Raw genomic sequence first — 288358 nt, 5'->3', positions numbered from 1 at the left:
TCAACCTTCACCACAAGCACAGTCAAGGGCAGGTTCTTTCATCACCTGTTTTACAGCTGCCCACAGTTCAAGCAACTTGCCTAAGAGCTGAGGTCACATGGCCACGTCCCATCTGCCCAAGCGCGGGGAGAGGGGCGATCTGCCCCTTCTATTTCCACAGCGCTGAAAGGGACCAGCCCCCGATTGGAAGGGTTTGGGATACTGGTGGCCAAAAGTGACCAATATTTGCATGGCTCTTCCAAGACCTTTCTGACTATGTCCCCATCGTCTTGGCCACTGCACGTACAAACGGGGATGTGGACACTTTCCCTGGCTGGTTCCTTCTTTCGCTCCTCCAAGAGTGGGAAGGGGTCTCCTTGGCAGAGGATGCCCCCTGCTCCTCCGGAAGCTGACCCTCTGGCCGAACCCTCTCGACTTCAGCTGACTCCTTTTCCTTCGCGGTGGCCTTTTCCCATTGAAGACATGCACGGTCCGGCCTCTCTCCTCTAATAAGAAATCCTTCCTTGGCCTGGGTCCCCCTCATCATGCCCCTCTCTGCCTCTTCTTCCCTCAGCTCCAGACGGGTCCATCTGCCTCCCCCCAGCTTGTCCACGGGCATCTCAATTTCACGTCCAAACAGGTTTACCTTTTCCGGTTTCCCCTAAGACCCCTGAAATCGGGCTCCCCTTCCTGCGTTGCCTTAGATGCCACCTTCAGCTACCAAGTCACCCGATTCAGAAACCTGAGTTGGCCTTGAACCCTCCTTCTTCTAAGCCCTCCCCCAAGCCTCCCCCAGTCCTACCAGCTCCATGCCCACGTGGCTTTCAGCTCATCCCTGCGTTCCCCTCCCCACGGCTGCCCCTGGTCAGAGCCACCGTCACTTCCCAGCGTCCTTGTCAATGACAGCACTACCTTCCTGATCCTCCAGCCTCACCTTGGCCACCCCGTCCTCCTTGACCTTCATCCTCCAACGAGCTCACACTTCCCAAAGTTTCCCAGACACTCTGCTGTCTTTAGTCCTCTCTGGGTCTCTCGACCTGGAGTGTCCAGCCCCTTGGTACCCACCCCCCTCGCCCAATGCACACACACACTATATACAGATCTCTCTGTTTCTGTCTGTCTGTCTCTCACTCATCTTCGCTCTTAGGCTTACTTTTCTTTTACGCTCTCATCCCACCCCGGCTTAGGGTCTCCTTCCTCTCTGTCCCCTTGACCTTCTCCTTCTCCTGTCAGGACACATACTGACCCGTAATCGTCTGCGGATCTGTCTTTCGTGCAGAACTGTAAGCACCTTGGGATGGAGGCCGGTGTCTTACTCATCGTGGTGCGCTCAGGACCCGGCTCCTCGCGAGCGCCGAGGCGTGTGCAGGTTTGCAGAGTTACAAGTGGGTCTGTGCTCCCCAACCTGGTCCCTCAGCCCCTGGTCCCCACCTCCGTCTCACCTCAGGGGACAGAATGGCCCGCCAGCTGCCATCGTCCTCTGCGCCAGGCATTCAGCACAGCTCCCTGATGGTGGAGGCCGAGGGGAAAACTGAGGCTCGGGGGCCTTAAACGAATTGTGTTTTCTATTCTGCTCTCTCCCGCAGCAGAAAGAAGTAAAAAAAAAAAAATCGTGAGCCCCCTCAGTTAATGATCTGTATTGACAAAACTATTTGCTGTTGGAGTGGGTGTGTGCATGTGTGCGTGTGTGGGACCATGTGAGTGTGAGCACGTGCGTGTGCTCATGCGTGGACACACCCACATCTTGGTGCACACGTGTCTTACTTTTCAGCAGACTCTGGACAACCTTTGGAGCCTGTAACGTGGAGATGAGCCTCGCCTGTCACCGCACTCAGAACGTGGGGCCCTCTGGGATCCATAGAGTAACAGGCACGGCCATGCAGCTGGGGCCTGGGGACAGAACCCTCCAGGGGGCGTCCCAGGAAGGATGCTGTCCCGGAAACGTTCACTGTCGGACCCGATTGTGTTGTGTCTGGGCCCGGCCTCCTCTGCCCCAGGGCTCCCGCCTTACCTGTCGCTGCAGGGGAGTCAGAGGTCAAGGTATAGTCACACCCCTTATTAGGGCCCCTGCCTCAGTTCCGGAAGTCAGCGGTCAAAGCCCCCAGGGCCCTGCTGCCAGCAAGACAGCCACTGGGAGGAGCCCTTGAGCCTTAAATCGCTGATACTGTGATGTTGGCTGAAGGGATTTGTAGCTGAGGGCGAGTTTGTAGCCGCTGAAGAAACTTGGTGCCTTAAATGTATCGGTTTGTGGTTTTCTTGTGTCCCACGGAAGTTGAGAATTTGTTGCTACTCCTTCAAACATGCTGTGGCTCTGTGCCCTTGGCCTTGGGTGTGGCAGAGCTGGGAAGGACACACCAGCTCACCTTCCCCCCGGGTGGAGGACCAGGGCCAGCAACCTAAGCAGGTGGACCTGGCGCTGTGTGACTTTGAGTAAGTCCCTTGCCCTCTCTGGGCTCCAGTGTCCTTATACCAGTCAGGATTCTTAGGTAGAAGCGACAGAACAGACTCTCAGTGGAGCTGCTGAGCGGCCCACAGAATTCAGAGGAAGGCAGAGAGCTGGATGAAACAAAAAACAGGGGGCCAGGCAACCCAGGACCAAGCAGAGTCAGCCCCAGCACTGCTTGGCTTGAGGTGCCACATTGGTCCCCTTCCCCCGTGACTACCTGCCCACCTGGTTGAAGGACTCTGGTTCTGCCACTGCTGCTGAGCGTCCTTGCATCTGTGTGTCCCATCCCCACTTGTTCCTGTCTTGGATGGGGTCACATGGCCATGGCCCATCTGTGCAAGGCTAGTGAGAGAGGCTATCTTCCCCCTCCTATTTCCACAGTGCAGAAAGGACTAATCCCCGATAGGAAGGGTTTCAGATGCTGGTGGCTAAAAGGGACCAATATTTGCCACATTCCTTCTCTAAATTGCAAGTGGTTGGATCAGCCTGAACTCTTACACCCTAAAGTAATAATAACAATCTCAAGCACTTATGTAGCATGTGTCAGACATTATTCAAAAATATATATATATATAGAGAGAGAGAGAGAGACTCATTTAATCCTCAGAACAATTCTACATGATAAATTCTATTATCATTCTCATTTCACAGATGAGGAAACTGGAGAGTTTAAATAATTTGCCTACAGTCACACAGCTAGTAAGAGGGGGAGCAGGGATCTGAACCCAGGCAGTCTGGTTCTCTCAACCCTATGTTAGGCTGCCATCATGGGCATTTCCTTTAGACACCTCTTGCTACCCAAGAAATGGACCACACGGCAGCCGTGCACATCGGCTTGAAGTTTCTCTGTTCTTTTAAGGCCTTCCTTGTCTCTATGCTTTAATGACAAAACCACTTTTCTGTCTGTAGAGTTCATTTTTATGAGAAAATTTTCTTATTTTTCTGAATACAAGTCAGTATAAGGAGTGGGAATGACATATATTTCTTTGTTAGACGTTAAGTTAAGAAGCCCAGAAGGTGAAAAAGAACACGTGTTTATTTTTCAAATGCTCCTTAGGAGTTTTCTGCCAAACTGCGTAGTGCCCAAGCGGTGGGAAGTTGGCGTCTTTGCATGAACTGACCACCAGAGGGCGGTCGGTGCCGCCAGGCAACGCTGCCAGGTTTTGACTTGAGAGATGCATCTCCAAGCCTGGTTGCTCCAGCCAGGAGGTGCGGCTCAGGGACTGGAATTCTACTCTGATCTGCCGCTTATTTTCAGCAATCTGGCAGAAGTCTGTCTTTGGCACACAAAGGAAGCACCTGCCTTCTGCAAAGCACGATGACATTGTTAGGGAAAGGTGGTCCTAGCATGGAGGACCCAAGCCCCAAAGTATTATTGCCAACCTTACCCCTCACAGAGAAATTAACCTCTGGAAAACATAGGCAGAACACTCTATGACATAAATCACAGCAAGACCCTTTTTGACCCACCTCCCAGCAAAATGGAAATAAAAACAAAAATAAACAAATGGGACCTAATGAAACTTAAAAGCTTTTGCACAGCAAAGGAAACCATAAACAAGACCAAAAGTCAACCCTCAGAATGGGGAAAATATTTGCAAACGAAGCAACTGACAAAGGATTAATCTCCAAAATATACAAGCAGCTAATGCAGCTCAATACCAAAAAAACAAACAACCCAATCCAGAAATGGGTGGAAGACCCAAATAGACATTTCTCCAAAGAAGACATACAGATGGCCAAGAAGCACATGAAAGGATGTTCAACATCACTAATCATTAGAGAATGCAAATCAGAACTGCAATGAGGTATCACCTCACACTGGTCAGAATGGCCATCATCAAAAAATCTACAAACAGTAAATGCTGGAGAGGGTGTAGAGAAAAGGGGACCCTCTTGCACTGTTGGTGGGAATGTAAATTGATACAGCCACTATGGAGAACAGTATGGAGGTTCCTTAAAACACTAAAAATAGAACTACCATATGACCCAGCAATCCCACTACTGGGCATATACCCTGAGAAAACCATAATTCAAAAAGAGACATGTACTACAATGTTCACTGCAGCTCTATTTACAATAGCCAGGACATGGAAGCAACCTAAGTGTCCATCGACAGATGAATGGATAAAGAAGATGTGGTACCTATATACAATGGAATATTACTCAGCCATAAAAAGAAATGAAATTGAGTTATTTGTAGTGAGGTGGATGGACCTAGAGTCTGCCATACAGAGTGAAGTAAGTCAGAAAGAGAAAAACAAATACCATATGCTAACACATATATATGGAATCTAGAAAAAAATCGTTCTGATAAACTTAGGGGCAGGACAGGAATAAAGACGCAGACATAGAGAATGGACTTGAGGACATGAGGAGGGGGATGGGTAAGCTGGGACAAAGTGAGAGAGTGGCATGGACATATATACACTACCAAATATAAGACTGATAGCTAGTGGGAAGCAGCTGCATAGCACAGGGAGATCAGCTCGGTGCTTTGTTACCACCTAGAGTGGTGGGCTAGGGAGGGTGGAGGGAGACGCAGAGGGAGGAGATATGGGGATATATGTATATGTATAACTGATTCACTTTGTTATAAAGCAGAAACTAACACACCATTGTAAAGCAATTATACTCCAATGAAGATATTAAAAAAAGAAAAAGACAAAACAGAAACAAAACAAAACAAAAAAGGAAATTCACCTCTGCCCTGCTCCCCCGTCTGAGAGACGTGACTCTGGCTTTGCCTCTGGTCAGAGTCTGATGCCTCGTGCCTGCTCTTCAACAAGGCTGGAGGAGCCCACTGCGCAGATGGCCACCTCGCCACTGCAGCCAATCCAGCCCTTCAGCAGGGCTCTGGCTCAGCAGGACACCTAAACACGTTTGCTGGGGCCAGAGCCCTCCGTCCCTCCCATTTGGGGAAGAAGGAAGGGATCCCCACCCCGCAGGTGAAGCAGGCATGGTTCCAGGTAGGAGGCTCCAGGCGCCTGCAGGGGGCGCTCCAGGCAGCGCTGTGCCGTCTCCTTGGGATCTCAGTCAGAGGCAGCAGCTAATCTCCCTCAAAGCCTCTCTCCTGAGGACCAGGGAGCAGCAGGGCGGAGGGTGCCCTGATGCACGTGATTCCCGTGGAGCCCGCTTTCGTCTTACTCTACCCTGGGCTTCCTGCCCTCTGCTGGAAGAGTCACCTCCTCCAAGAAGCCCACTGACTCCCTTGTTCCTTTGAGGTAAGAAAACACCTTTGAGTCCCCCTGGATCCCCTATGCCTGGCTCAAGGCTGGAATGGACACCCACCAGGGACAAGAGATGAACGAGTGAATTACTGCTGCGTTTGCTCCTGTGCACAGCCCCCAGCTCACCACTACTGTCCCGCACCTACCCACGTGTACTTGTGTCTCTACATGAATCCTTTTCCTATAGAAAAAGGGTTATATCCTGTTTTGTTTCGCCGTTTGCTTTCTGCTTTAAACCTCTTGATCCATCCCCTGCCTTGAGGCCCAGCCCAGTGAACCAGTCTCCACGGTCGGATGCCTTTGATGGCTCCTGCCCAGCCCTTGTTTGCTTGCAACTTGACCTCCACGCCAGCCCCACAGCCCTAGCCCAAGGGGCTCCGCCCTGATCTCTCCACACCATGCCCTTTAGCACCTGCTGACTCGTCCCTTCAACTCGTCCCTTCAAGCTGCAGTGTCACCCCCTCTATGAAGCCTCTGGGGTTCCTCCAGGACCAAATGCGGGCAGGAGTGCCAGGGCTGTGCCTATGCGGGAAGCAGATGAGGTCTCGTAGGAGCCTCCTGGCCCAGATGAAGAGACTACCTTCATTCTGTACAAGGCTCAGAAAGAAATACTAAGATTCCAGGCATCCTCTAACCCTCTGAGGAGAGAGCTCAGTGCCTGGTATGTTATTTAATCAGAAAAGAAAAGGGAGACCCTGATTCATAGGCCCAAACACCTGCAGGACATTGAGCATCTCACACGAGCAGACATTTATGCATTTATGTCATTATGCAGTGACATAGTAACCACTGCAGGCTACTATGTGGTCCCAGGCCCTCAGGGAACAGAACTTGACTTTGCCTCCATAGATGTATTAACTCTTCAGATCATCTGACGGGGCAGGACAGAGATGACGAGGAAAGGGAAGCCCAGAGAAGCTTTCGCTGCACTCCAGAGCCACCGTGCTGTGGGCACGGATGGGACACTCTGAGCAGTGCCCTGTGCCATAGTCCTAGAAACTTATCCTGCCCACAGCAGCATTTAACACCTGCCACGTGTGGACCAGACCATTGCATCCTTTGAGGTAGGAGCAAAGACAGCCAGGGGAGCCGGAGATGGCTTTTTAATTTATGCCATGGTTTGGACTGGAACGTCTAGGGTAGAGGAATTTGGGGGGAAAATGAGTTATATTTCAGATGCTCCAGCAGATCTTCCCATTTGAAAGGATGAATTTTTTCTAACGCAAATATGTCCTAATTTATATGTCATATGGCTTTTTTTGTGCCTTGATTTGAGTAATTACTTATTGCACAATTCACATAGCAACAGTCCCTTTTGTCCAGCCTGTTTGTTTCTCTTGAATTGTAGAGGGAATTTCGCACAGAAGTTTCCAACTGTTCTGCAGTGGAATTTTTCAACCTTCCCTTTGTGATTTCTTCCAGAGCCGCAAAGTTTAGAGAAAACTCACTCCTCTACAAAAGTCATAAATACTTAAGTTTGTCTACTTTTTCTATGATTCAAATTTTATATTTAACTCTTCAATTTTTGAAAATTGTGTCTTAGATGTGAATCTAGAAATTTCTTCATTTCTATCAGACTGCAAATCAATTATCTCAATTGTTTAGTGCACCTGTTTCACCATCAACTATTTAACCCTGTTTTTCTTTTTCATCCCCTCCTTCATTCCCACTCCTCTCCCAGAGCCTACGTGATCCTTCTGGTGCATTGTCCATGCATTTACACACACGTATGTGCTTACACACTCTACCTTTTTCTTGTATGAATAGGACTATGTTATCTGCCTCATTTCAGGTTTGCTTTCTTTACTTAACACTGTGTCTTGGAGACCCTTCCATGCTGTGCACGGAGGCCCACTCCACTTACTAATGACCACACAATATTCCATAGGATAAGTGTAACTTATGTTATTGAACCAGCCCCCTGTTCATGAACATTTAGGTTGTTTCCAGTTTCTCACTATTGTAAACAATGAAGCAATGAACATCTTTGGTACGTAAATCTCTGAAGACAAGTAGATCATCTCTTTGGGATAGATTCCTAGAAGTGGAATTGTTAGATCTGGAGTTTTGATATATATACTATCAAGTTAGCTTCAAAAACCCCTCATTGATTTGCACTCCCATGACAATAAACAAGCATGCTTATTTCCCTGTGTACATGCTAGCACTTGATATTATCTTTCTTTTAAATTCTGGATTACATGATAGGTGAAAATAACCTCTCATTGTTGTTTTACTATGCATTTCTTTTATTACCATGGGCCATGTGCATTTTCTCCTATGGAAAATGCCTCTGGTGAATGAACAGACAGAAACAAATGGAATGTCCACCAGGTTCTCAGCAGATGTGGGCCATGGTGAGGGTGAGAAGGAGAGGGTCGACTGGTCTCCGTGGGGGAGGAGCTGATGAGGCAACAAGGGCCCTTCCCAGCGCCCGGTGAGGGCTCCTTCTCAGAGGTGGGCAGAGCTCACAGGCTGTGGGTGACGGAACAGGTGGAACCGGCCAAGAAGCTCTTCTCAGCACTGCCGTTTAAGACAGTACAAGTTGTACCCGGACCACAGGTACCTTGCCACAGGGTGTAGGTGGGGCTAGATACGAGCCAGAAATCTGCTTGCGCAACCTTCCCCAGGGGCTCTCAGTTCAGAGGAAGCTGAGACTTCTGCAATTCATCCGCCTGCAGGGAGCGCCTGTATCTAATTCACACAAAGGCTCCTGAGGAGGCACAGTGTTAATCTGGCTACGTTGGCCTTTGGAGGCCCACGTTGTCAGGGACAGGGCAGAGGGGACCTTTGAGACTGCCTCTTACCTCTGTCACACCAGCCACACCTTCAGAGGCTACTGAGGCACCTGCGTTCCAGCACGCAGATTCCCCATCCAGACCTAAGTCTCATCCTGTCCACGCCGGGACCATGGCTCAAAGTATGGAGAAATATGGAAGCTGGGCCCGTCTTGAACAATGGGGTGGAGGAATTACTAGAACCACCCAGCACCCGGACACTCTAAGACTGGGTTCTCACCTGGCCTTGAACTTCAACAGCCCCTTTGTGTCCTGCAGCCATTTGTAGCTACATAGATTTCCTGGCTCGAGACTCCAGCATTTCTCAAGGGCAAGAACCCTGGAAAGAAATTCCTTCCTTTTGCAGGCTTCAGAGAGGTACCAAGTATTTTATCCCACTAGCCTTTATTTTCTGGAATACAAGGAGTTAAAATCAGAGCAAATCAAGTTGCTATGAGTATAAGCAAGAGATCCATGAAGATGATTGTTTGGGACACTCAGATTATTGGTGGTTTGGGGCCACGTGGAAGCATGCCATGAGAGAGATAATACTTTTGTTACGACATTTCATCAACTCCACTGTTTCATAGTGGAAAAGGGTAAATAACTTGGCTCTCTTAAAAACGTAGGAACAGGACGTTAAGGGCTTGTGGTTTCCCAGAATTTACAACGTTATTTTGTCCAGATATTCAAGGGAAGAACTGAGAGTATTCTAGGGAAGTATTCAGCTGGCGGGAGAGTTACATGAGTCAGGACTTGGGGCCGAGAGGTGTAGACTTCAGACATATATCCATCACTGACTTGCCGGTGAATTCGCATAAGACTCTTCCACACGCTGGATTTCAGTTATCCTCTTCTTAAGGTGACAGAGACATGACTTCCAGTCATGATGGAGCGAGAGTACCAGATTCTCCCTCCCAACTTAGACAAACAGAAAACTGAATAACATCTATGAAACAGCAGGCAACACAAAACACTGATCCCCCCAAAGGAAAGAAACAAAGAGGTCAACCCAATGGCTGCTCTAGATTACTACCTGAGGAAGTTTCCAGCTGACAGTGCAGGAAGGGGGAATGCAAACAGAGCTTAGTCGTCTCACAAGGCTTAGGAAACAGAGTTCATGAAAGCCAAAAGGGCTATAATTTGTGAGATAAAATAATAATTTGTGAGAAGAGGGAGCTGCTCAGAAAGAAAGAACTGCAGGAGGTGAAAAGGAATCCCCTGGATTCTGACTACATGCTGACATGTGTGCATGTGAAAGGAGGCCACTGAAAGCACATCTAGAAGGAGTAGACAGACAGCTCCAGCACTCCCCAGGCCCAGGAAGACTTCCTAAGGCTTGGACGTCAGATAGACTACTCAAAATATGGGCTTCAGTCGCGGGCAAAAGTTGCCCTAGACTGAAGGCTAGTCTGCTTCCATTTTCGTCAAGTTTGAAATAAGTGCCGAAAAGGATCAAATGCGTTCCAGGTAGCTTACCTGCGTTCCAGAACAAAGCCCAACACAACTTAAAGGAATACAATAAAATCCGCGGCCAAAAACAGTAAAACAGAATCAGGAAAATATAATCAGGGGAAAAAAATAGAAATTGAAAAAAATGCAGAAATGATAGACTCCGCCGACAGGAATGTTAAAGCAGCTTGATGAATGTATTCCATTTGTTCAGGGAAGTAGAGGAAGGCATGAACGTGGTAAGGAGAGAAAAGGAAGCTAAAAAAATGAGATGCCAGGGCTCTGCTGACCAACCACCTGCTGCCGACCTTCGGGCTCACCCCCTCCGCCAGCACCAGCTCGTGGAGGTTTGATTTTAACAGGAAGCCCCCCACGCTGGAGCTGAGGTGACCGTGCAGCTCAGGCTCCAGGTGGAAAACAGGAGCAGGGTCTCCTGAACGCTTTCCCATCCTCCCCAGAGCACAGTGCGCCCTGTGCTGGGAGATTTGGGCCACAAATGTTCGAAAAACTGCCCTTTATCATCCAAAAATGTCTGATCATTATTTCCGTTCTTTGTAAAGAGTGGATCTGTGGGTTTCTTTCAGGGAGAGGTTTTTTTTTGTTTGTTTGTTTTTTGTGGTACGCGGGCCTCTCACTGCCGTGGCCTCTCCCGTTGCGGAGCACAGGCTCCGGACACGCAGGTCCAGCGGCCATGGCTCACGGGCCCAGCCGCTCCGCGGCATGTGGGATCTTCCTGGACCGGGGCACAAACCCGCGTCCCCTGCATCGGCAGGCGGACTCTCAACCACTGCGCCAACAGGGAAGCCCCTCTCTCCTGATTTTTTAAATCTTTTTTTTTTTACAGATGGGGAAACTCAAGCCCAGAGAGAAGAGGTAAATTTCTCAGAAACCTTTAGCCTCGTGAGGTCAGAACCCCCACCAGAGCCATGCCTTTCTGACTTTTCATTCAGAGCTGGGCTATCACACGCCACTTCCACCCTCAGCTGTGGCCTCCACCCCGGCGCTCCTGGCGACAGCCTCTGCACCAGCCCTTCTGCCTGGAGCGGCACCCCCGACCTGCAGGAGGAGGAGGCTGCTGTGTCCTTTGTCAGAGGGCAGAGCCAGTCACCCCTCACCTGCTGGCATTGCTTGACATCCACATATACTTCCTTTGCTCTAGCAGAGGTGGCCAGACGCAGCCCCATCCATGGGAAGTAATAGGATCCGGCCAGGGCTTTGATGGCGGGAATGGGAGTGTAGACCCAGGTTCCCAGCTCCTCCGGAAAGACCCTCCGCTGGGGATCCAGAGGCCCATTTTCCAAGTGTCTCCCTACCAGTGCTTCCAGGAACAGCCTGTCAAAATAAATTGTATATTATGGATTCTGGGGGGCTGGGGGGACCAGCTGTTACCAAAATGCCTGGACTAATTTTAAATCTATTCATTATGCATGATTAATTACCAAAGCCCTGACAGAAATAAGTGCACATAGCTCCTAGAGCACGTGTCAAAGTCCCGCCGAGGATGTATTATTGGACTACCCCTCTCCTTTCATGGTACAGCGTTTATACACACCCTAAACCCTGCCTCCCCTGTTATTAACATCTTACCTTATTGTGGTACATTTGTCACATGTAATGAACCAGCATTTTTAACTAAAGTGCATATTTTAAATGCACTTTAGTTAGGTTTCCTTAGTTTTTACATAATGTCCTATTTTTTTTGGTTCCAGGATCCTATCCGGGATACCACATTACCTTGTTGTCACGTCTCCTTGGGCTTCTCTTGGTTCTGACAATTTCTTAGACTCTCCTTGCTCTTAATGACCTTGCAAGTTTTGAGTCAGGTGTTCTGTAGAATGTCCTCTATTGGAATTTGTCTGATGTTTTTCTCGTTACTAGACTGGTACTGTGGGTTTGGGGGAGGAAAACCACAGAGGTAAAGTGTTATCTTCATCACATTATATCAAAGGTACATACTATCACTGGGACTTACCACAACTGATGTTAATCTTAATCATCTGCCTGTTGTAGTGTCCGTAAGATTTCTCCACTGTAACGTTACTCTTTTTTGTTTGTTTTGTTTTACTCCCTTTTCATACTCTACTCTTTGAAAGGAAGTCACTGCCTGAAGCCCACATCAATTCTTTGGAATTCTTCTGCCCAGGATATTTGTCTCTTCCCTCATATTTATTTGTTTGTTCATTCATTTAGTTATCAGTATGGACTCATAGATATTTATTTTATATTTTATATTTTGGGCTATAATCCGACACTACCATATTTAATTTGTTGGCTCCTGTGTCTCTTTGACATACCCCCGTCTTTGCATGTGTGTGTGTGTGTGTGTGTGTGTGTGTGTGTGTGTGTGTGTGTCCTTACTTTCTGGTACAAGATGCTGTAAGCTTATCTTGCATATTTCCTTCCCTAGTCCTAGAATCAGTCAGTTCTTCAAGGAGCCCTGGTTCATTTCACTGGAGAAGGGTATTAGAAACCAAGATCTGGGTGCTAGGTGTGCACATTGCTACTGGAGTGACACACTAAATTAGGAGAGTGCCATCATTTGTAAAATGGAGGTACTCAGTGTTTCCCTGGTCTCCCAGTTACATCACTCATACGATGGCATAACCGTTACAAATTAGAGACTCAGTTTCCCATGACAGAGGTGAAACACAGTGCTAATTCAGTTTCCTGGTATTAGGGGATTTCCCTGATCCCTAGATTTGGATGATCTGAAAGAGAAGCCCCCTAGGAGATCTCCATCACCCCTTTTTTCCAGATAGGAAAACAGTCTACAGAGGGGCAGTGTCTTGCTAAGATCCTAGAGTGAGCTTGCAAAGCTGGACCTGTGGGAAGATGGTCTCCAGATTCCTACACAGGGCCATCCTCCAAGCCTCGTATTTATCCATCACCCCCACATCCCTACCTGGCTCTGTCACTGCTGGATGCTGGAGGATGCCATTTCCCTAGGAAAAGAAGCGCCTGGAAGCCATGGAGCTCTTCCGGCCCCATGTTCAGACCTGGGAACTCCCTGTGGGGTGAGTCTTCTCCAGCTGCAGTCTTTCTGTCCAGCACTCATTCGGAAAAGGTTGCTCTCAAAGAAGCTAGAAATCAGTGCAAGCATATTGGAAGGTCTAGGCTTCCTGATAGAGAAAATGCTACTCGGAGAATTTCTCCTCTCTCAGCATCCATCTATCCTTCCCCCAAGGGACAGAGCCCCTCCCCTCAAATAACCTGTTTGTCACATTTGTCCCAAGAGCAGAGCTCCAAAGTGATGGGAAAAGGGTTCAGGGAAATCTGAGTTACCCACCTTCTCCCCACCTCACCCCCAGGGTTGTCTTTCTCAGGAAGTGGTGACCTCAATCAGAAGCCACCTGCTGCACCCACTTCACTTAAAACCACCTCTAACCTCCAGGCTTGACATGTCTCCCTTAAGGAGCAGCCAGCTCTATTCTACCTACTTTCTTTAAAGGAAATTCTTTCCTCCTCACATTCCATTCTTATTCCATCCTCCACTGCACGTGGAATTTATTCCTGCATCGCCTCTTTTTATCTGCACCAGCTCCACAATGAGGACGGGATGTGGGCCGCTCAGAGTGATGTCCCTCCCATCCGACTGTCCAGAACACTTTCAGGCAGAGGGGCACAGGATGCCAGCATTAACTCCACTCGTTCACAGATAACCAATGTGAGGCTTGGAGAGGCAAAGAGATTGCTCAAGAAAGACCCACAGCTCTTTGGAGATGACCCAGAATTGTCTAGACCAGATGTTCTATCATGAAATGATCTATCTATCTATCTATCCAGTCTATCTATTGGTTGATCCAATCATCTACCTATTAAAATCCCTCACAGCAGACTTGGTATCTCCTAGCATGGAAGGTTCAGTTGTGATCAGGCAGGCATGTTTCATTAGCCCTTGAGGGATTAAAAGAGTTCCTGTGCCCATGGAGAGAGGGTTCCCGAGGAAGGAAAGCTTCCCTTACATGCCATCTGCCCTGAGCAGCCCTCAGCACCGTCGCTGGGCTCAGGGGCAGATGTCAGAATGACCCTTTTCCAGAAGCCACTGGAAGCTGCGGGGAGCTTGCCAGAAGAAAGAATATCCTGTCTCTCAGTCTGAGCAACGAGGAGCTGGCACACATGAGTCTGAGGAAGGCCTTCGAAAGCCACTGCATCCAACCTGTTAAGAACACAAACCCCTTTCTCTCCTCAGTTCTGGTTTAGTAGGTTTGGGATGGGATCTAACCCAGGGGGTTCTAAGACCCAGTACATTTGTAAACTACGGTGATAGGCTGCTTTGAGCTCAGGAGAATCCGCAAGGGACAACCAGCCATGGTGAAGATCAAAGCTGATAAAACCACTTCTTCCTTCCCCGCTGCCCTGTGAGCTAGGACTGCAGGGAGGTTTCAGGCCCTGGGCACCTGGGCAGCCCTCGATTCTGCCATTTGTGCCCCTCACTCACCAGAAGCCAGGGAGCCAGTTTCTCTGCTTCTAAGCAACTCCAGCTTCTGAGCCTTTGAAGCTAATATGTGCAAATTGCTTCAGGAAATGTCCATTGCCCAAATCCAATTCTAATACTACTATGTTGCTAGAGCACTTGCTTCTGAGAATGAGCTAATGCGAGACTGATGTTTAGAAAAATCTTTACAGAAAAGCAAAATGGGCTGGGCTTGGGGGACGCTACACAGTTTGCAAATTTCCTCCCTGCTTTCCTTCCACTCTTGTTTATTCTTCCTTTCCCCCTCCCACCTCCCCTGCCCTCCCATTTTTTCTCTTTTACTTCCACATCCTGAGAACATTTTAATTTAGGAAAGAAATGCTATATAAGCCAAAGTTATGTGATATGTTGAAAGTATGGGGTGTGGGAGGGGAGGATAAGAGGGAGGCATCTCAACAACTACCGAGGCAAGGAATTAGCTTTGAAGAGGATTCTAGAAAAACAACAAGCTAAGCAGCGTCTTCCAGTCTTCACCATCATCCTAGAAGCCGCCTCTGAAGTGTCAGAACACCTAAAGGTGCAACGACTTGCTTAGATCCTAGGGGTCAAACAGCCCTTATCCCAAGAAAGGCCAGGGCAAGCATGAGAATAAAGTGCATTCTTTTCAGCTGATGTATAGTTGATTTACAACATTGTGTTAGTTTCAGGTGTACAGCATAGTGATGCCGTATTTTTGCAGATTATATTCCTTTATAGGTTATTACAAGATAATGGGTATAATTCCCTGTGCTATACAGTGTATCCTTGTTGCTTATCTATTTTATATATAGTAGATGATATCTGTTAACCCCATACCCCTAATTTGTCCCGCCTGCCTCCTCTCTTGCCTTTGGTAATCCCAAGTTTGTTTTCTGTGTCTGTGAGTCTGTTTCTGTTTTGTATATGCATTCATCTGGCTCCCCATACACAGCAATTCAATCGAGTGTTGCTGCACCGCCCAGTCCCTCTTCTCTCGGCTGAGATCTTTACAATGTGTGACTGGTAAATCGTAATCTGAACATTTGGATTGCATGAGAAGAGACAGAAATCTAGAAGTGAACATGGAGAGCAATTTCTCAAATAAGCAGAAGCTTAGTTCTTGGGTCTGGAAAGACAGTTGATGGGTTCATCCAAAGGCTGCCCTGGAGAGGAGCATTGGCTTGGGGTGATATCAGGTGGAATGTTTCATAGAAAGAAAGGGGAGTGTTCGTTGGTCAAGCAGAAGCCAGTTAAAAGAACACCTATTGCATCTGAGAATTCCCAAGGAACAGCTCTCCTCCTCGGTGTGCTGTCTTCTTGAGCTGTGCTCCCCGCCTCCCACAGCCCACCATGCTGGGGCTGTGGTTCACTATCTCATAGACCAGCCTCTCTTCTCCCTGGTTCAGTGGAATGCCTCCCTGTGTCAACTGTGCTTGTCAGTGTAATGAAACGGTTTACCAAAACCAATGAAATAAGAGTGCTGAAAGAGAGTGGTTTCCACAAAAACTAAGTTTAATTCTTTGGAAAGGCTCTTCCTGTAAAGAGCCTAAAAATAACTGCAATTGAATTAGGCACGGGCGAGATGACTTTAAAATATTGAGGAAAATTGTATAAATCTAAAAATACCTGCACTTACAAGACTTTAAGTTCTCACTTATTTTAACGGAATCAAAATTGGAAATTATAGGCGATGTGTTTGAGGTGGGGTTTACATAAGAAAGAGGACTGGAAACTCCAGACAAAGGACTTGGTCTCAAAGAAAAGCTCTTGGCATGCCGTGAAATTCTCGCCTAATGAATGATGTAAATTTTAAGTTAGAGTAAAATGTTTAATGTGTTATTGTTTCATGATTAATGGGAATCGTAAAACTCATGATGGGTCATATATGGCTCATAAAGGAGGTTAGATTTTTCCCTGCAGTAGTGGAAAACCCCTGAAGAATTCTAAGTAGGCAGTGATGTGATTGGTTCGGCCTCTCAGGTAAGATCACTGACTGTGTATTGGAGATGGATTGAAGGGGGTGGGGGCCGGCATCAGAAGAAAGAGATCAGCAAAAAAGTTAGAATATGGGATGAGTGGTAAGAGTCTTGAATCAAGAAAAGGGAGATGGAAAGAAGGGGACAGAACAGAGGAAATATTCGGGAGGTAGAACAGACAGGATGAGGTGATCCGACCCAGGGGTTTGTAGTCTGGGTGACTGGGTGGGTGGTTGGAGGTGCCTCTAACTAGTTCATGGGAGATTCAGGTGCACTAACAGGGATCGGGCAAAAATTTGATTGAATCAAGACAGGAGTTGGTGACCTCTGTATGAGGTCTCAAATGGACTTCCCCTTCCTGTCTGTCTTCCCAGGAGCAACATGTCTTTTCAGAGCCACATGGAAGTGTTCAGTTCTTGAAGCCCCACCCCACATGGAGCTGATCCCCCAGATGGATGTGCACCCCTGCTCTATCTCAGGCTCTTACACTGTAGCACTGAGCTTACTACCTTGAATCCTAGAGTTATTTGTTTGCTCATCTCTCTTTCCTACTAAATTGCGAATCTGATACCAGAGGCAACATCTTCTTCAACTTCATGCCATTAATTCATAACCCAGTGTCAAGCACATACTGACACCTCAAGCAATTATGATTAGTCATAAACTAATCAACAGTGTCATCTTCCAAATGATTATTTGAATTATATTGGTTTCTCCATCTGCTCTGCACATTGCCGTAGCTGTCTCTGCTGATCGTAATTTTTATCAAAAATTTATTAGGTCTACCCTACCTCCTACATCCAAAAAGAATCTGATACAATGACATCAGTGGCATGTAAAACAGAGGTGATAGTAAGAGCATTAAATCTGTGGGAACAACTTATAGAGATTAAAAGAAAAAAGCAAATTTATCACAACTTAAGATTATTGTAATTTAGAATTGAATTTGTTCCTGAGATTCCTGACTACCCAACGTTAAAGAGGAAATTATTGAAGCGACATATGGAATTGTTCCAAATCGTGTTTTACCAAACAGTTCCATAGGACACCAACAGGCCATATCATTGGGGGAGGGGAAGACCAGAGCATGCCCTGGGGGTCCTGTTCCCAAATTAGTATAAAAAGTTAAAGATGTTCTCTTTACTAGAAAACTTCTTGAGCTTGAATATGGCCAGGTGATGTCCTGAATCTCTCAGGGGGGATATTGAAACCGGTTGTCTTAGCACTTTATTAAATCTCCCTGAATGGTGCTCTATGGAACCCCAGTCTGGGGAATATTGGTTTAATGCAGGCCGGAACGCTGCAGTTTCAGGAGAGGTGGCTAGAGTCTAATCGTTAAGAGCCCTCAGGCGGATGAGCTGGTGCTCTATGTGTACAGACCGGTGAAAAAATTCCCCCTGCTGTCTGTGCATTCTTTTTTCTTTTCCATTTTATTTAAGGTATAATTTGAATACAGTACGATTCCCCCTCCTACCCCCGCTTTCACGTTCATTTCTGCCAATTTTGACAAATGCATGCAGTTGGGTAACCACCATCACAACCAGGATACAGAACAGTTTCGTCAGACCAGCGCCCCCTCGCCGCAATTTCCTTGTAGCCCTTTATAGCCAACACTCTCCCCCATCCCTTGTCCCTGGCAACCACTGATCTGTCTTCTGTCTCTACAGTTTTGCCTTTCTAGAATATCATGGAAAAGGAATCAGGCAGTCTGTAGCCTTTTGAGTCAGTGTAATGCTTATGAGTTCACATCAGTTTCACTTCTCGGTGGCACGTTGTTTTTACTGCAAGTAGGGAGGGACCATATCCACTGACTATCCAACGCCAGGTGAGGGACATGGGGATTGTTTTCAGTTTTTTGACAATTACTAAGAAAATTCCTCTAAGCGTCAGGATATAGGTTTTTTGTAAACCTGAGTTTCAAATCATTAGGTAAATAGCTAGGAGTGGGAATGCTGAGTCATAGGGTGAGTGTATGGTTTTGTTTTGTTTTTTTACATCTTTATTGGAGTATAATTGCTTTACAATGGTGTGTTAGTTTCTGCTTTATAACAAAATGAATCAGTTATACTTATACATATATCCCCATATCACTTCCCTCTTGTGTCTCCCTCCCTCCCACCCTCCCTATCCCACCCCTCTAGGTGGTCACAAAGCACCGAGCTGATCTCCCTGTGCTATGCAGCTGCTTCCCACTAGCTATCTATTTTACATTTGGTAGTGTATATATGTCCATGCCACTCTCTCGCCCTGTCACAGCTTACCCTTCCCCCTCCCCATATCCTCAAGTCCATTCTCTAGTAGGTCTGTGTCTTTATTCCTGTCTTACCCCTAGGTTCTTCATGACATTTTTTTCCTTCTTAAATTCCATATATATGTGTTAGCATACGGTATTTGTCTTTCTCTTTCTGACTTACTTCACTCTGTATGACAGACTCTAGGTCTATCCACCTCATTACAAATAGCTCAATTTCGTTTCCTTTTATGGCTGAGTAATATTCCATTGTATACATGTGCCACATCTTCTTTATCCATTCAGCCGATGATGGGCACTTAGGTTGTTTCCATCTCCTGGCTGTTGTAAATAGAGCTGCAGTGAGTGTATGTTTAAATCTGGAAGAAACTACCACCTATTTTTTCCAGGGTTTTAGGCTTTTGTTCCGTAGGAGAGCCTAGGAGCAGGATGGTACTTCTGCCCCCTCCTCCTGCTGTTCCTTTCCTGAGGGGGCCCCACCAGGGAGACTTTTGAAGGTCTCTGGGCCCTAGTCTTTTGTGTGAGAAGCCGAGGAGGTCCGTGGAGAGCACCTGACATGGGTACAAATCCCCCTTGTATCTGTGCTCCCCCCCCCGCCCCACCCTGGGCATCTATAATCTCTTATTTGCCTACCTAGCCTTTAGCAACTTATTAACATTTTAGCTGAATTCTCCTCAATGGTGTTCAGTTACACAAGCTCTTAGAGAGCTGTCTGTAGGTGGAGGTACCAGTCTTTCCTCAGATGTCTGGTTAGTTGGTTGCCCCGTGACCTGGGCTCTCTGATGGGTTCAGGAAAATGTGTGACCCTGCAGACCTCCAAACTCCTAAGGGTGGGAGCGATGCTTTTTCCAGCTCTTTTCATCCTGTACAGAAGCTGGAAGTCCTGCAGGTGAAAATTTAAGCATGTAAACTTGAACCCTGGTGTATCATTCTCCTCTACCTCAGGGTATTCAGAGAAAGACCAGGTGAGGTCTGCTAGAAGATGACATTGTCATTCAGTCGTTCATTTGGTCCTTTTTATTGAACCCTACTTTGAGCCAGGTGCTGCGCTGGGACTGGAGATTGAATAGTGAGTTAAGAGGGGTTGCTTGCTCCCAAGGAACTTAGTCTAATAGAGAGACAGCTCCATAGGCATCTGTCAGTCAGTGAGCACAGGGTGCTGCAGGGAATGTTATCCAGCGGGGGTAGGAATTGGGAGCTGTCCAGGAAAGCTGCCCAGAAAGAGTGATGTCTGAGACCGAGGTGAATCTGGCCAGGGGGCAGGGGATGGGCTGTATCAGTGGGGAGTGCAGTTCATGTGGCTGGAACATGGACACAGGGTACAAGGAGGCTGGAGAGAGTTGAGTCCAGTGTGCCAAGGAGGCGAATTCATGGAGTGGTCAAGAGCCGGCTGGGCTGTCGGGTCTGAGTCCTGGCCCTGCCACTTAGCATCTGGGTGGCCTCAGATAACTATTTACTTTCTTCCTCAATTTCCTCCTCTTGGAAGTGACGATATGGCAGCACATACCTCATGCACTTGTGAGATGTGAGACGTGTGGTGACATGGAAGGCACTTAGCACAGGGCCTGTCGTTGTGAGGGCTTCAGGATTAGCTGTAGTTAAGCAGGAACCAGACTGTGAGGGGTCCTGAGAGACACAAGAACGGGTCTGGATAAGGTCTTGAAGGAGTTGCGAACATCGGAAGGTGATATGATTAGCTTCGCTTCAAAAGATAAACTTGACTGCAGCACAGGTGGGGGACTGAGAAGGAAAGAAACTGGAGTTGAGGAGGGCATTGGGAGGCAGAGGTGACCAGGACCTGAAGCAAGGTGGAGGCAGGGGCTGGAGAGGGGAGTGGATGAACTGAAGGTAGAACGGACACATCTGGTGCTTGGCTTAAAGAGAACAGGAAGGCAAGAGTGATGCAGCCCAACTTTCTGTGGAGGATGCTCACATACAGGAAGGTGTAGAAACGCTCTTAATTCTCATCAGCGGGCATCATGTCTTCTGAAGTTTTACATTCTCCAAACCTGTGTCGTCCCTGGCATAGAGAATGTGCTCAAAAAATACCTGTCAGCAGGATTGGCTTCCCCACTTGGTAAGCCACCAAGGTAGATCTAAGTGGAGACCTTTAAACATCTAACTGGGACCTTGCTGAACATTTTTTGACTCTTAAATCCAAAAGAGAAAGGTACATGGAATGAAGGGAATTCAAGAAAGTACAAAGTAGCAGTAAACTTAACTTCTCTGAAAAAAAATCCAGCACCTTGTAACAAAAATGCGGCAACCTTCTGCAGCTTGCCTCTCAGCCACGACTTCAAGGCAACCTCCAGTTTCATGCTGTGAAACTGGGGAAACTGATAAGAAAATCGTATCTTTGGAAGTTTGATAAAGAGGATATCGTCTTTCACTTTTCCCTTGAACTTAGTCAAAAACATTCCCCAAGACACAAAAGTCATCTTTTCTTTCCCTCTCTCCATCTCCAGCACCCATTGTTCCCTCAGCCATCCACTCCAGTCAAATATTTCAGCTGTAAAATTGGCATGATTTCAAGGTAAAAAATGGGTTCATTTTCCCTCCCGTGAAAAGTCACACACACTCATTCAGTTTATAAGAGGTGATTACGATACTTTGTCCTTCAAAAAGCCTTTCTGGCTTATCGCAGCACCAGAAGAAAATTCCTAAAAAAAATTTTTGAAATTCATTGTGTCTGAAGAAGGATCAGGTGCAGTCTTTTCCAATACAACATTTACTCTGTATGTCTCTTGTGTTCAACAAGGAACAGTCATGGGTAAATCGAAAGAGAGACAGAGATACAGAGAGACAGGGATGGTGACAGACAAAGAGAGAGCTCATTTGAATTTAAAAGATGAGTATGTTCTGCCCAGGTTTCTCACTCCAGGTTCCAGGGCTCCTGACAGCTTGTTCTGAGGACTTTGTGTCAGGCACCAGCCAGGTGCCAGAGGGACACGGGCGTGATGGGATGCAGGATCCTTCAAGAAATCCCTAGCATGTTGGCAGGATAATCAGACATGGTTGAATGCCAAAGGTGAAAGGAATAGATGCGATCTGCAAGGAGGAGACGGGCGGAGGAGGAGATATGGGGTCAACTGGGAACGCAGGGAGGAGCAAAGGCAACTCACATCTGGGGAACCCGTGATGCCCCCAGAGACTGGTGGAAGGACTTCTCATACAGGACTCCATTCAATTCTCATAACACCTCTACAAAACAGACGTCACCATCCAGCTTGCAGATGAAGAAAAGGAGGTTCCAAGAGGTTAAGCAAAGTACCCAAGTCAACAGTCAAACTGAAGTTTGTCTTTTCTAAAGCTATTACATGTGGTAGGCAGAATAATGGCCTCCCAAAGATGTCCACACATTACTCTCTGGAACCTGTGAATATGTTATGTTGCATGGCAAAGGGGAATGAAGGTTGCAGATGGAATTAAGGTTGGTAATCAGCTGACTCTAAGATGACAAGATTCTCCTTGCCAGGCAGACCCAATGTAATCACAAGGGTCCTTATAAATGGAAGAGGGAGGCAGAAGAGAGAGCACTAAAAGGTGGCAGCTGGGGAAGGACGCCACCTGCCGTTGCTGGCCTTGAAGATGGAGGAAGAGGGTCATGAATAGGGAGGGCAGGTGGCCTCTGGAAGCTAGAAAAGGTGAGGAAACAGAAGGACCCAGGGACCCCAGGGACCCAGGCCTTCATTGGCAGCAGCCCAAGAGTGGGTAGGGGAGAGATGCCTCTTCCAATGAAAGGGAGCTGAGGTCCAAATTCTCGGAGAGACCATCTTGGGGTTTTGCCAGCTTTTCCAGAGATCACACAATTGGACTCCAAGGCCTTGAGCTCAGCCTGCAGCATCTGTTCTGCCACTCCCCCATCCCTGCTCCCATCCCTCACGTCTTTGACTCATGGCTTCCATCCAGCAGGACTTCTGGTGCTGTTCTGGGGTAGAAAGTGTGTCTGATTCAGCAAAGTGAGATTTGCAGAGAATTCCAGGAGAGGCAGATAGGTCGCGAGGGATGGGAACCACAAGTTCAAGTAAAAAGAGGTAAAGGAGGCCAGGGGCAGTCCTGTTAAGGTACCACAACTCCAAGGACAGAAAACCAAGTGCAGCCAGCTCTCTCACATGCTGGAACCAGCAGAAAGCTTCAGGGAGGCCAGTCTTCTCCATCATCTCAGACACAGTGTGTCTTGCCCACCCTGCTCCTCACTGGGCATCTGCTAGAGATCTCATCACTGCTATGATATCATTGCCGCTAGGACATGGATGGGACTGGATATACTAAATCACGCATTCATCCTGACACCTCCAATGCAAAGTCAATGCCACAGGCTCTTCCTCACCTCCTGCCAACCCAAATTTGATCCTCCCTTTCTTCCACAGCGAGAACCCTGGTTTTAAATTGTCACTATGTTTGTTCATTTGCTCCATCCCATAATGTACATCCAATGGTCTCAGACTTACTACATTATTACCAGTACCAACCACAAACCTGTGATATCTGCTTGCTGTTCTTTCTGTCCTTGGAATATATTGCAGTGAGGGCGTGCCTTCTGGGGGCTCTAGTCAAAGGCGAGTGCAGCTTTACTGCTATAACCCACGAGGCACCAAGAGATTCAGAAAACGAGGCACTTCCCAGTCTACCTATGCCATGGGTGTCTGTCCACCCTCTGAAGCTCAAACACAGCCCTGGAATGCGTGTCCACAGTACTGGGTGAAAAAAACACAGGGCCATCCCCTCAGCAAGCTAGGTTGGTCAATGACACTATTTTAGCGGGTGTCTGAAGCCAAATAGAGCTTCAAGGGCATAAGGCGTTCCCTCCAGTCCAGACGCAGGTCAGGCAGCTCTGGAGACACAATAAACATGCCTGCAGCAGTCAGGACGTAGCATCTCCTGGGGGCATCAGAGACTACTAAGCAAGCTTCTGTACATTCAGTGTCATCCTCCTGCATTCACTGGGCAGCATTGTGTAGTCAGCACAGGGCACATGGCCAAGCTTGGCCAGCAGTTACTGAGAGCTGATTACGTCCCTGGCATGCTCTCTAGTGATCTACAAGCATCGTGTCGCGTGATCCTCGCCTTATGACAACACAGGGGGCAGCACTATTATTAACTCCACTTTACAGATGAGGAAAGAACAGGCTTGGGGGCCAGGTTTAAATTCAGGCCACCTGACCCTGGTCTCTATCTTAGTTAGTGTAGGCAGCCTTCCATGTGGTGGAAGGAAATCACATCTACACCAGAGAGACTTACGACACGACTACCTGAGCAGATCATCCTGGTTTGCCCAGGACTTCCCAGGTGTTAGTGCTGAAAGTCCCGCATCCCAGGAGACCTCTCAGCCCTGGGCAAACCTGGGTGGTAGTTCACTCTCAATGCCTCTTGGCTCCATCTTTTTTCAGCTCTCATTGAGAGCCTCAAGGACTTTACGGGTCATCTTGTCTGGGTCTCATGCTACGCTTGACCCTCTCCCGCTCTGTCCCTGTGATGTGGTTTACTCACATCTGCTTCTACTTCTCCAGAGGTCAGAAACTCACACCTGTCCCAGTCAGCCCTTGCTGTTTGACCGTGCTGACTCTGAGTGCTGACTCATCAGTTGGAGACTGACATCACGTAGCCACCTTGCCAGAAGAGATTCTTCTCAACACTGTCACCTCAGGAAGGAAGCTTTGGGGTTGTCCCCCAAGGTCCCAAGGACATGCCTGTGGAACAGTAAAGACAGCGAGCTGGCAACATCCCAATTTTCTTCCCCGAATTTGGGCAAGAATGATCCCCAGAGATGCTCACAGGTCACTGCTTGTGTTTCCTCCCACGCATCCCCCGCCTGGTGCCCAACGTCAGAAGGATGACTCAGCTGCAAGAGGCTGCGGCCTGCGGGACACAGGTCTCAGGAGGGGCCCTGAGTAAGCACGCCCGCAAGGGACCCGCTTCCTTAACATCCTGCTGCTTGACGGAGATCAGCCCTATTTTTCTCATCTTCTTTGTCAAGATACTGCCCTTTCATACCTACTTCCAACTGAGAGTTTTATTAGTAACCCAAATATTATCTGTGATTATCTGTAGGCTTTTGACACGAGTGGGAAAAAATAACCTCATTAAGTCCCCTTTTTATGAAATGTTTAAATGGGACCCACTCAGAAGGATTTCAAGTTACGCACTGTTGAATCAGAAGATGAATCTGGACAGGCAAGAGGCACTTAAGTCCATTTACGCAGTTTTGTTTACTTGCTGTTGAGTTGTGTACATTTCTAAACAGCCAAGTAAAACCCAAGCCAGTCATTGCCTGAACTCATGTTTGTGAAAATGGGGAAAGAATCTTCCCCATCAGAATGAGGTCATGCTCCTGAGGTTGAGGAGGGTCAGGAGTTTTGCCTGAATAATTTTATAAAGTTTATTTGAGATGGAAGACCTAACAGTGTAAGCAGATGCTAGTTTAGTGATATCATTAGATGGACCAATTAAGATGTTTGCCTGATGTCAGCTGACTTAGGCGGTCAGGGGACATTCTCCACCTGATGCCTCACCTGGGCAGAGACAGAGGTTGATTGCCCCCAGCAGGGTGGTTGTCCTGGAGGACAGACCTCCAGAAGAGAGGCAGATCTGGGGCATAGTTCAGGGCCCTGCCCCGGCTGGGAAGTGGCCAGGCCAGTGGTGGCTTGAGATAGTTCCCTGAGCCCAGGTTACATCAGTTGGAGACAGGAGTCAGGCGAAGAAAGAAGGCTTTCTCTCTTCCCCAGCTGGCTCCTATGGGATGGTCAGCAGCTTGAAGAGTTGGAAAGGGGCAGTTGGGATATTAAATAAAGTGAAATTTGGGGACAATTTGATCTAGTCACCTATGATCTTAGTGAAACAATGAGAGAAATTCCTCAAACCAAATATTTGGGGAATGTGTATAGAATCAACCTCACTAGCTCCCTAGCACCTACCTTTCTTTCTTTCTTTCTTTCTCTTTCTTTCTTTTTCTTTCTTTCTTTCCTTCCTCTTCCTTCCTTCCTTCCTTTCTTTCCTTCTTTCTTTCCTCTTCCTTCCTTCCTTCCTTTCTTTCTTTCTTTCTTTCTTTATTTCTTTTTTCTTTCCTTCTTTCTTCCTCCCTTCTTTCCTTCCTTTCCCCCTCTTCCTTCCTTTCCCCCTCTTCCTTCCTTCCTTCCTTCTTTTCTTTCTTTCTTTCTTCCTTTCTTCCTTCCTTCCTTCCTTCCTTCCTTCCTTCCTTCCTTTCTTCCTTTCTTCCTTTTTTTCTTTCTTTCTTTCTTTCTTTCTTTCTTTCTTTCTTTCTTTCTTTCTTTCTTTCTTTCTTTCTTTCTTTCTTTCTTTCTTCCTTCCTTCCTTCCTTCCTTCCTTCCTTCCTTCCTTCCTTCCTTCCTTCCTTCCTTCCTTCCTTCCTTCCTTTCACCAAAACTTGAGGCTTGCAGAATCTTAGTTCCCCGACAAGGGATTGAACCCAGTCGCCTGCAGTGAAAGCACCGAGTCCTAACCACTGGACCGCCAGGGAATTCCCTCTGTAGCACCTTCTTAGCAGAGCCAACCTCACCATCAAAGTCTTCAAGGCTCCCATGTGCCATTTTGAGCTTTGCTCCTGCTTCCTACACCATCCTCAGGTCCTGTCCTTGGCTTAGCGGGCCTCCTTTGCCTGGAATATTCCGGAAGTGTTATCTCCCAAACTACATAAGTTGCCAGGCCAGATTAGATGTGACTTCTTCCAGGAAACCTACTATGATTGCTCTATGGAGAGATTTTACCTTTCTCTTTTGAACTCCCATGATCAATCATTGCTCACTCGCTTTTTCTCTTTCTCTTTCTCTGAAAGTCAGATTTAAGTGGGTTCTTGCTATTTTTATTTTTAGATCACTCCATCACAGTTTATTTCTATATAGGTTATAGGTTTATTTCTATATAGGTTATATGTTCTCTACTATAATTATAGATTAACATACTATTTAAATCATTTCAGTAGCTTTGTAGTTAGACCTGGGTTGAAATCCTGGCTTCACCAGTTAGTGGCTGGACTTTGGGTCTACTTTTACTTTATGTCTCAGTTTCTTTTTCTGTGAAATGGCGTGTTATGGACTGAATGTTTGAATATCCCCTCCAACTCATATGTTGAAGCCTCTACCACTAATGTGATGCTATTAGGAAGTGGGACCTTTAGGAAGTAATTAGATTTAGATGAGGTTGTCAGTATGGGGGCTCCTATGATAGGATTAGTGCCCTTATAAGAAGAGACAGGAGAGCTAGCTAGCTCACTCTCTCTCCCCCATGTGAAAACACAGTGAGAAGACAACCGTCCGCAAGCCAGGCAGCAGGCCCTCACCAGGAACCAAATCAGCTGGTACCTTTATCTTGGACTCTCCAGCCTCCAGGACTGTGAGAACAAGTTTCTATTGTTTAAGCCATGAAGTCTGTGGTATTTTGTTATAGTAGCCAGAGCTGACTAATACAGGGGGATAAGAAGAGTACTGACTTCCTAGGGATTCTATGAGGTCAAATGATATAGTATGCTTGTGAAGACTTAGAAGTCAGAAGGGCATATAGTAGATGCCCAATGCATTCTGGTAATCACTGTCAGGTTGTGATCTCCTTAAAGCACAGACCACAGCTTATTAACTTGGCTTCTACACCATAATGCAATGCCTATCAGTGTGCCTTGCTCTTAGCAGACACTCAGTGACAGTTTGCTACATCAAAGAGTGAGTTATCAATTAATAATGAAACAATGCCCTTACCTGCTCTTCAACACAGCAAGTATGTCTTCTCCCCAGAAATTCCATGGCTGATCCTGAACTCTGTACTCTAGCTGCAAGCGCATCTGGTTCCTGATACTCAAAAAGAAAAGCTCTCAGTGGGGCTTCTCCTCCACCTTTTCCCTGGGAAGTACTTGGACATTGGCCCAAGGTCACGCTAAGAATTTGGAAAAGATCAGGAAAGAGGAAGGAAATGGATATTGAATGATTTTCTACTCTGTTCTGAGCACTGTATATCCCCGTTTCTTTCACATTTCTTATTCATTTCAATCTTTAAAACAGTGTTATTATTCCCATTTTTCAGATAAAGAAACTAGAGTGCCATAAAGCTAAGCAACTTATTTAAGATCACACAGATAGGAAGTGGCAGAGTAGCATTTGATAACCATCGAGGTGACTCTCAAAACCTAACTCTACCTTCAGTGTGGGGTTCCGTGTCAGTGATAGGGTCAACATTGGCCGCCTGATTAGCTAACCCACAGTTCAGAGCAGAGGTGGTCCAGGCAGAGGTTGAAAGAGGACAAAGCTTGTACCAGAAATGAGGGCCAAGAGTTGTTTAAACCAGCAGGCAGCAAGCTTGGTGAGTGGTGGGGATCCAGCAGAAACAGGGAAACAGTAATGGGAGGAGGTGGGGTCAGTACCGCGGACAGCTCCCCAGTGCTTCCTACAGTGATACTGTGGGGAGATCCTGGCTAGCTCCATCCCCTCCAAATAAATGTCCTGAGTGGGCTCCTATTAAAGAGACTAGTGGAAACCCAGCTCCAGGCTTCCTGGTGGAGTGAATCAATCAAGTATCACTGAAGACTGGTGATGTCTGTACTTCAGAGCTGATGGTGGGTGAAGGGCTTGGCTGGGCTACTTGGAAGCCGGCAGGCTGGTGGATATTTTCACACACAGACCCCTGGACTCTCCTGCACTGGCATCTACTTCCTCCAGGGCCCAGACCACTCTTGGTCCAGGCAGGGGTCCCAACCAAAAGCCGCTTAGCCAAGATCTTGTCACATAGAGTGTCAGGAGCTCCTGGGAAGTGTCAAACTTTGATTGAAAAGGTGGGATGAATAACAAAAGAAACTAAATTCCGAGACTGAAAAGTGGCATCTGGCTACAGCTCCTTAAACAGCATTCCCAAAGCTCTCTCTTAAAAAACCCACGAAATTTAGACAAAGACAACCAGTCACAATAGCATTGAAAACTCAGATGGATGATATGTGAGCTGAGGCTAAAATCTAAGGCAGATGGAGCTCAGATAGCGAAGCCCAGCCAGGCTTTGCCTAATGGAAAAGCAAACTGCTGACAGTTGCCACACCTCACACCCCCCACCATACACAAACCACACATACACACACACCCCTACCTCAGACACACCCCTACACTCTACACAAAAACCATACACACACATTATACATACACCTCCCATACACACTCCACACATCACACGCATCACACATACCACAAAGCGAGGAGGGGTCTTTAGAGCCTACATTTGGGTTATGGCCTCACTTACGATTATTACAGAGCCAGTTAGCTCAAGTTAAACTCTTTAGGTAGCAAGCTAATTTACTACTCAGTGTTTAGCCAGAGCTCCAGCTGGAAGCGAGGTCATCTGCCCCATAATTTCTCTTGTTGTCTGAGTTGTCCATTGATGGGTGCTTGGAGTGTGCATATTAAAGTTGGCTGGAATTAATTCCTGAGGCCAAGCATTTCCAGACAGACCTAAATAACCACAACTACTGGATGTGGGGATTTTTTCACTGCATCAACCAGCTCTTTGAGCTCCCTGAAGGAAGAGATTGGGGAAGACATTCCTTGCAGATATTTACATAGAAAAAAAATCAAGGTGCACGATGTGCCCCCGACAGGGTCCCCTTGGAAAGGCCAGGACACCCTGGAGCTGCCCTTCCCTGGACCCAGATGTGATGCCGTGAGAGTGGTCATTTGCAACAGAGGTCAGCCTTGCCGCCTTCTCAGGTAGCACATCAGAAACTGTAATAACCTAACACGGCATTGTTAACCAACTCTACTCCCGTAAAAAATTAAAACATTTTTAAAGAAATTGTCATGCAAATTCTAGTGTTTTCAAATGGCTTCAGAGATGACTCCTAGGCTGCCGATGTGGGAGGGCTACCCTTAAGAGAGAAGGAGAGAGAATGGAGGAGGGTAGCAGGAGGCTGGGGGCCTGGGAGTATGTTAAAGCTGCCTTCCCTGTTCCTCACCTGTCTGCGGATCCATGGGAGTTGTGGCCTCCAATGACCTCTCGTAACAGCAGAAGCAGCATGTGGTGTTTGGGTGTTTGGGTGGCAGCCAGGCTTTTTGCATCGTGGCACATCCATCATGTCAGGAAATAGTACTTACTGGGAAGTAATTAGTAAACTGGGTTCTGAACAAATGAAGGGTGCAGAGAGGTGTGGGAGCTCTCAAATAGTTGGCAGTCTGGATAAATTTATTTTAAATGGCTTATCCCACTAGGAAAAAATGGACAAATGCATTCTGCCCATCCTTGGTGGTAGTAGACCTCAGAGAAAGCCTGCTAAAGTTAGGAAAGGAGAGATCTTTCCCCACCTCTCTTGGAACTCTCCTTCCTCTCCCTGGCCTCCACCCCCATCCTCCATTGAGGAAAGTCAGAGTCATTTGGTCTAGGGCAAGAGGCCTGTTGCGCATGGTCCTGTCCAACAGAATCAAGATGAAGGCATTTGAACCTCTCTTATTGTACCCTTTCCTGGTACCCTCACCTGGTACTCACTCCTGGAAGCACTTTCTCTCTTAGAATCGTCTGCTTCTGGATTGCTCCTTTGCTTCCAATGCTTCCTTTGGTTTGGGAGCAGATGCTCAGCTCTTCCTTAGAAAGACAGGAAGGGACTGGCTGGTCACGTGGAGGAAAAGAGATGCTGTTCAAGCTGCTTAGGACCAGCAGAGGGGGTCCTTGCAGCTCTGGCGACCCAGCCGGGGTCACTAGAGTTGGGAACCAGAGAGGGACCTCACGTGCAGTCAGGGTTTCCTCTGCACTTTAACAATAGCAGAGGGGCTTCTTACATTTTTTTTTTAATTTTTAAATTTATTTATTTTTGGCTGCATTGGGTCCTCGTTGCTACGCGCGGGCTTGTTCTAGTTGCATTGAGCGGGGGCTACTCTTCCTTGCAGTGCATGAGCTTCTCATTGTGGTGGCTTCTCTTTTGCAGAGCACGGGCTCTAGGAGCGTGGACTCAGTAGTTGTGGCGCGCGGGGTCTAGAGTGCAGGCTCAGTAGTTGTGGCGCACGGGCTTAGTTGCTCTGCGGCATGTGGGATCTTCCCAGACCAGGGCTCAAACCTGTGTCCCCTGTACTGGCAGGCAGAATCTTAACCACTGTGCCACCAGGGAAGTCCCTTACATTTCTTACAAGGGGTTATTTCTCAGACTTGGTGCTAAGCCCTTTCCTGGATTTATCGTATGAATCCTCAGGGCGATCCTCTGGGGTGGGGATGCCTGTAGCTGTGGAAGAGTCGGGACACTGGCTCTCCCAGCCCTACCACCTGCTCATTCTCAGGCCAGGCATTTTAAGCTTATCGGATCACCTAAGCCTCAGGACCACCTGTGGGTCAGGTATTTTAAAGGTCAAGAAACTGATAGCCACAAGAGGCACAGGACACGCCAGGAGCCACGTGGACAGTAAGTGGCTGAGCAAAAATTTGATCGGGGTGTGGCTGCCTCCAAAGCTCACGCTCTTTCTCCCTAATCCGCTTCCCTACCCCCTGCTCAGTGCCCAGCTTGTCCCTACCACCCGCAACCTCAACTCCTCCCTGACCCCACTGCTGTCTCTCAGATGCAGCCGGGAACTCACTGGCTCACGCACTCCTGCTCAAGCTGCCCGTGGGCTTCTTCCACCCTACACCGTGCTGACTCTGGCACATAAACTGACAGTCTCCTTATCAATAAATACTCAATACACATGAGAAAAGGTGACGTGTGTATAGCACTTATTCCAGCATCTGACACAAAGTTAATACTCAATACATTCTGCTGCTGGTGGAGTGGTTATTTTTATTGTTGCAGCTGTAGTTGGCAGTTCTATGTATCTGGCCTGTCCCAGCCTCACCAGCTGGATGCAGACATCAGTAAGCCCATGCCTACATCTCGGAGACATTTTTACTGAACTGGACAGCTCAGTGATGTGAGGAAATCACATCCCAGAAATCACAGCTTCTAGCTAACCTGTAAGCTATAAAGGTTAAGAACAGTTAAAAAAAGAGAGAGAGAGAGGGCGGGGGAGGTGTGAAATGTCTATTTTTATGCCTCAAGACAGACAGCCTTAGCAAAGTAACAGGTCCTCTGCAAAGTGCTCTTTGAAAACAAGTTTCTTATTTTAGCTTAATGACATTCCAGACTGAGCCAATGATTAAATATTGAAACAGGACTGGCGATCTTGGTTTCATCCGGCTCATCAATTTAAGATGAAGCAGCAAAAGAAAATGCAAATGTCAAATTACCAAATCCAAGTGAAGGCTGAGCCTCTGTAAAATGTCACAGAAGTTCCCTGGGGCATTTGTCTATTATTTTTAACCAAAAGGTAAAATACAGAAGGAAGCGATCAGGATTTCCTCCCGCCGAGTTCTGCCTGGGAAGCCAGTGCTGCTGAGAAATGTCATCCATGTTGACTAACAAATGTACACGGTAGAGGATCAGAACAGCAATGAGTAAAGTGAGAGGAACAGACAAAACTTCTGCCTGAGTTTCTTCCTGCGCACCTGGAGCCAATGCCTGGCAGATATCAGAAAACTCAGGGCAGACAGGAGAGGAACCCACCCACTGGGATTCACAGCTGGCCCCTGTGGCTTGAACCTTAAACCCAAATGCTTCAGTACCTGGGATTGACAAACAAGGAAAGCTAGGATAGCATCACCACCATACCCCACAACTCGGCAGCAATGTTCAATGTGCCGAGAACACAAAGAACGCTTTCTGTGTTCTTCCACCAGAAAGCACATAATGTTGGTTCTCTCCCATGTTGTGATGTTAGCCATCACTGAGAATAATTTGTTCTGGTTTCAAAGGACCAGGGTAAGTTCGTGGAGGACATGAGGAGGAGAAGGAAGGGAATTCCAGGCACAGGTCAGAAGGAAAAGTCCATGACCTGCCTGGGAGGGCAGGGAGCTCAGCATGGTTGGATAAGAGAATACAGGGCAAGTGGGGTAGCTCAGCAGGTCTGGAGGAAGATGCTCCAGAACCTGGACCATATCTTGACAGGATGATGGAGGAGATGAGGGGCCATGGATGTTCTTCCACCCCAGAAAGAGTGGAGATGGCTCCTAGTTCAATCAGCTCTGGGGTCGTAAGAAGCAGGGGTCACACCTAGCCCAGCTCCACTCACGTAGACCAACTTCTGGACGGCACTAGACAGGACCACCTTCTTGCTAGGCTAGGCTTGTTCCTTGTCTAAAACTACTTTGATAGAATTCGATTCTCTCTCAAAAGCATCTTGCATCGTTGAGTCTGTCTTAGTCTGCTCATGGTCCCATACCAAAATACCATAGACTAGATGGCTTAAACAGCAGAAATGTATTGTCTCACAGATGTCACTTTCAGTCCCAGCTTCACCATTTATTAGTTCTGTGACCTTGTGCATTTAAGCAACCTCTCTGTACATCAGTTTCTCATTGGTAAAATTGAGCAAGTTTATTTTAATAGCATAGAATTCACATTGCCTATTTTAAAATCAATTTTCCTGAGGTAAAGATTACGTACAACAAATGCATCCATCTTAGCGTCAAGTTCGATGATTTTTGACAAATGTTTATATGCAGGTAACCACCACCACAATCAATATAAAGAACATTTCCATCCTCAAAAATGTTCCTTGTGACCCTCCTCAATCAATTTTATTCCAAACCCTAGGCATAGCCAACCATTGAGGTGCTTCCTGTCACTACATTTTTTATGTTTTTCCTAGAGTTTTATATAAAAAGAATTATATAGTTGGGCTCTTTGGCTTCTTTTATTTGGCATAATGTATCTGAGATTCATCCATGCTGTTGTATATCACTAATAAATTCCTTTTAATTTCTTTGTCATATTCCATTGAATGAATATATCACAATTTACTTATACATCTACTTGTTGATGAACATTTGCAATGTTTCTGGTTTGGGGCTATTATGAATAAAGCTGCCAAGAATACTGTATAAAAATCCATGTGGACTTAGGCTTTCATTTCTTTTGGGTGAATACTTAGGAGTGGAATGGCTGGGGTCATATATTTTTTAACTTTTTAAGGAAACCGCTAAATTGTGTCCCAAAGTGGGTGTATCATTTTACATTCCCACCAGCAATATGTGAGAGTTCTAGTTGCTCCCCATCCTTGTCAACACTTGATATTGGCAGTCTTTTAAATTTTTTCTATTCTAGTAAGTGTAAAGTGGTATTTCAGTGTGGTTTAATTTCTATTTCTCTGATAATCAATTGACCATCCTTTTATCATTTATTAGCCATATATATTTTCTTGTGAAATGTCTTTTTAAATCTTATGCCCATTTAAAAAATGTGGGGTTGTGTTATTATTAAGTTAAAAGTGTTCTGGACACAAAAATTTTGTCAGAAATATAATTTTATAAATTTTCTCTCAGTATGTGGCTTGCTTTTTTAAATTTTTCTTAAAGATGTCTTTAGAAAAAGAGTTTTAAATTTTGATGAATTTCACCTCAACTATTTTTAAAAATAGTCTGCGCTTCTGTGTTCTGTTTAAGAAACTTCTGCCTACTCCAAAGTGGTGAATATTTTATCTTATGGGTTTTTTTGTGAAAGGTGTATAGTGTTTGCTTTTAAATCTAGGTCAATGATCTACTTCAAGTTTAATCTTTGTGCTTGGCATGAGGTAAAGTCAAAATTCACTTTTCTCCATATGTACATCTAGTTTTTTTCTACACAATATATTGAAAAGACCATCCTTTCCCCATTGAACAACCTTGGAAGTTTTGCCAAACTTTAATTGATCACATATATGTAGATATATTTCTGGAATCTCTATTCTATTTATCTATGTATCTATGTTTATGTCAATATCACAGTATCTTAATTATTTTATTACTGTAGCTTTATAGTGAGCCTTGAATTCAGGTAGTGCAAATTCTCTAACTTTTCCAAAATTGTTTTGGCTATTCTAGGTCCTTTACCAGATAAATTGGAATTCCTTAAATGTTTAAGCACATCATCAGTAAAGACATCTGGAAATGGAATTCCCTTTGTGAAGATATTTTAAACTATTAATTCAATTTCTTTAATAGAAACTGATCTATACTGCAGATTTCTACGAAAATGATGTTCGGATTGTGTTGCATCTAAAGATTAACTTTTGGAGAATTGACACAGTAACAATTTTGAGTCATCTGATCCATAACCATAGTATATTTCTTCATTTATTTAGCTTATTTATTTTGCCTCAGTAATGTTTTATAGTTTTCAGTGTACAGGTCATACACATATTTTCATAAATTTATCACAAAGTATTTTATATCTTTTGAGATTAATACCATGTAAATGGTATTTCCAAATGTTTGTTTCTCATACTTAGAAATAGAATGGATTTTTAAAATATTGGCCTTCTATTTTGTGACTATTCTAAACTCAATTATGGATTATAGTAACTTTCTCTATAGCTATGATATACAGAACTCTTTATAAACACAACTGTATTATTGACAAAGAAAGATAATTTTACTTCTTACTTTCAATCTTTAGGACTTTTTTCCCTTGCCTTATTGCATTAGGGCCACTAAGACAATGTTGAATAAAAGATAGGAGAACAGACATTCTTGCCTTGTTCCCAATCTTAGAGGGAAAGCATTCAGTACTTCACCATTAGATGTGATGTTTATAGGATTTTTTAAAAGAATTTATCAAATTAAGGAACTTTCCTTCTTTCCCTAGTTTGCTGAGAGCTTTTTTTTTTTTTTTTTTTTTTTTTGCGGTACACGGGCCTCTCACTGTTGTGGCCTCTCCCGTTGTGGAGCACAGGCTCCGGATGCACAGGCTCAGCGGCCATGGCTCACGGGCCTAGCCGCTCTGCGGCATGTGGGATCTTCCCGGACCGGGGCACGAACCCGTGTCCCCTGCATCGGCAGGCGGACTCTCAATCACTGCGCCACCAGGGAAGCCCCCGGTTTGTTTGTTTTTTCTTTTGTTTACAAACAGATGTTAGATTCTCACAAATTATTTTTGAGCACCTATTGAGATAATCATATTGTTTTCCTTTTTTAGTTTGTTAATATGATAAATTACATTGCTTTCTAAATGTTAAACTAACTTGCTTCCTTGAATAAACTCCACTTAGTCATCATGTACTATCTTTTTCAATATATTGCTGGATTTGATTTGCTAATATTTGTCAAAGATTTTTGTATCTGAGAGATGCATGAGAGATGTTGATCTGTAGTATCCTTGTAATATCTTTGTCTCTGCTTTGGCATCAGGGTAATGCTCGTCTTTATCAATTGAGCTAGGAAGTGTCCCCTCCACTCTATTTTCTGAAAAGTTTGTGTAGTGATGGCATTGTTTCTTCCTGAACTGTTTAAAAAAATGCATATGTGATAGAAATTTCCTTTGTGGAAAATATTAGATTATGAATTTAATTTCTTGAAAGATATTGACTCACCCAGATTTTTTATTTCTTCTTGAATCTATTTTAGTAATTTTTGTCTTTCAAGGAATGTATCTGTTTCATCTACATTGTCAATATATTGCCATTAGGTTATTTAAAAATTCCTTTAGTAGCTGATAATGTCTGCAACATCTTGGTGATGTCCAATGTTTACTTTCTGGCATTGGAAATTTGGCCTTCTCTCTTTTCTTTCTGATGAGTCTAACTAGAGGTTATCAATCTTTAAATTTTTTTAAAAAGACTATCTTGAGTTTTGTTCATTTTTGCTATTGTTAGATTTTTAAGTTGATTTATATTCTTAACTTTATTGTTTCCTTCCTCTGACTTACCTTGGGTTTACTTTGTGGTGTTTTTTCCCCCTAGATTCTTAAGGTAGAACCTCAGATTACATATTGAGATATTTCTTCTTTTCTGTTACTATATAATTTAATGTTATAAGTTTCCTGATAAACACTGCTTTAGTTAAATCCCACAATTTTGATATTTTTAATCTTCATCATGTTCAAAATATTTATGAATTTCCCTTTTTATTTATTCTTCAACTCATAGCTTGTTTAGAAATGTGTTGTTTAATTTACAAATATTTGGCATATTTGCAATAGGAAATATAATAAAATAATATTAAATGTAATAGTAAAGAAAATAATGATAAAAAACAGAGCATGAGAGACATGAGCTAACATACATCTAAGAATCCAACAAGATTCTTACAACATAGAATAACACAACATACAACATAGAATTCAAGAAGATGAAGAGGAAAGGAGGGAAGAGTAATATCTAAAAAGGTGATGTCTAAGACCAGTCCAAAATTGATGGAAGACATTAGCCTACAGGTCCAAGAAGCTTGACACTTCTGTTGGGGATGCCCAAAGTAGGTCCCTTGAGGATCCCCCCTTGAAGATTCACAGCATCTGGAAGAGACTTTTTAAATCATCCAGTGATCCCACCCTCATTCTGCAAGTAGGGAAAGAAGGCTTGGAGAGGATCCCCCCTAGGCTAACAAATGACGCAGAGTTTGTGTCATCAGGTCTGTGAGCAGCATGTGTGGATTCTCATGGTTAGGCCAAGTGGATTCTCATAGATGGCCAAGTTCTGGGACATATTCTGTATCTTGTAAAGCAGAGAAGCTCACTTTGTCCCTTCCTCCAATAGAAGAGCTGTACTGTCAAAAAGTCAGAACAAGCAATGTGACAGATGTCTCTCTGGGATGAGGAGAGAAGGGTGAGTTCTCCCCTTACCTCAGGGCTAGGATGTTCAGCAAAGAATTCAGAAGATAGGTCACCCTGAAGCTGAGGGTTTAACCAGTGAGGAAGGTGGGGGAGGGAGAAGTGGGAGCAGTAGTCCAGGTAGAGAGAATATTATATGAACATGAAACTCTTTCCATGTTGATCTGGGCAATGAGTAGGGTAGAAGGAGCTTAATAAGGAAGTCAGCAGAATCAGGACCTCAGTGGCTCCTCTCCGTCCCCTCACCCTCATCACATTTGGTAAAGAGGTTCTCGGGAGAGTCTTTTTTTCCCTCAGAGATGGGGAGGGGCAAGGAGTCTGATCCATGATGGTACTAGGACAGGGACATCTGTGATCCAACAGGCCCCTCATGGCCCATTCTTTCTGATCCCACCTCTGGGTACTACAGCCACAGAACCCTGCATTTGACTGGGGTGATACTGGGGGTCAGGAAAACCAGCTGAAAACAAAGCCCAGGGCAGAGAGTCTGTGCCACAACCTCCCACTCAAGGAAGAGATTTCAGACAGTAAGCCACATGCCAGCAGGAACGGCACCATCTCCTCCAGGGATCTTAGGAATATGCAGGTTTGGCAGGGGACTCCTGAAGATATGTTATTTTCACCCTGGATGGTAGCATCTGGAAAAATATGACTGAGGAAAATCTAAGAGTGAACTGACTGCCCTTTCACCAAGAAGCCTTCCTGGTTGGTTTCCCCGCTCTGCTGACATTTAACTGGGCTTCAGTGAATTGATGGCTCTGATGTTACAAACTGACCAGAGTTTCTGAGCATAGATGTATAAATAACGTGGGCTTGTCTTTAGATTGCTCAGGGCCTGGAGCAAGGTTGGATATGTCAGATGAATCCTAGTATTTCCCAAACACAAGGGTATTCAATCATTTCTTCCTCGATCTGTGGGTCTCAAGCTTGCAGCCCACAACTGGCCCACCAATACTCCCAGCAGCTAGGACATCGGTGCCAGTGACCCCCAGCAACAGTCCTTTCCAACAAGGAGGAGATGAGGGCTGCAGATTGGAGAGGAGAGTAGGATGAGGAGACGTGCACCCTGGGGGGTAATCACTGCCTCAGAGCCTCCTTCCTGGAACCCTACTTTTGAAAGTGAAGACGCTACAGGATGGAAACCCATTGCTCTTGAACCTTGGTTTTTTCTCTGTTTTGAGAAAAACAGAAATCTCCTCCTTGAGATGAGACAGTTATCTCCATTTGACAGATGAATACAATGAAATCCAGAGAACTGGCATGACTCGCCCAGAGTCATGCAGTAAGTGACTAGTGGAGCTGCTTTCACACTATTGTGGGTTGGAAGCTAAAGCCATTTCCACCACACAGGCAGAGCCTACATCATGTACCGAATGGCTGTTGCATAAACCCACTGGTAAGTGCAAAGTCTTGCAAGATCCAGTCTATCCTTAAGGAGCTTTCAGCACAGCTGAAAAGAGAGGAGAGGTCAGAGTAATTGCATGTTACTCTCCAACCATGAATCCCCACCTAAGGTTGCATGAAAGAATGAATGGGTGATGGACATGCTGCCTGCTCCAATACTTAGGGAGGGACAGATGGCATTAGGTAAGGCATGTGCTGCTTGTACACGTGTCACACTTAGCTGCGGCTCCCTCCAGGATAGCGGCCACATCATCTCTGTGTCTGTACTCCTGGCACCTGTCACAGTGCACCAGACAGGTGTTCAGTGCATATCAGATGAAATAAGGAACATACAAATGATTTGGGGGAAGGTGAGCTCTCTCACCATACTCACTTTGAAGGCTTTTGCTGTAGTTATTCATGGCTTCTTTGCAAGGTTGAAATCATAATACTTCCACCTCCCTGATCTTTGTGAGGCTCAAATGAGACCAAAAAGGAGGAAAAGTGCTTGACCATTACAAAGGTTCTCCAAGGTAAAGACTCAGCCAGGAGACCAACTAGCCCCAGGTGGCCTTCACAGCCCCCATAGAGGGATCAGACTTGGCATCAACACTCACCAGGTGCATGGCCTTGGCTGAGTGCTGCATGTTTGCAGTTCTTCTAGACTGGTTCAACTTCCAAAGGTATGCAAAGATGGTCTTGACTGACCTTGTTCAAGACCATCACTCTTTAAATGTTTATGTCTTGTTTTCCCAACTAGACTCCTTGAGAGAAGAGGCTCTGTCTTATTCCTTGTACCATCTATTGGGGGAACTAAGCTGTACCTGCCATGGTGGTAATGAGGGGCACTCACCCATCTCTGCCTGGTGGTTTTGTGTAGGCACACACATATCTTCATGCATTTATTTATTTATTCATGGATTCAATTAATGCGTACTGATCACCTGCTCTGTGCCTGGCCCCAAGGACAATGAATAAGACATGACTTAATCTTCCAGGAGCACAGTTTAGCAGAAGATGCAGATGCACACAGACTTCTGTGGTGCCAGGATGGATGCTTCCAGAGTGTGAAGCTCAGTGCAGTGCAGCCCAGAGAAGGGGCCTGAGGAAGGAGGTCCAGGGCTGAGGGGCTGAGCAGGTGAGGAAGGCTTGACGATGAAAGTACGTTTGAGTTGGGTCTTGACAGCGGGCCAACGGAGGGAAGGATAAGACTTTGGAATTACAGAGAAGTACATGAGATCTTTAGCTAGTGAACAAGTGCTTTTATGTGCAAGGAACACAGGATGGGTGACTGCGTTGGAGGGAGGGGGCGCTGGATGGGGAGACGAGGCTGGGCCTTTGGGTTCTCGGGTTGGAGCCACAGACAACCTGCTGAGGAGGTTGGACTCTATCACATTGACAATGGGGGCCGTAAAGATTTATGGTTATAGAGGAGGAGGGACACAATGCAGTGATGACGTGGGCAGTGGGCAGGAATAGGGGGACAAGGTTAGAGGAGGGAAATCAGGAGACCACTGCACACATCCAGGCTTGAGACGATGAAGTTCAGAGCAGTGACGCTTGGCCAGAAAAGGAAAAGGTGATCTGGTAGACTGTGGCCAACAAGAGACCACACTGAAGGATGACTCATCTCTTTAACTCCCTTGGCCTCTTCAACTACAAACTTAGGCTGGGTCAGCTTGACCCCAGGATGTATTAACTTAAAATTGCAGTCATTTACTTAGATGAGATAGCTTTGGAAACACATACTCTAGAATTATGGGTTGACTTTGCATCAGGTTGACCCCATGATGGGTGATTAATTAAGTTACTCTTTGCTGGAAGTTTTTGAGCAAAAATGATAACCAGAAATTTGAGGAACACTTGAGAGCTTTTTCCACTGGGTAATGCTAAATTGGATCGACTTTAAAGCTCTGAAGCCGAAAATTCTGATTCTATTGTCCAGATGGATGGTAGAAAAACCCTGCCCCTGATGGGCTCATGTCCTAAAGGCTTTAACTTGTGGCTACAGTGCAAAGTTGAGTTTCCAATAAAATTTTATCTGTGTGATATGACTGTTCATGAAAAGCTTCCAAATGGAAACCAGCGTTGCTGGTGACTCATGTTATTGAAATATCTTTCTAAGCCACAGCAACTCAAGGATGAGACATACAGTTCACTGCCCAGAAGGAGAAACTAGGCAGGGGAGAGTCTGTTGAGAACAGCTTCAGTTCTCTCTGTGTCACTTTTGACATATCCTTGCCTTGGTCAGCATCCCCTAAGTGTCGTTCTTTTCTAAAATGAGGAAGAAACTCCCGGTGGGGCTTGAGGAGTCTGGAAGCATCACCAGCTTGATGTGGGGCAGGACTGTTCCCCTGGATACCTTGGATGATACTTCTACACATAGGAAAGAGGCCTTGTGTCATTTGAGTAGAAATTACTTGGAAGCCAAATGGGGAAGAATCAAGATTCCCTCCCCACTGGAGGCAAGGTTGGCTTGTCTGGCGTTCCACGTTTTCTGGCCTCAAGAGTGTGACCCAGGATAGAGCAGAATGGTCATAATTTTCTCAGATGATTCTCAAAACTCTCACCCTGGCTTTTGGATTCACCTCTGGGCGTGGGGTCAATGCAAGGACAACTATCCCCCAACTCCCAAGGGCACTGAGGGAGCTTGACGTTTGCCCCCATCCTCAGATGATCTGACAGGCCAGCGATTGTCATGCTCCAAGTAGAGTGGGCAGGGCTGTCTCAGCATCTCAGGGCATCTGCCGTGCTTGACACACTCTACAGCTTGCCGGGTCTCCTTTCTGTTATTCCTTTCATAGGACTGCTGCTCCCATCCAATGGGGCCGTTGCTGTTGCACTCACACCCCCAGCACTTCCTAGCCTCTGTGACTCGGCTTCCTTGACTGTCAATTTCGCAAACATTTGGTTACTTGGAGCTTGTCTCTATTTACCTAAGACACCCAGACCTTCATGCTTTTGTCTTTCTTTACACTGAGCCATCAGTCCCATCCAATTTCATACTGTTGAACTCTGCCCCTCCTTCGAAGTGCAGGTGGAATGCTACCTCTTCCAAGAAGCCTCTTCCTAATCCTCAGTTGAAATGACACTTTCTTTGAGGCTCTTATAACATGTTCTACCTATAATGATGCAATGAAGCTGCTCTGCCTGTATTACAGTGATCCCAGTACATGTCCCACATCTAAATCACAAGTTCCTTGGGATAATAAACAGAATCTTATCCAAACTCATATCTCTAGCTCCAAGCATGATGCTGAGTATATGGTAGATATTTCATGAAGGATTGTGGCACGCCTCTGACCCCTCTGGAGACCAGAGCATTCTATTAAGGACGTACTTTACGTGTGGACAGCTCCCTCCAAAGCTGCAGTGGGTTTACCAATATGGTCATGAACAGACTGCATTCTTTATATAAAGGCTTTAAAATTCCTTCAAAAATACTAGCAAAATGAGTGTCCTTTCAAATTTATGAAAAATTCATTTTTCCTTTCATGTTATGAAAAATCTATTTAAAGATGATATGCACTCAAGGGAAATAAATATGGCAGAAATGTCTTTGCAAACACCTCTGGGCTGGCGCTAGCTCTGCATAAACTTCAGCCCACGTGCTCCAGGCCTTTTGCCTCTAATGACAAAAACAAACAGCCTAATGAAAATGGAAACAGTCTGTCAATTGTCTGCACTTTGAGAACTTGCCTAAGTATTTGAAAATATAATTGGCTAAATTTTTACAGGTCTAGCCAAATGTTCCCTGTCCCAAGAGCCATGGCAATACTGGGCACACACACACACAAAAACATAGAATATTTGAGGATGCCAAACGGTGCACAAAGTTGGTACTTTTTCCCGGCATTAAAAATGGAAAATGATTGAAAACCAGAAAGCAAAAAGAAGCATTTGCCTGCACTGGGCAAAGAATAGAATCAAGTCGTTCAACTGGCCGCAGAAAAATGGAACAGGAAGGATGTTTGCAACAGCTTCTCATCATCTTTGCCTACAAATCCAAAGTCTTCTCTCCAGGTTTACTTGCTTCTTCTCAGACTGGAAGCTCGGGTGCCTCCGCAGGAGGTGTGAGAAGCAGCCACATCCGCACATTCTCTGGGGCTGCAGGTCTGGTGCTCTGAGGTGGGGCTGGAACTGACACGTGTAATCAGCTCCCCAGCTGTTGTTGTTCTTGGTGAAGTTTGAGAACCTCCGCCCTGAGCTCTCTTCTTGCTGTCCAAGCAGGCCCGAGGGAGGATACTGTTACCAGCCAGGGAAGAGGCCGGTGTCCTTGCACCGGGCTTTGGCACTGTGGTTTGAGCTTCTGTCCCTTTGCCTGCCAGGAGAGAGAGAGACTGACATTTACAGAATCTAAGACGACTCCTCCCTCATTGCCCCTGACAAGCTCCTCTCAGAAATGAATGCCGAGTTCCCGTCCTTTTAAAAGAGATTTGCCCCACACAAACCTCAGGGATCAAGTTTTTGGATTTTTTTTACCCCTAATGAGGGAAGTTTCAGCTGCTTTAACAGCCAATCTCGGAAAATTTCATTGGGTTGGCCAAGCTGTCCATCTAATTTATGCCCTCAGATTGCTGGGCACAGCTGGCATTAAACATTAGGAGGTTTTCTCTGGATTCCTCTCATCTCTAGTCTGACATGAGGCTCTGCTACCAACCCTTCCTTAAGTGGAACTGCTGGATCAGATGACTTCCAACCCTGGGGAAAGCTCTCTTGGGGAACATAGAAGGGCCTTTTAGGTGGCTCCACGTGGCATCCAAAGCTTTCAGAAGCAAAGGAAGAAATGGGTCATTGCGATTCACCAGCAAGCCTTCACTATAAAGAAGGAAACGAGAGCCACACGAAGACAGCTCTCAGTGTGTGTATGTGCTGTGCTCAAGCAACTGGACACATGGTAGACCCAAGCCATGGAATTGGTGACATCGTAAAGGCCCCATGCCCCTCAGATCTTAATGGAAAGTCAGTTCTTCTCTAAAAAGAGCAGGAAACAGACTGTGGGCTACAGACTCTCTGCTGGGGTCAAGGCTGACGGGCTTTTGTGATCAATACCAGTCTCACTCACTCAGAGTAAACTTACAAATAGCTCAAATGAATGGACAGACCTCATCGCTGTCTGGGGGCAGCAGGACAAAGAGGCAAGAGTGGGGTTTTGAGTCATTTTGCCCGAGATGAAATCCCAGCTCCATCCCTCACTAGTGGAAGTGACCTTGGGCAAGAGACCACCTCTCCCAACCATACTTTCCTCATCAGTAAAATGAGATGCTAATGCCTCTCTTGCAGTGGTGTAGAGAGGATGATGTGGAAGCCATGGAATCTAGGAAGAGCTCAAGTAAGGCTAGTTTCTGCTCCTCCCTGGCAAAGCCTGGGTCAGAACTGGGGGCCAGCTCCATGGGGTTGGAGCATGGTGTCCCAAATGCTGGGGATAGAGGTTGCAGGTCAAACCAAGATCCTCCAAGACTGGTGACAACCACCCAACGGAGGAGAGCTGCTCCAGAGGTCTTGGGTCCTGCCCTGAAATTAGGGGCGCTCATCTAGTCACTCAACTGTTACTTAATGAGCACGTTTATGTGCCAACTACAATGGTAGCTCAGGGAATGCACTGGTGAGTAAGACAGGTGATGACCAGCCTCATGGGATTTACAGGCTAAGGCATATTTGAAAAAATAAAGTGTTACGTCTAAAAGGAAAGCATTGATTTAAGTTATTCTTATTATAATGTTATTTAAATGTATTCAAATATAAAACTACATATCAATTCCTTAATTTTGTAGGTAACTTTTAAACAACTAGGGAAATAAAACAAATTTATGAATAAAATATAGGCAAGATAATAAAATGAATAACATTTAAATTATCACCATTTGATGGGACAGATGATGCTGTTTTGCTGAAACTGAATCTTCCCTCACAGGGAGGGAAGTGTGGTCACACGATGAGAACCTCCCTGAAGCCTAGATACGGAGACAACCAGCACACTGGAGCATCTCCACCTGCAAAGACCCGGGAGATCCGACCTTCTGATGTCAGTGGCCCATCTACCTGATGCTGGTGGTTCTATAAACGTCAGCACCAACAGGACCGTTGGAGGGCTTGCTATCCACACACGTGTTGTCCCAGCATCCTCTGTACGTGTGTTTAACATTATTTCTGCAGTAATGTATTCCTGAGAGGTGGTTATCATTACCCATTGTACAACTAAACAATGGAGGTTGCAACTTGGAGAGATGAGCCACACGCCCACAGGCTCAGGAGGTCTCTGTCTCCTGGCATTGCTGTTGGGTCCTCAGAGCCCACAGAGAGTGCAGAAAGAGCCGGAGATGCCATCTCTACTTCCCTTCCCCTCTCCTCTCGTCCAGCCTCCTCTTTCCTCTGTCACGTTCTATGCCAAGCTCCTTCTTCGGAACAGACTCCATGAGTAATTGTTCCTAGGAACAGAGTCCCCGGGAAAAGACCTGCTGCCCTTGTGGAAGGGTCCGTGCAGCCAAAGCAGAACAAAAGCTTGGGGACTGGGACATTTTTGATTTTGAGGCAGGTGGCTGAGGCAGGGTAATCCCTAAATTTAAAGAAACGTGTAAAATGTATGCGTTAGATTCTTCTTGGAGGAAGACTCCCTGCCCAGAGAACAGTGCATCTCTGAGTCCCTCAGCTGGCAGCCCAGCTCAGCATCTCACCAGGCAATTTGCAGTGAGTTTCAGGTCAGTGAATGCCCGTCCTTCATAAGTGGTTCAAATGTTAGGGTCATGCAAAGATCCCTCCATATTGCGGAAGGGGCTGGACGGCAGTGTCCAACCGATATAGGAAGAAAGAAGAAGCCAGAGAAAGACCATCACATCTCAGAGGGGAGAGGGAGAAAAACAGAGAAGAAAATGACTGTATTTGTCAAGAAACAATAGCCAATATTAAAGAGAGAAAATATAGTTATAAGAAAGCCAGGAGAGAGGAGCATAAGTTGATGACATCATGCGGAGGCAGCTGGAATCCAGATGGTGGGTTTGTCTGCAGGGAGCCTGGCCTGGTTTCCTCAACATCTGCGTCACTTAATTGGGACTTTGCTGAGTTAACAGAGACCTAGGGACCTAGTAAGATGCCCTGAGTGGTCCTGCATCAAAGGCTGCTTTGGACAAGTCAGCTCTAGAGAACATTGTTGGGTCAGTCAGGGAAATTAGAAAATGGTCTGGGTATTAGATGGCATAAAAATGTTCCAAAACCAGCAGCAAAGTGGAGATTGTTTGCTGGAAAAAAAATCAGATTATGAAACATTTTGTGCAGAATGATCTCATTTGAGTGAAGTAAAAAAGGAAGAATATGTACTGAGGTGTTAATGGTGGAAAGCTCTGGGTGGTAGGAATGTAATACCTTTCATTTTTACTTTTGCTTAACCATATTTTCCATTTTCTGCAACACACATACAGGGAGACGGGTCTGGCCTCTTCAACAAGTCTGTGTCGCTCTGCTGAGCTACCGGGGACCTAGGAACATAACAATATGCTCTGAGTGGTCTGCAGAGCCTCTGAAGCAATGAAAGATGAATTTAAAAATGAAACAATCTGGGCGACATTGCTAAGTTAGCATGGCAGACGAAGGGTTAATAACCGCAAGGAAAGCATTCTTATAGTCATAAGAAAACATCAAGGAAAGAATGGAGAAATGGGCCCAGGATGCAAATAGAAAATTCACAAAGAAGGAAATGTAAGTGACTAGGACATTTGAAAAGGTTCAGCCTCATTAGTAACCAAGGAAAAATGCAAATTAGAACAAGGAAATAGATTTCTCCCCATCTAATTAATAAGCACTGGAAAGGAAGAGACTACCCTGTGCATCCTCCTGGCTTCCGGAAGTGGCAGGCCATCCCTGGTGTTCTTTAGCCTGTGGCAGCATCACTCCAGTCTCTGCTTCGTCTCCACATCCGTCTTTCCTGTGTCTGTGTCTGTGTCCAAATCTCCTTCTACTTACGAGGACACCAGACGTTGGATTAGGGCCCACCCTAATGCAGTATGACCTCAGCTTAACTGATTACATCTGCTAAGAACCTATTTCCAAATAAGGTCACATTCTGAGGTTCAGTGTGGACACGAATTTGGGGGGGACATCATTCAACCCCATACAGGTGGTGAAACTGATCACCTACCTGACGCAGGTGTTTGAGCTTTAATGGAGTTATTGTATATAAAGCCCGTAGAACCATGCCTGACATATGGAAACCAGCATCTAAGTGATGATGGTGATGTTCCTTCAGCTGGAATCTGAAGCTGCCTTCTGGAACTTTCCCCACACATAAGCAGATATTCAAAGCTGCAGAACAGAGTCCAGTCATAAACGTTCCCCCAGTTCTACTGCTATTGATGCTTTCCCTCCGTTTTGGATTGTGTCCCGTGCTCCACGACAGCCTGAGCCCCTACAGGCGGGAAGTGGGGAAATGGGAGGTGGGGGGCAGGGTGGGGCGATGATGGCCACCAGGGAGCATCTTTGGCCCCTGGGCCTGTATTTGGCCACCCTCACCCCTATGGGTGATGCTGCCCAGCAACTCGGGCCATCCTGTTCACCTCTTACAAAGCTGTCACTTCCTATTGGCATCCACCCTTCGCCAGTGCAGCTGACTCAAGTCCCAAGGAGCTCAGCTACACCGGGTCTTCACAAAAAATCAGGGCCTTGAAAGGAAATTATAGCTGTCCTCTTCATCCCGGCCATTGCCACACCCTGTGGACTGTAGGTGATCCGGTTAGAAAAATCACCTCTGACTTTTAGCTAAATTGGGGACACATATACTTTACACTCTGGAATCTCCTCTCAGCCCTTAAGAGCTCCCACTTGTTGTTTTGTCCACCAAATATGCACGAAGCTGAGGTGGAGAAAGCAGCAGGGCGAGAGGCGGGCAGAGAAGGTGTAAGCAGAGGGCAGCGCTCCGTGTCCGTCTCTAGGAATCTGCGAGGCTCAGCTGCTCCCTGACTCAAGGTGACGTGGCACCCAGGTTCCTGCCAATAAGTCTCCGCTTTTGCCAGACTAGTTCAGACTGGGATGCTGCCCATTACAAACGTGATGCCCGTCCTAGAATACCTGGCTATATGCTTGGGAGTTGAGGGTACTCCCTATCCGCTTGGGACAGATTTGGGGTGGGGGGGAAGGAGAAAACTGAACAAATATTCTGTGACCAGAGTTATGAAAAAGAGAAACATTAGGGACAGTGAGGTCTGATGCTTGGGTTTTAATATACTCTTTTTTTTTTAATACAGCAGCTTCTTATTAGTCATCCATTTTATACACATCAGTGCATACATGTCAATTCCAGTCTCCCAATTCATCACAGCACCACCTCCACCCCCCGTTGCTTTCCCCCCTTGGTGTCCACACTTTTTTTCTCTACATCTGTGTCTCAATTTCTGCCCTGCAAACCGGTTCATCATATATGCATTAATATAAGATATTTGTTTTTCTCTTTCTGACTTACTTCACTCTGCATGACAGTCTCTAGATGCATCCACGTCTCTACAAATGACCCAATTTCGTTCCTTTTTATGGCTGAGTAATATTCCATTGTATATATGTGCCACATCTTCTTTATCCATTCGTCTGTCAATGGACATTTAGGTTGCTTCCATGACCTGGCTGTTGTAAATAGTGCTGCAATGAACATTGGGTCCATGTGTCTTTTTGAATTATGGTTTTCTCTGGGTATATGCTCAGTAGTGGGATTGCTGGGTCGTATGGTAATTCTATTTTTAGTTTTTTAAGGAACCTCCATACTGTTCTCCATAGTGGCTGTATCAATTTACATTCCCACCAACAGTGCAAGAGTGTTCCCTTTTCTCCACACCCTCTCCAGCATTTGTTGTTCATAGATTTTTCTGATGATGCCCATTCTAACTGGTGTGAGGTGATACCTCATTGTAGTTTTGATCTGCATTAGTGATGTTGAGCAGCTTTTCATGTGCTTCTTGGCCATCTGTATGTCTTCTTTGGAGAAATGTCTATTTAGGTCTTCTGCCCATTTTTGGATTGGGTTGTTTGTTTTTCTGATATGGAGCTACACGAGCTGTTTATATATTTTGGAGATTAATCCTTTGTCCGATGATTCGTTTGCAAATATTTTCGCCCATTCTGACGGTTGTCTTTTCGTCTTGTTTATGGTTTCCTGTGCTGTGCAAAAGCTTTGAAGTTTCATTAGGTCCCATTTGTTTAATTTTGTTAATATTTCCATAACTCTAGGAGGTGAATCAAAAAAGATCTTGCTGTGATTTATGTCAAAGAGTGTTCTCCTATGTTTTCCTCTAAGAGTTTTATAGTATCCGGTCTTACATTTAGGTCTCTAATCCGTTTTGAGTTTATTTTTGTTTATGGTGTTAGGGAGTGTTCTAATTTCATTCTTTTACATGTAGCTGTCCAGTTTTCCCAGCACCACTTATTGAAGAGATTGTCTTTTCTCCATTGTATATCCTTGCCTCCTTTGTCATAGATTAGTTGACCACAGGTGCACGGGTTTATCTCTGGGCTTTTTTCTTGTTCCATTGATCTATGTTTCTGTTTTTGTGCCAGTACCATATTGTCTTGATTACTGTAGTTTTGTAGTATAGTCTGAAGTCAAGGAGTCTGATTCCTCCAGCTCCATTTTTTTCCCTCAAGACTGCTTTGGCTATTCAGGGTCTTTTGTTTCTCCATGCAAATTTTAAGATTTTTTGTTCTAGTTCTGTAAAAAATGCCATTGGTAATTTGATAGGGATTGCACTGGATCTGTAGATTGCTTTGGGTAGTATAGTCATTTTCACAGTATTGATTCTTCCAATCCAAGAACATTGTATATCTCTCCATCTGTTGGTATCATGTTTGATTTCTTTCATCAGTGTCTTATAGTTTTCTGCATACGGGTCTTTTGTCTCCCTAGGTAGGTTTATTCCTAGGTATTTTATTCTTTTTGTTGCAATGGTAAATGAGTGTGTTTCCTTAATTTCTCTTTCAGATTTTTTATCATTAATGTATAGGAATGCAAGAGATTTCTGTGCATTAATTTTGTATCCTGCAAGTTTACCAAATTCATTGATTAGCTCTGTAGTTTTCTGGTGACATCTTTAGGATTCTCCATGCATAGTATCATGTCATCTGCAAACAGTGACAATCTTACTTCTTCTTTTCCAATTTGTATTTTATTTTATTTCTTTTTCTTCTCTGATTGCCATGTCTAGGACTTCCAAAACTATGTTGAGTAATAGTGGTGAGAGTGGACATCCTTGTCTTGTTCCTGATCTTAGAGGAAATGCTCTCAGTTTTTCACCATTAGAGAATGATGTTTGCTGTGGGTTTGTCGTATATGGCCTTTATTATGTTGAAGTAGGTTCCCTCTATGCCCACTTTCGGGAGAGCTTTCATCATAAATTGGTGTTGAATTTTGTCAAAAGCTTTTTCTGCATCTATTGAGATGGTCATATGGTTTTTATTCTTCAATTTGTTGATATGGTATATCACATTGATTGATTTGTGTATATTGAAGAATCCTTGCATCTCTTGGATAAATCCTGCTTGATCATGGTGTATGATCCTTTTAAGGTGTTGTTGGATTTTGTTTGCTAGTATTTTGTTGAGAATTTTTGCATCTATATTCATCAGTGATATTCGTCTGTAATTTTCTTTTTTTGTAGTATCTTTGTCTGGTTTTGGTATCAGGGTGATGGTGGCCTCATAGAATGAGTTTGGGAATTTTCCTTCCTCTGCTATTTTCTGGAAGAGTTTGAGAAGGATCGGTGTTAGCTCTTCTCTAAATGTTTGATAGAATTCACCTGTGAAGCCATCTGGTCCTGGACTTTTGTTTGTTGGAAGATTTTTCATCACAGTTTCAATTTCATGACTTGTGATTGGTCTGTTCATATTTTCTATTTCTTCCTGGTTCAGTCTTGGAAGGTTATACCTTTCTAAGAATTTATCCATTTCTTCCAGGTTGTCCATTTTATTGGCATAGAGTTGCTTGTAGTAGTCTCTTAGGATGCTTTGTATTTCTGTGGCATCCGTTGTAACTTCTCCTTTTTCATTTCTAATTTTATTGATTTGAGTCCTCTCCCTCTTTTTCTTGATGAGTCTGGCTAATGGTTTATCAATTTTGTTTATCTTCTCAAAGAACCAGCTTTTAGTTTTATTGATCTTTGCTATTGTTTTCTTTGTTTCTATTTCATTTATTTCTGCTCTGACTTTTATGATTTCTTTCCTTCTGCTAACTTCGGGTTTTGTTTGTTCTTCTTTCTCTAGTTCCTTTAGGTGTAACGTTAGATTGTTTATTTCAGATTTTTCTTGTTTCTTGAGGTAGGCTTGTATAGCTATAAACTTCCCTCTTAGAACTGCTTTTGCTGCATCCCATAGGTTTTGGATCATCGTGTTTTCATTGTCATTTGTCTCTAGCTATTTTTTGATTTCCTCTTTGATTTCTTCAGCGATCTCTTGGTTATGTAGTAACGTATTTTTTAGCCTCCATGTGTTTGTGGTTTTTTACTTTTTTTTACCCTGTAATTGATTTCTAATCTCATAGCATTGTGGTCAGAAAAGATGCTTGATATGATTTCAATTTTCTTAAATTAACTGAGGCTTGATTTGTGACCCAAGATGTGATCTATCCTGGAGAATGTTCCATGTGCACTTGAGAAGAAAGTATAATCTGCTATTTTCGGATGGAATGTCCTATAAATATCAATTAAATCTATCTGGTCTATTATGTCATTGAAAGCTTCTGTTTCCTTATTAATTTTCTGCTTGGATGATCTGTCCATTGGTGTAAGTGAGATGTTAAATTCTCCCACTATTATTGTGTTACTGTCAATTTCCTCTTTTAGAGCTGTGAGCAGTTTTCTTATGTATCGAGGTGCTTCTATGTTGGGTGCATATATATTTATATTTGTCATATCTTCTTCTTGGTTTGATCCCTTGATCATTATGTAGTGTCCTTCCTTGTCTCTTGTAACATTCTTTATTTTAAAGTCTATTTTATCTGATATGAGTATTGCTACTCAAGCTTTCTTTTGATGTCCATTTGCATGGAATATATTTTTCCATCCCCTTGCTTTCAGTCTGTATGTGTCCCTAGGTCTGAAGTGAGTCTCTTGTAGACAGCATATATATGGGTCTTGTTTTTGTATCCATTCAGCAAGCCTGTGTCTTTTGGTTGCAGCATTTAATCCATTCCCGTTTAAGGTAATTATCGATATGTAGGTCCCTATTACCATTTTCTTAATTGTTTGGGGTTTGTTTTTTGGTTTATTTTTTTTGCGGTACGCGGGTCTCTCACTGTTGTGGCCTTCCTCTGCTACGGAGCACAAGCTCTGGACGCGCAGGCTCAGCGGCCATGACTCACGGGCCTAGCCACTCCAAGGCATGTGGGATCTTCCCGGACCGGGGCACGAACCCATGTCCCCTGCATCGGCAGGCAGACTCTCAACCACTGCGCCATCAGGGAAGCCCTGGGGTTTGTTTTTGTAAGTCCTTTTCTTCTCTTGTATTTCCCACTTAGAGAAGTTCCTTTAGCATTTGTTGTAGAGCTGGTTTGGTGGTGCTGAATTCTCTTAGTTTTTGCTTGTCTGTAAAGCTTTTGATTTCTCTGTCGAATCTGAATGCGATCCTTGCTGGGTAGAGTAATCTTGGTTGTAGGTTTTTCCCTTTCATCACTTTAAGTATATCATGCCACTCCCTTCTGGCTTGTAGAGTTTCTGCTGAGAAATCAGCTGTTAACCTTATGGGGTTCCATTGTATGTTGTCATTTTTCCCTTGCTGCTTTCAATAATTTTTCTTTGTCTTTAAGTTTTGCCAATTTGATTACTGTGTGTCTCAGCATGTTTCTCCTTGGGTTTATCCTGTATGGGACTCTTTGCGCTTCCTGGACTTGGGTGGCTATTTACTTTCCATGTTAGGGATGTTTTCGACTATAATCTCTTCAAATATTTTCTTGGGTCCTTTCTCTCTCTCTTCTCCTTCTGGGACCCCTATAATGAGAATGTTGTTGTGTTTAATGTTTTCCCAGAGGTCTCTTAGGCTGTCTTCATTTCTTTTCATTCTTTTTTCTTTATTCTTTTCTGTAACAGTGAATTCCATCATTCTGTCTTCCAGGTCACTTAACCGTTCTTCTGCCTCAGTTATTCTGCTATTGATTCCTTCTAGTGTATTTTTCATTTCAGTTATTGTATTGTTCATCTCTGTTTGTTTGTTCTTTAACTCTTCTAGATCTTTGTTAAACATTTCTTGCATCTCCTCAATCTTTACCTCCATTCTTTTTTTTTTTTTTTTTTTTTTATGGTACGCGGGCCTCTCACTGTGTGGCCTCTCCCCTTGCGGAGCACAGACTCCAGATGCGCAGGCTCAGTGGCCATGGCTCATGGGCCCAGCCACAACATGGCATGTGGGATCCTCCTGGACCGGGGCACGAACCCGTGTCCCCTGCATCGGCAGGCGGACTCTCAACCACCATGCCACCAGGGAAGCCCTTTGCCTCCATTCTTTTTCCAAGGTCCAGGATCACCTTCACTATCATTATTCTGAATTCTTTTTCTGGAAGATTGCCTATCTCCACTTCATTTAGTTGTTTTTCTGGGGTTTTATCTCATCCCATCATCTGGTACATAGCCCTCTGCCTTTTCATCTTGTTTATCTTTCTGTGAATGTGTTTTTTGTTCCAAAGGCTGCAGGATTGTAGTTCTTGCTTCTGCTGTCTGCCCTCTGGTGGGTGAGGCTATCTAAGAGGCTTGTGGACGTTTCCTGATGGGAGGAACTTGTCTTAATATACTCTTTTGTTTCTAGAGGAAAGAAAACAAAGAAGGAAGTGTGTGTGTGTGTGTGTGTGTGTGAAAGAGAGAGAGAGAGAGAGAGATTAAACACAAAGACAGCATCCTGTCTGCCCCAGTTGAATATTCAGAAATAGACGAAAAATCTTCAAAAACAACAATATGCTAAGTCGCCCAGGGTTTTCTTTCTCAGGTGTTCGTGGGTGACAGGTGTTCTCTAAATCCAGCTCTCTTGTCAACTCTTCAAGGTGTTTCTGACCATATTTCACAGGGAAAAGACTGGTGATGGAGTGGAACCTCTCCTGGGCCAGCCGGGTGAGGGGGGTGTCACCTGCTGACTGGAGCGGCTCATGCCTGGGGGCACTGCCACCTGTCACGATGCCCAGGCAGCTGAACCATGTCCCGGCAGACTGTCTGCAGTCCAACAGGAATAGAAAGCATCTGTTTTTGCCATTTGTGTGTGGTTAGTGGCAGCTCTCAGCACAAATCTGAAGCAAGGCTAAAGAGAAACGAATGTGGCTCCGTCCACCTGGAGTGCCGGTGGTTCCTCAAAGCCTTCAGGTGTTCTATGTCTGTGCATTTGCATAAAACATTCCTTCTGCAGGAGATGCCTTTCCTTGTAGGAAAGGTTCAGGACTCAGCCCAGACATTACCTGTTTCTTGGACAGCTGACACAACCTTAGCAAGCGCCTTGAAGGGCAGGCCTGTAGCATCTTTGTCTCTGTGCTTTCAGTGAGGTCCAGAGACCCTCTGTACTTTATTGAATGAAAGGATGGATGGATGGATGGATGGATGGATGCCATGTGGAAAAGTGAATGTGATTGCTTTAAGACGGCTTCTTAGAATTAGCTTATGGACACAGAACTGATGTCCTAAAGAATTAGTGAAAACTAACTGTGAACTTCTCAAGTGACAAACACAGACTCTTACGAGCAAGCCTTTCACAGATTCTCCAGGGTCGATACCAAAGCCCCACGCCCTGAGGAACCCACCCCAGCCCAAATGGGCCTTTCCGTAGGAGCTCAGATCTTTCCACAAGAAAAAATCCTCTTGATTCCCCTTTGGATTTGTACAGCGAGTCTCACCAAAAAACAGCACAGCCCAAGGGAACCAAGAGCCTGGGTCTTGTCTCATCATGTGACTCAATGCGAGGGCTTTGGGTTCCAATAGTTGGAAGCTGCAGTGATGGGGTGGGGCCAGTCCAGGATTTCAGGACCATGGGGTTGAAGTTCATTGGCCCTTTGCTTGTCTTTCTATTGTGGGCACCGTGCCCACTGACGGAGAGGATATAATGTCTGAAACTGCCTTCAAGTCCACGTGGATGCAACTCACCGGAACCTGGACAGAGTGAGTGAAAACTCCTGGAAGCAGCCAGCAGCAGTCAACCTGCTCTCCCCAATTCACATGCTGACCCTTCTGTTCCCTCTCTTAATTGACCAGAGAGATGGCCTGGGGACCACTTGGGTGGCAAAGAATGTGGGCTTTAGAACTAAACAGACTCTGGTCCTAACGCTAGACCTGCCACTTCTTATTGTAGAACCTGGGCCAGTTGCTTGACTTCTAAAATCCCTCTGTAAAATGGGGATAATAATGTGCTGTGAAGTGGAAGGATGAACCAGCATGAAGACACCCAGCGTGCTGCCGTCACCTAGGAGGTGTTCCCCCAGCCCTTTCCTCTGTTATGACTTTATACTGATGAGAAGAAGGAGGAGCTGAGTGTGCTCTCCCGAGAGGACCTCAGCTTCCTGAACAAAGCAGGGGAGGAGTCTGAGGGCTGGGCGTGTAGGAGGTAGGAAGGGGGGGTGTCTTCAGGAACAGAAGGCGCGGGGGGCATCCACAAGAAGCCAGGAACTCGTCTCCAGGCTTATCTGCCTGGGCTGCGGCGAGGGGAGTCGGGACTATCTCAGCCAGGACAGCATTACATCCAAAGTGGGTATATTTAGTAGATAAATAAGGAGTAAAAAGATAGTCAATATAATGATTCGATATGAAAATGCAAATTAAAACTGCACTGAGATACCTCTATCCACTATTACAATGGATATTTTTACATCACTGACAATACCAAGTGGCAGTGAGCACGCAGAGAAACTTGAACTCTTGTACATTTCTGAGAGTAATGTGAAAATGTCACAACCATTTTGAGAAACAGTGTGCAGTGTTTTATAAAGCGAACATTTCACAAGTCTATGAGTCAGCATAACCCTAATATTAGAACCAGATGAAGCCAGTAGATGAAAAAAAAAAAAAACTCGGGCTGGTATTTCTCAAAAACACAGATGCAGAAAAACCTTAAAATCTTAGTGAAAAAGAATGGCTAACTAGGAATGCAGAGTTGGTGTAGCATTAGAAAGTTTAATTATTGTATTTCCCTAGGCTAACATTATAAAGGAGAAAATACAAAGAATGACACTTTCCCCAGGTTAATCTATGGATTTAATGTCACCCTAGTCAAAAGTCCAGCATGTGTTTTGTTTGTTTTTGTTTTTTGAAGATGGTAAGTTTAATATAAAGAATTATTAACTACAGTTAGGCTACTGGGAGCTCTAAAGAATAGAGGAATAGCAGATGTTTTTTGAAACACAGTAAGCAATTTAATTTCTTATTCACTTGTGAAGATACAGTTCCCATTAAATAACAAGAAAACAAATTGGCCAAATTGTATGAGCTTATATAGGCATTTCTAATGCAAACAAAAAATTATAATGTATGCAAATATCAATTGTCCCCTCATCTCCCTCCATAAGCCATCCCACTAAAATACCCGCTTTCCAGCATGTTTTTTAAAAAACTAAATTGTCAAGCCAATTCTAAAGTTTATATGCCGTCAAAGGACACTGTTAAGAAAAGGAATAGATAAGCCATGGATTAGGAGCATAGCTGCACATATAAATATAAGAAATGTCTTATATCCAAAATATATGTTAAAACTCCTACATTCAATAAGAAAAAGACAACAGCCTACTTCAATGTTAGTTGCATTGTCACATTGTACAGATACTTTGGAAACCTGTTTGACAGTTTCTTATAAAGTCAAATATAAATGTAGGTATTTGGGGCTTCCCTGGTGGCGCAGTGCTTAGGAATCCGCCTGCCAATGCAGGGGACATGGGTTCGAGCCGTGGTCTGGGAAGATCCCACATGCCGCGGAGCAACTAAGCCCATGTGCCACAACTACTGAGCCCATGTGCCTAGAGCCCGTGGTCCACAACAAGAGAAGCCACCGCAATGAGAAGCCTGCACACCGCAACGAAGAGTAGCCCCCACTCGCCGCAACTAGAGAAAGCCGGTGCACAGCAACGAAGACCCAACGCAACGAAAAATAAAAAAAATAAAAAAATAAAATAAATTAAATGTAGGTATTTACCGAAAAGAACTAAAACATATGTATACTTAAAAAAAATAGTACAAAAATGTCCGCAGCAGTTTTATTCAGAATATCCCCAAATTGTATAGAAAACAGTTGTTCATTGATAGGAAAATGGCTAAACGAAATGTGACAGATTCATGCAATAGATTTCCACTCAACAACAGAAAGGAATGAACTAGCAAAACACAGAACATGTTTAGCATGGCTAAACCTTAAAAATATTATGCCGAGTGAAAGAAGCTTGATATAAAAGAGCACACACCATATGGTTCCATTCATATGAGGTTCTAGAACTTGCAAAAATAATCTATGATGATAGAAAGCAGAACAGTAGTTAGCTAGGAGGTGGATTGACTGGAAAGGGGCCTGAAGAAACTTTCTTGGATGATAGAAACATTAGGGGGTCTTACTAAGTGTGTGGATTACAGACGATGCGTTAATCAAAACGCATCGGGGGCACCGTTCGGATTTGTACTTCTCACTATGTAAAGCAAACCTCAGTAAGAAAAGGAATTCTTATAATAAAAAATTTTAAAAGTGGATCTGCACAGGAGAAAGAGCTGCTGCTGGTACCGGAGCCACAGCGTACGGGACAGAATGACTCAGGTGACCTGATTGGCTGCTGGACCGCCTCACGGGCGGAGGGGTGGGGTAGAGGGAGGGCCCAGTCATCCACTCCCATCTGCCTGGGTCAGGCTAGTGTGACACCCTTGGCAGGATCCTCAGGAGCTAAAGCTACAATATCTGGTGGAGAGAATAACTTCTGATGCTGACAAGTGGTGTTTGAGAACATGTGGTCAGCCTTGGGTCTGAGAGAGGCAATTCCTTTCCTGTAACAGCCCCGCACTTACCTCTCTGCCATGAGCCAATAGATTGGTTTTCCATAAAGTGCCCCTTTGTATTCAATCAAAGTAAAGAATTGATTTTTCATGCTTTTTAAATCTTGCTAAGCCTCAAAAAGAGTTGTCATTTATAAAAGAGATTTATGTCTGCCTCAGTTTCCCTATGTTCCCAAACCAATTTCCATAAGAAAATATCACCTTGATGTCTCTAGCAAATCTTTTTCTCTCTTTCTCTCTCTTTCTCTCTCACACACACACACACGCACATGCAAACACACACACACATGCGCGCACACACACACACACACGCACACACACTGCCTCTGTCCCTGAATACATATACAGAGCAGGACCTGATAACCACACACAGACCCCTTAGGTGTGGCAAGCTGAGCCCCGTGATCGTTCTGACCAGGGCACAGTCAGGAGGAGTGAATCCTGCCCCCTCCCCCGCCGTATCCTCACAGACCTCCGAAGCTGAAGTGGTGCATGGGCTTCAGCTACCACCGCAGCAGAAGGGATTGAATTCCAGCCAGATGGGGAGGGAAGGCCCCACGATACTTGTCTCTGCCCTCCTTTTCCTTCTTTCTCTCCCCTTATCAAGTCCCTGGTGACATCCATCCTCAAGCAGCCTAGATTCACATGTGAGATTGCCTCATCTACCCAGTTCATTCCACAGATGGGGAAGTCTGAGTCACGAGAGAGGAAAGAACTGCCCATGTGCATACAGTTAGTGAGGGGCAGTGCCTAGACCAGAATCCTGAGCTCCTGCCTTCCAATCCAGGGTGCTGTCTGCTGCATGATGCTGCCGGCCCAAGGTCTCTTTCCCATCAGAGAAGTGGGCTCATTCCTATTAGACGGTAATGGAAAGCAGTACTCAGGTCAGGGGCTCCTCCCATGCTGAGGGTATCGTGGGACTGCTGCACCAGTCCCGGGGGTGGGGACACGATTAGGGTGACTTCAGAATCACCAGTAAAGGGTGTCTCCCTTCCAGACCCCTGGGAACATACACACCAAGGTAAAGACCCTGGAAACAGCCTCCAGGAAGCCCAGTGGAAGCCGAGTCAGGCCACACATAGGATAGCGAGCTGCCTGGCCTGTGCTCCGTTGTATGTGACCTGTGACCTATATACTCTATGTTACAGGAGCTGTGAGACGGACAGAGGAAGCAAAGTGGTTTCAAAACATCCCACATCCCCAAATGACTGGGCAATATAATTCACTGAATACGAGCATGCGTGCTGGAGTCCGACAGACCTGGATGTTGCCCCTCACTAGAACTGAGCCTCAGTTTCTGAGAGCGCTAAATGGGAGGAAATGGCCCAGAATCTGCTCAATAAATGGTAGCTGGAGCTGGCTCAGTTTTGAAGACCTGGTTTCAGAACTCAGTAGACACTTGGAGGCCAGCTCTGGGCCTCCACAGCCAGTGTTTCTTAAAAGTGACCAGAGGACAGTAGAGAGATTGGGGAGAGAGGAGCTGTCCACTGTCTCAGTGCTGATATTCCTGGAACTCAATCCCAGGCAGGAGCCTCGCGGCTTCCAACTGCTCAGGATCCCTGGTTCCAGGCAGCAGTGTGGGAGGGTAGGGACGGGAGTGGGACAAGGAACTGAGAGAAACAGCTCTTCCTGAAGGTTCTATTCCTGGGGATACACGCCAAGCTCCTGTGCTCCACTGCAGCTCAGAGACGGGAAATGAACAGAGGCTAGTCGTCCTCAGAAGTCAGTCCAGACTCCGAGAAGCCATTGCTCATGGACGGCTTCAATGCCTCACAGTCTGACACTCGGGAAGATCAATCGCACACTTTTGTCTTTTTGGAGCCGGTACAGGTTGCAAATAAAAAAGTTTCTGCTCCACGGGCAGGCTTAGTGGATTTTCAAGGCAGAGTGCAAACATCACTGGCTGGCTGTGTGGATGTGGTAAGCCCAGTGGAAAAGCTCCATATCTGGGCCAGGCAGACTCTAGCCGGACTGCAAGTCCTTCTGTTTTCCCAGCTGGTGGGGGCGATTGTGGTGTAGGTTGTAGAGCCCTGGTCTGGGGACGTCGGTATTCCAATCCCAGCTCTGCCACAGGCGATGAGATCTTGGGCAAACAAGCAGCTTAGCTGCAAGCCTCTGGCACCCCATCCGTCAGTGGGATGGCAGTCCCTCTCCTATGAACCGTAAGGCCTGGCTCTCAGGGAGCTCTCAGACAAGGTTACACATATCACACACCGACTTCCTACACCACCCAGGTGGCATGCAGCCCAAGGATCCAGTTCAGAAAGGGAGGTAGAGGAAGGAAGGGTGGGAGTGACGGTTGATTGGGCATCACCGGGAGAGAAGGAAACGGGGGGGAGGGGCGCCCAATCTGGGAACCGGAACAGAGTCATGGTGATTCCACACATAGGCGCTGAGTCAGACGGGAACCCCCCAGCAGTTCTGACACCCTGGGCAGCTGCTTGACCTTTTCAACCTCAATTTCCTTATCTGTATGATGGGGGGTAACTACAGTCTCTCTCGAATAGGGCTGCTGTGAAAATTAAATGAGATTAGGTAAGGAGAGTGTCTGGGTCACACCCAGCCTTCCACAAGGGACATCCTGAGTCTCCTCAGACAGAGGTGGCTTAGCTCCTCCCAGGAGATCACCAGCAGAGGCTGCCGGGTAGTAGGCTTCTTCTTCCCTTCCCTTGGCCCACTTCCTGCTACACCTGGCCTATGGGGCCTGGGACAGCCATGGAGACTCAGGAGTGACAAAGGCCCTGTTCAGAGATCCAATTCCTCTCCTCACTGATAGCAAGCAAGTGAGCCAGAGGCCCGATCCTGTTGGAAAGATTCTGTTCAGTTGATTCTGCTTGCCCAGCTTGAGGGCTGGACCAGGAGGTATGCACAAACAGCCCGCCTGGAAAGGAATCACCAGCCCGGGAGTGGGCAGCAGCTGGCAGCAGAGAGAGCACTGGACAGTGAGTCAGGGCCCTGTGCAATGAGAGCATCTCTGCGTCACTCCTAGACCTCCCAGTGTTCCATAGGGTCACGTGAGACAGCAGGTGTGCAAGCGCTTTGAAAATAGAGACCTGCTGGCAGGCTCAGGTGGAGAGGCTGGCAGGGATGTATCCCTGAAACAGATAGAGGTTCCAGGTTCTGGAAGTCATCATCTGAAAGGGACTGACCTTTCTGTCCTTCAGTCTGGCATTGGGGTGGCATCCAGGATTTGCCAGCACCTTTCTTTCCAGCCTTTCTGCAGGCCCCCCTTTGCTCCAGAGACACAAATAGACACTAGGATCCGGCCTCTGGGTGTTTGCTCAGGCACCTCCCTCCCCTGGAACACCGGTTCCCAGGCTCCCCCTCCACTTGCGGAAATCCTGAATCCTCCATTCTCCAAAGGGATGTGTCCTCTGTGTTTACTTCAGTTGGGCCTCTCTTGGGGCATTGGTGACATTTTGGTTTCTGTTCAGTTTATATAAATCTTTCATCCCTTTCTAAAGATAGCTGTGGAAAGGACCACTTCTGTCTCCAACATCTCATTGGTAGGTTATGAATCATGTGTGTGTGTGTGTGTTCAAGCACATGTGTGTAATAAATACAGTGGAAAGAACATGAGTTTTCATGTCCAATAGATGTGGATTCCAATTCACATGAGGACTCTACCTTCTTAATCAGCTCATGCTACCCTATTTATTGATGCCAACTTGGAGGGACCTGGAGCAAATTAAGGAACTTGCTGGGTCTCAGCTCCTTCACTCATCAAGATGGAACCATGATGTCTACGTTGAAGGGTTGAGGCAAGAACTCCCAGTGACGTGTGTATGTGCCTGCCTCTATGTGGAACTATATTAAACCATCTGAAGGGATGAGACTCAGTCCCGTTTTTGAGCCCTCCCTCAGGGCTCAGTTACAGCACTTCATGACTCATGTTAACACAGTCGTGAATATCCCATCACTTCTCTCCAGCTCCGATCAGCATGACATGCAGGTCCCGCCGCAGTGTGGCCCCCTGCTGGGCGCACTCCAGGCCCTGGGTACTCAGCTGCCCCATCTTGCGGGCCTCAGTTTACAAGGAGCAATGGGAACCCTGTGTCAAGGCCTGGACAGGGACAGGCGTCTTGCTTCTTTGGTGAGTGCGACCTCATTGCTTGTCTGGAGATCTGTCAGAACCTGTGCTCAGTGAGGCCCAGCCTGGGTGCTGAGGACCTGGTCCTAAGGAGGTCAGCCCTCCCAGACCCCCACTGGGAGCAGGAAATATTGCTCACAACCAGAGGAAAGTAAGTTTCTGTTCTTTAGGAAACTGAGTTAAAATATTCTGACTGTCTTTCTGCCATGTTAACCTTTCAGTGCTGCCTTTAAGGAATCAGAAAGCAAATGATCTTCAAAATGATGTGAGTGTGTGTGTGTATGCATGTGTGTGTGTGTGTGTTCACTGATTTATTACTGTTAAACCCGGTTACCTGGTCACCAACATCATTCTGATGTTGCAAAGTTGAGTTACCTTCAAGTTCCAGACCAAAGATACCTGCTTGAGAAAGTGACTGAGGACCTCTGGCGTACGCAGAAGGGGCCAGTCGATGGTGCTAGAGGTGCTGGCTTCATCCCTGACCAATTCTGTCACTTAACCTCTTTGGACCTCAGTAGCCTCATATCGAAAACGTAGATGAGAAGCTTTTTTTCTTGTCATTGTGACAGGGATGAAATGAAGTGCCATAATGTTTGGACGTGTTTTATAAACTCTTATGTGCTGTAAGAGATTAGTTAACACTTCACACTGTACTTCCTACACACACTGATGACCCTCCAGCAAGAGTCTCCAGGCCGGGGCAGCAGGCCACGGTGGGAGGATATACCCACGTGACGAGTTGGCCTCCAGCCGCTCCACCCGACCGCTTCTCATAGAGTTGGCTCTTCAGGGCCTATGGTCATGGACCACTCTCATCAGAATTACCTAAAGAACTCACTAAGAATGCAGAGCCCCAGACCCCGGAAGTATGGCCCACGAATCTAACTCTTTAGCCAGGACCCCAATTTATCAGGTGATCCTGATAAATACTGAAGTATGAGAATCGTGGATCCAGTGATGCTCATAGAAACGTGTTAACTCAGTCATTTATTCCACAAAGTTACCTGGTCACCAGTCTCTCGCCAGGGGCTATTTGTGGGGACAAAGTCTTTGGGAGCAGGGGAGATGTGCAGGTGAACAGCTCACTCTGATGCCAAGTATCTAATGAAGATATATCCAACCCTGAAGTCTGTAGGCCACACGACAGGCCAAGAGATGAGGAGATTGCTGGCTTTCTGTTCCGTTTCCTCCTCTGCCGGGCAACACTCCACACACGGTATCTTAGCTATTTCTCCCCAGAACTCTGAAAGGTACAGAAGGACAATGAGACTCCTCGAGGTTCAGTAACTTGTGGGATGCTGTGAAGCCAGTGGTGTGTCAGTAAGTGTTCAGTCTCAGGGTGGGCAGGGGAGCCCTGATCCACACACCTTCCCCGGGGGATTCTGAAAGAAGGACAGAAGGGCCACAGTCCCTGCTCCATCTCCTGAGGGGGAGCTGGGACCCTGCCTGCCCAGGGTTCCTGGGGTCTTCACCAAGCCACCGTCCTCCCCTTTTTCCAAAGAGTTCCCGCATGGTGTATCATTTAGGTCTCACGGACTGGGACTTGCTGCCTCACCAGACCCGGAGCAGGTGGTGTGTGGGCTGACAGACGGCCACAGTGGAACGCAGGCCGGGAGCGCTGCGTATCAGCCACACCAGGGCTCTGCTGAGACTGGCCGTGCACGAGCAGGCCTGTCCACCTGTGAGCGCTCAGGGTCAGATACAGGCCTCTCCTGGCCGAGGGAACACCTAGGGGGGGTCACGGTGTGTCTCAGCGTCTCCCCCCCGCCACGCCGCCGCTGGCTTGAGGATGCTGCTGCGGCCCCAGCTGAAGGGTGATGGGAAGAGGGCACCGTAAACCAAGCGCCCCCAGGAGTGTAGCAGCTGCCCTGGGGACAGGCGGGGGAGGCCTTGGAGATAGCTGGGGCCAGGGCCTTGATCATGGAGGTTGGAGAGATGTGCGTTCCTTCCCCTCCCAGCAAATGCAGCTTACCTGAGCGCCCCCAGCTCAGCCCACAGAGGGAGAAGCATCAGCCCCGGGAGGCTCAGCGAGGACAGGTCGGGTAGGACCTCCACGGTCTGGCCAGGCTGGCGCTCGGGCTGGGACGGGTGGCCCTGAGGCATGAAGGTGCCCAGACATCCCTCCCTTTTCTCAGGCAGACTTTCTTGACTCAGCCCGTCTTTGACACACGTAAGGAAGGATTCAGGGGTGGGGGTGGGGGACAGGAAGCTACAAAGAGCCAATCACCCTGCACCGGAGGCTTCAGGGCTGGTTCTTTCCGAGTGTGTGTGCGCGCACCCGCGCGCATCAGCGGGAATTCTGTGATAGAAGCAGCCAGATTCTGGAGGGAGAGAGAGAAGAGGAGAAGATTGAGAGTGGGAGAGACAGACGGATAGAACAGCAGTGGGAGAGAGAGAAGCGCCGCAGAGGGGAGACAGAGGGAGGGAGGGAGAGGGGGAGAGGGAAAGTGTAGGGGAGAGCAGAAAGGGAGAGCGAGCAGAGAGAGGGGAGGAGGAGAAAGCAAGGCTGTCGGAGAGGGCGCGGAGCGGAGCCGGAGCGCGGAGGGAAGGGGCGAGGGCAGGGGGAGCAGAGGCGGAGCCGGGCAGCAGGCGCCCGCCCGCAATCCGGGATCCCAGGGCGCTCTAAGCTCTCGGTTCGGCGACGCACCGGCGCTTGCACGGGAGGTGGCGCGGGCGCCAGGGCTCAGCCGAGCGCGCAGGTGCCGGCCCGGGAGGTGGCGCGGGGCTCCGGGGTGGCCGCGCGCCCCCCGGGGGGCCATGGCGGCGGGGACTGGGGGGCGCGGGGCGGCGGCGGCGCCGAGGGGCTGAGCGGGCGGCGCCATGGCGGCGCCGGGGTGCGGGCCCTGAGGGCCGGCGGCGGGCGCGCACCATGAACTCGTGGGACGCGGGCCTGGCGGGTCTGCTGGTGGGTACGATGGGCGTCTCGCTGCTGTCCAACGCGCTGGTACTGCTCTGCCTCCTGCACAGCGCCGACATCCGCCGCCAGGCGCCGGCGCTCTTCACCCTGAACCTCACGTGCGGCAACCTGCTGTGCACCGTGGTCAACATGCCGCTCACGCTGGCCGGCGTCGTGGCGCAGCGGCAGCCGGCCGGTGACCGCCTGTGCCGCCTGGCCGCCTTCCTCGACACCTTCCTGGCTGCCAACTCTATGCTCAGCATGGCCGCGCTCAGCATCGACCGCTGGGTGGCCGTGGTCTTCCCGCTGAGCTACCGCGCCAAGATGCGCCTCCGCGACGCCGCGCTCATGGTGGCCTACACGTGGCTGCACGCGCTCGCCTTCCCCGCCGCCGCGGTCGTCCTGTCCTGGCTGGGCTTCCACCAGCTGTACGCGTCCTGCACGCTGTGCAGCCGGAGGCCAGACGAGCGGTTGCGCTTCGCCGTCTTCACGGGTGCCTTCCATGCGCTCAGCTTCCTGCTCTCCTTCGTTGTGCTCTGCTGCACATACTTCAAGGTGCTCAAGGTGGCCCGCTTCCACTGCAGACGCATCGACGTGATTACCATGCAGACGCTCGTGCTGCTCGTGGACATCCACCCCAGGTGAGGGCTCTGGGAAGGGCTGCGCGGACTCGGTGGGGGAGGCGTGTCTTTGTGGGAGGAAGGGGATCCTCGTCTCCCCCAGGCTCTACTGTGTGGCTTTGGGCAAGCCCCTTTAACACCGAGCCTCCATTTCCTTTTTGGAGAACTGAGGTCGGGGGGAAGGGCCACCGTTGCCTGTCTCAAGGCAGGTGCTTAGAGCATCAGCAAAGCAGGACCACCAAAAATCGTGGGTGAAACAAATAGGTACATTTTTGAAGCATTAGGGTAGAGACCACAGAGGAGCCGAACTTTGCTGGACTTTATACTTATTTTATGCTTGTAGTTTTCACTGTAAGTAGCATAGAAAAGGCAGCAATCTCTGCTCACTGCTCTAAATGGTTCTAGTCAGGCCCTGAGAGCGTGGCCCGGATGCTTAGGGCGCTCCTGAAGAGCTCTTCACACGGGAACGTGCTGCTCTGCGGCTCTTTCCTTTCTCTGGCGTCTGGCGCTGCCTCTGTCTCGTCCTGTGTGTGTGAGTCCTCGGGCTGCATCTTCCTCTGTGGGTCCTTAAAGGAGCATCTGAAGGGCTTTGAGGGGACGGGGGTGCTCTTCCTACCTTCCCAGACAGCACTGTCCCGTGTCTCCTGGACTTGAAGCCTGGAAACCCCTGCAGAGGGAGACCGTCATCCTGAGGCTCCGGTGACAAAACCTGCCCACCTTCCACGTTCACCTGGCCTCTGTTTCTCAGGAGGGCAGCTCGGGGCGGGCAGTTCAGGTTCACGTACCCCCCTGCCCCTGCCCCTGCCCCTGCCCCTGGGAAGTCCTGCCATCCTTCGGAGCCTCTGGGGAGAGAAGGGGGACACTCTTAGCTGAGGTGTCCTGAGCTCACCTTGGCTTTCCCCCAGAGAAGAGGGGAATGGCCGCTGGTGCCCCTGCAGTAGACTCTGCTGTTTTATATCCTGGTGCCCCAGACGCTAGAAGGGGGGTTTTGGTGTCAAGATGGCGTGAAAAGTGAGGCAGGCAGAATGTATCAGTGTGGAGGAGGCCAGCGGCAGGGAGGGAGCTCGGCTCCTGTCGTGCGGATGCCTCCCCGGCCAGGGAGAAGCTTGTGGCTGAGGGGGACAGACCAGAGGGTCAGTGTGACCAAGAGCTCCTTCAGTTCTGGGGTTTTTCTGCCCACGAGCAATACAAAGAGAAGACCTTGGACGTCACTGCGTCTGAACACAGGACATGTTCCCATGTGTTCCCATGTGTGTGTTCCCGTGTGTTCCCGTGTGTCCATTGTTCCCCTCGGGATGGCCCTTCCAGATTACATGCTGGACCAAAGCTTCTAGTCACAGAACCTTCCTCCCAGAACCATGTACAATATGTACATGTAAATGACACCAGGGCATATGAACCATGTGTGAAATTGTGTGAGCCTCACACACACAGTCCTATGTGTTCATGTATCAACTGCATGGGTAACACATCATTCCATGTCACAGGTGTGGCCCTCCTGCACACTGCCACAAAGGCATGCACGGACTCACTGCATGTGGCCATGCATGGTTCAATGTCATTTAAGGATCACAGAGCTATTCCCCTTCCTAGCACCTTGGGGTGGGAGGACCTGACTTTAGAAGGTGCGTCATCCCTAGGACGTGCACGGGGACTGCTCTAGAAGCTGTAGGCAATGTTGTTGAACTCTCGGAACTTGGACAATTTCTGCAGTAAGCCCACTTTCCATGAGTCTAACAGCGGAGGAGGGAATGAGATGGGAAAGGAATCAGTTCTTATCTAGACCAGTATAAACCCCGTCCCCGCTCTCCCTCCAACTTCCAGAACAGGAGGGCGGTGGCTCCTTTTCAGCCCATTTAGGATGTAGGGTCGGCTCCAATCCTGCCGGTCTCTCACGGACTCCAGGCCAGACACTGCAGAGAGAGCTCCCGGGGGTGTCAGGAAAAGAGGCGGTTGCTCGGCTGCCCTCCGGTCCTCTCTTCTCTCCTCCACTTCCCTCCGGGGAAATTTGACTGCTTCTGAGCCCAGGAGGCTCTGAGGAGACCCTCTTCCCAGAGCCACAGACAGGGCCCTGCAGGGCCAAGGAGCAATGCCGGCCTACGCTGGGGAAAGGAAGGGCTTCCGGTGGGAGGATTGCCCTCGGCCAGTTCAGGCAGGCCCCGCTGGCTGAGGGCTGGCCTGAGGTTATGCAATAGTGGGCAGGTGGGACAGCACTGCCCCATCAGTGACCACAGCCTGCCTTTCTCTGTGGGGTCGGTTCCCAGAGTGAGAGCCTGGGTGGTGGGCCACACGGGAGGGCACCAGCTCCCTGACAGTGGATTCACAGACTTCTTTCTTGGCGTCTCCAAACTCTTCCTTCCCACAAATGAGAAACTGCAGAGCTAACTCGGGGGGGCTGCCCCTAGGTCCCACGAGCCTTAGTCACTAAGGCTTCAGGAAATTTCCTGGCCAGTTGGTGCTGGGAGCTGGGGGGCGGGGGGGTGGGGGTCCAGTCCCAGATCAGCAGAAGCCAGGCTTCCTTATCCGGGCAGCCAGGGTGGCAGGTGGAGGTGACTTTGCTCACTGGGAGACTCACTTAACAGCCACCACACTGATGGCCTCCTGGGACTTAATTTTGAGTTCCCTGAAGCCCAGGCTGGCATTTGTCAAGAAGCTCCCTAGTGATGCCAGCTTCCTCCTGCAGAGGGTTAAATGCAGTGAGCGACAGGCTGGACTCCTCTGCTTTACACACACACACCCCCCACACACAAAAGGTCAGGGACCCTCTGCTCTAAATTAAATCAGGGACCCTGAGAGACGTCGCCCACCCCTGCCTTTCTGGGGTGGTTTCTCGAGTTACTACAATCATAAAGGAACTGGGAACCCACCTGGTCTCCAACCGCTCAGTGTGCTTGGTTCAGTTCTCCCAAACCACAACTCCAGACCAATTATAACCAGATCCTCTCCCTGGTGCCACCAGAGACATAGAAGGGGAGCCCGGACATTGGTGCTGCAGCCCTTCTCTCCCCGTCCAGCTGAGGGCTCCACTTACCAGCACAGGTTAATGGCTTCAGACTAGACTGTTGGTGAAGCATTCTTGTGATCAAGGGCTACGGGGGGCTGGCTGAGTGCCGAGCCGGAGGGGGTCAGAATTGTGCCACAGTAGATGGAGGGGTTCTCACTGCGCCCTTGACTTTGCAGATGAGGAAGTTGGGAGCCCCAAGGAAGGGGGACACTTGCCGTATTTGATAGATCTGGACTGTGGCTTCACCCAAGGCTCACACCTAGGTCTGCTCCTAAGGCTTACGGAGGGGGCGATAGTGCCAACGGAGTTTCACAAACCATCCACAGGAATAGTTAGGATTTCCAAATTCAGCTTACAAACTGTTAAAGGAAATATGTTCTATCCTCCTACTTTGAGAATATACATTTATAACACTTGGCACGGCTGGGTTCAAATTTAGAGTTCTCGGGTTCCTTGGAGTGCAGCCTTGTACATGGCAGGGGAGCTGAGCTGGCCCCACGCCACAGCCCACCTCACCCCCCGCCCCGACACCCCAGCGTGGAAAGGGGCCTCCTCACACAAAGCGGACACTGCAGGCTATGCCTCCACACGTCACTCACAGATGTCTCCCCTCCGGCCTCAAGCCAAGCACGCGGGTGGCGCAGCCCTCCCTCAGGAGGACGGGCCCAGGGAAGATGCCTGTGCACTTTCTGGAAGCAGGATCAGGGCATTTGGGCAAAGAATTCCGTGTCCCACGTACCTAGAGCTTGGTCTAGAATGGAGGATGTGGGTTCTGGGTGGCACATCCCCTTGGCCCTGTGAAGTCTTCGTTTCGTGGGAAGGTGTGGGTCCCTCAGTAACCAGGGCCCAGGACAGGGCCCCTCTGGCCAGGTCGAGGGCAAGGCTGCTCACATCAGTCCTAACCCCAAACTCAAGGCTCTTTGCCACCAATCGGTCAGCTCGTTCCTTTGTCTTTTGTTTCATTCTCCAAAACGCCAGAAAGCAAATCTGGATGTCTCCCTGCGAACTCGAGAGCGTGGCTCTCGACTGGCTACCGTCCTCTGGAGATCAGTCTTGTAGCCACAATCGCCTCATTTACTGACTTTTCAGATATTCCCAGTATCATCCGTCCCTCTGCTCTATTACGGAAGCCTCCTGGGGAACATGTCTTTGACCCTACATGCCACAGTGCTGGAGGGCTCATCTCCTTTTGGCTCAAGGAAACTCTGTGTCTCGTCTCGGCCCTGGGGTCGCCCCACACTGGTACAGTGCTTGCACTCTGAGCAAACGAACCCAGGCAGGAGAGTTTTGGGCCTCTCACCCTCTGCACTGCAGATTCTGCTGGGGAGTCCAAGGACTCCAGCTGCCACCATCAGGCCCGGGAATATCTGGGCGTTAGCGTAGCTAGACACAGCGTGCCCATGGCTCAGTGACCCAATGGGGGGACACCCCAGATTTTGGTGTCAGGAGACCTGGAAGGAGTCCTGGTCTGTCTTGAACTTACTTTGCAACCCTGGGCGTGGCATAAACCTTTCTGGCTCTCCGTGTCCTCTTCTGCAAGTACGTACAATGACTGCTTACAGGGCTGCGAGAGTTCAAGGCGCTCAGTTTTGCAAAACTACGGCGGGAAATAAATGTCAGCAAGTGCAAAGTGATTTTATTATGTTGTTGTTTTCGGAGCTGGTGAGCTGCTCTCATACTGGGCTTAAACAATACTAACGATAAGCCAGAGAGCTGCGCTGCTCCCCTCGGAGCCTGGGGGGCTGCCCTGCTGTCCTCTTGCTGCCGCCTCCCTGGTCTCACCTGGACACGGGGGTGGGGGGCACTGGGCACAGAAGTCGGGTCCATTCTCTTCCTTTGCAGGAGTTCAGGGATGCAGCCACGTGGTTCCAGACTGGGTGTCAGGAACTGGTGCTGGCCCTGCCTGCAGCCCACTCTCCAGGTGGGCAAGTCCCTGTCTTCTTTGAGCCTCAGTTTCCCCATCTGTGAGCTGGGTTGGGTGGGTGAGAGTATCTTTCATACTACACAGGACTGTAGAACCTAGCCAGCCCGCCCCAGAGCAGACACATGACCAGGCCCGCGTGGATGTTAGCCGGGCGCAGCACCCATCCCACACACCCGCTGTGCTCCCACAGCACGCCAGGTGCCACTGAAATTACGGAATAGCATCCGTCACGCCCTGGAGACCCAGAGAGGGTCGCAGAACCAGCACGAGAGCCCAGACGCAAGCTCAGACCTGTCTGGCAGAGTTCCTGGTCGCAGCGCTCTCTCTCTCTCTCCCTCCCTCTCTCTCCCTCTCTCTCTCCCTCCCTCTCTCTCCCTCCCTCCCTCCCTCCCTCTCTCCCTCCCTCTCTCTCCCTCTCCCTCCCTCTTTCTCTCTCTCCTTCCCTCTCTCTTCCTCCCTCTCTCTCTCTCTCCCTCCCTCTCTCTCCCTCTCTCTCTCTCTCTCTCTCTCTCTCTCTCTCTCCCTCCCAGCTACCCTTGTAAATGCAGCAAGAGAATTTTTGCCGTGGGAGGGATCCCAGTGGTTTGGGGGTTCAGGGTAGTGCTGGCACATAGTCGTTGTTTTATAAATATATGCTGAATGAATAATAATTAGCATCTGCACTTAAGTGCTTACTCTGAGTCAGCACTGTCCTAGGTACTTTCTGGGTGTTGACTCAGTTAATCTCAACAGAACCCTACCAGATAGGTACCCGTATGATCCTCATTTTAGAGGTGGGGAAGCTGACGCACGGAGAGGCTGGGTAACTTGCCTAAGGCCACACGACAAGTAAGTGGGGAGGCCTGGATTTGAACCCAGAGGTCTGGCTCTGGCACTGCTCACATGCTTACCGCTTCCCTGTCAAGCAGACAGGGTTCATGGAAGTGTGCATGGCCTGACAGCCACTGACGAGTCTTGCTTTGTCTGAAAAGCTCAAGATTTTTAAAGTCTCACTTTAAAAAATCTATTCTAGAGCAGATTTCTACTATCATCTCTTTTGAGAAGGTCACTTAAAAATGATTGAGTCTTAATTTTCCTAAGATGCTTTTAAGGGTTGTTCAGTAATTCAAAGACATACACTCATTAGGTGTTTTCTGCGTGTAAGGTGTTGAGCTTTGTACTGTGGGGACCCAAGGAAGGAATGTGTGTGCAGAGTGCTTGCTATTTTATCCTTCTCTCCTGTACAAAGCTTTGCAGGAACAGATAAAATTAATTTCCTATAGGATTTTACAGCGTAGAAGAGTGACATTGGTTATTCTAGCCTCTAAAGTGGCCGTTTTATTCCTGTAGAGTCACTGAAATGTTTCTGTGTATCCTTCTGAAGACCTTCAAAGCTTTAACCAACATCTGTCTTTAAATATTCCTCAGGGCTTTGGGGCAGGATTGTCTGGTGTGGCAGGTGGAGGGCTGCTTCTCCTGGGGAGACGGCTGAGTCCTCAGACCCTCAGCAGGAACCCAAGTCCCTCCTTAAGGGCAGGGGCCGGGGAGGGCAGAGGAAGCTCCTCACTCCTTAAGAGCTTGGTAGCTGGTGAGTCACTTCAGTCCCTGCTAAATGGTAGCTCTAGTTATAAGTCATCACTATGAAATCTTCCACAGATAAGTGAGGAACCAAATTCAGAGAGGTTGAGTGACTTTCTTGAGGCCACATAGCTATGAGGGCACAGCTGGGACTAGGACACATAGCCAGCACTTGTTCAGTCCTCAGGGTTATTCTAAATGTCTGGGAAATGGATAACATGGTCAGGGCCACAGACTGGAGGAGGGCCCGGCCCCAGAGCACCACCGGTTTCTCTCGTGTCCCCTTGATTCATTTATGATGACTTTGGTGCTCATTTTCGAGGAGATGCCCAGAATGCTGTACTCCTCTCGTGGGGTGAGTGTACTGTGATGCCCCAGGACACCCAGCTCACGCCCCAAATCTCCAGCAACTCCTACATCGATTACTGAGAGTTTGGGGGGAAGTATTTTCATATTAAACAAGCAGTCCTGTGTCATGGAGAATGTGCCAGACACACTGCTAGGTTGACCAGTGTCCCGATTTGCCTGGGACTGCAAGGGCTCCCAGGATGTGGGACTTTGAGTTTGAAAACCAAAACCGTCTCAGGCAAACCAAGATGAGTTGGGCACCTCCCTGAACACAGACCTCCAGGGTGGGGACCTAAGCCTTCTCTCCACGCCACCTGTATTGTGCGTATGTCACGAGAGCCACAGGACTTTGGGAGAGGACACTGCAGACACCCGATGCAAATGGAAAGGGAGGAGACTTCAGACTGAGTCTCGCTGTGTGGCTTCAGGCAAAGTCGCCCCTCTGTCCCCGCCCCTCGACTTGTATTTTTCAGATTTTCTGAATGAGGTGATGCCCCAGGGCCTCCCCAGGGATGTGTGATGACCCCAGTGAATTGACAGATGACACTCAAGGCTCCAGAGTCAGATGGCCTGGGTTCAGCTACTGCCATCACTTAGGGAGACCAGCCATCCTGGGTTGCCCAAGATGGAGGGGGGATCCTCAGACGCAGGCCCTTCTGTTTCTAAAACCAGGACGGTCCTGTGTAAACCATCCAGGATGCGGGACCTTTAGTGCTAAAACTGGGACAGTGCTGGTTATCCGGGACAAGTTGGTCACCCTACTGCCACCCCTCACCAGATCACTGTGTGATCCTGAGCCAGTTGCTTAACCCCTCTGTGCCTCAATCTCCCTCCTTATCTGAAAACATGAAGATTACAATTGTATCAGTCCTTTGCTTATAGAGATGTGAGTATCAAGCAACAAATGCATATGAACCCCCATCACAGTATCTAAGATGACACATATTAAAGACTCAAGAAATGTGAGTTATTAATATTAGCTATTAGAAATTAATTCTTAATGTTAGTCATGAGTAAGACCATTTCAGCCAGTATGAAATCTGTCTTTACTGGGCCAGACTCCAGTTCCCAACTGTCTAAGTTCCTGAAAAGACACAAGTCAAGGGAAGAAAACTTCCTGCAAGAATTTCAGGGGGCTTCAGTCCAAACTCACATAGCATTGTCCCTCTGTGATCAGGAATCGGATAAAGAAGAGTCTCGATTAAGTATGAAAACGACGGTTCTTGTGGAAGGAAGGAGAGGCTGCCCTGGCGTTCGTGCTGCTCACGGACCTGGCTTCTGTTGAACAGACTGACCTAATTGAGGTGCCAGGTCACTGCAGCCCAAGCCTGTCTCTGCCAAGTTATCGTCACTCCTGGGCAACTCTGTCCACAGTCCTCCTCCCCGTCCAGTTTTGGAATCATGTGATTTATTTGAAAAGTAAACAGTAGAAACACATGCCCACGTTGGGCCCCATGGTCTGGCGCATGTGAATCCTTACGGCCCGGCTCGTCTTTACGTGCGTGCGCCTTGGCCGTGGAAATGGACAGACCGGCTGTTGCTTGTGCATTTCCCCATGGCTGCAGGAAAACGGTTGCAAGAACCACTGCTCCCAGGTGGCGTGAGATGTCAGTTCTCGAAAGGCCGGAGCAGAGTGGAGTCAGGAGCAGGGTGTGGTTAGAGGCGTAGGTGGCCATCCGCGGAGCTGTGGCCCCGATTCTCCAGGGACCTGGCCGTCCCGTGGCTTCACCGAGCCTCGTCTCTGGACAAATCAAGTGACTTCTCCTTCAGTCACCTCATAATGCGTTACCTGTAGCTCCGGGCAGGGCTGAGGCTTTGGGATGGAAGAAACAGGGCTGAAGGTGTGGAGGAAAGGAAGCCCTGGGCCACACTGCACACAGAGTCCAGGCCATCCCAGCTGGAGAGGACCAGCTTTCAGTCACATGGACACGGGTTCAAGTCCCGCCTCCACTTACCAGCTGAGCAAATCATTTGGCCTCACTGTACTCATGGTCTTCATTGTAAAACAGGGCAGGTAAAATCCACCTGGCAGGTTCAACTGTGGTGAGATAAGAATTAGATATTACTTAGGGAGTGTGGACTCGGGCTGGCCCATAGCACGTGATAAGTGAAGGATATGAGTACTAATAATGAGTTTATATTTGCACTTGCTCGGGTGCTGTGCTAATCGCTTCAGCTGCTTCACGCATTTAATTCTCAAAGCAGCCCTTCGCGGCGTCTTGTTATATTAGTATCCACATTTTGCAGACGATGACCCTGAGGCTTAGTGATGTCACACAAGGTGCCCAAGGTCACGTGCCTACAGCTCAGACTTGAGCTCAGGTCTTTCTGGCTCCATAGTCAAGTTCCTACACTCGCGGCCACTGCCTGCGTGTACAAATAGTAACTCGCTGTGACCTGGCAGGCCCCCCCCATGACTCACCTGACCATGACTCCACTTTTTCCTCTCTCACACGCAGTGTGCGGGAACGCTGTCTAGAGGAGCAGAGGAGGCGGCGGCAACGCGCCACCAAGAAAATCAGCACCTTCATAGGCACCTTCCTCGTGTGCTTCGCACCCTACGTGATCACCAGGTGAGCTTGGTGAGCGGGACACGGGCTTGGGGCAAGTGGGGCGTGCACGGGGCTCTGGAGAGCGAAGCAGGGCCTGCGTGGCCTTTCGCCGTGGCCAGCCTTGCTTGGCCACGTCTTCCAGAGGCTGGATCAGGGGATGAGAGTGAACTTGACAGGTTTAGCGAGAAGGGCACACACTTTTTCTCTTCAGCCTCAGATTCTTTTGGATTAGACTCCGGACCGAAAGGCAGTGAGACTCTCTCCCACTTGATCTCCAAATCACATCATTCTAACCCTCAGTCCCCAACCGCAGGAGACCCGAAAGGAGACGACAGGAGAGGAAAGAGAGGGGATAGCACCCTGCAGGGACTGGGTTCTTACTGCCCACTGAGTGCAGGAAAGCCCAACTCGGCATCCTCAGCCCGGACACCCTGCAGAGCCAGTGCCACGTGCCACCTGCATAGGGACCAGGGAGCATGCTGCATGGGCCCACCTGTCCCACGGCTCCAGGGATCTGCCCCTGTTAGTTCAGGCAGTGTGAGCTTGTCACGTTCTCTCCCAATCCCAACCCCCCATGCCGGCCAAGGTTGCAGTGCGCTGGCCTCAGGGCTGTACGTTCCAGAAGCCAACCTGCTCCAGCTACAGAATTTTCCTCACACGTTGAAGCCAGCAAAAAAAAAAAAAAAAAAAAAAAAGTATCACCCACTCAGTTTTGCTCACTGGAGGGGAAAATACCCACACAAATTAGTATCCAGAATGGCTTAGCTGTTTGGGAAGGTGACAATAAAAAGGACTTTGATGTTCTATTAGGAGGTGGACGTGGAGCCTGGGAAGTAGGATCTGTGCAGGGTTTTGTGTGCACGCACGTGCCTCTGTATGGAAGAGAGAGCGCACGGCCCATCCCCTTGCATCCCCCGGCATCCTCAGTTGGCAGGGACATGGAAGGGACGCCCTGCCTCAGCGTCCCCCAGAGTCGCGCTCTGGAGAGGAGGGGCTCAATGTGCCCAGGTCCCCCTGTCTTTCCCTGTCCCTACTCATACTGAGGTGAAGCCTGGCCCCCCATCCTGCTTTCTGCAGCCCAGGAGAATGTCCTCTACTAACAGAGGCCCTCCCAATTTGCAGACAGTGAGCTGGGGTTCCCCAGAGCAGCCCCCATTCCCCAGACACCACAACCCCAGAGTGTCTGTCACTGTCTTTTCTGTGCATGCCACTCTCTCTGGGGGAAAGCCAGGGGGCCTGCATTTCACTTTAAACATAGGACATAGGACTGTCTACAGGTCTCTTCATGGGTCTGCCCCAGGCAGAGCAGAGCCATCAATTCTTCCTTCTAGAACTGCCCGCTAGACCTCAGCGCTCCTGACATTTCTCCATGGGAGACCGTCCTGTGCGTCGTAGGATGTTAGCAGCATCTCTGTCGTCTACCCACTACCCGCCAGTAGCACCTCTTCCCTCCTGCTCCCCAGTTTTGACAACTAGAAAATCTAGTCAACCTGGGGACCAGAATCACCCCCGGGTGAGAGCCCCTGGTCTAGGCCTGCCACGTCCAGCCAGGACGCCAAATACCATGTCATAGCATCTGATAGGGAAGCGTCCCAGGCTTCTGAGGCAGGAGTGAGTGAAGTGGGCTTGGCTCTGCAGGGGGACAATCCCAGCAGAAGGGACAGCATGAGCCAGGTCTAGAGCCCTGCACGGGAGCCACCAGCCACAGGTCCCTTTGAAGCACTTGAACGTGGCTTGTCCAACCTGAGATGTGCTGTAGGTGTAACATGCACACTGGGTCTCCAAGGCTTAGCAAGACTGTATATATATATATATAATTAAAACTTTCTATATTGATTCCATAGTGAAATGGTGAAATCTTGGATATATTGGGTTAAATAAGATTTGTAATTAAAATTAATTTCACGGTTTCTTTTCCCACCTGCGGCTCACCTTCTCTTTCTGTTGGGCAGGGCTGGCCTGTAGTCAGGGAATCTGGGGTCTAGGTGTGCCGAAGCCCTTGCTCCCAGCTCCTTTTTTTCCCTTGACCTCTAGCTGCCCGTATCATCCTTTTCTGACCAGGAACCCATTGGTTCCCAGGATCGCCCTTCCGGCCGCGCTGCAAGAGTGCTCAGAAGTCCCTCCCTCCCTCCCCTGTCCAGCGCCCTGCTCGATGTTGGAGTTTCTAAGCAGTGGCCAAATCAGTGTCTTCCTCTGTGGGGTCAGGTGCATTGAGGCAGGAGTCCTCGGAGGGTCTGAATGAGGGGACATCAGGTCCCAACGCTGGGTGACAGTGTTGCGGCAGAAGGTCCTTGTGCTTAATCCTCTTGAAATCACGCCCCTCTGGGACCACCTCCCTCTGTCCACACCCCCATACCCCCCCTGCCGTGACCGCGGGGAGAAGAGATTCTGATGAGGTGCCTAGTCTCTGTGGCAGCTGGGCCCCCAGGCACACCCCAGGGAGATGGACACCTGTGAACTTGCTCTTTGCATGCAGGGGAGCCCCCTGGGCTCCAGGTGTGTGCTGGGCACGGCCAGGATCACACCAGAGCTATACTTCCACCACCAGGGCAGAAAAACTGCCAAACGGGGTGGGCTTGGATGGGGGTGAGGCAGGATTTGCTCTGACACCCACCTCCAAGGAGCCTGACCCAAACTCGCCCATCTTACGCTGAGTCCGTGCTGAGAAGCACACAGTGATTGTGGGGGGAAATCAGCATCTAGTAAGGAACCCATAAAACAACCCACGCAAGGCATTCACCCTGGTATATCCTACTGTCGCCAGCACTGGAGTCGGGACCGTGCACACTCTGGGCAGCAGCTGATTCTCCTGCTGTTCTCAAGCTGGTTTCCGAGTGCAGACAAAATCACCCCAGTCTCAGAAGAAGCTGAAATCAGACTCTGCTCTGGAAATGTAGTTGAGAATTTAACGTCTTGGAGGAATTGATTCCTTATGGAAAACCTAGAGCTGTGGGTTATGGAAGTGGAAGTTTCCTTAGCAGTGTCTCATCCCGGGAGGGCGAGCTGATTGCAGGCCACCTGGGATCCACTGCCTGGGGCAAAGCCCACGTGTGGGGCCCCTTGCCCTGCACTGTTCTGCTTCTCTGAGGGCATGGGGGTTCCCTCCCAGAGGATATAGGAGGGCACTTTGTGCCATGACCCCCTCAGAACCAGGAAGCTGCAGCTTCTGAGATGATAAGGTCAAGGTGTTCATGCGTCACTTAAACCCCTCACTGAGCTGTCAGTGCAGAAACCGCTATTTCCCGAGGCTCCCCAGGGACAACCTTTATCCAAGCAGCCCGCCTTGCTACTCCCCCCATTGGAGCCTTATAGGTGGAGACGTGCACAAGCATGTGGGCTCACCTCAGGCCAACCGTGGGGAATGCTGGGAGCTGGCAGAATCAGAACGTCGAGAGAGAGAAGGGGCTTGTGCTGCGACACCTGCCGTCCCTCTAAGTTGATCAGGAAGGTCTGGCTGGCAGGGAGGAGGGCCCTTCTCTTTATTCCCAGTCTATTCACATCTGCCTGATAACTTTCTCAGACTGGGAAGCAGCATTCTTGGGTCAAGAACCATTCAAGTCTTCCAGTAGATTCTCAGGCTTCCCTTACTGGAGAACGTGGAGTCTTTATAACCATACCTATCACTCATTCGACACTTGTAATGTACCCAGGAGGTACCAGTACACACCTGATTGTGCCTAGTACAGCTGTCCTGCAAGGTGAGTGCTAGAGTCCTCATCTTACTGAGGGTCAGCGAGGTGAGATGAGTGGCCCAAGGCCACAGGAGTAGTAACTGGCAGAACCAAGGGTTAAAGGTCAGTGCCAGGTCTGTTGGCAATAATTTAGCCCTGTGGGCATGTTACATCTCCGAAGCCTGGGGACCCGGCACTGAAAATGTAGAAATGCTTATCTGCAGGCTTTTGATCCAACTTCCTATTCCCAGGCATCTTGGCAGGAACCCAGACATAGTATCCAGCCTCCTGGGGGTAAAGGCAGGTAGGTGAGTGAGTTGTTTCACCAGAAGCAGCGGTGGGTTCGCGTGGAGTCACCTCTGACCTCCCACCTGGCTGACAGCAACTTGTGTGGACCTGGAGTGGGGCTCAGAGCCATCGTCAGACTCGGTGGACTAACGCTGACTGTGAAGCCAACACCTCCCAGAAAGACAGTCCCCCAACTGCACCAACCAGCCGGAGAGCCCCTTGCACCTGCACTTTGTGGCCCGTCAGATGACAGAGGGACACTTTGGCAACCTCCACCCTCGCTCTTAATCGGAGTCACTACCTTCTGTTCACACACTCACACCGGTTCCCAGGTCCTCAAAGCCCTAGCGGGTCACATCGGGCTCTTTCCAGAGTGTCTGAGCATGGTCTGAGGATTTGCAAGACATTCGCCTCCAAAAGCTCTAATTACGTTTTTCTGAATTAAAACGTACACGTCTAGAAGCATGTGTGAGGCTATTATCTCTGCAGCGGTTCAGGCTTACAAATAATTACGGTTGTCCCAGATCATCGGAGTGGGGCTTTGAGGCATTTGTGGATCAGACAGCACCATTATTGTGGCTTTTCCGAGTCACAGAATTTTGTCAGCGAGGTTTAATATGCAGGTGGCTGTCTGGTGTTAATATTCTATTAATAAAATGCCTTTTCCCTGCTAATGTCTCATGAACATTTAAAACTCCAGCTTGTTACTTATAGCTCTTCAAATATGCAGACCGGATTCTCCAGAAGTCTTCTTGGGAAGACATTGGGCTTGCTTCCCAAAAGCTATTCTGTGGCCCACGTTGCATTTGGTGCACAGCATCTGTGTGTGTGTGTGTGTGCGCGCGTGTGCGTGTGTGTGCGTGTGTGTGTGGCAGCGGGGAGAGATGATGGACGCACAGGAGGTGTAAAGAGGGGCTGTGGATTTACCTCTTTAAATTCAAGGGTTGACAGTAAAGGCCTTGACTGCCCCCTGGAACCGAGTCAAGGAGCTGGGAGGGGCAGCCTGGCACCAGGAGGGCCTGTGGTCTCTGGTGCCTACAGTCCAGGGTTCAAATCCTGGCTCTTCTATGTCCAGGCCATGTGGCCTTGGCCCGTCACTTTGCCTGGGTTCCTCCTCTGTAGTGTGAAGCACAAGCAACACCGTCGAAGGGGGCGGGTGGGAGGTGCTTGAGACAATGTTTGTCAAGCGGCTGCCAAAGCCCTGAGCCTCTGGGGACACAGAGGAGGAGCTGGGTCTGGGGCTACTGGTATTACGGGTCTTGTTCTCATCCCCAGAATTTAGTTTCTTTGGAGAGTCCATTGTCGAGCAGAATTGAGACCTTGGTTTCTCTGGGGGGTCCGAGAATGCCTGAGAGTTCTGGCAAGAGTACCCCATCTTCCTCCCGGGACCAGGAGGGTCAGGCCGGCAGGGGCGGGTGAGAGGTCACTGTGGGTGAAGGGCCAGGGGGCCGGCTTCCTGGCCTGTCAGCCCTCTGCTGTGACAGCCAGCACAGAGACTTCCCGTGACCCAGATCAGAGGGCCCTGTGCTAAGAGAAAGGACATGGCTCCTTGGAGGAGTCCCCCCCGAACAAATACAGAGCTACGGGGTGCAGAGGTGGGGCAGACACATAGGACTTGGGGTGGCGGGAAAGGATGGGTATCTGTTCTGTGTCATCCTGAGTCAGAAAAATACCCATCTCTGTGCTCTGCTTCCGATGTGGTCCCAGGCCACACCCCGCAGCATTTCACACCTCCCACCCCAGCCAGGCTCTGACCAGACGTCCCCAGGTGCTCACAGCGCGTCTCTGAACCACCTGCGTCAGAGTCACCTGAGATGCTTGAGAAAGCAGACTCCTGCCCTGGCTTCCCCTGCCCTTGTCCTCCCCCCATCAACCCTCCGCCTGACCTCTCAGCCCAGGGGATCCTCGCGGGAGCTGTGTCAGGCTGTCTGGGGCAGGCATGTGTGCACTGTGAGCGTGGAAGCATAAACGTTTCCCCCTGAACGGAGCCTGATGCCTGAGGTTTCTCCAGCACATACCTCAGGCGGTGCATGCAAAGTCACCTTGGTGCTTAATGGAAGGTGGGGGCAGGGGGCAGGGAGTGCTGGTTGTGGGAAAAACTCTGCTTCCCGGAGGGCAGGGAGGGGGCAGTGCCCTGCTCCGGGGGCTGCTACCTCTGCAGACCCCAGGGACTACCCTTAGTGCTCACGGGCTCCAGGAACCCCATGGGGCTTGGTGCCATGCTGGTGTTATGACCAGGGACCCACAAACAACCGGATCCTGCCTAACAACCCCCTGCATCCCCACGGGGTTCCTTAGCGGCTGTGAATCTGTTTCCCAGCACTGCCGCCGTAACTAGCTTCCACTAAGTGGCTTAAACAATAGAAATGTATGGCCTCAGTTCTGGAGGCTGGAAGTCCAAGATCAAGGTGTTGGCAGGGTGGTTCCTTCTGAGCCTGTGAGGGAGAGTCTGTTCCAGGCCTCCCCCGAGTTTCTGATGGTGAACTTGCAATCTTTAGTGTTCCTTGGCTTCTAGAAGCATCACCCCATCTCTGCCGTCATCCTTTTGTGGCGTTCTCTTGGCGTGCATCTGTGTCCAAACTCCCCCCTTTTGTAAGGGCACGGTCACATTGGGTTAGGGGCCCACCGTTCTCCATTAGGACCTCACCTTAACTAATTACATCTGCAACTACCCTATTTCCAAATAAGATCACATTCTGAGGTGCTGGGGGTTAGGACCCCAACACATGAATTTGGGGAGACATAGTTCAGCCTACACAGGGAGCTATAGCAAAAGGAAACAAAGTCCCACTTTATTAACACCTGAGCCCAATAACCCCTAAACGCAGGGCTCTTGGGGCAGAGCTGGGGGCAGGGGCAGGATACGGGAGTTCAATAATCCACCATGATTCGTAGCAGAGAGAGAAGAGGCAGAGCGTGGCAGGCACCTCGCAGCACACGGTGACCCTGCTCCCGTGGAAACTGGGACTGATCAGAATAATGGCCCTTTCTTGGAGGGGAGGGTGTTTGGAGGAGATGAGCAGAGCTGGCTCTGGCATGAGAAGTTGGGCTGCAGTGCTCCCTTTCTAAAAGGTCATCTGGAGGGGCCCAGATGATCATTCCCTGCCCAGATCTAGCATTAGAAAGAAGCAGTTGTAGCAATACGGAAGTCCCTGCCCCTGCCCAGTCCCCTTAAACAAGTGGGGACTTGGAACTGTCAGAGCTGGAACAGAGCAAAGCCGGCCACAGCAGGCACATGGCAGAGGGGTCCACGTGCCCAGGAAAATAAAAAAGCGGGTCGGCCAGCCACATCCGGTGGCAGAAGGGAGCATGCGAGCTTCAGCCTGGCCCGGGGGCCACACGGGAGCAGTGCCCAGGCCCAGACTGATCCAAAGCATCTCTTTGCCTGGAGGCCTTGATGGAGGCCAGATGCGGGCTTTTCAAAGCAGAAGTCGTGTACACTGTGGACAGGGCAAGTGACAGAAGTGCTGGGTAGCCCATAACCACTTCATGGAAGGGGGATTCTTGGGGCTGGAAGGGACCTCAGAACGCATCCTGTCCCATCTGCAATGTGGAGATTTGAATCCCATCATGGCACCTAGACAAAACATGGGCTGCAGTTCGATGGAGCTGGGTTTCCCCGTGGAGGAGAAGCTGGCTTGCTGCTCAATCTCTCTGAGCCTTGATTTCTTCGTCTGTAAAATGGGACTAACGATGCCCATTCTGCAGAGAATAATTGTAAGGTTAGAGATTGTGCACATCACGCATCTGGCCCACAGGAGACACTTAACTGGGAATTATTATTACTGAGCCAGGCGAGTTCAGATCTTACATAAAATCTCTGAGAAGCAAAGGCAACAGATGTTACCTCTTAATTATCTAAATGGTGAAATTTTAAATTGTCCCAAATAGTTTTACTCTGTGAAATCTGCAGAACCTGCAAATAATCATTTTGATCTTGCTGGATGGTTTGATGATATTTGACTCAGTAAATCCTCCTGGGAGAGCCAACATGCTCAGACCGAATCTAGCAATGTATAGAAGACGAGACATTCTGGAAAAGCAGTTTGGCATCCCATAGCAACAATGTGTTGGTATTCAGCTGTTTCATTGTTATTATTAGGTGTGAATTCTAAACTCGGGGGGTTTTGTTCCCTTAAATTCATCACTTCCCAAAGTAGATTTCTTAAAAGTACAGATTTCTCAAATGCCAACAGCTCCATTTCCCCATTCGGGCTCCCAAGGACAGGAGCAAAACCATGGTGGCATTACCCCCTCGGCGTCGGTGGGGAAGAGTGGACGGTGGTGCTGGAAATGCGACGCCTAATAGAAGGGCCTCAGGATGGATTCATTAAGGATCTATTCAGAAAGGGGGTCATTGCAGTGGGGGATCTCATCCCACCAGCTTCCTCCTCCTTCCTCTCCTGGGCTCGTCCTCACAACCTCAGCCCAAAGAAGCCCAAAGAAGCCTTCAGGAAAATCACTGAAGTTGGCAGCCCAGAGTCACAGCCCAAGCTCAGTCCTCTCCGGACCTGGGGTCTCACCTGGGCAGCCCTCCAAGCTGAGAGCCACCGCTGCCTTCCATCTTGCTGACCTCCATGCCCTCCCCCCGCCAGGTAGAATACAGGTGCTAGCTCCCAGGCTGAGCACAGATGCTGGATTTTCCTCTACCACTGACTTGCTAGGTGATGTTGGGCAAGCCCCTCCCCTGTCTGGGCCTCGATTTCCTCATTTGACAGTGGGTGGGTAATTTATAATCTCTAAGTTCTCTCTCAGCTCTGTGGCCTTTTCTACCTTATATTAATGCTGGGTAACATCTAAATATGGCCAGGGGTGCTGGACACACTTGGGAGAAAAGAATAAATGGCTTGATTTGGGAGAATTCCGTTTACACAGAGGAGGGCTTTTACTACCTCACAGCCTGGCCTTAGCACCACTGAATGGAGCTGTTCGATGGATACCTGGAGGACTCTCAGAACTGTGCCCCTTTGACACAGGAGCTGCCTCTTCCCTCACCTTCTTCCAAAGAATGAGGGTCACTTTAGGGTACCCTGACTGCTGCTATAGCCAGGGGCCACCAGAATCCCAACCCTGGGAAGAAGCTTTTCCCACCAGCAGATTCTTTCCTGATGCAAGACATACTTTGAGCTTTGATGAATATTTGCAAAATTAATCTCAGCCCTTCCTCCCAGGCAAGCTCCCGTGGACGGCGGAGCTAGGATCTGAAGCCAAGAATCAGTCTGTCCTAGTTACAGTGATCATAGACGTGACCTTATTCAACTCCCCCTTTTTTGTAGAAAACACCCAGGCCCCAGAAGGGAAACAACTTGCCCAGGGTCACACAGCAGGTCAGCTGCACAGCCGGAGCAAATGGCCAGGGTGCAATTAGCTATTGGTGCAATTCTTAGATCAGCTTGGGTGCCTGGGTTCAAATCCCTGCCTTTACAGTTTACTGGCAAACTATCAGTACTTAACCTCCTTGGACGTCTGTTTCCTCACATGTAAACTGGAGATGTCTAATCTCCCAGGGTTCCACGAAATCACGTGTAAAGTGCGTCCTTAGCCCAGTACCTGGACTAAAAGAAGCGCCTGGAGAACGGCCACCATAGTTATGGTTGTAAATTGCTGTTGTCATTGTCGCGGGAGGAGGAAGCCTCAGAGAAACTGAAGCGTGGCCGGGAAGCTGGGGTCAGGGGCTCAGGCTGGAGCCTGGGATGCGCCCAGCTGCGCTCTTGTAACGAACGCCCTCCCCGTCTCTGTCCGCAGGCTGGTGGAGCTGTCCTCCGCGGTGCCCATCAGCTCCCACTGGGGGGTGCTGTCCAAGTGCTTGGCCTACAGCAAGGCCGCATCTGACCCGTTCGTGTACTCCTTGCTGCGACACCAGTACCGCAAGAGCTGCAAGGAGATTCTGAACAGGGTCCTCCACAGGCGTTCCCTCCGCTCCTCCGGCCTCACCGGGGACTCCCACAGCCAGAACATTCTTCCGGCCTCTGAGTGAAGGACGCTGCTGCTTCTGGAGAGCTTGGAATGAGACGGCTGGTGAGAAGAGGGGGCGGGAGGGCTTGGGGCGCCTGGGCGGACTCCACCGGCCGCCACCATCCAGCGAGCCCAGGGATTCCGGTTCCCTGGCTTCGGAGGAGGGGCTCCGAAGCCTGCTTCCTGCTTCCTCGAGGGCAGATGTTGAACTGTCCCTGTTTATCACCAAAGGATGACCAAGGGACATGCTGTGCGCTGGCTTTTCTCTTGGAGAAGTTCCTTTGAGCTCCTAGAGTCACCAGAGACTCCCCAGGAGTCACACCCCATCCGGTCATGATCAAGGACACACAGTGCTGGTGGCAGGTGGGGAAGCATGGCGTCCACCTGCTCACTAAGCCCTGGATGCTGGGCTCCATGCTGAAGAAAAGTGGTGACCCCCGTGGGGCATCAGCCACGCTGAGAGTGAGGCTGGCAGTGGCCCTTTAGCCCCACATCTGGCATGGCCACCCTTCTCCACACGTAGTGGTGGCTGCCTTAACCCAAATATCGTTCAGCTGGAACTCACTGACTTGTGCTCGGCTGGGACCCTTGGGCCCCCACGTCCAAGGGGAAAGTGTTTGCAGACTAGTATTGCCCAACTCTTGCTGACAAGTTGTCTTAGAAATGGCTATATTGGATTCAACTTTTATCCCTCTCTTCCCTCCCCCTCCGCCCCCAAGCTAACATTTGTGTGTGTAGACAATCTTAGCATGAAACTGGTTTAAATAAGCAGTTATTACTACATGTAATAATGTTCTTTGAAGTCTGACCCGAAGTCACCTTCTTCTGATTCACATGTCATAACTGTTGGAGCAAAGGAGAGGCAGGAGGACAGTGTCTGGCAGGTCCCCCACGCCGGTTTGTGACCTGAATTTGCAGGAAGCGTTTCACCTTGTCTCACACATCTTGTCCAGCGTGTTCTCTTAGGTGATTGGACAAGAACTGACCTGAGCAGGGTTTTAGTCTTGATTTTAAGGCACTGGGTTCCATTATCCTAAAGGTTCAATATCCTAGTTTCTGTAAGTCATCAACAAAGAGTAGAGGCTTCCCAAGGTGATCCAGAAAGTGCCCTGTGCCCACGATGGGAGAGTGAAATTTTTATTGAAAACCGTAACTCTAAAACATATGCCAATTCACGAGCAGCCCCCGTCTTGATTTAATAAAAACCAAGGTGAGTGGACCTTGAATTAAACTAAATGCTTTCTGCCCATCCATCTTTTTATTTCTTTTACCATTTCAAATATTGTGTGAATGCTAAGAGCAGTTCTTTCTCTATCCTCCACTCTATGTGATTCCTCCAGGGTGGAAAGGATGGGAGCACAAGGCTTCGAGGGCTCTCCTTCCTGCTCTGCAAAGCCTAACTTTGGAAACATAGAAGGGAGGACCCATTTCAATAGGGACCAACCAGGAAGAGCCTGAAGCTGTTCACTGCCGGGTGCCCCAGTGTTGAAAAACGAAGTGTGTGCGTGTTTGAAAAGATGGCGTCTTATTAACTTTAGCTCCTCATTTAGAAAACAAATCACTGAGCCTGGCCTACTCTTGTCTAGTTTCTAAGTTTGCATGGAGACAGACATAGCCTTTGAAGCCTTGCCACCTTCCCGTTGCAGCTGGAGGTGTGCTCACACCTGCTTGGAGGAGCCGATGGCACACACACCCCTTCCCAATTCTGTGTTCTGGGACATAAGCTTGGTAGCTTGAAGTCAGCTGTGATGGGCATATTTATACCAAGAAAGTCAGTAAAGGCTACAAATCGGGCCTTTTTCTCCGCTGAGAGCTCATTGCTAAACAGCTCCCAGCACATCACTGCCCAGACAGGACTTTGTGTGTTACTGAAACAGAACTGCTCGGATTCAGAGCACATCTGGCCACTCAAGTTTGAATCACAACAGACTTTCTTTAATGTGGCTCTTTCCTAGCGTCAGGCAGCTGTTCACCCTTCATTGTCCCAACGTCAAAAGAACCAATGAGGTCGAGGACAAGCACAGAGCCAGGAAAGTAAGCACAATTGAGTCTGACCATCTCCCTTTCACGCAAACACTCCTTGGGCAGCAGGGGCGTAGCGGCCCAGCGGATGAGGTCAATTGACAGTCAAGTTCAAACAAACAAATACGTTTCCATCCATGTCAGGTTGGAGGAATAACCGTCATCTCTTCTTGCTCCCTCTGTGGAGGCAACAAGTTATACTCCCGGAAGCAACTCTATCCCTTTCACCTCTTCTTTAGTGAAAAAATAAGATCTGTCACCTACAGTGCCACATGTCTTGAAAAGATGCATTTCATAAATTACACTGAACCTTAGGACTGCCAAAAAAACAATAAAACCAGTTGTGTTGGCATCATGGTGACAACTCCCCAGATATGCCAGTCGGCTGGGTATTTTCATTATTATTTGAACACAGGCAGCAAAACCCTAGGAGAAGTGAGAAGAAAATCGTTGCATTGGGCATCAGCGTCAACCAACTCTGCTAGAATTACCTTTAGCTAAATGTTTATACACAGTCCATAAAATTCTCCCCAGCTCCTTTATTCCCAAGAGAATTATCTACCTCATTTGGTAATTTATCAAACGTAACATGGTAATGTGGATTTCTCAGGTAGAACACTTAGAAATGTCCAGATCAGCGTCTATGTCAAGGGCCTGGGATAACTTCCTTGACGTCAGTCTAGAATAAGGCTTGATGTTGAAGGCCCGAACTTGGGTAGACAGCTGGGCTCGGTGTGAGAGCAATTGAAGAAGATGGAAAATAAAGCCTCCATGGAGAGGCTCTCAAATTCCTAAACCCACATCCGGGGCTCAGTTTCTAGCCCTACCTGATCTGAACTTGTAGGTTTCAACCCCGTCTGTGTTGGCTTTTGCAGTCACTCTGCAACTCTAGCTTTTCTTTATGCTGCTTCTTAGAGGGGATTTCAGGGCCCTGGGAGCCACTGAGGGAAAAGTGTTGTAGCATTTGGGGTTTGTGTGTCTCATGGTCCGCTGACCTCCCAAAGATGCTTCCCTAAGAGCCTGCCTATTTCTACCATGAAGTTGGCTGGTGGGGGACGGGAAGTTGCCTTGACTCATCTCACAGCAACTGTACATTCCTTCTAGAACTCAGCTCGGACTTCTGCCACCGTGAGCAATAAACCTCTCTCCTCATGTTTGTGAAGCTAGTTTTCTTTTTCAGGATGCCCTTCGTTCTGAGAGAAGATGGAAAGAACAGGCCGAGTCCAGGTCCTGGTTGCTGTCCTTTTACATACTTTGGTGCAGGTAGCTGACGCCTTTGCAGGGCTGCAGTGTGACCCTCGGGGGGACCGCAGGCTGTGCATTTTTAGAATTTACCCAAATTCAGCATCGACTAATTTGCCTATGATTTCAACGAGGTTATTTTGTCAGGTGCCAGAAATTCCTCACATCTGCTCGTATCCTCTGGAGCACTTGCACCACAGGCGAGAGAGAAGTCCTGGATATATCTGAGGCTCCCACCACCTTTCTGGAAGGTCAACAGCGTCTGCAATGAAGCCACTGGCTCCTGAACTTTACTATCCACAAGAATCACCAAGAGACGTTGTTTAAAACTCAGATTCCTGAGCCCCTTCCCTGGAGATCCGTCTAAGGAGGTCTGGCAAGGCCTAGGATTCTGCATTTTCAGACATCAGGGCCCAGGTGACTGTGGCAGGTGGACTTCAAAGTGTCCTCCCTGAGGAAAAATGGTCTTAGACACCTGGATAAGCTCTATGGAAAACTGGCTCTTTCTAAATATCTAGGTTTCAGTCGTCTTCTATGGTTCCCTAACATGCCAAACAGTTCAGTCTCCAGCTTAATCAAGGGCTGAGTCATTTTGTCCCCAGAGGAACAAAATTGATCATGCCATGAAATTTTTAAAACCTGTTTTCACGAGACTCTGGTGGAACGGGAGAAGCTGCCCACTCTACCTCTGAAGGCCTTTGCAAAACAGCCTCCTTCCTCTCTGTGGGGCTCCTGGCTGGTAAGCACGAGATGTGTTGGGTGTTGGCAGGGCGGCAGCACTCACTGGCTCAGACACTGTGTTAGAGAAAAGGGAGCCTGGTGCTCAGAGGGCCCCGGAGGGATGCTTGCTTGCGTCCTGACACAGACTCTGTCCGGGCAGCCTGGCTGGGGGAGTCGATGGCTTCTAGCCCCTTCGCTACTAACCAGAGCCCTCGCCCCTGCCCCCTTCCGACCAGCTTCAGACCCGGGGGGCCGAGCCAGCCGAGGCAGGGCCAGAGAGAGACAGTGCTGGATGCCCACCCTTGGGTGTGGGTCTTTTGTTGGTTCCCCACTTCATCCAGCATGGCTGACCCTGCTGGGTCCCCCACGAGCAGCTCGTAATAATGACAACCTAAGAGCCGGTGTGTCCTGAGTGAAGACTAGACACCAGACACCACGCTGAGAGTTTGGGGGTAGCGTTTCCACGAATCCTCGTAATAATCCTCCGATGTCAGCACTATGACTCTCTCCTTTTTACAGATCGGGCAGAATCTGTAGGTCCTCGGGCAGCATGTAGAGAAATTTGAGGGGCAACACAAAATAGGTCTCCAGAAGGGTGGGCTGGTACTGATGGGAAGTCCCCAGCTTCACCCGACTCTGGGCAGTTCAAGGAGGAGCAGGTGACTTTCCATCAGCAGCAGAGAACCCTGTGCTCTCAGCTCCTGAGCTGACACCCACACCGGCCAGCTGGGCCTTGGGCCCCTCTGGTCACGGCCACCCCTCGTCTTCTCTTTCTCTGCATGTGCTTCTCGGGGTGTTCGAGGGGAAGTTGCTCAGCAGCAACCTCTGTACCAGAATTTATGGTCCACGAGTCCTTTTCAGCTACAGAGAATCTGACTGACTAAACGTTGTAGGTGTTTGCGGACTTGTTGTCCAAAGAATTTTCCCGAAACTCTGGGCCAGTAGCCTTCACGAGCATTAGTACAACACAGCAGTGCCTGGCACTGAAGCTGACCTTTCCCCTTCACACAGATGCCAAGAGGTTAACATGGAGAAGCCCGTGCTGACCTGGTGGCTATAGTGGGGAGAGCGTGGGGAGAGGGTGGGAGAGGCTGTCGCAATACCCACCTGTCACTCCTCTGACATTTACGGAGCGCCTTCTGTGTGCCTGGCCCTGGGCTGTGTCAGACTCCGGGAGAGACCAGAGATTACTCTACAACGTGGAGGGTGGAGCTGCCCTGGAGCAGTGTGCACAGTGTTGGGGGTGCAGGAGGAGGGCTGATGCACTTGGCGGGTGGGGGAGGAGCGTTCTGGAAGGTTTCCTAGAGGTGGTAGCTTTGGGCCTGAACCTGCAGTAGGGAAGCGCCTATGACGAGACATGAAGGAGGTGTGAACAACGTGCCCAGTGGGGAGTCTAACGGGGCGGGAGCTTAGCGTGTGTCCAGGAATAGGATGGGTTGGGCACGTAGGAGGTGACATGACTCCTGAGACAGAGTGGATGTGATCTGTGGTCCTGGGGAGAGCACCGAGGTCTTGAACTTGGGAGTTTCAAAATTAGAGCTCTTTTAGAAAGAGAAAACATGGGGGGAAATCCACATATATTTAGCTATTGACAAAGAGAGGGAAGAAAGAAAAGAAAGAAGACGGAAGGAAGGGAGGGAGGGTGGGAGAGAGGCACCAAAAGCATTGCATTTAATTTGTGGGGTGTCTACATTATACAGTGAGCGGGAAGGGGGCATGATTCACTCTTAAGAAACCAACCTCATTCGGCCAGGGCATATCCCCTGATAATACACCCGAGTGGGAATAAAGGTATGTCTTCAGTAGGGAGTGTACACATTCCATAGTAACACAGGGTCCTTGTGGGCATGGCCCATACCCCGGAGACAACTGGAAGAACCCACAGCAGAAACAACCATGTGTTTGCAAATGTGACCCTTGTCCCAAGTAACAATTCAGCCTCCCCCGCTTCACACCCATCTCCGTGGCTTGCACAGCTTACTCGTGCAGTGCGTCATGTAAAAATGCATTGAGCATTGAGGGTCCAACGTTATGCATCTACTCAATCTTAGCAGTGCGATAGTTTATCACGTATACCCACATTTAAGGACTTTTAAAATAGTTTAGGTTGTTGACTCCGAAGACTGTGCGTGCCCCTTGTGGAATGCGTGTGCTCTTAGGAGCGCTGACTCAGGGTGTTTCCTGTGGCCTTTCTCTTGTGGTCCTGGTGATTCTATAGTCAGCATCTTAATTACTCCTGGCGTGGAAGAGTGGTTGCACGTGTTAAATAGAACCTAAAGTTCGCGTTTTGAAGAGTCTGAAATCTGTATTTGGAGACAGGAATCCCACTGGGAATTTTGAGAGTCAGATTAGAGTCATCAAAGCCCCGGCAATACCCCAGACTACTCATAGGAAATGTGTTTGGGGAGCATCAGACACCATCGCAATGGCACACAACTGATTGGTTGACCTGAGCCGGTCAATTTCCCAATGACCAGATCAGAGAGACAGCTCCTGCCTGGCAAAAATACCAAACACCCAGCCCCCAAGGGCTCTGTCCACCATGGCCCGGCATTCAAGCCATTTAATACCAAATCTTTGCTTGAATTATTAGTAACCAAACCCCATGGTGTATTTGAATGCCAAGTCCCCTCGTAAGTTGAAATCATTCCAAACCTCAACAATCCTGTTTTATAGCAAGTTTGTAAACATAATCTCTTCTGGAACATTTGAGGGACATTTAAGGAGTACGGTGTCTCACCAACCCCATCAGGATTTCCCCAGGGGGAACCTTGAAAGTCCAATGACAAATAAAAGAGGTGTCTTGCCTTACCCTCCTTACCACATGGGACATTATTATGAACACAGGGACAGGCTAGTCTTTATATTCTTAGGCTATAGCTCGGGAGAAGGAGTTCAAACCTTTGCCATTTGGATGTGCACGTCCATTGTAGTGAGGCAGCTCCTCGGAAGACATAAATCTGTCCCTCTGCTATGGTGTTGTGTTGAGCGGATGCCAGCAGACAATTTCAGCCACCCTTATCCATCCTCCCTAATGGAGTGCGGCCATCTCCCACACAGAGCTTCATCCGGCCCTGTGTCCAGTGGGAGAACCACCACCTCCCTGAGGTGAGACCGGTTAGATGCTACCCTTTGAACGCCAGAAGCTCCAAGTAATGAGTGCACCCAAGTTTAATTCTTTGCATTCCTTCAGTTTTCACAGATTTCATTATTTGGGGGGTTTGTGCAAAGTGGGCTGCGGGGACTTACTTACACTGTCCATAGCTTGCACATCCAGAGAATAGAAGGGAGTCTGCACTGAGGAACCCTAAGGCATGTGCCAGCTAGTTCAGCATTCCACGTGGAAATGTACTTTATATTTGGATACTTCAAAAATACTTTTGGAAGCCGAGATTTAGAAAAACTAAAGATATTTCATTCCCGGGGGACAGAGGGATCTGCAAATGCCTGGCTCCTGTACAATGTTCTGTTCCTGAAGTCAGACCCATAGGAAAATGGGTGGGACATCTGTGACTTTGTGTTGGAGCAAATGCACCTGTCACTGTGTGCCCCTATGACTCTGCTTCCCTCTGTGTGTCCTTATGGGCGAATGTTCACCAACAGCTGCGTGCTAAGCATAAAACAGATGAAGCAAAATGTTACCACATCCTCTAGTGTTTGTTTACATGGTAGTTTTTACTTTATTTTCTCCTAATTTATTAAACAGAAGTACAGCTCTATTAAAACACACACACACACACACACACACACACACACACACACACACACATTACCAGAAGCCCTCCCCATGGGGCAATGTTACCTTTCGTGTGATACACTTGCCAACAGCTGTTTACTATTGCAATGGGACTCAGGACTGATGAATCCAAGGCCAATGTCGCCTGCTCTGTTTACAATGGCTTGTGTTTAGTGACTACATAACAAATGTTGTAATAAATTTTTATGAGAGAATTATAAAATTCCTGTTATAAAATCTCATCCACACTTTGTTGACCTGGTGTGAAAAAATTTTTATTAGGCACAAGTTAATTGTCGGAAATGGTGGTTTTATAATTTCATGGTGGGACGTAAGTTTACATTTCTTTTTATCTTTCTATATATCTTCCTATTTTGTACCTCCTTTTCTCTCCTGCTGCCACTGCCCAGACACTCCTGACTGTCACACAGCCTCCTAGGGTTAGGTGTTCATCCTTTGGGACCATTTCTTTACTACCCAGGCCCCCCAGCAGTCACCCCTCCCATACACACCTGACCAGGGATTGACTGGCATGGCTCCCACCCTCCTAAATACCAGGCAACCTTTGCCACTTTTGACCCAGTTCCTTAGGCTTTGCTAGATGACTCATTGCTGCTCAAATCCCAGAGAGAGAGCAGGAAGGGCCTCAGAAGGGAAGAAGTCCCATATTCGTTGACTGCTGCAGTGTGTTGGGCCCTGTGCTAGGGACCTGCCACACACTGCATGTGCGTGTCCCTCCAGAATTCATATGTTGAGACCTAATCCTCAGTCTGATGGTGTTAGGAGGGCATGAGGGTGGAGCCCTCATGAATGGGATTAGTGCCTTTATGAAAGAGGCCCTGGGAGCTCCCTTGTCCCTCAGGCACTGAGGGACACAGCAAGAAGACAGCATCTATGAACCAGAGAAGCAGGCTCTCACTAGACACTGAATCTGCAGGTGCCTTGATCTTGGACTTCCCAGGCTCTAGAACTATGAGAAATAAAGTTCTGTCATTTGTAAGCCATCCAGTCTATGGTATTTTTGTTATAGCAGCCCGAATGGACTCAGCCACAGTTCCTCATTGAAGAGTTCCAGAGGTGGCACTCTCATTTAGCAGCTGCAGAGACTGAGCTCAGAGAGGTTAAATATCCAGCCCCGGATCACACAGCTAGTAAGTGGGGCATGGAGGTTTGAACCAGGTGGCTGATGTTAAACTCCTGTTTTCACTAAATCCATGAAGATGTCTCCAAAACGTAGGGATGATTCAGCAAAACCTCCCTTTTTACAGTTGGGGAAACTGAGGCATGGAGGAAGAAATTACTTCCCAACATCAGACATTAGACCTCAAGTGTCCTATGATCTTAGGCAAGCAGCACAGAAACTCACATTTAGAAACTCTCAAAGTTCCAACATTACCTTTGTCCTGGGGTCCACTGTGCCCCAGCTGCTGCTTCTTTAGAATGGAACCTCCTACCTAACCAAAGAATTAATTTGTAAAATTAATATCTTCATTCAAGCAATGTCTAAGAGCCAGAGCCCATGTGATGAAATACCAGCTTTGCACTAATTTACTGTGTGACTTAGAACAGATGACTTAACCTCTCTGTGCCTCTGTTTCTTCATACGTAAACTAGTGATAACAGTAATACCTGCCTTGCAGTCCTGTGGAGTCATCGTGTTCTAAGTGCTTAGAATGGTACCTGACACAGGATTAACAGTTCAGTCAACATTGGAGGCTAATATTGGACTTATCTCCCCAGATAGCATCCTGTCCCTGTGAAAGGGGATCTTGGACTCACCTGGGAGGAATTCCTAGGAAAGGCAGGCGTGAGGGAGACATCGTGGGTGAGGGGGCTAGGCCAGGGCCCCTTTATCTTACCCCACGCCCCCCGTGCCCACAACGCTGCAGCTTTATCCATTTCTGAGCAGATTTGCACGGCAGTCTCAAGCTTGACACTCAGTCCAGGGATTTTAGCAGGAAGACCCAGACATGATGCAGCAGGTGCTGTGTGGCGCTTGGCCTCCCCAACACCCCCTCAGGACCCACAGTCCCTGTCCCCACCTCACTGGGCCTACTGAGGCCTCGAGAATGACCATGATGCAGGACGCATCACCGCCCTGCGTGTGCCTGGGGTGGGCTCTGGAGACATCCTCTTGAGTGGGGTCCAGGCCACTGCTCGGATCGGGCTGAGCTGCGTGGAGGAGGGCTGGAGTGTCCTCAGGGGAGTTGCGTGTGGGTCACAGCCCAGCCCCCAGGAGAACAGGGAAGAAAGCAGAGGCTGTACCTGGGAATGGGATGCCCAGGCCAACAGGGGATCCCTTTGCTACCAGGGGACATCTCCAGGGTCAGCCCCAGGAGAAAAGACCCTCATGCAGCCTAAGGGTATGAAGGGTCAGTCTCCTGAGTGCCCACTGTGTTCCAGATGCCCCACTAAATGCTTCCAAAGCATCACCTCATTCAATCCCCCAATACTCCTGTGAGGCTCGTATTATTCTTACCCGCATCTTACAGCTGAGGAACTGCGATGGTTAATTTCATGTGCCAACTTGACTGGATCACGGGATGCCAGATATTTGACTAAACATTATTATTATTATTTTTTTTTTGCGGTACGCGGGCCTCTCACTGTTGTGGCCTCTCCCGTTGTGGAGCACAGGCTCCGGACGCGCAGGCTCAGCGGCCACAGCTCACGGGCCCAGCCACTCCGCGGCATGTGGGATCTTCCCGGTCCGGTCCGGGGCACAAACCCGTGTCCCCTGCAAAGGCAGGCGGACTCTCGACCACTGCGCCACCAGGGAAGCCCTAAACACTATTTCTGGGTGTGTCTGTGAGAGTGTTTCTGGATGAAATTAACATTTGAATAGGTGGGCTCAGTAAATTGGTTTACCCTCCCCAATGTGGGCGGTATCATCCAATTCGCTGAGAGCCTGAACAGATCAAAAAGGAGGAAGGAGGAACTTGCCCCCTCCTGCCTGATTGCTTGAGCTGAGACATCAACCTTCTCCTGCCCTCAGTTCCCCTGGTTCTCAGGACTCTGGACTTGGACTGAATTACACCACCGTCCTTCCTACTTGCAGACAGCACATCGTGGGGGCTTTTCAGCCTCCATGATTGCGTGAGCCAGTTCCTTATGATGTTCCCTTATACACATACAAAGATATGTGCGTGGTTCTGTTTCTCTAGAGAATCCAGACTGTGTGGATTCAACCAATAGGGACGGAGCAGCTCATGTGAGGTCACATGGCTGCTCCATGAAGAGCCAGCTCCAGCTCTCTCACTCCCACTGCCTCTCACTTCTGCAGGGACCCCATAGTAAGGCTGGGAAGCAGTGTCCAGGGAAGCATTGTTTCCCAGCATCAATATCCCCACAGCGATTTACTGTGTCCCTCTTTGCTGACTTCCAACAAGAATTAAAAATGAATATTTAGCAGATGGTGGCTTTTTCTCACAATGATCTATGAATGCCACTGTGGGCAGTGCTGATAATGCCCATGGAAATGAAAAACATGAATAAAAATGAATATTTACAAGAGTCACATTTCATCCTGGCCTCTAACTTACTTGGTTTGACCCTGTACAAGGCTTTTTACTCTTTCAGCTCTAAATTTTTCGTCTTTAAAAATAAAGTTATGGGGCTTCCCTGGTGGTGCAGTGGTTGAGAGTCCGCCTGCCGATGCAGGGGACACGGGTTCGTGCCCCGGTCTGGGAAGGTCCCACGTGCCGCGGAGCGGCTGGGCCCGTGAGCCATGGCCACTGAGCCTGCGCGTCCGGAGCCTGTGCTCCGCAACGGGAGAGGACACAACAGTGAGAGGCCCGCGTACCGCAAAAAAAAAAAAAAAAAAAGTTATGGTGTAAGTTTAGACATATGCCAGTGGAAAAGAATTGAGAGTCCAGAGATAGATCCACACACACATGGTCAATTGATTCCAACAAAGGTGCTAAGGCAAGTCAGCAAGGAAAGGATGGTCTCTTCATCAAATAGTGCTCAAGATCTGGATATTCACATGCAGAAAGAAATAATAAACCTTGACCCATACATCATCTGGTGCACCAAGTTTAACTTGAAATGTATCATCAACCCAAATGTAAAGACTAAAAATATATTAATAAAACTCCCAGAAGAAAACATAGGAGAAAATCTTTGCAACTCTGGGGCAGGCAAAGATATCTTTGATAGAATGCAAAAGGCATGACCATAAAATAGAAAACTGATGAATGGCCCACATCAAAATTTTAACACACTACTCTTGAAAACACCATGAAGAAAAATGAAGATGAGCTACAGAATGGGAAACACATTTGCAATATATGTGTCTAACAAAAGAATTGTATCCAGAGCTTCCCTGGTGGCGCAGTGGTTGAGAGTCCGTCTGCCGATGCAGGGGACACGGGTTCGTGCCCCAGTCTGGGAAGATCCCACATGCCACAGAGCGGCTGGGCCCGTGAGCCATGGCCGCTGGGCCTGCACGTCCGGAGGCTGTGCTCTGCAACGGGAGAGGCCACAACAGTGAGAGGCCCGCGTACCACAAAAAAAAAAAAAAGAATTGTATCCAAACTAAATAAGAAGACAACCCAATAAAAAGTGGCAAAAGATTTAGGCAGACTCCTCCAAAGAACATTCGCTCATGACCCCCACACAGAAAAATATGTTCAACATTATTAGCCATCAGGACAGTGCATATTAAAACCATGATGAGATGCCAGCACACAGGGAATGGCTGGAATTAAAGACTGAGAATACCAAGTATTGTGAAGAATGTAAAACAACTGGGACTCCCATACATCATTGGTGGGAATGCAAAATGATGGAAAACTGTTTGGCAGTTTTTTATAAAGGTAAACATACACTTATCATATAACCCAGCAATTCCATGCCTAGGTTTTTTCCTAGGAGAAATGAAAACATGTGTCTGCAGAAAGACTTGTATAGCAATGTTTTTAGTAACTTTATTTGTGATAATCTAAAACTCAACACAACCCACACATCCATCAACAGGTGGAAAAACGATTGGGGTATATTCTGTAGGACCCCATGTATGTGAAATGATTTATTAAAAACAGACAAAACTAAGCTAGAGGAATCAGGCTCCCTGACTTCAGACTATGCTACAAAGCTACAGTAATCAAGACAGTATGGCACTGGCACAAAAACAGAAACATAGATCCAAGGTAGAGGATAGAAAGCCCAGAGATAAACCCACGCACTGATGGTCACCTAATCTATGATAAAGGAGGCAAGAATATACAATGGAGAAAAGACAGCCTCTTCAATAAGTGGTGCTGAGAAAACTGGACAACTACATGTAAAAGAATGAAATTAGAACACTACTTAACATCATACACAAAAGTAAACTCAAAATGGATTAAAGACCTAAATGTAAGACCGAACACTATAAAACTCTTAGAGGAAAACATAGGAAAAACAGTCTTTGACATAAATCACAACAAGATCTTTTTTGACCAACCTTCTAGAGTAATGAAAATAAAAACAAAAATAAGCAAATGGGACCTAATTAAGTTTAAAAGCTTAGGTTTAAATTTTTTTAAGTTTAAAAGCTTTTGCACAGCAAAGGAAACCATTAACAAGATGAAAAGCTGACCCTTAGAATGGGAAAAAATATTTGAAAACAAAGCAATGGACAAAGGATTAATCTCCAAAATATACAAACAGCTAATGCAGCTCAATATTAAAAAAACAAACAACCCAATCCAAAAATGGGCAGAAGGCCTAAATAGACATTTCTCCAAAGAAGACATACAGATGGCCAACATACACAAGAAAAGATGCTCAACATCACTAATCATTAGAGAAATGAAAATCAAAACTACAGTGAGGTATCACCTCTCACCAGTCAGAATGGCCATCATCAAAAAATTCTACAAACAATAAATGCTGGAGAGGGTGTGGGGAAAAGGGAACCCTCTTGCACTGTTGGTGGGAATGTAAATTGATACAGCCACTATGGAGAACAGTATGGAGGTTCCTTAAAAAACTAAAAATAGAACTACCATACGACCCAGCAATCCCACTACTGGGCATATACCCTTTGAAAACCATAATTCAAAAAGTCACATATACCCCAGTATTCATTGCAGCACTATTTACAATAGCCAGTAGCCAGGACATTGAAACAACCTAAAAGTCCATCGACAGATGAATGGATAAAGAAGATGTGGTATATATATGTATATATATATGTGTGTGTGTGTGTGTGTGTGTGTGTGTGTGTATAATGGAATATTACTCATCCATAAAAAGGAACAAAACTGGGTCATTTGTAGAGATGTGGATGGACCTAGAGAGTGTCATACAGAGTGAAGTGAGTCAGAAAGAGAAAAGCAAGTATCATATATTAACACATATATGAGGAATCTAGAAAAATGGTACAGATGAACCTATTTGCAGGGCAGGAATAGAGACACAGACGTAGAAAACGGACATGTGGACACGGGGTGCAGGGGGGGGAGCGGAGGGTGGGATGAATTGGGAGATTAGGTTTGACATATATACACTACCATGTGAAAAATAGATAGCTAGTGGGAACCTGCTGTATAGCGCAGGGAGCTCAGCTCAGTGCTCTGTGATGACCTAGATGGGTGGGATGGGGGTGGAGGGAGGTCCAAGAGGGAGGGGACATATGTACACATATATCTGATTCACTTTGTTGTACAGCAGAAACTAACACAACATTGTAAAGCAATTATATTCTAAAAAAAAGACAAAACTAGTCTATAGTGACAAAAAGTAGATCAATGGTTACTTGGGTTTGGGGTAGTGGACATTATAAAGAGACACAAAAGAATGTTTTGGGAGTGATAGAAATACTGTGTCTTTAATTGTAGTGATGACTGGTTATTCGAGTACATTGTCAGAGCTAGTCAAACTGCACACTTCTAGTGGGTGCATTTTACATAACAACGTGAATATAATTAACATGGCTGAACTGTGCACTTAATATGGTTAAGATGGTAACGCTTATGTTATTTGTTTTTAGCCACGATTTTTAAACAATTAGCACACGTAAAACAATGGGTGCATTTTACTCTATGTAAATTAAAGCTGAATAAGGTTGATTTAACAAATAAAGCTATATATCTCTAAGATCTCTTCTAGCTCCCGGAAATCTTGACAAATTCTCAAAATTATCTGCTCTCACCATTATCGAAAATTCTTCACTTTTCCATACCGCTCAAAATTTTCCTAATAGGATGACATTCATCTTAAGATAAATTTAGAGGTGGAGTCTTTAAACTTTTATGTGCCATGGACTCGCTGGCAGCCCGTGAACCCTATGGGCTCCTCTAAATAACATTTTTTAAAAGAATGAATACATAAGATTTTGAAAGAAAACAATCGTATTAAAAATGTAGTTGCCAAAATATTTTTTACATATGTTTGCAGTATAGTGATAGATGTGCTTTGTTATCAGCACATTAAATAACAAGGAATAGTGACAATCTCAGAATTTACCATCATTTCAAAAGATGAGCCTAAATAAGATTTTGAGTACCTGTATCAACTGTGAAGTGATGCGAAGTTACCTGTGATCTCCACTGGTGACGGAGTTATAGGCTAACACCTCTATGTTCTACTCCTCATTCATAATTGAAGTTAATGCTAAATTTTTTAGTGAAAACGAGGACCACATTTTCCACCAAATTCATGGACTAAGTTCGGTCTGTGGAACGCAGAGAATCCCTAGTTTAGTGTGTGATTTTGTCATTCGCACCTTGATGTGAAAGCAGCTTTTGACAGCCTCGTTTTGATTAACCCTGAGATTATCCCCTCAGGTTAACCCTGAGATGATCCCCTCACCCACAGGAAGCTGAGAAGGGAGCCTGGAGCACAGGGAGGATGGAGGAAGGGGGTACTGAGAGCTCGCGGAGCTGGATGTAAATGGTGGGGGGTGGCCAACAAGGGCATGGGGAGGGTCTATCTTGAAGTTTCCTGATGGGCTGGTTTAACCTCTCTCCTCCTTTATTTATTTATTTATTTTTTACATCTTTATTGGAGTATAATTGCTTTACAGTGGTCTGTTAGTTTCTGCTTTATAACAAAGTGAATCAGTTATACATATACTTATGTTCCCATATCTCTTGCATTTCCCCCACTCCCACCCTCCCTATCCCATCCCTCTAGGCGGTCACAAAGCACCGAGCTGATCTCCCTGTGCTATGCGGCTGCTTCCCACTAGCTATCTACCTTACGTTTGGTAGTGAATATATGTCCATGCCTCTCTCTCGCTTTGTCACAGCTTACCCTTCCCCCTCCCCATATCCTCAAGTCCATTCTCTACTAGGTCTGTGTCTTTATTCCTGTCTTACCCCTGGGTTCTTCATGACATTTCAGAAATGTGGCGCAAGGAGGGGCACCTCGTGGGTTCCCCTGGTCTGGAGAGCCCGGCTCCCACAGAAACTGGCAAGAGCTGGAGGAAGGATGGGTTGGCAGTTAGGGGCGGCGTGAGCTCCTGTCCAGACTCTCCTGGAGGCAGGCTGGACGCAGGGCAGACCCTCCCTCCTGCCCCTCATGCAGCTCCGGCGCCCCCAGCGGGCTACGCAGTGGTGCAGGGCAGGGTCCATCCCCAGAGCCCACGCCACAGCTGCCCCGCTGGCTCTCACTGCCTCGAAGGTAGCTTCCACCCAGGGCTCTTGGCTTTGCCTTCAAGGTGCTTTGATTTCTGCGCTGAAAAATTCCCCGAGGCAAAGAAACAGAGAGGGGTGGTTATCTGCTGAAATTCCTCAGAGATTTACCCACCACAACTGAGGCCCAGAGAGGGGAGGGGACCCGGCTTGGGTCCCCAGGAAGCAGGTGGAGGGGCTGAGACCCACATCAGGTCCAGGTTCGCTGGCTCTCTTCTCCCCTGAGATGCAGGGGTGTGAAGGAAAGGGCAGCGTCGTGGGCAGCGCCCGGCTAGCCCGCCTGCGGACACACAGGTGGTCAGAGGCAGGGTGGGCCTCAGAGGTCATCAAGCATCTTTATAGAGGAGAGAAATGTGTTCCAGAGAAGGGAGGAGCCTCCTGCCAGCAGCTGGAGTGACAAAACGGTACTTTGGTCCTAGGTTAGCGGTTCCCAAGCCTGACCAGGCACCAGAATCACCTGGAGCCATCGTTCCAAACACGGCTCCGGGGACCAGTCCCAAAGCCACACATCAGAACCTCTGTCGAAGGGCCCGACATCTGCACTGTCACTGAGCAACCCACGCAGCTCCAGTGTGTGACCAGGCTCGAGGACCATGGCACTGAGCCATTCCCAAGTGTGCCCTGGAAGGGGCTGGGGTGGGACCTCTGACCCCTGCCCTGGGCTCTAGCCATGGGCAGACGGGAGGGAAGAGGGCAAGGAGAATGTTCTCCCCTTGGGGAGGAAGAACGGACCTCAAATAGGTGTTGGTTCAAGAAAAAGCTTAAGGCTTGAGCCAACCCTTCCTTTTCGTTGGGTGAATCTAGACCTGAGGAGTTGGGTGCAGGGAGGTGGGGGGAGGGGGACTTCATTGGGTACAGCATCATTTTAACTCTCCGATTCTCTCCATTAGATCCAAAGAAGGACAGAGGCTGCATCTCACTCATTTCTGTACCCCAAGTGCTCAGCTCAGAGACAGGTACACAGCAGGCACTAAATAAATGCTCCTGAATTCCCATTATTAGCTATGCTGCGTGAGTGGCGCTTTCACGATAGAGTTTTCTGCCGCCTCTTGAGTTTCCGCAGACACTGGGAGTTGCTGAGAATGCTGTATTCCAAGTCAAAATATTCATTATGACACACGCTGTGTGCAATTTCCACAGACCCATTCATTACCCCATAATGTGCTTGGGGAGGAAAACAAACCGCTCTTGGAAAGGCAGCCATGCAGTAGCTGAGGTCAGAGCTCTGCCACCACACTCAGTGGCCTTTCCAGGGCGCATCTCTGTTGACCGTGACCAAAAGGGTCTCTGGACCTGGGAGCACTGGACAGTGGATCTTCATCCAGGCAAGATCCAGTCACACATCTCAGGCAAGGTCAAGAAGCCCGAGGACCCCAGGGATGAAACCCACCCCCTGGCCCCTGACACGTGCTAATTGCAGCACGTTTATCTGCAATGCTGGGGACCCTTTCAGTCATGGGAGCAACGTAGAAATCCCTCTGTTTGACCTTTTCCCTGTTTATCTCATTAAAAAAGTAGCTGCACGGTGCAGAAGTTTGCTCCTGGTCTCATTAGCTGCCTCCTCATAATTGCAGGTTTTTAAGCAAGTTCCAGGCAGAGCCTCTGATGGAAATTAAACTCAAAGAGAAAGAGAACGAGAAAAATGCGTAGGAGCTGGGTAATTGCATGCCTGTGTCTCTAGCGGTGGGCTCAGGCGCACAGAGCAGCAGATGGGGTCTAAGCTGAAGGAAATATGGAAATGAAGCCCAACTCAGACAAATGGTAAAACCAAAGCAAGCCCTGAGAACACTTCTGGACAAGCCTCTAGCTCTCTAGCTAGTGTTTGTTTGGTGACGTTACCTGGCAGTTGGCTCTGACATTTCCCCCCGACCCCTGACCGTACTCCCTGGACCTCCTCTCTCTCTTGGCCACGGAGGGTTCCGGCACCCGCTCCCAGGGCTGCAGGTCACTGGACACCAGCCAGGGCACAGCTGGCCTGCACCTTCCCTCCCAGCCTCTCCCGCCAGCTGCACTCACTTCCATCCAGCCAGCTGCAAGCCTACCCAGGGCGTTCGAGGCCTCTTTACTCTCACCAAGCAGGTGCTAGATTTTTTTTTAACCTGGTGTCCTCCTCAGCTCATCCTCCAGCGTGGGCGGGAGGAGAAGTCATGGGCTCTGGAATCAGAATGACCTGGTATGGAATCCATTCATTGCCATCTTTGTGACCCTTAACCTCTCAGAGCCGCCATCATTAAAATGGTGATAATAGGGCTTCCCTGGTGGCGCAGTGGTTGAGAGTCTGCCTGCCGATGCAGGGGACACGGGTTCGTGCCCCGGTCCGGGAAGGTCCCACATGCCGCAGAGCGGCTGGGCCCGTGAGCCATGGCCGCTGAGCCTGCGCGTCTGGAGCCTGTGCTCCGCAACGGGAGAGGCCACAACAGTGAGAGGCCCGCGTACCACAAAAAAAAATAAATGGTGATAATAACATCCAAACTGTTAGAAGGATTAAATGAGCTGTCTCTGGAAAGCGCTGGCACGCAGTAAGTACTCCATGTATGTTAGTTCCTTACTCAGCCTCCAATTTCTAAGAAACACGTAATGTCCTCTGGAGTGAAGGTCAGACCATTCGGGGGTTTTGGAATTGCTAGCTTTTCAGGGCAGCCTCTCTGGAAGAGACAGTATGGCTCAGTGAGAGGAGCCCTGTGGCTTTGCGTCTCCTGTGACCCTTGGCCGTAGTCCCCATCCTCTTGGGTCTCCATCTCCCTGGTGTCCTCAAGGATGTGGAGAGCCAGCCCCAGGCCCGCCCTGCTCAGCTGACGAGGCTGTCGTGAGTTCTGGGTGGCTAAGGTGTGAGAACAAGCTCTGGAAACTGGTAAAAAAGGAAATTTGACTCCAACCCAAATGGATAGCTTATGGGAACGGGCAGCTCTGGAAACCCACAGAGGAAAAGAATTCTCAAGGGCTTTTATTGGAGACTCCGTGTGGGCTGGTAGCACAACTTTGGTGCAGCTGGTGCCGTGGAAAGAGCCACAGCTTTGGAGCCTGAAGAATCGCGCTGACCTGTACCTGCTGTGAGGCTCCAGGCCGATTCTTTACCTGACAGTGGGAAACGGGAAATGCATAATGGATGTAAATGCTCTTTATAAACTGTAAAGTGCAGATCCACCTGTTAGTTGTTCTGTAATTCTTCACTCTAGCCCCAAGGATGCCCGGCTCAACATTATGTTCTGGTTGGTACTTAGTGTAAAATAGATAGTTAGTGGGAACCTGCTGTATAGCAGAGGGACCTCAGCTCAGTGCTCTGTGATGACCTAGTTGGGTGGGATGGGGGTGGAGGGAGGTCCAAGAGGGAGGGGATATATGTACACATATAGCTAATTCACTTCGTTGTACAGCAGAAACTAACACAACATTGTGAAGCAATTATACTCAAAAAAAAAAAATCCTTGTAGAAGCGAATATACCCAGACCCTCCCTGAAAGCACATTTATGTCCAAGCAGCCTTTGAAGAAATTAGCCTTAACAAGATGATATTTAATGCAGATTGGGGTCTGCAGAATAATGGCTCCCTAAAGATAATCCCCAGAGCCTGTGAATATGTTATGTTACCTTAAGTGGCAAAATGGACTTGGCAGATATAATTGAGTTAGGGATCTTAAGACAGGAATATTATCCTGGATTACCTGAGTGGGCTTAATGTAATCACAGGGTCCTTAAAAGAAGCAAGACAGAAACAGGGCAGTCAAGGAAGGAGATGTGACGATCGAAGCAGGGGTCAGAGCCAGAGAGAGACTGAAGATGCTGTACCGCTGGCTTTGAGGTGGAAGAAGGAGCTCAGGGATGCAGGCAGCCTCTGGAAGCTGGAAATGGTAAGTGGATTCACCCCTAGAGCATCCAGAAGGAACGCAGCCCTTATATCTTGATTTTAGCCCATTGAGACTCGTTTTGGACTTCAGAACAATAGGGCTGGAAGATGATAAATCTGTGTTGCTTTAAGACGCCCAATTTGTGTAACTTGTTACAGCAGCAAAAGGAAACGAATACACAGATAAATGGAAACTTCTGCAACTTGCATACAAAAATCCCAAAGCCCAGGCACAAAAAGGGAGAAACCTGGTTTAGCAGGCACACTGTGGAACAGAGCCTAATGACTAAATGTCAGTGATGTGGCCCTGGTCACAATGGCAGCTTCAGTGTTGAGGCTCTGTTTGTTTGTTTTTAAAGAAGTAGAGTAACTGGGAGAGAAAGGATGTTTTACATTCACTAAGGTCACTGGTCACACAGAAACAATGTGTTCAGTTCAGGGCAAAGCAATTCCAGGAGGGCATTACAAACTAGTTCATCTCCTAAGCATGAGAGAGAGCAGGAACTCTCATACTTTACTGGTGGAGAGCAAACTGGTACCACTTCATTGGATGGCAATCTGGCAATGTGTATTACAAATTTTAATGCACGTATCTTTCAATCTAGCAATTGCATTGCTCTAAATCTATCACACAGATACCTGTACAAAGAGGTATATGCAATGCAAGGATATTCATGATTGTTTTGTTTGTAGTAGCAAAAGATTGGAAACTACCTCGTGTCCATCAGCAGGGGACTAGTTTAATGAAACATGGTTTTTATGAAACTGCCTACGTTGCTTTGAAAAGAATCAGGTGCGGCTTTAAATACTGACGTGGAATCATCTCCAAAATTTATTACTAGGTTTAAGAAAAGCAAGGTGCAGAATAGTGTATGTAATATTTTTGTCTACAAGAATGTGTATACTTTGCAAATGCATAATTTCTCTTGAAAAGATAGGAAGTGGTAACGTGATTATCTCTGGGGGGAGGATTCCAGAGCCCGGAGGTATGGCAGATAAGGTTTGATTTGCCCTTCATCTCACTTTTACACTTTCTCCTCCCATGTGCCTGCGTTACATATTAAAGAAAAGGAAGATAAAAGGGAAGGAAACAGAAGTCCCTGAAACCAGCTCATGGGTGTGGCTGTTAAAAGACCTGGAATGTTTACTCTGTGCAGAGGGCAAGGCTGAACCAATGGAGAAGATTTGGTCTTTGAACTAAGGAAGAATTTTCCAGCCATCAGAGCCGCCTGAAGGAGAACCAGGCTGCCCCCGTGAGGAGTGAGTTCTCTGTGGCTGTTGGGCTGATGAAGCTTAGGCTGCGTGAATCTTTCTTGCGGGGCCACAACGGGGTCTCAAGTTTTGGAGGACTTAGTATAGTGCAGGAAGTTTCACCCCAGCTCCATATTATTATTATTTTTTAATAATAAAAAGGATCCTTTAAATGTAAATAGTACCATAATTCATCAAAATACTTTATAATAGTTAACTGCCTCTTAAATATAATCTTATAAACGATGCCTTCTGGAGTTGAAAGTAATGTGGATGCAATCTGTTTAACATTATCTATTTAGAACATGGTAATAGAAGTGGAAAAAATTAACAATCTCCTATGAAGTCTTCTAAAAAAGGAAATCATAACAAGTTTCTGATCAGATAAATGCCATTCCATTATTAAAATGGGTTAAAAAGAACTGTAAATAGATTTGAATAGGCATGTCAGTTTCCTGGGTTTTGCCCTTCTCTGCAAACTTGACTCTTTAATAGAGTTAAAACTGAATTCTTGTTTTCTGTCATGAGCAAAAAATTCCTTAACGGCAGCTCAGAAGTGACCTTAATGTCTTGGTGAAACATACTTCTTCACCTTCTGATGGTCACTTGGTGCTCCAATCTCCAGTATATCTGCTGTCTCACCTTTGCTAATCTTCTCAGGCATCTCCATTAGGAGGACAAGTGTGATGAATCACCGTTCCAGCCACGAGTCCGTCTTAACTCTCCAAATGCCGTCACAGGTTGCCATAGCAACACAGCCTTTGTGACTCAGTAGATCGACCACTCTTAGGCACTGTCCACCTGGCACCTGGTACAGCCAATTATTCTTCCCAAAATTCTATTGCTGGGCTGCCCCTGACCCATGACACTTCATGAGCACTTGAATGAGTTTCCGACATATCCAGGCAAAGGGAGATTATTTAAAATCAATTCACGCTCTTCATTATAAATTCAGAGCTGAATAGGGTCACTGTAGCCACATCCCTTAAGCACCCCTAGGCCTCTCGTCTGCCTTGGGCAGCCCTGGGCCACCAGAGACTTACTGATCTGGAGGTGACAGAGCCTTTCCCATTGAAGGACTTGGGGCATTTTGACCTTCTTTTGATAAAAATGGATTGCTAGGGTTTGGCATTGGGCTCGGGTATCTGCCTCTCTTGGCAAATGTTATCCAAATATCATTTAAATGATTTCCAAGCCAACTTCTTCCTCCATTCAACAGGCTTATTGATATTTCCAAAGCTTTTGGACCCCAGCCCAGGTCTTATGGAAAAATACTCCTGCTTATATTCATCCAACTAAACATGAACCAGTCTCATCACGCATGTCATGATATCCTCGCCTTCAGGAGAACCATACGGTCGCCTTTTTCCAAAAATGTGTCCAACTCTAGAGCAAGGGATGATGAAGAGCTTACCTCCACCCATCCAAATCCGAAATGATATTTCGAAATTTTCTCCTCCCCAGATATCCATGCCACTGTCACACTGTCCAAGTTCAATGAAATAGTTTCTCTTCATGGCAAACGATCTTCCAGCAATGGTCGGTGACTTTATTGGTGTTGTCGCTCCCTCCAGGCCTCTGAGCTTGGAAAAGGGAGCACGACCCCATCTGAAATGCAGCCCCCAGTTGAATCCCCCTCACAACACGGGAGGAGCTATAGGCGAGGGTCAGCACTGGTGGTGCTGGTCACCAGGCATACTGCCGTCCACTAGTCCTCCTGGATGACGGCCAGCGAGGAGCCGGCCACGTCACAGCCGCTCTGATGATTCTGCCTCAAATCAATCTCCCACGCTTTGTATTTTTTATTACTTTAATTTTTCCAAGGAGGTAGTTTTGGACACATTCATCTAGTTCTCCTTTCAAATCACTGTGCACGAGCATGATGTCCTGAAGAAGCCAGACAGGCACGTGGTCCAGGAGGCTGTGAACAGGCCAGAGCCAGGCACACAGCCTTCATTGCAGAAGCAAATAGCAACAGCAGCCACGGGCAAATCCACTGAGTCAGACTTGTCTGGACATGTGCTGCCCTCCCCGTATCGGCTACATCTCTGTGGCAGCCAAGCCCTGACTCAGAAGCACATTGAAGGCATGTTTCTGATACCGCAGGTCTCTCAATGCCTGATCACTTTCATTAAAAATCATACCCAGGGCTTCCCTGGTGGCGCAGTGGTTGAGAATCTGCCTGCTAATGCAGGGGACACGGGTTCGAGACCTGGTCTGGGAGGATCCCACATGCCGCGGAGCAACTAGGCCCATGTGCCACACACTGAGCCTGCGCATCTGGAGCCTGTGCTCCGCAACAAGAGAGGCCGCGATAGTGAGAGGCCCGTGCACCGTGATGAAGAGTGGCCCCGCTTGCCACAACTAGAGAAAGCCCTCACACAGAAATGAAGACCCAACACAGCAAAAATAAATTAATTAATTAATAAACTCCTACCCCCAACATCTTCTTTAAAAAAGAAAAAATCACACCCAATGCAGAAGAGAATTTCACAGTATCTTTTTCTGGATCTTCAACATGGTTCTCTCTCACATCGTCAATGTTGTTTGCTTTGAACTGTGATTCTAATACTCCACTTGGACCTCGAGTGAAACAGGGATAGAATTTGGGGAGGAAATAGTCCATGGAGCCCAGACACCTTGATGAGCACATTCTTAAGTGGCTGTCAGTTCACTGAAGTTGAAATAAACAAAAAGCAAAACTGTCCAGTTCCCAGGTGAAAAAGAACGTCCGCAACAGATATATCGCACGGTGACACTTCCCACTGTAGACCCAGCATAGCTGCAGGGCTGCACTTCCCACTGTAGACCCAGCATAGCTGAAGGGCTGCACTTCCCACTGTGGACCCAGCATAGCTGAAGGGCTGCACTTCCCACTGTGGACCCAGCATAGCTGAAGGGCTGCACTTCCCACTGTGGACCCGGCATAGCTGCAGGGCTGCACTTCCCACTGTGGACCCGGCATAGCTGAAGGGCTGCACTTCCCACTGTGGACCCGGCATAGCTGCAGGGCTGCACTTCCCACTGTGGACCCAGCATAGCTGAAGGGCTGCACTTCCCACTGTGGACCCGGCATAGCTGCAGGGCTGCACTTCCCACTGTGGACCCGGCATAGCTGAAGGGCTGCACTTCCCACTGTGGACCCGGCATAGCTGAAGGGCTGCACTTCCCACTGTGGACCCGGCATAGCTGAAGGGCTGCACTTCCCACTGTGGACCCAGCATAGCTGAAGGGCTGCACTTCCCACTGTGGACCCGGCATAGCTGCAGGGCTGCACTTCCCACTGTGGACCCGGCATAGCTGAAGGGCTGCACTTCCCACTGTGGACCCGGCATAGCTGCAGGGCTGCACTTCCCACTGTGGACCCGGCATAGCTGAAGGGCTGCACTTCCCACTGTGGACCCGGCATAGCTGAAGGGCTGCACTTCCCACTGTGGACCCGGCATAGCTGAAGGGCTGCACTTCCCACTGTGGACCCGGCATAGCTGCAGGGCTGCACTTCCCACTGTGGACCCGGCATAGCTGAAGGGCTGCACTTCCCACTGTGGACCCGGCATAGCTGCAGGGCTGCTTTCAACTTCCTGGAGCAGGTGCTGAAGCCATAAGCTGGTGCTGGAGGCTGGGTGTGAACCGGCGTGAGAGTGAGAAACTCTGGGGATGCAGTCGTGGGTTGGGGGCCACGCTTCCGGAGCTTGACCTCCAGGACCCTGGCTCCATACTGGAACCATGTGGGGGACTTTTACGTCTCACTGATGCCTCCCCCTCCCCCCGAGACCAACTGAATCGGAATCAGGTGTCTGGGCTCCATTCTGGCCTCATCTACTCCTGTCCCACACCCAGCTCAGAGTGACCGTCTAAAACATCAATCTGATCATCCCACAACCCCCTCCCGAAACTTCCAGTGGTTTCTCACTGTACTCGGGACAAAAATCATGTCCTTGTCAAGGCCTGAAGTCCCTCCGAGTTCTGTTCTCACCGGCCTGGCCCTCTCACTCACTCACAGGATGCGGTCCAGCTACTCACCACCGTGAACTTACCAGAAGCACCACTGACACATTTACTGTGCCTCTCGACTCCCCCTGGTTATTATGTTTCACTTTGATTAAAAACACAGGTGCACATATTCCTTATTTCAGGTGTTCTCCAGGGGCAGAGGTAGCCAATTATCCCATTACAGAAATCATGTACCTGGAATAATAATTATGCCTCAGAGGGATCCAATTGCATCACTTGCATAAAGTCAAAGCATTTAGATTGCTCTTAAGGAAATCAGGCGTGCACAAGAATGACTGACTTGTTATCAGGGGAGCTACTAGCTCTGCGTGGAAATTCTACCAACTGAGATCAAGAGCACGGGTGTGGGAATGATGGATCCCTTGGAAATATGTTTAGTCTGAGATGCCGTGCGGGACTCTGGTGGGGAAGTCCAGTGCACGGTTAGTTGGATGATTTTGAAGAAGGAGGGAGAGTTCTAGGATGGAGACAAAGTTGGGGAAGCACCAAGATTTAGGAGGTAGGGGCTTCCCTGGTGGTGCAGTGGTTGAGAGTCTGCCTGTCAATGTAGGGGACATGGGTTCGAGCCCTGGTCTGGGAAGATCCCACATGCCGCGGAGCAACTAAGCCCGTGAGCCACAACTGCTGAGCCTGTGCGTCTGGAGCCTGTGCTCTGCAACAAGAGAGGCCGCGATAGTGAGAGGCCCGTGCACCGCGATGAAGAGTGGCCCCGCTCGCCGCAACTAGAGAAAGCCCTCGCACAGAAACGAAGACACAACACAGAAAAAATAAATAAATAAATAAATAAAAATTAAAAAAAAAAAAAAGATTTAGGAGGTGGTTCAAACTATCTGAGCAAAGAGATCACCCAGCAACTGGGTGTTCAGTGACCGTTTCTGGGGCAGGTGGAGGGAGAGAAGGATGGAGACGAAGAGAAGATGCAGAGAAAGGGACAGGGAGAACAAAACCAAGGAGTGGAGAAGTTTCAAGAAAGAGAGGCAGTGTGTCCAAAAGGACGAGTAAGATGAGGCCATCTCAATAACCCAGGCTGGGGGAGTGAGGGGTCTGCAGGGACTGGATCAGATATGGTTTCAGGAGCAAGATGGAGGTGGAGGTTGGAGCACAGAAGACAGAGCTATAAGTGGGAAACTAGGAAGGGCCTCGACCGGTGGAGGAGAAGTGGCTGCCCCCCTTTGCACGCTAAATAAAATTTAAAACATAAAAAAGAAAGGCTAGTGTCCCTGTTTCCCAGCTCCTCCCTGGCCCACAGTCCTCTTCTTCCAAGCTCTCAGGGCATGGTGTGTGTGCATGTGCTGTGTTTAAGTCACTTTGCTTTCAGATTCTTGCCTTTCATTTATTTAAGACAAAAAAATTTTTAAATGCATCCCGTATTAGTCAGGGTTCTCCAAGGAAATGAAACCAAATGTATTAAGAGATTTATTTTAAGAAATTAGCTCATGTGATCACGGGGGCTAGCAAGTCTGAGATTCATACAGCTGGCAGGCCGGAAACTCAGGCAGGAGTTGATGTCACAGTCTTGAGAGAGAATTTCTTCTTCTCCGGGAAACTTCGATTTTTGCTCTTAAGTCCTCCCACTGATTGGATGAGCACTCCCTCCCATTTTCTCCTTTATTTGCAGTCATCTGATTGTAGATGTGAACACGTCTACTTCCCTGCAACACCTAGATTAGCGTTTGATTAAATATCTGACCGATGCACAAAACTAACCATCTCACCTCCTAAATGATGCAAACTGCTGGTCTCCTACTCCAGCCAGACCAATGACGGAGTGTCGTATCCATTTAATAAAATATCAGAAAATGGAAGGAGGACGTGGGGGTCCTCCTACAGCCCCTCAAATAAGACACGAAAACTGGAAGAAGCTGTAACTGCTTTCTCAGAGGATGATTTCCAGTTTCTTCGGAATTCCCCCACATGGCCTGTAAGATAGAAGGAACCGTCTTACTACGGATGCAACAGTGTGGTCTCAGAGGACTTCTCCAGGAGTGTTACCAAGCAGGTGCCTTTACAACGACAGACAGTCGGGGAGCTGATAAAATGCTGTCTCCCACACTCCGCTCTTCCAGTGTATTTAGCAAGACTAAATTGGTCCTCCAAGCTTGCTGGTTTTTTCCTCCCTTCTTCTCATGTTAACCTGTCAGCTACGTGAGCGGATGATCCTCGAGGGCCACACCTCTTCTGCCACAAAGGAAGTGAGGGTCCCCGAGACACCCACACAGCCACCTCTGACGATGCTCTTTGTCCCAACAGAATACCCCCGACCCGAAGTGAATCCGCCTGCAGGATCGGTCTGCACTGCAAGTCACTTGCTTTATAGATGGGATGGAGGGCTCAGGGGATGGATGGGGGGACCCCTGGGACCCCTGCCTGCCCACTCCTTGCCAGTGCCGTTGCCGCCTTAGCTTTCTGAAGCTCTTACGACTCTTAAACGGGTACGTCCACAGTGAGCAACACCCTTAAAAACTGTGGTTATAAACCTACCTGAGAAGCGAATCAACATCTCTCCAACTGCCCAATAAGGCTCAGATCACTGAGATAAAGTGTGGCTCTGCTAGACCAGGGATTTCCATCTGGGGGTCCAGGGGCCCCTTGGGTTCTATGAACTTGAATGGGGGGAAAATGCTCCTTTTTTTTCACTAACTTCTCAAATGCAGCATCCCTTCAGTTATGAATGTAGGTGACCCTCCAGAGCGGTGGTCTCAGCACCTGTGCCTTTGTCACCAACGGTGATCACAGATATTTCCACGTCTCACCACAGTCGTAGCAGAATTCTCAAAATAGCATTTTTGTTCATCCCTACTTCAGAATTCCAGCCAGTGTGAGTCACTAGCCGGATCTTGCATTTACTGTGTTAATTATGAAGCGCACATATTACTGTGTCACATTTGTTTTCTCGAATATGTTTATAATTGCATGTCAATCTAATAAGTTTCTATTGTAACCTGATGTCCGTTGTTTTGTGCATTGAAAACCATGATTCTGAGGAACGCATGGCAGAGGAAAGATGCAGAACGTCTGCACTAGATCAATGCTTTTCAAACCACAGCCGTCATGGGTCATAACATCAATTTAGTGGGTGGTGACAGGCATTCTTCTTGAAGAAAAAGGCATAAAGTAGAAACTGTCAGAGCCCATCATGTGTGCTAAAGATGCCCTAAACATGTATTACTGTGTGGCCTGCGTGTGCTGGTTCACAAAGTAAAATGCATTTCTTAGTATGCCTGTGCTGGAAGTGTTTGAAAGTCACAGCTCCAGACAGCAACGCTTGCAAGGACAGGGTCACGGCTCTGTGCTGCTCACCCTTGCTTATCGCTCCAGTACCTAGGATGATCCTCGGAGTTAACAGGTGCTTGTCAACTATCTATAAAATGGAGAAGTGAAAACTCCAGAGAGTAACAACCACACGATGTACATCTCCATCAAAAATGGTTATAAAACCATTCAAGAAATACCTTTTGAGTTTCTACTATGTGCTGGTGGGCACTGGAATTTCAGTAGTAAACAGTTAATGGTTTAGCTTTTAGTGTAGCAGAATGAAAAATTTTGTTAATTTGGACCACACATACACACACACAAAAGAAAAAAACCTAGTGAGGTTGAGATTTTTAACACATATTTTCTGGGTACGTGCTTGTCCTGAAGACCCGGAGAAGGATTTGAAGTTGAGGCTCATGTGGCTCTTTCGTGGAGAGCCCACTGGACTCTGGTGTGAGAATAACCAAGTTTACACGAGGCTAGCACTCAAGGCCAAGTGTGCCAAGAGCCAGGACATTCCAGCGGGACGCAGGTGTTGGGTGGTTATCAAAGAAATTCCCACAAGTGCATGTCTTGGGTTAATCACAACCTTCCTGAACAATGTAAGAATCGTTGACTGCTTAACCACAATCCCCTCCCTCCTAGCTCAGCTGCTACTGTCATCTGGCTGTCTAGCTCCATCTTTTTCTTTTAAGCTCACGTATTACACATTTATTAATTTTTTTTTTTTTTGCGGTACACGGGCCTCTCACTGCTGCGGCCTTTCCCGCTGAGGAGCACAGGCTCCGGACGCACGGGCTCAGCGGCCACAGCCCACGGGCCCAGCCGCTCCGCGGCATGCAGGATCCTCCCGGACCAGGGCACGAACCCGTGTCCCCTGCATTGACAGGCGGACTCCCAACCACTGTGCCACCAGGGAAGCCCCACATTTATTAATTTTTAAAAAACATTCAAAATACCTAGGCTTATCTAGACATTTTCTATTTCATGAACTCATCATTTCTTTTCTATACCTTATATCTTCCTTCTGGTATTATTTCTCTTCTTCTTGAAATATATCAATTAGAAGTTCCTCAGTAGGGATCTTCTGGTGGTATCAGGGGCAGGACTAGAGTGAGGCACCTACGGTGTAAGTTTTAAGGAAGCACTCACTCTGAGGTGCTAATTCTAAACTGTCACGGCCCTGAAAGTGAGCACCTCCTTAAATTCCAATGCCCCCTGGCACCTCGCTTGCCTCACCCTCGTCCCAGCCCTGGAGGTAAACTTCCTGTTTTTATTTATCTAAATGTATTTATTTCACTCTTATTCTTGAAAGGTAGTTTCACTGGCCATACAAAGTTAACAATTATTTTCCTTCATTTATCTGAAGACAGTATTCCACTGTCTTTTGGTTTCCATTGTTGTTATTGAGAAATCTGTTCCCCATATAATAGTTTTCATTTTGTAAGTAATTTGTCTTTTTTCTCAGGCTGCTCTAAACCATTCTATTTGACTTTGGTGTTCTGCTGCTTAAGTAGATGTATCTAGATGTGGATTCCTTTTAGTTAACCAGCTTAGTTTTGAAGGGCTTGCTGATCTGAGAAATCCCCCCATTATCTGTGGAAAATGCTTAGCAATTATCTCACTGAGTAGTGACTTTTCCTCAATCTCTCCATTACCTCTTCTAGAACTTCAAATATATGTTGACCCATCATACTTGACCTTGCATTCCTCCTAACTTCTTCATGTTTTCATCTCATTTTGTCTCTGTGATGGTTTCTGAGTAATTTCTTTAGATCTGTCTTCCAGTTTCTAACTCCCTCTTCTGCTCCATCTATCCTGGTCTTGAGCCTCTTTGTTGTCTTCTTAATTTCTGTCACTATAGTTTCAATGCCCAAAACTTACACCTGCTCCTAGTCACCTTTTATATTCTTCTGCTCCTCACTCAGGTTTACCATTCCCTCTATATTTCTTCAACAATATTCAGCATACTTACTGTATACTCTGGACTTGAGAATTTCATTATTCAAAATCACTGTAGGCCTACTTTTCATTTGCTGTTTTGTCTGACTGTTGCTCAGATAAACAGAACTTACATAGGAGATTAAAGAAAAAACTAAAGCAGGAAAGGGACTCAAGATTTCTTGGGGGAAGGCACATGTTTCAAGAGGTGTTTGGGAAAGACTTCACTGAGAAGATGCCATTTAAGCAAAAACTTGAAGATGATGAGGCAGTGGGCATTGCTAATATATAAGGGAACAGCAGGTGCAAAGGCCCTGAGGTGGGGGGGTGGGTCTGGCATCTCTAAGGCTGGAGTAGAGGAGTGAGAGGGAAAGTGGTGTGAGGGCAGGAAGGCAGGATGGTAAGAGGAGGCCAGACCGTGAAGACCCTGTGGATCATGGTAAATATATTTACCTTTACTCCGTGTGAGGTGGGAGCCACCAGAGGGCTTGGGGCAGAAGAATGATATGTTATGACTTAGGTTTTAAAAGAATCACTCTGGCTGTTGGGTTGAGAAATGGCTGGAAGCGGGGCAGAAGCTGGGAGAGCAGTCTGTAGCAAGCACGGCTAGAAGTGAGTTGATATTCGTCCATCAGATCTGGAAATATTTGGAAAAGAAGCACTAGGGGGGTGAACTGGGGAATTGGTTGGGGTGCGAGAGAAAGAGGGAATCAGGCTGAACGACTCCAGGATTTTTAGCCAGAGCAACCAGAACGACGGAATCTCCCCCAGCCTGATGTGGGGAAAACTGTAGGAGAGGCAGGGGGGTGAGGAGAGATCAGCGGCTCAGCTGGCTGCGTCCGAGCTGCCCAGGCAACTTCTATGTGGGGCTTTCCGGTAGGCAGAGGGGTGGACAGTGTGAGTTCAGGGGAGAGGTCTGGGCACAGACACAAATTTTGGAGTCGTCGATGCAGTGAGATGAGTAGAGATAGAAAAGGGAAGGGGTCGAAGACCCGAGTCCTGTCCCCAGGCCCCACTCTCAACAATGAGTGCGTGATCCAATGATAACGCCTGGACTTCGGGGTGGTCTTTTAAGATCACTCAAAGATCGTTCACATCTGCTGACTTGAAGGACACCCGGGTGAATCATTTTTATGTGGCTGACGACAAAGGCGCCACAATCCAGTTCTGAGCCATGTGCCCAACCCCCCGGGGCCAGCCTTGCCAAGTCTTCTCGGGGCTGATCCTGGCCGTGCCGTCGCACCCGCTAACCCTCCTTACACACTCTCTTTCCCGCTCTGAAGAGCTCTTCCCCATTCCGGCAACGGACAAGTGCCGCCTCATTCAGAAACAAGATCACAAGTCGCCTCCTGGACTAGTTGATGTTTAGGGGCTACAAGTATCAGGAAACAGCCCCAATCCAGGTTGGGCTTCAGCTGTCAAACTACAGACTGGAGGAGAGAGGCCAGGCTAGGATCGTGGATCATGTGGCCGTCAACGCCGAGGAGGGGTGGGGCCTGTGAAAAGATACACACCCCATTCCATTCGTTCCCTGCCTATTTGAAGGGGAAGAGCGAGCTAAACAGGTCTCTCCATAATGCACAAGACTTTCCTGGCCCCGGGGCAGGGAGGCGGCCCTGTTCTCTGGCTGTACAGCCCCTAGCAGCCTGTTTGCTCTGATTCCTGGTTTGCTTGTCAGCCTCCCCACGCAGACTGTGAGCTTCATAAGGAAAAGGGCCACACCTATTCAGCAGCGTGTGGAGCAGTGCCCGGCAAACAAGAGGTGCTCGGGAGACAGTCTGCAGTGAGGAAATGGACACAGGTTCCTAGATGGAGCGTGTGTGCCAGGGACGCGCAGATGCCTTCTCATTCTCATCTCCGCTCCCAAAACATATCCGTTCAGCCTCCAAGAGGCCAAAGTCATAGCTCCTACCTTCGGTTCTGGAGCAGACCAAATGCTTGTCCAAGCTATTCACCGTCACATAACTGAAACTATGATGCAGTCTAACCTCTGACCTTAAAGGCTAACAAAAGCCAGCCGCCTAGTAGCCCAGCAAGCCTTCGGCCGTGAGGACCCATGAATAAGATTTGTGGCGAGCTGTCCCGGAGGTTTCTCCTACATCATCCAGGGCACGCCTGGTGACTTTTCATTGTGATTTCCAGGAGTACATGTCTCTCCTAAGAGGGGATGACCTGTGCACATGTGGATATAGAATTTCACGTCTCTAACGTATAAGCATCCGTACACACACACACACACACACCCCTCTCAACACAGAAGATGCCTCAGGACCACTGGTCTCCTGTCTGCAGGGAAAGTATTGAGGCTTCCAACGCTACCTCTGTCTCCATCCCGGTCTCTATGGAAACCTTGAAAACAGACAGGACTAGGCCAGGCTGAGTTATTTGTCTCCTAAATGAGGAGCCATAGCAGAGCCCAGTCCCTGCGGCTACGAGTTAATAAGACAGTGCCTTTCAAATAGACAAGCGCTACACTTCTCTGCCTCTAAACACTGGGCCCACGTAGACCAGGGACAGTCCTTCAAATAGAGCCAAACGTACCTCTGTGTGAATATAGTCTGTGCTAGGACCAAATACAGGCTGATGTCTGCAGAGGAAGAAGTATCAACTAATGTGATATAGCTACTGTTTAATAATAATAATAGAAATGAAATAATAAGAGGTATAATAGTTGAGTACTTCCTATCTGTCAGGCACTGCGTGTAATGCTTTACCTAAAATTATCTCCTGTAATCTGCACAAAGATTAATCTCACTACAGTTACATAAACACCGTCAGAGTCCCAAATCCACGGGTGCCCTCCCTCTGCTGGGGGCCCCTGCAGTCTAGTTGTAGCGGGCTGTTGCTTGGGTCTGCTCTGCCCTGCACCATCGCCCTTCTTCTGGTAACTGCGCTTTGGTCTTCCTTTGGGAAAGGCTCTTCCCCACTCTGTCTGGGTGGCACTGTTTGAGAGTTGACTGCATCCCAGCTCCAGGGCTGGATGTACAGCCCAGGTCTGGCTGGCCAGCACCTTCCTTAGCCATGCTCACACCAGTTCATGGATGGGTACTTGGCCCTGTGAGCATGTAGGCTTGGAACTGCTAGGCACTTATTTGGGTTGTCTATCGCTGTATTACAAGCCACCCCCAAACTTAGTGGCTTAAAGCAACAACTATGTTATTATCTCTAGTGGTTTTGTGGCTTCACTGGGATCATCTGGGATGTTCTTCTGTGCCATGTGACGATGCTTGGGCTGTACCCGTCTGTGGGTTCTTCTGGGCTGGAACGTCCAAGATGGTAGTTGATGCTGGCTGTGGGCTGGGAGCTCAGCCGGGGCTGCTGACCAGAGGGTCTCTGTTCCCATCACAGCCTCTGTACATGTCTGGGCTTCACGGTGTGTCAAATCAGCTCCACGAGCAAGTGGTCCAAAGGGACAAGCCCAGTGTGCAAGCACTTATCAAACCTCTGCTTGTCATTTCATGATTAACATATAAACAAAATCATGCAGTATGTGACTTGATGAGCTTGGGTTTTTTTTCACTCACATAATGACCTTGATGTCCACCCAGGTTGTTGAATGTTAACAGTAGTTCATTCCCTTTTATTACTGGGTAGTATTCCGTGGTACGGATGTATCACAGTGTTTCAATCCATTCATCTGTTGATGGATATTAAGGTTGCTTCCAGTTTTATTACAAACGAAGCTGCTGTGAACATTCATGTACGTGTCTTTGTATAACATGTACTTTTGTTTCTCTGGAGTAAACACCTGTGAGTGGAATCGCTGGATTATTTAGTAGGTCTAAGTTTAACTTAAGAAAATATACCAAACTATTTCCATTTTACGTTCGCACTAGTAGGATGCGAGAACTCTAGGTCGACCACATCCTTACCAACATTTAGCGTGGCTGGTTTTCTAAATTTTAGTAATTCTCTGACATATGTCATGGTATCTCGTTGTGGTTTCAATTTGCATTTCCCTAATGACTAAGATGTTGATTGCATTTTCATGTCTGTTTTGCCCTCCACATATCTTCTTTGATATATAGAATCCTAATATAAAGCCTAAAACCGTAAGACTTGGAGAAGAAAAAAATATTTGTGAGCTCAGGTTAGACCAGTATTTCTTAGATACAAAATCAAAAAGTATGATCCAGAAAATAACAAATTGAGAAACTGAACTTCATAAGACTAAAAACCCGTGTTCAGAAGGCATTTGAAGAGAATAAAAAGGTTGCCACTGTTTTTATTTCATTTTATAGAAGAGTATGCGGAGTCTCATAAAGATGAAGTGATTGGCCTAAGGTTACTCGCCTGGAACACGAGGATCAGACTTTGAACCAGATTGTGAACCATTCCAGGTTGCATACTCTTCAATGGTTATGCTCTAGTATTTCCTTGCAATGTACAAGCCTCAATTTTCCCTTTAGAAACGGGTGCAACCCTTTAAAGCACTTTCCAGTAACTCAGAGATGGTGAAACACTCTGAAACATTTTCAAAGTCCAAAAAGAGAAGAACAAAGACAGGCATGTTTAGAAAAAATCTCAACAACTTAAATACTCAGAACAGCTCCATCAATAGACTCAACACTGCATCCTCGAAGTCTATGAAATGATCACTCCTTCAGCCTCTTAGGAGGAAATGGTGAGGTGTATTCTAGAAAAATGGTTTCCAGCCAAGACTTCAAAGGTGGTCCTTCCCTCACAGGTGCTCAAGGACCCCGCTGTGTTGGCTTGAAGAGGAGGCTACATCTCCAAGCTGGGGCCATGAGAACTGTCAGGTAAGACTTGGCTGGATGAAGTTTGCGGACTCCCTAACGGCACCAATGGCAAGGCTCACTGGACTGGCGGTAGGAGGAACCAGCCCCTCTCCACCTCCTTCACTTTACTTCTCATCCCTCAGCACAAAGCTTCATCTCATCGTGCTTGCAAAGTCCACACTGAAGGCAACTTCTCTTGGATCATCTTCTAAGTCTGCCAGGCTCAGCCCCACAGGGATGCAGAGTCCAAGATCAATAAAACACATCTTAGCATGTGCTCACCGCAGTCCTCTCCACACAGCTCCTGCACACACGAACCAAGGTTAAAATAAGCACCAAAGGAGATTTTGAAGGGAAAAAGAGGATGCAGATGGGTGCTCAGAGAAGAAGCTGGTAGAAGGGAAAGAAAAGTTAACAACAATTCGCTTAGTCTGGAAGTGTCAGGAGGGACTGTGGAGAAACACAAGTATAATAGGAGGTAAAGGGGCACCATCGTTTCAAAGCACCACTGCTTTTATAGACACCAATATTTTAATCAGTATTACACCACACACAATATAGATGAATTTTCCGTAGATATCTTTCTCTTATAAAAGAATTCACAGTCATTACTAAGCATTTTGTATGTGTCAAGCACTTTCTAAAAATTATTATATTTCATCTTTTAACAGTCTGGAAATGTTGGTATTATGATCCCCATTTAAAAGATGAAAAATTTCAGCTCATAGAGGTTAGGGTCTTAGACTTACTAAGTGGCAAATCTAAATTCAAACTCAACCATTCCACTGTACCTCAGGGAGGTTTCTGTCATGAAATGGATAAAAGTCACTGGTATAAACCAAATTCTCCCGGGGTGGGGGAGGGGAGAGGGGGGTTATGATTAACATAGAAAAAGGAGGTAGTTTCATGTGAAGAGACCACAGTAGGTAGGAAGGCAGGAGTGGAGGATAGAGTGAGGGGTGGCTGAAGGTTGGTGGAGGGGTTTCTGCAGGAAAAGGGAAGCAGGAACTTGGGGGCATAGCAAAGAGTCCCTAGGTCTTTGGTCGGGCTGCCTGAACCTGAGCTGCTGGAGTGGGATAACGGAGTGTGTTATGGGGACTTTTAGCTATGGGCTGGCTCTCTCATGCAATCATTTCAAGCCAGCCGAGGGCACGGCAGGGGGTGGGGGTCCTCTGGGTGCTCAGCAACAGTCAGACTCTCCTGCTCAGGGACCCCAAGTTAGGTCCATTTGCTCCTAGGAACTCTGGTCCAGCTGGTAGCCTCTCTTCAGTCTTCCTGGACTGTGGCTTTTGGCTGAAAACAAACGTGGCACCCAGACTGTCTTGTGGTCACCCCAAAACTACCTGAGCCCCAGGCTCACCTGGGGATCAGCTGGTTCCAAAGCACAGGTAATGCCAGATCTCCCTGCCCTAGAATAACTGACTCCAGGAATTCTGTAACACTGCCAAGACATTTCCATGGGGATTGTGCAAAGTCATGTCTCCAGTTTCTAAAACTGAATCTACCTTTGGTCAGGTTCAGGGTCAGGAGATGCGAAGGGAAATCAGCAGGTTAACAGGATGACCTACATTACCACTCAGGACTGTGCTTTTATCCTTCACAAGACCCTCAAGTGATATCCATGTTCAGCCCTTCTGTACCCCAATCCAGAGTTAGAGTCATCTTGAGATTGCAGAGTACAGTTTTATACAGAAATTCTTCATTAAAAAAGAAAACCCACAGCCTGAGTTTTGATGGCAGAAATGTGCTATTACAGGTTCAAGAGTTTCTTCCCTTCCTCCCGTTTTCTCAGTCAGGGAGGACATTCCACTGGCCATGCAAAGGCTCATCAGTAGATTGAGGGGATTTGGCAAATACAAGCTAATAAGGTGCATCTGTGAATTGGAGTAGCAAGCAAGACGAAAACCAAAGAAATGTGTCATCTGAGCTGGTTCCCTGCACATCCAGTTGTCCCCAAGGCCCTGCTTCCCTCTTCTCCCAAAACAGCATGTCCTCCAGAGCCCTTAAATGTCAGGGGGGAAAGGGACTTCCCCAGATCATAAGCGGGGCTAGCAGGGAGAAAAGGTGGGCGGTGGTACCTGTCTACAGACGCTGTTCCTGTAGACCCAACATGGGGGCTATTCCAATTCACAGAGTGTAGTTAACTTGGGGGCTTATACGTGTATTCCCCCCAAACATCCCCCCTACAGCACAGGCACGGGGTACACCTGTCAGGGAGACACATTTCCTCGTGGGGCTTGTGGAATCTTATGAATCAGACTCAGAGGCAACCTTAGCACTTGAAGGGAACACAGAGGCCCAATGACGTAAGATGGTTTTATCAAGATCACCGATAAGATGTTGCGAAGACCAGATCACGGGTTCCTGCTCCCAGGCAAGGGCACGGCCAGCAGAGTAGACACACATTCCACACGCACCAGGGTTACAGCAGTCCACAAGGCTGCGAGAAGCACCGTCTTCACAGGGCTGACAGGTTGCTTCTGCAGCCCAGCCATCCTCTTTTTCTGGGAACAACCCGACTGCCCTTTGTAGAACCACCCTCTCCCCCATTCTCCAACCATGTTCTTAAAATGGGCGTGATCCCCTCCCCCCGGCCCTGGAGGTGGACATGTGACCCAGGCCCAGCCACTTGGAGCACTGCATCCCCTGTGCCAAAGACATTGGGTCAGAGATGGGCATGTCCCCCTGTGAAATAAGAAGAATATATATTTATATTTATACTTATATTATTTATATTTATATGCGTGTGTCTTTGCTCTCCGTTCCTGCTAATATTTGGTCTATGACCCTGGTTCCTGACACACAGAGTTCCTAAATCCCTTGGAACTTCCTGGGTGAAAGGAGCCCTTTCGTTTTTTTTTTTTTGTTTTTTTTTTTTTTGCAGTACGCAGGCCTCTCACTGCTGTGGCCTCTCCCGTTGCGGAGCACAGGCTCTGGACGCGCAGGCTCAGCGGCCATGGCTCACGGGCCCAGGCGCTCCGCGGCATGTGGGATCTTCCCGGACCGGGGCACGAACCCGTGTCCCCTGCATCGGCAGGCGGACTCTAAACCACTGCGCCACTAGGGAAGCCCCACCTTTCGTTTTTATGAGGTGACTCTGGGTGGGCTTCTGGATGGGGACTGCTCACTGGAAAGATGAAGCCATGATTAGAAGCTTGGGACTTTCAGCCCCACCCCCCATTCTCCACAGAGGGGAGAGGGGCTGGAAGTGGAGTTAATCATTGATCATGCCTATGTGATGAAGCCTCCATAAAAATCACTAAAGCATGGGGTTCAGAGAGCTTCCAGGTCAGTGAGCACATCCACGTGCTAGAAGGGTGGGGCACCCCAACTCCACAGGGACAGGAGTTCTTGTGCCCGGGACCCTTCCAGACCTCTCCTTATGTATCTCTTTATCTGGTTGTTTATCTGTATCCTTTATCATGTATTTTGTGATGTAATAAACTGGTGAACATAACTAAATGTTTCCCTGAGTTCTGTGAGCTATTCTAGCAAATTATCAAATAGGAAGAGGAGGCCGTGGGAACCCCAAATTATAGCCAGTCGGTCAGAAGTGCGGAGGACAACCTGGGACTTGTGACTGGCCTCTGAAGTGCGGGCAGTTTTGTGGACTGAGCCTTAACTGTGGGTAGATAGTGTCAGAACTGAACTGAATTGTAAGACATCTAGCTGGTGTCAGAGGATTGGCTGGCATGGGAAAAAAAAACCCACACCTGGAGTCAGAAGTATTCAGTGTGAGGGTAAAGGAAAACAGCGTGTTTTTCCTAGGCACAACCCAAATTTGAAGAACCACTGTCAATCCAAAAAGATTTCTTGGAATTATTAGGGGAAGGAACTCTCCTCTCCTGGTGTTGAGCTGGTAGGATGGTCTGGTACTGCTAAGGCTTATTCCCAACAAAATATGTTGAGAACCCTCCCACCATGAAGCAACTTCAGAGAAAATCAGAGACAAGGTATGAAGAAAGATTTCCCATGACATCATCTGCACCCAGATCCAACTATGCCTGATGTCCACTCACTCCTTGAAGTTTCAGCTGCATCGAATGAATTCAATGAATTCCTTCTTATCTTAAGCCCATTTCAGTTGTGTTTCTATCACTTGCAATTGAAAGAGCCCTGACTTCTATCATGAGGATGAGCCTACGTACCCCCTTCAGATGGAGCTACCCTTGAGAAGCAAAGTCAAGAAGGAACAAATCAAACCCCTTTCCTATACAGGACCTCCACTTACACTCAGACCACTCCCAGCTGTCAGTTCTCTCCTCTTCTCCACCGCATAACCAACGCTACTTCCCCTCCCCTGCTTGTACCTCACTTCAACCCCCAATATCCCAAGTCCTTCTACTTTGCCAGGCCATTTTGAGCAGCCATCCCCGTCTCTGTCCCTTTCCCTCAGAGTCATTTTTGGTGCCAGGAGCCACAACTCTGTGAGGGGCCTCTCTCCTACTCCCTTTCCTGGCGCCAGGGGAACACTTTTCCTTCCTGCATCCCTGCCAGGAGAGAAGAATTAGGCAGAAGCAACATGTAGCATCTTATTGAGCTTTTCTAGGACATAAAAGGAAAAAAAATCCCAAGAAATATAGAATACAGCTTTTTCTTTGGAGGACTGGTAGACAGTGGCAGTTACAAACAAGTTTAGAAGACAGGAGTTCCTTTATTTGAATCGCTTAGAGACAATATTACTTGTTCCCCCAAAAGGTTAATTAAAAAATCACCCAAAATGTGATCTTGGTAACCTCACCTCTCCTTAGAGCTCATATTCCCCACTGGCAGCCAGTTTTGGGGAGGGGCTTAGGCTGTAATTGAGTTAAATGCTTTGAAGAGATTGGATCAGACTCTAAAAGTTGAAATAAAGGTACTCCTTGTTTTCCAGAGTTACCGATAGGATCTTAGAGGTTCTATGCACTGGGTGTTTGGAGGTGGGGTGGGAAAGAGCAAAGGAAAGGAAAGGAAACTTTAGCAGAGCTATAGGTCAAATCAGAAGTTACAAACTCGTGCCCACAAACCCCAGCCATTATTTTTATTTGAATTAGTGACCAACATGTAACTCCCATAACAATCCCAATTTCTGGCTTTTCTTGAAAACCTAGCAGAGCTAGTAGCTCTGGGCCACCTCTCCGTGTGGCGCTCGGTAATTCCGGGCTGGGAGTACACGCTACAGCTGCCCTGTTCCCGGCCTGGCACACCCAGCCGCCACCCCGTCCTGCGTCTCAGCTTGAATGAAAGCAAGATGGCGTCTCCTCTCGCAAATCACCGCCGGGCCTGGGAAGCCGGTTAGGGCACGCGGGTCCTGTGAGGAGTGACCGCAGCCTTTCTGCTGGTAGGAGAAGGGTGGCAGCTGTTACAGCAAGGCCCTGCCTCCCCCCAGACCTCCTTCTCCCTGAGGGTCCCCCCAGCCTCCCAGGAGGCCTGTCCCCTCCACCCCACCCTGCGCCCCGCACGGGCTGGTACAGCCACACTCTCGGGCTTGGAAAGGTAGGCCTGCGTGGACCCGATTAACCCCAGACCATGCGGAAGAGGGTCTGGGGCTGGCTCAGAGACCACTTTTCCTAGAGAAGGACTTCACATAGAAGATGGAGATTGGGAAGTCCTAATTCAAATCTTTCTTTAAAGAATCTTAAGGAAAGGAAGCCCCATGACCCTGTGAAACAGCCCATAATCAGAAAATGGGAGGGCTGCATTGCCGCCGGTGGCTCAGTGATGCTGGCTGTTCCCAGGGGCTGGGCGTGAAGGATGCCATTCCTGAGCTGGCACACCCTTTTCATGCCCCTGTGCCTGAGGCTCAGCTTGAAGAAGAGAAAGAGGGTGCCTCCTCTCACAAACTGCTGCGTGGCCCCAGGAGCCCCGCTAAGACGGGCGAGGGATTCGCCCTTCAGGGAGTGCGTGGGGATTTGTAGAAATGACTCTCTGACCTGGCCTTGCACTAATACCTAGTTCTCCAGGGCCTCTGGGGTTCAGGAGGGCAACTCCTCATCGTGCGGAGGCTGGAAATTGGCAAGTGGTGACAGCTAAAGGAACCCCTAGAAGAAACTCCCATTTCTCTCGCCTACAGTTATTTTCTATTGCCTGATAAATGTTACACCCAGAACTCACGTCAGGAACAAGAATGTAAATCAGCCTCTGGCATTTATGCTGAGTGGGGTGATTGACAGTAACTTAAGTGTGTAAGCTGATAGCGTTAATTTTTCAGTAGATTGACGCATCCCCAGGAGAACACACAGTTTCTTTTCGGGTCACAGCTACTGTCGACCACATTTTTCTTCCCACAGAAGGTACATTTCTTTTTCATAAGGATATTAGGATATAAACGTTACATGAAGCATAGGATACTTGCCTTTTTACGTATATTGTAGAGATACGTAAACAGGCAAGGACTAACACTTAGCTAATTATAGCCTCTGGTTGGTTAAACCACGCTGGACAAATCCTCTGTACATCTGACAGGCACCAGTTGGGACAATTGTCTCATCTTTGAATCCATTTCCAATGTACAGAAAAATGCCATGCTTAGCCCCCAAAAGTATAACCAATTAATAAATGGTAGCATAGGCTCCACTCCTGAGAAAATGATGACTTAGGCTTTCTTCCCACTAGCACAAAGGGGAAGTAGAGGGTTTTTTCGTAAAGACCCTTAAGAGTACAAGAGAATCCTGCCTGAAGACAAGCTTTTGTTTTTGTTTTTGGCGGGACGCGGGCCTCTCACTGTTGTGGCCTCTCCCGTTGCGGAGCACAGGCTCCGGACGCACAGGCTCAGCGGCCATGGCCCAGCCGCTCCGCGGCACGTGGGATCCTCCCGGACCGGGGCACGAACCCACGTCCCCTGCATCGGCAGGCGGACTCTCAACCACTGCGCCACCAGGGAAGCCCTGAAGACAAGCTTTTAAAATGTTGTAACAGCACCTGGGTTTTTTGTTTTTGTTTTTTGGCTAAAGCTAATGGATTTAATCAGCTCGGTTCAAAGAGATGTGGCCTGAATATGGGTGGGATAGATGGGGGAGATCCATGGCAGCCTTGATGAGTCATGGCCTTGACTTCAGTCCTATCTAACGAGTGGAAAGGAAGGATTGGCTTGGAAGCACCAGAGGGCCTGTTTCCAGAATAAAGCCATCACCAGAGATGTCTGCAGGGAACACAGGCTGGGTGTGGTGGGAGAACACGGCCTGCAGATCAGCGTCCACTCTGTGTCCATTGTCTCTGCGGGGCCGGCAAACATTTATTCACCAAATATTTGCTTTTCTGTCTCCAGGCGTATTGCCTTCCTGCTTTTTGAAGTCACAAACCACTACTCCCAACATCCTCTTGTTTTTAGCTGAAGATGACATCCAAGGTGAGGGTTGCAGCCATTTCGGTGACTTAGCTTTCCTGGGCCTCTCCCACGTACCTGTGTTATTAAACTTTGGTGTGATTTTCTCCTGTTAATCCGTCTCATGGCAATTTAATTCTTAGACCCGCCAGGAGGACCTAGTACAGCAGAGGGGAATTTCCCCCTCCCTGACACCACCAGCTTAGCTGGACCTCCTAGGGGTGGGGGTGTGTTTTTCCCAGAACATCTTATTCCTCCGCAGTTAGAGGACACCCATCTCCTAATCTCACCACCCCCGTATCCCTTCAGGAAGGCTTCAGATTTACTGGCCTCCTCTCTCCCTCCAGAAATCCACTTACTTGGACCAAGATGTTTACATCCGTAGACCTTTTTCCACGTGTCCTTCCTGGGTGACTTTGACCCGCAAATTAGTTGAGCGCATCCGTACATTTGACAAGGAATTACCTCACCTGGTTTCCTGCACCTGTGAGCTCATGGATGGTCTATAAGCCACAGCAAACCCACTAGGGCACCACTAAGAACACCCCGAAAGTGCCATTTCCATAAGGACAGAAAGCAGCTCTTGGCAGGAAAGAGGTCTCTACAGGGCCCTCCCCTTTGTCCTGTCACTAACTTTAAACCGGGCAGCCCCACGCTATACTCGTCTCCGGCCCTAGCACACCACTCAAATCTTTTGATCACACAGTACACTTTGCCTAATCTGTTGGTTCTTTCCATAGATCGAAGAAGTAGAAATGAAAATTAAGTAATTAACAGATGACAAGGTCTCTTCCCCAGCTTCCCCTTCAGTAATCTCATGAACAAACTGTGTGAAAAAGACAGCATCTAAAGAAAGATCACGAGGAATCGACAAGCCTGCACACAAGCCTGCATGCAGTGGGGGAGGGCCACGACTCTGACCCCCCATCTCAATGATTAACTGAGATTACTTCCCTTTTTCCTTTTGAAAACTGTCAAGGCCGAGCAAGATCTTCAGAGGTGGTTTCTGGGGGACACCGAGTCCACCATCTCCCCCAGGTTGCCAGCATTCTAATTAAAAGCAACTTTCTGGGCTTCCCTGGTGGCGCAGTGGTTAAGAATCCGCCTGCCAATGCAAGGGACACGGTTTGGAGCCCTGGTCCGGGAAGATCCCACATGCCGCGGAGCAACTAAGCCCGTGCACCACAACTACTGAGCCTGCGCTCTAGAGCCCAAGAGCCACAACTACTGAGCCCACGTGCCACAACTACTGAAGCCTGCGCGCCTAGAGCCCATGCTCCACAACAAGAGAGGCCACCGCAATGAGAAGCCCGCGCGCTGCAACAAAGAGTAGCCCCCGCTCGCCGCAACTAGAGAAAGCCCACGCACAGTATTGAAGACCCAATGAGCCATAAATAACTATATAAAATAAATAAATTTATTTTTAAAAAAAGATGGAGGGGCTTCCCTGGTGGCGCAGTGGTTGACGGTCCGCCTGCCGATGCAGGGGACACGGGTTCATGCCCTGGTCCGGGAAGACCCCACATGCCACAGAGCGGCTGGGCCTGTGAGCCATGGCCACTGAGCCTGCGCGTCCGGAGCCCGTGCTCCGCAACAGGAGAGGCCACAACAGTGAGAGGCCCGCATGCCGCAGAAAAAAAAAAGGTGGAAAGGCAATGCAAACAAAATAAAATTTTAAAAAAACAATAAAAGCAACTTTCTACCAACATCTCTCCCTCCCCCTCCCCCTCTCTCTTTGATTTTCAAGTGGCAAGCAGCTGGACCTGATTTGGTAACATTTCCTCCCCTGCTGTACCCCTGGCCTCAGCACAGTGCTTGGGGAACAGTAGGCTTCAGTCAATCTGTTAAGTAAATGAGTCAATGAATAGAAATGTTCAGCCCAACTTCAGTTCACTTGCTGTCCTCCAGTTACCTGTGGTCCAGGATTCCTTGTAACCAACAGCGTATCAGGGAGGTGAGGGGGCAGAGATCACTGGGGTCTTCACTAGTGCAGGGCATCAAGGTGGTGAGTTCAGAGCATCTTCCACTCAGTCCTCACATGCATGAGTCAGTTTCCCGGGTTGCCTTTCTCCGGTTGCAGGTGCGTTTGGCGACCAGCACCAGTGCCCCTGGGTCCACCTGTCATCTGAGCTTCACACTGACTTCCTGTGGGCAGTGTCCGCCTCAAGGCTCTGTGTGGCTTGCATCTCACACTCGGGCCCTTCTCTGATACCCAGGAGCCCACCAGCCCTCACACCAGCTTCAGCTTCCTGTCCCTCATGTGGATAACAGCGGGAGGCATCCACCTGCTTCTCAAAGACGCTGGGGGCGTGAACCGCCGTTGACAACGGCAGCAACCTTGTCTTGGCCTCTCCTTCCTGCATCACTTCCCCGGCTTCCTCACCCCTGTTCCCTGGGATCAACCCCCTAATAAACTCCCTGCACCCAAGTTCTTGACTCAGACATTACTTTCAGGGAACCCCAAACCAAGGCATAGAGTTAGACAAAATATCCCATTGTGGACCCTTTTCTGCTCCAAATTCCCATCTTGCAAACCTTTTAATTATCTATCCTTTTACTAAATGCTATTCCCTCAAAATTTCTGCTTCTCGATACACTGAAAAGAACTTAGGCAAGTTACTGACAATTCCCAGGCCTCACCTGGCCCTCAGTAAAATGGAATAATTACACCGATCTTCCCATTTCACTGCTGTCTTGGGGGACAGCCTAGGCAAGCTGGTGCTTGAGCAATGCTTTCAAAGGGACCAGAATCGCCAAAATTAGGTTTACAATTAAATCCTAAAGTGTGTCCTGCAGTTTCTTGATTTAAAAAAAAAAAAAGGCCTATTTATCTTCCTTTCCTAAGAACTAAAGAATTTTTCCACTCCATTTATTAAAAAAACGTTTTTAACATGCACACTTTTATTTATTTTATTTATTTATTTTTTTTGCGGTATGCTGGCCTCTCACTGCTGTGGCCTCTCCCGTTGTGGAGCACAGGCTCCGGACGCGCAGGCTCAGCGGCCACGGCTCACTGGCCCAGCCGCTCCGCGGCATGTGGGATCTTCCCGGACCGGGGCACGAACCCGTGTCCCCTGCATCGGCAGGCGGACTCTCAACCACTGCGCCACCGGGGAAGCTCTTAACATGCACATTTTTAGACAGAAGGAACCACTCTGAAATGTTTCCATTACTTCTCAGCACAAAGCCATGCTCCCGCTCTCTTATATTTCTTGGAATTGCATATGCGGCCTCTGCCGAGCTCTCCGCGGTCCTGGAGCACCCGCAGGGCTCTGCTCAAAACTGAGTCTGACACGTGAGGTCTGGCATGATCCTGCTCTGCTTTCCTCCTTGCCATCATCTGTCTCTCCTCACCTGATTGTTTTCCCTCTCTAACGGGGGATCCTTTTCTAGCTCCTCAAACACAAAACACCTTGTGTCTGTCTGTGCCGTTGTACAAACTGTTCCCTCTCCCCGGAGAGGCCGTTCTTCTTCTTCCTCTCTCGGTCTGCGGGGTGGACTAGTTCATCTTCCAAATCCAGCTGAAGGTCACCTTTCCTGCCCTGCACCACCCCAAGACATCAAAGAGAATTGACCTGCCTCTAAAACTGCTATCAACCATAAATAAGATGAAAAGACAACCCTCAGAATGGGAGAAAATATTTGCAAATGAGACAACTGACAAAGGATTAATCTTCAAAATATACAAGCAGCTCATGCAGCTCAATATTAAGAAAACGAACAACCCAATCCAAAAATGGGCGGAATACCTAAAGAGACATTTCTCCAAAGAAGACATACAGATGGCCCAGAGGCACATGAAAAGATGCTCAACATCACTAATTATTAGAGAAATGCAAATCAAAAGTACAATGAGATATCACCTCACACTGGTCAGAATGGCCATCATCAAAAAATTCTACAAACAATAAATGCTGGAGAGGGTGTGGAGAAAAGGGAACACTCTTGCACTGTTGGTGGGAATGTAAATTGATACAGCCACTATGGAGAACAGTATGGAGGTTCCTCCAAAAACTAAAAATAGAACTACCATATGACCCAGCAATCCCACTACTGGGCATATACCCTGAGAAAACCATAATTCAAAAAGAGTCACGGACCACAATGTTCACTGCAGCTCTATTTACAATAGCCAGGACATGGAAGCAACCTAAATGCCCATCGACAGACGAATGGATAAAGATGATGTGGTACATATATACAATGGAATATTACTCAGCCATAAAAAGGAACAAAACTGGGTCATTTGTAGAGATGTGGATGGACCTAGAGAGTGTCATACAGAGTGAAGTGAGTCAGAAAGAGAAAAACAAATACCGTATATTAATGCATATATGTGGGAGCTAGAAAAATGGTACGGATGATCTTATTTGCAAAGCAAAAATAGAGACACAGACAAAGAGAACAAATGTATGGATACCAAGGGGGAAAGGAGGGGTAGGAATTGGGAGATTGGGCCACATATACACTATTGCTACTATGTTTTACAAAACAGACAACTAATGAGAACCTACTGTATAGCACAGGGAACTCTACTCAATGCTCTGTGGTGACCTAAATAGGAAGGAAATCCAAAAAAGAGGGGACATATGTATACGCAGAGCTGATTCACTTTGCTGTGCACCTGAAACTGAAACAACACTGTAAAGCAACTCTACTCCAATAAAAAGTAATTTTAAAGAAGTAAAATAAAACTGCCGTCAGAGTCCTTTTTTTTCTTTTTTTTTGGCTCTTGCCTCTCTTTTTCTGCCGGTGCTCTGACCATGAGGCTGCAGTCCCGGTGCCTACCAGGATGGGACCACAGCAGACACTCAATAAAGGCTTTGGACAGCAAAGCTTCTCTTAGGACAAACCTTCATTTCAAGGGAATCCACAATACACTGCTACGGGCAGGAAACGAGATTTCCTTCACGGGAGAAGGTATGATCCTGCCACAGGGTCACTGGAATGGTTGTGTTTCATTTCTGTACAGGATGCCTTTACATCGTAAAATCCCAGGAGGTACGGTGGGTACTTTGATCTCACCCAACCCAAGGCCTCTACCCCAAACCTCTCCTTTCCAGATCCCCCTGGGCTGGTACTTGATTGGCCAGAGCTCCCAACAATCATGGGTCTGTGTTTTCCCACTGAGTAGGGAACCGTCTTCGAGGCAGGAACCCTCGTTCTCTCTCCCTCTTGAGCCCTTACTCAGACCTAAGCAGGCCCAGCGCGTGGAGACAGGCAGGCCCTCACTTGGATTCCCTTTTCATTGTACAGCGGGGTGAGTCCTTGTGAAATTCCTGTATCCAACATCACCGTTGGGGGTGGGTCAGGGATTGTTTTTTGACCAGAGAACGCTTCATGGGCTCAGCTCTTTATAGACTGGCCTTGACTCCTTCTCCACCTTCATTCTCCCTTGCGTGGAGCCTCTTGGGGCCTCCGGGGTTGGGTGGGAGGTGACTGACAGGGAAGGACCTAGGTATTTCTGCACCTCTGGGCTTACAACCCTCAAAAGCACACACATCCCATCTTGATCCCAAATGACCCCTGTTGCATTGATAACACTGAGTGTCAGCACAACAGGCACAGAGAATAGACTAGAAAGTGGCCCTAAGAACCAAACCAAGGGTCTGCATGTGGAGGAAGCCCAGTAGTTGACAGCACGGTGGAGGGAAGCTTTGATCTGAGTGGGGGTCCACATACCATTGTCCAAAGGCTGTAAATCCTAAACAAACAGTCCCACAAGCCAAGCAAACATTTTTGGTTTGCCTTTTTGTACGACAAGGGTGCAGGGTGGGTAAGAGCCCTGCACAGCTTCCCCTGTACAGCCCTTACTAGTGGGTCAACCACCCTGTTAACTTTAATGTGCTCTGACCTCACTCCCTCATTTGCATAATGGAGCTGATAAGAACTTCCCCCAGGGTATTGCTGGGAGTTGCAAATAAAATAATGGCTGTGCAAGTCCTTGGTAAACTACAAAATGGCGTGTAAATGAAAAATTTTTTTATCCAGTATTCCCTTAAAAAGAAGAAAAAAACCCAAACAAACCCAAAGTTAATAGAATTGATTCCTAGGAAGTGATTTTCATAAAGCAGAAATGTCCCTTATTTTCTGCGAACCTGCTCCCCCAAGTCAGCCGCAGGCAGGCTGTTTGTTTCACCACCTCCTTTCGGATCACTGAAGGGACCCTGCGTGCTCATCATCGCTGCTGGCTCATTATGGAGGTGAGGACACCAAGTCTAAGCAGAATCAAGTGACTTGCTTGGAGTCAACAAGGCAGCGAGTGACAGTCTGAAATCAAATCTTCTCTCTCTCCTTGTAATGCCCAGGCTCTCCTGTGAAGTCAGTGAAGACCCCTCATGGGAGAACAAGCAGGGGCTATTTATTCAGAGGTGGTTATAGGAGGGAGGCAGCCACTATCTCTTGCATTTTGGCAGAGATTCAAAGGCAGGCAGAGGAGCAGAAAGCTTTAGGGGAAACAGGGAAGGCTCCAGGTGCGCCCTGACTGGAGGCTGTAGCCCTGGGGAGGCTGGAGGCGGACTAATTAGAAGCTGAGCATCATATGCGATTGGTTAGGGGACATACTGAACTGTCTCTGGTTAGTTCCAACTTGGAAGCAGGGACAGAAATTAGTTATTGATCAAGTCCTGGCCATTTGAGGTAGATGTTACCAGGGTTATTGTTTGGCTTCCTGAATTATCACAAGAGATGTGAGACTCAGAATGCTTTCTGACTTCCTGCAAGTCCGACTTAGAGAGCGCAGGCTGGTTTCCTGGGCTGGTTGCTGCGGACTGTGGGTCAGAATCCTATTTTTATATATGCTCTGGCTGCCATCGATTTGTATATTCAGTTTCTCACTCCTCTCTACCACCTGACGCAAAGCCCAACCCTTCACAACAGGACACATTGCTTTACTAGGGTTTTAGGAGAACACAGATCATTTAATCCCCTATGAAGTAACTGAACAAGCAAGCAAACACCCTTAGGTATTCCTTACCTTTCTGCTAACCAAAAGAAGTATTTTGAAAAGTTCCTTATTTATTGATCAGCTAGAAAGTATGAAGCAATGTTCTGAAATAGTATGCTTCTATTCTCTGCAAAGGCAAAATTATCCAAGGTCACTGACATGGGTTCACCAGGCTGAAAGTTCCCACTCAGAAGTGTGACCACAGCAGTGTCCATGGTTCCATCAAGGTCAGCATACTGAAGCATTTTTCCACTCCGGAATGCTTACCAATGGCTGCTGAGTTAGGAGGTGGTACCCAGCGACAGCTTGAGAAACATTTAGAAATAGCAGGCGATTTGGTGAGGTTGTCCACAAAGGACCTCAGTGCATAATGCAACATCTGAACACAGGAGCTGAAAATACCCCCAGCAACACGGTTATTCTTTTTAGTCACCGTTCAGCATTTTGGCTTTTGGTTTCTAAAGTTCCTAGGCAGAGACTAAATTAGATAAATATATGCAAAAATGTTCCTGACTTCAGTGTTGCTGACGGGTTGGAGATGCTAACTTTTGCATCAGAGAGACCTGAATTTGAAGCTTGCATCAGTTAGGCTAAAGATCGGCTGCACATAACTAAAACTGAGGCTGAAACGAGGTAGGTGGGAAACATCGAGAGGAAGACAGCTGGGGACTGACATGGTGACACTTTGGTATCTCCAGGCCCCAGCTCTGCCATCCTCAATGCTTGGTTTCCATCTTCGAGGCCCATATCCTAAATGGTTGCTGGAGTGCCAGCCTTCACGTCTCTGTTCCAGGCTGACAGAAGGAGGAAGGAGAAAGAACAAAAAGGCAGGCTCTCCTTTTAATCTCACATCCTGGAATTCTCACTTACATCTCATCATCCAGAGCTTATAAACGTGGTGCCACCCCTACATACAAAGACAATTTAGAAACGCAGCCTTTTCCCGTCCATATTATTAACCCTTGAAAATGACCCTTGAATATACCCAGGGTTCAGTTACTAAACAGGAAGCGGATATTAAGCAAACCCTTAGGCTGGGTTCTCCAGAAGCAGCTTAGAGATGAGGATTTGTGTGGAAGGGATTTATTGGGAAGTCCTGGAAAATGAGGTAAGCGTGTGGAAACCTTGGATCATGAATGAAGGAGTCTAAGTAAGGACATGACGTAAGCCAAGTCCCATCAGGGGTGACCTTGACCCGCCCCGCTTGGACTTCTGGGGAGAGTGTACAGTCAACTCAGAAGTGTCCTGCTCAGGGATCAGGGGGTCAGAGTATTTGCACACTCACATCCATCACTCACTGGGGAGGGGATGCCCAGGGGATGCCCCGGCGGAGCACGTGTCCCCGGCCATTCTGGCTCTGCAAATACAAGCGAAGTGAACCCCAAAGCTAGAGCGCAGCCCCGTACCTAGAAAGACCATTGCTGGCTGTTAGCAGTAAGAGCTCACCTATACACAGTCTTTTGTTTGCCATTTGTATATTTTGAACTCAAATCGAGTAAGAATTGCGTGCCTACCGGGAAAGGGAAGAGCAATTTGCTATTTGGACCTGTGAGTTTTTGCGAACAGTGGCTAAGATGGTAGCGTTAAAGCTGTAAGTCCTCTGTTGATACCTATGTTCGTGTATCTGTAGCTCAGAAAGAACTTTACCTTTCATTGTGTATTTGATGTTTTCCTATCTTCAGAGCCTGTTAATAAGTTAAATTACAAAGTCTCTGAAATTAAAGGTGCAAGGATCTGATTGGTTTATAGAGAAAAACTCTTATAGAAATTATTTCCTGTAATTATCAGAAAATAAGGACCTTAAACTTCTAAAACTTTAAATATGTTAGCTGAAGCTAACTTAGAAGCATTTTAGGAATCCATATAATTAAGGCAAATCTTTGGCAAATGAGACGAGTTTAATAATTTTGATTTACTGAAAATCACTATGTCTTCTCTAATTGATTAATGCTACGTATAATAGGGGACTTTTATCCGAAAAGGTGTTCTTTTTAGACTTACTCCCTTTTACTTATCAAAGAAGCTAACATTATTCCTAGTTAATATTTAAGGCTCTGAAAAGTGTAAATTTGTGTTCAACTAAATTGAATCATTATTCTGACAATCTCTATATTTCAACCGTAATTATGTTTTGTAGTGTGTCAGCTTGAAGATAATTTCCAAGCTTTTTAAGTAATTTAAACCCTTGGACTGACATTAAATTGCATTAACTAAAGGATAATCATTGGATGCCTAGATCATTTCTAAGTAAGATGAATACTGAAACGTTGATGACTAAGCAGTTTTGCATCTATAGACCTCTGCTTCTTATTTTTACATTCATTGGGCCATATTAACATGTACATTTTTACTACTTTTAGAGGTTCCTTAAGGGAGGCATGTGGCTATAGAAATTTGTTATGTCAATTCGCAAGCTCTGCTAGCTGCTAAAATGCTGGTGTGTCACGTGGTTCTCAATTAACCAACCCATTGTTTGCTGGATGAAAGAGAAGTTACTTACTTTGGTTAAAAATTATAATTGCGACAATCAGTTAAGACTATACCAGAAGCAACAGTGAAGGGAAATACAACTGAGTACATCCTCCTATTTTTCAAGGAAAAGAGTAGTTTTGCCCTAAAGCAACGTCTCAAATTTTTTTTGTCTCTGAGTATCTTTATCCTCATAAAAGTGACAGAGGACCCCAAAGCGCTTTTGACTTTAGAGTTTTAGCTATCAATGTTTTCTGAATCGGAAATTGAAACTGAGAATTTTTAAACATTTATTTTATTGAAGTACAGTTGATGTACAACGTTGTGTTAATTTCTACTGTACAGCAAAGTGATTAAGTTATACGTATATATACATTCTCTTTCATATTCTTTAAGTTACGGTTTATCACAGGATATTGAATACAGTTCCCTGTGCCATACAGTAGGACCTTGTTGTTTATCCATCCTCTGTATACTAGTTTGCATCTGCTCACCCCAGACTCCCAATGCATCCCTCCTCAACCCCTCCTCCCCCCTTGGAAACCACGAGTCTGTTCTCTGTGTCTGTGAGTCTGAAACTGAGAATTATTTAAATGCTTATTTATGGACACATTTGAAGAGACCAGTGAATGCATGGCATGTTAATAGCATCTTAGTATTATTTTTAAATGAGTCCTGTCCTCACAGACCCCTGAGACCTGTCCTGAAGTAGAGTGTCAGTTTATTCCAGAACATGAGGGAGCTAATAAGAATAAACTTACAAAGTGAATTTTATTTGCCTTTTTTTTTAACAGATCTTTATTGGAGTATAATAGCTTCACAATACTGTGTTAGGTTCTGTTGCACAAGAAAGCCAATCAGCTGTATGCATACACATGTCCCCATATCCCTCCCTCTTGCATCTCCCTCCCACCCTCCCTAGCCCACCCCTCTAGGTGGTCACAAAGCACCGAGCTGATCTCCCTGTGCTATGCTGCTGCTTCCCACCAGCCAACTATTTTACCTTCGGTAGTGTATATATGTCGATGCTACTCTCACTTTGCCCCAGCTTCCCCCTCCCACCCCAAGTCCTCAAGTCCATTCTCTGTGTCTACCTCTTTATTCCTGCCCTGCAACGAGGTTCATCAGTACCATTAGAACACTACCTAACACCATACACAAAAATAAACTCCAAATGGATTAAAGACTTAAATGCCTTCGTTTTTAATAGCTGAATTCAGAAACTCTCACTCTTCTCCCTATTCCGAATGGCTCTATGGCTGTCTGCATGGGTTCACTAGGAAACTGGCCTCCTTTTTACTAGAATATAATTGGAAAAATTACTTATGCAACCAAGGTCTTGACTGGAATGTCATATTTGAAAATGCTGCTTATTTAATCTGGTAAGACCATGGTTTTTTTTTTTTTTTTTTTTTTTTTTTTTGCCGTACGCGGGCCTCTCACTGTTGTGGCCTCTCCCGTTGCGGAGCACAGGCTCCAGACGCGCAGGGTCAGCGGCCATGGCTCACGGGCCCAGCCGCTCCACGGCATGTGGGATCTTCCCAGACCAGGGCACGAACCCGTGTCCCCTGCATCGGCAGGCAGACTCTCAACCACTGCGCCACCAGGGAAGTCCCAAGACCATGTTTTTTTGAAAACAGCTTTATTGAATATAGTCTATACCATATAATACACTCAGTTAAAGTGTACAATTCAATGGTTTTTCAGAGATGTGCAACCAACCATCACCATGATCAATTTTGGAACATGTTCACTACCCCCCAAAGAAACTCCATACCCCTCAGCTATTACCTGCACCCAGTCTCCCGCTCCCCGCAGCCCCGGGCAACCAGTAATCTGCTTTGTCTCTATGGACTTGCCTATTCCAGACAGTTCACGTAAATATAATCATACAACATGTGGTCTTCTGTGACTAACTTTTTCCACTCAGCATAATGTTTTCCATGTTCACCCATGCTGTAGCATGGATGAGTATTTCTTTCCTTTTTATGGCTGAATAACATTCCACTGTATGGCTAGATCACGTGACATATTTTCATCTCTCTTGAGTATGCTCCTAGGCGTAGAAGGCTGGATCATATGGTAACTCCATGTTTAGCATTTTAAGAATCCTGCCAGACTGTTTTCTAAAGTGGCTGCACTTTTCTCTAAAAATAGTCCACTTTTGTTTCTAGATCTTTTTGTTGCTGAAGGTTCCAAACACTTTAAACACATTAACAATGACTGAATCTCCACAACTCTAAGAGGCAGGGACTACTAAACCCATTTTAGAGATGTGAGATTTCAGAGAGATAAGGCAAGTTGTTCAACACCACTCAGATGGTAAGAGCAGGGATCACACTTAAGCCCGTCCCCCAAAGCTCCACCCCCTCCCTCTCTATCCCACTGCTCCCCACTCTACCCAGGAGATGCAGTGACCCATGGGCTCTTTCCTTCGTCCGCAGATCTGGGGGTACCAGGGAAAATTTCTCCATGACGTTCGAAGGTCCCCCTCTCCTCCTTGCCCTGAAGAATCCCCCTGGCCCTGTGCAGTGTGTTCCGATTGAATCTGCCGAGGGCACAGAACCAGAGCCTGATGTTCTGGAGTCTCTGCACTTCCTAGGGCTGATGGGGACAACACCCAGAGGACAATGGCCTTTGCTGTGTCCCCTTGGCCCATCTGGGGAGGCTGACAGCTAGAGCGCATGTCTAGAGGGAATGAGGGGCGAGGGAGAGTCACACAGGAAGCCGTGACTTTCAGTGAAAATTCATTAAAAGCCATAGGTATTCTTCACAGCCCGGAGATCTACTTCTGTAGCTCCGAGGTTGTTTGTCTCCCCAGCTCAGCTCTTACTTCCCTCACCCACTCCGCTGAGGCAGGTTTCCAGAGCAAATTAGGGTGTAGATCAAGATGGTCGCTTCCATCGTAGTAATTAACCTAAAACCATCAAAGTAGATGGTCGGGCTCCACGTAATGATGCATGCTCCAAGCCTCGGTTTCCTATTTGAAAAATGGAAATAATGATATTTACCTCTAACGATATCAGCAACCGTGAGGATTAAAAGTTATATAGCACGTTGCTGGGAACATAGTGCCTGAAGAAGAATATTTAGCTGCTTCTTCTCTGCCTCTTAGTGCTTGCAGTGTGCCGGGTACCAGCCTAAATGTCCCCCAGCGTGGATCCTCACGAAAAACATGTGAGGTAGGTCCTGTTACTACAGAAGTCCCCTACATACGAACGAGTTCTATACCGAGGAGCACGTTCGTAAGTCCAATTTGTTCGTAAGTCCAACAAAGTTAGCCTAGGTACCCAACTAACACAATCGGCTATATAGTACTGTACTGCAATAGGTTTATGATAATTTTCACACAAATAATACATTAAAAAACCCCACAAAAAATAAAGACAACATTTTTAATCTTACAGTACAGTATCTTGAAAAGGACAGTAGTACAGTACAACAGCTGGCATACGGGGTCTGGCATTGAGTGAACAGACAAGAAGAGTTACTCCACGGAGGAGGGACAGGAGGTGGGAGATGGTAGAGCTGAAGGGTCGTCAGCAATAGGAGACGGAGGGCAAGCTGCAATGTCACTCACACCTGACGTTGATGGCAGAGGTTCCGGTTCCTTGCTGGATTCAATTCTATCTACCCTCTTGAAAAAACGATCCAGTGATGTCTGGGTAGCTCTTTTTTCTCGTCATAGATGACATGGTAGCACTGGATTGCATTCTGAATGGCTGCTGTAACCTTCGTGTACTGTTCTACGTTCAGGTCCTGTGCCTCAAAAAACTAACAGCGCCGCCTCAAATAAAGAAAATCCCCTGCCATTTCCTGTATCGTGAACCTCTTCGGTTCTTCAGTTACTTCTTCCTCTTGTCTCTCTCCGTCCTTTCTCTGGGCCTCCAATTCCATCAGGTCTTCATTAGTAAGCTCCTCATGTTGCACAGCAAGGAGTTCAATGAAGTCATCCTCTTGCAGATCTAGCTGGAAATAAAGATACTGTACTACTGTACTCTATACAGTAAAGTACACAAAAGCACAACCACTTGTAGAGGATGCATGCACATGAGAGCATACGCCAGACACCTGAACTTACGTGACTGGACATGTGAATGCGTGTTCGCATCTTTGGAAGTTCGAAACCTGAAGGTTTGTATGTGGGGGACTTACTTGTATTCCCATTCTACAGATGAGAAGACTGAGTCACAGAGGTTATATAATTTACCCAAGGCTGTGCAGGGACTAAGAGGCAGGGCTGGCACTACAACCCAGATCTCCCGGCTCCAAGGACCAGGCTCCTAAATACTTTGCTCTACAATGAGCCAGAGGTGAGTGAGAGAGGCTTGAAGGGGGCTCCAGAAAGAGGTCCTCCCACGGATGCTGACAAATGGACCAGATGTAGACACAGTCCACTAACGAGGCACTAATGAGCATGAGTGGAGCCATTGTCCCCGTTCCTCCGTCAGGTTTGCTCTTACGGTAGATTAGGTAACAAGAAACCCCAGCGTGATGCTGAACTCAGAAAGCTGACCAGGCTGTGAAGGACACGGAGCTGCACCTGTGATGAGCATCCTTCACTGAAAATCAAAATGGGGCCAGGAGTCAGGGCAGCACCCATCTGTTCAGTCGTCTGAAGTGGACAGAGAACTACGATGGCAAAAAGGCATCCAGAATCAGGCCCAATAGCTTCTTCAGGGCTTTATTGCACATTCCATCAGTTCCTCACTGACAGTTCCCCCAGACAAGCTGATCAAATAAGGGTTACCATCTTTCGTCCTCTGATTTCCCAAATGCACCCCGACTCCCAAGGCTTCCATCACCTTCTTTGCTCCTAAGAAAGTCAGGCCAAGAGGCACAGACCGTAGGGCTGCTCCAGGACCCAATTACAGTGTTTCAGGAGGGCAGTGGCAAGAGCATTGCTCTGAGAGTCCTGCCTCTGCCATGGGCTGAGACACAACTTTGGATACTTTGTGCCTCTCCATAGGCCTTGGTTTTTCCATCTCTAAACTCAGGGGGATTGGGCTAGTTTAAGGGATGGAAACATAAGGAATCACTGCTGTCACCCTCTTCCATACCCATAGCAGACACAGCTAATCAACTGCAGCATTCTTTCCCACTGAGCCAGGACTTTGCCTCAGAATCTTTCTTAACACAGGGCTCCAAGCAACTACTACCGATAAATCAGAATTGGCCTGCAAGAGGAGACTTGGTTTCCATCCTTGGACACATTGATCTTGAGGTGCCCTCAGCTCTAAAGACATGTCATTCTCCTCTGTACATACCAGAAGGCACTGGAAGACTCTATCCCATGGGCTCCAGCTCTCTGATTTTATTTTTCTAATTTTTTCTGGACTCCTTATGTCTTGACTGGGAACTTGGAGCTGGGTATGGGGATACCAACATGAAGTGGCATGGGAATTTGAGCTTCTCCAGGCAGGGTGGCGATCGCCAGGGCCAATTCTGAACCAGCAAACCTGTGATACTTTTCCAGTCCAGCCACCCAAATACCAAGTAAATACAACATCTTTTATACTACATCATGATTTAGACATTAACAACACATTGTAATAAAAAGGAACAAAATTGGGTCATTTGTAGAGACATGGATGGATCTAGAGACTGTCATACAGAGTGAAGTAAGTCAGAAAGAGAAAAACAAATACCGTACATTAACGCATGTATGTGGAACCTAGAAAAATGGTACAGGTGAACCGGTTTGCAGGGCAGCAATAGAGACACAGATGCAGAGGACAAATGTATGGACACCAAGGGGGGAAAGCCATGGGGGTGTGGGGGGTGTGTGATGAATTGGGAGATTGGGATTGACATGTATACACTGATGTGTATAGAATTGATGACTAATAAGAACCTGCAGTATAAAAAAAATAAAATAAAATTCAAAAAAAAACCACATTGTAGTTTTAAAGTTGTTCTTAATATCTTTGTTACACAAAGTCTGGATAAATCTTGGGGTTTCCTGTTAAAGTCATCAAAACTGAGCTCTGATCCCTGAAGGACCCTGATTTGAGCAGCTCCTTAAATGCCTTTTAACCAAAAACACAGGTGGCATTAAAAAGAGCAATGCTGCAGTGGCCACCTGGGCCCCGAGTGGGAGAATCAGGATAAATAGAGGATTCTCTGCCAGAAGCAGAAGTTTTGTGTTGATTTTACCCTAAAGAAAGACATCCAGATGGAACGCACAACCTTCTATAAAGCTTTCAGACACGCTTCTACGCAGTCAAGTATTAGACTTACTTATAAAAGTGAAGACTCTCGGGCTTCCCTGGTGGCGCAGTGGTTGAGAGTCCGCCTGCCGATGCAGGGGACGCGGGTTTGTGCCCCGGTCCGGGAAGATCCCACATGCCGCGGAGCGGCTGGGCCCGTGAGCCATGGCTGCTGAGCCTGCGCGTCCGGAGCCTGTGCTCCGCAACGGGAGAGGCCCGTGTACCGCAAAAAAAAAAGTGAAGACTCTCGAAGAAGTAAAAATACACTAAATAAATCCAAGTTATGGAGTTTTAATTTCTGAAGTCGCATTTTCTTAACTTATAAGGGACTCTTATAAACAACGCAGCACATACACAAGGCTAGTTCAGTTCCACGTGTATTTACTGAACACCCGCTGGGAGGAAGAAGCCGAGCCAGACTTGTGGGGCAGAGACAGAGGGGGACGACGTTGTTCTTGCCCTTGGGGAGATTCTGGGACAACAGCAGCGGGGAGAACCAGAGGTAAGATGACCCCAGTGGAAAGGGATGGAGAGCGGTGGCCCTGAGAGGCCCCAAGGGCCCTGCGGGTCTGTCCTAATGCATCCATGTTGTGAGACGGAGGAAGGCTTCCCGCAGGAGGTGGCATTTGAGAAAGGCCTTGAGAGGAGCAGGAAGGTCTTCAGCTGTGGGGAGACACAGGAGATGCAGAGGCCCAAGGCCGCCCCTAGGCAAGATCCGGGAGGAGTAATTCTGGCTGAGAAGCAGGGGAGAAGTCCGGTTGCAGAGCAGCCCTTCTTCTTCGGAAAGAAGAAGGTGAAGGAAGACAGCCTGGGCTTGAAGGCCCAGCTGGGAGGAGCCGCTGAATTATTATGGAGCCAACGGGGAGCCCACCGACGGGGCTGCGTAGAGGAGCGGCTCCAACAGAACAGAGCCTTAGGGATCTGGAAGGTCAATTCTCCACCAGAAATCAGGGGACGCCACAGCCAGACAGGCCCCGACAGTGCATCCAGCCCACGGGCTTACTTTGCAGGAGCAGATAAGAGACCAGAGAGGCTGTCTGGCCGAGACCACACGCCAAAGGGTGGTGCCAGGTCTGGAAGCCACAGCTCCATCCTGCAAGCCCGAGACACCTGTCAATGGGCTAAGTCTGAAGACAGGCCTTGCAGAGGACCAAGAACTGCTGAACGCGGCAGATGGCATACTGCAGCCCCAAGGGCTACAAGGGCCACAGCCCCATTGCTAGACGGTGGCAATGAGACAATCACCTTGGTACTAAGTGTGGGGACCTGGCCTCCCAGTAGGACCTGGCTGGAACCTGACGATCTACCGTTTGCTGATGCAGTTGGAATGGTTAACCGCTCTGAACTGCAGGGCTGACTGATCATTTCAAGGGCTTTATGGAGAGCTATATGGCGAATAGCTATATGACTACTGAATGTTAAATTTATATTAATTAAAATTATGTAACTAGAAATGCTTTTCCCAAGTTGCATGAGACACATTTCAAGTGGCTCAGTGGCCACTTGTGGCGAGTGGCTACCGTGTTAGACACACAGAATGGAACATCTCCATCACTGCAGAAAGTTCTACTGGGCACTGCTGGTTTATAGCAGGGGTCAGCTAACTATGCCCCAGCCTGGGGCCCAAATCCAGCTGCCATGTGTTTTTGTTTTTGTCTTTGGCCGAGCTGACTGACTTGTGGGATCTTAGTTCCCCAAGCGGGCCCCAGCAGTGAAAGCGCGGAGTCCTAACCACTGGACCACCAGGGGATTCCCTGCCACGTGTTCTAATAAAGTCTTACTGGAACACAGCCATGCCCATTCACTTATGTATGGTGTAGGTCTGCTTTTGTGCTGCAAGAGCAGAGTTGAGTACTGGTGACAGAGTCTTTACTTACGATCTGATCCTTTATACGAAAAGTTTGCTGATCTCTAGTGCAGACTGTCAACAAGTGACATGAGGATCTTTTCTGGAAAGATGCTCACTGGCGGACCCAGGAATTACTAGTGGGACCCAAGTGTCAGGATGACTTCACCCCACCACAGGCCCCCCTGGGGAAGGAGGTAGGGAACACAACGCTGGCAGCATCACTACGGAGCTCGACGCGGGTGCAGGATGCCCCTCCCCAAGCAGGCGCCTTCTCCAGGGTGACTGCCCTTCTCCAGGGTGACTGACCGACCTTCTCTAGGGTGACGCACCGCAGAGACAGGGGGTGGGACGTGGTGTTTGGGCGGCTGCGAGTCTACCCAGGAAAACCACACACGAGAAGGAGCTCACCGTTTGCTTTCTTTATTTTTCTATTCTTCCCAGGTCAGTGAGGCAGCAACATTAATACAAAGTGAGAAGAACTGTTTTCTTGCACGGCAATTCAATAACCCCTCTCACACCGAAGCTCACACACAATTCTAAGAGCTTTTCATCAAACTCGGTCTAATCTGCATGGTCTGGCATCTCACATGCCAAAAATAACTCCCGGAGTGATGGCGGCCGGCTTCGGAGTGCTCGTTTCCGGGAAAGGAGGACTATATTGAACAGAGAGGGCTGCCAGTCAGCCTCCTTCCAGCTCTTTTCAAGTCCTAGCAGGTCAAAGAGGAGAGCCAGGCTAATTGCTCTGGTTCCTTAGGGAGGTGGGCACCTCCTGCTCTCCCCACCCAGGGAGCCCCCAGAGCTACTGCAGCAGTGGGAAGTTTGGGGGGTTCTCTGTGGACCCCACTGCACGCCAGGAGCCCCAAAGCACGTCTGCTGCCCACACTCACTCTTGAATTATTTCAGCCTTTCTCTCCCCTTCTGTGCGTGATCCTTTGTTGAAAGGGAAAACAAACTGATTCAAGAGGCCGACTGATGCTCACTTAGTAATGTCTCTATTGTCAACAGAGTGCAGGGTTTACCTGCAGCAGCGTGGGATGTCCTGGGGCCAGAGAGGGTAGATTCTCTTAGAACGCCCGTGAGCATCTCGAATGGTAACATTTGGGACAGCAGAGCCCTGGGAATGCTGCCATTCTAGCCATGCAAATTGCAAAGGCATGGGGAACTCTTGCTGTCGCGCAAACAAGAAAAGCACCAGATTCCCTTCCTGTACAGCCAGGAGGCCCTCAACAGGCAAGCTCCTCTCTCCCTCTCAGACTCCCAGGATGACTTGCTGAATCCTCCCACCAGCCTTCCTCTGCTGCCCTGCCCAAGTTATTTGGATAAATGGGAACAAAGAAACTATCCTAAGCCTCCCCTCAGGACCAGCCTTGCAACGTACACATACTCCCAGGCCTTCTTGAATTACAGAGAAAACAATGAGGAGTGAGTCCTCTATGGTGCTACAACCAGGGTGGTTTAATTTGCAGGGGTCCAGGACATGACTCAAGAGTTGGGAGGTCACCCGCGCTGTCGTCTTTTCCGCCCCCGCAGCTTCAGCCGCCTGGCTGGCAGGCTGACGGGCTGCTTCCCGAACTTCTCCATGATCTCTCTGATCCTGGCCAGGTTGGTTTTGCTGAGTGTGAAGTCGCACTGTGTGGCCCCCATGTCATAGCCGACTATGCAGTTCTTGGTGGACGAGGTGAAACCTTCTGCCTTGGCCGTGACCATGTACTCTCCGGGGTTCAGAAGGCGCCAGTAATCCCCATCACTGGCTGTGAAAAGAAAGCAGGGGAATTCAGGGCAGCTCTTTTCTAGCAGCGATATCACCAGCTCTGTTATTCCAAGACCAGCCTCCTGGCCAGAGACAGACTCACGGGCAAGCAGTGTGGAATTTGAGCCCCAGCAGATGCAAATTCTTGATGCATTTTGGAAGCCAAGATGTTTTCCTTTTTGGAAACCACCTTAATGGTTTTAACAGGAAGGGGACTGGGGTGTAGGCTCCCCGCAGTGTTAATACGCATGAGCAGAGATGGAGAAACAATCGCTAACATTCCTTTCTCTGTGACAATACACACCATTCATTATGAACTTGAATGTCTGAATGGTATGCCCTCGCCACAGAATGCCATCTTGAAAAGCCATCTGTGCGTGGCTTCCTGGCTTCCCTTAGCACGGCTATAAATACAGAATAGTAGTATAGGGGTGGGGCTCTTCACGTCTGAAAAAGAGAAGGAAAGGGCTACAAACGACCTGGGGGGAGGCCCCAAGGTCCACACCTCATTCCATGGTCCTCTATGAAGCAATGGAGCAGGTACACGTGGACGTTGCAGGCAGAGTCCCCTGCCCCTCCCCCTGCCCCGGTTACACCATTGGTCAGGCACCCAACAGGCACCTAACTGGACCCGGGTCCATCCTTAACTCAACGCTAGATCCTTGTTGCATAAAGTGGGGTTCTAGGCCAAGGCCACTCCTCCCCAGGGGGCCTACACCTGCTGAGATCACTTGGACCCCTGCCATTAAAGAGGCTTCGAGACAGAAAAGGAGACATCAACTCCCATGTAGCACATGGAAGGACGACGCAGGCACCAATCCACTGAACCCTCCAAGCCAAGTTCTGATGTAGGTTGTATAATGATCCCCTTTTCTACATGAGTAATTGGATGCCCAGGGAAGTGTCACGTGCTGCACAAGGTCACACAGCTAGTGATTAGCTGGTCTTCCCAGGCCAGGTTTGTTTTCTCTCTTATGATGATCTGTCCTGCCCGGTCTAAAGAGAAAAGGCTGCATTTGGTGAAGTGCTACATAGGCCCGGGAAAGTTTTACTCATGTGAATGAACCCTGATGTCCCCTAAAGAATGGAAGAGAACTCTGTGTGAGAATATTTATCTCCCACATACACGCATATAACGCTCCGAAGCACCATGTTTAAATTCACATCACAATCTTTATGCATCTGAGACGCCCCATGCAACGTGGTGAGCTCACGAGAGCACAAGATGTCATGAAAAATGAAATACGCAGGCAGTGGTTCGCCACACGTTTGCACAGTCTACTACCTGGTAAACAGGCCTCAATGTGAGCGTCCCAGGCACGCAATGCAGGCAGACGGCTCCCTGACTTTCTCAGCACTGCACCCTGTGTCTTCCTGCAGTGAAAATGCAAGGTTCTCAACTGAATAAAATGCCACTCGGTGGCTTTTCAGAAGCCGAGAGGCACGCCCAGCCGTCTTTGTCTTGCTATCAGACGGCCGGAGCCTCCTGGGCAGGCACGCGCTGAGACGTCTCTCCGGGCTCCCAGCTCCCAGGCACACCTGCTAGAGCCGCCCCTGCACCCCCCAGACCTCCCTGTCCCGTCTTGGCCCCGTGTTAAGCTGTGGGCTCCGTAAGACCTGTGGCTTATTCTTTGCCACTGAACTGTGTGTTTCAGTCATGTGTCCTTGATGAATGCCAGCTGGATTAAGTGGGATGAAGACAAACAGACATGAATACAAATGTGCTATTAAGGTGAGAAGTTGTACATATTAGCCTCAGCCACTGTAGGTACTTTCTCCCCACCAACACCGGAGTGGATTCGTTAAGGCCAAGAACCGGCCACCCGCCAACTAACTTGATAGAGGCCGCTGGAGGACAGACCTTTCGGTGGGAGTGCCCACCTCGAGAACACACTGACGTCAGTCTGAAACACCCCCAGGGAAGGGGCAGCCCAGGTTCTCACCAAGGGAGATGTTCAGGAAGCCAGGAGTGAAAGAAATCCATAATTAACACGTGCTTGTCAGCTCTACTGATTCAAATTTATAAGACGGCTTTGTAATTCTTTTTCTCCCCAAAATAGCAGAAGGCTCTCTCCTCATCCTCTCCCCAATCTGCCCACCTTTGCTGTGCTGGCCTCCTTCTTTTCACATCTCGGGGCCCTGTCCGGGGTGTGTTTCGGGGGTGAGTGCTCTGTGGAGCTGCAGGGGGAGGTTGGCACCCAGCTGGCATCGCCCAGCATCGGTGGACGGAAGGAACAACCCAGGCCCTAACGAATGGCCATTCATTAGCAGGTCGGGTTACCGTTCCCAAACAAAGGTCAGTCACGTGGCATTCTGAGCCAGGTTTTGGGCCAACAATATTTACATGCATTTAGAAAGCATCCTTACTAGCTTCTCTCCCTGTGGAATCCCACTTAATATCCCTGTTTATTTTATGCAAAATCCCTCCTGGAATAAAACTTGTCAGATCACATAAGCCTCAGACAGAAATCAAGGCAAATTCAGAGCTTATGTGGAGCAACGAAGGACCCCGAAAGCAACGCAATAAAGAACCATCCGTGACACACGGGATTCCTCTGTGATGCGAACATGCTGGGAGATTATTTTGTGGGGAACGAAGGGAGATGGAGCTGCATTTTCCATTAGCTCATCAAAACTGTCTCCTTGATTACAAGGGCTTTGAAATTCCGAGCCCATTAGGCAAAGCTCTCTCTGCTGGCTTGTGGGCCCCTGGGGACATTTTATCTCCCACTCTGTTTAAAACTCTTATTTTCTCACATTGCCTACAAAAGACTAACAGTCCAAGGAATGTTTCAGGCTCTTTTACAGGCACTCATTAATAATGTTTAAAATACAAGGCCTACGCAGAACCAGATCAAATAGCCCCTTTCATCCACAGTGATCACCTGCACCTTGCAGGTCTGGCCCGTGACAAGCTTACAATCTGCATTTGTTGAATTAATGAATGAATAAGTGAATAAGTGAATGAGTGAATGGATCAGTGTATGCCTGCCTATGTGGGGCAACTACGTACCAAATGCCATGCTACCCAGTGTGCAGCCTTGTGGTCAGTGGCTATAAGACCCTGGAGGACAAGTGGACGCTCAGGAAATATGGCTGCATGAAGAAACAGGCAACTACCTTGAAAGAAGGCGATTCAGGGCATCACACCACAGTCTACTGTTTTGTGGCATTTCACCCATTTACAGAATAATTGTCCTTCTCTGCTAGGCACGTGAGCAGGTAGCCTGGTATTGAAGAACACCTGGGCCAGGTGTGAATCTCAGCCCCACCCCCATCCTAATGTCCTAGAGCCTCTGCTTCCTCACAGGTCAAAAGGGATCACTTGGGGGAGGACAGGGTGTCTTCATGCATGTGACCAGCCAGCGGAGAAAGCGGCCCTTCTCTTGTTCAGGGGGAACAGCGTGGGGCAAGGCAAGGGGGACCACGTTGAGAGTCTCAAGCTCTTGCCTCAATCCCAGCTCAGCCTCTCTCTGTGCATCTGGGAAACGCCACATAACATCCAGTGCGGCTGGCCACCCCGGCACAAGGAAGCTCTTAGATCCCCAGGCACAGGTCAGGCCAAGTTAGTGTCAAGTCTTGTTTCTCCCAGTTCAAGTGTGTCTGCAGGCTGAAGAGATCTCTTTTATGGAAATCACGGTTTCCTTCCTCTTGCTGATGATGACCCTGTTTGCTACACCTGGGCGGGACCTGCCCTGGGTTGAATGATGCCCTGCCCCCCACACTCTCCAGTGGCCCACATCCTACTACCCAGGACCTACGAATTGACCCTATTTGGGAAAAGGGTCTTTGCAGATGTAATCAAGGACCTCAAGATCATCCTGGATTATGTGGATGGGTCCTAAATCCAATGACAAATGTCCTCATAAGAGACAGAAGAGCAGGCGCTAGGAGGAAACGGAGGCTGGAGTGATTGCAGCCGAGGAAGCTCAGGAATGCCTGAAGCCACCAGGAGCCGGAAAAGCCAAGAGGGATCCTCCCAGGGGCTCCAGGGGGAGCACGGCCCTGCTGACACCTTGATTTCAGACTCCCGGCCTCTATAACCGTGAGGGAATAAATTTCTGTTTCTTTAAGCCGCACAGTCTGTGGTCATTTGTCATGGCAACCACTGGAAACCAATGCAGGACCCAGTGCCCTGCTCACCGCAGCTGACAGCAAAGCAGTATCTGATGCAGTGCTCCCCAACGTCGCCCCCACCCCACCATGTAGGAAAACCTCTGCGTGCAGGTTTAAACATGCCTATGGGCACACCATCTCCAACAGAACGCTCGCTGACAATCTGACTTAAGCATCCAACCGATTCTGTTCCACGTGCATCTGTCCCTGCATCGTACTGCAAACATCAGCCATCAGTCAAACTGGCCATTTCTCACTTCCCCCTGGACACGCCAAGTGCCATCCCAGGTGACGAGAGTCCTGGGGCACGAGGGTAAGCCTGGGCTTGTTTTCGTATCATAATCGGCCAAGAATAAGGCAGCCCTTGTGCAGATGCTCGGTGTCTGCGGGCTGCTTCCAGCCAGCGCTGCGGCTCTGGAGCAAGAAGGGAAACAGCACGCAGCTGCTCCAACGCCTGAACCCAAGCCCCACCTGCCTCCTGGACCTTCAGTGGGTCCTTCAACCTCTCTGAGCCTCTGGTTTTCACCTGAATAAGGGACAGAGAGAAGCCAGAAAGCAGAGGCTGAACACCTCGCTTTCCAGGGGCTCCATGGAAAGTTGGAGAAAAGAGACAATAAGCCAGGTCAGAGGAAGAAGTTTCTGGGCCTCAACTTGTGGTTTTAACTCAAGTAAAACACTTCAAGAAAATGGATATTTCCTCTTGAGAAACAGTTCACACACATTATTTGTAGTTACCTGTTCGGATGTCATGGTTAACGCCCTCTACGGAGATAACAGCATTTGGAATTCCTTTTCCGTGCAAATCCCTCACCAGGCCTTTGATGCCCCGATGAACCTGCTCGACAAACAGGAGAAGCAGATGAGCTCACCGATCAACCGGCACGGCCAAGAGGGCCAGAAACCTAGCCCAGTGCCGCCAAGAGCCCCCCACAAAGCTACGTCTGGCTCAAAAGCTCCCCGGCTCGGCATGGATTTGGTGTGTAAATTTCTGTATTCCTTTTGGGTCCATCTACTGGAAAGTCTTCCACTGGAGTTAAAATATTCCAGAGGTTTAGAAAATATTAGGATCTGAGATGGTTCATAAAAGACACATCCAGTAAAAATGGAATTTAATTTTTATAGGCACATTTATTTTGACTTTCCTGGACTCTACAGACTTAACACATAGACTTTAAGAGTCAAAGAGGGGCTTCCCTGGTGGCGCAGCGGTTGAGAGTCCGCCTGCCGATGCAGGGGACACGGGTTCGTGCCCCGGTCCGGGAAGATCCCACATGCCGCGGAGCGGCTGAGCCCGTGAGCCATGGCCGCTGAGCCTGCGCGTCCGGAGCTTGTGCTCCGCAACGGGAGAAGCCACAACAGAGAGAGGCCCGCGTACCGCAAAAAAAAAAAAAGAGTCAAAGAGGAGAGAAAAGACTCAAAAGCATCCCTGTAAAGTACAGTTCATCCGCAGGGCCCTTCCACTGATGAGCTGTGTCACATGACACACACCAACTCTTGAGCCTCGTGCCTCAGGTTCCCCCATCCGAAGATCCAAGATGACATACCATCGTTTCCAGTGACATTCTTTATACGTATTGCTATGCCTGGGCATTTTATCCATAGGAGGCTCTTTGGCTAAGCTGGGATCATCACGTTAGAATGACTAAGGCCTTTTCTCTCTTCGTTCATATATGAAATGAAAAATGAGCCTTCCCTTACAAAATTCCAGAGTGGGGATGGAGAGTGTGCTCATGGCTTCCCAGGACGGCAGAACAGGTTCACACCCTACTGTGCAAGGAAAGTGGGCTGTGGGCTGTGGGCTGCACTGACCCTCTCAGGATCCTCATGGATCAGACTTGGACGCTAAATCGCAGTGCCAACCTCTGCCACCATGAGGAGGTGCAGGTACCAGGAAGCTGGCAGCCCAAGCCCTTGGCTGAATGCCTCTTCCGACTCACCTATGAGAACCCATGGAAGAAGGGCAACCTCCCAATACAGCCTCAGCATCTTACTTCCTAATGAATGTGAGTCACGGTAGTCATATGAAGTTCCACATTCTTTTTATTTCTCTGGTTCCTGGGAGTCTATTCCTTGTAGGGGCATGGACGTTATTTGGTTAGTTTTCGTACCAAACTAGAGCCGATTTGCTCAATGCTACAGGACAGGCGTATCCCTGAGAGCAGGAGGAAAAGAAGGCGTGCGAGGGTCCTAGCATACATGGCAGGACTTCCTCACCAGCTACAAGCAGAAGCTCAGCAGGCACTTGTTGGAACTCTTCCCAGGTGACACCCGACACCTGCAGCAGTGACTCCTCAGCCTCCGAGCTGTTATGGGCTGAACTGTGTCCCCCACAAATCCATATGTTGAAGTCCTTACCCCCAGTATCTTAGAATGTGACTGTATTTGGAGATAGCATCTTTAAAGAGCTGATGAAGCCCTAAGAGTGGGCCTTATAATCTGACTGGTGTCCTTGTAAGAAGAGGACATTTGGACACGCAGGGACACCAGGCATGTATGCACACTGAGTAAAACCATGTGCAGACACAGTGAGGAGGTGGCTGTCTGCAAGCCAAGGAGAGAGGCTGCAGGATGAAACCAACCTGCTGACACTTTAATTTTGCACTTCTAGCCTCGAGAACCATAATTTCTGTTGCTTAAGTTCCCCAGCCTGCATATTTTGTTACGCAGCCCTGGCAGACTAATACAAGGGGCCTGAGTATGCTGGCTGGACAAACACCCCTTCCCCATGGGGCAGCATCCTAGAACCCTGGAAGTAGTCTCACTTACCATGAACCAGTGGGAGCAAATGACATTGACTTAGAGCTCACAGACAACAGTTCCTTCAGACACTGTAGTCGCTAGCCCAGGGTGATGGCCACCGTAGGAAGCGCTAATTTGATCTCAGGCTTTTGGCCATCTCAAGGGCTTCGTTCACTAGCTACACCCCATCACGGCCATGTGCCCACGTCATACCTGCTCCATGAACACGATTAAGGATTCCCGATTATTCTCCCACTCCTCAGGCAGCTCGCTCTCATGCGGGTATTTATCACAGCCCACATAGATGGACAGCTCGAAGCAGTTGGTGTGAAGGTAGCTGAAATCGTTGAGACCTGCCGAGCCAACCAGACAACGTTTTAACTGAACAGTGCTCAAAGTGGCCCTGGGAGACAGCAAGAATGTTCAAGAATGTGATTCAGAGGACTTCATTTGAACAAGGAGGTATCAAGTGTCTACTCTGCACAAAAAATTAATTAGAGCAACTGATGGGGGACAGAATGGGGGGTTGAGATAGAGAGAAGATGCAGCCGGAACAGTCCGTGGGGAAGACAGGCATATGTAGGACATCTTTGACAAAAGGAGGACTGAAATGTTTTTTAGATAAAATTATTTTCATTTTATTAAACTCAGTTTAATAGTATTTTTAGGATAAAGGTATCATTTCTTTTTCCTTTAAAAAAATTTTTTTTTTAAATTAATTAATTTATTTATTGGCGGTGTTGGGTCCTTGCTGCTGTGTGCAGGCTTTCTCTAGTTGCAGCGAGTGGGGGCTATTCTTCGTTGCGGTGCGTAGGCTTCTCATCGCAGTGGCTTCTCTTGTTGCGGAGCACGGGCTCCAGGTGTGAGGGCTTCAGCAGTTGCGGCATGCAGGCTTCAGTAGTTGTGGCTCATGGGCTTAGTTGCTCCGCAGCATGTGGGATCTTCCCGGACCAGGGCTCAAACCCATGTCCCCTGCATTGGCAGGTGGATTCTTAACCACTGTGCCACCAGGGAAGTCCCTCTCTTTTGTTTTCTTTTTGTTTTTTTTTATCTTTTGAAAGGTATCATTAATTAATAGTATGGCTTTTTAGTGTTTAATTAAATTTAGCTCAAGAGTCATGCCGCTCTCAGCTACAGCTCTATAACTGTAGAATAAAAACTGCAGTTGTCTATTCTAATTCATACACATAACTATCCATCCCACCATTTACCGAGTGTTTTACATAAGCCAGAAGCCGTCCTTAGCGCTTTGCATCCAAGCTCATTTAGTCTTCATCACAAATCCAGCAGAGATGTAGGTAGCATAGCCCAGTTTTACAAATAAGAGAATTGAGGCAGAGAATGGTTAAGGACTGCATTAAGGAATGTATCCAGAATCGTGTGTCTGGACAGTCAGGGTTTGAACCCAGGTGTGTGTGATGTGTGCCCAGCCCTTGCTTGTCACTGCTGGGGGACTGAAGGGCAAATGTCCTCACCACCCAGCTGGAATGCAGACAGTCTCGTGCATCCTGACATGGCTACAACAGGACTTGGTCCCTGTATTAGTTTCTTAGGGCTGCTGTTACAAAGGACCACCAACTGGGGGGTCTAAAACAACAGAAAATTATCCTCTCATAGTTCTAGAGGCCAGGAGTCCAAAATCAAGGTGTTGGCAAGGCCACACCCCCTCCAAAGGCTCTTCCTTGTTTCTTTCAGTTCCTGGTGGCCCCCGGCATTCCTTGGCTGGTGGCTGCATCACTCCCATCTCTGCCTCTGTCTTTACAGGGCTGTCTCCTCAGTGTGTGTCTTCTCCTCTTCTGTCCTTTTTAAGGACATTTGTCACTGATTTTAGGGCCCATCTGGGTAACTCAAGATGACCTCATCTTGAAACGCTTATCTTAATGACACCTACAAAAACCCGTTTTCCAAATAAGGTCACACTCACAGCTTCCAAAGATTAGGAAGTAGATGTATATCTTGGGGGTCCCAGTCAACCCACGACAGTACCCAAAATGCATAAATGAATGTCAGATGGCATAAAGTCCAGTGGCTCTCTTCCCAACATTTTATTTTTGGAAACCATTTGAAATAGCAAGAACACAGTGCTACTATGTTATGTGTGAGGGCCAAGAGGACTCCCCCGGCAGAAGGCACCACCAACAAGCCCGCCCTGGCTTCTGAGGGTCAAGGCCACAGAGAGAGGAAGTTGGCTGGGCTGGTCTCTCTGTTGACCGGGGACAAAAAGCAGGTCCTCCTGCACGTCAGCCTCGGTACTCACCCGTCCTCTCTTCCCTCCTTCCTCGGAGCGTTCAGTGATACATCCCTCAGTACAAATGTCTGTTTAAAAATCACAGCTTTGGATGTCAAGATCAATTCTGTATCGATCTGCTGCCTAATCGATAAAGTCACAGACAAAAGGTACAAAATACACAGTCACTCTCTCTACCAGATTCCAGATTCGAACCATTCACAGGTCACCAGCCATGGGCCTTTGATCGCATCTGTGATCAAATAAGGAGAGTGACAGCAGTGGGATAAAAGGAGTGGGACGGTGTCAAGTTAATGGAAAAACCCCTCACAGGACCTTGTCTGGCTGAAGAAGGTTGGCCAAAAATGCCAGGTCAGGGCTTCCCTGGTGGCGCAGTGGTTGAGAGTCCGCCTGCCGATGCAGGGGATGTGGGTTCGTGCCCCGGTCCGGGAAGATCCCACATGGCGCGGAGCGGCTGGGCCCGTGAGCCATGGCCGCTGAGCCTGTGCATCCGGAGCCTGTGCTCCGCAACGGGAGAGGCCACAACAGTGAGAGGCCCGCGTACAGCAAAAAAAATAAAAAACCCAGGTCAGCTCATTCAGTGGAACCCGAGGCGTGGAACCTCAGGCAGCGCCCACAGATCAGCACGGACAGGCCCTCCCGGGAGGGCCGGACCTCTCCGCACACACACACAATTCTCATTATCCCAACCTCCAGGCCTTGTTAGTACTGAAATAAATAAATGTGATATTTAAAACTCTGGAGCGGGTCTGCCATTTTGCAGTCAGTGCTAGAAGCACTAGAAGAATTGGCAAAATGAGACACCAGGAGAGCGGTGGAAAACTTGCACCAGGCTATCGTTAACGCTGAATTCCAGCCCTTCAGCGAATGTCATGCAGCTGAGAATCCTCCGTAAGAAATGGCTTCAAAAGTGAAACGTGCGGGCAGGAGGTGTGGGGTGATCCAGATAGCTCTTCCCGGCCGAGGCTTCTTCCTTTGGGTTCTCTCTGGGCCTGGAATCCTGCTCTTGTCACGGCTTCAGTGTGGAACACGGGGCCACGCAACCCTGTGGCTCTGTGGGGCCGACGCTGTCACAACATCTGCCTTCCTTGTGCGGGAGAGGATGCCAGACAGCAGCCGACACAAAGAAGGTCTCACATCCCTTTGGAGTTGAAATGCACACACTGCAAACGCTGTGCCTTTTGAGCTAGACTGCACCCTGCTCCCAGCTACCCACTCCCCACTAACTAAGGCCTGTCGGTGCACCGCTAACGAGTGCGCAAGACCCAGACAGAAAGAAGGAGTGGAGGGGAGGAGAGGAGGGAAGGAAATTAGACATCCCATCTCATTAATCTTCAAAGAAATGAATCTGCAGACTTCGTCACACCACCTGCAGGAAGAATGATTAAAAAGGCTTAAGCCATCACATGGCTCTGCCACAGAAGTCCCCGAAACAATGGAAAATACAATGGATAGAAACAAATCAAATGCTGCTGATGTGATTAAGTGGCAGCCGACTTTTCAGAACGTTGCTATTGACCCGCCGCTGGCAAATCCCGCCGTGTCCGAACCCAATTTAGTCACAGAAGCCATAAAACCTAAACAGATACTTCACGTAAAGATTATTGTAGGTTTTTAGGACTAGAATTGAAAAAGCAAGCATGCTTTTGGCTACAGGATGTTTTCTTGATAGGGATTTGCATTTATTTTTTTTTACTTTGAACAGAGCAAAACCCTGGTGGAGAGAAATAAAACACCTCTGCTTGGTGTCTAACTAAGAAAGAAATGGCAAGCTTTCTGCATGTGTTTAAAAATGGCCAAGGAAACATATATGTCTACTCCTTTCTAATTTTTTTTCCCCTGAGTGTCACATACCTCTAAGGTATGTGAAGGCTGAACCTCTAGCAAAGGAAAATAATATTAAAGTTACTTAGTACAGTAAAATAGAGATTAAGGATATGCTCATAAAAGATGTTTCATGGTGACTATGCTACTGGAAGAGGGGGGAGGGTAGGGGGTGGGAACTTACAACTGAGTGTTTCTGACAAGCAAGACACAGAACACAACATCCACCATCTACAACCTCACAACAGCCCTAGAGGGATCATCGTCATCGTCATCATCATCATCATCGTCATCACCATCCTCAAGCCCATTTTACTAATGGAAAATATGGGCGTTCAGAGAGGTAAAGTAACTTGCCCAGAGTCACACAGCATTTAAGTGATGAACTAGAATTTGATCCCAGGTCTATTTGACACGGGATATTTTTCAAATTCATCAGCGGTTTGATCAACCTTCACAAAGTCAAGACAAGAAGCAATGAACGTTATGTTTGGGGTCTTACCATCCCAATGCAGAGGGACCTCAGGGAATGTGGCATCCTCAGCCATCCTCATTCTGGAGCCCTAGGCCAGGAGCAGCCCTGACACAGGAAACAAAGGGCTTATCCTGCAACTTGGACCACGGGGTCATCTGGCTGCTGCAACGGAACTCCTAAAGTCTCTGCTGGAAGCCTCTGTGTCCTAAGGGGATGCTGGGAGCAGTACCTTGTATTCCCCGAATCACAACAACGGGACTTTGGCCAGATGCCCTGATGTGGCTGGAAGACCTCCAGGAAACAGGATATTTGGAAAAAGTCTCGAGCGTGGGATCAATGCCCCGCCTCCTCCAAGGGCCGACAGAACGTTTACCATCTCTGACCCTGTAACAGCCAACTAGCTCAGTGGCTATGAGCAGACCACGGAGTCAAACAGACCCCAGCTCTGCTCCTTGGGAGCTTGGACGGATCCCTCCCCGTCTCCAAGCCCCAGTTATCTCATTTATAAAATAGGGAGTAAGCCACACCCCTTCAAAGACTACTGTGAGCATGAAAGAGGAGTCTACAGAGAGCTCTGGCACCTTATAAATGGTGAACTACAGTAGCTATCACGCTGGTAACAATGATAAAAGAAGGCTGGGCAGGAGATGGTCCTCCCTCCCGGTCCAGCAGCCAGTCCATTGTCATCGGGCCGCATGATGACAGCAGGACCGTCATACTTACTTCCGGCCACAGTGTGCCAGGAAGCCCCATTGACAGTCCCATCCTCTTTCTGGAAGTCTTCCGTGTGGCACACCCTCCTCCTGGCATCCGTCATGAGGCGGTGAGTGGAGGCGTAGGCGTAGGCCAGCCAGCGGAACACGTGGTCGTCGGGTGTGGGGGTGTGCTCCTGCATCTGCCACGTGGACCTCGCCATGTCGTAAGGGTAGGCCACCACCAGCTCCCCACCCTGTAGGTTGCCACCCAGCACGAAGGGGATCTTTTCCATCCAGGCTATGACGGCCCTGGTCTCCACTGCCACCTGTGAACGTTCCAAATTTAAACACATTTGAGAAATAAAATAAGAAGGAAACTGCTTTCTCTCCCTAGCTTTCCAAACAGGGACATAACTGAAAAAGCAATCATTTTATGGAATCACCTGAGCAAAATTTATAGAGTTTCAAAATCTGTCCTGGGAAAACTGGCCACTGTGGAAATCATGGACAAAAAAGAGAGAAACCCAGAGAAGTTTCGTTTCCTAGGAACATTCCAGTTAATGCACAAAGAGGGAATGACAGAATTAGAGTATCAACATTCTGCAACTCCACTGAATTAATGGCTCAGTCAATGGATTAATGCTCACCAATAATTACAAAGAGAGAGAACCAAACGTAACGTGTCTCCTGATGACGGAACACACACCTAGAAAAACCATCCACCCTGTAGGTGACCAAGCCTCTAGTCCGGGGGTCGGCAGACTTTTCTATTAAGGGCCAGATAGGAAATAGTTTAAGCCTTGAGGGCCATGCAGTCCCTGTGGCAACTACTCAACTCTGCCATTGTAGCAGGGCAGCACCACGGACAATACGCGGGTGAATGAACATGGCTGTGTTTCAGTAAAACACCATTTACAAAAACAGGCCTGAGTGGGACATGGCTACTGATGGTTGTAGTGGGAAATCCAAAAAAGAGGGGATGTATGTATATGTATAGCTGATTCACTTTGCTATACGGCAGAAACTAACACGACACTGTATGCTCCAATAAAAATTAATTTTAAAATCTTTTATTTTATAATTAATACCTTTTAAAATCATTTTCCTCACCATGAAAAATCATTGTAAATGACTGTGAAATTTTACCAGATACTTCCTTCTGCAGACAAATTATTTCTTTGGTTTTTTTCTATCATTTCATTGATTTTTGCTCTTTTTAATCACAGTCTTTCTACACTTTGGGGGTTTCTTTTGTTATTCTTTTGCTAGCTTCTTAAGTTAGTTGATGTTCAACGTTTCTTATTTTGGAATATAATCGTTCAAAGGTATAAATTCCTGAAAGCACTATTGTTTTTGTTATACTCCACGAATTTTGACATTTAGTATTCTCATTATCTTTGATTTATTTTTTAGTTGCCAGTATGAACTTTTTCTTTGACCCATTACTTATTATTTTTTTTAAATTTTCTAAATACATGGTGATGTTTTCACTAACCTTATTACTGTCTGCTAGTTTAATTGCTCAGTGGTGAGAGACTCATGGTCTGCCTGACTCCTATTTTCTGAAATTTGTTGAGATTTCCTTTACAGACAAGAACACCATCAATTGTTGAAAATTCTCCAGGGTTTACTCAGAAGAATATGTATTCTCTACTTGTTGGTTGTAGAACTCTTACAGATCCCTATGTCAAGGCTGTTAATTGTTATTCAAATCTCTGTCTTTGCTGATTTCCTATCTATCTAACCTGTCCATAACTGAGAAAGGTATTGGTGATGAGAGGTTTGTGTAATTCTCCCTGTGTTTTTAAAGAACAAGCTCAAAAAACTAAATTCTGGACTTAAAGCAAAGACTGAAATCCAAGGACTTTCTATAATTGTGCTAAAATAATTACTTATCTCTCAGAGACTCAAATCTAAGAAAGCTGGCAACCATATTCCAATTTTGGTCCAAGCGTTCCCAAATTATAACAGCACTTGAATCCTCAGCCTTGCCAGATGTCACTAGTATGTTAGCTTGGAAAAAAAGCAGGGATTATGTAGGGTGGAATTAGGAAATGTGAGAAAGGATTCAGAAGACCCAGAGGGCCAGAATTCTTTACTTCTCCACCCCCATAAGGCGCCCTTGGGCATCCTAACTAAACGGCATGGTATTGCCACTGTCTGTCTCCATCATGTGACTGGTTGCTTCTTGAGGTCCTGGAGAACACGATCCTGTGCATCACTAAATGAGGCAACCACGCTGGCCCTCCTCCAGTAAGTGGTACCCACATGTGCTGTGAGCTGGAGCTCTCTTTTTTTGATCTTGCAATGTGCTTGCCTAAAATATAGCATTTCCCAGCCTTCCCTTTGGGGGGTGGATGCCGAGTTTTGACTAAACTCTGGCAAGATTTAAACAAAAGTATTATGCAGGAATTCTAGGAATGCCTAGAAAGTGAACTGACTTATCGGAGAGGAAGACTTTTTTTTAACCTTTTCTCTCCTTTTCCTTCAAAGACATGATAGCTGGAGCCCCAGATGGAACTGCCATCTTGAATTATGACCTTGAAAAATCAAAGTCCACGTGCTAACATCTGGAGGCAGAAAGATGACTTGTGGGTTCCTGATGCTCACGGGCTTCTATCTGGCTGGCCCTGAACCATCTGCCTCCGGGGTTCTCTTATGTGAAAAAAGAAAAAAAAACCTTTTACCTCGTTAAGCTGCTGTGACTTTGGTTTTTTTCTGTTGGTGTACCCAAACCTAACACTCATATAGTAATCAAGGCAGACCTTTTGAAGGACATACAGGACAAAAGACTAAGGGTACAGTGCATTTACAGTGGGCAGAGGAGGCAATAAAAGGCATGGGAAATTCGGCGAAAATTATTTCTTCCACGAGATACTTTTTTGCAAAACTAGACCTAAGAAATTTGGGGGAGACATTTCTCATCCAATTGCATTTTTCTTTCCAAAGAAGCACCACATGTAATAAATCCATGGGGACTTGTGAAAATAAAAGTAAGATATCTCAAGTAATCAGTGAGGTCTTAAGGACAAATTTCACTGCAATTTCACTGCACTGCCAAAGATGAGGGTTATAATGACCGTAACAAACACGCACAATTGAGGCAAAGTTTTTTCGGGAAGCACCGCAAAGAAATCTAATTAAATGATTCCTCTTCTAGGAAGAATCTCCTCAAATTTCAATTTAAAAGGTAGTTATTATCTAGCACACTTCCCTACTTTTGGAGAAAACATGAAAGGAAAAAATGATTTTGTCTTGTTCTTAAACGTTATATCCTCTGCAAATACCGGTGGGTTTAACTTTGGCTTCCGCTGCTCTAGAGGTTATGGGGTCTTTTTACTCACCGTGGCATTTTCAGACAGAAACCACTCAGGGATTGCAATATAGTGATTGGGAACTTTCCGTGGGATGTTCTGTCGGTCCTCTGCCCCCCAGAGCAGTGTGTTTAAGTCAGGAAAGTTGTTGTTGATGTCTATTCCGTCATGGGTCCAGCGTCCCAGGGACCAGCCTCCCAGCTCCGAGCCCTGGGAGAAAATTCAGAATATGAGGAACCCACAGGCTTCTGGATCATTCTGTCTCTCACATACATGAGGCACCTCCGTCTCCATCTCCATTTGGGGCCTCTATGCACCCTCTGACCCAAAGATGACATCCAAAGGAGAATATTTGGTTAATAATCTGTTAATATTTGGTGGGTGATGGATAATATAGCCAAGCAACTCCAGAGAGGGAATGCACAGAACCATTCCTGCCATATGGCAGCGCTCAGAAAAGTATGAGGTCTCCCCTGCCTCCTCTTCCTTCACCTCTTCTACACAGGTTGAATGAAACTCCAAGTAGTAATGAATCTAAGACTGTGTCAGTGCAAAAATCAAACGCCACCATATAAATGCTTTCTCCCTGCAATTCTGGCTCACTATTTCGCACTGCAAATCCCTAACCAACCATTTGCACCAATAAATACAACCAAAACTCTGCACTGTAAAACTTGCATTTGATAGGTACCATTGTTTTAAGTATAGTTTTCCATTTTATTCCCAGATACTGTGAATATAATTATGAATACACAATACAACATTATACTAACTGTAATCTATACATAACTCTCTATATAACTCTAACCTATATAAATTCTATATCATAATTGGAACATGACATATAAACAATATATCAGAATAATAAAAATAACTGTCCTCAGAGAACTGATGAGAGGATTGTAGGTAATAATCAAGGTCAGAACGTGCCTTAAGTGCTCAATCAATGCTAGGTGTTATTATTATTCTATCCTATTGTTCCCACCGTATATATAACAATATTATCATTCATGCTCATTTTCTTCAGTCTGTTAGTGTCTCCCCATAATTCTCAATTACTGCCGTGCATCTTCCATAAGCCTTGCGGGTTTCCTTGTCTCAGCGGAAAGACACTTAAGAAGAAAGCTGGTAACGTGCAGTTCAGATCAATCATGGCTCAGCACATTGTGCGGGGGGGAGAGGGGGGAGAGCTGCTGTGCTGGGCGAGAGGAACGGTCCATTACCCCCTCGTAGGCCTTCTCATAGCCGTCGGGGTTGAGGGAGGGGATGATGTGGATCCTGGTCTCCTCCACCAGGCGGACGATGCGCGAGTTCCGGGCCAAGTACTCCTGGCACAGAAACTGCATCAGCAGAAGCATCAGCTCCCGGCCCAGCACCTCGTTGCCATGGGCCCCCGCGATGTAGTGGAACTCGGGCTCACCTTTACTCAAAGATGGGAAAAAACAGAGGATCATATCGGATGCTCCCAGCAAAACAGTCCTCGTCACATTGTATTAGGAAAGAAATCTCTGAATGATAGAAACTTACAATTTTAGCCCTCTCTGTTCTTTCAAATCAACCACAATTATACCAGTACAATTTTTATTAATTCCCAGATAGTCAGATATATAAGAAAATGAGTAGAAAAGTCTCAAATGATACCAGCCACGGGGTAGGAATGTTTAGCCTTATTTGGCAAGAACAAATACAATAACACAGTGTTTAGAGTTTAAAAGTTACAAATTAGACACAAGCCAGAGCAATTATTTTTCTCTTCGGGGAGGCAATTATTTTTCTTAAAAGAACTTTGTATTCAATTTTATAAAGATACAGAGATGAATAAACGCAAGCAGAAAGTAGTGTCAGGGCAAGTCAGCAGTGACACCGTTTTGTAAAGTGGGCCTGTCTTTGAGCTTGTTCTCTTCAAAGCTCAGCTTTTTCAACGTCGGATTTGTCAGTGCGGGCGCGAGCTGACAGCGCTCCTGCCTCTTTTGTTGGCCAAGCTACTGCTTTTGCGGAAATGTGATTTCACCCACAGATAAAGCCCTTACCCTTTGAAAGGCACTCCTGAGAGAAACTCCTGGAATACCGATGAACATTGAAGTCGAGAGAATCAGACAAATCTCTGCATTTAACTTGCAGTGGATTTCTAAAGGGCTCACAATTTTACCAGAAAGAAAAATCTCTGACGCCACTGCCTCTCCTCTGCCCACTGACTTGTAGGAGAACATAGTTTTGGGAGTGATTGAATGAGAAATGGCTGAAAACAGGAAATGCTTGAAAATAGGATGGAAATTTAAAAGAAAATTAAGGGAACCATCTCTAACTAGAGCCCTTAATGACCGGGGAGTCCAGAATTTTCTCCGGGAAAAAAACCCTGTCCTAACCATCTCCAGCTATTTTCCTCTTTGGTTAGCGTGACCGGTCTCAGAGATGGGGAACAGAATTAAATACGGTCCATTTGGAGAAAAGGAGGGTATTTCTTAAGCAATTTGACAGCCCACATCATAAAATGAGGGGTTCACAGAACCAAGATCTGCAGAATCTATGTAAGAGTGAGTGCGTGGGCAGCTCCCGCCCTGTTTCGTGACCATCGCCTCGCTCTTTAAGAAAGCAGCAGACTCGAAGGGCCGGAAGCACTACAGAGGGGCAGCCTCACCGACTTCGTGCTCCCCAGGGTGGTCGGAGATCTCCACGGCGTACAGCTTCAGGCCCTGGTGGCTCTTGCCAATGTTGTAAATCCTGGTGATGTTGGAGCACATTTCGTTCACGACCTTCATCAACTGAGAAACAAGATGGGTTTACGGCCCTACACAAGGATGGCCACGCTGCACGGAGGGCAGACCTCTCTAGAAGACAGCCCTCTCCCACGGCCCCCTGCACACGCCCACCCTCCTGCACACCAGTGCTATCCCCCTGCCTGGAGTGCTCTCCTTGTGGCCCCTCTGCCCGGTCTTCCAGCACCTTGCGCCTGTGTTTCTCACCTCCCTGAGCTGGAGTGTCACCTCCCTGGGTGACGAGGTATTACCTTTTCACCTTGGTTTCCTGTTTTCTTATTGTGCCCTCATTAGACAGACTGAGCCTTTTCTCTCTATACCCTTGCCTAAATAAATATTTATTACTGAACATCATTTTTCTCTTACACTGTAATGAGCAATCTATGATGTCAGGCTGAAGGAACACACACGGCTTCGCCCTCCTGGAACTCAAAGTGAGGTAACAGATGGAGTGCCATCGCCACTTCATTGGTGCCAAGTAGGGGGTGCGTGGAGGCCAGGGTGACGGGAGCCGTGCAGTGAAAGCGTGAGGGACGCAGGCTTCTACGAGAAAGTGAAGTATATACGGGTGGTTTCCCGAATTCTGCTTGGGCAGTCGAGCTTGTCAGACAGCTGCCAAAGGAAGGGAAGAGGGCCTGCTCACCACAGGAGCCCTGGGGCAAAGCACAGAGACACCCCCGCCAGAGTTCATCGCTGAACGGGTACCTGTGAGTGAGCTGGGTAAGTGGCCTTGACTTTCTGGGGGAAACTGTTTAGCCATCCCCAAGTGAAAGAAGCTGTGATGCAAAGGCTGTCTCTGCCAGGCACCAGACTAGCCACGCTTCCCCATGGTGGAGTCAGGTGTGTTCATGAGATAACTTCTGACAGGGTGTTAGAGACCAGGAGGGAAGCTTGCGTGCTGTGGAAGCAGCGAGGGAGGACATCCCAGCCAGGGGTGTGGGCGGGCGCCCACGGAGCCTGCGCGTCCGGAGCCTGTGCTCCACAATGGGAGAGGCCACAGCAGTGAGAGGCCCGCGTACCGCAAAAAACCAAAACAAACAAACAAAAAAACCCAAAACTATGGAGCTGGTAAATCGGTATCGTAGAATTTCTGATGGAGTGGAGTGACATTGCACTTGGTTTGCCTTTTGTAACAGAGCATTCTGCACTGCTGGGTGGAGGGCGATCCCCGGGCCTCGGTGCGCATCTCTAAAGGAATGGAGCTGTTGCTGCTGGTGCTTTGCTTTTACGACACACCTACGAGGTGTTACAGCCACAGCCCTGCTCAGGCATTCAGGGTCTATTCTCTCACCACTCCTGGGAGGGGGAAACATGCTTTGCTTTATGATAACTCACTTTGTGTTATAATACCTAGGCGAGAGAAAGAGAAAGCTGACTATAAAGGACCCTTGTTCAAAGAGGGAAGAGGCAGAAACCCACCATCACTGGAGAAACCACATGCCAGCAAGGTTAACGTAGCTTCACACCTCTCACCATGAGGGAGACATACCGAGGGGCTGAAGCGGAGGCACACAGGAGTAGGCCAAGTTTTAACAAGAGACACGGTGATAATGTCACTAGCAACGTTCACCATCGCGGTCAGAGTAAGTTCTATTTCTCTACTGAATCTCATCGTGAGGACCCCCAGTGAAGCAGACAAGCAAGGAGGCCTGTCCCCATTCTACAGCTGTGGAGACGGAGGCTCAGAAGGACATTGAGGGACTTGCCCAGGGTCACCCAGCTGGTACCAGGTGGAGCCGGGGCTTCGGACTCTTGAGTTCTTATCTGTCCATGAAGGTGCAGCAGAGCGATCGAAACAAGCAATGCCACCCCTTTTGTCTGTTGTACATGGGATTGTTCCAGTAGACGGCCACAGCACAAGCACCATCTGATGTGGACCACACACGCTCCACTAGCAGCGTGGCCCTCAGCAAATCCTGATCAGCAGGTGACCCACTGTCCTGTGTTCAGATCAAGGACCAGTTCTGCAGACACAGAGCCACTGCCAGAGGAACATGCCCCCTGTGCTGGGTTGCCATTTAATGCCTACCCTCCTTGCCCTTTTGATGAGCTGCCAGAGGAATGTGCCCCCTGTGCTGGGATCATGACCTTGACGTTGGAAAAGGACAAACAGCATCTTCCCTGGATGCACACTTAGCCAGGGATACAGCCTCTCAGGACGGGGTGATTCTTAGCCATAACTCATTGGAGTCACCTCTTTATCCTCTACCCACCACGGCAGTATTTTTATACCAGTCACATTTTCCTTCTTGGTGTTGTGGTATCACAAGTATCTTTTCCACGCATAGGAACCAGAACACGGGCATTTGAAGACTCCCTTTAGGAAGGTTCTTGACAGTTCCCTCCGCACCGTGGCCCTCTGCAATGCTGGGAAGGATTTCTCCAGGGGCCGTGGGCACCCTCAAAAACCCAGCTGGTGAGCCACCTTGCTTATTCCCAAAGAGAGTCAGAAGATTTTTTGGAGTTTGAGTCTTAATGGTAAATGTTTGAGTCTTGATGTCTGAAGTAAGAGAAAGGGGCAGAATTTTCTTCACTGCCTTGCTGAGGAAGCATATTCATCCCCAACAAGGATGACATCACCCAAAGGAGGTGAAAACTGGTTTTCCAGGGGCTCAAAATCTTAAATATTACATGCATTGTGGCCCTCCAACGTGCAACCCTACCTAACAAAATTTTATTCCTTCGTTTTTATTGTAATGGGTAATTAAGAAAAGCGTCTAGAAAGGGCCAGTAAGGAAACATGGCTGAGAAACACTGCCCTCGAGAGTAGTGGGTTTTGTAAGATTCTCAGCGTCCTGAAGACTCTTGTCTCCTCATCTCGGAGGTGGGAATAAATCACATCCTGGGATCTACTGAATTCCTGGCTCGGTTGCTTCCCTCCTCTCCTGAAGGAGACAGAAGAAAGAGCCCCCTTTCCTAGCAATTCAGTTTCGAGCAATACATCAGCGGATCAGAGCGGTACATCAGAGGAAAATTACGTGCACGATGACACTTGCCGGAGCGGGTTTCATCTTCTCACACAAGTCACTGCAAGTGGGGAGCTATCCAAGGCTCCAGGGCAGAAAGGTAGCTGAGAAAACTGACGCATCCACTCACTGGAACATTCCGCAGCATCCAAGGACAATTATGAAGACGGCAATGAGACATGGCTAATGATCCCATATTAAGTGAGAAAATCTGGGCAAAGTTGTAACCATCCTCTGATCAAAATCGTATGAATTCTGTGAACACAGAAATGCAAACCCTGGATAGAAATGGGGGAAAATGAAAACCACTGATTCTTTAGGGTATTGGGTTCATGGAGGATTAACCTTGAGACTTTTAGTTTGCATTTGATATGGTTACAATATTGTTTATCCAATGAATTAAAATGTTAAAAAAAAAAAAAAGAAAGAAGGGAGAAGAGAAAATGTCCTCTTCTATCATCTTTACTCATTTGTCTGAGAAACAGACACTGCATCTGATCAAGTGAAAACGAATTCCAGAGGGAGGGGGAAGGAAGAGAGCCAGGGTAGGAGGCATCCCGTGGTGGGCGGAGCTGGGCTTGTCTGGATCCGCAAGCCTGCTGTCCTGCCCGGGCTTCCTGCCACCATTGTCCACCCCCAGGGTCAGGAGCTCAGCGACCCCACTGCCTGCTGCCCACGACCATCCTCAGCTGCCCGGGAAATCAAAGCCACTAGCCGGCTGCCTTCCAGCCCACGTCTCTCCTGGACTCCTTTCTACGCCTCATGCCACACACTCCTTCTCAGCCAACCAACCAGAATTTCCTGAGCATTGGGCACCTGACAACAGCAGGTCCCCAACCAAAGTGCAATCTTTCTAACCTCTCCCCAAAACCACTTCTTTTTCTCCTGCTGTGGACGGTGTCCCAGGCCCTGGGAAGCACACCAGAACCCTATCTCTCTCCAACTTATTGGGGAATCCTAGGACTGGTCAGTCCCTCTCAGAAACCCCTCCCCCCATCCTTCTTCAGACCCGGCAGGTCCCTCTCCTGGGACAGAGCTCACCAGTCTACTGTCCATACAACTGCCGGAAGGATCTCCCCAAACACAGCTCTGCTCCTGGAAAAGACCTCCCGATTCTCAGACTCAAGACTAAAGCGTCTCCTGGCACTGCCAACTGTCCCAGAAAACAGGCCGTCCCCTCCTGCCTCCACAGTCCTGTCCTCCTTGTACTCACTGCTCGGACCACCCTTCCTTCTGTCTCTTCCTGCCACAGGCCCTGGATGACGGCAGACCTCATCTGCAACCCCATCCCTTCCCAACCACCGACCCTGTCCCCCACATATCTCCCTGCAACAACCTCAAAAGTACAGTTATCCAGTACACTTTATGGATTTAAGATAAAATGACAGAGTCTCTGCCCTCGCGGTCCCAAATGATGGAGAAAGGTAACGTACATGCAGACACAGAGATGACTGAGCAATTATGAATGGTGACTCATGCTGGGGAGGCCTTCAGTGCTCAGAACAATTAACTCAATCTGCATCATAATATCAGCATTTGCCCAACGGCCTCCTGCCTCCCCCGCTTCCCCCATCCCCTTCCCGAGCCCCCGGGGCTCCCCCAGCGGGGAGAACGGCAGCTTATAAATCAGTGCTCCAGAAATAATTCTCACACGCGCTGGTCGCACACATTCTCACGACTTCCCTCCAAGCAACGGCTCTTCTGCTTTCTTTTCCTGCTCCCACGTCTGCTTCTCATTTCTGTGTTGTTTGTAAATGTCTCTCGTAATACTCGATAAACTAACATTTTTTTTTTTTCCCCTGAAGTAGAAAGATTTCTACAGCAATCTAGCAGACTCCATACAGGGAATTGCTAAAAGTGCTGGCTTCTTTCCCATCCCCAGGAGCCAGGAGTTCAAATGGCAAATCACTTCTGGCTTGAACACTCTTCATGATTGATAGATGCCCCCAACCTCCGACAGTTTCCAGGTGAGTGCTGCGGGGTCCTGAGAGATCAGAGTGGGGCCCCCAGCGTCCCCTGCAGGGGCTGCATTGCTTTCTCGGACTCCTCTTAGCTCTAACATCTACCAAGTGATGGGGACCAGAGTCCCGCAGGGCAATGAAGCACATCCATTAGCTCTCCTCATATGAGAAGGACCTCCATTCTCCATGCGGGACAACTAGTTAAAGGTACCACACTCTCTGTGCAGTGAGCTCATTTTAAATGCATTTAGATAGATTGCTTTTGACATTAACTGCACCAACTAAGTTGATATTTGCCTAATTTCTGGGCAAAAAGATGTCCCGAGATGCCCACTGAGCAAAGCTGTGTTAAGACACGAGTTCTTCATAAAATGGAACGGCGAGCAGTCGCACACACACCCGGAAGTGGAGAGCAGCAGGGATGACTCACAGACCTCAAGTCCAAACACAGACCACGAGGCAATTTCTTTAGCACATCCCACCTCTAAGTCTGTGCCGACAGGTGCCTGGAAGCAGCTGTGTGTATCTCCAATTAAATGACATGGAGACTAACCGGGTTTGTTGACTCCCTGGGATGAAGCAGAGAGCCCTCGTGGCAAAGCCTCATTGCTCCGACCTCAGGAAAGTCTCGTGCCCTTGTACCGCGTGGCTGGTACTGCTCCCTCAGCACCTATGAGCCCTCGCTTTGAGCCATGTTATTTTGGCCTCTGGTGAATGCTTGTTCATTAAACATATTTGTGAGTACATTTCTCTGTTCCTTCTCTTCCGACAGATTCTTACATGTCTAAGGGTTTCTCATTTGCCAACACTGGCCCGCGCTTTCTAGCACAAGGCTTGGGGGGAACGCTGCACAGGATTACACAGGCAAAGCACTCAGCACAGGGCTGCTTTTTTAGCCTGTCCTAAAAAACTCTTGGTCCCTTCTCCCTTCTGCACCCACTAGACAGATGTTGTCAATAGCTCAGGATTACTTGGTTTCTGTCATTAAATCTGGGGCCAATCTCATCTGGGACGTCTTTTCCTCCTAACAGTCTATAGCACTGAGAGCCATAAGGTATCAACCAGCTGTTCTGAAACCTGCCTGTATATTAGAATCACAAGGAGAGCTTTAAATAATTTAGATTCCCCAGTCCCTTTTCCTCAGGATTCTGCTTTAATTGGCCAGAGGCAGGTTTCAAGTATAGGTATTTTTCCAAATTTCCCCCAGTGATTCTAACACCGAGAATCAGAGAATCAGAATAACAAGGGGGGGTGTTACACAGTCCCTCGTGGCTCAGTTTCCCCATCAGTAAGACAAGGCCAACAACAGTCCTGCGCTCCTAGGGTGGTCAGAGAGACTGCCCATGTTAACATAGGTAAATTCCTAATGTAGGGAAATTGATGTAGGTCATATGTGAGAGCTTCCTGCTATTACTATTACCAGTGTTATTCCGGATTCTTTTCCTTCTTCGACTCTGCACATGACTATTGTCCTTAAATCAGTGATACCACTCAAACACACAGCGATGTATTTTTTTAAATTGAAGTATAGTTGATTTACAATATTGTGTTAGTTTCAGGAGTACAGCAAAGTGATTCAGTTTTATATATAGAGAGAGAACATTATTTTCCATTATAGGCTACTACAAAATATTGACTATAATTCCCTGTGCCATCCAGTAAATCCTTGTTGCTGATCTATTTTACATATAGTAGTTTGTATCTGTTAATCCCATACTCCTAATTTATCCCTCCCCCTCTCCCTTTCCCCTTTGGTAACCATAAGTTTGCTTTCTATGTCTGTGAGTCTGTTTCCGTTTTGTATATAGATTCATTTGTATTATTTTTTAGATTCCACATGTAAGTGATGTCATATAATATTTGTCTTTCCCTGACTTACTTCAGTAAGTATAAGACTCTCTTGATCCACCCACGTGGCTGCAAATGGCAATATTTCATTCTTTTTTGTGGCTAATATTCCATTGTACATACATATACCACATCTTCTTAAGCCAATCGTCTGTTGATGGGCACTTAGGTTGTTTCCGTGTCTTGGCTACGAACATTTGGGTGCATGAATCTTTTCCAACTAGAGTCTTCATTTTTTTCTGGATATATACCCAGGAATGGGATTGCTGGATCATATGGTAGCTCTATTTTTATTTTTTTAAGGAACCTCCATACTGTTTTCTATAGTGGCTGTCACCAATTTACATTTCCACCAACAGCGTAGGTGGAAGAAGTATAGTATTAAATCTGAAAGCTTGGCTTCGAATTCTGCTTCAATCACTTGCTGGCGAGGGAGGTTTCCTCTGGTCACCTGAACCCCAAGGCATTCTCAGCCTCGAAACTACAAGCATTTCCTGTGGCTTCAACAAACCATAAAAGCACAAAAACAAACACCTATGTGCTTCTGGGCACAGGAGAGATTTCTCTTTGACAAACCTGGATCTTACCTGACGCATTTCCTTATAGCTGTGGTGCTTAAAATCCAGGTCATCGGTGGTGGTCATTTCATTCCGTCGGTGATAATAGTTATTTGGATCTAGGGACAGAAATATGGTTTTGAATTCATCCACATTATTCTATTACTTGTGGTGGCTGTGTTAGGTGCCTGATTTGTGTGGGAACACAGCTCAACCTCTAGCTTCTAACTTTCGCACAGAGGTGAGAGAGCCAACTTTCAAGAAGCATCTTAAGAGTCAGAACTACCCAGTGGGGAGAGCATGGGCCTGGAGCCAGAATGCCTGGGTTCCAATCTCTTCTACTTGTGTGCTGTGTGACCTTGGATAAGTCACTGGAGTTTTTCCTTAGTGTCTTCACCCATAAACAGGGGAACACTGGTACCTCCCTCACTGGTTTATTGTTAGTATTTGTGCCTGGCAAACAGTCACACTAAATGAAGGAAGGAATAAGTGAATGAATGAATGAATGAATGAATATCACAATTGCATGGAAATTTTCAGAAGTGCGGTGGACTCTGTCACTTGCTTGCCCAGCATGCAGTCCACTTTCACCCTTCCTAACAGAAGCCCTGTGTTGTTTGGGAATCCCCTCTTCTCCACTTCTAGGAAACTGACCTCATGCCTTAAGCTCCAGGGGTCCTACATGACTGGTCTAAGTCAATCAGAACATAGCACTCCTGGCCACTCTTATTGGTCCAGACTGAAGGGAAGGACTTTAATGGCACAGAGGAGTGAGCGAGAATCTCTCCAGAGTAGAGGACAGAGAGAACCTCTGAGTGAACCAACCCTAGATCCCCATCAACCTCCCTTGGGACTTCCAATCACCTGACATAAAGAATTCCCTGAACTGCTAAGCCAGTGGGAGCTGGGGTTTCTGTTGTTGGGGCCGAAGCACCCTAACAGGCATAGTCAGGACGCATTAGCAGTGGTGACCCCTGAGGACTGGGGAGGAGATGTCTGCTCTTGACTTAATTCTCTTCCAGATAAATGGACTTTTTTCTGTAATTCCTATAAGCCGATGTCGTTTATACAACTACAGAAACAATGAGCACTGAGAAGGAAGGAGGGGCAAGGGAACAGGAAGAGCTGGAAGGGGGATGAGGGGGCAGGGACCGTTCAGTGGGCCCTCTCCTGACCTGACAGAGTCGGAGGCTTCCAGAGCCTCAGCCAGGCTTGCCATCTCCAGCCCCAGCTCCGTGCAGCCAGAAATCCCGGTCCGCGCAGACCCCTCCCCAAGGCAGAGAGCACGTGGTACTTCAGACAAGTTAACCTACTAACTCCGGAACCACGTGAGCAAAGCTGGAACCATAGCAGCTGTCTGATCCAAGTGGCTCAAGGGATAATTCTGGAGGTGATGGCGGTGGCGGGTGATGGGAGGACGAACACCAGCTCCCAGTGGTATTAGGAGCAGGGAGTCCTAACTCGTGCCACCAAGCAAGGCCGCAGACCAGCAACACTGGCTGCTTGTAAGACGCAGCCTACGCCTACTGAATCCGAATCCACATTTTAAAAAATCCACAAGTGTGAGAAGCACCGTGTTAAAGTACTGAGCGCACTGCCAGCAGGGTTGAGGTCCGCGGTGCACATCACACACATCTGCGATCACGCGAGCTGGCTGCCTGTCTGCAATCCACAGCCACCTGGCGTGACTGCCACCTGGAACCTACCTGCCGAGGGCCCCTTAAAGACTGGCTTCACCCTTGAGAACTGCGGCCACATGCGGCACGGTGAAAATCACATATAGACCCACGCACCAAAAACGACTTGGTGTTTAATATTCACAGAAGGTTTTCCAGTAACACTATTAGAAACAAATAAGCACCATTGAAAAAGAAATAATGTAAACTGGCATTCTGTCCCAGAAAGAAAGCAAAAGTAGTTCAGGTTCAGCAAAGGCCCCCAGTTATGTTCCAAGTTCTCTCCTTTGGGGAGTGCAGGCTGACCGTACCCTCCAGCAAGCCTCCTGCCCTTTGATTTCCAAACCTGTATGTTTCAAAGCCAAGGTAAAGCACATTTCACATTACTTTACACTGAATTACTTTACACTGCCGATTCCTTAGAGCTATTCAACACCCCGCCCCCAAGTCCCAGGGGCCTTTCACAAGACTCTGCTTGAAAAGCCCCTTTTGTCTTCAAGCGCAAGTTATGTCTTCAAGGTTCTTAAAAAGGACTGAAGACAAACTCAGAACTCAACGTAGAAAGATCGCCATGTTTGGCAACATCCTTCCTTCCTTGAGACTAATCAATTTGAGGGTATGCATACAAGTTCCAGAACTGACTCAGAACCACAGGTGAACATTTTCACAACCTTCAGTCTTCCACCTTTCGAAGAAATACTTCTAAACGTGTCCACTTATTCTGATTGGATAAAGTTTTATTGAGAACCTATCAGGGCCCCAACACTGTAGGTAAGGAGTGAGAAGCAAGCCCCGCCCCCCCGCCTCCCTGGGGCCCATAGTCTACAAACCCACCCCGTCAGTCAGCCAAACCCACTGTCCCCTTCTCTCTTCTGTGGACAAAAGAATCCCAGTCTCCTGTGGGGAATCTATTCTAGATGCTTCCAATGGAATAGCCTTGCCCAGCACTCACAGGTATGGGCGTGTGATCCAGGTTCAGCCAATGAAAACACACGTCCTCTGGTCACAGCCACTGGCTCAGAGATGGTCCCAGGATCCAAGCTGGGCTGATGAGACGACTCCTCCCAGAGCTCCTCCCCATGAGGGTCTCCTGCTGGCGTCACTCACATGGTGGATGAGTTTGGGGTGTTAGTGGCCAAGCTTCCTGCCTGCACGGTGGTGGGAGAGGAGCCCTGACTGCACAAGAAGGCCCTGAGATTGCAGACCTATTCCTACCTGAAGCCAGAGTCAGATTTACCCCGGGAATTTTCATTCCTGTGAGCGAAAATTTTCCTTCTCCCCCGACCCCTCCCAAGGTAATTTGAGTAGGACTTCCGACATTTGAAACAGAAGTCCGGATTTAGTCTGCAAGGCTTTTATCCTTGCAGATGGAGCTCTGGAGAATCAGTCTCCTGCTTCCTTTCATGTGGCTGGTTTCATATATCAGATGTACTGAAAACCAGCTGATTCCTTCTGGAACACCTTAGTAATGGGAATAGACAAACTGCAGGCGGGGCACATGGAGTCTAAAACTGCCCTCCCAACATTACGTCTCTTATTCGGTGACTCAAAGTCCTGTTCCGTCCCAACGGGGCTACTCATTAAGCCTCTTTGGGGTTGAATGATGGCCCCCCTCCAAAAAGATATGTTGCAGTCCTAATCCCCAGGACCTTAGGACGTGACCTTATTTGGAGAGAGGGTTTTTACAGAGCTAATGAAGTGTACATGAGGTCCTTAGGGGGGCCCTATTCCATTATGACTGTGTCTATCCAAAGGGGAAATGTGAACATGGAGAGAAGCACGCAGGGGACACCATGTGACAGTGAAGGCAGAGATGGGGGTGATGCGTCTAACAAGCTGAGGAATGTCAAAAGTTAGACAGCAAACCACCAGCAGCCGGGGGAGGGGCACGGAACAGACTCTCCCTCATGGCGTCAGAAGGAACCAGCGCTGCTACACCTTGATCTCAAACTTCTACCTCTAGGACTGTGAGACGATAACTTTCTGTATCCTAAGCCACCTGGATTTTGGTACTTAGTTACGGCAGCCCTGGAAACGAGTCCACACCTGAACGTTCCCAGCTCCTCACTGATGTGGACACTCGCTATTCTCATCCCAAATCCGGGACCAGCTCACTACACTATGCAGACCAAACCCCATTCCTGGACATCCAAGGGGACACCACCATTCTTGGACCGTTCTGCTCAGCTGTTTGCTGCTCTGGGGGTTGGGACCTTGCTTTGCGGGTGCTCAGCTGGGAGAGGAAAGGCTGTCTTTCCTGGAAAGGGGGCTCACTGCAATCTACGATCGCTAGTCTCATGACACGCTTTATCCATAGAGACATTGCAGATTAGAGGTTACCCCGTGGAGGGGGATCCAGAAGTGATTACTCAGTGGGTCCAGGCTGGTTTTGGGTCCATGACAAAGTTCTGAAACTAGAAAGAGCCAGTGATCATACAACCTTGTGAATATACTATCACTGAACTGTATGCTTTAAAAAAGCTTAATTGTATGTTATGTGAATTTCACCTCATTTAAAAAAAATATTGCTGGCCTCCAAGTGCTCTCTGAGGACTAAGGGGGATACCAGAAACGCAGCCACCACAGAGCTTTCTTTCCCTGCCACGAGGCCAGCCCCTCACCCAAGGAAATGCCCATCACTGTGGCCTTGTGACCTCCCGAAGCCCCGACACCCCCAGCACGGAGCCCTGAGCACAGATGACCTGGTACCATATGCAAACAGCACCAAACCCCTTCTGCAAAGAGCTGGCTCCCTAATGAGAAGAAGTCGCACTTGTCCAGCGCCATCTGACTGTTCTTATGACAAGGTCACTCCAAAAGGGGCAAGGGGGAGACGTGGACCCCCAGGCAGAGCTCATTATGATCTTAGGTCATTACTGTCAGTGCAAGCATCAAACCCACAGCTCCATGTGGCTCCGAAGAGGGAGCAGCACATCATTCATGCTTATTTCCTTGCTGCCCCGCCTCATATAACCCCACCGCATAGCATCTCCACCACGCTGCTTGCGTGAGTCCAGGAAACGCTCTGATTTCTTGGCTGGCGCACCTTCTCCAGGAAGTCCCAGGGCCAATCTGCGGCCTGACTGACAGGAGAAACTGTCAGGAAAGACAATTTTCAAGAGTGTTGCTGTTTATACAGTTTCCTAAGATAATCAACATCAGGCAGTTGGACAAGAAGAGAAATCACACGTTTATTTAAACTCAGAAGGGCAAGATGCCTTCTGCGACAGGGGGGACAGGCTGCAGCCAGCAAGCCTGGAGCCCCCTGAACTGAGAGGGATTCACTGGGGAAAAGACGCCGCCACGCCTCCCCCACTGGACAGCGAGAGCTCTGGGAGCAGCAATTGTGGCATCTTAACTTAGAATCCTTGGGCCCTGACTCCGAACGGGTGCTCCTGAAGCGTGTGATGATGAATGAATGAGTGAGGAATGAACGGATGGATGGATGGATGGATACTCCCATCAAGTTATGTAGAAAGGGCTAGTTACAAAAAGACAGCACTTTCTAGGGCCCAGGTGACCTCTGAGAAGAGGCCCACTTTATGCCATGATGCTATTACCTTATCACTACGGTGGAACAGAGAATGGAGGGTAGGGTGGAGCGAGTGGTAAATGAAAAGCACATCCTCAGGATTGAGGATAATTATGGAACATTATGCCGTCTTTGGATCTGTTAGTGTACTGGTTTCCTAGGACTGCCATAACAAAGTGTCATAAACTAGGTAGCTTGAAATTTCTCCTCTCACATTTCTGAAGGACAGAAGTCTGAAATGAAGCTGTCAGCAGGGCCGTGCACTTTCAAGGCTCTCAGAGAAGATCCTTCCTTGTATCTTCCCAGTTTCTGGCGGTTGACAGCAATCCTTGGCTTGTGGCCTCATGATTCCAGTCTCTGGCTCAGTCATCAAATGCCTTCTCCCTGTGTGGCTCTGTTTTCTCTTCTTAAGGACAACAGTCATTGGATTTAAGGCCCACCCTAACCCAGTATGATGTCATCGTTAACTACTCACATCTGCAAAGTGCCTCTTTCCAAAAAAAGGTTACATTCTGAGGTTCCACGTGGACATGAATTTTGGGGGGAGTGTGGCCTGACTTGGTGAAGAACAGTGGAAGGTAGTAAAGCAAATAGATTTAAAAGGTCGTTGCGGTTATGCTGATCCAATAGAACCCATCCTTCCCCCAATTTATACAAATTGTTGAGAGGGGGTGGGGCAGGCTGAAACATTATTACAGTTCAGCGAGATTGTAGGTGGTCTTACAATTAAAACATTTTCTCAGTGGCTTATGAATGGAGGGTATGTGTAGTCAGAGAAAGGAGACACAGCATCTCAACGGGTCCTGGCCTGCCCAAAGGGATGATTCAGGGGCGATGCCCTTTAGCAGCTCCTCCATGCTTGAGGGACACAAGCTCCTTTCCACAGATCTTTGTACAGCTCACCACAAGCTCCTCTGGGTCAAATTCAAGACCCTGGACCGCTTGGCACTGTGCAGAGAGAGGACAGTTGCTCAGACCTGGTGGCCAGGAAGACGAGGTGGGAGGAGTGAAGACTTGCCCCAAAGAGGTCAGAGTCTCACATTCATAATAGAAGCTGCAGACCAGCACCAGGGGCTCAAGCATTGCCACCGCCTGCCCTGCAGAGTTATTTCCCAGGACCCTGGGCACAGTCCTGTCACCCTGTGGGGAAATCGTGTGCAGAACAAGGAGCTCTTTTTTGAACGAGGCAGAGCACATTGCAGTGTTGTTTGCAACAGCAAAATACCTGAAAACCACCAAGGCTGTGATCTGCAGTTCAGCTGGCGTGTGTCTTCACCTGAATTCTTCATTATTAAAAATTTATCTTACGAAGCTCTCCCCAGAGTTTCTGATATGCATAGATCCTTAGTCCAAAATGGACAAGTCCATTCAAATTTGGGGAAGAGGACTTCCTTTCACTTTTTAAAAAAATGAACAACATTTAAAAGATTTGTTTGAATTGAAAAATTTTTTTAAATCATGGTAAAACACACATAACATAAAATTTACCATTTTAACCATTTTCAAGAGTACTGTTGAGTAGTGTTACATATATCCACACTGTTGCAGAAACAGATCTCTAAAACATTCTCATCTTACAAAACTGAAATTATAACCATTAAACAACACTCCCCCTTTTCTATTCGAGCTTTAAAAGTCCTATTAATAGACCATGGTATAGTGTAATTCATTTTCTAGTTCAAAAATTTCTGGACACATTATTCATGAAGACTTAAAAAGAATCTTCCCCTTCCTCTGCTCTCACCTGAGAGTCCACAGGAAGACAGGGAAGACAGAACAGAGAAGAAGCAGAAGCAAAGGTAAATGTTTTCATAAACAAGAGTTCCAGGAAGATAGACTCTGGGCGTTTGCATGTAGAGCACAAAGTCACCTTGGGTTTGAGCGGCTCAGTTGCTTGGGTCACCCCTGCCTTTGGCCTCGTTAACTTGCATAAAGGAATTGCGTCGACAACAAGGCAACTGAGCAAGGTTCAATTACCCACGTGGACATGGGGCCCCTGTGCCACCCCAGGCCCTCAGATGTGACCACCGCTGGGCGGCATGCACAAAGGCCAGCTCCCCTCTGGGCAGACTGCTAAGTAACTTCTAGAAGAAAAATGGCCCTAAGTATTCAGGGTTGGAAAATAGAACCATTCCAAGTCCATACTTGAAACCCATCCAGGTTTCACATGGTAATTCTGTCTTTGTGTTTAAATTGCCCCCAGGACCTATCTTCAAACATACACCAAGAATAACTTAACAGGAAAATATTTATTTCATGAGACTCTCACAGGCTGCCCTTTGCCCTTTACCAACAACAGATGAATTCCCGCCCTCAGAGAGAAACCGTGACCCTGCTTTTTAAAGCAAGCAGACCAAGGCTGTGCTGAGTGACCTGGCATGAAGAAGGCCTCACAGACCCCCGCCTACGTCTGTGCCTGTGGATGCAGTGAACTCAGGAACGCCCAGCAGGCCCTGGGCGGCAGCAGGCGACTGTCACCCCAGGCTAAGCCAGCCACAAAAGGAGGCCCGGATCCCAAATCTGGATCGTCCTTGGAAACACATACTTCCTTTCCACCAGCAATCCCAGCCACCGTAACCTAATGTGAGCAATAATCCCATCATTTACACTATAATTTTGGACGCGCACAATGACACAGAAACAAAGATACGCACTGTGGGATTCTGTAGAGAATCAAAACACTGGACACAACTGAACTTCTAACTATAAGAGGCAGTTTGAAAACATGAGATATTGTCCGCAGACTAGAATAAAAGCATCCACAAGACAGATGGTCTCTAATAGTTTAAATGACATGAAAAAAGTTTGCCGTCTAGTAAGCACAAATATATAACAAAGAATCCGTCTGGTGTGAGGGTAAGTAGGTAGGTAGGTAGACCCATCTTTCTCACCAATACAGAGCGTATGTTCTACAAATTCATACTTGGCAAAGCAAGATCATGGATATTACGGGATTGAGGGAAAAGCAATAAACGACATAAAATATGCTTCGAAAACTCAGTAACTGTAAGTTCACGGTGTGGGGGGTGGGATGGCTACAGAAATAGCGTGACGGATATAGCGGCACCTGAGACATCAGAGCTGGTGGTGCCCTTCCCCTGGCAGGGGGAATCCAGAGGTAGCAAGGCCTGACTCTCACTAGACAAGAAAGCTGAGGCTTTCCTGGGGGAGAAAGTATAGGAGAGAGAAACTGAAGCTGTGCTCCTCGTTCCCTACGGCCTGACTGTGGGTGGACAGGAAAGTGGAAATTCCTAGAGGCCCTAGTGAAGGGCCTTAGGAATGTTCTGGAGGCCAGCTTCCTTCCCTGGAGATGTCTGGACAGGATGAAGGGGCTGCCACATAAGGCTCCGTATGCACACGAACTCGTAAGTTCTGAAAGGCCGACAGAGCACCAAAGCCAAACAAGATCGGCCTGTCCAGAGCAGACACCAGCAAGGGTCCACGTGCGAACTCAAGCCCCCATCTTCCTGCCACTCTGCGGTCGCACCCGGATACCACGATGTGAAGACAGGGCAAGGGGAGCACAGCCGAAAGGAGCAAGCATTTTCCCAAAGACACAGGCATCCAAGCGAAGTTACTTTTACGGAGAGACTATGGACATGGTCAAGTTTAAAATTAACTCCTACCACCTCCTCTACCCAGTGTAGCAGGAGCAGTCAAGGGCAATTAAACGTGTTACCAAAAACAATGTGATCTAATTTTTTTTTTTTTTTTGCCTGCTTCTGAGTAGCAGCTTTGAGTGAATTTTCAACCTTGCAACATATATCATCTTAAAATCCCAGTAGGCAAAACCACAGCTGACGCATTACTTTAATACACCAAATGTTCACGGCGTTTCTGAGTGGGGTTATGGGAGATGTGTGTTTATTGTCTTTTTGTTTACCTATGTTTTCTAAATATTCTGCAACAGATGTGGTATTTTTTTACATGAGAAAAAGACTGTGTGGCTTATTTTTATTCACCTTGCTGGCTAAGCACCTGCGCTCCGTCAGCACTCCTGCCCTGCAGGAAGCACGGGCAGACTCACCTGGCAACGGGCAGCCGAGGATCTCCATCCTCATGCAGATGCTCCCATTATCGAACCAGGACCGTGGGTTTATGCGAATGTAGCGCGCCACCATGGGGACGGGCAGCTCGTTGAGGACAGGAATCTCCTTTTCACTGTTTCCTTCAAATATCTACTTATGCACAAGGGGAAAAAAAGAGAATCTTTTAGAGCTTGATTATCAAGGCATGAAAGAGTCAGTAATTCACTCATTCCACAAGATCTCGAGCAACACCTAACGTGAGCTGGGCATTGAGGGGGAAGGAGAAATGGATCAGGCCTGGACCCTGCCCTCAGGAAGCCCCAGTCTAGTGGGGCGGGCAGGGAGGAGGAGGGGCGTTATATTTAGATGTCATAGGTGAAATCTATTAGTGCCATGGCAAAGAGACATCCACAAAGCTCTGGGATGTCAGAAGAAGGAAAGGACCAGGCAAAGCTTCAGGGATGAGGTGTCATTTGAACTGGCCTTGAAGGAAAAGTCTTTAGATGTGTGGGGATGGGAGGGATTGTAAAGCAAAGGAAGCAATGGCTGGAGAAGCCCAGAGATGGGATTCAGGAGAAGAGCAACCATCTCCCTGTTACTGGAACACAGAGGAGTGTGTGCAGGGTTGGGGGGGTGGGCGGGGCGCGGTAAGTATGATAAAGAAGGTTGAAATGGAGGCTGCAGTCAGATCTTGGAAGGCACTGGATACCATGTTTGGAACTTGCACTTGAGAACCCGAGGAAGAGGGTGATAGGATCGGAACTGGCTAACCCGGAGGGAAGCGTGGAGCTGAAAGACCAGGGTCGTTAAAGAAAGTTCAGGAACTACTATAAATGACTAGCTGTGCAGGTCCCAATATTCCCCATGGGCCGCTGACCTTCCAGGGCTGAGTTGTGACTTGTGGAAGAGACCGAATTCCAGCAGCTCTGAATTGGAGCCCTAAATGTGGGCCACTTGGTTCCGAGCTTCTGGGTACGGAAAGGGGGTCATTATCCATCAGACTGGATGGCTGGTCTGGGTTGACACAGAACCAGGCAACATCCAGGTGCAAACACTGGTCGGGTGTCCACTGCCTCTGCCAGGCCCTGCACAGCCAGACACCAAGGGCGTGGTCGGAGGGAAAAGAGACTCACCATGTCTCCAGATCCATTCTTAACAGTGACCCACGTATGGCTGTCATTGCTCACCATGACCTTATAGGAGGTTACCCAGTCACTCCTAAGAAAAAACAAAACACCATTGGGACTACACACTTCAAAATGTTTCCCTCTTCCATGCAGAGGTGCAGCAATAGAGAAAGCAGGTCCCAGAGGTGGACAGTACTGGGTCACACCCTGGCCCCCACTGCTCATCCTCCTGTGGCCTTGGCCAGGTAACAGACCCATCTAGGCTACAGTTTATTCATCCACGAAGTGGGAATTATAAGAGCACCAAGCTTAAAATATTAATGTAAGCATTAAATGGTTTCATACCCTTTAAACACTTAGGACAATACCTGGCCCCCAGTAAGAACTAAACGTTGGTCATGCACATAAACGTACACAAATAACTTACATATTTGTTTATGCTGAACATTTACGTCACACACAGTAGTAGAGTTCCACGTGGGAAAGAAATCTCAGCAAAAGCGGCAAGTTGGCCTAGAAATTTCATTTGGAAAACTGTTTGGGAACATAACAAACTAGATCCCACCAACCACAGAAACAGCAGCCTGAGTCTCTAAGACACACGAGGTTTCTCCTGGGCTGTCACAGCCGTGCAGACAATTCTCCCACCCCACTCCACAGCCAGCAATAATCCAGTGATATCTGGGCCCCAGGCCAGACCCCTTTCATCACATCCTACTGCACAGAAATTACTGAGGGGAAAAGAGCCAAAAGTTGACTTCCCAGAGTGGAGGTCAATTTGATAAGCAAAAAAAAAATGACTTTCCTGCGGAAAACACATTTTTCAGCTCTGCCTCAGTTTTCTTTTTTTTTTTTCTTGCGGTACGCGGGCCTCTCACTGTTGTGGCCTCTCCCGTTGCGGAGCACAGGCTCCGGACACGCAGGCTCAGCGGCCATGGCTCCGCGGCCAACCGCTCCGCGGCATGTGGGATCCTCCCGGACCGGGACACGAACCCACGTCCCCCGCATTGGCAGGCGGACTCTCAACCACTGCGCCACCAGGGAAGCCCCTGCCTCAGTTTTTTATAACATTAATTGTTAAGCAACATAGACAAGTCTTCCTGAGCGTCTTCCTTTCAAATTTCTTAAATATTGGAACTAAGCACCAATGTACTAATCTTTTAGAACATTCCACCAGCTGAAGCATTTGGAATCCTTGTTTTCCTACTGTGAAATCTCCTTGGACTCAGGATCCAGACAGATCCCAAGAAGGTTCTCAGTTTCTAGTCCAAATCAATACTGTCTAGTAAAGTTTGTTTAGAAAGAGCTGCTGGCTCTATTCATTCTGAATTGCCTGACTCGTTCAAAAATTATTTTTAGGTGCTTTTATATGTGCTTGGAAGCCAACCCTCTGCTGAACTTTCTCCCTTCTCTCACCTGTCCACCAGCTTTCTGTGACTACCTGCTGGGAGCCAGGATCTATCAAACAACGTGCTCCTCCGCAGGAGGTTACGGACTTGAGCCCACGCCTGCAGATTAAGATGTGCTAAGCACGCCTTTCGAAAGGCCCCTCAGCAACAGCTCAGGCCCTTTGCACCGGAAAATGATCCTCACCCCAAACGGCAAACTGTTTCCAACATTCAAATTATTTCCAAATGACTTGCATCTGCAGTTCCTTTGCCATCTGTTTTTCTGCTGATCACACCCCACAGTGACCCAGAGAGGCAGTCAGCAGAGGTGAGGGGTGGCAGAGGTGAGGGGTGTATCCCTCACCCACGCGTGGGTGGAAGTGATGAATTTAGGAAGCTTCTCAGTCAAAAGAAGCACACAAACAATAAGAGAGGGGTGGAAAGAAAAATTCAAACAAGTCCTCCAAAGAAAAGGGGAGAGAGAAAAAAGGAAATGCAAACCAAGTAATAATTTCTCAAACTTAAAAAAAAACAAATATGGACAAATCCAACACTTATGTTTGAAGGGTAATTAATGATGTGGCTCAGCCCTCTCTTCTGAACGGCAGACCTACATCACATCCTTCTGCCTAGCTGACCTCTCCACTTACCGTCTCAGCGATGTCTCTAATTGAACCCGCCCAAACCAACTGATTTATTTCGTCCACTCTGTACCTCAACCTGGGACCCCCTGCCTCAGAAAAAGTACTGCCATCTACCCAGGGCAACAAAATCCCAGAGTCCTCCTTGGCCCCCCTTTCCCTCTCTCCCCTACAGTGAAACCATCACCAAGTTCTGTCAATTGTACCTTCCACATCCTTCTAGAATCTCTTCACTCCCTCCATCTTCACTCCCACCACCCAGCCCATTCTCTCTGGCCAGGACTATTGCAGTTGCTTCCCACTGGTCTTCTGAAATGTAAACTGTCCTCCAATCTATCATGCAGTCAGAGGTTTACTTTTCTAATGAAATACTAATATGTCACCTCCTGCTTAAAGTATCAGCTATGTTAGTATTAAGACCAAATTCCTCATCATGTTCTATAAGACCCTTGCTTACCTCCTGTTTTCCATGCTCTTTCTTTCAATTCCTGATACTGATTATACTCTCTCTTGCTTCAGGGCCTTTGCACATACTGTTCCATTTGTCTGGACTCCTCTTCTCCTGTTCTCTGTCTGCCTCTAAACCAGCGGTCCCCAACCTTTTTGGCACCAGGGACTGGTTTCGTGGGAGAGAATTTTTCCACGGACCGGGGAGGGGGATGGTTTTGGGATGATTCAAGCGCATTACATTTATTGTGCACTTTATTTCTATTATTATTACATTGTAATATATAATGAAATAATTATACAACTCACCATAATGCAGAATCAGTGGGAGCCCTGAGCTTGTTTTCACTAGCCACTCACTGATAGGGTTTTGATGTGTCTGCAAGCCATTGATTTGTTATGGTCTCTGTGCGGTCAAACCTCTCAGCTAATGATAATCTGTATTTGCAGCCACTCCCCAGCGCTAGCATCACTGCCTCAGCTCCACCTCAGATCATCAGGCATTAGGTTCTCATAAGGAGCGCGCAACCTAGATCCCTCGCATGCGCAGTTCACAGCAGGGTTCGCGCTCCTATGAGAATCTAACGCCGCCGCTGATCTGACAGGAGGCGGAGCTCAGGCGGTAATGTGAGCGATGGGGAGTGGCTGTAAATACAGATGAAGCTGCTCCGCTTGCTCGCCTGCTGCTCACCTCCTGCTGTGCCGCCCGGTTCCTAACAGGCCACGGACTGGTACCGGTGTGAGGTAAGGGTCAAGATACATTGTTTTCCATATGGGCTTTCAATTGACCCATAACCATTTATATGATTACTTTCCTATTGCACATCAACAGCACCATTGCTGTAAATCACGTGACTGTACATGTGTGGGTATGTTTGGGGATGCTATATTCTGTTCCTTTGTTCCTTATCTTATGTTAAACCCACTCTGTCTTGATTTCTGTAGCTTTATAATAGGTCTTTGTATCTGGTAGTGTACATTTTCCCATTTTGTTTTTGCTTTTCACAATTTCCTTGACTGTTCTTGGCCCTTTGCATTCCTATATAAATTTTAGATTCTGCTTGTCAATTTCCAAAACAAAGCCTTTTGGATTTTAATTGAGATGGCATTGAATCTATAGGTCAGTTTTAAAGGAATTAACATTTCCAATATTAAATCTTCCAATCCATAAACATGGTATACCCCTCTATTTATTTAGGTGTTATTGTACTTACCTTTTGTTAGATTTATTCCTAGATAGTTGATGTTGATTATTTTATAAATAATATTTTAAGTTTTATTTTCTCCTTTTTTATTGCTGGTATGTAGAAATATAAATACTTTTTGTATGTTGACTGTGTATCCAACCACTTTGCTAATTCATTAATAATTCTAAGAGTTTGGGATTCCTTTGGATGTTGTTAAGGACATGATATGTCATCTGAGAACAATGATAGTTCTGTTTATTTCCAATTGTTAGGGCTTTCTTTTTTTTTCTTGCTTTATTTATCATACTGACTAGGATCTCCAGTTCAATGCTGAAAGAAATGCTAATAATAGACATCTTTGTCTCATTCCTGAGATTGAAGGAAAGGTTTAAGTATCTCACCATTGAGTATTTCACTACGTTTCCAGTAGGGGTTTTTTTTCCTTTGTTTATGTGTTAGTTTGTTTTTATTGTAACCAAGTATGAGTTCATTCTTTCTCACATAACAAGAGAATCTGGATGTTTGCAGCTGCTAGCACTTATGCAGCTGGTTGACTGTACCAGAATCAACATCAGTAGACATTCATTTTTCATACTCATTGTCTCCAAGGGTTGTAAGATGGGTTGTAAGATGGTTGCTGCATCTCCATATCATGTTATGTTCAGAAAATGCTGAATAGAGTCTTTCAGCTTCTATCAAAATACTTTCTACTGTTATAACAGGAGAATATGTAATTCCTGCTGTTTGGACTATTTCTTTTTTTCACATTATAAAAAACTTCTAGTTCTCAAAATGAGTCAGTACATACAAGCTTTGGAGTCATAGCAGGAGCTCCAAGCAGAGTCTGCAGTGTGAGCCCCAGTGCCCCTCACTGCAAGGAGCTTGGCTATACTCCACCATGGGCTTTTGGTAGATATGTTTCTTCAGATTAAGAAAGTTCCTCTTTATTGCTAGCTTAAAGGGATCTTTTTTCTTTTAAACACAAATGGCTACAGAATTTTCTCAAATGCCTTTTATGCATCTATCAGAGTGATCATATTATTTCTCTCCTTAGTTCTGTTTATGTGGTGAATTATAGCAATTGGTTACAACTGTGGCTAAACCACACTTACATTCCTGGAATAAATCCCACTTGGTGGTGATGGACTGCTGGATCCACATATTGCTGGATTCAATTTGGCAATACGTTGCTTAGGATTTTTTGTATCTATGCTCAAGAAAGAAATTTTTTCATAAATTTGCTTTTTGTAATGTCCTAATCAGATTTTGATATCAAATTTATGTCAAACTCATAGGTGGGAAATGCTTCCCTTTTTCCATTTTCTGGATTTTTTTTAAGTGCTATACCTTTCTCAAATGTTTGGAAGAACTCAAACATTCTGAAATTGGCAGTTTTCTTTGTGGGACAATATTTAATAATGAATTGACATTTTTAGTAGGTATTGGACCACTCTGATATTCTATTTCTTCTTCTGTCAGTTTTAGTAACTTGTGTCTTTTGAAGAATTATTGCGTTTCAGCTATTTTCAATATTATTGGCACAAACACGTCCTTAGTATCATTTTATTGTCTTTTTCGCGTCTATAAGATTTTTAACAATGCTCCCTTTTCCAATTTTGGCATTGGTAGTTGATTTTTTTCCTCTTTCCCTGGTCTGCCATGAGTTTATTCATTTTATTAATCTTTTCAAACAATCAACTTTTGGCCTTGTTTACTCTCTCTATTATTTGTTTCCTATTAAGAACCATATGAAACTACTGTTTTTATAGATCAAAATGATTGAATATCAGCAACTTCCTAAGGCTCAAAGTAATATTTTATTAATTTCTACTCTTATCTTCATTATCTTTTTCTCGGTAATTCTTTAGGTCTGATTTGCTGTTCTTTTTGTACAATTTATTGAGATCACTGATATTCAGTCTTTCTGCATTTCTAATATGTGCATTTAAGGTTAGAAAGTCCCTTTCAGCACTGCTTTAGCCACATGCTGTAATTTTGATATGTCATACCTTCATTATCATTCAGTTCAAAATATGAATTCCAGTCGTGATTTCTTCTTTGATCATGAACTATTTAGGAGTATAATTTTAAATTTCCAGTTACTAGGGATTTTCCAGTTATCTATTTATTACTGATTTCTACTTTAATTCCATTGTGGACAGAGAACATACTTTAAATCATGTCAATACTTTGGCATTTGTTGAGGTTTCCTTTATGACTCAGCGTATAGTCAACTCTAACGTTCCATGTGCATTTAAACTAATTGCAATTCTGTGATTGTTGTATGCAATGTTCCACACATATAATTTTTTTTTTTTTTTTTTTTTTTTTTGCGGTATGCGTGCCTCTCACTGTCGTGGCCTCTCCCATTGCGGAGCACAGGCTCCGGACACACAGCCCCAGCAGCCATGGCTCACGGGCCCAGCCGCTCCGCGGCATGCGGGATCCTCCCGGACCAGGGCTCGAACCCGTGTCCCCTGCATTGGCAGGCAGACTCCCAACCACTGTGCCACAAGGGAAGCCCCACACATATAATTTTGAACAAATGTATCAACTGTGTTGTTCAGATCTTCTGCATCCATAATGATTTTTCATCTGCTTATTCTATCAGTTATAGAAAGATGTAAAAAGAATGCCAATCTGCCTATGAATTTGTCTGTTTCTCCTAGTTCTCGCAATGTTTTCTATATATATTATGAAGCTATGTTGTTGAGTACATACGAATTTGACTGTGATATATTGTTGGTAGACTGACTCTTTTATGATTATGAAATATCCCTTTTTATTTCTACCAATGCCTCTTGCCTTAAAGTCAGTTTTGTCTGATAGTAGGATAGCTAAACTTGCTTTGTTTTGGTTAAGATTTATATGATATATTTCCTCCCATCCTTTTACCTTTAACTTCTGACTGCTTAAATTTAAACTGTGTCTCTTGTAAATAGCATATAGTTCATTTTTCTGTATTTTTTCTTAGGTGCAGTATGATAATATTATTCTTCTATTGGATAATATAGTTCATTTAAATGTAATGTAATTAGTACTATATTTGGATTTATATTTACCATCTTACTATTTGTTTTCTATTTGACCCACCTATTTCATGTTCCTTTTTTCTACTTTTTGAGTTTTTATTTTATGATCAAATATTCTTATTATTCTATTTTCTCTTTATTAACTTACTAGTTATACATTCACACTATTTTTTTTCATAATTACCCTAAAGATTACCTATGTACCCTTAAACTACTAGTCTTATTCAAATTTTAATTTCTACCACTTCCATGATAATACTAGAACCGGTACAATAATTTAAGTCCATTTATCCCTCTATCTTTTACATGATTTTTGAATTTATTTTTAATTCTATAAATAAATTTTCTAAGACATTACTACTATTGTTTTGTATGGTTGATAATTATAAACCTACTTATTTAACCTTTCTGATATTTTTCATTTATTTTTGCATTTTCATATTTCCATCTGAGATCATTTTCTTTCTGCTTGAAGAACTCCCTTTGTTATTTCTTTCAAAGCAGATATGTTAGCAATAACTTTTTTCAGTTTTTACTGTCTGAATAGGCTTCATTTCACCTTCATTTTTGAATCATATTTTTTCTGGGAATTCTAGGCTGACAATTATTTTCTTTCAGTACTTTAAAAGTTAGATTTGATTAGCTCCTGAGGCATTGTTTTATTTACACACAGACAGACATTTTGAAACTATTGTTGTGACATTTAGTAAATAAATGTACAATAAGAGTATGAGTAGAGAAATGAGTGCTAACCACTTTAGCTCAAATCCAGCACTGTTGTTTACTAACTACATGTACTTGACAAGCTGTGTAACCTTTCTGGAAATAATGATACCTACAAGGAGGTTATATGTTAATTTATAAGTTGAGAGATGTTATAGTATATTGGTTACAACCTCAGGCTTTGAGGTCAAGAAGCCCAAACTAAACTCCTAGTTCTTCCACTTACCAGCATGAGAGTCATGTGACCTCTGGGCTCCTGCTGTAAGACAACTGTAAGGTAACAACTCTGTCTTTGCACAGTGATTAGGGAGTGAATGAGGTAATGCATGTAGAGTCTGAGCATAGCACCTGGAACATAATAATTGCTCCATAAATCTGAGTTCTTAATAAGAATAATATATCATAATTAATATACTGTCAAATTCTATACCAACATCTAGGATTACCAGTTGAACTATAAACATAATTCTCATGTTCCCTTCAGACACTTCCAGAGAGCGACTGATATTCGGGCTTAACCCTTTGTGCCCCAGTAATAATAAAAATCTGTCACAGCTACAAAGAAATAAAGAATTAATTCCTTTTTATTTAAATTTAAGAAGGTTGGTAATCCAGGGTGATAGAAGAGATATTTGCCAATCAGTAACGCTGGGGTAGGACTGAATTGTCTGAAAGTTCTACCTGCATGAAAAAATGAAGGCAACATGGAATGTGTGAAGTCCTGCTCCTAACCCTGCAGCCATTACATTGCAAATACCATGCCAGCCTCTGAGACTACAAAGATAAATTAGACATGATCTATTTACTCAAGATTTTTACAGGTTAATGAGGGAAATGGGGAAGTAAACTAGAAATTTCAAGAGAATATGATTAAGTGCTGTGAAGTTGTGAGAGGGCAGAGAAAGGGTGTGCGGCCAAGGGGAATGAAGGAGGTTGGGGGCAGGTTAATGAATGCAACACACTCCTTATCTAACATAAAAGCTGCATATTTTATTCTTTTGTGACTGACACATCCATTGTTATTAAAGAACCAGCTTCAAAAACTGGAGCTATAATGCCCATGCTTCCTGTCTCCTAATCCTTGGAGAAGGCTTGACATTCACAGCCCTTTGTGGCTTGTTTCCAGTTCCCTCAGAGAGATTTTCCACATCACAAAACCACCTTGACATTTAATTCTCTGTGACTGGAGATTTCAACTCAACTGCAATGCAGCCCAAGTAAAGATGTGCTTGTGTCAAAGACTTCCTGACTGCAGAAAGGCCGAGAGGCTCTGCTGACTCTCCCTGGGCTCCAGCCACCTCCCTCACGTAAAACAGAAACAAAAATAAAAAACAATCCCCCTTCCCCCAAAATTCTATCCTGGTATGAGATTACGCTTCCCACCAATCCAGCCTTCCTTCAGATCAGGAAAACAGAGGAGGTGGGCTACAAGGCAAAAAACCGGGACACATTCAGGTATTTTACTACCTAATGTTAATTTGGTTAAAATAAAAACCAAGAATATCCCCCATCGACGAAATGGTAGACTAAATGCTTACAGAGCCTTCTGCTTCAGTACAACGAGATCCTGGTTACATTAAAACAAATGAATGTTTTAAAACACCAGTGGGCTTGCAAACAAGTAAAGGACATCTCCAAGGAAAAAAAAAAAGATCTGTGAACTGAAGAAAAACATGAACAGTGAGCAAAGAAAAAGGGCAGAGTCGCCCTAGGGAAAAATGCACATAACACTGCTGGGATCAAAACACTAAGCCTGGGGACAACAAAAGGTAGGGAAACTGATTCAGGGACTTTTTCTTGGACCCTCAAAGGGGGCTAAAATGACTTCAGAACAGCAGTATCCATCCAGCTCCCAAAAGAAGCACACATGAATCCCCTCTAAAGAAAAGAGCCTTCAATTTAGGTTCTCAGAGGTTTCACTAAGTTCAATCACGTAGGTGCTCACAATTTTTAAAAAATCAGTAAACACACAAGAAAACATTCTCTATGGGAAAGAAGCAGCAGAAACAAAAAGCAACAAATTTAGATCCCAAAGAATTTAACTGACTACAAAGAAAACTGAAAAGAAACTAGAAAAATTATTAGACCTGATAAGAGAGTTCAGCAAGATGACTGGACATAGGCTACTATACAAAAATTAATCACAGTTCTATACATAAGCAGCCAAAAATAAGATACTTAGAAATAAAATGAGCAAAAGATGTGCAGGACATTTATGGAGAAAACTTTATTGAAAGACATTTCAAAAGATATAAATAAGTGGAGATCTCTATACTATGTTCATAGATAGAAAAATGTCAATTCTCAATAAAAATCCCAATAGCATAGTAAAGAAACTTGACACACTGATACTAAAATTTATAGGGAAGAAAATAATAAGACACTTTATAAGAAGAAGGAACAGGGGGCAGGGGGGAGTGGCCCTATCAAGATATTAGGACTTATTTATAGCCTCAGTAATGAAGACACTGTGATATTGATGGATGAATAGACAAATTGTAAATGGAACAAAATTGAGAGCCCAGAAACAGACTCATGTACGTATATAAACTTGATAGAGATGTCTTACATATCAATGGGAACTAAATAAGCTATTACAATGTATGTCAAAGGCAACTGGATATTAATATAAAAAGAAGTTGAAATTGGACCCTATATTTCACACCTTTTACAAAAATCATAACCAAATGGATTAACTACTTAAATGTGAGACGTAAAACTTGAAACTTAAAAAAAATTAATGAACATATGGGAGAATTAGTTTGTAACCATGGGGTATGAAAAGATTTTATATATGACACAATCATTCTAATCATAAAAGACAAATAAATTGAACTACACTAAAAATAAAAACTTTTGCTTTTCAAAAGACACCATAAAGAAACCAGTAGGAGAAACCTTAAGCTGAGAGAATATATTCCGAGCACATTTCACTAACAAAAGGATTAATGTTCAGAATATATTTTTTAAATTCTATAAATCAATGAGACAAAGGAGAAAAACACAATATAAACATGGAGAAACATGACAGGTATTTTACAGTAAAGGTAACAAAAATGGCAAGTAGACATGGGAAAGGAAGTTCAACCTTATTAGTGATTAGGGAAATGCAAGTTAGGACTACAGTGAAAGATACTGCTTTACGTTGAAAACACACTCTTTCTATTGAAAATTTAGGAGAATGGCAATACCCAATGTTGGTGAGTATGTGGAGTAACAGGAACTCTAAAGCTACTGGAGGAGAGGCTGCTTGGACAACCACTCTGGAAAATGACTTGTCATTATTCCATTAAACTCAACATTTATGTACCTTCCAACTCAGCCATTCTGCTCCAAGTACATACCACGGAGATCCCCTTGTACATGCGCTCCAAGAGACATATACAAGAATGTTAATAGCAGCATTATTTTTAAAAGTATAATAAAAAAAAAAGTATAATAAAATAAAGTAACAAAAAATTGAAAAGGGGTCAATTCAATCTCCATAAGGCATATTCCCAAGGTTAAATGGCAGTACAAATTACTGAACTACGATTACGGGCACACAAACAATCCTTTGAAGTATAATGCTGAGTTGAAAACAAGTTTAAAAAGCGACATAGGGCTTCCCTGGTGGCGCAGTGGTTGAGAGTCCGCCTGCTGATGCAGGGGATGCGGGTTCGTGACCCGGTCCGGGAAGATCCCATGTGCCGCGGAGTGGCTGGGCCCGTGAGCCATGGCCGCTGAGCCCGAGCGTCCGGATCCTGTGCTCCGCAACGGGAGAGGCCACAACAGTGAGAGGCCCGCGTACCGCAAAAAAAAAAAAAAAAGCTACATAAAGTGAAAAATCTTTTTGATAAAGCTCAAAAAGAAAGAAAATTTCTTGCATATGTTATACATACATGATAAGATTGTTTTTAAAAGGCAAGGGAATAATAAACCCCTAATAAGGAGAATGGTTTCACTTTTGGGAGGAAGCAAATAGGTGGGATCAGGAAAGAGCACATAAATAGTTTCAAAAGTATTGGCAACGTTCCAGCTCTTCAGGTATGTGGTGGGTTGCTGAGTGTTGGTTTTATTATAATGCTTAATACCTTAAGTGCATGTTACATCAATGGTTTTGTAACCATCAAACATTACGCAATGAAAAAGATAAAATATTTATTTGAATATTGTGGAATAGCCTTCTGCACAGGAAAATGTCCCAATCATCTCTTGGGACAGGACGTATGTGAAGATGCTACATTCATCCTTAAAGACATATTTTAAGAAAAAAAACATAAAATCTTTGCCCTGGTAACTTCTTATAAATACACGATAATTTTTTCTTTGAAAGAGCAACTATCCTAACATGTCCTAATAATAATTCCTATGGCCTTCAGTTTACGAAATGCTTCCACACACATGGTCTTACTTTATCTCAGACAAACAAGTTAAGTTTCTCATTAAGGACGTGGCTGTGAGCTGGGCTGGCAGGAGGCGAGCTGGGCTGGCAGGAGGAAAGGGTCAGATTGCTTTTCATTCCTGTTTCTCCATCCTGGATGCTCCAGTCTCCCATCCTTTGGTTTTCATCACACTCCTCTTTTCCCTCGGCTCTGGGTGCAGGATTTCAGGATCCCCAGAACAATCACCAACCTTTTTGGGGTATTGAAACAAGTTCTCCGGAGCTGCACATGGGGACTAGTAACTGTTCTCCGTCAAAAAATGCTTACAACTTAAACCTATAATCAGCACTTCTCAATCCCTTGCAAATAATCTCAATTTCTACAAAACACAAACACGAGCTGGTGTGTGGTCACAAAAACAATTTTCAGAACTTAAAAAAAATCGAACATTAAAAACATAACCTAAACATGCAAACTAGATCTTAATCAACTTTTCTAATGAGTATTATGTAACAACAGTTGTTTTCAACAAGTAGAGATGAGAATCTCAGCTATTTGAAGGTGTGTGCCAAAAATGGGAATTATATCTGTCTGGACACATTGTTTTGTATGTTCAGCCTAATATTTTCAGGAGTTATCTTTCCATCTATATCTTTCTACATGATTACCTTTGGAGCAGATATTTTAGGCAGCATGACCCCGCACCTTGGCCACGGCTGAATGGCCTAAAGGTGGGCGCCAGGCCAATCACAGTACCTTGACGATGTGACCACAGTTGATTTGCCTACACTTGATACTTGACCCAAGATAAGTCAATACATCCTTCCCTGGGATTTTGTATTTGAGACCACGTGACACTCGCAATTGTAAGTTGCAAACCTTGAGTGCTGATGGCAGTCCCATTCCCCATAATGTGGCTGGAGAAGCAGAGGCCAGTCTAGAGGCCAGACGCAGAGCAGAGTGAACCTGAAGCACAAAGGAGCTCCGAGGGGACCTCAGACGGTCCCGGCAGCGCTACAACCCCAGGTTCCGGCGGAGGAGCCCAGCTCCACCTCCACTCCTGCTCATCGGCTCCCTGACACACCCAGTGTGCCTCAAAGCAGACTTGGGTACTTTCCACCCAAGGGAGTCCTATTCAAAAACTGCTAAGTTTTTGCTAAGTCTGAGCGAGGCAGACAGTACGAGCCTAGGCTGGGAAGTTGGTGATTACTGTTCTTCAGGAACAAACCAGTTAAAGGGTTACCAGCTGTGTGTTTGTGACCCAGTCCACAGGTCCCGTGGAGCTAGGACTACATAGCAAAGATAAGATATTGGAGTGGGTTGGCTACATCTTGCAGCCTCAATAAGGTATTCATTACATTAAGAAGAGACAATGTTCAGTCCAGACTGACTCACTTGGAAACAGGTAAGGAACAGCGAGTCAAGGGCAGGTGTTGTTAGAAAGTCCTACCGGCCCCACCAACCAATCTGAGTCTGCTGAGGGCCAGAAAACCAAGTACCCAGCCAGCCAGCGTGAGCCGAATGTCCCACCGCAGCTTGAGGAGAGCTTGTGGATTAGAAAACAGAGATCACCACCATGACAATGGGGATATTTGAGAAGAGCCAAAAGAATCAGAGAAGCCTGGTCTCCCAAATCCTTCCCGATACCTTCCCTGTGCTCCCAAGCAACACTGAATGCCGTCAGAGGGCAGATCAGCATTGTCAGTATCGTCTGACAACTGCCATTTGTGAAGATTAAATGAGCTAATGTATATAATATATGCGTCGACTCTGGTACTCAAGAACAGCAGCTGGGCTTCCCTGGTGGCGCAGTGGTTGAGAGTCCGCCTGCCAATGCAGGGGACGCGGGTTCGTGCCCCGGTCCGGGAGGATCCCACATGCCGCGGAGCGGCTGGGCCCGTGAGCCATGGCCGCTGAGCCTGCGCGTCCGGAGCCTGTGCTCCGCAACGGGAGAGGCCACAGCAGTGAGAGGCCCGCGTACCGCAAGAAAAAAAAAGAACAGCAGCTGTACTAGAAATATAATACCATCCTCTTTCAAACCTCCTGATAAAAATAGTAGGACCACACAAGGAATATGTAAGCACCAAATTGGAATAGATATGTACGGATGGTGGACTGTGAGTGATAGGATATAAAGCCTTCTAAGTAGTCTGGAATTTTGGTTTCTGCCCAGAGGAGCCCATGTCTCTCCAGCCTGCAAAGCTCTGTATTCTGGCCAGTACAAGCATGCGTACTCACATGCGCGCACGCGCACACACACGTCTAGTAGGACCAGGGTTACCATCTGAAACAAGGGATCAGTGCTCACTCTGGAATGTCTGCTCCCAAGCACCCCTGCTTTGGGCTTTATGCTCACCGGACTCCTGTTTCGACCTCTAGACTTTGAGAGCCATATGGGTTTCCTATGGCTGCTGTAAGAAATTCCCACACATTTACTGGCTTCAAAGAACACAAATTTACTACTGTACAGTCCTGTAAAACAGAAGTCTCATTGGTCTAAGGTCAAGGTGTCAGTAGGGCTGGTTCCCTTCTGGAGGCTCTAGGGAAGGATCTGTTTCCTCGCCTGTTTCAGCCTCTAGAGCCTCCTCCATTCCTTGGATGATGGTCCCCTTTCTCCAACGTTGAAGCCAGTGGTGTCGCATCTCTCTACCCAGTCTTCAGTAGTCATGGCTCCTCTGACCACAGCTGGAAAAGGTTCTCCCTTTTCAACCCATATGATTAGATTAGGTCCACCTAAATAGTCCAGAACCCTCTCTCCATTTCAAAGTCCTTGACTTAATCCCATCTGCAAAGTCTCTTTCACCATGTAAGGTAAGAGATTCATGGGTTCTGGGATCAGAATGTGGACATCATGTGCGGGGGACACCTGCCCACCACAAGGACCCCACTCAGACTCTAGTTCCACTCTTAACTCACTCCAGCCCCTTCCTCTCCTTCCCTAGGCTTGTGGGTCCAGACATGTCCTACCACCTCAGTCCCAACAGGATAAAACAATGGTTGGTTAATTCTATTCAATGAATGGGAAGCTTAGGGCTTAGCCAAAAACCACAGCCACAGAAATCTAAGTCACCCTGCCCATCTCAACACACCAGTCTCTCAAAGTGGAACTAGAATCCAAATCGCCACTGAGGAAATTCCTTCCCATCTGACAAATCAATGTTTAACGTCATGGTTCATTTACCATAGGTGAAGTTTCCTGGTGTTTCTCAAAACATTTGGTTCCTTCTACGCGATGTTAGAAGCCATGTGCCAGAAAGAGGCACACTCTGTTTTTTACCCATCATGAGCCCAGCTGGCAAGAACAAGCAGGTCATCATATTGGCCACTGGAGACTTCTAGAAACACTTCCAATTCCAGCCCAAGACCCGATATGCTCTCCTGAGCACTCCATCAACCACGTGGGTAGACTCTCACTGCACTGTGGAACACCGACAGGCCCTGAGCAGTGCTACCAACTGTATTTGACTGGGAAGAGACCCCCAAGTCTGAACGTACAGCAACAGTTCTCAACTGGGGGTGATTTTGCCCCCCAGGGACATTTGGCAAGGTCTGAGACATTCCTGATTATTATGACCGGGGGATGGGGGTTAAGTGGGGTGCTACCATGGGGGGCACCTAATGCATAGAGGCCAGGATGCCACTAACAGCCTAAAATGCACAGGACAACTCCCAGAGCTAAGTTATCCAGCTCAAAATGCCGAAAGTGCAGAGGTTGAGAAACACCAGTCTAAACAGGTCAAAAACAAGATGGTAATTCTCCATGTGATTTGTTCAAACAATTTTGAGATAAATGCTATTGGCAATTTCTTATCAAGGAAACTGAGAAAGGGGGTTTTCAGGGGTTCATGACATTTTAAATACCGGGCTGGATGCTGGCTAATACACACTTCCTCAACATTCTCCTGTTTATTCACCTAAATAACAAGAAGGACTCAGAAACAGATACATGACCAGCCAAGCTGGTGGCTGAGTGAGTTCACAGAAGGTGGCTTAGCTGTCTGACGGACACATGCAATAAATAGCTGAACAGTGAACAGAAACTGGTTTTCTCCCTAGTGTTCTGGAAAACCCCTGAATAAGGTTACACTGGGACTTTGCTTATTAAAACTTGTCTTTATAGATGGTGCCAACCTCAGCTCACGCCGTGTTCAGCCTAGCATAGCTGCAACCCGTGTTCACTCGAGCAACACGCACGTGTCAGACCAGGAAGAGGGAGGGTGCCAGGCATTGGGTTGGAGTGAATCTCAAAGTAAACCCGGCCCTCGTCTCAGGGAACTTACGGTCTACTGAGGAAGACAGAAATTGCATAATTAATTGTACAGTTACTTACTAAACTGCAACTGCGATATCGTTCAGAGGAGAAATACAGAGAGTTTATAAATGGAGGGGGGTGCTGACTTAGTCTAGGGCTGGATGGGGAAAGTGTTCCTGGAGGGTGGTGTCTGAGCTGAAATGTGAAGGATGAAAAGGAAGTAACAGGGTGAAGAGTGGTTTGCATTGTATTAAAAATTAATACAAGAGATTCAACATGCAAATAATAATAACTTCAAAAAAGTTGGCAGGAGACAATGAAGGGAGAATAAGAATAAGAATAAAAAGAATAAGAATTTCCCAGAACTGAAAAATATGATCCCTTATTTCAAGGTCACATCAAGTACCAGCTACATACAAGGTGCAACATTGCGCAGTTTTTAGCACGAGGGCTGTAGACGCAACCCTAAAACTTCATCGAGGTGAAATAATTCAAAAGTTTGTAAGTATGAACATACTCAGATCTTTATACTGTAAAAGTGAAGATAAAGAGGCAACGGAAAAATGTTTCCAAATTATAAGGGATAATCATCTGTTTCAGGGATGATGAAATGTTATAAATTGACTGCTGTGATGATACCACAACTCTGTGACTATATTAAACATAATGAATTATACACTTTCAATGAGTGAATTGTAAGTTATGGGAATTATAGCTCAATAAAGCTGTTAAAAATTCTTAGGGAAAATTATTTCCAAACTACCCATCAAGGGTGAGGTCAACAAAAAATGCATTTTCAGGCGTACAAGGAATCCAAAATTCTACCTCCCGAGCTCCATTTCCAGAAGGCATGTACCACGAAAATAAACAGAAAAACAGAGAAACCTGGGATCTAAGAAATACAGAATACAACTCAGGAGAGATAGGAAGAGAATTCCAATAGGCATGACAAGAGCAATGTAATAGGCTTGAAAAACCTACAAATTCAGATGCCAGCAGAGGCCAGATGGCTCCGGGAGGGATCTCTCCAGGAAGAAAATGAAAGAGTGAATTGTTCATATTATGGACACATTCAGAGGAGATTTTCAGGTCTATCAGACAGCTTCGGAATGAATTAGTGAGAAGTACCTTGAAAACCAAGGAGACCATTAAAAAGAAGTGATTATTAGCTCCAGGAAAAGCAAAAAAGTTCCACAGGAAAGGAAAGGTAATTATAGCATACCGTGTGACCCAGCTACAAATCATAGCTCAACGATGATCCTGATGCAAAAATTAAACACCGATTTAGCTAAAATTGATAATATAACTCCTTTGGGAGGCTGGGAGGAGACACACACACACACAGAGAAAGAGACACAGACAAAGAGAATAAGTGTGTGGTGTGTGTGTGTGTGTGTGTGTGCGTGTGTGTCTTAGAGGTAGGTCAGAAAGAGATTTAAATTCTTCCTTTTTATAGTAGAAAGTCAACAGATAAATAATTTAAAAGAATCAAGAGAGAGTACTAAAGCATTTTGTTCAGAAACACAGGGTTTAAGAAAAATAAAACAGAAGAAACAGCTGAAGGGTTTGCAGTAGTTACCTTGGGACACCAGGAAACAGGACCAAGGGGTATGGGGACACGGGCTACTATTTTTAATTATAAGTAGTGCTATCTGACTTTTTAAACTATACACATGATTTGTTAATTACAAAATAAACTCCCTATTCTCTCTTTCTCCTTCTGCCTCATTCCTCCGGCACTTTCTCAGTTTTTCCACCCAGTTCAGGGTCATTTTCTTCCAACGCATGCAATTCCAACGAATTGAGGTGAATTTACATCTTGGTTATAAACAGAAAGCAGGATTAAAAAGCAGAGTTTCTTTTTTCTTTTTCTTTTAAGAGTTCGCATTTTACTATGTTACTTTGGAGAGAAAGTCAGTGGAATTTTACGTGAGCAAAATTGGAAAGCATTTTGCTTTTTACTTCCCGTCGCCTGCCTTGTGTTCTAAATGTATTGCCAAGTGACTACTCTGTTGGCCACGCTAACGTTATTTTTCAGGTAGACTTTAAAGAAAAATCGGAGATCAGAAGGTTATGTAAAAAGAAGAAAAATAACAACTGCTTTGAAACTTAGCAAAGATTTTAACTTTAAAAAATGCTTAGAAATACCATGGGTTCAACATTCCCTCAACCTGGATGGGAGCTAGCGAAGAATGAAAAGTCTCCCCCCAAAAAGAGAGGCCTTGGTAGAAAATAGGAAGCACTCCACCAGGCATGAAAGATGGTATCAAGGAAGCAAAACCCACACCAGGAGAGCTCAACGTTCTCAACCTCAGCTGGAGCAGACAATTCCTGGTGTAGGATGGCATCTTGGAAATGCAAGGGAGAACTGGGCTCGAAGACTCACCGGGCCACGTACTAACCGTGCCACCTCTGGCCTTTGCAGTTCTTTGCAAGAGTAAGTGGTTAGATACTAACTGCCAAGATGCTGTAAGGAACGAAGTTAACACGTATGATGCACTTACTACTGAAGCAGCTCAACGCGCGGCAGATATTTTCATCGTGACTGTTTTGGAAGGAAAGGTGACATCTTCCAGCGCGTGACATGAGGCAGCAAAGACTCAGGTGGTCAACTGACTGCCATTCGCCTGACCTAGTGGAAGGGGAGGGGCCAATGCAGAAGAACTCGCACCCAGAGGAATCATGTCTTTGCCTGTTTGAAAGCCTACTTTGCTCCCAAATCAAAACTACGAAACACGGTTTGGAAATTTCTGCTGAGATGGTTGGACACCTACCAGCTACCCCAGGAGGACTAGAAGCTTCTGGGTAGAGGATGACGATGGAAAAACTTCAATTTCCGGACCTATGCTGTGCCTTAACCACAAGTGAGAAGGGATTTCATAATGTGGAGAATCCACTGGCTAGACTTCATGGAGGCGTCTCACACCATGTGTTCTACACAGATATTCAATGTGTATAGATACATAAAGGAAAGAATCAATCTGAAAAAAAGAAATTAATGAACTCAAAAACAGAAACATAGCGGAACTAATAAAGAATGCCAAGGAATGCTTGCTCTTTAAAAAAAGAGGGAAAGAAATGATAGACAAACCACTGGGTAACATAATGAAGAGAAAGAGGAAATTCACAAATACTTAAAAATAATAAGGAGAAAATAATCACCAATCAGAAGAAATTAACAGAATCTGTAAGACAATTTTGTTGAATCAAATACAAATATTTTTGAAAACACAAATTTTCTAGGACAATAGAATTTATCAAAACTGATGGAAGAGACAGAAAATCTAAACAGCCTGAGTACCACAGCAGAAAGCAGGCCAGTAATCAAAGAGCTCCCTACCATGTGTTTGTTGGCCATATATACACAACTATATATAAAATAGATAACTAATAAGAACCTACTGTATAGCACAGGGAACTCTACTCAGTGCTCTGTAGTGACCTAAATGGGAAGGAAATCTAAAAAAGAGAGGATATATGTATACATACAACTGATTCACTTTGCTGTACAGAAGAAACTAACACTACATTGTAAAGCAACTGTACTCCAATAAAAATTAATTTTTAAAAAAAAGAGCTCCCCTGAAACCACATGCCTGTATGTATTCAAAGCATAGAAAATTTTATACCAAAAAGCAACAAAGATTGCTCACAGAAAGGAAGCTTTAGCCTAATGTCACATCTGAATATTCCTGCAAAAATCCTAAATAAAATATTAGCGAACAATACCATCCATAATTGCTCAAAAGAGATGAAATTCTTAAGTATAAATCTAACAAAACCTGTATGCTAAAAATTATAAAACACTGATAAAAGAGACTGAAGAAGATCTAACTAAATGGGAAAACGTGTTTGTGGATTGGAAGACTTGACACGGTAAAGTTGTCAATTCTCGCCAAGTTGATACACAGTTTAATACAATTCTTATTAAATCTCAGTAAGACTCTGTCACAGATATAAACAAGGTGATTCTAAAATTAATACAGAAAGGCAAAGGAACTAGAATAGTTAAGACAATTTTGAAAAAGAATAATATGGGAGAAATCCATTTACCCAGTTTCAAAACAGTGTATAGCTATAGTAATCAAGACTGTATGGGATTGGCAGGGGGACAGACACATATATCTGTGGAAGAGAACGGAGAACCCAGAAGTAAATCCATGCAAATCTGATCAACCTGTATTTAGCAAAGGTGCAAAACCAGTTCCATGGTGGAAGGACAGTCTTTTCAACAAATGGTACCAAAACAATTACTATAGATCTATAAGCAGTTATATATCACTAGGTTTACAAGATATATCATTAAACCTCACTAAACCTAACACTTTATATAAAAATTAACTCAAAATGGATCATAGATCTAAAACATAAAACTATAAAACTTTAGAAGTTAATAACGGAGAAAATCTTTGGGATCTAGAGCTTAGTAAAGTGTTCTTAGAAATGACAACAAAAGCACAATCCATGAAGGAAAAAAATCAATAAACTGGACTTGGTTGAAATCACAAACTTCTTCTCTGAGAAGCCAGTGTGAAAGCCAATATTAAGAGGATAACAGATGAGCTATAGACTGGGAGAAAATATTTGCAAACCACATATCTGACAAAAGGCATATCTAGAACTGATAAAGAACTCTCAACACTCAAAAGTAGAAACACAAACAAGGCAATTAGAACATAGACAAAAGACACAAAGAGACATTTCACTAAAGAAGACATACAGGGGACTTCCCTGGTGGCGCAGTGGTTAAAAATCCGCCTGCCAATGCAGGGACATGGGTTCAAGCCCTGGTCTGGGAAGATCCCACATGCCGCGGAGCAACTAAGCCCGTGCGCCACAACTACTGAGCCTGCGCTCCGGAGCCCCGCGTGCTGCAACTACTGAGCCCGTGTGCCACAACTACTGAAGCCCACGTGCCTAGAGCCCATGCTCCGCAGCAAGAGAAGCCATTGCAGTGAGAAGCCCACGCAGTGCAACGAAGAGTAGCCCCCGCTCACTGCAACTAGAGGAAGCCCGCGTGCAGCAACGAAGACCCAAGGCAGCCATAAATAAATAAATTTATAAAAAATAAAAATAAAAAAAAGAAGACATACAGATGGCAAATAGGTACATGAAAAGATGTTCAGCATCATCAGCTATTAGACAAATACGCATAAAGACCATGATGAGACATCACTACACACCTATTAGAACAGCTAAAATAAAAAATAATGACAAGACCAAATACTAGGAAGGATGCAGAGCAACTGGATCACATGCATTGCTTGTGGGAATGTAAGATAACACAGCCACTCTGGAAAATCCTTTCTTACAAAACTAAGCATGCAACTAACACAGAAAATTACTGAGGAAAAAAAAACGCATTGTTTTAAAAACAAAAAACAGTACAAAAAGTTAAAAGGGATAGCTGAACACATGGAAAAGCCAAGCCCACGTTCTTATATAGAGGAAGACACTTTGATCTTAGGGATGCCGGTCCCCCTGCAATTTAACTAAGGCATTCCCCTCTAACATATCACCCGAAATTCTTTTGGGGGCTAATTTGGACTTCTTGAAAAATTCATATGAAAAAAGAATATGGCAAGAATAGCCAGGAATATTCTGAAAAGATTAATAATAAGGAGGAAGAACTAGATCTAAGAAATAGTAAAACAGTACAGTACATGCTGTAATAACTATACAGCAGTTTGGTACTGGCATATAAAGACAGCAGTGAGACGGAATGAAAAGTCCGGAAGTAAACTCCATAGAAGACAGGAATTTAGAGTATCTTGTTACGGGCACTTTAGTTGGTGTCTTAGTCCCTAAATTAGGCTCTGCTGTAACAAAACACCACAAACTAGGTAGTAATAAACAACAGAAATTTATTTCTCACAGTTCTAGAAGCTGGAAGTCCAAGATCAGGGTGCCAGCATGGTCGGATGAGGGCCCTCTTCTGGGTCACAGACTTTTTGTTGTGTCCTCACATGGTGGGAGGGTCTAGGGAGCATTGTGGGGTCTCTCATAAGAGCACTAATCCCAACCATGAGGGTTCCACCCTCATGACCTAGTCATCTCCCAAATGCTCCACCTGTAAATACCATCACATCAGGCATTAGAATTTAACATGTAAATTTTGGGAGGACACAAACATTCAGACCACAGCAGTTGGAGATAATATGGAAAATAAATAATGTTGGGACATCCTAATGGCCATTTGAGGGTAAAAAGAGTCTGATCTATTACATATACCCTACATCAAAATACATTCCATATGGTTTAAAATGTCAATGTAAAATTTGAAATCATAAAAATACTAGAAGAAAATATGGGGAAAATGACTTATACCTTCAGAAGGGACAAGGTCTTCTAAGCATGATATAAACCTTAGGAAACTGATTAGGGTAACCATATAAAAATCCAAAATTTTTGTACATCAAAAGGTCCTCTAAGTAAAGTGATAAGAAAGAGAATAATTGGGAAAAGCATGAGTAGCTCAAACCACAGTCAAAGAACTAATTTCGACTGGATGTACGGTAAGATCTGACAGTGCCCATTGGGGGTCTATCACACTGGAGTTTCATGGCAATGAGTCTTGCTAGTCAGATTCTTCTCTCCCTCCACCTCGCAAGAGATAGAATCTCCTCAAATCCTCAAAAACAACCACCATCAGCCTCAGCACATATCATCTGATGCAGCAAACGAGCATTCATCAGCTAAAAGGTCGCTAATAACCACAACCTCTGTTGAATAGCACTGGGTGTCGTCCACTTTCTCATGCAAGTTGGGAAAGCACTATTAAATCCCTTTTCAGTCAGCGAAACAGGAGTCCAACAATCTCTCCTAGTTTTTATGCCAGTTTTCTGTTGGAAGCTGGCAGCTTTTTCTTCCTGTCCCTCACCTCCTTGACAGAGCCCAGCAGCCTCAAATCCTGGCTGTGGCTGAGTGATAACTCTGGGCAAGACCACTACTCCGCAGAGTCTAACTTGTGTGGCTTCTAGAAACATTTTGGGGAAAAAAGGTTTATCTTTGCCCTACAATAAGCATGGCCATGCCTGACACTCAAGAACGTTAAGTGATACTGACTCTGGTTCTCTCCCTCCCTCCCACCTCTTTCTGCCGGAACCACAATCACACGGTTAAATGGTTCTGCCACATTCTCAGTGCAGACAAATCTTAGACACTGAAAAACCAACCCACCAATTTATTGGATTTTTCACTTTGGACTGGTTACCATGGCTATCTGGGAATTCAGACCATAGGAGGGAATGTTATAAACTTAGGAATATTGTCTATTTTCCATTACCTCCAGTACAAATTGTCTACCAGGGAAGGAGGGGGGAAATGCCACTTTGGGGGCCAAGTCCAATAAATCTGGGTGAAGGGGGAGGCAGTTCCTAGTTAAGAAGCCCCACTGCAGAGAACTAAAAGAAAAAAAAAAAGTATTTAACGTCCTCCAAATCTAAAAGAGACGCTTGAAAGAGCAGGAAGAAAGGAACCAAAGAAATGGCTCACGGGAATCCTAAGGAATGCAGAGGAGAGAACTGGCCCTGCTTCTGTTCAGTTATATTGTGCGTGGAGCATGATGGTCCAAAGCTGGGTGTCTCCACCGGGGGCTTGCACCAGAGAGGGGAGAGGGGCAGCCAAGGCATGTGAGGGCTTTTGTGGGCTGTGGGTACTTTTGCCTCGATTAGCTTTCTGTAGCTGCTGTAAAATTACTGCAAACTGAGTGGTTTAAACAGCACAGATTTATTAGCTTATGATTCTGGAGGTCAGAAGTCCTGAAATCAAGGTGTCAGCAGGGCTGTGTTTCTTCTGGAAACCCTAGGGGAGAATCTGTTTCCCTGCCTTTCCCAGCTTCCGGAGGCGCCCAGATTCCCGGCTCATGGCCCCTTTCTCCATCTTCAAAGCCAGCAACAGCGGGGTTCTTCTCACACTGCCAGCTCTCTGGTTCTCTCTTCTCCTCCCTCCTCCACTTTTAAGGACCCTTGTGAATACATCGGGCCCACTCGGATAATCCAGGGTCATCTTTCTGTTTGAAGATCAGCTCATTAGCAACTTTAATTCCATCTGCAATCTTGAGTCCCCTTTGCTACAAAACCTAACATATTCACGGGTCCTTGGGACTAGGACCTCAACATGGAGGAAGAAAAGGCCCCTTCTTCCATTAAAAAAAATTGTTTTTAATCATATTTTATGACTGCATTGGTATAAAGATGAATATATTAACGTTATATATTTTCCTCAACCTAAAAGTTCATTTACTTTCTCCAGATTATAAAAGAAGTTCGACACTTTCCTGGGCCCCTAAAGGTTACAAGGCCCCAGGCATCGTGCCTGCTGTGTCTGACAGGTAGGTCAGCCCAGGGGCAGCCATGCAATGTCCCTGAGAAAGTGCTCAGATGAAGTACAAACGAGCCCACTCACGGGGCTTGAGGCCTGGTGAAAGCCGAGAGTGGTAGTGGGAGAACAGGGAGCAGAAAGGACAAGCATTTTCACAAGCTCTCCAAGCCTCAGTTTCCTCATCCACACAATGGGGACAAGAAAGGGACCTTCCAGGCAGAGTCACTGAGACACCCCATGAGGTAACACAGAACCTCAGCAGCTCGAGTCTAGGCGTTTTATTTAAAGGAATTTCCTGCTGACCAAAAGTATCCAACAAAATACAGATGTGTCAAAGGAAGATTTGCACAAAATGTCAGGCTCTACTTCTCCGCTGCCATGTGACGGATTCAGTTCTGAAGTCTTTCCTGGTGGGCGACTGGGGGCTCTGGAGGTTCAACTCTGGATGGCTGAGGGCTTGGGGGCTCGGAGACGGGAGGGGTGAGGTGAAGCCACTTCGTAAGTAACTGCAGCCACAGTTCATTGAGCATCTTCTGGGTCCAGAAGGTGTCAGCGTTTTCCATCTGCGTCTCACTGAACGCTCAACACAAGCTCTTCTCCCAAACCAGGAAACCGAGGCTTGGAAGAGTGAGGAGAACACCCGGACCACCCACCTACGCAGGCCTCCAGTTAACATCTCTTAACATCTCTAAGACCACGCAGAGGGAGCTAGGGCCGTTGGGGAGAGACCGTGGTCTGAGCGCTCCAAGGGCGTTGGCTGGAGAGAGGAGAGAGGGATGGGGGAGAGGGGAGTTAACACGTGAGCAGCGCCCTCCACCGAAGAAGGGAAGGAATCTTAAGAAAACAGCAGGAGTGACAGACACTTGCAGGGTACTCACCACGTGCCAAGGACTCTCTTAACTGCCTGATGTGTATTAACTCATTTAATCCCCACAGCAATCCAGGCACTATTATCATCTCCATCTTATAGATGAAGGAACAGAGGCACAGAACAGCTCAGAAACACACCCAAGGCCATGCAACCAGGGAGTCTGGAATCCCAGCCTCACTCTGGAATCTGAACTCTGATCCGCTCGGCTATACCAGGTGAGGACCTGGACATCTGAACAGGAGGGACACCAAAGGAATACGAGAGCTGCGTCCCCATGGGATGTGGCTTCTTTTCTCCCGGTGGTTATGCACTAAAGAGCCCCCTATGGTGGGCAGACACTGGGATGGGGGTGGGGGCCGTGCAGCCTCAGGAGAGGACAGTATCAGGACATGATCTGAGCGGTTCTGAATGATGGAGTAGGGGCTGGGGATGGCAATCATGGTGACCTTCCCCGTGCCATGCACTGATCTAACACTGAGGATTCAGTGGCAAACCAGAGCCAGGCCCTGTCTGCTCCCTGGGGGTGACACCAGTGCAAGTACAAGCAAATAACCAGGGAATCAAACAGGGCCAGGTGAGGACACAGAGCTACAGAGAGTGGGCTTCAGAAGGCTGGTCAGAGAACGCCTCTGAATGCAGGGAGGGTTGCGCCTTCAGGCGGAGGAAATGGCAGATGCAAAGGCCCTGAGGCAGGAACATGCTTGCTTATCTGCAGAACAAAGAGAAGGCTCCTGGGCTAGGACTGAACGAGCAAAGGGAAGCAGGTCAAACAGGCAGTGGCAGCCAGTCCACACAGGCCCTGTGGGTGCAGGCGTGGGAGCATTATGTGAGCCAAGCTGGAGAGGGAACAGAAGAGAAGAAGGGTGAGTGCACCCAACAACCTTCCGGAGGGTGTCCTGGGGAGTCAGAGCCAGGGGACAAGGACCCTGGAATAAAGCCGGGTGGAAGCTTTATCTCCACGAAGGAGTTCTAGCGTTGCTTCCTTTCCAGAGATTTTACCTTCTGAGAACTTATTCCTTAGTCACTGGCGCCCAAAAAACCAAGTATGAGCCATACTGCCACGAGGGAGAGCTTTATTCAATTTCAAGTAACTATGCCTGCATTGTGGACACATAACACAAAGTGAAGAAATGACTGTGTGCCTGGCCTTCTACTTGAACTTGGAGATATTTTCATTGAAACCCCTCCATTTTAGCCAAACTCAGCAGTTCAAAAACTGACAGTTTTCAAAGAGATCAGAAAGGAGTTTGGAAACTTCTGTCTCCCCCGCCCTCCACAGGTGCCAAACATTTCATTTTGCCAATAACAGGGGGACGCAGCAGGACACGTGCTGAAAACACACGCACACTCTCTCCTGAGAAGATGGGTAGGTGATTCATGAAGCACCAGCAGCCTCCCTTTGAGCCCTGCTCCCAGGGGCTGCCGGCTGTCCTCCACACTCCTGGCCCAGCCCGGCTCCCCTTTCCTCTGTGCCCTGGCACGCTGCTGCGGGGTTGGGGCCCAGACTGCCAAGGATCAGTCTCCAGGGAGTGGAAGACCAGATGGAGTTGACGAGAAAGGGAGGGACCGGGTGGATACTTCTCACTGTGGAAACCAGAGGTCCAGCCACTGGGCGGAGCCCCAGGCCAGGAAGGTATTGGGGAGGTTCCACCTCCATCCCTGTCTCTGGACCAACATCCTCAGCGCTTCTAATTTGCCTCTGCCTCTTCATTTTCCTTCTCACACAGACCCCACCATCTCTTCAGCTGTCTCCTGATCCCCCCTCCTGAGCTAGGGTCCAGCGCGTCTTGGAGGTTCTCCCTACAGGGACAGCACTGAGCAGCGAAGCCTGCAACCCCAAGATGCCAGACACCTGCTCCTGTCCGGCCCTGACATCCAGTCATCACCTGGACGGCCCCCGTGCAGCCCCCAGGTGGCCAGTGTCCTCCCCTTGCAAGTTTCTACCTTTTCTGAAGCTTCCTCTTCCTCAGGGGCTCTGTGAACTTGACCTTAGCTTCTAGGGAATCAGCTCTCTAGCTTTGACTCCTTCTTGACCAGCCCTGGATCTCAACCTCACAACCCTTCACCCTTAACACGCCGTGTCCTACCAGGTCCCGCAATGCCCTTATCCCTGGACCTCCTCCAGCTGCACTGCCACCAACTCTCCACCGCCCCCCACAGGGGAGAAAGTGCCAACGGTGGCAAGTGGGACCATTACGATTTTATTCCATGAGCTCGGGGGCCCAGCCCAGTCCTTTCTACAAAGGGACAGGGAATCTCCCTGGCCTTCTTAAGTTTCCAACCCCTAAACCTGCCTCACCGTCTGCAGAGGACCTGCCTCCTACGCCACCAAGAATAGAAAACCCTCTGGTGTGAAGGCTCTGAATCCATCTCAGCACTTGCGCCCTGACTCTTCTATCTCGGGACCAGGAGACCCTCCTCCTTCCAGGTGAACCCCCGCACCCGTGTCAGCGCCACCCATGCCCCTTAGGGACCTGCCCCATCGGCCACCTGCCCCTCCTGTGAATACAGCTGTCTCCAGGAAACAGAGCAGCACACAGGCCTTTCCTCGACCTTGTCTTCGTCTGCTTTGGGTACCCCACCTCCTCCTTTGCTTCACCGTCAGAATTCTCAAAGGGGAAGCCCACATGAAGAATCTCGGCTAAGACTTTGCACCGACAAACAGAAGGCAAGCTTCTTCAGGCTGGGACTGTCTTTTCCACCATCTTTGTGTCCTCAGCCATGAGGCTGGCTCACAGCACACGCCATTCATCTTGCTCTAATTAGCCAAACTGCTTCTAAAAACTTCAGCCCGCCAGGCAAACCTTCCCCAGCCCGCACCTTACAAACCCATCAAACTGCTGTTTCTCCCTAAGGACACATGTACAGACTCTCAAGAGAGGATGAGAACTGTCTTGTTTACTAAATAAAGTTTAAAACATTTGGTTATTTTAAATTGCCTGTATTTTGCCCAAGTTATTAGAAGCATCTATCCACTTCAGACAGAATAATTAACTTTTCAATCATCACATTGGTTATAACTGCAACACTCATAGATCTAATATACTTCCTGAAATCAGGAAAACAAAAGATTGGCTTTTACTAGTATATTAACATTTCTCTAAATTGCAATGTAGTGGGGAAGCATTGTTTATATTGGTGAAAAATATAAATTATTCAGTATCATGAAAATAATTATATTTTATTACTTTCAAATAGTATGAATTATTTGAAAATTATTACAATGAGAATCATAAAGTTTTTCATCAACTTGGTTAGGAACTCATCCCGGACCATGGCTAAGCGTCGCGACCTGCCGTATCACCTTTCACAGGTCTGATAACAGACCTCCTACCCCCATCCCACGACGTGTACGGTGCTGATTCTAGCTGACCTGTCAACATACTGGATTCTTCCAGACTGAGAGCTCCCTGCAGGCAGGCCAGTTCTTATACAGAGTGCTCAATAAACAGATGGGAACAAATAAGATGATGGCTGTTCATTTTAAAATACCAACCACAGCAGTTTTATAAATGAAATATTTTCATAGTGTTCTGAAATATATATTGTAACTCCAAAGTGCTCCTGTCTTCTAACAACCAGATAGATGCTACTTAGAAACAGCAATATCCATTTGGCCAACCCCCAAGAGCCATCCCCCCATTTCCCCTCCATTTCTAAAACATCACCAAACAAAGTGCAGCACTCTGAGATTATGGTATGTCTGCCCATTTAACTAGAAAAAATGAAACTCTAATTCCAACTCTGCCATCGCTTGTCTAAGGTTGAATTCTACATCTGCCTGTTACCCTGCAGGATTCAAGAAGAAGCAATCCGGCTTGGAGTGCTGGCAGGATTGTAACTTGCAGAGAGGCACCCTCAAGCTGTTTAGTTTGCTTGTTACACAGTGATACTTTCATAATGCATCCTCCAGGGGTGGTCCTGTGAGGGGTCAAGGGGAGGCCAGGCAGGCAATGCTCTCCCACCACCATATTCACACGAAGCAGCCTCATCTGTCTGTATTTTCTAAATGTTTCCAGGAAAGACTCTATATGAAGGAAGGTCTGTGGCTAAAAATAAAGCTTGAAAACCACTGTTCGCTCTAGGTGCAGAGGGAAGCAAGTCCCATTTATTGAGCTCTTATTACGTGCTGGGTAATTTTAAAACATCGTAACATAATTCCATTTAACTTTCACCACATCTTTATGAGTTAGACGGTAGTTAACCCATTTTACAGAAGAGCATACTGAGGTTCAAAGAAGAGAAATCTCATAACCAGCAAGAGTCAGCCATGACATTATTCCAAAGCCACATTGTTTTATGTGCCTCCACCTCTAAAAATCCTTATCACTTCTCAGTCTACTCTTTCCACGTCCCCTCCCCTCTCCCCCTTACAGTTTAAGCCTGCTTTCAGTCATTTACACTCACAATTAATTAACTCATTACCATTTGGTGTGAATGACTCTTTGCCAATCTGCTACTTCCGTACAATATTCATTAAAGAATCACTGATTGAGCATCTATTAGATGTCTGGTACTGGGCCAGGTCCCAGAGACACAGACTATCAAGGCATTGCCTCTATCAAGTTCTCACAGACTAGCGGGGAGAAATATGGAAAACAATGAATAGGAATATTAAAAGTGGTACCGTAGATGGCTGTACTGGGAACAGCACGGGGATAGAGGCCCTGGAGAGGGAAAGAAGGACAGCTACTGTCTTCCTTACTATTGATATTTGGTGATTTCTGTGGTTGGCAAGCTTTCTGGTCACAGTACCTCCAGCGCCTCGGGGGCAAGGGGCTCAGACACCAAAAGGTACCCGAGACTGCTTCCTCCTCACTCCTTAGTACAGAGTCCGATTCCAGGAGGTAAGATCAACTGAAACTCATCAGATTTCATTTCATTGTCCCTGACCTGAAATACATTTATACATTAAAAAAACTGACTCTTAAAAGCAATTCTATCCCTTGCCTCCCTCTTAGATGTTCCTGTCCGGGGCTTAGTCAAAGAAAGATATTGTTCTACTGCAATTTCTTATTCACCCCAAACCCTCTTGTGTTTCCAGCTGAAACAGAATGTAAACAGTACTCCTACCCTGCTCTTTCTTTCTAATCCAGTAATAACCCAACTACTGCTTCTCTAATGATACTGAGTAGACAGGTTAATATACAAGCATTAAGGTAAAATCCCTGCTCTCATCCTTACTGATGACCTCAGATCAGTCTTTCTTTCCAAGTTTCTATTCTTCTTGAGCAATTCAACTTTGTTTCTTCTAAAATTCTTGCCTTTCAGAATCTACACAGTGAAAACAATTGTTATGGTAATAAGCCGCTGATTACAGCAAGACACACCACAGAGCAAAAATCAGCATATGTGAACACACACATAAGTGCTACTGAAAAGTAAAGTGAATAAAATGTGAGTAGCACAAATACATAACCAAATGTTGTCAAAATGTACAAATTATCCCCGCTCTGGAAATTCATTTGAAGGAAGTAATTCAAAGGAAGAAAAACGCATATAAACGCTTTCCTGTAAAGTATGTGATAGCAGAAAATTGAGACGGTGATAGAGGCATGGCTCAGTAAATTACAGGCTATTAAAAATGATCATTATGAACTCTGAGTAACAGCATGAAAATATTATGGATATGTTTTTAAATTAAAAATAACAATTGCATATGTAATATGATTACAAATCTGTAGAAAAATTATGTTTGCTCAAGGACAGTGGAATCACGGGTAATGTTTTTAAATGTTGTTGGAGGTTACAGTATTGTCTTTACGATAAAAAAAGGTTCAGAGGAAAACATGATGAGTCAGCCTGACAACTGTCATTTTGTAAGAAAGTCCCCTTTACGGCAACAATGACGGGCAGTTAAACGTGAGCACTGATGCCACGTTCCCTCCTCTTATCCCGGTTTTACTTATTTATTTGTTTGTTATTTTGGGGTTTTTTTTTGCGGTACGCGGGCCTCTCCCGTGGCGGAGCACAGGCTCCGGACGCGCAGGCTCAGCGGCCATGGCTCACGGGCCCAGCCGCTCCGCGGCATGTGGGATCCTCCCAGACGGGGCACGAACCCGTGTCCCCTTCATCGGCAGGCGGACTCTCAACCACTGCGCCACCAGGGAAGCCCTGGTTTACTTATTAACGTTGATCTTTCCAGGCATTAAAATGAATCTAATCAACAAAGACAGACTTTACATGGTTGCCAACTGGTCATCAGTAAAACCTGAAAGGGACCCAGACATGGGATTTGAGTGTGCAGTATAGTCAGGGCAGGGGGAGGGGTGGCAGGACAGGAGGGCTCTTTGCTAACTAGGTCCACAGTCAGTTTCCTAATGTCTAAATATAAGGCATTTGTGCTCTTGGCTTCTCAGTGTAGACAGATGTTAGAGGAATTGAAAATTTCTTGTTTAAATTAAGAAGGCACCCAAGGTCCTGCAGCCCCTCCTAATTCTTGCCTAACGCCCAGTCTCTGCATGTTTGCTGTCTACACAGCTTAAGCCACAGGACAACCCCACAGATATAGTCCTGCCTCTGTCTCCACCACCATCCCTGGGCTGAAGTGGAAAGGTTTTGTTTTGTTTACATATATATTTTTTGTTTATTGTAGTAAAATACACATAACATAAAATTAACCATTTGGAAGTGTGCAATTCTGAGGCATCAAGTACATTCACACTGTTGTACAACCATCGCCACCAGCCATCTCCAGAAATTTTCATCGTCCCCAGCTAGACTCCAGGCCCATTAAACAATAACACCCTATCCCCCTCCGCCAGACCCCGGCAGCTACCGTTCATCCTCCTTTCTGTCTCTATGACTTTAACTGTTCTAGGAACCTCATGGAAGTGGAATCATACAGTGTTTGTCCTTTTGTGTGTGGCTTATTGCACTGAGCATATAGTCCTCAAAGTTCATGCACGTCGTAGTGTGTGTCAGAATTTCCTTTCTTTTTAAGGCTGAATAATATTCCGTTGTATACACGTACCATGAGATGAGTTTTAAGGAGCTACAGCCCACCTCTCTTGGGACTACTATTATTACTGACCCAGCCCTGATCCCAAGCTCAATTCTGAACAATGGGCTCTTCCATCTCATTGTCGGGCCCCAGACGGACTCCTCCTTCAATTCTACTACTCCTCCAGTGGTTCTTTATTTGGGAACCTGCTTAGAGTTCATCTTTCTTCCCAGAATCTGGAAGATTCATCCCTTCTACCCCAGGACAGTGGCTGGAGACCATTACCTGTCACTCACTGCTTGTGCAGAGTTCCTACATTACGCTGTGTTCAGCCCACCAGTCAGGGCACCAGTAGCTCGCCCCAGATCCAAGACGGCAGCTACCTGCCTACCCTGCCTGAGTTTGACAACACCTCTGTCTCCTCAGCCTAACCCATGGATCCTTCTCTCTGCTCCGGTATCAGGGAAGGTGTTGATCCAACAGATGCACCTTCCCAGCATGTCTACAGCAAGGCCAGTCTCCTGTCCTCACTGCAACTTTCTTCCTTTCTATTGCCTATCCCCAGATACCTCTCTGCAACTTCCCTGACCCTGTCTAAACTCTAGAACTTTAGACTCAAGGCACAGAGTCTAGGAAGCACGGGTCCAGCCACACTTACAGCCAGAGCGAGTTCCTCCCTTGAGTGATGACACCAGTGAACTTGGTCAGACGTCTGGCATCCACTTCAATCCACTGATGGAGGTCGTTCCTTCCCGCGCACCACGCCCCGTCGTAAAAATCATTTTCATTAATACCTGCCTGAAAAGAAAGAGAGGGGTGCTCTTCACTACTACATATAAAATAGATAACTAATAAGTACCTACTGTATAGCACAGGAGACTATGCTCAATATCTTGTAATAATCTACAAGGGAAAAGAATCTGAAGAAGAATATACATATATACATGTATACGTGTGTGTGTGTGTGTGTGTGTGTGTGTGTGTGTGTGTATCTGAATAGCTTTGCTGTACACCTGAAACTAACACAACACTGTAAATCAACTATACGTCAATTAAAAAAGAAAAAAAAAAGAGAGGGGTGTTCTTCAAAAAGACCCAGAATAGAAGAAAATTAAGACAAAATTTTTTATGAGATTTTGAGGAAGGGGGTTGGGAGGAATAGAAGAGAATGAGGAATTGGAAAAAAAAAATAGTCATTGTGCCCTGAACTCCTTATTCTAAATCATAAAAAGGAGTTGCTTATTATTAACAAGCTGGAAATATTTCAATATGATAAGTCCTCCTGTTGCCCAGTGTAAAAGATGAAATTTAATGAGTTCTATTACTCATTCGTCCAACAGACACAGACCGTCTCCTACATACCAGCCTACACATGCCAGGTGCTGGGGGTACAAAGGTGAATCATCCCCTCCTAGAATCTCAGGATCCAGGCAGGAAGAAAGACATGAAAATAGATGAATTAGAACATAATAGGGAATGTGTTATTTCAGGAATAGGAGCAAACTGCTATGGGAACACTCAAGCCTAGCACAGCTAACTTGGTCTGGGGGAGACCACGGACAGGTGGTCTGACTTGCCCCAAGTCAGAGATGATATTTGAACTTGGAGTTGAAGGTTAAGTTTATCTAGTGAAAATTTATTTATTAGCATTTAAGTCATTTGATGTGTCTGAGTGTCAGCTACTACTACTACCAAAGATTCCCTTGATCTGAATTTACAAGGTACGTGACGTTTCTGTTCTGGAATTTTCCCTGTATTATTACCATGTGAAGAGACAATGCCCTGACCTAAAAAAAAAAAAAAAAAAGACAAGTGAGCCAGGTGAACCTTTCTAATTTACTAAGATCTTCTCTGCATGAATCCCATTTTCCTATGGTTATTTCACAAGTGCATAATCAGATGAAAAAAAGTCTGAGTGACAGTCAACAGATAAGAATGATAAGCCAGTCTATCTTCCCTACCTCTGAGTACTCTGCAGCTCAAATCCTTACTTGTAATGGCCAACACTGACGGGAAGCTCAGAGCTCAGCTATAGCAGAGGAACAGCTTGGCTAAGGGTCCCATTAGCGGAGCCCATCCATCACTGCACCAGCTAACATAAGCCTTTATCAGGACCAACACCGCACACGCATTCCCAGTCCATTCCTGAAACAATCTTGAAACAGCTTTGAGAGAATGTCAGAATACTAACATATCATGGTCTTCTAAAAGCACTACCATCTCAAATGAAGGTGAATTAAAAAACTGTTAGTCTACATTCTCCAGAGACCCAAGCTCTCAGTGAGCCAGCACCTCCGTGTCTGATGGTACACAGGGTGTCTGCAACAAGGACCTAGAGGTGCTGCAAGGTTCTGCCTTCTAGAGCCATCAAAGAAAAGCTAAATTTTGCAAGTGTGTGTTAATGGTCCCACCTGTGCTTCAGTGCATTTTGTTAAAGTGATGACAACTCTTAAATATAATCCCTCATCTCCCAACATTACCAGTCAACGGGGAGATCACCATCCCAGCCTGAAGGCTATAATTACACAATTGCTCCCTTTCTTCATCTAAGGCACTTATCCCCCCAGTGGAGGAGACCTGAAACCCATTAACGACCTACAATATCACAATTCATCTTCTTTCAAGAAACCATAATACACACTCCGTTTTTGTTGTGGTTCCTCTTTTCTCATAAACTGCCCATGAGACGGGTGCTTAGAATAGCTTAATTTATTAAAATTAACCTTCACCTTGTCTTTGCTATATGCCAAGTAGTGGCCCCAGCAACAGAAATACAAAGGTAGATGACACAGGCCGTCCTGCCTTCCTGGAGCTCAGAACAGGCAGGTGGACTGAAGTCCCCTCACGGTGCTTGTGTCCTGGTCTTGGCATCTCAAAATCACCCACTGCACAGTGTGTTGATTAAGAGCTTGTGCTCTGAAGTCCTATCTGGGTGTGAATCCCAGTTCTGCAACTTTCATACTGCATTAATTCAGGCAATTTGCCTAAATGCTCTTCTGTGCCTCAGTTTCCCCATCTGTTCAAGTGACAGGATGCTGCCTGTGCTTTCAACAGGGCCTGGCACTTAGAAGCATGGGCTCAAAAAGAATTGAACACTCAGTAAATGCTAGGTATCAGTACGCCTAAAACAACGAATATTTGGTAAATCATGGAAATATGGGTGTTTTAAGAATGATTTCACACTGTACAAAATTCCAGGGAATTGCAATACTATTCCAGTTCATTGGTGTCACATTTTCTATAACCTCAAATATCCAGAATAGAGTTATAAAATCTGAAAAAAGAGGAGGCCCACCGTCTAAAGTTCTTAACAGGAGTCCATGTTGCCCCCTCCGGCAACATTTGCAGTCATTTTCGGCTGTCACAACTCGGGGAGGTGTGTGCAACTGGCAACTAACAGATGGAAGCCAGGGATGCTCCTAAACATTCTACAATGCACAGGACAGCAACACCTCACCAAGAGCTGCCCGCCCCAAAATGTCAATCACGCAGAGCTTAAGAATGCCAGCTTATGGGCTAAGCAGACAAGAAAGAGCTGCCCCACAGCCCAGGATGTTCATCCCCACAGGACCATGAAAGCTTGGAGCAGCTGTCCTCGTGTCATTCGGCCAAAGTCTACTGACTGGTACCCGACATTCAATTTACAGTTCCCGTTTCTGCCAGTCTGGATACTTTGCTTCTGCTGCCCATCTCAGTTCTTCCTGAGCACCCCAGACAGCCAATTAAACGTAATAAGGTGTCAGGAGATTGAAGAGCCCTTCCTGAAGCTGACTCTTTGGGAAATGACAGCCACCTCTGCAAAATCAATTATACATTTATAAAGCAAGCATCTGGGAGAATTCAATGAAAGAGGAGGTACCAGCCCCAGAGATGTCACCAAATTACACCAGAATGCCAAAAATGATATCAGTAAAATGTCTGCTACTGTAGGATGTGCTCCACAAAAATGAGGCAGAACACCAAAAAGAGGAAGATATCAGATCCAGAAAAAATGGGTTCCGACATAGGAGGGACTTCTCAGAATGATGGTGAAGAAGTCCCGAGATACTAGTGATGTAAAAGACCCAGAAAGCAACCTATTCAGAATACAGCAGGTCAAAGGGCTCCCAAAAGAATGTCTACAGAAACACAAAACAACAAAGGTCAGACTGAACATCATTGAACAGATATGACCTTATAGAAAGTTATATTGAAGGTATTTTACAGACCCAGACTATTGCAGCGTGTGGGGAGATGTTTTTAAAAACATGAGCAGTTCCAGGAAAACAAAAAGTTGTCAAGAAATTATATAAAAGAAACGATTTCTTGGCTTAAAACTACAATAATTCTTGGCTCGATAGTAAGCAATATTTACAGTCATAACAATGAAAACCTCAAATGTAAATTTATCCAAAATCTGAGATGCGACTTTATTGGAAAGATTAAAGAGGGGTAAAGGAGTGATTTTAAAAATGAGCTGAAATTCTCATCTTCCGTAATAAGAACTCAAAAGATAAAGTCCCAAATTTATATAAACCAATACATATCAATACGTGCATATCATTTAGAAATTAAGATTTAAATGTCCAAAGAAACAATTTAAAAGAGTTGGAAGTAGTTGCCCCATTCACAGCATTCGGGGCAGTCAGGGGGTGGGGTGGAATGTGGAATGCCTCAACAGGAACTACTGTTTTGTTTTTGTTTTTTACAACTTTACTAGGAATAACTGACAGATACAATTGTATACATTTAAAGTGTACAACATGATGATTTGATATGCATATACATTATGGAATGATTACCAAGATCAAGATAATTAATGCAGCCATCACCTCTGGTGTTAACTCACTTTTTTGTCTGTGGGGTGAGAATGCTTAAGATTTAACTCTCAATAACTTTCAATATTATACAATACTGTATTACTAACTATAATCACCACGCTATATGTTAGATCCTTTGAACTTATTTTTCTTATAACTGAAAATTTATACCCTTTAACCTACATCTCCCCATTTCCCCTCCTGCTCAGCCCGTGGCAACCACCATTCTATTGTTTATTTGTTATAATCCTTTAATGTTTTGATTTCTTTAACTACTTGCTCATAAAACTGATTAAAATAAATTTTAATTTTAATGAGGAAAGGAAAGGAGATGCACAGATATAAATAGTAACTGATATACAACCTACTTTTTTTTTTTTTTTTTTTTTGCAGTACGCGGGCCTCTCACTGCTGTGGCCTCTCCCGTTGTGGAGCACAGGCTCCGGACACGCAGGTTCAGCGGCCATGGCTCACGGGCCCAGCCACTCCGCGTCACGTGGGATCTTCCCAGACCGGGGCACGAACCCGCGTCCCCTGAACCGGCAGGTGGACTCTCAACCACTGCACCACCAGGGAAGCCCTACAACCTACTTTTAAAATTATTCTTGACTAGGCACTCTGATCTGAAGTGCCAATGAAACTAGACGAAGCACAAAGAAAAGAAAAAAAAAAAGCAAGCTGCAAACCCTCTGAAAAAAGTGCCTCTGCACCTCTAGCTTGTGCGGAGGTTGGTGTCTTCAGTGGAGTCTCCTATTGCAGGGGGACCTTCAAGATGGCGGAGAAGTAAGACGTAGAGATCACCTTCCTCTCTACAAATACATCAAAAATACATCTACATGTGAACAACTCCTACAGAACACCTACTGAACGCTGGCAGAAGGCCTCAGACTTCCCAAAAGGCAAGAAAATCCCCACTTACCTGCTGTGTGGCTGACAGGGTCTTGGTGCTCTCGCCTGGTGTCAAACCTGAGCCTCCGAGGTGGGAGAGCCGAGTTCAGGACATTAAACCACCAGATGCCTCCCGGCCCCACATAATATCAATCGGTGAGAGCTCTCCCAGAGATCTCCATCTCAAAGCTAAGACCCAGCTCTACCCAACGGCCAGCAAGCACCACTGCCAGATGTCCCATGCCAAACAACTAGCAAGACAGGAACACAGCCCCACCCATAAGCAGAGAGGCTGCCTTAAATCATACTAAGTTCACAAACACCCCAAAACACACCGCCGGACACGGCCCTGCCCACCAGAAAGACAAGATCCAGACCCACCCACCAGAACACAGGCACCAGTCCCCTCCAACAGGAAACCTACACAAGCCACTGAACCAACCTCACCCACTGAGGGCAGACACCAAAAACAAAAGGAACTATGAACCGGCAGCCTGCGAAAAGGAGACTCCAAACAAAGAAAGATACACAAAATGAGAAGACAGAGAATTATGCAGCAGGTGAAGGAGCAAGGTAAAAACCCACCAGACCAAACAAATGAAGAGGAAATAGGCAGTCTACCTGAAAAAGAATTCAGAATATTGACAGTAAAGATGATCCAAAATCTTGGAAATAGAATGGAGAAAATACAAGAAACGTTTAACAAGGACCGAGAAGAACTAAAGAGCAAACAAACAATGATGAACAACAAAATAAATGAAATTAAAAATACTCTAGAAGGAATCAATAGCAGAATAACTGAGGCAGAAGAACGGATAAGTGACTTGGAAGATAAAATAGTGGAAATAACTACCACAGAGCAGAAAAAAGAAAAAAGAATGAAAACAATTGAGGACAGTCACAGAGACCTCTGGGACAACATGAAATGCACCATTTCAGGGGTCCCAGAAAAAGGAGAGAAAAAGAAAGGGTCTGAGAAAATATTTGAAGAGATCATAGTTGAACACTTCCCTAACATGGGAAAGTAAATAATCAATCAAGTCGCGCAAGTGCAGACGGTCCCATACAGGATAAATCCAAGGAGAAACACGCCAAGACCACATTAATCAAACTACCAAAAATTAAATACAAAGGAAAAAGATTAAAAGCAGTGAGGGAAAAGCAACAAATAAAATACAAGGGAATCCCCATAAGGTTAACAGCTGATCTTTCAGCAGAAACTCTGCAAGCCAGAAGAGAGTGCCAGGACATATTTAAAGTGATGAAAGGGAAAAACCTATAACCAAGATTACTCTACCCAGCAAGGATCTCATTCAGATTCGACGGAGAAATTAAAACCTTTACAGACAAGCAAAAGTTAAGACAATTCAGCACCACCAAACCAGCTTTACAACAAAAGCTAAAGGAACTCCCCTAGGCAGGAAATACAAGAGAAGGAAAAGACATACAAAACAAACCCAAAACAATTAAGAAAATGGTCATAGGAACATGCATATCGATAATTACCTTAAATGTAAATGGATTAAATGTTCCAACCAAGACACAGACTGGCTGAATGGCTACAAAAACAAGACCCATATGTATGCTGTCTACAAGAGACCCACTTCAGACCTAGGGACACATACAGACTGAAAGTGAGGGGATGGAAAAAGATAGTCCATGCAAATGGAAACAAAAAGAAATCTGGAGTAGCAATTGTCATATCAGACAAAACAGACTTTAAAATAAAGGCTATTACAAGAGACAAAGAAGGACACTACATAATGATCAAGGGATCAATCAAAGAAGAAGATATAACAATTGTAAATATTTATGCACCCAACATAGGAGCACCTCAATACATAAGGCAAATGCTAATAGCCATAAAAGGAGAAATCGACAGTAACACAATCATAGTAGGGGACTTTAACACCCCACTGTCACCAATGGACAGATCATCCAAAATGAAAATAAATAAGGAAACACAAGCTTTAAATGACACATTAGACAACATGGACTTAATTGATATTTATAGGACATTCCATCCAAAAACAACAGAATATATTTTCTTATCAAGTGCTCATGGAAAATTCTCCAGGATAGACCCTATCTTGGGTCACAAATCAAGCCTTCATAAATTTAAGAAAATTGAAATCGTATCAAGTACCTTTTCAATCACAACACTATAAGAGTACATATCAATTACAGGAAAAAAATGTAGAAAATACAAACACATGGAGGCTAAACAATACTCTACTAAATAACCAAGAGATCACTGAAGAAATGAAAGAGGAAATCAAAAAATACCTAAAAACAAATGTCAATGAAAAAGCGACAACCCAAAACCTATGGGATGCAGCAAAAGCAGTTCTAAGAGGGAAGTTTATAGCAATACAATCCTACCTCAAGAAACAAGAAAAATCCCAAATAAACAACCTAACCTTACACCTAAAGCAATTAGAGAAAGAAGAACAACAACAAAAAAACCCTCAAAGTTAGCAGAAGGAAGGAAATCATAAATATCAGATCAGAAATAAATGAAAAAGAATTGAAGGAAACAATAGCAAAGATCAATAAAACTAAAAGGTGGTTCTTTGAGAACATAAGCGAAATTGATAAACCATTAGCCAGATTCATCAAGAGAAAAAGGGAGAAGACTCAAATCAACAGAATTAGAAATGAAAAAGGAGAAGTAACAACTGACACTGAAGAAATACACAGGATCATAAGAGATTACTACAAGCAACTATATGCCAATAAAATGGACAACCTGAAAGAAATGGACAAACTATTAGAAAAGCACAACCTTCCAACACTGGACCAGGAAGAAATAGAAAATATAAGCAGACCAATCACAAGCACTGAAACTGAAACTGTGATTAAAAATCTTCCAACAAACAAAAGCCCAGGACCAGATGGCTTCACATGCAAATTTTATCAAACATTTAGAGAAGAGCTAACACCTGTTCTTCTCAAACTCTTCCACAATACAGCAGAGGGAGGAACACTCCCAAACTCATCTATGAGGCCACCATCATCCTGATACCAAAACCAGACAAAGATGTCACACACAAAAAGAAAACTACAGGCCAATATCACTGATGAACATAGATGCAAAAATCCTCAACAAAATACTAGCAAACAAAGCACATTAAAAGGATCATACAACATGATCAAGTGGGGTTTATCCCAGGAATGCAAGGATCCTTCAATATAAACAAATCCATCAACGTGATATACTATATTAACAAATTGAACGAGAAAAATCATATGATCATCTCAATAGGTGGAGAAAAAGCTTTAGACAAAATACAACACCCATTTATGATAAAATCTCTCCAGAAAGCAGGTATAGAGGGAAACTTCCTCAACATAACAAAGGCCATATATGACAAAACCACAGCCAACATCTTTCCCAATGGTGAAAAACTGAAACCATTTCCTCTAAGATCAGGAACAAGACAAGGATATCCACTCTCACCACTATTATTCAACATAGTTTGGGAAGTTTTAGCCACAGCAATAGGAAAAGAAATGGAAATAAAAGGAATCCAAATATGAAAAGAAGTAAAACTGTCACTGTTTGCAGATGACATGATGCTATACATAGAGAATCCTAAAGATGCTACCAGAAAACTACTAGAGCTAATCAATGAATTTGGTAAAGTAGCAGGATACAAAATTAATACACATAAATCTCTTGCATTCTTATACACTAATGATGAAAAATCTGAAAGAGAAATTAAGGAAACACTCCCATTTACCATTGCAACAAAAAGAATAAAATACCTAGGAATAAACCTACCTAAGGAGACAAAAGACCTGTGTGCAGAAAACTATAAGACACTGATGAAAGAAATTAAAGATGATACAAACAGATGGAGAGATATACTATGTTCTTGGATTGGAAGAATCAACACTGTGAAAATGACTATGCTACCCAAAGCAATCTACAGATTCAAACGCAATCCGTATCAAACTACCACTGGCATTTTTCATAGAACTAGAACAAAATATCTTAAAATTTGTATGGAAACACAAAAGACCCCGAATAGTGAAAGCAATCTTGAGAAAGAAAAAATGGAGCTGGAGGAATCAGGCTCTTGGACTTCAGACTATACTACAAAGCTACAGTAATCAAGACAGTGTGGTACTGGCACAAAAACAGAAATATAGATCAATGGAACAAGGTAGAAAGCTCAGAGATAAACCCACTCACATATGGTCACCTTATCTTTGATAAAGGAGGCAAGAATACACAATTGAGAAAAAACAGCCTCTTTAATAAGTGGTGCTGGGAAAACTGGACAGCTACACGTAAAAGAATGAAATTAGAACACTTCCTAACACCACACACAAAAATAAACTCAAAATGGATTAAAGACCTAAACGGTAAGGCCAGACATCATAAAACTCTTAGAGGAAAACATAGGCAGAACACTCTATGACATAAATCACAGCAAGATCCTTTTTGACCCACCTCCTAGAGAAATGGAAATAAAAACAAAAATAAACAAATGGGACCTAATGAAACTTGAAAGCTTTTGCACAGCAAATGAAACCACAAACAAGATGAAAAGATAACCCTCAGAATGGGAGAAAACATTTGCAAGCAAAGCAACTGACAAAGGATTAATCTCCAAAATATACAAGCAGCTCATGCAGCTCAATATCAGAAAAACAAACAACCCAATCCAAAAATGGGCAGAAGACCTAAACAGACATTTCTCCAAAGAAAATATACAGATTACAACAAACACATGAAAGGATGCTCAGCATCACTAATCATTAGAGAAATGCAAATCAAAACTACAATGAGGTATCACCTCACACCAGTCAGAATGGCCATCATCAAAAAATCTACAAACAATAAATGTTGGAGAGGGTGTGGAGAAAAGGGAACCCTCTTGCACTGTGGGTGGGAATGTAAATTGATACAGCCACTATGGAGAACAGGATGGAGGTTCCTTAAAAAACTAAAAATAGAACTGAACTACCATACGACCCAGCAATCCCACTACTGGGCATATACCCTTTGAAAACCATAATTCAAAAAGAGTCATGTATCACAATGTTCATTGCCACTCTATTTACAATAGCCAGGACATGGAAGCAACCTATGTGTCCATCGACAGATGAATGGATAAAGGAGATGTGGCACATATATACAATGTAATATTACTCAGCCATAAAAAGAAACGAAATTGAGTTATTTGTAGTGAGGTTGATGGACCTAGAGTCAGTCATACAGAGTGAAGTAAATCAGAAAGAGAAAAACAAATACCATATGCTAACACATATATATGGAATCTAAAAAAAAAATGGTCCTGATGAACCTAGGGGCAGGACAGGAATAAAGACCGAGAGGTAGAGAATGGACTTGAGGACATGGGGAGGGGGAAGGATAAGCTGGGACAAAGTAAGAGAGTAGCATTGACATGTATACACTACCAAATGTAAAATAGATAGCTAGTGGGAAGCAGCCGCATAGCACAGGGAGATCAGCTCGGTGGTTTGTGACCACCTAGAGGGGTGGGATAGGGAGGGTGGGAGGGAGGGAGACGCAAGAGGGAAGAGATATGGGAACATATGTGTATATATAACTGATTCACTTTGTTATAAAGCAGAAACTAACACACTATTGTAAAGCAATTATACTCCAATAAAGATGTTTAAAAATAAATAAAATAAAATTATTCTTTAATTATCCGGGTGTCTACACAGCACCTACTATGTTCCAGGCGTTACGCAAAATGCTTTGCTTTATGGCACATACAGAAGACTGCGAATCTCAAAGTCACTCTGCTGCTGTGAAATCACTGATCTCCGTTGTACATATTGCATGATCATGGGCTGCCTCTATACAGAAACATCTGGAAGCAAATTAAAAAGTTATATCCAAGTGAATGTAACTAGTTAGTGATTCCAGGATAATTAAAACAGCTGCCTGCCACTTTGCAAACATAGCCCAGTGCTATTTGGACAGAAACAGAAAAAAGTAATAGTTATTTTTAAATACTTTTGAGAAAAAAATATTAGAAGCAGAGGCTGAAACGTCATAGTTACCGACGAGTTAGCTCCTTGGGAGGCAGTGGTTACCTAAAAATGTTAGATGTGACATCTGATTATTATAGGTAAGTAACTAATCTCCCATAAAAGGCCATAACGTGGTCTGAATACCTACCTTCAGTAAACCTCTGTGATAAACCCATAAAACTGCCTGGGTGCAAATCAGCTGATCCTTCTGCAAATTAGCAGAGCTCCCTGCTAGTTCAGGCCTTGGTCACCAGTAAAGTTGGTTAAAAAGAAACAATCATTGTTTTGAAGCCATTTTGTAAACCCCAAACCAATTTTAAAAAATTTTCTTGCACTGGCTAAGGAAACCAATAAACATCTAGAGTATGAAATTAAAAACATTTAAAAGTAAAATCTATTAGGGAATTCCCTGGCAGTCCAGTGGTTAGGACCTTGTGCTTTCACTGCTGATGCCCTGGGTTTCCTGGATTGGTTTTCCTGTTTTCTCATTTTATATAAATGAAACTTTATGTAGCTACTCTTTTGTGCCTGGCTTCTTCCACTCAATGTGAAATCTGTGAGATTCATCCATATTATTGCAGGTAACAGTAACTTACTCCTTTTCACTGTTGTATAGTATTCCACTGTGTGCATATACAAATGACTTATCCATTGTAGTGGTGATGGACATGTGGATTATTACCATTTGGGGGTATCATGAATAATAATGCTATGAACCTACCTGTACATGTCATTTGTACCCATATGAATGCATTTCTTTCAGGCATAAGAGTGAATTTGTTAGATTAACAGGTATGAGAATGTTGAGCTTCAGCAGATACTACCAAAGAGATTCCCAAAGTGGCTGTGCTATTTCACAATCCCAGCACTGTATAAAAATTTCATTGCTCCACGTCTTTGCCCACACCTGATATTGTCCTTTTTCTTTTTTTTGAATTTTATTTTATTTTTTTATATAGCAGGTTCTTATTAGTCATCAATTTTATACACATCAGTGTATACATGTCAATCCCAATCACCCAATTCATCACACCACCATCCCTACCCCGCCGCAGCTTTCCCCCCTTGGTGTCCATACGTTTTTTTCTCTACATCTGTGTCTCAACTTCTGCCCTGCAAACCGGTTCACCTGTACCATTTTTCTAGGTTCCACATACATGCGTTAATATACGATATTTGTTTTTCTCCTTCTGACTTACTTCACCCTGTATGACAGTCTCTAGACCCATCCACGTCTCAACAAATGACCCAATTTCGTTCCTTTTTATGGCTGAATAATATTCCATTGTATACATGTACCACTTCTTCTTTATCCATTCATCTGTCAATGTGCATTTAGGTTGCTTCCATGACCTGGCTATTGTAAATAGTGCTGCCATGAAAAATGGGGTGCATGCATCTTTTTGAATTATGGTTTTCTCTGGGTATATGCCCAGTAGTGGGATTACTGGATCATATGGTAATTCTATTTTTAGTTTTTTAAGGAACGTCCATACTGTTCTCCATAGTGGCTGTATCAATTTACATTCCCACCAACAGTGCAAGAGGATTCCCTTTTCTCCACACCCTCTCCAGCATTTATTGTTTGTAGATTTTCTGATGATGCTCATTCTAACTGGTGTGAGGTGATACCTCATTGTAGTTTTGATTTGCATTTCTCTAATAATTAGTGATGTTGAGCAGCTTTTCATGTACTTCCTGGCCATCTGTATGTCTTCTTTGGAGAAATGTCTATTTAGGTCTTCTGCCCATTTTTGAATTGGGTTGTTTGTTTCTTTAATATTGAGCTGCATGAGCTGTTTATATATTTTGGAGATTAATCCTTTGTCCGTTGATTTGTTTGCAAATATGTTCTCCCATTCTGAGGGTTGTCTTTTCGTCTTGTTTATGGTTTCCTTTGCCTTGCAAAATCTTTAAAGTTTCATTAGGTCCCATTTGTTTATTTTTGTTATTATTTCCATAACTCTAGGAGGTGGATCAAAAAAGATCTTGCTGTGATTTATGTCAAAGAGTGTTCTTCCTATGTTTTCCTCTGAGAGTTTTATAGTGTCCGGTCTTATATTTAGGTCTCGAATCCATTTTGAGTTTATTTTTGTGTATGGTGTTAGGGAGTGTTCTAATTTCATTCCTTTACATGTAGCTGTCCAGTTTTCCCAGCACCACTTATTGAAGAGACTGTCTTTTCTCCATTGTATATGCTTGCCTCCTTTGTCATAGATTAGTTGACCATAGGTGTGTGGGTTTATCTCTGGGCTTTCTATCTTGTTCCATTGACCTATGTTTCTGTTTTTGTGCCAGTACCATATTGTCTTGATTACTGTAGCTTTGTAGTATAGTCTGAAGTCAGGGAGTCTGATTCCTCCCACTCCGTTTTTTCCCTCAAGAGTGCTTTGGCTATTCGGGGTCTTTTGTGTCTCCATACAAATTTTAAGATATTTTGTTCTAGTTCCATAAAAAGTGCCATTGGTAATTTGATAGGGATTGCATTGAATCTGTAGATTGCTTTGGGTAGTATAGTCATTTTCACAGTATTGATTCTTCCAATCCAAGAACATGGTATATCTCTCCATCTGTTTGTATCATCTTTAATTTCTTTCATCAGTGTCTTATAGTTTTCTGCATACAGGTCTTTTGTCTCCTTAGGTAGGTTTATCCCTAGGTATTTTATTCTTTTTGTTGCAATGGTAAATGGGAATGTTTCCTTAATTTCTCTTTCAGATTTTTCATCATTAGTGTCTAGGAATGCAAGAGATTTCTGTGCATTAATTTTGTATCCTGCAACTTTACCAAATTCATTGATTGGCTCTAGTAGTTTTCTGGTGGCATTTTTAGGATTCCCTATGTATAGTATCATACATATCATATAGTGTCATCTGCAGTGACAGTTTGTCTCTTGTAACATTCTTTATTTTAAAGTCTATTTTAAAGTCTAATTTATCTGAATTAAAGTCTATTTTATCTGGAGTATTGCTACTCCAGCTTTCTTTTGATTTCCATTTGCATGGAATATCTTTTTCCATCCCCTCACTTTCAGTCTGTATGTGTCCCTAGGTCTGAAGTGGGACTCTTTAGACAGCATATATATGGGTCTTGCTTTTGTATCCATTCAGCAAGCCTGTGTCTTTTGGTTGGAGCATTTAATCCATTCACGTTTAAGGTAATTATCGGTATCTATGTTCCTATGACATTTTCTTAATTGTTTTGGGTTTGTTTTTGCAGGTCCTTTTCTTCTCTTGTGTTTCCCATTTAGAGAAGTTCCTTTAGCATTTGTTGCAGAGCTGGTTTGGTGGTGCTGAATTCTCTTAGCTTTTGCTTGTCTGTAAAGCTTTTGACTTCTCCATCGAATCTGAATGAGATCCTTGCTGGGTAGAGTAATCTTGGTTGTACATTCTTCCCTTTCATCACTTTAAGTATATCATGCCACTCCCTTCTGGCTTGTAGAGTTTCTGCTGAGAAATCAGCTGTTAACCTTATGGGAGTTCTCTTGTATGTTATTTGTCATTTTTCCCTTGGTGCTTTCAATAATTTTTCTTTGGCTTTAATTTTTGCCAATTTGATTACTATGTGTCTCAGTGTGTTTCTCCTTGGGTTTATCCTGTATGGGACTAGCTGCGCTTCCTGGACTTGGGTGGCTATTTCCTTTCCCATGTTAGGGAAGTTTTCAACTATAATCTCTTCAAATATTTTCTCTGGTCCTTTCTCTCTCTCTTCTTCTGGAACCGCTATAATGCGAATGTTGTTGCGTTTTATGTTGTCCCAGAGGTCCCTTAGGCTGTCTTCATTTCTCTTCATTCTTTTTTCTTTATTCTGTTCCACAGCAGTGAATTCCACCATTCTGTCTTCCAGGTCACTTATCCATTCTTCTGCCTCAGTTATTCTGCTATTGATTCCTTCTAGTGCAGTTTTCATCTCAGTTATTGTATTGTTCATCTCTGTTTGTTCTTTAATTCTTATAGGTCTTTGTTAAACATTTCTTGCATCTTCACGATCTTTGCCTCTATTCTTTTTCTGAGGTCCAGGATCATCTTCACTATCATTATTCTGAATTCTTTTTCTGGAAGGTTGCCTATCTCCACTTCATTTAGTTGTTTTTCTGGGGTTTTATCTTGTTCCTTCATCTGGTACATAGCCCTCTGCCTTTTCACCTTGTCTATCTTTCTGTGAATGTGGTTTTTGTTCCACAGGCTGCAGGACTGTAGTTCTTCTTGCTTCTGCTCTGATATTATCCTTTTTTAAAAAGCCATCCTAGTGCCTATCACATCTCGTTGTGATTTTAATCTGTATTTACTTGATGACTAATGATAAAGAGCACTTTTTACTATGTTTATTGGCCATGATATTGCTCCACAACCATAGCAGGGCTCCAGCATACTGGCTTTGCTTTAGTTCCTCAAATATATCATATTCTCTCCACCACAGGGCCTTTGCACACAGTGTTCCATTCAACCTGGAATTCTCTCCTATCCCCTCTGCCAACTCTTCATCTGATAAACTCTTAACTTCTAATCCTGCTTCACATCTTGTAGCCCATCCTCAGGAAAGTCTTCCAGATTTCTAGACTGAGGCAGGTTTCTTGGGCATAGCGAGCCATGGTGTTATGGGTTGGATTATGTCCTCCAAAAAGATATGTTCAAGCCCTAATCCCTGGAACCTCAGAATGTGGATTTATTTGGGAATAGGGTTGTTGCAGATGAAATTAGTTAGGCAATGATAAGGGCCCTAAACCCAATGACTGGTGTCCTTATAAGAAGGGGAAATCTGGATACAGAGACAGACATACAGAGAGGAAAGATGATGTAGGAGCACACAGGGAGACCGCCCACGACCACAGAGGCAGAGACTAGAGTGATGCCACTACAAGCCTAGGAACATCCTGGGCCGCATGGGGACCAGAAGCTGGAAGAGGCAAGGAAGGATCCTTTCCTCGCAGCCTCAGAGGGAGCGCAGGCCTACAAGCACTTTGATTTCACACTTCCAGCCTCTGAATTGTGAGAGAATAAATTCCTATTGCTTTAAGCTGCCCAGTTTGTGACACTTTGCTATGGAGGCCCCAGGAAACTAATGCACCTTGTCCTCTCCTTCTGCGTATGCATTACAGGTTGTAATTGGGCGTTCACCTGTGAGAATTTTTTTTAAATAATTTCATTTCCCCATTACATTATCCAAGGCCAAAAAAACATCAGAGAAGGCATCCTTGACTCCTCTTTTTCTCACATCCTCTTCCAAACTTCATCCACTTCATCAGAAAAGCCTACTTTCAAAATATCCAACACCCAACCACTTCTCACCACCTCCACACTCCCGTCTTGGCCGGAGACAGCACCACCTCTTGTCCGGGATGCTGAGATCACCCCCTGCCACACCAGCCTTCTGCTGCTCCTTGGTAACTGGTAATGCCTGGCCTGCTGTCGGTGCAGGACACTCAGGCCACTCCCACTGCCCAGATGCTCCTCCCACAGCTACTTGAGCCCCTGCTGATCCTTAAGCACAGATATTACCTCCCAAAAGCCCAGACCTTGATCACCTTTAACTATAACCTGCCCCTTCCCCACAGCCGGCCCTCTTGACCCCACTGTCGGCTACAGGTTTGTTTTTCTTCTCTCCGTCACACTTATCACCTTCTAACATTCTATAAAAATTTTTATTACTTTTCTTGCTTTCATGTGCCTCCCTCCCTCTCGACCGTAAGCTCTCAGATGGCAAGGATCTCTGTCTGTTTTGGTCACTGAGGCATCCCAAGCATCCAGCACAGGGCCCAGGACACAGGAGGTCCTCCAGAAACATTGGCTAAAAGATCAGGGACTGGTTCTGGTTTTGCTCATCATCGTCTCCCCAGGACTTGTGATTTTTAGTGTCTGCCTAGCACCAATAAGGTCCCCAGGAGGTGGGGTTTTTAACGAAATGAATGAATACAAGAAAGAATCTGTTCTGATCTTTCTTTCCCTCCTCCCTTCCTGTCTTTCATACTCTCTCCACACGAGTCTTCCCTGCTTGTGCAGTGTGTGCTGTGTCCACTGGAGCCCCAGCTCAGAATGACCTGCACCCCTGACTCTTAACTGTACACGTCCAGGAGACAGTCTGGCTGGCCTGCGTGTGGCTGGGCAGACAGCCCAGAGGGCCCATCCCCACGAGGCACCATTTGAGAAGGCACAGTTGGGTTGTGCCAACTGAATGGACATGAGGTCCCATGGGGGTGACTGCTGACACCCATCAGACTTCTCTGGGTCTCGCCAGGATGTGGGCCTGGAAGGTACTAGGTGATGCAGAAGCCAGTGGTCAAGGAGATGAGTCAGAAGGTGGGGTGCTGGGGGAAACCACAAGCTAGTGAACACACTGAACCTTCTCGTGGGCACCTGAGACGCACCAAAAGGAGCACGGAAAACCCTACGGCCGGAAAAGTTCAGTCTGAGCCTCAGCTCTGCACTTACTGGCTGTCGGGTTAGGGCAGGTCAGTCAGCCTCTGACTTCAATTCCTTTTCTCTAACCAGAGTTTCCCTCTGAGTATGCTGAAGATGAAATGAAATATTAACTTAATGAAATTTAGTAAAATAGTAAAGAAAAATCCACACGGCAAGCAGAACGGAGTCCACTCCTGCACCAGGGAGTCGGTGCTTCCAGAATGGCCTGGGATCCAAAGGTCAGGCGTCTCTGTTACTCGGGGCTCCCCTGTCCTCGTTGCCCTGCTCTGTTCCTAGTTATCACACTCGCGTTTCACGATGCTTCCGAGAATGAGACCAGGACGTCAACCTCATTATGGCAAATTCTCACTTTGAACTTTCCAAAAGTCATGATTTAAAATACTCAGTCCTGCTATTCCCATAAAAATCCTAATACCTCAAATTCCAACATCTTGGCATCCAAACACTGTGTCCCAGACTGTTTCTTGAAGCCAGATGCGGAATGAAATCCCTTTATCGGAAACGAGCACAACATTCCTTGATTTGGAAACTCTCCCCACTGTGATGATTTCTGCCTCTGCAGCGCCCGGCACATAAACAGCCCCCAGTGAGGGCTTGTCGAGTCACAGCAAGGGTTTGTACAGCCAGAAAGAAATGGGAGGCTGACAGGCAGAGAAATGGGATGGTGTGAAGGAACAGACAGGCTTTGGGGTCAGAAGACCTCGGGTGCAGATGATTCCAGCAACAGGCAGGAGCGGGGGAGAGCGGGGTGACGCCTGAGAAAACCATGCTGCCCTGGGTGGTCCCCATACGCTCCCCGCCCAGATAAACGTGGGGCACCAGGTGTCTCAGGGCCAAAGAGGACAAGGGGACAGATGTGTGGGATGTGCCCATGCTCGTGAACTTCGACATCAGGATAAAACTTGGTTCAATGCTCTATAACCGACTCCCTGTGGGTATATCTGAAGCCACGGGCGTTGGCCATCTTCATGGCTTACACCTCATGTCAGGTAAAAAGATGATCAGGTCACTGGCAGTGGGTTCTAATATCAGCACCCAGCTGCTCTGTGGAATTTATTGAATGGAATGACTTACAAGAGGAGCTGTGTTTCGTTCCAGTGGTGCTGAGAAATGGTTCAGACAGATGCTATTATAACCCACATTTCCTCGTCAAAGAGGGCTCACACACGTGAGACAGGTCGTGGGCCACAGAGAGTCAAATAATGGTGACCAGGCACTGCAAAGACGTCTGCAGGTGTTAATGCTCCATGTTTCTTCTTGCAACCTCAAAACACCAGCTCTTTCTTTAAAACTCTGATCAGAGGGCTTCCCTGGTGGCGCAGCGGTTGAGAGTCCGCCTGCCGATGCAGGGGACACGGGTTCGTGCCCCGGTCCGGGAAGATCCCACATGCCGCGGAGCGGCTGGGCCCGTGAGCCATGGCCGCTGAGCCTGCGTGTCTGGAGCCTGTGTCCCGCAACGGGAGAGGCCGCAACAGTGAGAGACCCGCGTACCGCAAAAAAAAAAAAAAAAAAAAATTGTTTTCAGTCAATTTAACGTGTCTCCTTACCAGTAGTGATGTTTTTTGGAATTGATTGTTGTTGTTGTTGTTCTGATTACAGAGCTGCATAGATTTTGAACCTTATTTTTCCTGTGAACTTGGATTTTATAAGTGCAAGATTTTGCAGACGATGAGCATTTACTGAACTGCATTTGCCACGTTATAGCAGAAACACCTGTCTCGGTGTTAGTCCGTTGGGAGATGCTGTAAAGGAATGCCTTAGACTGGGGGGCTTAGGAGCAACACAGATTTATTCCTCACGGTTCTGGTGGCTGGAAAGTCCAAGATCAAGGTGCCGGCCGATTCGGAGTCTGGTGAGGGAGGGCCTGCTTCCTGGTTCATAGACGACTGTCTTCTCCTTTGTCCTCACGTGGTGGAAGGGGTGAGGCGCACTCTCAACCACTGCGCCACCAGGGAAGCCCTGATTTAAAACAATTTTTTAAATACAGCTATGATGATAGAATTTGACCTTAAAAAACCACAGTTAAAGCAGTATGGTGGAAAGGGGTGTAAGGAAGAATGGAAGCTGCTGGGTTGTGAGCAAATGGGCAAAGGACCTGAGTGGTAAGCGTCCTAGGACAGGGCACACGGCCACCCTAGCCAGAGCACCGCAGAGTGACGAGCACCATGGACAGGACCGAGTTCTTCCGAGGCTTCTGCCCGCAGCTGTGTTGATGGTCCCTGGGGTCAGGGCTGCCGCCTGGTCCCGCAAAACACTGATGTACTGGCAAAAATGGTACATGAACCAACCCTACTTCTGTGCCACAATGACATCATCCCATACTTGCCAATCACACATGAGCAAATTTGCAATAACGAAACACCAAGACGTCCAACCTGCCTGCACCAACCCCATCCACTTCGGGGAGACTTCAAGGCAGCCACGGTGCCCTTCGCACTGCAGCAGCTCCCCAGGAGCACCTATGAGGCACATACATATGTGCAGACACAGTGCTGACAGTGTGGGAATCTCAGAAAAACAAGAGTCACACGACCTGGGGAGGGTGACCCATGAGTAAATCAATGTGAGATAAACGTCAGAAAAGAGACTTGCACATGGTTTAATAATCATCCGGAGATGCCTAGAACACTTTAGCTGTTGGTCGCGACAGTTTTATGGCGTCGTTTGGAGCAGCAGCTCCAGGTTTAAAGCAGCTTGGAGTCACATCCTGCCCCTCCTGGGAAATCTCAACAAAGTTACTCTACCGATCCATGCAGCTGTTTTCTATGAGACAGAAGTAATAATAATAATAGTCCTTGTCTCACGCCAAGGAATAAATGAAATAATGCAGGTAAAGCACTCAGCACAGCACCAGTGACTATCAGAGCTGCTTCCAGCTCTCCTTCTGCTGGAGACTGAGGCATCTGGAGGAAAGGGAACAAACGGGAGCTTTTCTTCTTGGCTCTGTAAGGGCCGTACAGTTCCGGTACATAAAGGGCACTTTGCAACGGTCAGGTGAGTGAACAGATTTTAATGGGCACGAACGTGGCATTTGAGAATTGCTGAGGATGACTCTCCTTCTTCCTCCTTCTGATCCTCACATTCCGAGAAGTGAGCGAAGGTGAGCATCTTGCCTAAAGCCTCTCGGCTCGTCAGCAGGAGGACCAGGGAGCGGCCGAGCCTGAGTTCTGGGTGGATCACAATCACGCCTGCAGAGCCTGACCAGCAAAGGGCTGGACTGACCTCGCTCACATCCTGCACTAAATGCATTTAAATACGGTTTCTAATTCCAATACCTTGCTGTTTCTCACACATAAAATTCCATTAGCTTGACAAGCCTACCAAATACTCAGATGTGAGACAAGATGTAGTTATGTTTAAACTGCATTCAAACTGCATGTGTGGGAAGATGCATTTTGGGGCACCTGTGGCAGTGGAATCACGCTTCACCTGGCACCAGTTCTGGAAAGTGGGACCCACCAAAGGGCGTCTGTCCTTAAAGCTACCGAACACTTTAAGCAGAGGAGTGAGAAATCCCAGTAAATGTGTTAAAATTATAAATCATCTCATTTCACTGCTCAAGGAATCCTGTGACTTGGGACTCCCATGTTTCTGATGAGGAAACTGAGGCTCAGAGATGTGAGATAATTGTTCCAAAAGTCCCCACATCTAGATGTGTCAAGGTCAAGGTCTGAACTCAGCCTGACTGACTGGACTGCGTGCGGCGTGTCCACTCTGCCCATGGGTTTTCCAACTGGAAGCACGTGACCCCCATCCTCTGCCCCCACCCCACATATTTAGGACTAACTGGGCCTCTCCATTTCTGACCGGAAGTGTGGGTAAATGTGAACACTTCCTCTTTCATAAAGGATAACTTCATTTCTAGAGAAAGAATCCAAGGCATCAGATGACAGATCCACTAAGTAATGCAGGAAGCAGGCCTGTAGACATTTGGATGTAGCCCTGCCCAGGTCTGACTTCATTTACTTGGAGGACTGCAGCCCATGACAGATGCTGGAGGCACTCGGATTACTAGCAGGTACTCCTGTCTGCACTTTGAGAGTGCATCCTCTGGTAAAGTGTCCAGCTGTACACATCCAAATGTTTCTTAACAGCTGTTATTAAAAAGGAAGAAGAACAAATATTTTTAAACCAACGTTAGATTTCATGAAAGTTCGTTCTGAAACGTTCTACCTGAATTCTTCTGAACTGAAAAGTGGTTACGGTTGAGTGGTTTGAAAGTCTATTTGATGCGGTGGAGAGGAGGGAAGAGATGCTTGGAGTCGGAGCTCTGCTCAGATGTCCCCCTGCTGAGCCCAGGGGCTCCCTGGGAAGGGGTCTCATCCACTCTCGTCCAGTTCTCAGCACGGCAGCTGCCCGTAGCACGTTTACAGTGACAGCTGGGGGAATGAGTTGTCAGCTCTGCCGCTTAGAAGCTGTGAGCCTTGAGTGCAGCCTTGACGACCCCACATCGTGTGCATGAAAGGACTACCTTCCTCCCCGGAGGCTTGCCAAGACGGCACATGTGCCAAAGGGCTTGGAAACCACACAGTTATGGATCAGGTGGGGAAAGAAACTAAAATATTAGGGAACCACACTCTTGGAGAACCACATAGGATGGCATGGGATCAAACGCCAACCTGAGAAGGGGTAGATCAGCTGGAACCAGAGCAGGAGGGAAAAGGCACCCGAGATGCGTTGGCAGAAAAACAACCCCCTCCCCAACAAAGACGTCACGTGCTAATCCTAGAACCCGCGAGCACTCGAAGTTACATGACAAAGGGGAATGAAGGTTGCAGATGCAGTTAAGGTTGCTTAGGATGGGGAGATGGTCCCAGACTATCCAGGTGGGCTCAATGTACTCATAAGAGTCCTTAAAAGCGGAAGAGGGAGGCAGAAGAGAGAACCAGAGAGGTGGCAGCCTGAGAAGGTCTCAACCTGCCACCTCTGGCTTAGAAAAACAAGGAATGTGGGCACCTCTAGAAGCTGGAACAGGGTAAGAAACAATTCTCCCTGAGAACCTCCAGAAAGAACACAGCCCTACCGACACCTCGACTGGAGCCCAACGAGCCGTCTATCCTCCAGAACTGTAAGAGGATGAACCTGTGCTGCATAAGTGGCTACACTTACGACAAGTTGTGAGAGCAGCACAAGGACGCGATGTCACGGCTGAACCAGGGTTTACACTGCTTGGGCAAAGTGGAGGGAGGGGACGTTGCAGGCCGGGGACCTGCTTGGGAAAAGGCCTGCAGCCAGGAAGCGCACGGTGCAAGGAGGGAGCCTGGAGGAGCCCACCTTCCAGGAGCAGGACCTTGACAGCACCGAGGGCCAAGGTTACGGAGGCCTTTGAGCCTCCGGGAGGGAGGCCAGACACGATGAACACCACTAAGGGTTTGACCTGGCGGAACACAACGGAAGGAGCCACAGAACAGCCTGGAAGAAGTAAGTGTGGCAGAGGTGAGAAGCATCAGCAGGGAGGCAAGAGAGGACAAAGGTCACTGCCGGCCCATGGCCGCAGCGGTCCAGCCTTCTCTCCCGCCCTTTTCTCACAGATCAATCACATGGAGGTGACCTGATCTGGGCTCAGGAAGCAGCAGCATCCTTTTTACTAACTAGTCTCTGGAGACACGTATCCTGAGGCTCAGGGCTCATTCTCTAAAATGCGGATTCTGCAGCAAGGCCCTCCCCATCGTGAGAATTAGAGCTAAATCGTGTTAAATGCCAGACACGGAGCCTGCCCCGAGCTCAGTGAACCATCGCTGTGTCTGTGGCCAGAGCAACTAGCCCTGCTGTCAGAATCCTTCCCACGGTGCCGGCGCCTGTACCTGGATGTTGAGTCTCCCCCGATGCGCCCCCAGGCCGTAGCGCTTCGAAGTGGACGCGTGGAGCTGGAAGTCTGTGATTTTTAAGGTTTCCAGACCAAGAGGCGGGCAACCTGGAAAGGACAACGCTTATTAAAAACAAGGACAGATGTTGACAGAAACGAACTTCTGGTTTTCTAAATCTGGCCACGTGCTTCTCCGTCTTTCCCCTGAGCTCCCGCTCAGCGCTGCAGCCCCACTCACTGGTATGCGCAGCGTTTCCGGACCAACGCTGTCGATTCAACTGTTGACATTATGCCAGTTTTCCTTCTTGTCGGCATTTCCTTTCTGGGTGTTTTTGCCCTGATATTCCTTCTGTCTGATGCTGTCCATGCTACTGTCTGAGGCTGTTTCCAATTAAGGATCCTTCCGCAGTGTGACTCAGCCAGGGAGAGTTACTGGTTAGAAATTTCAGAACGATTCCATGGCTGAGCTCTGCAAATTAATCAGAACTTGTTGATTCTGCTTCAGCAACTCTCGCCTTTGTATTGTGAATACTGATGAGCAGAGCAACAGAAAAACACAAACAAACAAACAAACCTATTGTCTTCCATTCCTGGCAAAAGTGGTAATTTTGAGAATGGTTACTCCACGCAGTTTTGTCCAAGCTGCCCCTGGAATAAGATGCTAGCACTTGGGCAGGCCCTTGGCCATCATCCCAATCCAGCCCATCGTCCCTACGGATAAGAGCTCTAACGGCAGCCCTGGGGCCGGATCCCAGGCCTCCTGACTCCTGGGCTGCTATTCTCACCACCCACCCTACCGTGGGGCTGGAAATCTCCAAGTGATGCTACCTTCTTCAAATCTGGCCCTGGAGAAAGAAAACAAACACTCGGGAGGAGAAGTGAACAAAATCTACTTCTGTGAAAAATCCCTAGTGTAACAGAGGCAAATTTTAAAAGCCCTGTGGGTCGCTGCTGAGACGGAAGTGCCCCTGGGGATCCCTGGGGACGTGAGCGTGTCTGTCCAGCCACAACAAACCCCTGCAGGGAAAAAGCCCTTCTGGTCCTGGGAGGCTGCAGGAGGTGGCGGAACAGTGCCCGCAGGGCATGCTCTGCAGGCACCAGGTAGAAAGTCTGTCCAGGTGCTACAGTCAGAAGAATTCAGACCTGCCGGGACCTGAGACGCCATCAAGTCCTCCCCTTGAGTTCTCAGAAGAGGAAACCGAGGCCCCGAGACTCAAGGCGAACCACCCGAGGCGTCCCTGCCAGCAGCAGAGCCACGCCTCAGATCCCGGTCTCCAGACTCTCAGCTCCGAGCTTTCAAACGATGCCACGCTCTCCCCTGCCCACATCTGCCGGGAGGCTGCCTGTACTAGCACAGGGAAGCAGAGGTACTGCTGCCCAGCGTGGTAAAGAGCACAAGAGAGGAAGTGACAGTTCCACTGGCACCGGCCTGATGCTGCCCCAGGATTCGGAAGCCTTCAGGTGGCCTCGTGATCATTCTCAAGATTTCTGGCAGGTCTACTCAACGTCCAGAATAAAAGCTGCCTCTCCTCCTTGGACTCACCCGCAATGTAGAACAATACCACGTGGGAAAGAAAATGACACAGGGTGATCACGAAACCTGGCCAGCTCTCGAGACCACCTCTTGGTCCTCGAGGGGACACCTGCAGAACTTCACTCAGCTGCGGCCTGGACTTTGACACAGTGGGGGACGGCTGCTACCAGAGCCCCAAAGGCTGTAAGCCTAACAAAACCCACAGAATGAATCAGCCGTCTCAAGGAAACCTCCGTATCTTCAAAACGGGAACTCCAGAAGGGCAGAGGGGACAGGAAGCAGACGAGCGGCCTCCTCCCAGCCACGATTCCTGCCTTGTCCATGGCTTCCAGGAGACAAGAGACAATCACACTAACACAAGGCTTCTCACTGGCAACTCCTGCATCCAAGGGCTGAGGGGAAGGAATGAGAATCTAGAACCCACGATCTGTCAACAGTCAAAAGGGCATCTTCAGTCAATGCTTAGAAAATCATAACCTCATCACTCCCATCATAACCTCAGATTCTTGCTGAAAATACTGCTGGACTAATGTGTCAGACACACACACACACACACACACACACACACACACACACCCCACATGGGACATAAGAGCTGAGGGCTCTGTGCAGTGACTCCCCCCAAAAGAGCCCAGTGCGCTCTACCTGCCAAAGAACTCCAAAAGCAATGCTAAGTGGAACAAGAAGCTGGAATTCCTTTGGTCTTACATTCTCAGAGATACACCCGGCCCCTGTCCAGAGAGCAGTCCGTCATGGTACCATCTCCCAACAGGCAGGACTTTTCTCCATCTTCAGAAAATATTACTCAGGAAGCCAGGGGTGCTGCCTCGAGGATCAAATAAATGGAGGAGACACAAGTGTTTCAAAGCTTAATTTAAATCTCCACAATCAGAAAGTCAAAAGGCCAGGCAGAGTGATGGCATCATTACTGGAGCGTGATATGTTGGTATTATAATCAAGATTATAATGTCAACTGAGGAGATAATTACTAGGTTGAAAGAGTGCTTGAAGTCAATGGGAAGCTCATTCCCAGCTCTTCACCCCTCCCCTGTGTTCTGAGTCCCCAGCCAGGCTGCACGGAGGTAGTAGCTCTGGCAGTAACTCAGCCAGGACTCAGCTCCTGGGCCAAGCTGTCCCAGCAGCAGCCCCTGAACAGCCCTCGAGGCAGCTCCCTGTTCCTCCTCCAAAAACAAACAAAACCCTTTATCATCAAATCACATTTTTGTTTTTTCTAAGAGGAAAAGACTCTAATCCTGGGAAGCATGTGGGTGAGGAGAACATGAAAAAAAATGTGTGAAAAGAACACTTCAGGAAAATATTAATTAGAGATGGGAGATGTGTCATAATCTGGAGGAAAGAGTGACAGTCGTCACAGATGACTCGACTTTCCTCTTCCAGGCAGCGCGGCTCCTGAGAACACCCTGTGCTGAGCGGGGCACTGCCTCACAGGCCTGAGCACTGTTCCCAGGACGTGGGCGAAAAGGGGACCCTCTGCCGCATTCCACACCTCCCCTTCGACAAGTGCACGCAGGCACACACACGTTTAACTAAATCTGTCCCTGGCTAAAATTCTCTGCATTGCAGCCACTTTACAAAATGGACATTAGCACTATGGCAATATATTTATTACTCTCACCACCATCAATTACCATATGCGCATATACCAGCTCTGTAACAAATCAGGGGTGCTCATGGCATTTCATTTTGTGACCTATAAGTTACGGAGCACAGTCAGACTAGAACACCCTCAGTGCCCTAAATCTGTCTGCAGGCGAGGCTGTTATGAGAGTCAAGAGAATCATTTTAAAAGGTTTGGGGAGCAATGAAAGCAACTACCATGAGTCAGAGCCTCTGAAGACACTTTGTCATTTAATCTTCACAAGAACTGTGAGAGATGGGCATTACCATCCCCATTTTACACGTAAACAAGGACTCAAAGAGGCTTACACAGAGTTAAGCAGCTCCGAAGTATCTGAGTTAGAATTTGAAAATCAAGTGTGACATAAAATCCCAGGCACGGTCTTTACGCCACCTCCCTTGGACTGGAAAACTCCACAGTGTGGTACAAATGCAAGTTGCATGGTTGCATTTGGGGTCACAGGGAAGACAGGAAGTGAGGCTGGGACGGGGGTCACCAGTTGGCAGAGGGGAGCTCAGAGTCCAAGGTCTTCTGGCCTGCTGTGAAGTCTGCTGGAAGCAGAGCAAAGGATTCTCCATAGACCTCGAGAGCACTGCCAGGAGCAAGCTCACAGCCATGCTGAACTTTTGTTTTCATGGTCGCCTATAAACCGGATAAGTCTTAGAACATTCTTTCCTTCGCCTTTCTGAACTTGACATTCCCTTGGATCAGTGAGAGTGTGAGGGCCCTTCCTGGTGCACCAGAGAGCGTTTGCAGTGGCTCTTTGCCCGTCTCAGAAGTCGCTGGCTTCCCAGAGGGCACGCCTCCCTTGGGGTCTTGCAAAGGAGCTAATCCCAGCCTTATCTAATCACCCCTGGAAAGCTCCTCCCTCACTTCTGGACTCCTTCAGGCAGCAGTTCTCACCCTGACCCAACATCAGAATCTTCTGGAGAGAAAAAAAAAAAAAAAAAGATACCTAGACCCCCTCCCCAGAGACTCTGATCCACGGGACGGCAGAGTGGCCCGGGCCCGAGTCTAAGGCTCCCAAGTGAATCTTCTGAGACCTTGGTTGGCTGGTGTCCCTTACCCGTAACGCTGCACAAACTCGGGATTCTCTTTCCCAGGCCCCAGGGGGTCAAGCAGAGGAAACTCTCAGGGAGCTGGGTATCAGCCCACGCTGGTGGAAGCCACTCATGCCTGGAGCCTGCCAGACCCTCGTATAATCTAGAAGCTCCGACCTCAGATCAGTGGTGGCCTCACATGCAAAGCCTCCAGAGACTTCGTCCCTCAACACCCACCCCTCTCATCCTACCCACCCCAACCTAAGAAAAGTACAGACCACACTGTGAAGGTCCCAGGGCAGCAACCATGAGTTCTCATCATTGAAGTCCCAAAGCCCAAATCGGTGTTTCCCGCGTGAATGAATGAATGAATTTGTAATACAATCCAATATAACTAATAATCACTATGTCTGCATCGTCATGGAAAATTAAGTCTGTTCTTTACATATCGCTTATAAAGCCAAAAAAGGAATAATTGGTTCAAAAGAGCACTTCTCAAACCTCAATCCCTTGCTTATCATCTCCATGAATTTTTCCAGGCACTATTGCTTAATTGATTACTCTTACTTAATTTTTAATTAAGTCAAATAATTTCAATGGAAATATGTTAGTGTCAAAAGAAATCTTATTACTAGAACATAGAAAAATATATTCATGATCTTGGGGTAGGTTAAAAAAAAGTTTAAACGTGAAACAAAAGTACTAAAGGAAAATATTGATGAACGGTCTATATTAAGTTTAAGAAGATCTGTTACTCTAGAGACACAAGTGCTAGAATGAAAAGGTAAGCCAGAGCATGAGAAGGTATTTACTATGCATATTGATAACAAAGGACTCACATCCACAATATTTTTAAGAAAAGCATAAAAAACAAACAAAAACCATCCTATAAATCCATAAGAAGAGCAATGAGCAAAAGAGCTGAAGAGGCATTCACAAAAGAAGATATCTTAATGGTGAGTAAACATTAGTCATTAGCTTTCAGGAAAATGCGAATTAAGACCACAGCGAGATACCAGTCCATACCCATGAATACGAATACAACGAGAAAGACACAATATCAAATGTTGGTGAGGAAGTGAAACAACACTGCTGGCACAAGTGTTAACTGGTACAACCAATTTGGAAAACTCTCTAGGAGTATTTACTACAGATCCTCAGGCCCTAGGACCCAGCAATTCTACTTCTAGGTATACACGCAACAGAAACACCTTCATACATATGCCAAAAGATTCAGGCAAGAATGAGCCTAGCAGAACTATATGTAATAGCCAGAGACTGAAAACAAGTCAAATGTCCACTAATAGGAGAATGAATAAATTGCGGGATAGTCATGCAATAGAAAACTATAAACTAATGAAAATAAGTGAGCCGTAGCTCTACGCAACATGGATGAATCGCACACACATAATATTGAGTGAAAGAAATCAGCCACAAAGAGAGTACAACGTATGATTCCATGAACGTAGGCTCAAAACAGGCAAAAGTCATCTCTGACAGTGGTTGTCTGTGAGCAGGACCTGGAGGAAGGCCTCAGAGGTTCTGGTCATGTTCTGTTTCTGATCAAGACGACAGTTATAATGGCGTATTCACACTATATGGGAGTGGTGTAGGTGGCAACCCAATAAGTTATATCCTTATGATTTCTAGACATTTCTGTATGCATGGCACACTTCAATACTAATAATTTTTAACAGGCTTAGCTTTTCCTGACTATTACATCATATTAATACCAGACTAAGTCTGTTTATCCAACTCAGAAAGAGTGAAAGAGAATTATGCTGAGGTAATAAAGCCAATCTCAAAAAAGTGTATACTGTATGATTCCACTTACCTAACATTCTTAAAAAACAAAATTATAGAAACAGGACACAGATGAGCGGTTGCCAGAAGTTAGTGCCTGGGGAAGGGAGGGTGTGGCTATAAAGGGGGAGCACCAGGAAGCCTTATGGTGATGGAACTGTCCTGTATCTGTGGTGTTTATTTCCATGAAGCTACACGTGCATAGGACCACGTACACCCACACATGCCCACACATACGCGCACATGCATAACTGGTGGGGTCCAAACATGCTCTGTGGACTGTACCAATGCCAATGGCCTGATTTTGTTATTGTACCAGTTACCCAAAATGCACTGGAGGAAGCAGGCTGAAGGGAGCACAAGACCCATTTGTTTGCAATTTCCCGTGGGTCTGTAACTACTTCAAAAGAAAAAGCTTTTGGGGCTTCCCTGGTGGCTCAGTGGTTAAGAATTTGCCTGCCAATGCAAGGGACACGGGTTTGAGCCCTGGTCTGGGAAGATCCCACATGCCATGGGGCAACTAAGCCCATGCGCCACGACTACTGAGCCTGCGCTCTAAAGCCCGTGCACCACAACTACTGAGCCTGCACTCTAGAGCCCACAAGCCACAACTACTGAGCCCGTGTGCCACAATTACTGAAGCCTGCGTGCCTAGAGCCTGTGCTCCACAACAAGCGAAGCCACCGCAGTGAGAAGCCCGTGCACCGTAACGAAGAGTAACCCCCGCTCACAACAACTAGAGAAAGCTGGCACACAGCAATGACAACCCAACACAGCCAAAAATAAAAACAAACAAATAAATAAATAAATTTATAAAAAAAGAAAAAGCTTTTTTAAGGGATCTTAAAAGGGACAACCTTCTCATAATGTGTTCAGGGTTATTTACCATAATTCATAAAGTCGCCAGTTGTACGGAGGCATCATAGACTTTGGGGAACTCTAGCTTAAAATTTTGCAGCCTCTCCCAAACTCATCCTAAAAAACTATGAAGAGGCAGATAAGTAAAGACTCCCAGCAGTGCTTTAACCTAATGCCAGAGGTGGAAGAACATTCACCACATGTGAGTCCAATGGGGACAGTTGGGAAAAAAAATGGAGATGACCAGAGGAAGGACAGAAAAACCCTTCACCCCTCTTGCATGCCTCCATTTTGAAACCCAGGGTCTGCAGCAACTAGAAAATTGCACATTTATCTCTAAAGCCCAGATGGGGCTTTCTGAGGTGGCTGGGTGCTCACCTCTCCCCCCAGCCAAGTTTCTACAACTGTTTGGATCAGAAGTTCTTGAAACACAACTGGACAGGAGGTAGGGGGAGGTGTGGCAGTCTGACAGTGTGGGGACAAAAAGAACACTGATAACCGCATATGAAGGTGATTATAGTTCCCCATGAATCCCATCAGATCACAGTGTCTAAGAACCAGCAGTGAGGGAAGGAGTTCGCACCTAAGAGCGATGATGTGTAAAAGATAAAAGGCCGCTAGGAAGTGCAAACTGTACTGGGGGTTTTGCATGCTGAACTGGTCAACATCTGTAGATCTGAGGCAGGGCTTAGACCGTCCCCAGGGGAGAAAATCTGACTCATTCAAAGATGAGTAAAGAACAAAACATTAAAAGAGGTACACCATCCAAAAGACTCCAAAAGAAATAATGTGATTTGATAAAATAACCAGGAAAATGTTGTTCACCCTAAGTATAGTGCAAGAGACATGGCCTCTACTTGCCATGAAAAGGATATGCTGAAAAAAAAAGATAGAAAATATTTAAGATAAGCCAAACATCAAGAAAACTAAAAATCCAAAGACAGAATTAAAACCTACAAGGAAAGATCTATTATTTTTGAACTAAGCTCTTTGCCAATGCAGTAGGGAAAAATAAATAAAAGCCTTGAAATATGGAAAGGAAAAAGAAAACTGTCATTATTTAGTGTACATTGATTCTGTAGCCAAATTCAAGTTAATATATGAATAAATTGATAATTAATAAGAGTTTAGCAAAGTTGCTGGGTATAAAATCAACATTCAAACATCAACTGTACTCCTGTACACTAGCAAAAGAGAATTAGAAAACTGAAATTACAAGCATCACAGGATGTCAATTATCTAAGAATAAATCTATTTAAAAATGTGCAAGGCCCATGTATTGAGATATATTTTGAAAGATGTAAGAAATACGGAGATATACATGTTTGTGGATTAGAAAACTCAATATAAATATGTAAATTCTCCCCTAATTGATGCTACGGAATTAATGTAACTCTAATCAAAATTCCAGGAGAGTTTTTAAAGAACTTGACTACATGGTGTACATGTGTGTGTGCGCACACACGCTTTCAGCGGGTCAATAATAACCAAAACTTTTGAAGAAGAACAAAGTTCCGCTCTATCAGATATCAAGATTTATCATAGAGCTATAATAATTAAGAGAGTGAGATATTTTATGTATGGGTAGAACAATGAAGTAACGATAAAGAAGAGAACTGGGAGCCTGAAAACAAAGCCAAGCATATATGGACACGACAGCCAACACCTAAGGGCAGCACTGCAAAATAGTGGGGAGACAATTATTATTCCATTTGGGTTCTTACAAGAAAAAAAATTAAACTGAACTTCAATCTCCTATCACAAACAAACAAAATCCTTTCTAATATATAAAAACCTAAATGAGAAAGAGAAAAAAGGAATTAGAAAGTAGTATAAAATGTCTTTATGACTTTTTTTTTTTTTTTTTGCGGTACGCGGGCCTCTCACTGTTGTGGCCTCTCCCGTTGCGGAGCACAGGCTCCGGATGCGCAGGCTCAGCGGCCATGGCTCACGGGCCCAGCCGCTCCGCGGTATGTGGGATCTTCCCGGACCGGGGCACGAACCCGTGTCTCCTGCATCGGCAGGCGGACTCTCAACCACTGCGCCACCAGGGAAGCCCACTATATAGCTTCTTTAATGTCACATAAAATAGATTTTTTAAGTCAAAAAGTAGTATTAGTCATAAAGAAAGTCAATACACAGTAGGAAAAAAAAAAAACCCACAATTCTCCAGGAAGATGAAACAATTTTAAACTTGTAGGCATATGCTAAAGGGAACACTTCTTCGCTCCTGGCTTCCATGAGGAGGGATGTTCCTGAGGGGAGTTCCATACCTCTCTCTGCCACCTGACTCACTCTGCCCTTGGGGTAACCTGTCTGACTGGTACACAGGCACCGATAAATGGTGTGTATAGTTCAGCTCTGCCCTCCCCTCCTCCTCTTGGAAGCAGGATGCCCTCGGGGAGCATGGTTCCACTTTTCCGCATGGGCTCTACTCCTCTCGGGGGAGCAATGCCCTGGTCTAGAGCCACATACAGCTGGGAGTGGGGATGCCTGCACCTCTTGGGGTTCATTCGCACCCATCTGGTTCTCATGCCAAGACACATCTTCCAACTCAGCCTCTATCAGAAGAAAGATGGCCAGTGCCCCAGTGAATGACTGATAGGAAGCTCATTCAATGGGACCTAATAAGGTAATAGTAACCCTTATTGAGAATTTACCATGTGTCAGCCACTTGTGCTTCGTTCAAGTAATCTTATTTAATACTTATCCCAATCCTATGGGCATGTCCAAGTATTAGCCCCCTTTTATATTTGAGAAAATTGAGGAAAGAAGAGGTTAAACATCATGCCCAAGGTCATACAGCTAGTGAGCCAAGGACTGGGTTTTGATCTCCAATCAGTTTGCTTTCAGAGTTCTTCAATGCACTGTATTGCAATGTATCAATAGAGGGGCCCTGTCCTTCATATATAAAGAGCTCTTATAAATCAATACACACACACACACACACACACACACACACACACACTAATAGAAAGTGGGTAAAAGCTGATAAAAGTACAAGTTGGTATAAACTTTTCTGGAAGACAGGGATCACATCTGTGCAGTTCCTCCTCAAGGAAACAAGCCCAAGGAGTAGGTGAGCAAAGCCACGGACACCAGGGTGCACAGCAGAACTGCCCACATCAGGGAAGAACTGGAAACAACGTGAACATTAAAAAACACAGTAACAGTTAGGAAACCATCATAAAATGGAAAATAATGTTATGTAATGTTGTAAAAGAATATTTTATGATGAGAAAGTAACAGCATATTAAATGAGAATAGAAGGTTACAAAATAAGACTAGTTCAATTTTGCAAAAAGCGTGTGTGTGATCTATACACAGACCTGTGATGTTGTTCTTGCACACACACACGCGCGCGCGCGGAGAGGAAAGATTGGAGAGACACACTCCAAAATGTCGACCATGGTTATAATCTCTGGAAGATAAGACTGTGGATTCCTTTTATTTTCTTCTTTGCGTTTTTCTGTATCTTCCAAATATTCTACAAGGCGCATTCACTATTTTCATAGTTCAGAATGTCTAATAAAGCAGTAAAGAAATCAATTTTAAAACAACTTCCACTTCAAGTGGGTTAAATTTTTTTTTTAAGTTTTAGCATGTGACAAGGTGAATTGGGTTTTCTGCTAAATCCATCCAGAGTCAGCAATGTAGAATAAAGACGGTCTCACACAGAAGGTTTGAGAAGATGGAATGAAGGCTGACAGTGTCACAAGAACAAAACTCCAAGAGCGACAAGAGCACGTGTGCTGTGGCCTCGGTCATGAGGCTTCACAGGAGCTTCAGCACTGGAATCGCTCCTCCAATGATGGACTAGTGTGATCTTGGTCACCGAGAACCACAGCTGGGGTCAACTGGGTGATAGAAATGAATGGAACCTTTTAGTGCCACCAAACCAGTGCTACTGACACATCAGAGCTCTGTTCCCTGACCTCTTGTCTGGGAGATATTTCTAGGCCGGCAAGTCCACTGTGGCTCTGGTTTCAGACTGAGGCTCTGAAGCCCATGGCCCTGGGCTGCCCACACGGTGTCAATCAACACACTCAGTGTGCCGTCAACTGCAGACAGCGTGAGCCCAGGGCCCCTGATCTGACCCAGTGAAGACCCTGCCATGGCAAAACCACTGGAGGAAAAAATAAATCTCTCTAAAGTGCAAGAGGCTAGAAAGACCTCAAGGGGCACAGGTTTCATTTTAGAGATTGAAGAACTTTTTAGACATGTTTGAGATGGAGCTGAAAGTGGAAGAAGTAGCAAGGATGGAGGAGCCCCGGGTTTTCCAGTGTCCACATCGTTTAGGCTTCCCAACCAAGGTTTGTCCAAGAGGGTGGTGTGATTCTGTCCAACTGCCACCCCTCGCTTCCCCTCTCACTTCCAAAGGAATCCGAAATACAGATGTGATCCTTTATTACAGCATATTCCAGGGTAGCTGAGACCATGTCGGCCCCGTCTCCTCCCAAATCAGGAAACTGGGACTCACTCTACTGCCCTCCACAGCTGTGCCAGACATCTAGGGGACGACCAAGCTGAGCCTCCGAGGGCCATCTGGCCCTGCAACAAGGGGCAAGGCTCACAGCAAGGGCTTGGATGAAAAGCCGAAAGCCAAACTGTAATACAAAGGAAAACCCTCGAGTTTCACACACGCGCGCACACACACACACACACACACACACACACAAGGTAGGTCAATCCCCAAGCACCGTACCTGGTAGAGGCCTCAAATCTCACCCAGCCCAACACGAGGCAGAGTGCTGAGGGCACTCCATTCACCGACACGTACTGCTTTGGGAAACCACCCTATTTCCATGATGGCAGGAAATTAAGCTTCTTTCCTACAGATCAAAGAGCGCTTCCTGTGGAGGCCCAGTTCTGCTGATCTGGGCCATGGAGAATCCACCTCAACACGCATGGAACACCCGATCTCCACCCCAGAACACTAGTGCCGACAGCACGGGTGCGCGATGAACAGGTTTGTTATTCTGGTCAAGTACCGCTGCTACCTACGCTGGGCATTTCCTGACGTGAATCACACGGGGAGCCTCTGCTCATAAACATACCTAGCCTCCCATGTCAGAAAAGCTGTGCGCAGGAATCACTGGATGTGAGAGAGGAGAGGACCAGGAACATGAGGAAGAGATACAGGAAAGCAAAGGACAGGTGACCAGGGCAGGCTTCCGAGAGAACCATAAAGTTCTAAGGCAGAAGCCAGCAAGCTACAGCCCAAGTGAGGGCCAAACCCAGCCCACCATCCGTGTCTGTAGGGCCCATGAGATAAGAACCGTTTTTACATTTTGTAATGGTTATTTAAGTACCAACATAATATGCTCAACTTTGCATGTTGGCCCATAAGGCGTGTAATATTTACGATCTGATCCTTTAAAGCTATCTGCCAACTCCTGTAACTAAGGCATGGAAAGTCCCAAGACAGCAAATAAAAATCACAGCTAATGTTTGCTGACAGCTTACTGTGTACACTCCACTCTGCACACATTATCTCATCTCCAAAAACCCTATAAAAGACATATTATCCCCTCGTTACAGATGAGGAAACTGAGTCACAGAGACAGTAACTTGCCCGGAGCGTCACAGCCAGCGAGGGTAGAGCCTGACCCCAAAGCTACCTCTGCATCACCAACTGAGACGCTTGCCCAGTTCCCTTCGGAGGAAACACGTGAGTGAGCTTTTCGCACAGGGCATGTCTGAGAAACAAGATCCTGTCTGGTTGGAAAAAAAGGGAGGCAGAGGCCAGAGATAAGTCAAATCATGGTGGGCTCTGAATGGCAAGCAGGGAGTTATTCTGCAACCAGTGCATGGTAAGTGACAGGGTATACGCTAAGCTCACCGCGATACTCTTTACAGCAGCAAAATATTGGAGACAACCTAAACGTCCTTCACTTAAGAGGTTAAATAAATTATAGAACATCCATTTGACAGAACACGATGCAACGTTTTAAAAAATGAGGGTTTTCATCTTCACTGTATTTGTCAGCTATTGCTGTGTAACAAAACACCACAGACTCTCAGTGGCACTTATTCCTTAGTTGTCTACAGATCAGCTGGGCTCAGCTGGTGGCTCCAGGCTGCAGATCGGGCCCATATCTGCTTCACTCATCTCCCAGGCTCCTTGGACCAGTGGCCTAGATGCATGCATTCTTCTCATGGAGATGGCAGGGTGCAAGGAGCAAATGGAAACAAACAAAGTCCCTCAGCACAGAACTGGCACCTTTTCAGTTCACCTTATTCTATTGGCCTCACCTAGGCACATGGACCAGCCCAAAGTCAAGGGGTTTTCACCTTTGTGAAGGCAACTGAGAAGGCATATGGCAAAGGCTGTACATATAGGGAGAGGGGAAGAACTACACCAATAATTCAACCACTGCATATGCTATTACAGAACAATATCCAAGATGTATTTTGGAGACTCGCCACAGCTGACACTGATCCTTAGTCATGGTGACAGCCATGTACATAATCTCTCCCTTAAAGCTAAGATTCTCTCAGGGTGAGTCTGAAACACGAGGGAAGGGGACTGGGCATAACCTTTAAAAGAATGACATCACCGGGGCTTCCCTCGTGGCACAGTGGCTGAGAGTCCACCTGCCGATGCAGGGGACGCGGGTTCATGCCCCGGTCCGGGAAGATCCCACATACCGCGGAGCGGCTGGGCCCGTGAGCCATGGCCACTGAGCCTGCGCGTCCGGAGCCTGTGCTCCGCAACGGGAGAGGCCACAACAGTGAGAGGCCCGCGTACCGCAAAAAAAAAAATAAGAATGACATAACCACTGGGGACACGACAAAAACTAGTTAGAACCAACTAGGTCCAAGATGGCCGAAGATTCGACTTCCAGTGGACCTTGGGCCTCATCATATGCTCACTGTAATATATTAGCTGCTAAATGACACACCCACCGGTGCCATGACAGTTACGAGGCCAACCATAAAAGGCCAAAAAGTGGGCGGTGGCCCAATTCCTGGAAATCCCCACCCCTTCCCCAAAGTTGGAATAATCCTCCCACTCATTGGCCTATGAAATTACCCAGCCCATAAAAACTAACCAGCCCATTATTTTGGGGCATCTCGCCTTCTGGGATGGCCCACACTCTGTCTGTGGAATGTGCTCCTCCCAAAGCCCTTCTCGCCTTTTGAGACAGACCACATTCTGTCTCTGAAATGTGTCTCTCTAAATCCACTTCTTACCTATCACTTTGTCTCTCGCTGAATTCTTCCTGCAATGAGACATCAAGAACCTGGGCTTCATTAAGCCCAGAGACCAGGTCTGTCATCTCAATTAAAAGACAGTGGGTTCAAGTCCCAATCTGGGTTGTGCGGTTTCAAATCCACGTCTAACACGAGCCCTTTGATGCCAGTCACTCCCATAACTCGGTGTGGTTAATATCTGTACTACCCACCGCCCTGAAAATGAAGCAGGTGACATCTGGTCCACCTGTCGCCTTGGACACAGTGTAAGTGACAGCCACCCTCCCCGCCCCTTCACTCTGCCCCATCTCCAGCGAGGCCCCCAGCTCGATCAGAGGAGATGCTGAGAGAATGATGGATGCGGGGTCCTGAGCCCGCCCAGCTGTCCATCCGAGGCCCTGTTCTGCCCAGTGCCACCCGCAGGTGTCTCCTCCTGGTCCAGACCAGTGTTCCTAACTGCTGTGCCGCCTGCCTCCTGCACATGACCTCCCCTCCTCACCATCTCTCTCTCTCCCGTATTTGCATACTAGGGCCCACACAGCTTCTCTTCCCCCGACCCCAGGGTTGCCCTCAGTTCTGTTTTAATAGAAGAGCAATGTGAACAAGGCTCACAGGCCGAAATCACGTCCAGGGCGCTCAAAGGATCAGAGCCAGAATGGCTGCCTTGGGGACCAGGGGTCCCAACTGTTCAGACAGGGCTCTGAGGTGAAGGGCGGGGGAACAATCCTGAGCGGGTCAGGGTGGGGAAGGAGAATGTTCGTGTGGCAGATCAGGAGGTAACTGCGAACTTCAGAGCGTACGTGCGTACACACGTGGGTACAGAAATGGGCCTTGAAAAACCTCTGCGAAAATGCCTTTCAAAATTGTACCAACTTCCAATTCTGGTAATGGAGAAGTAAGGTAACTCAAACCGGCCCTTGTGCTAAAGCTACTAACAAAACTGGAAAAACTATTTTTAAAATATGTTTGAAAGCATCTAAGAATTAACAAGACAAGAAAGAACTCTCTGGCCCAGATCTGACAGCAGCAGAACCCAGAGAGGTGAGACCAGACTAGAAGCCGCTTTAGCCCTGTGACCTGTGATCCTGAGCAACAGCCAGTGTCTTCTCAGCCTGCTGGGGCAACGGGACAGAGAGTCATGGCCGAGGCCCACTCAAGGTGGGAGTCTTACCACCACCCATTTAGTTGAAACCCCAAAGGCCCACGCTCTCAGGGTGAACCGGCAGGAACACAGCCTTAGCACCCCTTGGGTCCTCCACACACCGTCCTGATATGCTGGGCCCTCCCGGGGGCAATGTGTCCAGTGCACGCCTGCCCACTTTACGGTGGAAGAGAATTCTCATTACTAAGTGATTGCAGAAGTTCACTGTTGTGGAACTTCTGTTTCTGTTTTAGGAGGCACCGCTAGTCATATCTATGATTTCTCTGATGGCAAGTTCTTGGTTAGAAACACAGCCCCAGATCATTACACTCTGCCTAAGGGAGCACACAATTCCCTTTGTGACAATCGACTCTGTTACACGGTTTATGGGCTCATGCGGCAACTGAAATCGGATCCTGCCTCAAATTTGTGAACTGCTCTATTTATTTCGAGCAGCTGAGCAGAAACCAGCAAATCTTGGGTTCAAATCCCTGTTTCACAACTTGCAAACTGCATAACGGTAGGCAAATGATCCGTATTACTGAGTCTCATTTTCCTCATCTGTGATGGCGACGATGACAATGATAATATCCACGATACTCAGAGGGACATCAGGAGCCGTGAGGTATGAGGCCCAGTGCTTGGCAATTACTGAGAGCGTAAGTGCATAATACACGTTCACTATTACTAATATCAGCACAAATGTCATCCTAGATACCATACTTTAGAGTAAGAGAGATAACGATAAAGGTAATTGTAATAGTTAGTAATAATAGTTACAGCTCTAGCTAGTGGGCCAGAGTTTGTCCATAAGTCTAGAACTAATGGCTTTGACCATCCTAAGGTAAGTGATTAAAGGACCAATATGTTTACATGATTGTAAAATGCCAGGCCTAGCATTACATGCTTTGGAAGTAGAATCCTCGACCTCTGCCACTGGAGGCCCTGGGTTCGGCTGGGAGATAAGAAATGCACACACAAGGCTGTGGGCAGCTACGAGGCCCCACAAGAAAGGAAATGATGTTGTCTTCGAGGGGGGAGGGGGAAGGGCAGGGAAGGCAAGCGCTCCAGGAAATTCGGAAATGACCTTAGTCAAGCTGATGAGAAAATATGGCTGTGAGTTACTGTGCGAAGCAGAAGAGACAGGCTGTGAATGTTCTCACCACCGTATGGACGGTGCAGAAGGGGCAGCAGACCCCAGGCAGACCCGTGCTCAGGACTCGGCTGCTGCGCCGGGGCCTACGCCCTCCCAGGGCTGGTGATGAAGCAGGGGCCTCACTCACCCTCTCTGACAGTGTCACGGGCCACAGGGACCCTGTGGTCATCACCGGCAGCCTTCTCAGAGCTCTTGGTTTTCATGCCTTTTCTGTTGCTCTTTTTACCTAAAAAGAAAAGAGAGAGAGAGAGAGAGAGAGATGCCTTTACTGTCACATATGTCAGAATCATCCCAGGCTGGTGAGGACTCAGCCGTCTTCTCCTGCAAAGCAGCTGTCTCTACCCTCTGCCTTCCCGGACCCCAGTGAAGGCACCTTGGACTCTGAGGGGCCGGTGGTTAAAGGAAAGGAAGTGTGTTATTGTGAGCACCCAGGGGAATAACCACTCCTAATAAAAACAATGCACACTTGCAGGTGGTTACTGTTCTGAGACCGCAAAACGTCCTGCAGAGTACCTCTGACCCTCCCTGGGGCCCCAAAAGTGACACCATGTCTAATTGATAAAATGGAGCTGGAACTCCAGACCTCTGACCCCGGGGCAAGATTTCCTACCATGCTGGGCTCCTCCCACCTAACTCTCCAAGGCCCCGGCTGGGTACCTGGAGGTGTGATGATGCTGGAGGGACTCCTTCCTGGAGCCCAGGGAGTCTGCCTGCTCGCACCTCGCTGGCCCGTCCAGCTTCCTCTCACACTGGACTCTCTCTGCGCCACAGACACTGGCTTCCTCTCAGCCTGCAGTTCATATTTCCTGCCCACCAGAACTCGGCATGTGCTGTGCCTCCTCCTGCAACATCCTTCCATTCACTCTCCATCTACTTAACTCCTGTTGCTCTTGCAGATCCAAGCTCAGCCACGCCCTCTTTGAGATGGTTTTTCTGAACTCCCCACCTACATCAATGTCTCCTTGGATGGGCTCTGAGAGCACCTGTCTTTGGTCAAGTTGCCTCTGTGTGGAGCCTGAGGCAGGGGTTTGGTGCAGGTGATGTACTGAGGGAGGGCTCCAAGGAGAAGGGAAGGGAGGAAGCAAGATGAGGCAGAGGAAGGAGCTAAGCTAGGCTGTGTCCCCAGGCAGAGCCTAACTCAGCCTGATCCCATGGGGAGCTCTGGAGCTGGAACTGCACGCAGTGTTGCCCCACCTTGAGATAAGGGGCCACCTTTTCCTATGCTGGTTTGCCTCTGGCTACAGACTGTGGGGGAGGTGTGTGTGTGGGGTGGTGGGAGTTGTCTCCTTCCAAGGATCGTGCTCCAGAGAGGGGAGCAGCTGTGAGCCATCACAGCCAAGCCCCAGCAGCTGTGGGATGGGTGTGCCAGTGGGAAACGAGGACCTGGGTGTGGTGTCAGCAGCCCCCACTATGGCTCTGCACACCCGTCCCGTGTAACATTATCAAACACACGTAAATATGTTGTTCTGTTCACGGGGGCAGGAACTGTGTCTGGTTTTGCTCATTGCTCTCCCTCCAGAGTCTGGTTAAGTCTTTGAGGAACAACTGATCATGAATGACCGTGAGTCAGTGGGTGACCAATGAGACAACAACAGGAGGAAGGGAAGGTCTATGGAGAAAGATACTTAGTTTGGATTTTAAAAAGCAAGTTGAAATACCAAAAACATCTAGTGGATTGTGCCAATTAATGAAATCATTTCAGATAGTTCTAGAGTCACTAAAAAAAAAAAAAAAAGATATTTATCAAGAAAACCTTAAATCCTCAAAAAATTCAAGGGTGCACTGGGCCCAGCCACAGGCAATCCCCTCTCTATCATATTCTTGGGTGATACCTCCTGGGCATATCTTTCATTTTTCATGTAAGCTAAAAAAAAAAAAAAAAAAAATCACAAAATTAAATGTCCTCCTCGGGTCAAGGAAATCAATAAACCAAAACATTCAGAAAGGCCAGAGGAGGAAGACTGCCAACCTGAGTGCAGCCGATGACATCAGCCTAATGTCACCTCGGCATCTGTCCCGTTTTTGTGGGTAGGAATGCCAGCCCGGCAACCTCCAAAGATGACTTCTTCTGAAAGAGCCTGATCGAGGGTCTGTAAAAATCTTGATTGTTTGGAAAATTGGGTGCCACAACTTTTGAGAATCAAGCGTCTGATTTGGCAGAAAGATAATATGTTAAGGGAAGAAAAAGTTTTACAAAACATGAGAGGAAAAAGCCATCCAACCCCTCCCTGGAAGCCGGCCATTCATTGCAGGCCTTCCCTCTGCCTGGGCAACCTCTACGGGGCCTCCACGGGCAGCATGGGAGACAGAGTCAGAGGACACAGCCCCACGCACACCCTCAGCCTCACTCCCCTGGGCTGGACCCACGCCCCGTACTCAGCTCTGGGAATCCAATAATGGCCCAGAGGTGAGGCAGATGTGCTATCACCGCTGAGACCAACATGTGGGGAACAGATTCCCTGCAGGGAGTGGCAAAGGGACCGAGAAAACAGGCAGGGCACCTGCCACCTTCTCTAGGGAAGACGCACTTCCAGGACATGTGCCTACAAATCTGGTTCCAGCCCCAGGCGGCCAGGTTCTGCCACTGCACCGACCATGTGTGGCCTCGGGGGACCCACCTCACCCCTCTATGCTAATTCCCCTCATCAGTGAAATAAGGAGACATGGTACCTGCCTCGGTGGAAGTTACGGAGAGGAAAGAGATGACATACATCAAAGCACTGAGGGCCGTGCCTGACCTGCAGTGACCTCTGAATAAAAGACAGCCTCCACCTTCTCACCCTTCCTGTTAGTCCCAAGTCCCGACCGTCACAAAGCACCGTCCCAGGTGCTGGAAGAGTAACAGCCAACACGTGGAGCACAATTTACAAGGCATTTTCACATAGATTAAAACATTCGATCTTGGCAAATACCCATCGAGGGCAGGAAGCTTGCTACGAACATTATTCTACAGAGGGGGACACGGAGGCCCAGAGGAGAAGAGACCCACCCGAGGTCACTGACAGACAGGAGCAGCAGAGCAGGAGCCTGACGCCAGGCCTAGGCCCTTCCCTGCCCCTTCTTCTCGTACAGCAAGAAAGGCAGCGTATGGTCTGTACGGATGACAGAAAGAGTGAAGTGGAAATAATGCACAGAGAAGGAACCAGGACCAAATCAACATCTCCATCTGGGCTGCGTGACAAAACTGAGTTCCTTAAAAGTAGCAAACTGAATTGCCGATGCAGGCCACATATTCTATTCTGGTCCACGGTGATAAATATCACACTCCTTGATTGACAGGAAACTATTTTTTCCCCTCTCTATACTAGGAGCTTACAGTAGCAACCCCAGAATCCGAAAAAATTCTTTGCTGCATATGTGCATTTTCCCAAGAAATTCCAGCCCTATGGTACCTGCGCTCCCTCTTGTGAAGGACGCAGCCCCGCCCTGAGCTCCTTGCCTGGCTCCTGTGAAGGAACCCGCGTGAGGAGGAAGGATGCGAGAAACCAAGCCACTGCAGGTTCTCGGGAGCTCCCCAGAGAGGCAGCCTCGCGGCACCGGGACAGACAATAATTCCGCTTTTCTCAAACACCATGGGACCAAGGAGGACCTTGCAGGCAAACGTGAAAAGCCGAAACAAAAGCAGTTAGAAACCTGTGCTCCCGGGACTTCCCTGGCGGCCCAGTGGTTAAGACTCCAGGTTTCCACTGTAGGTGGCGTGGGTTTGATCCCTGGTCGGGGAACTAAGATCCCGCAGGCTGCGCAGAGCAGCCAAAAAAAAAAAAAAAAATCAGAAACTCGTGCTCCGTGTGTGTGTTAGCAAGAAAAGGATCATGACACAGGGAGGGGACAGCCTGTGTCCTTATCGAGTTCCCAAATCTGAGACCGTCAAGCTCCTGGCAGAAGGAGGTTTCCCAGGGATCTGGTGCAGCCTGCAAAAAAGGGGCTGAGTGGCTGAAGGACGTGCCTGCTTCCGTCAATCAGTGACCTGAATGGTCTGGGCTGGAGATGGGAGCACCAGTGCAGTTTTCTAAGTACTTTTTTAGCAGGGCTGGATCAAAGTCAATCGATCCATCAGCCCGTCCATCAATCAATCAAAAGCCCTCCCCTGCTCCTGCTTGGCTGTGTCTTCCCTGGGAAACTAGCTGATCAGACCGTGTCCTCCTCTGGGCTGCCTCCTGTGCAGAAGGAAGACCTTGGTCTCGTGCAGAAGACTTGGCCTCCACCCGGGTCCCCAGGGCAGAAGGGAGAGCCACGCCCAGCTCTGTGCAGCAGCGGTCACCTTCCTGACCTGCAACCAAGCAGGAAGCCCTGAGCCTTTAAAGAGATACCCCGATAACCACAGCAGGCGGGGTGTGCCAACCCTGCAGGGGGCACTGCTGGGACTTGCTGGTCTCTGTTTGGGTTCTGCCTGGAACCAGCCTGAGACAAGGCCTTGGAGGCTGGAGCGAACGTGAGAGGTGATTTCATGAAGCACAAAGGAAGAAGTGGAGGGAGTGAGACTCAGCGAAGGAAACGCCAATAACCCGGGCTGCACTGCTAAGCGGGACCCATCAGGACTCAACGTAGCTGGGGGACCTGAGGACACTGGGTAGGAGCTGCCTCTGACCTGTCCCTCGAAAGACTGCGAGGCTGTGCATCGACCTTCTAACCTCACACCACCTTGGGAAGCTTATTCTCATTATTTTTCCCCCGTCACAGTGAGGAATTCGAGGCGTGAAGATGTCATACGTGCCCATGAGTGGCAGAGCCAGACTTTGAATCTCTCTGAATCCTGAAAAAACTATGCCAAACCCTTCCATGTGCCTCTCACGAATCAAGTATTCCATAAAAATCTAGAGTCTTAAATGAACATTTGAAGGTGTCTTGTGTGGCTCTGACCCTCCTACGATACCCAGATCAGTAGTCGATGGGATCCCAGCCAGTTACGAACACTAGCCCTTCCCGTAGCCATCCAAAGCCACCCCAGTTTTATGGGTTTCATGATCCCAGAAAAGCAGTGATGGGGGCAGGGACCTCAGAAGGCCACAGAAGGCAGAGCCATTGCTGGAGGTGCAAAACCTGAGAGCTCAGACTCCCTGGCCACCTCAGACATCCAGCGGAGGCCCCCACCCCAAAAATCCAGGTTCCAAGGGACTTCCCCGGCAGTCCAGTGGTTAAGACTCCACGCTTCCACTGCGGGGCGCACGGGGTCAAGAACTAAGATCCCGCATGCCGCGTGGCGTGGCCAGGTTCCAGGGCCCAGGCTGCTGTTGCCACGGGACTGAAGCCACCACCCACCGTGAGGTCTGGCAGCCAGGGATGCCCGGGGCACGCAGGAAACGCGGTGGCTATTTTCAAGAACCACAGCATCCAACCCAGCTTCCCCAAACACGCAAGTGTCTGGCCCTTCATTATCCACGCACAAACCCTGGTTTCTGGAACCACGGGCACAGTCGAGAGGAGATGTGCCAGCGCGAATAGCTGACTTTGGAAAGCGTTTTGGAAACAGAGGTGGTGTCTTAGAAAGCTGCTTGCTGATGTATGTGAGAAGACCTTTTTTATAAAAAGTCCTTTCCCTAGGAATTTTGTAGGGAGTTGGACCAAGCACTTTGGATTTAACTCTTCAAGAGAACATATAATACCATGATATAAAGATTTCTTGTTATTTGTTTAGGCGTGCTGATAGCCGTGTGATTGCTTTTAAAGTATATAGTGAAATATTTACAAACACATTCATCTAATCCTCACACTCCAGCTTTGCCCGGCAGAAGACATTTCCATCTGAAGGCCAAACCTTGCAAGACGCCCTGAAGAGTGTTGCAGCAAAAGCTTAGAAGTGAAGCTCTTTCCAGCAACTAGCTGGCAGCGCTTAACAGAAAGGGCTTTGTTTATAACCAAATATGCTCAAATAACAACTCTTTGATTATCGCCGCCCGCCCGCCCCCCCTCCCCCCCAAGCCGGGGCAACACAGTACAAAGTGCAAACTCTCCAGTTCTGGGCACAGACATACGAACAAACATGGATCGCTGCCCACTCTGCGAATTCCACGGACTCAAGACCGTGGACCAAAACCATGGATGCAAGGCAGGCACGCGTGTATTCCAACAGAGGTGCGTGCTCCCAGTCCTTGAAGAAAGCAACAAACAAGCAGGAACCCAGAAGTTAAAGGCTACTTCTAACCCAGTGGAGGGGGGAGAACAAAACATCTTCAAATCACCTATTAAGAGTCTTGTTTATTAACTTGGTTGTTTCTTCCTACCACTTGGGAGGGAAAAGGCAAATCAGTTATATAACTGTGGTTTACTTCTCTGTTCCATTTTTTTCTCTACAAAGGGTATGGCTCCAAACCAAGTCCATCAGTTTGGAGATGACATGAGAAGTACACCCCAAATGCACTCCCACACCCAGAATGTGGTCCGTCATCTCACTCTTCACCCTGGGATGATGAAAACTGGGGCCAGGAGACTCACTCTTTGGACCTCAAAGCATTCCAACTGCAGGGATCTAGAAAATATTGAATTTGGCTAGAAACAGCTGAATAAATGGAATTAGAGAGAAGCAGCTTGCCAGGTCCCTGTGAAGAAGAACATGCTAGCAATCAGTACTATTTATCCAATGGATAAGCAACCTCGCAAGGTGGTGTGCACCCGTCAGTAGAAACGTGTGAGCCAAGACTGGTGTTGAAGTAAATTTCCAGGGGCTTCCCTGGTGGCGCAGTGGTTGGGAATTCGCCTGCCAATGCAGGCGACACGGATTCGAGCCCTGGTCCGGGAGGGCCGTAGAGCAGCTAAGCCCGTGAGCCACAACTGCTAAGGCTGCGCTCTGGAGCCCGTACTCCACAGCAGGAGAGGCCACTGCAGTGAGAGGCCCGCACACTGTGGCAAAGAGTGGCCCCCGCTCGCCACAACTAGAGAAAAACCCGGGTGTGGCAACAAAGACCCAACACAGCCAAAAATAAAAGAAATAATTTTTTAAAAAAAGTAAACTTCCAGGCCCAAGATGGAGTTGCTCTTACCCGGGGTGCCGCATCAGGAAACAAAACTTAGATAAGCTTCCTGTTCCTAACAACCTTAGTCAGAAATAGTTAGCCAGTTCCCCAACGCCAAGCCAACTCTGGGTCTTCTCACCCCAAACAAAGTGGACTGTGACACCCCAGCCAACCAGATATTTTCTATGTTCTCCTTCCTTGTTCTTTATTCTTTGTCCTATAAAAGCTTCCTGCCTTCCGCCCCATTTTGCCATTCTCCACAAGGAGACTGTCCATTTCATGAAAGTGTTAAAAAAAAGTTTATATCACCTAAATTGTCTTCTTCAATCATTTTTTAACACCGAGCAGCCCACTGTCGGAATCTTGCAATAAACAAGAACTTGCATGCAATGAACACTTAGGTTCCTTGAAGTTCTAAAATTCTGGGAGTTACTGATGTTCACAATGAGGGCCTCAGAAATTTTATGATATTGAGTCCCAGTCCACCACAGAAAAGGATTTCACAGTTCTGTATCCTGATGGTGGTGATGGTTCCATGAATCCATAGATGTGAGACAATGCAGAGAACCACACACACACACACACACACACACACACACACACACACCCGAGTGCATGTGAAAACCAGGGAAGGTAACCTAAAAGTTAAAAGTATTGTACCAATGTCAATTTCCTACTTTGACATTGTATATAGCAGTGATTCTCAACCCACTGGTGACAGGTGACAATGTCTAGAGACATTTTTAGTTGTCACAACTTGGGGGAGGGTGCTACCAACATCTAGTGTGTCAAGGCCAGGGATGCTACTAAACATCCTACAATGCACAAGACAGCCTTCGCCCTGAGACACACGCACGCGCACGGACACACACACACACACACACAATTGGCCCCAAAATGTCAATACTGCCAAGGTTAAGAAATCCTGTACTGTAGTTCTAAAAGATGTTATCATTTGGGGAAGCTGGGGAAAGAGTATACAGCAGCGGTCCCCAACCTTTTTGGCATCAGGGACCAGTTTCATGGAAGACAATTCTTCCACAGACGGGGGGTGGGGGGATGGTTTTGGGATGATTCAAGCGCATTACATTTATTGTGCACTTTATTTCTATTATTATTACCTTGTAATATATAATGAAATAATTATACAGCTCACCATAACGCAGAATCAGTGGGAGCCCTGAGCTTGTTTTCACTTGCCACTCACTGATAGGGTTTTGGTATGAGTCTGCAAGCAACTGATTATTATGGTCTCTGTGCAGTCAAACGTCTCTGCTAATGACAATCTGTACCTGCAGCCGCTCCCCTAGCATCACTGCTTCAGCTCCACCTCAGATCATCAGGCGTTAGATTCTCATAAGGAGCGCGCAACCTAGATCCCTCGCATGCGCAGTTCACAGCAGGGTTCGCGCTCCTATGAGAATCCAATGCCGACACTGATCTGACAGGAGGTGGAGCTCAGGCGGTAATGTGAGCCAGGGGGAGCGGCTGTAAATACAGATGGAGCTTCACTCACTCACCCGCAGCTCACCTCCTGCTAGGCCACCTGGTTCCTAACAGGCCACAGACCAGTACTGGGGACCCCTGGTATACAGGATCTCTCTGCACTATTTCTGCAATTTCCTGTGAGTCTATAATTACTTCCAAATAAAAACTTTAAAAAAAAATTAAGATTTCACTCTATTCAGCACATCAGGGCTCTACTTCTCCGGAATCTGTCAGCCACTCGTGGAAGAATGCAGTGCTCTCAATTAACCAAAGGATTCAGCTGTCCAAGCCACTTCCAGGAGAATGTCAGCCCATGACATCCATTGCACATTTCTGTGGTAGCATGAAAGAACAGTCAAGGGGCAAGTCAAACTCACACCAAGATCAAATCCCCAATGCCCTTGGCTCCTTAAGTATACCTCCCTATGGGATTCAGACAAGACTCCATCCTAGACCCTGACGCACAGAACATCTGCCTTCCATCTTCCCTTGAGCCCAGCCCTTATGCAAGATACCGGCTATCTGGAAAATACTTCATCACCTGCAAAGACAAAGCACATGACAGACTTTTCAATGAGTAGTTACATATGCTTTCACTTTCTTTTTCTTCTCTAAGTCTTACCTCTCACTCCCACCTCAGTGTCTAGACAGTGCCTGGTAGGTAGCAGGCACCATCTACCCAGTCCAGAAGTTCACAGCAAACAGAAACGAATGCTTCTATACATATATCAAGCCACGCCTTAAGGGGGGCAAAATCATCTCCTCTTACTGCAATTTAACTGCACAAACTATCACTGACCCCCCCTAATCAAAGTCAGTCTTAACCAAGCTCCCCCACTTGGGGTCCAGGATAAAGGGTTCCAGTGGTCAAGTGCCAAAAAAGGCAGGACGGGGAGAACAGACTTGAAAGTATTTGACCAAGGTCACACTTTGTTTGTCAGAGTCGGGGAGCTCTGAAAAGCCCCACACAATTTATTAGAAACACACACTCCAGGCAGGAGGCCTGGAGGCAGCTCTCCAGAAGCTGAGTCTCTGGAATTTCCAGGGCCCTGTTTTTATTTTGGGGAATCAGCAATGCAGCCCTCAACACACCTGCAATAACCTTCTCCAAGCCGCCAACTTTGGTGCTTTCCAGGAGGGCGGGGCCGGGGCTGTCTTGCGCTCCCCTCCCCCCAGGACCTCACCCAGCATCTGATGTTGGAAAGGTTCTCCGTAAGGACCTGCGGAATTATGAAGAACTCACAGAAGGGCTAGCACAACCACGAGCTGACACACTGCAAGCTTTTGTTGAAAAGCTCATCAAACAGCTGACAAGTAAGGTAGCAGGCACTAGTCATCTCGGGCAGATAGAGATGCTGAGGTCCGGGAAGCTGAGCGCTGAGCCCCAGACCCGGGCGTTAAGTGCAGTCCTCACACTCTCAGTCTGCGGCTCCTTCCATGCTCCCCTTGCCGTCCCCCCAGTAAATACCAGAACCTAACAAATGTGTCTCCCACCCACCTCTCCCAACCACGCCCAGCGCTGTGCTAACCACGTAGCAGATACTAAAAAAACAAAAACACATGCCAGCTGATTCAAACTACCAAACAAAAAAGGTCTTGAGTTAAAAGCACAGGAGAAGGGCTTTCAAATCTCCCACGCCAGCGAGTGACCCTAAGCAGCTTGCCTACGTGGTCAGAGCCTCAGTTTCCTCATCTGTCAAGTCACAAGAATACCCACCCCTCAGAGTCCCTGAAAGAAAGAATGAGACGGCTGCCCGTAAATCTCCTAATAAACTCGCAGCAGATGGTCTACAAATATGAGTGTCTTTTCCCAACTCCTATTCCTGTTACACAACTCACAGAACTGCCTGCAGATGTACAGAGTCGCCCACAGACTGAAATATGGCAGGACTCCCCCTCCAGGTAAGTGCAAAGGAGCTGCTGAGATGGGCCCACACACTCAAGAGTTCTGGGCCGCCATCTCCACTCCTTCCCCACTGCCTCGCTGCTATCTCTTGTGAACAGTTTAACCAAACAAAGGTGATGCCTTTCATGCCAGGAGCTGTGTAATGGTGCCACTGGCATGTATCTCCTTTCAAGGAAGGCCGTTACAAGGCCGGAGAATTTGGCCACAATCCTGCCTCATACCTCAATCTTTAAATACTAGGACCGCAGCCCTCTGCAATTTCAGCAAAGAACATTTGGGACAATGAAGAGAAAGTCCCCCTTCTCAAGGAGTGTAAGAAACTAAATGGAAGTCATTTCCCCAAGACGGGGCAGGCAGAAAGTGGGGATGCAACTGAGAAGGCTGGGAGAGACGGCCGGCTTCAGGCGCCACTGGGCTTCCCTAACCCCTCCTCCGGCACAGGAGTCCAGCTGCAGCCCAAGGCTCCCCGACAGAGGCTCTGCCATCCTGCCCCTACTGGACAGAGGATTCAAGGGACCCACAGAAAGCAGGAGGGAGGGGGCCGAGAGGGGACCCGGCCTGGGGAAAGGCCCACCGCTGAGCTCTCCCCAGAAGGCCACGGTGCCGAAACAGACCAACTAGTCACATCGCCAAGTAGGAAATTCACTCTCAAGAAAACGCCCTGGGAGAAGACTGAAAAAGTAGGCAGAGTAGGAAAGATCCTTTGCCCAGGAAATTTTGCCCGGCAGAAAGATCCTTTGCCCAGGAAATTTCAAACTTGGGGCATTGGGACCAGCTTCCCAGGCAGCTTCCCAACTGCACAGTCTGTCTCTACCTGACAGGGGACCGCCGGTCAGGTTTAAGTTCCAGGGCGCTCGGAGGGGCCCGCGGGATGCGCAGTGCAGTGCCTAGGAAGGGGGTGGGGGGCAGCGATGGGGAGGTTCACCGGTCTCTCATCCCAGACACACGGACTGCGAAGCCAGCGGTCGCCTCAGACCCGGCGGGCCGCCGCTGGGACAGGCGCACAGCCACGGGCGCCCCCTCGGGCCGCGCAGCGCAGAAAGTTACTTACCTGGCGGAGGCGTCTCCGGAGCCAACTTCTCCCTCTTGGGAGCTTTCTTGGGCTTGGTCGCCTTCTTGGGCGCCCTGGGCTCGGACGCGCGCAGCTTCCGCTCCTCCTCGCCGGGCCCCGCGGGCAGCGGCGGCGAGAAGGGCTCGGGCTCCAGGCGCGCGTAGTAAGGCTCCCGGCTCCAAATCTCTTGCACGTAGTAGTCGGGGTCCTCGACGGCTGCGCCCTGGGCCGCGGCCCCGGCCAGGGCCACCGCCAGCAGCGCGAGAGCCAGCGCCAGCGCGGCTGCCCCCCGGCGGGCCATGCCCGCTCCTCCCCGCGCCCGGGGCAGGGTCACGGTCGCCGGGAGCGCCGGGCGGGCGGCGGGCGCGGACAGCGGCGCAGGGCAGGGGCGCCGGCCTCAACAGCGGGGCGCACGGGACGCGGAGGCGGCCGGCCGGTGGCGCGTGTGACCCGCTCTCCGGGCTGGGCTGGGCTGGGCTGGGCTGGGCTGGGTTGGGCTGGGCCGGGCCGGGGCGGGCAGGGGCGCGCCCAGACGCGGGGCGGGCGCAGGGGGGCCGGCCCCGCCCTTCCCTCCTCCCTCCCCTTCCGGCCGACCCCGCGGTGGCGGGCCCTTGGAGCCGGGTGTCGGGAGCCCCCTCCACCCCATCTACTGTCTCCAAACCTCCCCCTTTGCCCGCACTCCCGAAGCCGGCCAGAGCTGGGCGCCTGCTTCCCCAGAGACTCGAAGGAGTTTCCATCTAGAAGGAACCTCGAGCCGTTTTACAGGTTGGGGAACCGTGACCCACGATGAGAAAGGATCGGCCCAAGGTCCTAAAGCAAATTAGAGCCCGAAGCCTAGTCTCCAGCTCTCCTGACCCCTACCCCGTCCCTGGCTCCACAACAGACACGGGTTCCCCACCGGCCAGACAGACCTTTCCTCAACCTGACCACGATCCTATTTCAGGAACTATGAATGAGGAACCCAGGTCCCCAGGGCTCCGAGGAGTAAAGTGTCGGGGAGGAGGGGGACGGAGCCCTGCTCCTGACTGAGAAGGGACCCTGTTGGGTGAGGAGAGAAGAGGAGTCATCCTCCGGCTGACGTCCTGGCGGTCACAGGGCGCATTTCCTTCATCGGATGAGCAGGTTCCTGTCTTCAGGGCAGGGAGCTCACGCTACCTTTTGAAAAAGTAGCTTATGTTCTTGGAAAACTCTGTGTTCATCTTTCAGGCTGGGATGTTGGGGAAATGGGGCCTGCTTTGGTTTTCTACTGCTGCTATAACAGATTACGACAAATGTAGTGGTTTAAAGCAACACATACTTATTATGGTACAGGTCTGCAGGCTAGAGGTCTGAGTGGGGGTCACCAGGCTAAAATCCAGGCTTCGATCACCAGGCTGCATTCCCCGGTGGGGCCTCTGGGGAAGAATCTTCCAGGCTCACACAGGTGTTGGCTGAGGTGAGTTCCCGGAGGTGGGAGCCTTGAGGTCCTCTTTACTGGCCGGCCATCAGACTGGCCCGTCTTCACTCCCAGGTGCTGCTGTGTTCCTTCTGTTGCTGGCCATGAGGCGTTGCCGGCAGCCTCTCTCTGGTCCTGTATGTGGCCTCTACATCACAGAGCCAGCACTAGCATGTTGAGTCCCTCCAGTGGCTCCAAATCTCTCCCCTTCTGCCAAATCTTCCCTCTTCCCAGCTGGGGAAAATGCTCTACTCCTGGATCGGATGGACCCACCCAAATAATTCAGGATAATCCCCTTCTCTTAAGGTGGTGACCTCAGTCACATCTGCAAAGGCCATTTTGCCATGTAAGCTCAGGATTCAGGTAGAAATGTCTTTGGGAAGCCTTTCTGCTGACCCCAGGGACAGACTGACCCTCAACTCGCAGTTGGGCTATCACCTTCCCAGTCCCTGTGGACCCTACCATTCCAGGGTGCCACTGAGTTGGGTCTGGGCACTCAGGCAAGGCCTCCCCATTTCCCTGGAGTCACACTTCTGAGCCCACACACTGAGCAGGCTTGGGCCATCCCCTGCCTCTGGCCTCCCCTATTTGCCATCTGGTTTTCTCTCATTATCCCCACACAGACCGATTAACCAGGCCATCCTTTAGGGCAGGTTTCCTGGGCTCCCAGACCTCAGGCCAAAGCAGAATGGACGGGGTGGGGGGGGGCAGGCTGAGGCAGGGCCCTGCCCTATCCCCAAGGGCCAGGAGGCCTTGGACTTGGTTGTCAACTTCCCAGGACATTCTGGAACCCAGAGCCGGCAGAGGTCTCCAGAGTGAGGGAAGAGGAAGGCCCCCTTCCCTTCCCTCTACTCTCCAAGTAGGCCTGGGCTGGGCTGGTCCATGACCCCCTCTGGATGCCTTCCCACCCTCTTCCAGGATATATCCCCCGGGGCTCACTCACAGGGGCTCTTTTATCTAAAGCCAGGCACTCCAAACAACAAAGTAAGTGCACACGGGGCTTCAGTGGCCAAAAAGCAGCAAGTGACACACCCAGAAGATCCAGCTGGCTGTGCAAAGCGCAAGCGAGAGGGTCACCTGGAATCCTCCATCCAGGCAGGGTTGCGCCCTGCACTACCTCCACCAGAGACCCCAGAGCTCGCTAAACACGCAGATGTCCAGGACCCACCCCAGACCTACAGGATCTCCTGAGGGGTGGGACTGGGTGCTGGCACGTCTAGAAGCTCCTCACATAATTCTGATACAGTTAAAGTTTGAGACGAACCTTCTCCCTCCCATTTTACGGGGGAGGAGACTGAGGCCCAGACTCACCCAAGGACACAAAGCAAACTAGTGGCAGTCAGACTAAATCCTTCTCTCCTGCCTTTATCCAATCGGTAAAGTCAGGCAGCCTGAGTCTTGTTGGCCCCAAACCCACAAGTTTTGAAAACGTGTTGCTTTCCTGTCACCTCTTAGGTAACTAAAATAACATACACCTCCTCTGCAGCGTCTGGTAAACGAACAGAGAATGTCCCACTCAAACGTGATTCTCAGCACATCCCTCGAATCAGGAAATGAATCCCACTAATCACTGTTCTCTGTATTATCACTTGCTTGTTTGTTTTCCGTGGAGAGGCACATAATTAAAGCAAGCAGAACAAACAGAACAAGAATTGGCACTGATGCCAACGTAGCAACCCGCTGCACGGTTCCTGGAGCTGCCTTTGTCTCCCTCTGATTCTCCATCTCTGGGGCTGCTCGCCTGGAAATTTGCAGGGCACAGCCAGAGTTCATGAAGTTTAGGAAGAGGGGTTGGCCGAGCTGACCTCATTCCTTTGTTCACCAAGCCGCATCCTGCTTCTCCACCCCAGCTTATCTGCCAGGGAGGATTCCTTCATTCTTCAGTTTCCCAGATGAAGACTTTGCCCCATTTATGCTTTACCTTCTAAGACTGCTGACACGTCTCTGAATCCTGTTGCTTCTTGTGGCACATCTTCTTTAACTCACCTCTTCCTCCATTCCCACTGGCAGTATCCTGGTCCATTGCTCAGAGCCTCGCGTCAGATTACTGGGACACTTGCTTGGCAGGTCTCTCTGCTTCTGGCCTCTGTGACTTGCTGTCCACCCCACATGGGAAGCTACCAGCTTTCTCCCTGAAGCACCCATGTATAATGTTGCTTGCCTATTGAAAAACCTAAAGTGCTTACGCATCTCACATAAGTCCAACCCCTCTGCATAGGACTCAGGCTCATGCACCCACCCAAACTTAGTTCCCCCAGTGCACCAACCAGCAACAATACTCTTCACTGCCCCTTGCTCAGTGTCTATAAAATCTTTATAAACTGGTAATTATTATAATCTGCTAATTTCACATCCTCCACAGACACAATAGAGTACAAGAAAGATAGAAAATTCTCAGTAAGTCATTGTCGCATGACTAATCATGAGTAAGGGGCTTTCATGGTAGCAGCAGAGAGTGCTTTTTTCTGAGACTTTTTGTTCTCAACCTAATAATGTATTTATTTAACTTAAGTCTAGGACCCTAACAAACAGCTGTTTTCATCTCCCAATAGTGTAAGTGGAGCTCAGTAAAGTGCTAACTAATCTTGGATATTTGCCAAGCTATGAAAGCAACCACTCCAGCTGGGTGTGGTAGCTGGGGCAAATTTGGAAACCAGAATGGCAGCTCAGAATCCCCTCTGGTTTCTGAGTTCTTCAAATGGTGTTTTGTTTTGTTTTGTTTTTAAGTCAACTCATGGTTTGCTTCAGTTGGGAATCTGTTTATGTGCATTTCTGTTAAGCAAGGTGAGCCAGTGTTCATTCATTCATTCGTTCCTGAGACTCAGGATTCCGCTAAGCCAATTTCCGTTCCCCAACAAATCTGTACTTGTCAAAAAATCCTCAGACACCTCACAGAGCTAATAATTTTTCAAATATTTATGAGCCCCACAGAGAAGATTTATGTTAAGCTGCTTGAGAAGGAACAATAGAGTGTACAGGTCCCGGGAACATTCTGTTGAAACAAATGTTGTCAAGACATCAATACTTTTATAGCATTTTTCATAACGAACTTTCACACTTGCTCATTTCCCTAATTATCCCTGAGACGTTTACACTCAGAGAGAATGAAAATGGATTTTTTTTTAAATCGGTAATTTGAAAAATTAGCTGCTATATAAAGAAAACTACACGTTCAGGCACAGTCATTGCTAAAAATATAGTCGCGAGGTAGCTGCTCACAAAGAGAGATACTAAGTTGTTATGGCAACGATGATTATAATTACGAAGCTGGAGGGTTTTTCCCGTTCATCACTCTGTTGAGATGTGGTAGTTTAAATGGCAGGGTCCTTTGTAATGTCCTCCGTCTCATCACTACGTAGTCACCCATTTCATATTTAATTTTCAACATGTTTGCCCTCACCCCTAGACTCTATAGATCTGGCATCTTTCGATAAGCTTCATTCTTCGTTCATGGGTCCCGTACCCCTGCAGCTCATTTTCTCTCCTCAGTATTGCCTCTGCTCTGTGATTTCATTTTTAGTTTGACCTGGGGAAACTTGCTTTGGCTTGAGATATTCCATTTGTAAACAATAAGATGCTGTTGTCAAAACTGTTAAGAAATCACACCAACAGACACTTGGGGAGACATTGAACTCAGATTAGTCAGAGGCTGCCCAGTATTCCTGGAGATACAGCATTCCTTGGTCACCTACTATGTACAGGACAATTTGCAGATATGATCACATCTAATCTTTGTGCTGATTCCTCTCCATGTATCCATGCCCATCTCTATCCCCCTCGGTCGTCTGCATCCTAAAAGCTGACCCTTGTGGAATGAACATCCTTGCCCTCTGGTTTCTGATTGGTTATGGTCAATAAGAGGTGTCAGTAGGAGATGGGGGGTGGGGGAGAGAGATCTGGGTACTACTCCTTCCCCCAACCCTTCCATGTCCCTCCCTACTTTGGCCCCAGGGGTCCTACTGGTGGCTGCATCTTTGTGCTGCCCTGAAGCCCCCCCTCCTCAGCTCCTGTTCTGCAGGCCGATGGGCAGTAATGACTTCCTGCAGGTCTAAGCCTGTTCCCACTAGTCTCTGACCCATCACAGGGCCCCAGATGCACTTAGGCACAGGCCCACCCAGTGCTAGTCCTGAGGGGTTCTTGGGGGTGGCTTTAGCTGCCAGCAAATCTCTAGCCCCTTCTTCCAGTGGGATTGCTTAGGATCTAAATTCCTCACAGTGGAAATTCTGGAGCTGTTTCTGGGGTCACTTAATGCATGAAACCTAAAAGAGAAGGAGCGTTCATCTCTGTGGAATCACTGTTTGCATGAAAAGGAACTCAGTGTGAGAAACCAGGACACAAAGTCTAGAAAGGTTCTTTCCTGTCCCCCCAGCCCACCACCAACACATGGGGCTGCCGCACTCTAGCCCAGATCAGAAAAAAAGTTTTCAAAGGTCTGAAGCTCAGGCCTTCCCCTTTCTCTCCCACTGTCAGGGTACAGGGCTCTCTGAAACAGTCCACAAACTCAGGGAGGCCTCAGAAATGGAAAAGACCACCCACTCCTATAGCTTATTCTCATGCAACCAAACCCAAAACCAGGTGTTGTACTGCAGTTTCTGCAGGAGAAATCCCTGATCTGTCCACATCACAGAAGATACTGAGCTTCATAGAATAGAGACCAAAAATATAACAAGAAAGTATTATAAGCGTAATAAATTTGAAAATCTAATAAATTCCTAGGAAAAATATAAAATGCCAAAGTTGACACCACAAGAGAGAACCCAAAGAGACCAACAATAGTAAAGAAATTAAAATGGGAGTCGGCCAGTCTTTGTAAAGAAGTTCCAGTGGTTTTAGAAGTGAATTTACCAAACTTTTTAAAAGGCCAAAATTCCCATCTCATAACAGTTTTATTCTAGGAAACAGAACAAGAGTGAAAGCTGCTTAGATCATTTTATGTGGCTACTGTAATCCTGATTCTAAAACCACAGGATGGAAATATATGAAAATAATATAATGAGCTCATTTTACTATGAAAACAGATGCAAAGAAATCCTGAGTCAAGTGTTAGCTAACTGAACCCAACAGCTTCTTTTTTAATACAGTATAAGAAAGCTAGCCTTGTTTTAGGAATACAAGGTTGGCTCAACAGGAGAAACCCTATCTATGTAGTTCATCACAGCAATGGACCAAAAGACAGAAATTGTCTGATTATCTGAATCAATGAATTGTCCGTGCATTATCTGAATCTGAAAAGCATTTCTTAATATTCAACACCTAATTAGGTAAGAAACTCTTAGCAAACTACAAATAAAAGGGAACTTTCTTATCCTGATAAAGGTTATGTACCAAAAATCTATAACAAACATTATAATTAATAGAATCAAATTTAGGTGCATTCCGTTTAAGACTGGATTCAAGGCCAGGTGTCCACCATCACTGTTATTGTTTCACAGGGTCCTGGAAGTTGTGGCCAATGATATAGGGGAAAAAAGGATAAAAAAGTGTAAATTTAAGAAGGAAAGAGAAAAAATCTTTATTATTAAAGATTAATCATCTGATCATTTATCCAGGAAAGACCAGCAGAATCATCAGGCAAAATAAGACATAGTTTTTGCAAGATAGGTTGATGAGTAAAAACCAGTGATAACGGATCAGACAATATAACACAAGATAAGATAAATTCACAGTAGTAGCTAATTATGGCTGCAACTATCAATACTTCGGAATTTATCTAACCAAGAATACAGAAGACCTGTAAGGAGGCAACTCTGAAATTTTAGTTAAGAACTTAGATGATGTCCTGACCAAATGACAAGATAGAATTCCATGCTCTTTCATGGATAACTTAGTATCATAAAGATTCAATTCTCACCCCTACATATTAATCTATAAATCAATTAACTGTAAATATAAGTAAATTCTATACAATAAAAAATCTAGTTGGATTTTTGAGAAATTCAATACAGTTATTCTAAGATACGTATGGAAAGAAAAAAGTCCTGAAATAGCTAAGATAGCCTTAACTTGTCCAACTAGGTATTAAGACACATCCCAAAGTCACAGTTGAAAAAGGGGGGGAAAAAAGAAATAGAAATCATGGTACTGGCACAAAAACAGACCACAGACAAACATAACAAATGAGAGAGCTTAGATACAGACTTACGTGTAATGGGAACGATACACATGTGAGCATGTTATGAAGCAAGGTAGAATTTTCACTCTGTGGCATTGGGAAATCTGGCTTTCCATATGGGGGAAAGCTAAAACTGGATCCTTACCTAAGACCACTCAAAAAGGTAAACTCCAAATGGATTAAAGAGCTAAAGGTGAAAAGCAAAACCATGAAGATAATAGAAGAAAATATAGGAAAATACCTTTGTGACCTAGAGATGGGGAAAACTTCTGGAATAAAACCTCAAAAGTACAAACCATGAGGCAAAATAATTGGCGAAGTTGCTTATATTGAGATAAAGGATTTACATTCCACAAAGGGCACCCTGGACAACATGGACAGATAACATATTGAGAGCCAATACCCGCAATGTTTAACTCTGACAAAAAATCAATACCCATGATATATAAGGAAGAAAAGCCCCAGTAGAAAAATGGGCAAAGGATCTGAACAGGCTACTCACAGAAGAGAAAACTCAAAAGACTAACGATGTATAAAGAGATGCTCAACGTCATTAGCAATCAGAGAACTAGAAATGATGAGGTACCAACTGGCAACTATTAGCTGCACAGAAACGAGAAAGCTGGATAGTGTCAAGGGTCGGTGATGATGTGGGATTATATGACCTCCCCTCCAGCATTGCTGGTGGGCATGGGGGCAGGTGACCTCCATCTGGAAGGCAGACTCATGTTCCCTGCTGCATTCCTAAAGAACTCATGCCCACCACACCTGTGCTCGTTATTTGTATAAGACAAAACGTTAAAGATTATGAACCCAATGGAAAAGAAAAATGTAGCTGAGAAGCATTTTTTTCCCGCTAAAATGCTTCTGCCAACAGAGAATATTACATGAATGCAGGATCAAATCACAGAAACGATATCTACATCGCCATTTGCTCACAGAAGACTTTGGTCAACCAGCTTAACTTACTCTCTTCTTTTCCACTGAATTGAATAAACCGATCAATTTTGTGGCACTGCCTTCTAGAGTCAACCCAAATTAATGATTTGGTAACGCCAATTAACTTTTATTCTTCCATAACTTTCGGATGACTTTTAGGAAGTAACAGATGTAGGAATAGGTAAGTAAATGCAGTATATTAAAAGCATTTGTAATATGCCCTTTTGCCATTTAGGGACTATATTATATAAATACCCCTGTACCGTAAGAAAAGTAGGTCCCTGTTCTCAAGCTACAATAACCTGATTTAGATCACAACACTAGGCATATATCAAAAGCAGGGCATAGTATTTTTTTAATTCAATTTAATTACATCTACTCTTCGGGGTACAATCAGGAAACAATTTTTTTAAGTCTTGGGTCTTTCCTTCGCACCTGGGTATTACTGATGATTTGCTCCAAGTTGTAATTCACATGCTGAAAGGCAGAGTGCTTTAAAAGGGCTCAGGCATAAAGGATGGGGAGCTCTGGGAGCAGCAAACACTTCCTTTCTCTTCCCCTGAGCACATTTTCTCCTCCACATGGAAAGGAGGGTAAGCCGTCACATCCAGTCATAAAGTCTGTAGCTAAGAATCCATTTCTAAGAGGTCTGCGTCTTTATTCCTGCTTTACCCCTAGGTTCTTCATGACATTTTTTTCTTAAATTCCATATATATGTGTTAGCATACGGTATTTGTCTTTTTCTTTCTGACTTACTTCACTCTGTATGACAGACTCTAGGTCTATCCACCTCATTACAAATAGCTCAATTTCGTTTCTTTTTATGGCTGAGTAATATTCCATTGTATATATGTGCCACATCTTCTTTATCCATTCATCTGGTGATGGGCACTTAGGTTGTTTCCATCTCCGGGCTATTGTAAATAGAGCTGCAATGAACATTTTGGTACATGACTCTTTTTGAATTTTGGTTTTCTCAGGGTATATGCCCAGTAGTGGGATTGCTGGGTCATATGGTACGGACTTGAGGTTATGGGGAGGGGGAAGGGTGAGCTGTGACAGGGCGAGAGAGAGTCATGGGCATATACACACTAACAAACGCAGTAAGGTAGATAGCTAGTGGGAAGCAGCCGCATGGCACAGGGATATTGGCTCGGTGCTTTGTGACAGCCTGGAGGGGTGGGATGGGGAGGGTGGGAGGGAGGGAGACGCAACAGGGAAGACATATGGGAACATATGTTTATGTATGACTGATTCACTTTGTTATAAAGCAGAAACTAACACACCATTGTAAAGCAATTATACCCCAATAAAGATGTTAAAAAAAAAAAAGAATCCATTTCTACTTCTAAGAAGGTTGAGAATCCGATGCTTTGTGTATCCAACCCAAATTGCAACCACTGTAACAACCTGGATAAAATTCTTAAATCATTTTTAAACCCAAACTACCAAACTCCAGTGGATAAAGCAGAAAGCCTGTCTGTTTACTGTTTCCATCTTCCGTCCCAGAGGTAGGAGTGAGGGCTGTTCAATAATTGAAGTGCTTAAATTTCGTATTTTAATGTATAAACAACCTCCAAACAATTACTGACCCAGGAGAGGCCCATCTGAGGACCTGCAGACCGGGGCACAGATAGGTAGCCCATCAGAGTCAGACCAACATGGGCCTGAGGTCCTCCCTCACCCTGACTCTACCCCTCACTAGCTGTCAGCCTGGAGCAGGGGCTGACTGCACCATCCTAGTCTCAGTTATGCATCTGCAAAGGGGGAGAAACCCTCCTGACCTAATAGAGAACTGTGGTGAGACTTTAATAATGAGATGCCTGCAACTGCTTAGCCGAAAGCTTGGCACATAGTAGATGCTCAGTGAAGGTGAGCTGCTGCTCTTGTGATTATCTCGTCCTGGCAGAGCAAGGTGCGTGCTCATCACTGCTTAATGGAGAAAGGAGACCCCACACCATGGCCTTCACTCTTTCCTGGCTCCCCCCGCCAACATCACTACCACCCCCAATTTGCACACACTGTGGCCAGTACCTGGATGCTCTCTGGTCTTTCCTTTCCTGGCAAACTCCCACTTGTACTTCAAGGCGCCCCCCTGGGGAAGCCCTCCCTGACTGCAGGTCTTCTCTCCACCCCCCAGGCTCCCACAGCACCCTGCACATGGCTCCCACGACCCTCAGGGCATTGTGAGTTCCCCACTGCCCAGTGAGCTCCTCCAAGGGAGAGAGCGCAGAAAGCACTTGGCTTCTCTCCCACATGCAGAAGGTGTCCAGTACACGCTAGCTGCATGGCTGCATGAAAAGAACTTAGCAGCATTCAAAGCCTGATTTCTCTCTGGGTCCCCTTCAGCACCTATCCCAATGCCTGGCACACAGTAGGTGCTAAATAAACAGTCATGCATTGAAATTGACTTTCAAAGTCCACATCACCCAGACTGCATTTGCCTCCAAGTGACTCGTCTGGCCTTCCAGCGCAGCCTGGGACCCGGGGTACCTGCCTATCCTTTATCATCACCTGCCACATTTATCATCACCCAGTCCTCAGGTCGTCCCCTGACATGGGTGAAACCCTCCTAGGGATGGGTGCACAGTGTGAGGAGGAAGACCCTGCTACTCCCACAAGAACAGAGACCAGGGTGCCTGCCCCCCACCCCAGGCTGGGGGAGGGGGCTTTGCAACGTGCAGAGCGCGCTCCCCAGCTGCCCCGGCCACTTTACATTTTACAAGGGATCTTGTTCTCAAAAGAGGAAAGGAGGAAAAGCCAGAACCAAGCCAATTAATTTTTTAAACACTCCAGAGATCCAAATTAAACAAGGTTTGCCAGACACGGCTATAGCCTGACAAAGATAGGAGATTTTCAGTCTCTGGCGTGGGTTAGCCTGGCCAGGACCCGTCCTTCTCCTGTCAATTCCCACCCAGTTAGAGGAGATTCCTGAGTTTGCCCCACTTCAGCTAACGCAGCTCTTAGCTCCCTCTTTGGAGAAAAAAATCCATGAGACTTATGAAGTGAAATAAAAATAGCACAACAATTGAAATCAACATACAAGATTTTCTTTTTCAAATGAAACCTTTGCAGTTATAGTTACATAAATGAAATAGCTTTCAGCCTTCAGGTCTCAGTTTAAATGTCACTTGCTCAGAGAGCCTTTTCTGGAAAATTCTATTTCATTCAGGCCTTACCCTGCTCTCCTCATTTCCTGGCTCTGCATCCTTTTTTCCTTCATGGCACCCAGCACACTTTGTCACTCTTTTCTGATTGCTCTGATGCTTGAGTCAGTAAGAGACAGGCTGGTTCGGTGACTGAGAGAGGGGACCCTGGATCAGCTGCTGGAGTTCAGAGTCTGACTCAGTCACTCAGCAGCTGCACCTCGATGTCCTCATCTGCAAAATGGGGGTAACAATGCTCCCTCATACATATACAATGGAATATTACTCAGCCATAAAAAGGAGGAAATAATGCCATTTTCAGCAACATGGACGGACCTAGAGATTATCATACTAACTGAAGTCAGACAGAGAAAGACAAATATCATATGATATCACTTATATGTGGAATCTAAAATATGATACAAATGAACTTATTTACAAAACAGAAACAGACACACAGGCATAGATAACAAAATTATGGTTAAAGAGGTAAAAGAGGGGGAGGGATAAACTAGGAGTTTGGGATTAACAGATACAAACTATATATATATATAAAATACATAAACAACAAGGTCCTACTGTATAGCACGGGAACTATATTCAATATCCTGTAATAAACCAGAATGGAAAAGAATCGGAAAAAGAATGTGTATACCTACATATATATATGTATGTATAACTGAATCACTTTCCTGTACACCTGAATCACTGTAAATCAGTTATACGCCAATAAAAAATTATATAAAAAGAAATTTTAAAAATAGTGTCCACCTCACAGACCTGTGGGGAGTAAATGAGTTAATTTGTGTAAAGTGCTTAGAACAGGGCCTTGCCATGGGAAGGGCTAAATTATAACTCCCACTTTTAGCTTCAGTGCTTTTATTCACTAAGATATGACCACACCTAGCACCACTCCTGGCACAGGGCACGTGGTCAGTAAAGCCTGGGTTCTCCTCAACCCCGGCCTCAACCTGTGTATCCACGCTCACCCCCTCCTCTCTTATCCATAAACCCCTTCTCAGGCCAAACTGAGCATCTCCTTCTGCATTCACAGGTCGGGCTCTCCCACCTTCCTCCAGTGCTGTCCCCTCCGCTGCCACCTGTCCAGCCCTTCCTTCTGGTTGTGTCATCCCTCCCCCAGCTCCCTACCCCATGTCTACCCATGTCAGCGCCCAAGCACTGCTTCCTCCGTCCTACTCTTCCCTAGTGAGGAAGTAGCCCTCCTGGCCGTGGGAAGCTGGAGTCCCGGGCAGTGCAGCCAGTGACCACGCTCTGGGCCAGGCAGGTGGCAGCTGTGCCAGGAAGTCACCCCAAGACAAGGACAGAGCAGGGCTTTGCAGCTCCCTTATCAGGTGCTTGCCTTCCCAGTACCCTGAGCTCCCCTCAACCAGGCTGTTTCTAATGGGCGCCTGCAGTGAGGTGGTCCCTTCAACAAAGACGAAGAGGGAATAAGAGAAATAATGAGGAACGCGACACAGCTGGGCCATTAGCAGCCAAGGGTTTCCAGATTTAAGGATGATGTGACCTTGGTGATGAAGCTGTGGTCCCAGAGAGAGCAATACAGAGACAGTCACTTTGGTTCCAGAGATGCGGCGCTCTGTGCCTCAGCCTTTCAGAGCCTCAGTTGCTCCATCTGCAAACTAGGGAGCTGGGCAGGTGACCCTGATGGCTCCTCCTCCTACTTCAGTCCCTGGCCTTCTGGTGCACAGTGACCGAACCACTGAAGCTTTCAGTCCAGGGCACAGCATGCCCATGACCAAGAGATGGCCCACCCAACACATCAAGTTCCAGACTTCCCTGTGGCTCCCAGGGCCCAAGCTGCTTCTCTTCTGCCCCACCCATCACATTCAGCTCCTCCTTTCCACCCAGCCAACCCCTTCCCCGTCCCTGTGAACCCCGGTGTCACCATCACAGCCCCTCCTGCCCAGTGATTTACCTCATTTCACCACCTCCCTGCCTCCCACCCCCAACCTCACCCCACTCCATCCTCCATCCTCCATCCTCCAACCTCCATCCTCCATCCTCCATCTTCCTCCATCTTCCATCCTCCATCCTCCATCCTCCATTTTCCTCCATCTTCCATCTTCCATCGTCCATCCTCCATCTTCCTCCATCTTCCATCCTCCATCCTCCATCCTCCATCTTCCTCCATCTTCCTCCATCCTCCATCCGCCATCCTCCATCCTCCATCTTCCTCCATCTTCCATCCTCCATCCTCCATCCTTCATCTTCCTCCATCCTCCATCCTCCATCCTCCATCTTCCTCCATCTTCCATCCTCCATGCTCCATCTTCCTCCATCTTCCATCGTCCATCCTCCATCCTCCTCCATCTTCCATCCTCCATCCTCCATCTTCCTCCATCTTCCATCCTCCATCTTCCATCCTCCACCCTCCATCCTCCATCCTCCATCCTCCTCCATCTTCCATCCTCCATCCTCCATCCTCCATCCTCCATCTTCCTCCATCTTCCATCCTCCATCCTCCATCCTCCATCCTCCATCTTCCATCTTCCATCCTCCATCCTCCGTCCTCCATCTTCCTCCATCCTCCATCCTTCATCCTCCATCTTCCATCCAGCTTTGAGACTTGGGTGCTTCCCTGCCATCTGGAGGATGATGCCCAAACCCCAGGGTCTGCATGAACTGGCCACCTGCCAACACTCTCCCCATGTCTTCACCCCACCAGTGATGCCCAGGTACAGAAATGAGGTCACACCATCTACAATGCTCCCCCACATTCTTGCTCACCCACGTCCACTGCCAGGAATGGCATTGCCAGCTCCAGGCAGCCTCCGCCTGCCAGCTCTTCCACCTGCTGCCACTCCAGCTTCCCACACCTCCATATTTCACTCCAGAAGTCTCCTCGGGAACATGGGAAGACCATGTGCTAACCTTATCACTTAACTTTATCCAGCCTCAGTTTTCTCATCTATAAAATGGGACACTAATGCCTACCTAGCTCAGAAGAGAGCTGGAATAAAGATGCTTCACAAACTGGAAACACCGTATAAATGTCCAGCCGGTGCCATGTCGCACCTCGCTTACCCCTCCTGCCCGCCCACAGTAGCCTCCACACTCCAGTAGATGTAGCACCTCATGTTTCAAACAGCTAAGGATGCTGAGGGGTCTGCCAGATCGCCACTCCCCAACATCCCTGATGTAAATCATGTCAGTCTCCCTCAGCTGCCTCTGAGCCTCTGGGCACGTGTGCAGGATATCAGAATAAAGTTTAAATTAAATCCAGAAGCTGCAGTCCTTCATAAAAATCACACTGCAGATTCCCCACCAGGGATGCCAAACCAAAAAAATAATCATAAATAAATACTACATTTTGCCCCATGGGCACCGGATTTCCCCCAACTTGGCTCCACAAGGCCTGGAGCCCCTCTGAAGATGAGAAATCTATGCAGGAAACCTCTCACGTTTTCTTCAGGATCCAATTCGTTCCCGAGCATTTTCCGGAAGGAGAGAGAGAAGCAGGGTCCCAAGCCACCAGGAGCCAGAATGATGAAAATGACTCCCAAATGGTGCTGGTGGGAGGGAGGGTGTCAGCACTGCTTTCCGCATGGCCACCTCCCCCGCAATAACCAGCCCTTGTTTTCTACTGGTGAAGTTTCCAACTGCCCAGCAGCTGCCTGATGGGCGGCTTCTACCCATCTGGAGCTCACTGGCAGGATTTATGAGTTTCTGGCCCTACGTGTTCAGCACAATGAACTTCGTGCTCAGAGGTACCTGTGAGAAGCCCCAGAGGGGTGTGTGTGTGTGTGTGTGTGTGTGTCTGTGCTCTAAACAGCTGCATTGGGACTTCTCTGGTGGCGCAGTGGTTAAGAATCCACCTGCCAATGCAGGGGACACGGATTCGAGCCCTGGTCTGGGAAGATCCCACATGCTGCAGAGCAACAAAGCCCACGCGCCACAACTACTGAGCCTGCGCTCTAGAGCCCGCGAGCCACAAATACTGAGCCCTCATGCCACAACTACTGAAGCCCACACGCCTAGAGCCTGTGCTCCGCAACAAGAGAAGCCACCACAATGAGAAGCCCGCGCACCACAATGAAGATTAGCCCCCGCTCGCCACAAATAGAGAAAGCCTGTGCACAGCAACGAAGACCTAAAGCAGCCAAAAAATAATAAATAAATAAACAGCTGCATTTCCAGGGGAGCTCCCCTCTGCGTGGAGTGTTTGCAAGAGGCTGCCTAGGGGTGGTAGGATACCTGTTCCTGGTGCCAAAATGATTTGCTAATGTAATTAACATATGGGCTGAATCTGAAGAAGGCGGTTCCAATCACAGTGACTATTTTTAGAGGTCTCCTAATGGAAAACTCTTTTCCTTTCAAACCACACAGCTTTCTATAATTAGGATAGAGACTATTATTCAAGTCAGATCTTCCCCCCTCCCCCCAAATCTCTGTGCTTTATACGATGTTATCATGAAAATGCATTTAGTTGGGATGGACGACACACAGAGTGAGCCGCCTGGCCGGGGCAGGTGTGATCAGGGTAACCATGGTGTCCTCGCCCACCCCATGCGGCAGAGGCAGGACAGTGTCACCATCACAAGCCCCCTAGCGCCACCCCATGGCCCACCCTGACCCTGCCAGCGATTTCTGGGTGACACGGAACCACCCATCCTTCTGCAGTTTTCTCTTAGGAAGCAGCTGAGGGTCCCTGAGAGCATTGACATATCTAGAGAATGATTTTTTAAATGTTTCTTCCACTGTTCTGGTTATAGCGCCATAGATATCCTCCCACAGGTTCATTCACACACTCAGAAATAGTTCGTGAGTGTCTGCTTGGTGCCGAGAGGGCTTGGACCCTGTGAGGGTCTAGGACACACAGATGCGCATGGGAGCCAACCCTGCTGCCTTAGGTAGAGGGGGGAGGGGTTAAGTCAACAAAGCAATGTATCAACAAAAGACAGCTTTGGATAAATACTTAAGTAAGAAAAAGAAGGGAGAGAGGAAATGAGAAATGAAGGTAGGGTGGGGTGAGGAATAACAGAAGGAAAGGGGAGGGGAGGAGAGAGAGAAGATGGGAGGGAGGCCCAGGGTGCTCTGACAGGGACAAGGGGAAGGGGTCCGCTCTGGGGTAATGTTGGGTGTGGAAGCCCTCTCTGAGCAGTCTCGGGACCACCACGTGCGTCTGCCTGAGGTGCCAGGGACACTGCACAGGGACCAGGCAACCAAGTGGAGTCTTCCAGAACAGGTGGCGTCAGGCAAAATCCATCCCACCCAAATTCTGTCTCTATAAATTCAGACTGCAGTCCACACTACGCTTAACTTTTTTTTTTTAAGCCATCTTTTGCTAAAGTACCGAATCCAGGTTGAATAAAGTAATTCGCTGGTGCCGTGCCAGAAAGCAGCGATGTAATTTCTGTTCTGCGCTGGTGTGCTTGACACATGGAAGCCTGTGTCCCTGCCATTTGCCCCCTTTCCCCAGCTGTTCTCTTGGTTCTCTGTGCCTTGGTCCAGGGCTCCTTGCATCCGATGTGACTTAATTGCTGGGTTATTCTCTTTCCAATATTTCCAGAATATTTCTCTTTCTAATCGCACGTTACTAAATTTCTGTTGACACATCCCCAGATGTAGAGGTTGACGGTCAGTCTCTGATGTCTACAGCAGGACTCAAATGGAAAGCCAGTAAAAGTTCCCTACGTGACAGCTTTCAAGAAGGCATCTGATTTCATTTAGAATAAGCCAAAGCACAAGCGAATGACTATACCATCCTTCTCCCCCTATTGTGCTCTTTGACCATGGAGGGGAGGATGTGGGCCTTTTCCATTGTCCAGGGATCATACCACCCAGGAGGGCCTTGGGGGGTCATTAGGCAGGACCACCACAGGCCCACTCTGCAGACCAGCCTGGAATGCCTGGATGGGGCTCTGAGAGCCACGTCCCCTGAGCCCAGGTTGGCCAAACCACACAATTGGGCCCCTGCCTTGGGATACCTGGCTGAATTCTTTTATTGTTTCCCTCTGTGCATCCATGGCTTTGGATGTGGGGTCCCTCTTCAGGCAAATGACCAAGATCACGAGTTCTATCCCCAAAGAGCCCTTGGATGTCACATCAGCATTAATCAAGCCTGACACCTCTCCCCACCCCATAGGTTCTGGAGACTGGCCCCCTGGTCCCCCGGCCCCTGCCTCACCTCAGAGCCAGGCCCACAGGTGGGGGCATTCTCCAAGCCCCCTGGTTCTGCAGGATCCCAGGATTCTCCACCTCAGCAGGCCTCCCAATAGGGCCCACCAGATACAAGCACCAGTTTGGTTCAGACAAGTCAATTACAAATATCTGTGGAAATGACCTAGGCTGTAACAGACGCAAGACACGGGTATCAACAGCTTCTCATCCAACGACACGCAACTCTCTGACTCACCGTTGACTTTGCATTAGTTTCCTGGGTCTGCTGTAACGAAGTACCACCAACGGGACGGCTTCAGACACATGAATTTATCCTTTCCCAGTTCCAGAGGCCAGGAGTCTGCAATCAACGTGTCCACAGAGCCACGCCCCCTCCAGGGGCTTGCCGGGAGGAGACTTTCTTGCCTTTTCCGGCGTCTGGAGCTCCAGGTGTTCCTCGGCTGTGGCTGCATCCCTCCCACCTGTGCCCCCATCTTCACACACAGTCTTACCTCTGTGTTTTCACATCCCACTCTCCCATGTATCTGTGTTTGTGTCCAAATCTCCCTCCTCTTACAAGGACAGCGTTTGTATTGGGTGGAGGTCCATCCTAACACCGCTCCCCCCTTAACTAGATTAAAGCTGCAGAGACCCTATTTCCAAATAAGATCACATTCCTAGATACCAGGAGTGAGGCCTTCAACGTGGCTTTTTTTTTTATTTTTTGCGGTACGTGGGCCTCTCACCGCTGTGGCCTCTCCCGTTGCGGAGCACAGGCTCCGGACGCGCAGGCTCAGCGGCCATGGCTCACGGGCCCAGCCGCTCCACGGCACGTGGGAACTTCCCGGACCGGGGCACGAACCCGTGTCCCCTGCATCGGCAGGCGGACTCTCAACCACTGCACCACCAGGGAAGCCCTTCAACGTGGCTTTTGAAGGGCCACAGTCTAACCCATAACAGACCTGGCTGATTTTTCCCCTGATGTATATCTAGTTTGGCGGCTCTTTCATTTACTAATTCATTCAACAAGTACTTATTGAGCACCTACTGTGTTCCAGGTATTGGGCTACGTGCCAGGGTCTCCTGGCCTTGGGGCTTCTCGGTCCAGTGGACAAGAGAGAAGGTAACAGTGATGAAGTGTTATTCGGGGATGCTGAGTGGGGGCAGGGCAGCACCTCCTCCAGGCGGAGCTCCTCTCCCAGTCCTAGAGCATCCCGGCTGCTTCGCAGGGAGCAACGATGGATCTGAGAACTGGGGTGGATACCGGCTGTCCAGGCAGAGAGGTCTGGATGGAAGGATTCTCAAGAGCACAGCAGGGAGAGAAGCTTGGGGTCTCTAGGAGACGTGGGGGTCCAGGAAGGCTGAAACAGAGACGTGGGGAGAGGGGAGGCTGCAGAGATGCGAGGGGAGCACTCCAGAAGGTCACGTCAGGCGCTCACGGGTCACCCAGTGCCTCAGATAACAGGGGTCACTGTTGTCCACCCGCTGTGGGCAAGCTCTACGCGTACCACCTCCTGGGACCCCCGTGGCAGCTCTGGAGGGGTTCTCATGGCCACCGCACATGTGAGGAAACAGATTCATCACCCAGGGTCACACGAGGCGTAGCAGAGGCTGGACTCTGGGACTCTGCTCCAAAGCCCAGGTGACAGTCCCGCATCTGCAGACTGGTCCTGCCAAGACATTTCCCAAGGGGCAAAGGAGAGCCAGGGTTCGTTTGTTTTTACCTTGACGCTCTCTGGTGCACTCACCTTGGGCCTCTCCCTTTGGGGAGCACTGCCTGCCAGGGCTCAGGAGCCCCGATCCAGTCCAGCCTGCAAGGCAGTTAACTCACTTCATGCTGGGCCCCCATAAACAATCCACTCTTGCCACTTTCCCTCCCATGACCTATTAATGCATTCTCTAAAATCATGCTCGGAACAGTGGGCCACCTAGTTACTTGTGTCCCTCTGAAGTCAAAGAACAGGTTCTATGGTTTTTTTGCTGTGATTTCCGCTGCCAGCTGGCTCTACAGGTCACGAAGGAGAGAACTCTTGTCTCTTTATCGCCCTCTGTTGCCGTATCCACAACTCTGACGAGGCCAGTCCACACTGTAAGTTTCTTGGTGGTCCAGAAATGCCCAGTCTGCTGCAAGACCGCTTAGTGACACAGATGGTCCCAGGCTCTTCTCTGGAGAGAGGAAGAACTCTAACTCCACACAGTTCTTATACTTGTCAGCCATTGGGCTCTCTGCCCTGATCTGATTAATGAGTGTAGCGTTTGGCGGAGGCATTCTTGGAAGAATCTGGGTCGGTCATGTATATACATAAAATAAAAGACGTGCTGTGGGTATTTTTAGTTGAACACCACGGATAGCTATGTTTATGAAGATAGGAGCAATCAAACTCTGGCTGTTTTAAGTTACACACAGATACACCAAGGAAGCGCTGCCTCGTCTAAATGTGGGTCACAGGATAATCTAAATGAAAATCCCTGTGTTCCAAATAGCATTTGGTGAATGACAAGGCTAGAATACATTTCCCCCGCTCTTGATTCTCTTCCTAATGACGGTTTGGGTAGCGCTGGCTTGGAAGAAGACACTGGGATTATTGCGTTGTGAATGTGTTTATGCGTGTAGGTGGGTGTGTGCATACGTCGAAATGAATATAAGTATGTGCCACTTTGTTCTCGCAAGAGAAATTGAAGGTGGCTCACAAAGCTACCCGACACAGAAAGGAAAAACAGACAAGGAAATGAGGGCACGTGAGGTAGAAAGTGGGAAAGAAACATAGAGAGAGGAGGGCTTCCCTGGTGGCGCAGTGGTTGAGGGTCCGCCTGCCGATGCAGGGGACGCGGGTTCGTGCCCCGGTCCGGGAAGATCCCACATGCCGCGGAGCGGCTGGGCCCGTGAGCCATGGCCGCTGGGCCTGCGCATCCGGAGCCTGTGCTCCGCAACCGGAGAGGCCACAACAGTGAGAGGCCCGCGTACCGCAAAAAAAAAAAAAAAAAAATAGAGAGAAGAGAGGCAGTACGTGTAAGGACAGGAAGGAAAGAAAAATGGGAGGAGGGGGAGGAGAAAAGAGAAGAGGAAGTGGTGAACACAAAGCTTCTGTTTCCATGGTGACCATCAGCTCCAGGTCCACAGAGAGAAAGCTCCGGAAGATGGCATGGACTGTTTAACTGGATGCAGTGGGCATCATTCCAAGTGTCAGTCCAGCCCAGGAGGCAGCATCCTCCTTGCTCTGGAAGCTGCCCTCAGCCCGTGCACTGTGCCACGCGCTGGCCCTTGGCCACACCTGACGGATGTGGCGACCACTGCACATTCTCTCCCTTGGGGGTTTGGAGTTCGGGCAGTCAGTGTTGGCTGGTGGCTGGACCTGTGGATGGAGCATGTAACCGGAGAGGGGCTCTAAGTTGCCCTGTGGGCTGAGAAGCAAGGAAAGTGGTTACGGTCAAATTGAAGGTCGAGGGCTTCCCTGGCGGCGCAGTGGTTAAGAATCCACCTGCCAATGCAGGGAACACGGGTTCGAGCCCTGGTCTGGGAGGATCCCACATGCCGCGGAGCGGCTGGGCGCGTGAGCCACGGTCGCTGAGCCTGCGCGTCTGGAGCCTGTGCTCCGCAACGGGAGAGGCCACAACAGTGAGAGGCCCGCATACTGCAAAAAAAAAAAAAAAAAGAATGAAGTGCGAACTCCTTTCTCAGGCGTTTGCGCTTGGACCCGCTCTGGTCCTGCCCCGCCGCAACAGCTGCTCTGGCCGTTCCCCATCCCTCCCCCGACCAACTTCTTTCATTTTCTCCAATATGCAGAGGGCCTTTGCACACACCATTCCTCTGCCTGAACGCTCTGTGCCCTGCCCTTCATACTCCTGCTGCTTCCTTCTTTCTCTTGCTCTGCGTGTGATCCCCCCAGGGAGACCTCCTCCCACCCCTTTATCCAAAATAAGCCCCACCTACTGCACTCCATCACGGCCACCTGCTTGTTTCCTCCCTGGCACTTAACACAACTGGTAGGTTTTTATCAACTTGTCGCCTTGTATAATGTCAACTTTCCCTGCTGGTCTGTAGCTCCCTGAGGACAGGGACTGTGTCTGATTCACCGTCACTATATCCTCAGAGTCCATCCGTAGTAGACATTCAGTGAGTATGATTTTGAAAGCTAAGCTGAGAGAAGACAACAGGAGATGGAGAAAGTGTTCTCCAGATGTTCGAGCTCTGGTTCTGATTGCTCCGGAAGGTGGTGTGCAACCCCAGCACTGGAGTTCCACTGAAGACGTCAAGAATCTCCCAGAAAAGCCCCCTCCTGGGTTTGAGCAGGTTTCTGCCCCTGAAACCAGGGTCCTCTCTAGCACCTGGACCAGAGCCTCTATTCGTGCCCTCTGGGAAACCAGCATCAGCTCCGGAAGCTTGCGGATTCCAGGGCACTTGACATAAGGCTTGCTCTGTTCTCAGGCTTGGAGTTTGACGGGACACTTTATGCCTTGGGAGGAAGTTAAATCACTGTGAGAGGAGAGATCATCTCAGCCACCACTCACTTCCAGCCCTGGGAGCATTATGTTGGCCACTGTGGAGCCTGGAATTGCATCCCGGGGGGAAGGGGCAAAGTGGTGTTATTTGTGTGACAGGGGTGGC

At 47.1% G+C, this 288358-nt stretch overlaps 2 protein-coding genes and 1 pseudogene across 12 annotated transcripts; 1 reads left to right on the top strand and 2 right to left on the bottom strand.

Annotated features, from left to right (window-relative positions):
• The first annotated feature begins 63752 nt into the window (after window positions 1-63752).
• On the top strand, window positions 63753-129282 carry GPR26 (G protein-coupled receptor 26). Of its 8 annotated transcripts, none has more exons than XM_060286068.1 (4): window positions 63753-64251; window positions 64520-65089; window positions 74361-74474; window positions 119701-120543. In XM_060286068.1, the coding sequence occupies exons 2-4, from the start codon at window positions 64599-64601 to the stop codon at window positions 120077-120079; spliced, it is 984 nt and encodes a 327-aa protein (XP_060142051.1). In that variant the 5' UTR covers window positions 63753-64251; window positions 64520-64598; the 3' UTR covers window positions 120080-120543. The 8 variants fall into 8 exon arrangements, with proteins under 8 accessions (XP_060142051.1, XP_060142050.1, XP_060142045.1 ...); XM_060286067.1 differs by lacking the exon at window positions 63753-64251 and adding an exon at window positions 129136-129282 and having other exon boundaries at window positions 64353-65089; window positions 119701-119773; XM_060286062.1 differs by lacking the exon at window positions 63753-64251 and adding an exon at window positions 122637-123175 and having other exon boundaries at window positions 64353-65089; window positions 119701-119773.
• LOC115839808 (polypeptide N-acetylgalactosaminyltransferase 11 pseudogene) lies at window positions 106495-107953 on the bottom strand (annotated as a pseudogene).
• On the bottom strand, window positions 111390-266301 carry CPXM2 (carboxypeptidase X, M14 family member 2). Of its 4 annotated transcripts, none has more exons than XM_060286060.1 (14): window positions 266001-266301; window positions 254733-254831; window positions 238236-238345; window positions 214969-215108; window positions 182147-182231; window positions 181013-181163; window positions 171808-171896; window positions 164328-164451; window positions 162913-163109; window positions 161720-161899; window positions 158404-158701; window positions 153347-153486; window positions 151130-151229; window positions 111390-111736 (listed from the first exon to the last, which is right to left on the bottom strand). In XM_060286060.1, the coding sequence occupies exons 1-14, from the start codon at window positions 266299-266301 to the stop codon at window positions 111642-111644; spliced, it is 2109 nt and encodes a 702-aa protein (XP_060142043.1). In that variant the 3' UTR covers window positions 111390-111641. The 4 variants fall into 4 exon arrangements, with proteins under 4 accessions (XP_060142043.1, XP_030687847.1, XP_069899941.1 ...); XM_030831987.2 differs by lacking the exon at window positions 111390-111736 and adding an exon at window positions 144940-146279; XM_070043840.1 differs by lacking the exons at window positions 111390-111736; window positions 254733-254831 and adding an exon at window positions 144940-146279.
• Window positions 266302-288358: the final 22057 nt, after the last annotated feature.

The sequence above is a fragment of the Globicephala melas genome, chromosome 16, assembly GCF_963455315.2.
Source record: "Globicephala melas chromosome 16, mGloMel1.2, whole genome shotgun sequence".
In the NCBI taxonomy this organism is placed as follows: domain Eukaryota; kingdom Metazoa; phylum Chordata; class Mammalia; order Artiodactyla; family Delphinidae; genus Globicephala; species Globicephala melas.
This window is presented reverse-complemented; position numbering and strand designations above follow the sequence as displayed.

Bases quoted from the DNA above. Each gene is read 5' to 3' on its own strand.
- GPR26 (XM_060286061.1), top strand. From the start codon at position 64,422: ATGAACTCGTGGGACGCGGGCCTGGCGGGTCTGCTGGTGGGTACGATG. The intron at 65,090-74,360 runs GTGAGGGCTCTG...TCTCACACGCAG, and splicing joins CTCGTGGACATCCACCCCAG to TGTGCGGGAACGCTGTCTAG. The intron at 74,475-119,700 runs GTGAGCTTGGTG...CTTCCCTCACAG, and splicing joins GCACCCTACGTGATCACCAG to GTGCTCAAGGACCCCGCTGT.
- CPXM2 (XM_030831987.2), bottom strand. From the start codon at position 266,301: ATGGCCCGCCGGGGGGCAGCCGCGCTGGCGCTGGCTCTCGCGCTGCTG. The intron at 181,164-182,146 runs GTGAGTCTCTTT...GTGCATAAGTAG, and splicing joins AGAATGGATCTGGAGACATG to ATATTTGAAGGAAACAGTGA. The intron at 153,487-158,403 runs GTAAGTATGACG...TTGGCTCGGCAG, and splicing joins CTGGCACACTGTGGCCGGAA to GTCTCAACGATTTCAGCTAC.